This window comes from Odocoileus virginianus, chromosome 27, assembly GCF_023699985.2.
Source record: "Odocoileus virginianus isolate 20LAN1187 ecotype Illinois chromosome 27, Ovbor_1.2, whole genome shotgun sequence".
Lineage (NCBI taxonomy): Eukaryota > Metazoa > Chordata > Mammalia > Artiodactyla > Cervidae > Odocoileus > Odocoileus virginianus.
In genome coordinates this window covers 11,908,459-12,196,816 of record NC_069700.1, presented here as the reverse complement: position 1 = coordinate 12,196,816, position 288,358 = coordinate 11,908,459, and the positions used below count along the sequence as shown (strand labels likewise).

General features: G+C 41.9%; 1 protein-coding gene and 1 long non-coding RNA gene across 9 annotated transcripts; both read right to left on the bottom strand.

Moving 5' to 3' along the window:
• Positions 1-73,117: 73,117 nt before the first annotated feature.
• LOC110126271 (uncharacterized) lies at positions 73,118-220,602 on the bottom strand. 8 transcript variants are annotated; one of them, XR_002310370.2, is made up of 5 exons: positions 220,473-220,602; positions 179,741-179,815; positions 161,036-161,199; positions 95,941-96,310; positions 73,118-73,327 (listed from the first exon to the last, which is right to left on the bottom strand). It is a non-coding gene; the product is annotated as an uncharacterized lncRNA (long non-coding RNA). The 8 variants fall into 8 exon arrangements; XR_002310374.2 differs by lacking the exons at positions 95,941-96,310; positions 161,036-161,199 and adding an exon at positions 179,039-179,105; XR_011483848.1 differs by lacking the exon at positions 161,036-161,199 and having other exon boundaries at positions 95,941-96,340.
• Positions 220,603-237,532: 16,930 nt separating this feature from the next.
• ID4 (inhibitor of DNA binding 4) lies at positions 237,533-240,587 on the bottom strand. Its single transcript, XM_020875833.2, has 3 exons — positions 240,053-240,587; positions 239,620-239,678; positions 237,533-239,045 (listed from the first exon to the last, which is right to left on the bottom strand). Exons 1-2 carry the CDS (start codon positions 240,500-240,502, stop codon positions 239,634-239,636), a joined length of 495 nt encoding a protein of 164 aa, XP_020731492.2. The 5' UTR covers positions 240,503-240,587; the 3' UTR covers positions 237,533-239,045; positions 239,620-239,633.
• Between the last annotated feature and the right edge of the window lie 47,771 nt (positions 240,588-288,358).

The window sequence follows — 288,358 nt, the reverse complement described above, 5'->3', positions numbered from 1 at the left end:
GGTATGCCCAGGAAACAGTACTCCTGGGTTGGTAGTTACTGGTTTATTACGACTATTACATCCGAGGTAACTCCCAGGGAGTTTCGTGACCTGCCCGAGGCATCGGGAAGCTCTTCTGTAGCAGATTTGAGGGTAGAAACAAATTCTCTTGTTCCATCAGAGCTTGTAAGTCCCACAAGTATGCTCTTCCTCGCTCCTAACAGACGGCCAGCTCTGCACACTGCATGGACAAACGGGGCTTAGAGGAGCTATCTTAGTTTTCTACGACCATTCCTCTGATGAGCACGTGCCCCTGTAAGGCCTAACATAGTACAGGTGAGCACTGGTCCTGCTTCTGCAGACCTGGACATCTGCATCTTCTGGGTACCAGATGGCCCTCCGCATGCCGTGGCCTAGGGTCAGCTTCTGAGCCACCTCACAGTCTTTCCAGAACTGCTGACCCAACCAATAGAGGCAGATGGGAAGCACTTTTCTAGACAGTACAGCACTTTTTTTTTTTTCCTATGCCTTTCTAGATCCACATAGCCCAACGGATCAAATGGCCTCTTTTATTCCCAAAGCAAATTCATCCGGAGTAAGCACTTCTGACATTCAAATATACACAGTCTAAGCAGTTGCCAGCTATAATCATCCATTCATTGCAGGCCTCCTTTCTGTCCATTGTCTTGTGTTTCACAGGCAAAACGACCTTTCAGCATTTCCAGCTGCAGTCCCTGGGGGCAACTGTCTGTGGGTGCGCTGGCCCAGAAAAACCTCAGAAGCTGGGGCGACTTCCCTGCCAGCTCACCAGCCTCCTTCTCCCTCCCATCCTTCTCCAGGCTGCTCCCAGAGAAACTTTGTGGATGGACCATCAGGCCCGTTCTCTGCAGAAAACTGTCTGTCGTCTCCTACTGTGGACACAGAAAATCCACCTCTTCCCCAGTGACCTGATCCGTATCTTGTACTGTCACTGCCTGAGGACCTGCCCTTTTTGAGTGGGCACTTCCCAAAGCAAAAAATGACAGGCCTTTCCAGCCGAAAAAACAGATGCTGGTGGCTGCTTTCCTGGTTATCACCCTCCATGGGCCTCTGGATTCTTCTCAGAGACACTCAATGATACTTCGTGTCCCGAGTGACCTGGTTTCCTTTGTCTGTTCCCCAGCCTGACTGCCCGCTGCCAGGAACTCCGTGTTGTGTTTATGTCTTCCTACCTAGCAAGGCGCTAACTCACAGGGTCTGGAGTCAATGGTTGATTGAACTAATGAGGGAAGGAACAGACTCCACTCCCTGTGACAGGATCGATTCCCTGGGGTGAGAGGGCCGCCTGGGGAGGTGGGCTGGGTTGGGGGCTCTGGCCCCTGCATTTAGAGACCAGCCCTAGAAACGGCCCTTGGAGAGGGGTTGGATCCGGGATTAGGAAGATCCCCTGGAGAAGGGAATGGCAACCCACTCCAGTATTCCTCCCTGGAGAATTCCATGGACAGAAGAGCCTGGCAGGCTACAGTCCATGGAGTGGCAAAGAGTCAGACATGACTAATAACTACTTTTCACTTTCCTATAAACAGCACTAGTCACAACCAAAGGCAACAAGTTCCCTTGTCTTGGAGCGCCCAGGCTCCCCCTTGAATAGGGTGCTGGACCAAGCTTTTCTGGCCTCTGGGGTGCCTGTGGGGGGTAAGGTCACCATGGCTGGAACCAAGCCCCTGGGGGCTGTCCACTCACTGGGCTCCATGTTGCTGGGATCTTCATCTTTTACAATTAGAGTGGTTAGTGCTTTTGTTTTCTGCGTAACCAAGTCTTCATGTATCCATCCCTTGCTGATGGGCTTCGCCTTCAGCTGCTTGGGCCGCCATCGGAGTCCCACCGTCTCAGCGGCTTAAACAACAGAGTGTGTGTGTCTCACAGTCTGGAGGCCACAAGTTTGAGATCGGGGTGTCGGCAGAGCGGACCTTCTGCGGTCTCCCACCCTTCGTGGCAGACAGCCGTCTTCTCCCTCCATTGTCACAGGGATTTCTCTGTGTGTGTGTCTGTTGCGTTGCTGTTGTTCAGTTGCTCAGTTGTGCCTGACTCTCTGCAACCCTGGGGACTGCAGCACGCCAGGCCTCCCTGTCCATCACCAACTGCCGGAGTTTGCTCAAACTCACGCCCATTGAGTTGGTGATGCCATCCAACCATCTCACCCTCTGTCACCCCCTTCTCCTGCCCCCAGTCTTTCCCAGCATCAGGGTCTTTTCCAATGAGTTGGCTCATTGAAATCAGGTGGCCAAAGTATTAGAGCTTCAACTTCAGCATCGGTCTGTGTTCTAATCTCCTGTTAAGGACAACAATCATATTGGATTAGAGCCCAGCCACAATAACTTCAACTTAACTATTAATGCCTCTTTAAGGACCCCATTTCCAAATACAGTAAATTACATTCTGAGGTACTGGGGTGAGAACTTTACTTAAGAATTTGGGGAGGCCATGATTCAGCCCATCACAGACCTTCAGGCTCTTCTCAGTGTTTCCATGGTAATAAACCAAGCTGGGGCGACCATCCTTTTGTAGTTCTCTTTGTACACGGGGGTGATAAGGTAGATGAAGGGAAATGGAATTGCAAGAACAAACGGACTCATAGCTTGCTTGTATGTTATTGGTCTCCAAATAGTCACAGGAATTTCCCCCTAACCCTGCAGTCCATCCCAAAGGAGATCAGTCCTGAGTGTTCATTGGAAGGACTGATGTTGAAGCTGAAACTCCAATACTTTGGCCACCTGATGCGAAGAGCTGACTCATTGGAAAAGACCCTGATGCTGGGAAAGATTGAGGGCAGGAGGAGAAGGGGACGACAGACAATGAGATGGTTGGATGGCATCACCAACTCAATGGACATGGGTTTGGGTGGACTCCGGGAGTTGGTGATGGACAGGGAGGCCTGATGTGCTGCAGTCCATGGAGTCACAAAAGGTCGGACATGACTGAGCGACTGAACTGAACTGAACTGCAGGGCCTGGCAGTTCTCTGTCCATGTTCTCATCAGACTTGGTGTCACCAGATTTTTGTATTCTGGCAATCTGATCATTGTGAAAAAATATTCTCCCTCCTAGGTCTGTCCTCAGCACTCCTGTCCCAGTCCCTGGAGGTGGCCACTATTATCTTCTGTATGCAGCCCTTCATAGTAATTCAATGCCCCCACATTTGACTTTTCAGAAATATCTGGACATATCTCACATATCTCCATATTATTAAAGAAACTTCTTAAAAGTTGTTTTTAATGGCTGCGTACTCTTCTGTGGGTGAATGTGTCATAGTTTTGAAAAACAGCCCAATTGTTGGCCTTTGGTTGTTGCTTTGTTAAAAATATTCCTCCCAGAATTTTTAAAATTCATAAAGAAAATAAAACAGCCATAAATCCCAGTACCTGTTATTATATTCCTATTTTCTTCTGTAGCTATAAAATGCTTTTCTTATTATTCTTCTTATAGGCACTGATTTGTACAAAAGCCTAAGACTTCTTATGGAGCTTGGAATTCTGGGTATTATTTAACTTTACAATGTGAACATGTCCACAGGCCGCTAAATCCTCCATGCCTCCCTTCTCTGCTCCAGTGAACACTTTGAGGAATGAAAACCAGTGAGGCCATAATGGGGCTGGGCTTGACCTTGGCTCATAAGCTAGTTAATTTTCTAAAAGGTAAATTAACTACTAACTGAACTCTTAATTATCATTAGTCTGAAATTACTTTGACTTATCCCACAACCCATCAGTCCACGGAGGCTGAGGCCAACTTCCCCAAGACTTTTGACCCTCTGCCTGCCAAGCGACCCCACTGACCTCCTCAGTAAGTAGGATGTGTTTGTGGAGGAAATATGGGCCTTTAAAGCAAAACAGCTTTCTCGTTCTAGAAAGTGGAACCCTCTTCTGAACACTACTAAGCAGAAAGGGCTTTTTTTTTTGTTTTTTTCTTTTTTAATGGAATTGAGTTCATGCCTTCTCAGGGCGGCCAGACATGAACTGCCATTAGTGAAGACTTGTTGCTTTTAGTCGCTAAGTCGTGTCCGACTCTTTGCGACCCCAGGGACTGCAGCCTGCCAGGCTCCTCTGTCCACGGGATTTTCCAGGCAAGAATACTGGAGTGGGTTGCCATTCCTGTCTCCAGGGGATCTTCCCAACCCAGGGATCTAACCTGTGTCTCCTGCCTTAACAGGCAGATTCTTTACTACTGAGCCACCAGGGAAGCCCCCATTAGTGAAGATTATTCATCTCAATTTCAGTTTTAAGAGAGAGAGAGATTAGGAGAAAGAGTCTCAGTAGTGAGCACTAATAAAGTACACAAACTTTGAAACATGCTGGGACCATCTGCAGGCACTTTGTGCATCAGTAAATATCATATGAATAATAAAGTATTTAAAATAAACTGAAAGTTTGTCGATGCTCAGTATAGCTGAAGTGGAAATTGTGAGCCTGGTTAACATATTTGTGGTCTTTTTAAAACTTGTAAAAACTTGAAATTATGATTTGCAAACTGGATTCTAATTCTATGGGGGAAACAAACCCCAGTGAACACAGGACGACTCTGATCTGAATTATGAGTGTACTGTATGAATAGATGACAACATAAACTCACTAGTCATTGGAACTTCAGTCCCAGGAAGGGAAAGTATGGGGAATATTTCAAGAAGGAAGCACAATTTAAAACCCTAAGCTGCCATCTTTTGGATGTTGCTAAATCACTGTGTCTGTGAGTCCAAAGGACTGAGGCTGGTAGAATTACAAAAAAGTGCTAATGGGAGCCTTGCAGCTGAGCAGATGAAGGGCTTGGTGCAAGGTCCCCAGCCCTGCAGCATCCTGGGAACCTCCTGAGGGTGGAACTTCTCTGTTAAAGATTCCCAGCACTAGCCCATTCAGTCTCAGGCCTCAATTAACATCTACATTTTTGCAGACTCTTTCATAGTAGATTTAAGAGAAAACAGGAAGCAGTCAAAAGATATTAGAAATGACAGAGCTTCTTTCAATTATAAGAGATAAATCATCTGTGTCCAAAAGATCAAAATTTCTTGAATGTGGATGGTTTTTCTGAAGTAGGATGGAGCAGTGACATCTTGTGGACAGTTATGGTAGTTGCAAGCAACTCAGCTTTAAAAATTTAAGGATTGGTTCATGTGTTCTTCAGTTCTTTAAGGTTCATTCATACATTCTTTCACTCACTGTGTAAATACATAGCAATTTCCGCTTTAACCTCTGATGTTCCTTTTAAACAGTAAATGACAATCTCAGAGTAAAGGTCAGATTTTTAATGACTCTTCCAGTAGGGTCAAATACTACCCTGACTTCTGCTTATCTTAAACAAAAACAAGAGGATGTATGGACTCAAAGAAGCTTAGATGTTGTGGGCAAATGGCTTTAACATGTTTCTGATTTTTATTTGCTGTGTGAACGTGGAAGGAGTGGGCCAACTCAGGACTTTTCCTCTTATGTAGAGCACCAGTCAGATAGTGGAGATTAAACATGAGTTCAGTCATAATGTGAATTATTAAGCTGGCTGATTTCTGAAATGATGGTATAGTGGAAATAAGTCATTGGGACATAGGGCTATCTAAGCTCTTTGGCTGTCAGTTTTCTCATCTGTACAAGATGAGTGTTAAACGAACTGATTAGGAAGATTGCTTCTGACGGTCTACAATTTGATATTTTCCTTTACACCCTAATGAGTCCCTGTTTTGAGGATATGAGCTCTCCAGCTTGTGGTTGTGCTGGTTTGACCTAACTTATTTTTGACCTATAACTTGGGAGTATTTTGTTTCCTGGATAATAAGTTCTAGGTGGCCAGTTTCGAAAGGAAAATATTAAGAGAAGCATTTTATGTATTCTTTCATCATTGATATTCCAGTATTATAATGAGGGCAGTTAGGCAAGTTTCTTAACTTAGAAACAGGTAAATATTTTGACAATATTTACCTGCCACTGACTTAGCTGCCCCTTCTGGCCCAGGATTACTAGGACGAGCAATGCAGCAGATGGATCTTTCTTTCTAGGTCTCCCTTCCCACCTCATTCGTTTCTCAACAATCCAAGGCCCTTGGATAAAATTCCCAAATCAAGTTTATGCCTCACTGTCAGAGGAAACAACATATCTTCTGGGAAAATTTGTTCTTTCCTTCCCCAACCTGTTTCCCACTTTTTCTTTCTTGCAATTAGTTTTCTAAACATTATCAGAATACTTTTCAGTCCCTCATGAGAAGAAACAACAATTCCATTTTACTTCACGTATTATTTGTTATTGACAGTTCATAAAAACCCATTCCCATACATTCTCTCCTTTGCTTCTCAAACCAAGAATGCGAGGTTACTGGAACGAGTTGTTACGATCCATTTTTAAGTTAGGAACCTGAGATCTGAAAAAACTGAGTGACCTTCCTGTGGGCAAACATGCAGGGAGTGATGGGGTTGACACTGGAACCCTGGGCCGTCCTCCTGGGCTTAGGTCTGGAGTCCCCAAACTGTGTCGGTTCATTTCACAAATTGTCTCAGAAACTCTTCTTGTGCTATTATTAGCTTGCATTAACTGTTGCTAGAATCTGTCTTTGAAACCTTGTAAATTTCCAAATGAGGATGCTCCCTTTGGAAAGGCAGAAAGGCCACAGATGGCCTTGGGATGTGTCTTCCCAGAAGCAGACCTTCCTTGTGCCAGGGATGTCACGTTGAGCAAGAACAGTTTGGGAAGTGATACCAGGAAGGATTTGGAACGGGGAAGTGAGACAGGGTGGGGATGGAATCTATTATCGGGGGCACTAATTAGTGGATGAGCCCTGTGGACAACTGGAGCTCAGTCTGCTGGGGACCCTGGAGACAGTGGAAAACGTACCCCAGAGTTCTCCTACCCAAGAACAGGAGCTTGAAGTATTGATGGACTAACTCATTTGTCATTGGGCACTCCCCAGCAGCATGGCAGGTCCTGCAAACTGGCCAGGCAAGCTCCGCAGGGAGAGCGGGCCTCCAGTAGAGATGCAGGGGGATTGCAGCAAGCAGCAGTTGCGCTCCCAGGAAACGTGAGTGCTGAGAGCACATGGGTGGGCCTCGGCCACGCCCCTGTCAGTTACACAGGCTCTTCCTGTATCTGGTGTTAGGACTGTGAGTCGCATGTCTAGCACCATGCAGTGTGGTGAGGGAAACACAAGATGCATGTAAAGATCTAGAATCTTTACCTATCACAACAGACTAATTAAAAACACACACTTGAAACAACTAACACTGGAAGATACTTATTAGCAAGTGTCAACATGAGTAAGATGGAGATTGAATACTGCAAGAATTCAGAGAAAGGAGAGATGGGAAAATCCTGCTGAAAAATAACTTCAAGGGCTTGGATTTGGGTAGGAGAGTGAGACTGAAGGTGTGATCAAAGGAAAAACACAGGCAGGCATGCACCTATTTCTCCTCTGTCCTCTAGATAACAGGAAGTGGAAAGCCTTTCACCCCATGTTTACTAAATGACCATGTGGATATAGCTTAAAAGAAAAGAAATCATTTAGAGACTTATGATGCGATGTAAATAAAAGTAGATCCAATATTTTTAAAATAAGTGATAAAATAGAGGCTTATGCATACAGTTACAAAGGCACAACAGATGAGGGGAATGCAGTGGAAACCATGTCCCAAGTCTGTAGCTTTAAATGAAAAGAACAAGATCTGAAAATAAATGACCTAAGAATTCATCTCAACAAGTCAGAATACAGAAAGCTTAAAGAGCAGCACCACCAGCCACTTAAAAAAAAAAAAGTACGAAGAAGGAAATAGAGAAAAAAAATTGATGAAACAGAAAACAATAAAAAAAAGATCAGGGCTTCCCTGGTTTCTCAGTGGTAAAGAATTCACCCGCCAATGCAGGAGACATGAGTTCGATCCCTGGCCCATGAAGATCCCATGTGCCACGGGGCAGCTAAGCCCATGGGCCACCACTACTGCGACTGGGCTCTGGAGCCTGAGAGCCGCAACTCCGGAGCCTAGGTGCTGCAACTACCGAAGCCTGAATGTTCTAGAGTCCGCGCTCTGCGGCAAGAGAGACCAGCGCAGTGAGAAGCCTGCGCACCTCAGCTAGAGAGCAGCGCCCACTCCCCCAGCTAGAGAGCAGCGCCCACTCCCCCAGCTAGAGAAAAGCCCACACAGCAAGAAAGACCCAGCACAACCGAAAACAAATACACAAATAAAAAATGTTCAAATGTCCCCGTTATTTAAAAAAGGTCAATAAAGCCAAAAGTGGGTTCTGGGAAAGGACTGATACCAATTCATAAGCTCTACCATAGACTGATTAAAAGAAAACAGGCAGAAAACGCAACTAATATCAGGAATCAAAAAGGAAACAATACTATAGATCCTGCTGTAAGCCTTTATGTGTGTTGTGAACAGCTTTAAACTTGTCTAGTGAAGTTGGGTAAGATTGACACATTCCTTACTGTTAGTGGTGACTTCCCTCAATACATTATTAGTGGTGACTGACTAAACTGGATCCAAGAAGAAACAGAAATATCAGAACAATGCTGTAACTATTTGTCCAACTCTTTGAGAACCCACGGACTATAACAGTCCATGGAATTTGCCAGGCCAGAATAATGGAGTGGGTAGCCTATCCCTTTCTCCAGGGGATCTTCCCAATCCAGGGATCAAACCCAGGTCTCCCACATTGCAGGCAAATTCTTTACCAGCTGAGCCACAGGAAAGCCTATATAATTAACAAGCTTCCCATAAAGAAAATTTATGCTCAGAATTCTCACTGCTGGATTTTACCAAACATTTAAAAAGGAGCTAGTGGTAAACTTTAAAAACTCTTATGATTAGGAAATGACAAAAAAGTAATTTCCAATGCCTAAATAATCTTGATTCCAAAACATAACAAACATTATAGGAAAAACTATAGTTGAATTCACTCAAAAATCCTTAATGAAATATTAATAGAGTGCATTGAACAATATATAAAAAGATAATAAATCTTGCTCATATTGTTATATTTGAGAAAGTTGATTTGGTCCAGTATTCAATAACTAATCAGTGTGATTAACATGCTTACAGAATAAAGGAGGAAAAAATTACTGATCATTTTAACAGATGCATAAAAAGGAACTGGAAACTTTCCATATCTACTCATGACTTTAAAAAGCCTTACAATGCCACACAAGTAAAAGGATCATTAGAGACTGCTATGAAAAGTGTACGCCAACAGATTGGACAATCTAGAAGAAATGGATACATTCCTAGAAGCATACAGCGTACCAAGACTCAATCAGGAAGAAACAGAAAATCTGAACAAACTGATTACTGATTAAATCTCCTTACTAGTAATCAAAACCTTTCAACAAATGAAATTCTAGGTTCTGATGGCTTCACTGGTGAAATCTACCAAATACTTAAAGAAGAATTAATACCAATCCTTCTCAAACTCTTCCAGAATATGGAAAAGGAGGGGACACTCCCAAATATATTTTATAAGACCAGCATTATCCTGATACCAAAACCAGAAGGGAGTCTGACAAGGAAAATTACAGGCTAATATCCCTGATGAACATGGGTGCAAAAATCCTCAAAAAGTATTAGCAAACCTAATTCAATAATACATTAAAAGAATTAGACATCATGATCAAATGGAATTTATCCCAGAGCTTCAAGGCAGGTTCAGCCTTGAACCTGTGTTCAGCCTGTGTTAGTCAATGTTAACACAATGAAGATAAAAGTCATGATCATCTCAGCAGGTGCAGAAAAAGCATTTGATAAAATTTAACAAACATTTATGATAAAAACTCCCAACAAACAGAGTTATAGAGGGAATGCACCTCCACATGATAAAGGTCACATATGACAAGTCCACAGCTAATATCGTACTTAATGGTACAAAGCTGAAAGCTTTCTTCTAACATCAGGAATAAGACAAAGAAAGATGCCCACTCTGCCCACTTTTATTAAAGTTCATATTAGAAGTTCTAGCCAGAGCAATTAGGCAAGGAAAATAAATAAAATCATCCAAATTACAAAGGCAGAAGTGAAACTGTCACTATTTGCATAAAACATGATATTATACATAGAAAAGCCTAAAGACAGCACCAAAAAAGCTCTTAGAACTAAGAAACAAATTCAATAAAGTTGAAGGATACAAAATCAATGTACAAAAATGGTATGTTTCTATACACTAATAATGAACTATCAGATGAGGAAATTAAGAAAACACTCCCATTTACAACTGCATCAAAAAGGAGGAAATATAAGAATACATTTAACCAAGGAGGTAAAAGACCCATACACTGAAAATTCTGAGATATTAATGAAAGAAACTGAAGAAGACACAAATAAATGGAAAGATATTCCATACTCAAAGATTGAAAAGTTTAACACTGTTAAAATGTCTATACTACCCAAAGCAATATACAGATTCAGTGCAAATTCCAATGGCATTTTTATGGAATCACAGAAGACCCCGAAGAGCCAAAGCAATCTTGAGAAAAAAGAACAGAGCTGGAGGCATCACACTTCATCGTACTCATCAAAACAGTATGCTATTGTCATATAAACAAACACACAGATCAAATAAAGCAGAATAGAGAGACCCTCAAGTAAACCTATGCACATATGGTCAAGAAATTTATAACAAAGAGCCCAAGAATATGCAATGGGGGAAGAATTGTCTCTCCAATAAATGTTGTTAGGAAAAGTAGACAGTCACACGTAAAAGAATGAAATGGAATGAATGATGATGAATGAAAAGAATCTCTCATACTTCACACAGAAATTAACTCAAAATGCATTAAAGATATGAATATAAGGTCTGAAACCATAAACTTCTAGAAGGAATTTTGAGGGTAGGCTCCTTGACATTGGCCTTGGTAAGGGTCTTTTAGAGTTGACACCAAAAATAAAGACAACAAAAGCAAAAATAAACAAGTAGGACAATGTTAAACTAAAAGCTTCTGCATAGCAAAGGAAATCATCAATCAAACCAAAAGGCAACCCATGGAATGGGAGAAAATATTTGCAAATCATATATCTGATAAAGGGTTAATATCCAAATATATAAAGAACAAGTTAACAGCATCAAAGTAAGCAATGTGAGTTACAAAATGGCCAGAGAATTAGACATTTTTTTCAAAGAAGACATACAAATTGCCAATAGGTATGTAAGAATATACTCAACATTACTAATCACCAGGGAAATGCAAATCAAGAAAGATAGCAATGAGATATCACTTCTACCTGTTTGAATGTCACTTGGAAAAAAAAACACACAGGAGATTGCAAGTGTTGGCAAAAATGTCAAGAGAAGGGAAACCTTGTGCACTCTTGGTAGAAATGCAAGTTGGCTCAGCCACTGGAAAACAGTATGGAGGTTTCTAAAAATCTTAAAAGTAGAGCTACCATCAGTTCAGCCTCTCAGTCATGTCCGACTCTTTGCGACCCCATGAACTACAGCATGCCAGGCCTCCCTGTCCATCACCAACTCCTGGAGTTTACCCAAACTCATGTCCATTGAGTTGGTGATGCCATCCAACCATCTCATCCTCTGTCATCCCCCTCTCCTCCTGCCTTCACTCTTTCTCAGCATCAGGGTCTTTTCAAATAGTCAGCTCTTCGCATCAGGTGGCCAAAGTATTGGAGTTTCAGCTTCAACATTGGTCCTTCCAATGAATACTCAGGACTGATTTCCTTTACGATGGACTGGTTGGATCTCCTTGTAGTCCAAGGGACTCTCAAGGGTCTTCTTTGACACCACAGTTCAAAAGCATCAATTCTTTGGCACTTAGCTTTATGGTCCAACTCTCACATCCATATATGACTATCCAGACCTTTGTTGGCTAAGTAATATCTCTGCTTTTTAATATGCTGTCTAGGTTGATCATAACTTTCCTTCCAAGGAGTAAGTGGTGTTTTAATTTTATGCCTGCAGTGATCTTTTAATTTCATCTGCAGTGATTTTGGAGCCGAAAAAAATAAAGTCAGCCACTGTTTCCCCATCTATTTGCCATGAAGTGATGGGACCAGATGCCATGATCTTAGTTTTCTGAATGTTGAGCTTTAAGCCAACTTTTTCACTCTCTTTCACTTTCATCAAGAGGCTCTTTAGTTCTTCTTCACTTTCTGCCATAAGGATGGTGTCATCTGCATATTGATATTTCTCAATATCAATAGGTTATTGATATTTCTCCCAGCAATCTTGATTCCAGCTTGTGCTTCTTCCAGCCCAGCGTTTCTCATGATGTACTCTGCATATAAGTTAAATAAGCAGGGTGACAATATACAGCCTTGATGTACTCCCTTTCCTATTTGGAACCAGTCTGTGGTTCCATGTCTAGAGCTGCCATATAATACAGCAGTTCCACTTCTGGGTATATAAAGGAAACGAAATCACTATTCCAAAGAGATATCAGCACTTCCTTATTCACTGAAGCATTATTTCTAATAGTCAACACATGGAAACAACCTAAATGTTATTGACAGACGAATGGACAGAGAAAATGTATGTGTATATATACATATGTATGTATATACGCTCATATCATGGAGTATTATTCTGTCAAAAAATAAAAGTAAATCTTTCTATTTGTGACCAGATGAATGGACCTTGAGGGCATTATGTTAAGTAGTGAAATAAGTCAGGCAGAGAAAAACAAATATCATATGAGCTTGCTTATATGCAGAAAAAAAAAAAAACCACTATAAACTTATAGAAACAAAGAACAGATTGGTGGTTGCCAGAGGTGGGAGATGAGGGGTGAGGAAATGGGTGAAGGGTAGTCAAAAGGCACAGACTCCTGAAGTGAGAAATTCTGGGTATGCAGAATACAACATAGTGACTAGTTATTAATATTGCTTTGTATATTTGAAAGTTGTTAAGAGAGTGAATCTTAAAAGTTCTCATCACAAGAAAAACAGCTATAAATATGTAAGGTGATGGATATTTACTAGACTTGTGATAATCATTTGACAATGAACACATCAGATAATTATGTTATACATCTTAAATAAGGTGTTGTGTGTAAATTATTAAAACTAGAATAAAAGAATTATGCCAGTCCAGTTTTCAACCCCTTCAAAAAAAAGCAGTCTTGAGAAATTAGAAAGGAACTAATAAACTTATTTAAAAAACCTATAGTATTTGTCATACTTAGTAATGAAAGGTTAAAAGCTTTCCTCTTGAAATTGGACAAAATGTACAGGAGTTCCTACTCTATTTAATAAAGCAATAAAAAGAAATAAAATATGGAAGGGTTGAAAGAAGAAGTAAATCTTTCATTAAATGCAGATGCTATACTTTTATAAACAGGAAATCTTTAGAAAATACATACAGATAAATTTTAGGATTGATAAAGAAGGTTAGCAAAGTCATGTCATACATGGTCTATATACAAAAGTATTTCTATGATAACAGAAGAGCAAAAGCAAATGAAAGACACAAAAAAGGAAATAGCTAGACACAAGTAAATACATATTATAGGAATCCCATTTTGTAAATAGTTCAAAAAGCAAAAATGCCCCAAGTATATTATTAGAAGTCATGGTAATTACTTTTAGGAAGGATGCAGGGACACTCCAGGCCCTTACAGAGAGCTGGCAACACTATTTCTTGGTCTACATGGTACTCACACAGATGTTCACTTCGTGATATAATTGAGTTGTACCTTTATTATTTTCACTTCACATATGTTAAAATTAAAAAACCCAGATGAGTCAGTTTAATAAGCAATGGTATCTATAAATATATGTATCATAATTTTGGTTTCAGAACCAGTAAATGGTTTGAATGTAACTGGAAGAAAACAAACCAGAATTAATTTATAATCAGAGGATTCCACCATCATATCGTGTCAAAAAAAAAAAAAAAAAAACAACCCCAACACAACAACAGCAACAACCAGGAGACAGTAACGCAAGAATGTATAACCCTAATGTGAACACAGACGTACACAGTGCCGGGGGTGGCATCACAAAGATGGTGACGTACGTCTTTCTGGACTTTGCTTCCCATCACAAGAACAACAACTATTCACAGACAAGACACCCCTGAGAGAATTCTAGAATGTGGGAGTGAGTTTGAAATACCCCTGCAACATAGCGACCAGAACAGACTTCGTGAGGAAGGTAAGAGGAATGGCGAACAGCTAAACATAGTGCCCTCCTCCAGGCCGTCGCAGCATGAGGATGAGAGGTCTGCCCTGAGCCTAAGGTTCCTCAACTGGAAAGAGAGACCCTGGGGTGACATGTAGCACCGAGGGTTGTTCTGTAGGAGCCCCCACTCAGGTTTTGCCCTATAGGGACTGCAAGGGACTCTGCTGGGCTTCCAACAACATCACTCAGATCCTGGCAGGCCGTGTTCCTACCTGCAGAGCCCAGGGGTGGCCCCAACCAGTGCGTTTGCTCGTCTGTAGAACCAAGTCAGGAGCAGAGTCTGACCAGGGAACTCGGTGGGTTCCAACCCTGTCCGATTTCAGTGTTCAGTGAGATTTGCTGGCCCTAAACGTGGTCTGCCCCTGCTCAGGCAGAATTGCTGAGTCACAGCTAAACCCACTGGAGAGTAAGCATGGCCTCAGGCCCCTTTTGACCAGAAAGACTATTTGGGAAAACTTGGCAGCTGCCAGAAGCCGGTCCTCCAATCCTGCCTAGGCAGGAGAGCTAAGTCCTAGCCTCGTCTGCTACAAAACTCGGCTCCCAGCCCCATGTGACATGAGGGCTGCAGAGAAGGCCTGACGATGCATAAACCAGCAATGCTTGAGCAGAGACGAGGGCAGGCAGAGCTGATCCCCCACAAAGCCAAGCCAGTACCAAGCACGGAGGCTTCATCTGCTACACCCAGATGGAGCTTCCCTGGTGGCTGATGGTGAAGAATCACCTGCGACACAGGAGACCGAGGTTCCATCCCTGGGTTGGGAAGATCCCATGGAGAAGGGAATGGCTACCCACTCCAGCCTTCCTGCCTGGAGAATACCTCAAGCTTATATTATTAATACTAATTTTGGGGCTTCCCTGGTGGCTCAGATGGTTAAAAAAAAAAAAAAAATCTGCCTGCAAGGCAGGAGACCTGGGTTCACTCTCTGGTTCAGGAAGATCCCCTGGAGAAGGGAATGGCAACCCACTCCAGCATTCTTGCCTGGAGAATCCCATAGACAGAGGGGTTGCACAAGAGTCAGACACAACTGAGCGATGAACACTTTCACGCTATACCCAGGTCAGGGAGTTAATTCGCAGCCCCACTTACTGTGGGGTATGGTGCCCAGTGCTATTTGATGGGAAGGGCTCCATGAAAATGCCCAGAAGCCACTACATAACCCAGCAACGCTTGAGCTGAGAGACACATAGACAGAGGGGATTGCCCCCAGAGCCAAGCCAGTGGCCCTGTTCAGCCAAGAAACCTGGGGGGAGGGTCAGCTTGGGTCAAGAGCACAAACAGCCCGAGTAGCTTTGGAGCTACTTTTCTTGTTGCGCTCAGACAGGGAGACTGATTCATAGCCCCATCTATTGCTGAATACGAACTTCAGCCCACCTGGCCAGGGAAGTCTGCCCGGGGCACGTGGGTGGCTGAAGCCCACCCAGCAGCTGTGTTCACAACGGAGGACAGGCAGAGCAGCTTGTGGCCTTTCCCTGTCTGCAGAGCGGAACCAGGGACCTCACCTGACCGGGATGCTCAGAGTGTGCTCCTGCAGGGCTCTGGGGCTCATCCTCCCACCCCACCAGGACAGGAAAGCTAATTCATTGTCCCACCTACTGCTGATTATAGCACCCAGTTCTGGCCCCCAGTGAGCCAAATGAGAGAATTCAGGCAGCTGCTAAGTCCATCCAACAGCCTTACTCTGGCCGGGAACCAAGCCAGAAGTTCTCTACAGTTCTTCATAGCAAGTGGCACCTTCCATCCCTCATCTCAGGGCTTGAACAGTTTCCTCACAAAAATAGGCCCTAACGGCAGGCCCCCTGTGCCCAAGGATGTTAGCCAGAAGACACGTCTGGAAACTCAAACTGAGCTGACTGGTGAAGAACTATCTCTATCAAAGCAAACCTTCTGAGCCTGAAGGAAGAGATCACTTAAGTGTGCAGATACGATGTAAGGAATAAAACAGCATGAAACATCAGATAAATATAACACCACCAAGGTAACTAACAAACTTCTAATAACTGACTCTAAAGATGTGCAGATCTATGAACTGCCAGAAAAAGAATTCAGAGTAATCCTTTTAAAGAAGTTTAGTGAACTATAAGAACACACACAGAAGAAATTAGGAAAACAATGCATGAACAAAACAAGAAGTTCAACAACAACAAAACAGAATCTATAAGAACAAAGAAATCCTAGAGTTAAAAGTACAATCATGGAACTGAATTCAATAGGGAGCTTCAAAGCAGACTTGGCCTTGTATTAATAGAAGAAAGAATCTGAAATTACTCAGAGGAGCAAAAACTAAACAGAAAGAAAAAGTGGAGAAAGCTTACAGTACTTACGGGACAGGATTAAAAGAAATGTCATTTTCATTATGGAAGTTCCAGAAGGAGAACAGAGAGGGACAGAAAGTCTATTTAAAGCAGTAATGGCTAGAAACTTCACAGATATGAGAAGAGAAACAGACATCTAGATCCAAGAGGCCCAAAGGACCCCACCTTGGTTGCACCAGAATAAGGCTATATCGAGACACATTGTAAATAAATTGTCAAAAGTCAAAGAATTTTGAAAGAAGCAAGAGGAAAGAGCGAAGTTACATACAAGGGAACCACCGTACAACCATTAGAGGATTTGTCAACGTAAACATTCAGGACAGAATGGGGTCATACATCAAAATATTGAAAGAAAGAACATTAAAGGCAAAGTGGAACAGTGTCTTGAGACAAATGAAAATGGAAACAAATGAAAATGGAAACTCAATACACCAAAACTTATGGGATGCAAACACATTTTTAAGAGGGAAGTTTATAGAAATAAATGCCTATATTGATGCATGTGTATGGAATCTAAAAAGAGGGCTAGGTACTGAGGAACCTATTTGCAGGGCAGCAATGGAGACGCAGACATAGAGGACAGGCTTCTGGACACAGTGTGGGAAGGAGGGGTTGGACAAATAGAGAGGGGAGCATGGAAACACACACACTACCATAAGTAAAAGAGAGAGCCCGTGGGAATTTGCTGTGGGAGCTCAACCCAGCGCTCCGTGACAACACAGAGGGTGGGAGGGAGGTTCGAGAGGGAGGGGGCATACGTATACCTGTGGCTTACTCACGCTGGTGTACCGCCGAAACCAGCACAGTACTATAAAGCAACTGTCCTCCAATTAAAAAATTTAAAAAAAAAGAAACAAAGATCCCAAACAAGCAACTTAATTATATGCCTTAAAGAATGAGAGAAAGAACAAATTCAGCCTGAATTTAGTAAGAGGAAATAATATTAGAACAGAAATAAATGATATAGAGAACAGAAAAACAAAAACTAACCAAAACCAAGAGTTGGCTTTTTGAGACCTAACAAAAATGTTGACACTTTTAGCTAGATTAATCAAGGGGAAAAGGAGTGAGGATCCAATTAAACAAGGTTGTAAATGAAAAAGGAGACATTACCCAGATACCACAGAAATACAAAGGATCATATGAGGCTACAATAAAACTATACACCAAGAACATTGTGTATGTATACACACACACACAATGCGATATGACCCAGTCATAAAAAGAACAAAATTTTTTCATCTGCAGCAACATGGGATGGACTTGGAGAACATTATACTAAGTGAAATAAATCAGAAGAGAAAGATAAATACTGTATGATATCACTTATATGTGGAATCTAAAAAATGCAACAAATACTATAATAAGAAGGAAGCAGACACAGATATAGAGAACAAACTCAGGGTTACCCGTGGAGGAGGAGGGGCTCTACAGGGGTGGGAGAGTGGGCGGTGCAAACTGCCGGGTGTGAGACAGGCTCAAGGATATTATTGTACAATACAGGAAACACAGCCGATAGCTTGTAATAAGTATAAATGGAAAGTCACCTTTAAACACTGTATGAAAAAATTTAATTAAAAATAATTCACAGAAAAATTAATAAAATGTGTTATCACCAAAAGATAGCAATAATTATCCAAAACCCAAGTTCAGAGTTGTGGAATTTTGTGATCTAACTGATAAAGAATTCAAAATGATGGTTTGGAAGAAACTCAATGAACTACAAGAAAACTCAGAAAGATAATTCAATGAAATCAGGAAAAACATACACGAACAAAATGAGATATTTACCGAAGAGATGGGAATCATAAAAATAGAGATTCTAAAGTTGAGGAATTCAGTGAGCTAAATGAAAAATGCAATAGAGGAAAACTGCAGTGGAGTAGAGAAAATGGAAGACAGAATAAGTGAACTAACTAAAGAAAAGGAATTTAAAAATAACCTAGTCAGAATAGAACAAAGGAAAAAAAATGAGAACTTGAAAAAAGCATACATGATCCAAAGGATTTCATTAAAACCCCATGAATATTAGAATAATAGGGTTTCCATAAGGAGAGGAGCAGGAGAGAGGGGCAGAAACCTTATTTAAAACTCAGAAATAACAGCTTAGAACTTCCCAAACATGGGGAAAGACTTGGACATCCAAGTTCACTAAGCTAGTGGCTCACCTTACTATCTCCATGCAGTAAGAGTTTCTCCAAGACACATTATGGTGAAACTGTCAAAAATCAAAGAAAGTGAGAATTTTAAAAGTCGGGGGAAAAAAATGATTATAACCTCCAAAGGAGCCCCATTAGGCTAACCACAGATTTTTTTTTTTTTTTAAAGCAGAAACCTTACAGGACAGGAAAGGGTCAAATGACAATGTTCAAAGTGTTGAAGGAAAAAAATTGCCAGTCAAGAATACTCTGCCTGGCTAAATTACCTTCCAGATATGAAGGGGAAATAGAAACTCTCTCAAAGAAAAGCTGAGGGAGTCTGTCATCACTAGCCCTGCCTTGCAAAAAATATTTCATTTCAAGCTGAAATGAAAAGAAGCGAATTAGTGACATGAAAAAGATGAAAGTAGACAATACACTTGTAAAGGTAAATACACAGACTTAGAAAACTCTAATTCTATAACAAGATGGTGTGTTAACCACTTATCCGTAATACAAAGATTCTAGGAGGAGAGTGTCAAAAATAATTATAACTACTAAATTTGTTAATGAATATACAGTATAAACAGCAGTAATGAATGACATCAAAAAGACAAAAGATGAGGAGTAAAAACGTGAAATGTTGGTAGGCAATAAAAATCAGGTTTCTATCAGCTTAAAATAGACTGCATCATTTATGAGATATTCTAAGTAAGCCTCATGGCAACCACAAAGCAAAAACCTAGAGTAGATTCACAAAAGAGTTTTAAAAACTCTTTTAAAGGGAATGAGGGTGTCATCAGCAAGATGGAAAGCTAGGAGGTCCCAATACCGGTCTCACTGTCTAACATATACACACATAAAACAGGAACAGTATATAAGCAACTACAAACGGAAGTAGAGAGAGAAATCTCTGGACTACAAAGAACCAGCATTCTCCCTGTGGATTCAAAACCCAAGGACGGCAGCATAGAAGAGTACAGAGCATACTTGGCTTGTGTCATCCCATACCCTAGTCAAGAGCAGCTCAGCACCAGGAGGGACCCCTTGGGGGAAGCTCACCACAGGGGGAGGAGAGCAGGAGAACCCCAGCAAGCGCCCCCCCACCACGTGGACGTTCGCAGCCTTTGGTGCAGGGGTCTCCCACCATCCTCGCTGCCACTGACCCCAGCTGACGGAGGAGCCGCAGAGTGCCTCCTTCTGCACCAACTCCAGAAGCCGGAGCTGCCGCTGAGATGAGACCCGCCCTGGGGGACCCTGGTTTCTGCTGTGTCCCTGGTCTCAGGTGTCACATGCGGCACCTCCCCGCAGATGTCACCAGAGCTGGCCCTGCCCACCCCGTGAGGTCTGTGATTGGCACTTTGGTTAACCAGTTAACTATTTTGTTAGTTACTGTTTCACAGTGCCCTGTGATCCTATATGACCAAATATTTTGAAATCTTTTGATATATTTGACAAACTTCTCACCCCCCTGCAAATCCAATTCTACACGAAGTCTTTTTCACCTCAAACTAACTTTGGGAATTTTCAGAGGGTCCTTGGAACATTTCAAAAGATTTGTTCTCTCTCCTTCTAAAACGATGTTCCACTAAAGTAGGGCTTATCTGATATGTTAAATCACGTAGAAAGCATTATCAAATAAGTAATGCAAAACTTTTCTTAGATTATACTTATGAAGATTATGTTTTTATTATAAGTACTCCAGAAATTGTATGGAATTCCTAGAAATCTGATATGTCCTGATATGTTATCATTTGTAATTATAGTTATTATCTTGAAGTGTTATGTGGCACAGAAATAATTAAATTCTTTATTAATTGCAGCCCTCATTAGATTTTTAACTATGGCCATTTTAAAGTCTTGTCATTTACAAGACTTAATACTGACTTAATATTTTACTCTAATGATTTTACAAAAGTATTCCTTCAAAAGTGCTTTATCTATAGGTATTCATGGAGGATTCTGACAAGTACTCTATAATACAGGTTTCTGATAACTTTTCAGACATTATCACTGAACTAAATAACAATTTACAGAATCGTAATGGAGAAACTGATGGTTTTGTAAAACTTCTAGCAAAAGATCAAGATTAACAAGCATTAATTACATAGGACTAAATGAACTGAGAAAGATGATTATAACTTATTATGGCTTTCTAACTTAAAAGTACTGCTGTTTTTTAAGCGTGTTTATATTTTCCATGATTTACAGCATTTGATGAAATGTAACTTTGTAAACAAAGATGAACCTCCAGCATTCAGAAACTCTCAGTTAACATTTTCATGGCAATACAATTGTCTGCATGAGTTCAATAAGAATCTGTTCTCTATGTAAGCTGCTTGCTCCTTCAAAGAAAAGCTATGACAAACCTAGACAGCATATTAAAAAGCAGAGATATCATTTTGCTGACAAACCATCAAAGCTATGGTTTTTCCAGTGGTCATGTACAGATGTGAGAGTTGGATGATAAAGAAGGCTGGGCACACAAGAATTGATGCTTTTGAACTGTGGTGCTGCAGAAGAGTCTTGAGAGTCCCTTGGACTGCAAGGAGATCAAACCAGTCAATCCTAAGGAAATCAACCCTGAATATTCATTGGAAGGACTGATGCTGAGGCCCCAGTACTTTGGCCACCTGATGCGAAGAGCTGACTCACTGGGAAAGACCCTGATACTGGGAAAAATTGAAGGCAGGAGGAGAAGGGGTTGACAGAGGATAAGATGGATGGATGGCATCACCATCCAGCACTCAATGGACATGAGTCTGAGCAAATTCCAGGAGATAGTGAAGGACAGGGAAGCCTGGCATGCTGCAGTCCATGGGGTCACAAACAGTTGAGCAAGACTGAGCGACTCCTTGTAAGAGGAAACAATGGAAAATGTTGGTCATGTTATCAAGGTTTTGACTGAAATGTCATACTTAAGATTTTTCATTGACTTAAATGTGACTAGACAGCTTTCAGGAACTAAAATTGAGTTTATGGAGCTAATAAAGCCCTTGGGAAAAAAGCCTGGTATGTTGCTTAAAGGATTTCTAAGAGCCTTGCCATGTAAGGAAGGTTACTTTTTGTTAGGTACAAGAACCTCAGGATATGTGGAGGGCCTTGAGGAGAGAGACTCGCTCATAAAAATAGATATTGCAGGGGAAGCCTTTTTACCCTCAAGAGGCTTTAACAAGTTCAGTCTGCAATTCCTTATGAGAAGTTCCAGGAAAGCAAATTAAAATATGGTCAGCTGATATATTTGATGTGCTTATGTAAATAATCAAGCCAAGTTTAATAAAATTTGAATAAAACTCGATTGAATTTGCAAGCAAATTAATCTTACTGTGGTTTATCTTTGATAGAAATGGGGGAGACTGTAGAGAAAAATTATATTTCAGTAATATACCTTTATGGATATTGAATTCTAGTTCCCTGGTGCTTCAGATGGTAAAGAATCTGCCTGCAATGTGGGAGACCCACGTTCAATCCCTGGGTAGGGAAGATCTCCTGGAGAAGGGAATGGCTACCCACTCCAGTATTCTTGCCTGGAGAATTCCACGAAGAGAGGAGTCTGGCAGGCTACAGTCTGAGGGGTCTCAAAGATTCAAACACAACTAAGCAACTAACATTTTCACTATTAATTATCTCTGAGGTTTTGTTTTCTACCTGTAAACTGGACTAGAACCTGAATTCTTCTAGTTTCCTTAAATTTGGCGACAGCTCTCCAAACTAATATTTCCAATTTTCCTTCTACCCTTTTGATTTGAAATCATTAAGAACTAAAACTGCCCCTTTACTAAAGCTATGCAAACTAATTGGACAACGTGATAGAAACTTCAGAGAAATCACCACAACTCACATACAGACACTCTTCATACCTGTTGCTGTGTGGGCTATTCAGATCAACTGAGAGGTATTCAATTGCAAACTGGGAAAACCCATCAAGTCCTCACTGTTGTCCTCACTCTGGGGAATGCTTTGAGTCCAATATCTGATCATTTTCTCTACTGTCCAACCCCTCGATCTCAGAAACTGGTTTATAGTTTGCTATAAACATTAACCATTGCTTTTCTGTTGTTTCCACACAAGTGCCCAGGTGGCACTAGCAGTAAAGAACCCACCTGCCAAGGCAGGAGACAGAAGGGACACAGGTTCCATCCCTGGGGCAGGAAGATCCCCTGGAGGAGGGCATGGCAACCCATTCCAGTGTTCTTGCCTGGAGAATCCCATGGACAGAGGAGCCTGGCAGCTACAGTTCCATAGGGTCACAAAGAATTGGACACGACTGAAGCTACTGAGCATGCAGCATGCACACCTTTATTAAATACCTGATTTGTTTTTAAAGATTTTTTTTGATACAGACCATTTTTAAAGTCTTGATTTGTTACCATATTGTTTCTGTTTTATGTTTTGGTTTTTTGACTGTGAGGCATGTGGATCTTAGCTCCCCAACCAGGGATCAAATCCACATCCCCTGCATTCCAAAATGAAGTCTTAACCACTGGGCCACCAGGGAAAAGTCCCGATACCCGATTTCTTGCACAACACAGGCCTAACTTTGGGAGCCCAGCTGCATCATTACCTCCTAGAATGAGACACTCCTGTTTAACTGAACTGACCTATTTTTAAGATGAAGAAATTAATTAAATGAAATAACTGAGCAATATACCACCTCAGTTTCAATCATGTGAAGCTCCCAGAGGAGGGAATTGATGGGGTTCAAGGATGAGCTGCCCCAAATATGCCAAAATAGCATATTGCTTTGAATAAAAGTTACTTGAGAAACAACCAATACAAAAAAGAACACTGACTCTCCTTGCGCCCCTGAAAACAGGAAACAAACTCCCATGGGGAAATTTCCTCCCCATGCCAGGGGGATGGAGGGCATCCTAGTCCCCAGAAATAGAGAAATTGAGAAGGTTGAAGAAACAAACTTTGCTACTTCTGCATTAGCTTGCTATTCCAAGCAATAACCCCTTTGTTTTGTCAAAACTTTGCAAATAATTGGTTCTTTGTCTAAAATGGTGTATAAACATCCTGTTTCAGTCACTTTTTTGGTTCCATATCTATGGAACCTCCATAAGTATGAAATTAAATTTTTCCATTAATATGTCTTATGTTAATTTTCATTAAAACAGCCAAAACAACTGGAAGAGTAGAGAAAAATGTTCTCTCCCCTACAAAATAAACACGGAACATTCTTTGGAATAGATCACATGTTAAGCTACAAAATAAGTCTCAATACATTTAAGAATGCTGAAATCATATTAAGCATCTTTTCTAATCACAATGGCATGATGATAGAAGTCAATAAAGGACATATATGACAAACCCACAGCTAACATCATACTCAATAACAAAAGGTGAAAACTTTTCCTCTAAGATCAGAAACAAAACAAGGGTGCCCACTTTTGTTGCTTTTATTAAACAGAGTATTTCGATTCCCAGTTGGATCAGCTACACAGGAAAAAGAAATAAGAGGCAACAAAATTGGAAAGAAGTAAAACTGTCACTATTTGCAGGTGACACGATGCCACACGTCACATGTATAGGAAACCCTAACAACTCCACAAAAACACTATTAGAATAAATGAATTCAGTAGAGTTGCAAGATACAAAATACATACACAGAAACTGACCCATTTCTATATATTAATAACAAGCTACCAGAAGAAAAATTAGGAAAACAACTGCACTTATAATTGCATTAAAAAGAAAAAAATACATAAGAATAAATTTACTAAGGAAGTGATAGACATGTACCCTGAAAACAATAAGATGTTAATCAAAGAAGATAAAGATAACATAAATGTTGGAAAGATACACCATGCTCAGGCATTGGAAGAATTAATATTGTTAAAATCCATACTATTCAAAGCAATATATAAAGCCAATGCAGTTCCTATCAAAATACAAATAGCATTTTTTCACAGAACTAGAATAATCTTAAAATTTGCATGGAACCACAAAAGACTCCAAATAGTCAAAACAATTCTGAGAAAGAACAAAACTGGAAATGTCATGCTTCCTGACTTTAAACTACGCTATGTTGTTGTAACACAACCCATGTGAAAATTCCAATGGGATTTTTCGCAGAAACAGAACAAACAACCCCCAAATTTGTGTGGAGTCACAAAAGACTCCAGGCAACCAAAGAAACCTTGAGAAAGAAGAACAAGTCACACCTTCTGATTTCACACTATGTGTTTTACTCAGTCATGTCTGACTCTTGTGACCCCATGGACAGTTGTCCACCAGACTCCTCTGTCCATGGAATTCTCCAGGCAAGAACACTGGAGTGGGTTGCCATTACCTTCTTGAGGGGATCTTCCTGACCCAGGGATCAAACCCAGGTCTCCTACATTGCAGACAGATTCTTTACCATCTGAGTTACTTGGGAGGCCCGATTTCACACTATATTCTGAAGCTATACTTGTTAAGACAGTAGGGTACTGGCATGAAAGCATGCCCATAGAACAATGGAACAGAACAGAGAACCGAGAAATAAACCCACACATATATGATCAATTAGTTTACAGCAAATGAACCAAGAATATACAATGGGGAATACACAAATTTAAAAAATGGGAATATACAAAGAATATACAAAAGACTTTCCTGGTGGCTCAGATGGTGAAGTATCTGTCTACAATGTGGGAGATCCGGGCTCGATCCCTGGGTTGGGAAGATCCCCTGGAGAAGGAAATGGCAACCCACTCCAGTACTATTGCCTGGAAAATCCCATGGATGGAAGAGCCTGGTAGGCTACAGTCCATGGGGTTGCAACGAGTCGGACACGACTGAGCGACTTCACTTTTCATACAAAAGATAGTCTCTTTAGTAAACTGTACTGGGAAAACTGGATAGCTATATACAAAAGAATGAATCTGGACCACCATCTTACACCATACACAAAAATCAACTCAAAATGTATGAAGACTTGAATGTTAGACCTGAAACCATAAAGCTCCCAGAAGAAAACACTGGGGTAAACTTGACATTGTATTGTCTTGTATGGTATTTTGGATTTGACCTGAAAAGAGAAGGTAGCATAAGCAAAATAAACAAGTGGGACTACATCAAACTAAAAATCTTCTGTAAAGCAAAGGAAACTATCCAAAAAGGAAAAAAACTCAACCCATGGAATGGGATAATGTTTACAAATCATATCTGATAAAGTGTTAATATCAAAATATTTGAAAAAACTTACATAGCTTAGGGGAAAAGTCCAATTAAAAAATGGGCATTGGATCTGAACAGATATTTCCCCAAAGACATAGAAGTGACCAACGGTTGTAAGAAAAGGTGCTCAAAATCAGTAACCAACAGGGAAATGCAAGTCAAAATCATACTGAGATATCACTTCATACCTGTTAGAATGGCTCTTATTAAAAAAGACAAGAAATAAGTGTTGACTTAAGATGTGGAAAAAAGGGAACCCTTGTGCATGCTTGTTGGGAATGTAAATTGGTAAAGCCAATATGAAAAACAATATGAAGTTTCCTCAAAAAAATTGAAAAATCAAACTATTAATAGCATGTGATCTAGCAATTCCACTTCTGGGTATTTATCTGAAGGAGACAAAATACTATCTTGCATTCTTATGTTCAAGCTGCCTTGTTCACAATAACTACAACATGGAAATAATCTGTGTCCATCAACAGAGGCATGGATAAAGAAAATGTGGTGTATATGTACAATGAATGTTATTCAGCCACAAAAAGAAGATAATCCTGCCATTTGTATCAACATGGTGGACTGTGAGGGTATTATGCTAAGTGAAATAAACCAGAGAAAGACAAATACCATATGATCTCACCTATATATGAATCTGAAAAAGAAAAAAAATCAGAATTCAAAAAAAAAACCACACAAAAAAACCATGAGCTCAAATATATAGAGCAGATTGGCCGTTGCCTAGAGGTGGGTTATGTGGGCTTGGGGAAGTGAGTGAAGCGGATCTTAGGTACAAACTTCCAGTTATAAAAGAAATAAGCTAAGGAGATATCATATACAGCATGGTGACTACAGTTAAACATTCCATATGGTATATCTGAAAGTTACTAAGAGTGTAGACTTCCAAAGTTCTCATCGTAAGAATAAAAATTTCTAACTACACGTGAATGATGTTAACTTACTGTAGTCATTTTGTAACATATTGAATCACTATGTTGTACATCTGAAATATGTTACATGTCAATTATATATGTTAATTAAAAGATAAAGTAAAAGAAGACATACAAAGGAAAGAGCAAATGAATTTCCAGCTTCTGACATAAAAAAATAGATTACAGAGCAGGAGAGTAAACAGGTTGTTGTTCCCAGCTTTCTAGGTAATTTGATTTCTTCCCTCCCATGAATCAAGGGGCTTGGCCATCCCAATACTGGAAACTTGTAAGCAAAAGAAGGATGTTGCAGGGAAAGTAGAAGGAAGACAATTTTTTCCAGCCCTGGATGATGGTGAGAAGGAAACTTAAGGGAGATAAAAGGAGGCAATTAAGACTCTGACCACTTTGTCCTGATGTCCGTGGATCAGGGCCCTGGGATGGAGAGATGTGTTTCACAAGCGAGGGTAAAAGGCAGAAAGAGGTCCTTGTCCTGACTCCTGGTTCAGGGCTCTGGGAAGGGATCCCCTCTCAGTTAGCCCTGACCCAGCCTGGATACATCTGCAGCATCACAAAAGTGGGTACAGTCAGACCAAGGGAGGCCTGAAGTTTATTTCCTGATCTCCGAGCTTCCACATGGGATGGACAGTGGATGGAGCTCCAGTGGGCCTGCTTTGGGAGTTTCCCCCAGAAGGGGTCCAGTGACTCAGGTGCAGAGGCTCGGGTGGGCCATGAGGACTGCAGATTGGATGGAGACCTTGGTGCAGACCTGGGTCTGAGGCCCATGAAATGTAGGTGAATCCAATTTGGGCAGGAAGGAGCTCTGGTTCTGGGAAAGCTGAGAAAGATCAGCAGCCCCTGAAGCTGGCTTAGGATCTGGCAGGAAAAGGGGATAGGGCCCCATTCTCAAAATACCTGACTCTTCCCTGTATCATCACACACAGCCCTCAGACCACACACCTGAGTACCACCTGGGGAAGAGAAGTGGGCAAAGGAAGTTTACTACTAAGGATTCTCCAGAGAAGCAGAACCAATAAGAGATATTTCTATATCCATCCATCGATCCGTCCACCCACCCACCCACCCATGGAATTTGCTCCCATGATTATGGATGCTGAGAAGTCCCAAGGTCTACAGCTGGCAAAGTGAAGACCCAAGAGAGACCATGGTATAATTCTAGTCTGAAAGCAGATGCAGATTGATGCTCTTCTCAAAGAGCAGAGAGAGAGAGAGAATTTTCTGTTATTCAACCTTTATGTTCTTGTCGGGGCTTCATCACAATGGATGAAGCCCACCCACTGGGGAGGGTAACCTACTTAGCTCAGTCTACCGTATAGGATGTTAACCTCATCTAGAAACACCTTCACAGACACACCCACAATAACATTTGGCCAAATATCTGGGCCCCTGTGGCCCCATCAAGTTGACACATGAAATTATCACAGGGAGCCTTCTAGAAACAGAAGTTTTTCTAAAAGAGTATGAGCTGAAAGGACTGTTTACATGATCAGACTGGACTAAATTTAACTAAGATTAGAGACTTAATGATTTTTTTCTTTTTATCCCACTAGCTACTAAATGGGAGATTATGAGAAGGAATAGATGAGCTCCAAGGGAAAATAAAAATCACATTTTCTCTGCATATTCAGCCACAGATAATGATATACTATATCAGATCACACTGTTTTACTATTATGTAATCTGTTTCTCCCATACAAACGTACACCCTGGACAGCTTTCTGGATCTCCTTAAAAGTTGTATTTAATATTTGCTTAGTATTTTATTGTCTAAAAAAGATCAAATTGAAAACTCAGACTCCTGTTGATGGATATTTAGGTTGTTTCTGTTACTCTTATAATAAATGCTGTAATAAACAAGGAGAGTTTAAATGTACAGTTCACCCCCCCAACCAGAGAAAATAATTGATATTTGTTCTTTTTACATGGAGTATGGAAAGAGAAAAAGGAGAATAGTTGTTGGACAAGGAGCTTGTAGATGGCTGGGGGATGCCCAGGGATGGGCCCGGTTGCTTGCTTGTTCCTTCCCGACTGTGACCACACGGGAGAGATAACAGACCACAGGGTGGTGATGGCTCCTGCTACGCTCACTCTTTCCACCCTATGCTTGCCATCGCAGACTCACAGGGCTCTCCTGGGACTATGAGAGGGGAAGAGGGTTAAAGCTGGGTAGGAAGGAGCCTTCCTGCCGAGATAATGAACCAGCGGAGGCAGGAGAAGCCAGACCACCTGAAGGATGGCCAGCAGCTCTATCTGCGTGGTCCAGAGTGTAGGCTGCTGTGGGCCAGTTCTGTTTATCAGGAGCCGCTTGCTCCCGATTGCAGGCTACTGCATGGCTTCAATTAGACTTTCTGACTGATGGCCAGTTTAATGAGCCTATTTACAGAGGGTCATTCAACATGGCAATTACACCTATAAATCTATTTGCAGCAGGACTCGAATAACCTTCTGCACACAGCCCTGTATAAAACTGCTGTCTGATTAATTAACATTAATTTCCCCGCCGTATGGAAGCAGCTGCAGTTGGCATGAATGCTTCCAGCTCCTCTCTGCAGGCCCTGGGCGAATGGCAGGGGTTTTCTGGGTTGGGGGGAGCACGTCACAGGGCTGGGAGGGTGGGCGAGGACCCAAGAAGTAGTTGCTATTCCAAAGAAGCGCTTCATGTTTCTTCCGTCCCTCTGTTCTTTCTGTGGTCCTGTTTGATTGATGTTTCGGGGCAGTGTCATATATAGGGGCCAAAATTCAATTAATTGGATATGAAATATTTATAACCCTGCTGTATGTGTCTATCAGAGAAGAGCCCTTTAATAGATCTTCTCATTAGTATGAGCTGGTGACTCATTTCTCTGCTTTCACAGTCATTCGGAATTAAAATCCAATTAATCTAATATCCCTGTGAATGTTATTAAATTATTGGAAAAACTGCACTGAGGAGATAGGGTGAGGGGAGCAAGCCAGCCTCATGGGTACTCATTTCCTCTCTGCAAAGCACACGATGTTCGAGGGGGCGGTTACCAGCTCCCCCCTCCTCCTGTGGGCCCCTCTAGCTTCGGGTTATGTCTACACTTGGCAAATAAAGCGCAGGACTGTGAATCGGGGGCTCTCAGCTGCCAGTGCCGACACTGCCAAAGCTCACAGCACAACCATCGCCACCAAACCCAGAAAACTGGACGTTGAAACCGCCAAAGCATTTGTCAGACTGTAATGAAGTGAACAGGTAAGATGGGCACTGTCTTAAAGCAGCTTTCAATGAACTTCTTAAGGCAGAAATAGTATTAAGAGCGAAGGCTGAATGGGAAGCTCCCAGGCTCCAATGCATTTCTAAAATGTTGTGGTTTATGAATTCTCAATCTGGGTGCCCTATTAAAAAAAAAGGGTCAGCAAATGAGGCCATCTGGATCATTTTTCTAGATTTTACATATGTGCATTAGTATACAGTATTTCTTTCTGACTTGATTCTCTGTATGACACTTCTTAGGTCCACCCATGCCTCAACAAATGACCCAATTTCATTTCTTTTTATTTTAGATGATCTTATTTGCAAAGCAGAAATAGAGGCAGAGACACAGAGGAGAAATATATGCATACCAAGGGGGAAAGTTGGGGGGGGTGGGAGGGAGGAACTGGGAGATTGGGATTAACACACATATGCCATTGATACTATGTATAAGATGGATAACTAATGAGAACATGCTATATATCATAGGAAACTCTAATGTCCTGTGGTGACCTCAAGGGAAGGAAGTTCAAAAGAAAGGGGATACAGGTATATGCATGGCTGATTCATTTTGCTACAAAGCAGAAACACAGCATTGTAAAGCAACTATATTCCAATAAAAGTTAATTTAAAAAAGTCAGCAATAATGGTCTAGGATTTCATAGGAATGATGAGAAGAACAAAAAGACAAAGGCTCTTGCCTGCATTTGGAAAGACAGGGATTATTGCGGTAATTAATTTTCATATCACAGGGCATTTCATTTGTCCAGCGGTCTATGGAGACACTTGAAGTGTTTGCATTTGTGGGACAGGGGAGAGGAAAAAGATGCTACAAGAATGGTGAACAATGATGTGAAATTTTGCCAACTGACTGAAATGATAAAATCCTGATGCAGTATCTGGAAATCTCCAGCTCCAGAGTTCAGTTATAAGTAAATGACATAATGAAATAATAGTGACATAATGATTCTAGATACTGGTGACAAAGGCTCTCAAATTCCTGTCTCCTTCTCAAATCTAACACTGAGATTCAACAAATACTGATTGAGTTCCTACTGCATGTCAGGTATTACAGTGCTAGGTATTACTTGTTTAGTTGTCAAGTTGTGTCCGACTCTTTGCGACACTTCAGACTGTAGCCCACCAGCCTCCTCTGTCCATGGGATTTCCAAGGCAAGAAAACTGGAGTGGGTTGCCACTTCCTTCTCCATGGGATTCTCCTGACCCTGGGATTGAACCCACATCTCTGGCATTGGCAGGCAGATTCTTTACCACTGAGCCACCAGGGAAGCCCACATTTTTATCACCTGAAATGTTCCCCAAAGGATGCAGTGGTGAAAAAGACTTGGCCCCTGACTCTGAGAGGCTTCTAGATATGAAGACAGATCATTAAAAATATGATGGGTTGAAAGACTTTGCTACAGGCGCATAGTAGGGAGACCTGGAAGTCAGGGAGAGCTTCCTGGAAGAGTTGAGTGATGGAGATGTATTCCTGCATTGGCTTAGGCTATTCTGAGTTATGACATCTTCCCCCTCTTTCTTCCTCACCTTGCATCCTTTTCAAGTCCCGTCTTTTTTAGGATGCCTTCCTTACTAGTGCAGTCCTGTACTGGACCTGTCCATCACTCACCTGTCACTCATTCAGCCACTACGTCAGAGATTGCATCTATTGATAATGGGTTTCTGTGTGTACTCACTGACCTACACTATAAATTGTTTGAGGGACAGGACTGTTTCTTACACTGTACATTGCCTATCAAGAGTAAGCACTCTGCTAAGAACATAGTTGACAGTCAAAATTCACTGAACAAAAGGTTACCCAGCATTTGGTTTCTGTAGTAAGGACTTTCCTAAATTTAATGCACATAGAACTCTGCTCAGTGTTATGCGGCAGCCTGGTTGGGAGGGGAGTTTGGGGGAGAATGGGTACATTTATATGTATGGCTGAGTCCCTCTGCTGTCCACCTGAAACTATCATAACATTGTTAATTGGCTATACCCCAATACAAACAAAAGTATAGAAGTATAAGCATCCCAACCCCTTCTTAGAATAAATGTGAATTAAGTCTCAATATCTTTAAATGAAAACACACACACACACAAGCTTATCAAAGCAAGACATAAATCAAACCATTGCTAAGTAGCAAGCAGCTTCCCACAAAGTTTATCCCGATGACCAAGAAGAAGCGACACCTTTCTAGTGGGTTCTGCGAGGTGGGAAAGGTCAGCTTGTTGCTAAACCTACTTTATAGAAAGGAGTTTGATAAACTGTTTATACCAAAGTTTAATAACCCACAATGGACCTTATAACAAGGAGGCGGTGAGACCTAGATGCCCTGAGAATCTGGTTAGATGGGTCATCCGCAAAAGTTACGGCACAAGTAAGCCGCCTTAGGAAGCGTATACAACCAGTGTCAGAAGGCAGCATCCCTGAAGTCAGGAAGCACCTCCTCCCAGAAACAGCCAGCATTTGTGAGGCAGAGACTTAGCTCATTCCAGCCACGTCCTTCAGACTCCAACATTATTCACTACCAGCTGAGTTAAATCTATTTCAAGCATACTAACGGTAGGCTTGTTTTTTTTTTTTTAAAGGAATTCTAGTAGTTCCTATGTCACATCAGATTAACAAAGTCTGCAGGTTTCATGGTTTATCTCAAACATCCTTGCCAATAATAGAGAGCTGTATAGTAATACAAACAAAACAAAGGAGTAGGCATGAGACAGACGTGGTGATGCACAGCAGCATGCTGAATGTTCAACATCATTTCGGATTTGAAAGTCAAAAAGTCTGGTTAAAAAACCAAAACAAACCTCTTCCTGCTATAGTCATCATCACCACCAGATGATGACAAAGCCATTTGACAGATGTCAGTTTCCACCACGAACTTGTTTCCAGAACGAAGCAAGATGCCTCCTTTGCTTTAAGCCATTTATCAGAATAATTCCAAGATATATCAGCCTCTTTTTGAGAAAAATGAATGTCATATACTAACTCTCTATATATGGAGTCTATAAAAGATGGTACTGATGGACGTCTTTGCAGGGCAGCAATGGGGATGCAGACACAGAGAACAGACTTGTGGATACTGATGCGGGGGAAGGAGAGGGTGGGATGGATGGAGAGAGTGGCAGGGAAACATATACACGGCCATATGTAAAACGGATGACCAGAGGGAATTTGCTGTCTGACTCAGGGAACTCAAATCGCAGTTCTGTAACAATCTAGAGGGCTGGGCGGGGTGGGAGGCGGGAGGGAGGGGCATATGTATACCTATGGTTGATTCATGTTGACGTATGGCAGAGACCAACACAATATTGTAAAGCAATGATCCTTCGCTTAAAAATAAAGTTATCAGCATCTTTTAGGCCTCTCTAAGAAGTGAAAACATTTGGAAGTCTATCCACACATGCAAAAAAAGTTCTGTTGATCTCTTGTCAATTTTGAGTGACATGATCAAGGTTGAATATGTGAGTGATGGTGTCTGTGTCAAAGAAAAATGATAAGCAATAATATATATAATGAAGAAAATTTTTTTCACTCAAGTGGTCATTAACTCCATAGCCAACAGGAACCATCATTGCCAAGGACCTCCTTTCTCTTAGAGATTGCTCTGTTATGTTCACAGGAGTAGTTGCTTAAGCAGTTACTGAAGTTTTATGTGGTTTAACTATGTTTTACTGTATGTGTGCTATTTTATGGATGGTATTGGAACAAAAGGACCTCTTCCATGTAGGGAAAGATCTAAAAGGGAGGCCTTCACGTAAAACGGAAGACAGCAACTTGGTGGCACACACTTGAGACTACAGGGATCAAGTGCTTCCCCAGTACCCTGGAAAAGTCAGCATGACACCATCTGAGGGTAATAACAGCTTTACCACATGTAAAAACAAATGCCATCCTTATATCTAACCAGCGGGGCTCTATTTAGTGGGAAAGAATCAGGCAGGTGAAATGTCTAAGTCTAAACAGACTGAATTGGGTGCCTGGGCTTTAGGGCAAATGCTTATTGAAGTCAAACACTGATTCAGTTAATTTGATAAATGTGGCTTTGTTCTAATCACAGTTAACTAGAAAGAAATTTAATAAAATCTTCTCCAGGCATGTATTTCCATGACTTCTTCAATGCTTGTCTAACTAATGCCTTCACCTTTCCTTCCTTGTGGACATCATCATTGAGAACCACACTCAAACCCCCAAAGATTTTGGGGGTCCCCTGGTGAGTGGGCTTTTTCAGGAAAGAGGCCAGAATGGGGCCTCACTTTCCATGTCTCTGCTCGGGCAGGATGTGGGACGGCAGCGTCTCCTCTCCCCTCTCCCTCAATGTGGCGGCCTCCTGCCCCCTGAGAACAGTTGGTTCTGCTCTGGACTGGAAATTTGATGGCAATTTGTTACCTTAATGCCCTGAGACCAGTCCCTCTTCACTCAGAGGCATTGCTAGGGGGAGTTTCTCAAACATCTGTGACTAATTCACATTAAGAACCTCCTGTTTCCATGCCCATTCAAGAAAAATAAAAAAACTGGAATGATCTTAAATACCACTTTCTATAACTCTTTAATATATGACAAAAATGTTAAGGAGAAAAGATGTTAATATTGTAAGAAAACAACTATTTAATATAATTTTAATCAGTTCACTGATAACTGTCATGCCCAACATGGTGGAAAAGGCAATCAGGCTAAGCTTGTTTAGGCAAGCAAAAGGCAAGCAGCTTCTGAGTAACATCCCAGATGCTGGCATGCTGGACCACCTTCAGACCCACCCTTGAGGTGTGTTCCCAGGATGATTTCCATGAGAAAATGTTTTTCTCTTTGCTGGGACTTCTGGTTGGTCTTGCTGAGGCCAGCCGGTGAGGGCTGCCTTCCTCCCAGCTTCGGAATCCTTTAGCTGGTACGTTTTTCCTTGCATCAACTCAGCCCCTTCTCACCTTCTATGGATAACCTGGAGCCTTTCTGGATATCTGTCTTGGCCCCCTACTCCCCAAAACTGCCTTGGAAATTATCTGGCTGGCCTTTTTTTTTTTTTAAACCCTACTCTCTGGTTAACATCTCCGCCCCCTGGTGAGAAGATGACTTCCTTTCTGTTCCCCACCCCATGCCCCACCTTACACCTGCTGATGAGGTGCTGCGCAGAAAGTGGGCAGGACTTCTCTATGGCTTAACCACACTCCAGAGTTAGCCTGTGATTTCAAAACGCCTCTGGTGCTCTGCTTTATATGCTGCTTATGAGCAGCATATAATTGACATTATCATGGAGCCTTAGACAAGATTTACTTTTGTGGCTCATTTTTAATAATAATTAATAAAAAAGAAATTTAGAGAACAAGTATATAATATCACTTCTATGTGGAATCTAAAAAGAATGATAAAAATGAACTTATTTGCAAAGCAGAAAGAGACTCACAGACACAGGACAAAATTTACAGTTACCAAAGGGTAAAAGAGGTAGGGGAGACATCAACTTGGAGTCTGGAATTCGCAGATACAAACTACTGCCTATTAAAACAGATGAGCAGCAGCTCCTACTGTATAGCACAGGGAACTCTATTCAACATCTTGTAATAAAACATAATGAAAAAGAATCTGAAAAAGTAAATGTAGATCTAAATTGCCTTGTTGTACACCCGAAACTAACACTGTAAATCAATAAAAATAAAAAAAAGAAACACCATTATTAATATAACATACAAATGTGTAGTGTATAAAAAGCAGGATATTAAACTTGTTTACTTTGTAACTTGCTCTTGCACATACTCGTGCACATATATCTTTTCCCATGTTATCAGATAAATTAGCCATCTGTTGGCGTGTCATAAATCAGCCCAAAACTTAGCGGCTTCAAACGACAAGCACTTGATATTGCACAGTTTCTGAGGGTCAGAAAAACACCTTCATTGGGGGTTCATGAGGTTGCAAGTCAAGACGTTAACCAGGGCTACAATTGCTTGAAGACTGACCAGGGCTGAAGCATTATCTCCCAAGCTCGCTCACAAGACTGTCGTGACATGGGGATCTCCACGGGATTGCTTTAATGCGTGGCAGCTGGCTTACCCTAGGGTAGTGATCTGAGAAACAAAGCTGTAACGTCTTTTATAACCTAACCTCAGAAATGACATACCATTGCTTTGTCACCATTGATTACACAGACCCATTCTGGCAGTGCATGAAGCGATTACCCCAAAGTATGAATGCCGGGAGGAGGGAACCTCCCACCCTGAAGTCTAGCTACCGTTACATGTGCGTATTTCATCTGTAACAACTCTGGCTCGAAGGTCTCCCCGCACCCTCAGCCTTCCTTAGTCCACATAGCACACAGGGCTGCATGAGCTCCTGCCATCACAGCCTCTCTTCTTCCCCCTTCACTGTCCAACCTTCAGTAATAAGTTTGCAGAATGGCTTGTACTTTCACCCTTAGGCTTTTGTGCATCCTGCATCCACACCTCTCTCTTTCCCTGTCTAGTTTTCATCTGGGTATCAGCTCCTCTTAAAAGCCTCTAAAGCACACTAAAGAGGATTAAGCACCCTCTTGAGTGTTCTCCCAGCACCCTTTTCTTCCTCTACTGAATACTTTCACAATCTATCTATCTAATAATTATGTGTTGATATTCCCGTCTCTGCTTTCAGACTGGCAGCTTCATCAACAGGGGGTCTGAGGTCTTATTATGGACTTCAGATGATGCCAGTTCATACTACGTGGTCCTCAACTTGCGCTGAATGAATAAATGAACACACTGCAAATGAGCCTCAGGGAACTGTGGTCCATGAGAGCTTGGCTAAGACTCTTCTCCACCATCCTCACCGCCACTGTAACTGTTGTTGATTCCCCCAAGCTGGCTTCAGCAATCTGTTCAGAGCCCTACTGTGCGAGCTTTTCCAGATCCAGGCGCCAGCCAGCACAGCCATCGAGCTTTGTTTTCATTATGCAGGCTTCCTGGGAAGTTTCAAATTAATTTTCATCCTCCTCTCACTTTTAAGGCCTCTAAAAAGGGCTGCGTTCCTGCCTTCCTTGGTGAAGCATGGCCCTTCCTGTTCCCTAGGACAGCGCTCAGCCTGGTGGGGTCTGCATTGGCCCCACGTCCCTGGACCTCCCCTACACCAGGCTGGGGGCTTCCAGGCCACTCTTCACTTGGGCCCTGGGAAAGCCAACCCTGTTCACGGCAGCTGGGCCAGTGCCCACTTGGATCTGATGGAAACTGAGCATTTCGTTTTTAAATTCACCCCACAACATGCATTATTTTATTGTTTGTTTTTACCCCCCATTAAAAGTAGACAAGATGAAAACAATGATTTCACTGAGCTTTAAACTTGAAAAACCACCACCGTGTTTGCTCTGAAGTGGACTACGGTACTGAGTAATATGTTCACTGCTGTTAATGTCTTTTTTTCTGCTTGATGCAGATTTCCATTTCTTGCTGAAAATCACTCCAGTTATCCACAGACCCACTCAGGAAAATGAACATGGAGAAATGATAGCTACTCACCAACTATTGGTCTGGGCTTGGTGTAGTCTTCATAGCCTTGGTCTCACTGGAACCTCTTACCGTCCTCTGCGGGAAATCCTAACACCCCCATTTTGCAGTGGTTGAGGGGTTGACATAGCGTGCCCAAGGTCACGGAGCTCCCATGTGATGGCATTGAGATCTGGCGGGTTTTTTTTTTTCCGATTCTAGAGCTCACTCTCTCATCACCACCCTCCCCCCAACCCCAGTCCCCTGCACCCCTTCCTCAGCTTTCCAGCTCTCAATCTGCATGAATTGCCTAAAGACTCATTTTTTTTTTCACCGAGGCAGACAAGTTTAGCAATTTGAGAAGTTCTGGCAAGTGAACGTGGTAGAATATGGTACCCATTTGCTGCTGGACTTTCAAAGGGAGATGTGAGAAATGCAGGCTGCCCAAGCCTTGGAAACCGGACCCTGGGAAGGGCGTTTCTGGGGTACGGAGACAGCAGCCAGAGACCAGGAACCCCGAGGTAGAAAACCCTCCCCGCTCCCCTGCAGGAGTCATTCTCCCCCTCCACCCATTCGGACACTCTCTCTCTAATATTTTCCCCAACAATGTTTCCAGCATCCAGAGACTAGTGGGTGGTAGGGAGGGCTGGATCTCACACTGGCTGATGCTGCTCACATTGTAAACTGCGGGGTGCCTCAGTTTCCCCAATCAGCAGGCTTTCTGAAGAATTAAGGAGCGAGCTGGTGGTTCCTCCAGGTACCCATTGCCAGGTTCCCACCGTCAGCTGCTCACATAAGAGTCCTAGATTAATCTCAGACTAGGGCCTCCTGTGTGGCAGCTGAGCCATCACGCTGGCTGTGAAACGCCTTATTTTATTTTCTGCCTAACATCAGGCCGCAAATGAAAATACCTTTTCAACCCCAGTATTATTACCCCTATGGATGGCACCTTTAATGCACGCTATTCATTGTTATAATGGCCGCACCTGTGTAGGACGCGCACATTGGAACCGCAGCAGCTGTGGCCCGTAATTGCTAAACATTATTTTCTGTTTCTCCCTGAAAGCTTTTGTGCATGCATGCATGTGTCTGTGTGCGTGTCTGTGTTCGGGCGTGTGTGTGTTTTATCTGTAACGACTCTGGTCCAAAGATTCCACCCTCCTCCTCTTTGAAAACATAAAGCGAAGTGTAAATACATTTATTTCTAAATTCATGTTTTCAGAGAAAGTCAGATGAAAACCCCTCCACCACCTCCCCGCCACACACACACACACACACACTTAGTAATGAGACTTCAGAGAGAGTCTCCGGCGCGTGTGGTCTATGGCGAGGTCCCCACGCTCCCCGCCGCGGGGAGCACGGTCTTTATTGCGCCTTGGCACACGGGCCCTGCCATGATGAATGCATTTGTTCCCTGATACTCAGCCCCCAGGTGTCTGCAGGACAGTGAATCAATTTAGCGCCTGCAGGCCCAGATTATCACCCGCACCAAAGACATTTCTGCACCAGGAACTTCCCAATTCAAAACAGGCTTTCTAAGAACACCATCCCACCCCCGTTCGTTCCCTTTGTGCTTTTCTGAGCAGTCACTCGAGGTCCCCACGAGAGCTGCTGCCACTGAAAGGCTGCAAGTCGCCCTTTGAGACAGTGCTTTTAAAGTCAGCAGTGCAGCTAGTCATTTGCGATTTACACGAGGCAGGCGGCGGCCGCCTCTCTGTGCCCGTCTTAGCACCCCCAGGGGGCCTGTCACGACACACAGCCTGACCATTGGCCTCGCAGGTGACATTTACCGTAGTTATCGCAGGCAAGGTCTGGTGGGCGGCAAACAGAAGCGCCTGCCCAGGGGGTCACACAAATTCACCTTCTCTCCTCCCCTTGCACTTACCTCCTTCACAAAGAGGACCCTGCTGCTGCCTCCAGCCAAAGGGTGAGCTCAGAAGAGACTTGCTTGCACAGGACTGCCGCGCTGGGGTGAGGGGACCTGGCTCCTGGCCACCGTCCCGGAGCTTTAGGGAAGAGGATCAGGAGACGCCCCGCCAGCCTCCTGCGGACGTGCTCAGGCAGTGAGACCCGGCCTCCCCACAGGTGTTGCCCTGGGATAAATAGGAGGCATCGTTGATGCAGGTGTGCCGGGTTGTCAATCACCATCAATCATGGGCTCACAGAAATGAGCAGAGTTTCTCAGAGAAATGGCATCTCATTTCCCTAACCCCTCTGGCAGTTCTGCACGAAGGCAGATATTGGCCTGACCATAGAAGCCTGCAGTTACAGGGCTTAGACAAGAACGTGGGTCCTTTCTGCTATGGTCACTCAGCTGAGAAATAAGCTTTCTGGGCTTGCTGGCTTCCTCACCTTCGAGACTTCAACAGCAGAAAGATGACTTTCTGCTTTTTGGGATGGTGGCGTCCCTGGGCAGGGTGCTGGTTCCTTCGATTTTGACCTTTCTTTAGAGGGGCAAACACATAGGTGGTCAAATAGAAAAACATGTGCATTCAATTGCCTTGTGTATTGACAACACATTTGCTAGTGAGCAGTGACTGCCAGGAGGGGCACACTATAAAGGTAAAGCATGAACATCTTATAACTCGGGTCAGGATATCAGCTTTGGCATTTCATTTTTTTTTTTTATGCTCCAAGTAAATGACTTTAAAATACTAAAATCTATTGAAAAAATCAAATTCAAAGTTATTTAGCTAGGCAAACCTGAACCCATTTCTTTACATCTTTTTAAATTGGAGTATAGTTGCTTTATAATGCTGTATTAATTTCAGGGGTACAACAAAGTGATTCAGTTATCCATGCATATATATGTTGATTCTTTTTCAGATTATTTTCCCTTATAGGTTACTACAAAATACTGAGCAGAGCTCTCTGTGCTACATAGTAGGTCTTTGTTGGCTATCTGTTATATATACAGTAGTGTGTCTATGTTAATCCCAAACTCCTAATTTGAACCCATTTTTGAAAGAGAATAAGTATTAATTTTAAAACTAAATGATAAAATAAACAATAAAAGATAAATGAAAACTTGATTGGAAATCTATCCACCTCTCCTCAAGTTCTATAGGAGGAGGTATGGAGGCTGTGAATTGAGATTGAAAAAAATCTGGTAAACTTTGTCAGCGTGATTATTCCTTTTTTGAAGAATCTGCTTGATGGGTAAAATGGGCTTCCTGATCTCTTAAGCATATGATTCGTGCTTGTATAGTGACTTTTAAAAAGTGAATTAGTGTAGTGCAGGCATAGTAACAGAAAAGACACCAGAGCAAAACCCTTCCTGACTAGCCCAGGTAGATGAATTTATGAGCAGGTCAGATAGCAAGGCTGTGGTGACGGTCTATTGTACTTTTTGTCCAGAAGGGGGCAATATTTCCCTAAGAATTTGTAAGAAAACTGGAGCTTCCGAAGATGACAATTTATCTCTGGACATTGTGTTTTGTTCTCCTTTCAAAAGCACAGCACAGAACGCGTGGTCCCTCTCACCCATCCTTCCTGATTATTCTCACCAGATTAAAGGGAGGAATATTGTTTCTTTCTCCCATCCTCTCTCCCCCACTGGAGAACAAATTTGCATTGTCAAGATTTTCAGGCTGAAATGAGTTAATGCTGAAAAGAAATTACATAGCTGACCATTTTAGACCGTTAGTCCTTCTACTCCACCTCATGTCCCAGAGAGGGGATGTCTTTCTGGAGACAGCGTTCTGTAGGAAGAACCACCTTCACCTACAGCAGGTAAATCAGACGTCCACTCACAACCACGGGCATCCCTTACTTTCTGAAAACCCCAGTGAACCCCACAGGAGTTCTTTGCAATGATCGATCTTCTCTTTGCTCCATTTGGCTGCTTGCTTGTCTCTTGATACTTGATCATGCAGAGATTCAGGAGCAAGAAGAAAGATAGTGGACACACTTGTTTGGGTCAAGGTAGCAAAATCAGCCAACAGAGTCGGTTGTCTAGACACAAACATTCATCCTGCACGTGGTCCAGTGTCTCACTGGCGAGTCGGGGACTCTTATTCAGGAACTGAAAATATCACCACATTCTTCTTCACCCCACCCTACTCCATACTCCCCCATTTCCCGCAAAGTATTTTACTTTGCGGGGGGAGCATGGCTGTTGTAAATGCACACACATCCATACAGGCAAATGGCTCTGGTCTAAAGTAACTTTGAAAATTGTTACTATTTTCTGTTTCTGACCAGCAGTTATCTTTGTGGCATACACTTTGTTTCCCTATTAGAAAAGAAAGTGGGAGTTAAATATTACTTAGGTGTGGGAATTGCTCCAAATTATAATAAAAGATTAACATTTAAAAAATGTATTTGCAGGGATTCTTTGAGTAGTGTAAACTTGTGACCTTGCCTTTCACTTTGGGAAGAGGGATAGTATGTCCTTTCCCAGGAAATACCTGACTAGTCAGTCTTACTGCTTCTCTCTCTCTCTCTCTCTCTCTCTCTACACATACACACAGTATCTGGTAGGACATATACTACAGGCTCATGCAATCCATAATTTCCCTTGCTCAGAGACTAGGCAGAGGCTTTTAGAGTATTCAGGGGGCTTTTCCCGCTCCCCACGCACACACAGACACCTTCACTGTTTCTTCCTGCGGCCATCTGCAAGGCTGCCTCCTTCCTGACCTCAGGAGAAGAGTCTTCGTCCTGAACAGGCTCCGTCTTCCCTCCCTCGCCCGCAGGTCTGAGCGTCCCCTTCTCTTTGCGGCCCTCTCTTACCCCGTCTCCAGTGATTCTATTCCTGCCTCTTCCTGGGTAGCCAAGGATCGCTCCTCTGACCTGCCCCAGGGCGGGTACGTGTCTGGATGATCTAGGCACGGCAGGAAGAAGGAGGAGACAAAACGTCCTGCCGCATGTGCTTGTCAACTTGAAATTTTGTAAATGTAAAAGATATCTAGATTACACATGAAAATGTAACACAGTATAAAACGAATACCACAATACAAAATAACAGTTAAAGAATGAACTGTTATGCTCTTGAAATCAGTGATGTTGACTTTCCCCAAGCTCAGAACTTCCATTTATATGTGTAGCTGAGTTTGACTTTTCTTGAAGCCAGTGGAACCGAATTGCAAATTGTGGAGCTCCCACTACACAATGGAAAGGTGGCCTCTCTGCGGTCCTTATTGTGTCTCGAGCCCCTGTCTGCTGGGTGGTGCAGGCAGGGAGAGCAGGGGATTCTCCTTTCAGTAAGAGTCTCTGTGCTGTTTGATGTTTAGGTTGACCTCTGCCTCTTCGGGTCTCTCAGATTTCCCATCCCTGACTCTGCTCCTCCCCCAGATAGCGTGTGACCTCCTGGAAGAGAGGTTCTCTGTAGCCCAGCTGTCTTCCAAGACAGAGTGGCTGGCCTTTCCTGCGCCTGGTTTGATGACCAGTGAGTCGTGGCTGGTTGCAGCCAGCTCGGGGCAGGGGCGCTGGTGTGCTAGTATCTGCCACAGGTTTGGGCCATTTGGCCCTTTCTTAAGGCCCCCAAGAGCCTGTGCGGGTCCCCTCTGCGTCTTCACACACGCACCAAGTTCCTCCGGGACCCCCATGTACACCACCAGGCAGGGGGATGCTGGAAGACCTGTCCTGCCCTTTCCACTGATGACAGTGTCCTGGCCCCTGGGGTGAGGGGGACAGCACTCCCTGCTACACCCTGGGAACTGACCACTAGCTCAGAGTCAGCTGGATTTCCCACACCTTTCTCATTTCAAGAGATTTCCCCCATCCTAAGGATAACGAGTGGGATCTTAATGTTGAAACTTGCTTTCTTAGGGTCTCTCAACAACTCCCATGAGTCCCTCTGAGAAAATCCAACCTCCAGACTTTTCTTACAAGCTCAGAATCTTCCATCTACACGTTTCCCGCTATGGCATACCCTCTTTTCTACTTTAGGGCAACAAATGTAATGGCCGGATGATCATAGCAGAGGGGGAATTTATCTATGTTATGAGAAAAAAAATACAAGATCTAAGCCCTTGGGCTCGGCTCCTAGTATACTAAAACAATTTAGAAAATTTGCTTTCTCTCTCCCCCGTCTCTACCAAGTCCATTTTTCACTCTATTGTGTTTCTCAATTTTGAATGCCGAAGGCTAAATACACTTTCTCTTTGAATTTCTGCTTGAATAAACTTGATGTTTTCTATCCTACCCCTACCCTTCAGTAGAAACTTCCAAACGAAAGTATGTATACAGAAATGCAGAAGAGAAAAGTGCATTAATATTTATAGTCCCCTTCATACTAATCTCACTCATGCCTATAAAGGAGACCATTTCCTCCTCACCCGCTCCCGAAGCTCCATGCAGAGGAAATGCTGCTTTCTAGTAGTCCTGTCCGTGCAAATAGCTCAGCTGATTTGTCTTGGTGGATGGTGATGAAGGGTAACATGGCAAAATGTGAGCTTGCTTTTATTGATTTTTAAAGTTGCTGCCTGACTTACTCTAGTTCCCTCGCAAAGAGTATCCTGTAAATTGTTTCCATCTGGTAAATTATGAAAAAGTTTATGTGTGAGTGTGTGTGTGTGTGTGTGTGTGTGTGTGGTGGGGGGTGTTGGGTGTGGCAAAGTACTTCAAGGAGTCCCTTTGTACATCCATTCCATCTTTGATTTCCTACTGAACATGAGGAACATGTTTGGACTGGAACCAACCTCAGTTTGGCACTGCAGATCTTACCAGTTTTGGATGACATCGAGGTAGATATATTTTTGGTCATTCTAGGGACAAGAGAGTCTCTTAAAGGAAAAGCTACTACTTCTCTTTACCTCTAGGGAAATGCCCAGGGGTGAAACTGGGTGTATCACAGGTCCACGGAAACGTCTTGGAGCTCCCAGCCTCCCAACCTCCTCCTGGTATTTTGTGAAGCTGAATCAGAGAGAGGACTTTCCCCACTTAGCAGTCCTAAAAGTCCCCGAATAATGAAGAAATACCAGAAGTTTCATGCAAAATGCCCAGGTTGTGTGTAAAATGTAGAAAAAAGTGACTACAAGATGTATTGGCCTAGGATCATGCCTGCACTCTCACCATCAATGCAGCCAGTTGTTTGTTTGGACTGAGAGGTCCCAGTTTAGTTCATTACTGTTGGTTGGTGGGAGATGATAAACTTCAATTTCCACGGCATGTGCGAGGCTCAGCCTTAGTCAATATTTACACATAATGATAGTTCTCATCAAGGCATAAGGACTTAGATAGTTATGAAATGATTATACATCACAACCCATCTATAAACAGGATTTTAATTATCATCGGCAGCAGCGACAACCAGCATTTATTGAGGAGCTACCCTGTGCCATCACTGAATTAATGAATTTGTTCATCGGAGCCTCCTGTTCCCATAAATATTTGCTTAAGTTCAATCTCGATAAATCACAGAGCCACCAGATCCAGATACCTGGTCATTTAAGATTATCTGGCTTTTGTTTTACAGTATGAAGAGGTTTTTTTACTTGTGTTTGAAAGTGCAACTGGAGTTTTCTTGGCAACATCAGACTCCAAGGGCCCAGTCTGAGAGGACTGTGTTCCCAGGGGCCAATGCAGTAGACGTGGGCTTTTCTAGAACCTCCAGCAGTGGGGTCCCTGGATGGGGGGCCCCAGTTCCCTGGCAGAGTCTCTGAGCTGTGGGTGTGATCACCTGGCTTGTCCTCCTTTCCCACTGCCCTGCTGTCTGTGTGTCTCCTGCAGGTCTCTAGGTAGTCCAGGAGAAACCTGATTTCTTCTGTCCTGCCTGGGTTTCAGGGCCCCTTCAAGCTGGCTCTGGGCAGTGACTGAGCTCTGGGCAATTCTGAGCCCAAGTTCAGCCCAGGCCACCCCTCTTGGCCTGGATGTGTTCATTCCTTTGGCCACTGATGCAGTGACCCCTTTCCAAATATCCAGTTGGGTTTCAGGTTCTAAGGTAGGATGGTCTTGTGTTTGCAGACACCTGCCACATTTTTGGTATTGGGACTCCCTCATTTCATCTTCCCACTTCCATTGAGTCCACTCCTACTCCTAACACGTGTGAACCTCTGCCCAGAAACACTGGTGGGATGGGAGGGACGTACCCATGGTGCTGCTCTGAAACACCCATGGGTATTTCTCAGTTCTCACCCTCAGCCAGTGTCCCTGGAGCTGGGGCATATAAGTGTGGCTCCAATTACTTTTCTACCAGGAACATTCAGTCCTACCCAGTTCCCAGGCCAAGCAGCCAAGGGTAACTCGTGTCTGCTGCCTGACTACGAGGCTGACAGGATAGGATAATTTCCCGAGGTCTCGGTTTTGCTCTTTCCAGGTCACTTCTGCCCTTCCTATTTTGAACAGAAACCTGGTTTGTCATTCTCTTTCCTCTGCAGTAGCGGCCCTTCCTCTTTTTTTGTAGAAGCCTAATCTCAGGTGAAACTAGGTGTCCCCAGAGAAGATGGGGTGCTCCGGCAGGGCCTCTAGGAGCACTGCAGGGAAGGCAGGAGATGGTCCACCTGGACTGCGTGGAGGCTGGAGGCTGGTGAGTTTCAGTGGTAATGGGGAGCACGGACCCCAGTGGCAGCTGCTTACGCAAGTACTGTCAGAAGGCTGTCTGCCAATGCACACAGCAGGACTCGGGGTGGAGTGTTCCAGGTCATCAAAGATTTTCTCAGCCTCATGAGTGGACCAGAAGCAAGCGAGTGGCCATATCCCAAGGGGCTGGGACCGTGGAGCCCCCAGTGGTATTCTGTGTCCCCCAACGTCTCACAGCCAGTGGGGCCTTTGCTCCTACTTAAGATCCACGGGGGTTTCCCAGGTGGCACCCTGGTAAAGACTCCACCTGCCAGTACAGGGGACGAAAAAGATGTGGGTTCGATCCCTGGGTTGGGAAGATCCTCTGGAGTAGGAAACGGCAACGCATTCCAGTCTTCTTGTCTGCAGAATCCCATGGACAGAGGAGCCTGCTGGGCTACAGTCCCTGGGGTCACAAAGAGTCGGACGCGACTGACTGACTAAGCACACAGGCAATACCCACAGACTTCAGGCCGCCAGCTGCGTGGCCTGAAGTTTGGGCACTCCCATAGTGACTGGATCTGACTTCTCTATTCCTCAGAGCCTGGAACTTAGAATCTGACTTGAGTTGATTTAAAGAGAAAGGAGGAAATGCAGGAATCCTTGCACGCTCAGTCCTGGTGATTGGTTATTGGCTACATTCTATCCAATCTCCCCCGCCAGCCCCGCCCCGACTCCTGCCCCAGGAAGGCTTGTCAGAAATGAAACCACTGCTTGTTCACCTTGACAGGTGAATTTCATGCTGAATTTCACACCTTGATCTCCTGCTTTGAGCGTCTTCAGTGGACAGCCTTGTGGGACCCTCACAACTTAAGAATTACCAAATATTCAGGATCTGGTTTCCATATTTTTACTACTGCAGAATTTCTCATTGTGATGCTAAGACTAGGTTAGACTAAGAAGCAGGTTGAACTTGTTATGTGTGATAGGTTTGCAGCTTGTGAACAGAAAAGTAGGACAGATGGTGAGAAGCAGAACAAGTGGGTGAACAATGGTTTGGATTGTGAAACCAAGTTAGACTTTCCATCTGACGGCCTGGTTTGGGAGTAAACCTTTATTCATTATTCATTAGTATTCACTAATTTTATGCTGCATTCTAAAGGCTGCCCACGTCACCCTGGACAGAATATACAGAAATGCCACAGTGAGAACTCTGTTACCTTAAAATGTCAACGTTGATCTGAGAACATCAGCATAGTGGCGGCAGGTCTCTATTTTCTACCTGGAGGTCTTCTGTACATAATAGGTGATTATTGTCACTGGAAGTACAGGAAGCCTGGAGACCCTTCCTTTAGGAGTTTCTAATAGATAGGCATGAGTGATGAAATCCTAGTAGCACAGTGGGAATTTATTAATCCCCATCCATTTCTTTCTTTACTAAGAAAATTTAGGTGATAAGATATGATGGAGAATAGCATACACGTTCTGTAATACATGCATTTAGGCACTATGCCTTCCTCTGTATCATTTATCCTGTTAGGAGGGTATAGACTTTCACTGACCACCACCCATCCCAGTAATAATTACCACACATATAACAATAAAAATATACAAATAATCTTCCTTTCTGATGATCAACTAAGCACATTTGCATGCTTGATCTCCCACCCCTTTTACTAATTAGCCTTTGCAGAAATGAAAGACATAAATTTGCTGCTTCTGCACTGTGCTTTGACCACGTGAATTAATGAGCCACAGTCTGGTAAATGAAACAAACAGACAACACTAACAAAACACTATTCTCAATGCAGAGGAAACAAGTGATCCCATTTGAGAGCAGGGAAACATCAAAGTGATGAATTAAGTGGTCTGCCTGTACCAGGCTTTCAAACATGCTATTTCATTGAAGGTTCACCACAATTTTACACGAGGGCTTTCCAGGTGGTGCGAGTGGCAAAGAACCCACCTGCCAATGCAGGAGGCATAAGAGATATGGGTTCCATCCCTGGGTCAGGAAGATCCTCTGGAGCAGGGCATAGCAACCTACTCCAGTACTCTTGTCTGGAGAATCCCATGGACAGAGGAGCCTGGTGGGCTACAGTCCACAGGATTGCGGATTCAGAAACGGCTGAAGTGACTGAGCATGCATGCACACAACTTCACAAGACGGGCATTAGTGTAACCATTTTACAGACAGAGAAACTGAGTCTTAAGGGGGTTAACATATTGCTTAGGGACTCATACAGGCAACTCCATGGATCCAGAATTCAAATGTGTGTCAATTTGAACAGAAAGTCTCACCCTCATGTAAACTCAGAAATTACAACAGAGAGCAGAGTTGCGCAGAAAGAGAAGGGTTGAGAAGAAACCTGGAACTACAGGGTTGACCAGAATTGGGAAGGAAATGGAAACTACAGAGTAACTGGCCAATTATCTGATCACGTTTTGAGACAGAGATCTGACAGCTCATCCCAAGCCTGGTCTAAATTGTTGGGTTTAGATTAAATTGTTTAAGAAATGCACAAGAGGGTTAAAGTATAATCACTTTCATTGCTTTATTTAAGTCATAAAAAAGATTAACATGTACTGAGCTGAACTGAAATTACAGGGGCAAAGCTAACAAGAAGTAATTTTGCTTTTGACAGATTCCCTTCCTTATCCCTCTACTTGCTCCAGACGGAGGATAATGTAAACTTTATATCACAGGAATAAATGCCTATTGATTGATTAAACATTGATGATGGCACTCTGTCTCCATCTGTATAGGAAAGTGGCTGTTTTCAAAATTAACCCTTTTATGGGTCTGACACATGCTATCAAGATGCATCCTGAATTTTGGAAGCCAGACTGCCCACAGCTGTGCAATTATGTAAACTAGGCTAGTTTCCAGACATCATTTGCATGCAATGGTAAAAAGCTACTTTTGTAGTTTAGTTTAGATACAACACACATTGGAATACTGTTATTGACTTCCTCTCTTCCCCTGTGCAGGACGCTTCCTCATTATTTGGGACGTTCCATTTATTTCACAATAAACAGATTTTCCCTGAGTACAAGTTCACCATCAAGGAGTTCCCCATATAGTTGCAAAGAACATCCTTCCCTTAAGACTTCTATTTCTTACCCATGTAGTCTTTTGGCTTGAGGAGAAATACATGGATCCTCTTCCTTGCAGTCAGAATAGAAACTAACTGAAGAATTTGTATCTATTTTCTTTTTAAGTTCCAATAGCAGTTTTTCTTTTATGTACAATCCCTCATTTGGCCTGTAATTGTGAAGGGTGAGAATTGTGCCTGGTTTCCACCTGCAATTCCTCCCACCCATGGCTCTGACCCAGGATTTAGTTTATGGGTAGGTCTGGTTCTAAGGGCTTCCCTGGCAGCTCAGCTGGTAAAGAATCAGCCTGCAATGCAGGAGTTCCCTGTTTGATTTCTGGGTCAGAAAGATCCGCTGGAGAAGGGATAGGCTACCCACTCCCGTATGCTTGGGCTTACCTGGCAGTTCAGCTGGTAAAGAATCTGCCTGCAATGTGAAACCTGGGTTGGATCCCTGGGTTGGGAAGATCCTCTGGAGAAGGGAACAGCTACTCACTCCAGTTTTCTGGCCTGGAGAATTCCATGGACTATATAGTCCATGGGGTCCCAAAGAGTTGCGTATGACTGAATGGCTTTCACTAGTTCTACAGGATGTGATCAGGTTACTGATGTAATCCAAAGTATTCTTTTCTTTTCTTTATTTAGCACCATCTTATGAGCAGCTATCATGAGCAAGGCATTGCTACGTACTATGGAGGACAAACAACATATGAGACAAAATCACTGCCTTTAGAATTTAGTAGGGAAAATAAAATGTGCATGTTTGTGTATGTTCAGTTGCATCCAACTCTCTGCGACCCCCATGGAATGTAGCCCGCCAGGCTCCTCTGTCCATGGGATTTTTTTCCAGCAAGAATACTGGAGTGGGTTGCCATTTCCTCCTCCATGGTATCACAGACCTAAATGTAAAGTAGTCAATTATAATTGCTATGAGAAAGATAAATTAAATTGGGGGATGGATGTTCAACCAAGATTTTTAATATAAGGCCATAAATTATGGATACATTATGCATACATTTAATCTAAGTCCTTGGACATTTTCCTTTCCACCCCCTTCAAAACCAGGCTTTCCTTTTATTGGCATGTGGTCCATTGGATGACAGGTCATAAGTTATGCTGTCCTCAAAGACAAAGTATCAAGCCTGATCCCCCCTTATTTTTACAATGAAATGATTTAACCTAATACACAGCTAGGTACTGACTGACTACAGAGTCCTAAAAGGTCAGCATACAGGATGTCGCCAGCCATGACAAACAGGCACCTCTAGGTTAGCAGGAAGTATGCTTTCACAGGTAGGATGAATTACTGGTGTTATTTCCAATTCTGCCCCTTGTTCACTGGGTAGTCACTTAACTGCTCTATATTTTAGTTTTCCTAGCAATAAAATGCAGATAATAAGATGTTAGCAGCCATTATAGGAAATTAACAGTAGAAAGGTCTTTGAAATCCTAACATGTATAATTTTTAAAAAAGCACCATTTGGTCAATGCCCAGATATAATATATAGCGAGAGAACGTCAAGTTCATTCAAAGCAACAATATGACCATTTCACAAACGTATAAAGATATTTTTAAAAGTAGATGATTGGTGTTTAGTCATTGCTCTGTTATCTAATTTACACTGTCTTTTTCCTTTTTCAAGCATTTCATTTTCTTTGAAAGTTCATATTATTTGAAGACTATAAAAAATGGCCTCTGGACATCCCACCTTCAGCTGCCCCCATCTCTGTTGACCACTGATGCCATCTGAACTCAGACTCGCCTTTAAGGCAGGAGGAGAAGACCCACCTGAAACGAAGCCCAGTAGTCTTTGTGATGAACAGATTGTTTTCAAGGTGACCTGCTTGCAACACTGCAGAGGACTCCTGAGCCAAAATCAGGTTTAATAGCTCTCTGGCTTTGAAGTAGGGGGTGTGGTGCACTTTTCTTTCCCCCTCTAGTTCATGCTTTTGTCACAAAGCAAACCTTATGGGCTGATTGAGGTCGGCAGGTAGGAAGAAAAAAAATCTATCAAGTGAATGCCTATAAACTGTAGCATCTTAGGGACAGTAATCAATACTTGATTGCCTGGAGCATGGTTCTTCCTCAAGCTAGGAACAAACCCTCCTGGCAAACTGCTCAGATACTGTTTCCCAAGAGTTAAAAGAACCAAACAGTCAAGGTGGCATTGATTCCTTTAAGTGGATTTCCACCCAACCTGTCTGAACAGCATGAAAAGGCAAAAAGATAGGACACTGACAGATGAACTCCCTAGGTCGGTAGGTGCCCAATATGCTACTGGAGATCAGTGGAGAAATAACTCCAGAAAGAATGAAGGGATGGAGCCAAAGCAAAAACAATACCCAGTTGTGGATGGGACTGGTGATGGAAGCAGGGTTTGATGCTGTAAAGAGCAATATTGCATCGGAACCTGGAATGTTAAGTCCATGAATCAAGGCAAATTGGAAGTGGTCAAACAGGAGATGGCAAGAGTGAACATTGACATTCTAGGAATCAGTGAACTAAGATGGACTGGGAGGGGTGAATTTAACTCAGATGACCATTATATCCACTACTGTGGGCAGGAATCCCTTAGAAGAAATGGAGTAGCCATCATGGTCAACAAGAGAGTCTGAAATGCAGTACTTGGATGCAATCTCAAAAGACTTGGGTTTGGGTGGACTCTGGGAGTTGGTGATGGACAGAGAGGCCTGGTGTGCTGCGGTTCATGGGGTCGCAGAGTTGGACACAACTGAGCGACTGAACTGAACTGAACTGTCTGAGCAAATAACTTTGGCTTTTTCATGTTTCACCAAGAAAATGGAGGCTGTCAGGCTCTTCTACCCATAGACCTGGGCAAGAGGGGCCCTGCTCTGCACCTGTGCTTTAAAGAGTACCACGCTGGCCTCCGCTGCCTGGGCTCCTCATTTTAGGGCCAAGGGTCTGTGAAGCTAACATGACACATCCATCCAGAGCATACACTTTACTTTCCTGTTTCATCTCTCATTTCTTCATGGAGGCTGACCCTAAAAATAACCTATCAAAGCTGGTTTTCTGTTCTGATCTCTGGACTTGTCACTTACTGTTTGACCTTGGCAGATTACTCAACCTCTCTGAGTTTCAGTTATCCATTTCTTAAAAATGAGAGCATTGATACTCAAAATACCTTAAAGACTTAAATATAACATATGACAACAATAAACCTCCTAGAAGAGAACATAGGCAAAACTTTCTCCAACATAAATTGTACCAGTGTTTCTCAAGTCAGTCTCACAAGGCAATCGAAATAAAAGCAAAAATAAACAGATGGAACCTAATGAAACTTATATGCTTTTGCACAGCAAAGGAAATCATAAACAAAACAAAAAGACAACTTGCGGGCTGGTAGAAAATATTTGCAAATGACACTGTCAACAAGTGCTTAATTTCTGAAATATACTATCAGCTCATACAACTCAATAACAAAAAAACAAACAATGCAATTAAAAAATAAGCAGAAGACATAAAATAGACATTTCTCCAAAGAAGAAATACAGATGACCAATCAGCACATGAAAAGATGTTCAACACCACTAATTATTAGAGAAATGCAAATCAAAACGATAATGAGGTACCCCTTCACACTGTTCAAAAAAGACATCATTTAAGTCTACAAATAACAAATACTGGAGACGGCATGGAGAAAAGGAACCCCTACACTGTTGGTGACAAGGTATATTGGCATAGCCACTACACAAAACAGTATGGAGATTCCTCAAAAATCTAAAAACAGAGTTACCATATGATCCAGCAATCCCACTTTTGTGCATATATCCTGAGAAAAATCTAATTAGAAAAGATACATATACCCCAACATTCACAGTAGTGCTGTTTACAACAGTTAAGACATGGAAACAATTTAAATGTCCATTGACAGGTGAATGGATAAACAGGATGAGGTATACACACACACACACACAATGGAATACTACTACTTAGCCATAAAAATGAATGAAACAAGGCCACTTGCAGCAACCTGGATGCAACTAGGGATTATTATACTAAGTGAAGTTAAGTCAGAAAGAGAAAGACAAATATCACAATATCACTAATATATGGAATCTAAAATATGACCCAGATGAACTTATTTATGAAACAGAAACAGACATAGCAAACAAATTTATGGTTACCAAACGGGAAAAGGGGGTGGGGAAGGAATAAATTAGGAGTTTGGGATTAGCAGACAGAAACTACTATAAATAAAATAAACAACAAGGTACTACTATATAGCACAGGGAACTATATTCAATATCTTATAATAAACCATAATGAAAAAGAATATATATACATTATATATATATATATATGAATCATTTTGTTGTACACCAGAAACCAACACAACATTGTAAATCAACTAAACTTCAGTTGAAACAATGAAGGGTATTTTATAATACCTACCTCTCAGGCTGTGGATGATATTAACCAAACAATGCACGTGAAGTACTTAGCCCATGCCTAGAAAACAGTGGCACTTAATAAAGAGTGTGGTGGTGGGTCTCAGGCTGATAATCACCTCTGGAATCATTTTTAGCTTCTGGGCTCTAGGGAAATACTGACGCACTGACATACATTTTGAGGAAAGAGATGTGAGTGACTCTTAAAACACTAATTACCTTACAATGAGGACAGCTAAGCATCATTTACATTGATGGTCTTCAGGCCCTCAAGTGGATTTGGGTCTGGATGAAAATGGCTCTACTTATTAAGAAGCCCTGGTCTGGTATGGGGTTATAATTCTACCATTACAGGCCTGGTCATCTCCTTCTATTTGCGCGATTCTTGTCCTACACTGAACAGGAGAGCCCAGGCAAGATAATGTCCTCATTTGTATCAGTTAGGGGCTCAACCTGCTCTGAGATGTTCTTCATTAGGCCTGTAAGCTGTATTTATTTTCATTAGCCTTGTACTTGCAGACCTGTGTGCCGCTGTCTTTTTCTGGACATTTCTCCCTGCAGTGCTCGTTCTCCGTGTGAGAAATGCATCTTACTTCTTCCTGTGCCATGCATTCTGTTTTTAGAAACCACATGGCTCTTCTCATCGCTTACACACATATTCCCTGGATCCATGTCCATCCTTAAAGAGGCTGGGCCAAGACTTCTCTAAGATCTCTGTGACCCTTGAGAGTCCCTCCTTCCAGCATCTGTCTTCCCACCTGTTTTAGTGCCCTGACCTAGCCAGCATCTTCCTTGAATTGTGCACACAGATCACGGAAGGTTTGAATTTTGGGGGATGGGGGGGGAGTGGGGGGGTGGTGGGAGGAGAGGATAGAAGGGGGGGGTATACACATAGGTAATCAAGGATTTACCAGTAAGTATTCTGAGACAGGAACTGGGGTACCAGAACTGCGGGTGCTCAGGGCCTCAGTGTAACTGAGCCCAGGGCTCCAAACCCAGAGACTGGGTGGTGTGTCTCCAGGGTCAGCAAAGGTAACGTGTTTTTTTTCTTTTTCTGATTGAAGTGTTGTTGATTTATCAGGGTTTGAATCTTTCAAGGGCTTTGTGCTATGGAGAGGAGCACCCACTCAAGCACAGTGAATAAAGAGAAAACATCGAAATGGAAAACACACTGGCTTTCCCTTCTCAAAGCCATCAGACAACCAATCAACCAGAAGGAAGATCTTCTAATTTCAAGGTCTGCGGGGAAGCTCCAAGGAGAGGGACCTCAGCACCAAAGGCATGAATGCCAAGGGCATGACTGCGGAGGAGATGTGACGTCACTTGGTGGAAAGAAGTTTAAGACCCATACAGTGCTGAGTGCAGACTGGAGAAGTGAGACCCTTTCCCAGGCCCTGGCTGGGAGCAGTGATGCTGGTATGTCCCATCTCTGTAGAAGGTCTCTGTGTTCCTGCCGGTCGCCAAAGGCGCCACTCAGATCAGCAGCATCACAGAAAACCACTGATGAGGAAACAGAACCCTCTTCCAAGGTGCCACTGCCGAAAGTAGAAACATTACTTGGTATTTACTACAGCCCTCGCTGCCACGTGGTCCTCTCACAGTAACAAATGTAATTCTGCTAGTAACTGTTTTGGTAAATGAGTCATATTGTAGCAATCTTCATGAATCAAAGCTAATTATATTTTTACTCAGCTAGCACTGGTTAAGAAAACTCCCTCATTCTTCAATTAGCTGCCTTTTCACTCTGCTATTTATCTAGAGGGTCTTCCGCATAATTTTAACCTAGTTCCTTGCTCCCTTTTCCCTATCAGTTGATTTCTTTTTGATTTCCATGCCTCCCCATGTTTTCTTGTATATTCTTTGTCATTGTGCTTCTTTTTACATTTGTAGGAAACCACAGCGGTGAATTTAACTAGGCTTGCCTGGAGGAGACAGAGATAATAGTCTTTTATAGCCAGGGGAGTTATTTATAAACCACAACGTTAGTTTTTCATTCTGTAAATAGAGGATTATTATTCACATTTCATCTGTCTTTAGCTTAAAAAAGTCTTCCTCAAAATGACCGTGGAGCTGAATTGAATTACCACTAATGATAGCTACTGTTTTTGCACATGAGTACCCCAAACCGTCAATAGCTTTGTAGATTTAGCTCCTGACAGGTCACAATGACTCCGTGAATGAATTGCTATTGTCTCCATTTTATAGATGATCAAACTGAGGCCTGGAGGTTAAATAATTTGCCCAAGGCCACAGAGCTGCCGCAGAGCTAGTTTTGACTCTAGCAGCTATGCCATCCTGCCTACCTCCTTCCCCTTCCTTACGTACCCAGGGTGGTGCATGGAGACTTCAGAGCCATCTTGCCGCTCTTGCCCTGTGTCAAAGTGAGCCCAGAATCATCACCCTTCTGGTCGAGATCATGGGAGTCCGCTGTGACTGGTTCCAGGTCATAAAGTTGCCAGAGGATGAGATGGTTGGATGGCATTACTGACTCAATGGAAATGAGTTTGAGCAAACTCCCGGAGACAGTGGAGGACAGAGGAGCCTGGTGCACTGCAGTCCATGGGGTCACAAGGAGTCGGACATGACTGAGGACTGAGCGACAACATCAAGTTGAGCTGAGCGGAACCAGCTCTCTGGGCTCCACTTCCTCACCCACATTTCCTTTTCCTGAAGACGCCCGGGCCTTTGCAAAATTGGAATACAGATGAACACGTCTTTGAGTCTCTTGAACTTACATTTTGTGCCCTGCAGTCCTCTCTGAGGTCTTCACCTCTCTAAAAAACCACTCATGGCAGGCCTTGACCCTCAGAGACTATAATTGTTTTGGCCTGGACTGCGGCCTGGGCATCAGGTGGTTCCAACATGTAGCCCAAACACGCTTCTTAAGCCTTGGCATGCACAGGAATCACCCAGATTCTGACGCCATTGGATGGCAGGGTGGGGGTGGGGGTGGGGGCTGGCTGAGAGTCTGCATTTCTAACAAGCTCACAGAGACTGAAAGGCCTGAGAGATTTGAATTCAAGTTGTCAGAGGTGTGATCCAGTCATTAGCATTAAAAAAAAAAACCTTCAAATGACTATAATGAGCAGCCCAAGTCAGGCCCCTCCTGTGTGGGGCCAGCACTCTCTCCCTGTCAGAACTTGTTCGCAGATGTGCTATGTTTCCAGGTCAAAGCTTGGAACAACCTGAGTTAGGAGGATTTTTCTGGGTATCTCATGGGCTTTAGACAGCTCGCGGCTCCCACTAACACTGCTGTCTCGGATCTCACTTCTGCCATACCTTGACCACAGCATGGACCAAAAGGCTCCGCTGTATCCCTGCAGGGTGACGTTGGCCAAACCTGTCTACCACTCTGAGCCTCAGTTTCTTCACTGATAATAACAGAGAATTGAGCCAAATGTGCATGAAAATTTGTGATTCCCCAAGAAGCTTGAAAGTGAGTGTTAGTGGCTCAGTCCTGTCTGATTCCTTGCAACCTCATGGGCTGTAGCCAGCTAGGTTCCTCTGTCCGTGGGATTCCAGGCCAGAATAGTGGAGTGGGTAGCCATTCCCTCCTCCAGGGGATCTTCCCGACCCAGGGATCGAACACATGTCTCCTGCATTGCAGGCAGATTCTTCCATTGCAGGCTTCCCTGGTGGTTCAGACGGTCAAGAATCTGCCTACAGTGCATCTGCCTGCAGTTCAGGAGACCCCAGTTCCACCCCTGATCCCCTGGAGAAGGGAATGGCTACCCACTCCAGTATTCTTGCCTGGACAATTTCAAGGACAGAGGAGCCTGGCAAGGCTACAGACCACAGAGTCGCAAAGTCGTACACGACTGAGCGCTGACAAGATAGTTGTACTAGGACAGGGCTGTCCTTCATCTCAGGAGGAAGATCTGTGATCGGTGGGCCGTGGGAACAGGGTGTGGGGGCTCCCTGCCAGAGTGGGAAGGCAGGTGGGAAGAACAGGAGATGGCTGCGGGCTGATGGAGATCCTTGACCCAGCACACGGTCACTCCCAGACCTGTCATTTGGGCCTCAGGGAATATCTGCCTTGAAATGCGACTGAAAAAGACCTGGGGGCCCCTCAGCCCTTTTCCAAGGTGATACTCACACAGGGGAGGCGAGGTGCGTCTGCGGCGGGTTTCTCCATCTGAGAGCTAGCCCCGACGGCACATCGGCACATCGATTCCTCTTCGTGAACCGAGCGCACCCACGGAGGGATGGGACTGCAGGCTTTTCCAGGGAATTCGCTCAGTATCTCTCCTGTCAGTGATATCTGGGAGAAACAGGAAACTGTTTTCCCATTTCATTCACATAATAGATAAGATGAGAAATTAGCTGCAGGATGAGCAACCTGGGGCTGTTCATTTTATCACAATAAAGAAAACTGCTGCTACGGGTGCCGCCTGTGAGCGTGTGTCTGGGAGCGCAGGAACGCATCACATTTCTCGTTTGGGGGTCTCCCTCCTCCAGCTGCACCCCCTCAGATGCTTCCTTTTGTGTTTCCCCCTCTGACCCTACTGAAGGTTTTTCTGGTCCAGAGACATCGGAATCTGCGGAGGTTTGTGGGCACTGAAAGCTTTGCCTCTGGGCCACCAAGAAGGACCACCCCTGTTCCCAGCCCCCTTCCCACACCTCCACCTTGTGAGTGCACCCCAGTGTAACCTGCACCCCAGGCGTGGTCCGCGCGCCAGCATCGTGGGCATCACCCCGGCGCTTGTTGGTAAAGCACCTTTGAGCGGGCCCCACCCCATACTTAACTGAGTCAGAGCCAGTATTTCAACAGGATCCCCGGGTAAGTCACTCCTACACAGGCACGTTCAAGTTGGAAGATCGCAGATCTGAAAGTACGCAAATGCAAATCCAGGAGCTGAGGACCTGGAGATTCAGCATCCTGCCTGATTGTTCGGGTCTTCCAAGCAGCAGTCCCCTTCCTGGGTCCCTCTTGAGGATGCGCCCTGGGTGGCTGCTCTGCGCTCGCACCAACCAGGGACTACAGAGGGGAAGCGGCTGCGTGTGTGTACGTGTGCGAGGGCCCTGGTCTAGGCACCAGGTACCCATAAATGCCCCGGAGTGCTAGGTGGGAGGGCTCCGATCCTCTCATACCCTCAGAAGCAGGGATAGCGCTGGGCCTTCAGGGTTTTCTTTTCCTTCTTTGCCTTCCTTACAGTTTCACCTAAAGCGATGAGAAACCACGAGGGTGGGGGGTGGGGTGGGGATGTGAAGATATTGAGGGGAATTGCGTTAAGGAGACATTCGGGGTGGAAGTGAGGGTTCCTTGCTAACTGGGTGTAGTGGAGGTAGACGCTGGGTTCATTTGCTAGGGCAGTCCTAACAAAGCACCACCAATGGGTGGCTTAAACAACGGAAATGTATTCTCGCACAGTCCTGGAGACCAGAAGTCTGAGATCAAGCTGTTCGCAGGGTTGGGTCTTTGAGGCAGAGGGAGGAGCTGCCCCCTGCCTCTCTCCTGGCCACTGCAGTTTGTCCATTACCATGGAGTTTCCCGGCATCCGGATGCAGCACACCCATCTATGCCTTCATCTCCAGGTGGCATTCTCCCCTTGGACCTGTGTCTGGGTCTACCGTTCCCTTTTTATAAGGATAGCAGGCAGATTGGATTAGGGTGCACCCTCACGACCTCATTTTACCTTGATAACCTCTGCAAAGCTGCTCTTTCCAAATAAGGGCACATTCTGAGGGCAAGGACTCCAGCATCTTTTCTGAGAGGAGAGGCGCAGATCAGACCCTGACGGACATGAATGTGAGGATTCATGTAAATGGCACCTCTAGTCTCCTGCTCATTCCTACCCCCTTTGTGGAAGCTTTCGGGATGAAGAAGGTGGACCTGGTCCTGAGGATGGCATTGGCAGTGCAGCTGGAAGAAAGAAAGTGTAGCCAAGTCTGGCTCGTTGTTGTTGTTTAATGTTTAGAAAACTAAAGAAAGGGAAATCAATTATGGGGCCTACCTGAATTTTATTTCCTCACCAAAAACCAAATTACTCAGCAAACTTATCGCTTGCTATTGCAGGCTTTGGTATTAAAGAAAACAATCAGGCGGGCAGGATTAATCTCTGACAGCTGCCTTATCTTTAACTTGCACCTTTGTTATTTTCTGATGAGCTTCTCCTTTTTCGCTGCCACGTTGTACCATACCTCACTGCTTCCTTTCATTTTATCATCAGGCGAGAGCGGAGGACCTTTCAGTTTATTAAAAAACCTTTATTTGTGAAGAACAAAGAGGGGGGGAAAAGGCAAACAATGAGGTCAGACAATCTCCTTCCAGCCAGGAGTCACTCACCTGTTATTTAGAGTGTTATCAGTTAGAGGAGACTTGCCTCGTGGAAAATGAGGCTGTGACAGGCTATTCGGTCACACACACACACACACACACACACACACACACACACACACACACGCACACACACGCACCCAAATCTGACTGACGTACATCAACCTCCACAAAAGGTCCTTGACTGGCAGAGCAGCAATACTTTCTTTTGTTTCTAAGCTTTTTTAAAAAAAAATATAAAAAGCCTAACAAGCCTGTCCCTGGTTCTCCCCGCTTTCTCTTTCAATGCAGTTGAGGCTTCCTGGAAAGGATAAAGCCCTCGGCATTTTAGTGACCATTTAACGATGTCCTGACTGTGAGCTGGAGCAACCTGGGTGTCAGAGGAGTTGGAGTGTCTCTTTTGCATCTTATTTGCTGTTTATTAATTTGGGGCTCAGTTGTGGGCACACGCCATGGATTTCCATTTGGAAGGGCAGTGGCACACGTGCCATTATTTGTTAGGTGGCAGAACCTGTGCTTTGTCACAGCTTCCTGAACTGGAAAGAATGTTGCACACCCCCTAATCTCTCCAGGCCTCAGTTTCCTCCTGTCTCAAATGCAGGGGGCCTCACCCAGATGATGTTGAAGACTCTTGCAGTTTCTAATACTCTGCATCCGTGACCCATTTGGCAGCAGAACTTTCTAGGTAAGGGCATGTTGAAGTCTAACCACTGCAGTTGCCACTCACTGGCAGAGTGGCCTTGAGCCAGTCACCTAAGCCTCTCTGAGAGCTGGAAATGATGGTCTCTGTGGGCTCACATGATGCTGTGAGGCTATGAAGTGAGTACTGATCTGTTGTCCTGCATGACAAGGACTGAACCAAAGACACTCAGGGTTCTGGTTACACTTACTACTTATGTCCTCCATCCAGTAGGCAAGGTGCATTCAGGTTTTACTGCTGCGAAATCTGACCATGGTTTCTCAGGGTCAGAAGCTCAGGCATGGGTGAGCTGGGTCCTCTGCTCTGGGTGAAAAGCAAGGTGTCAGCCAGGACTGTGATCTCATCGGAGGCCTAGGTCGTCCTCCAGGCTTGTCCGGGTCGTGGGCAGCATTCACTCCTTTGGGATGTAACACTGAGGCTCCCATCTTGTTGGCTGTCGGTGCCCAGAGACCGCCTGTAATGCCTGGCTGTGTGGCCCCCCCGAGGCAGTTCACAACACGGTGCTCACCTCTCTCCAGGCCATGGCAAGAAGATCTCTCCGATGCTTCCTCTTCTTCTAAAGGCTCCTCTGATTAGGTCAGGCCCACCCCGGACATCCCCCTTTTGTCTTAGGGTGATAGCCCGTCCTGTTCCCTGGTCCCAACCCCTGCTCAAGGGGAGAGGTTTATGTATGCACGTCAGGAGATGGGCATCTTAGAATCCCACCTACCACCCAAGCCTCCAGATTCTCCGCTGGCTTTTCTCTAGGATCCTTCGCCCCCCACAGCTAGCTTTAACCTCTTTCTCCGGTGTATCTGGTGGTAGGGGCAGGTCCATTCTGACCAGGGGGAGAACTCTTTTCTGTGTGGTCTGTTCACTCCACTGCAGAAATGAGAAATGTATGTCATGGTTTGCTTAATAGCTTTTTGGAATAACCGCAAGGGTGTTATCTCCCTCCAGCAAGAGCAGGGGCTTCCCAGGTGGCACAGTGGTAAAGAACCCACCGACCCATGCAGGTAGACGCAAGAGATGTGAGTTCGATCCCTGGGTGGGGAAGATACCCTGCAGCAGGAAATGGCAAACTGCTGCAATATTCTTGCCCGGGTAATCCCATGGAGAGAGGAGCCAGGCAGGCTACAGTCCACGGGGTTGCAAAGCGTCAGACGTGACTGAGCTGCTGAGCAGGGGGACAGAAGGTGAGCTCGTGAGAATGGCCGTCACCTGGGTGGAAGAAGACCCATCACCACGCACAGCCAGGGAGTCAGGGGACCGCAGGGCAATGTTGGAAATCCGCTTCTCTGCACTTAACAGGTCTTCGTCAGTGACCTTGAACCCTACTACCTCCTCATTTTATTTTTCCTGCCTCTGATTTCCTGTGTAACTGATCCCAATTTAGAAGCTCAAACGGGACCTTCTGGTTTTTTGACCTTGTTTCCTGTTGTTTTGCCTCTACTTTAATCCGGATCCTAATCTCTGAGGTTTTGACCTCTCCAGTAACCTTACCCGGATTCTTGATTTCTCCCGTTAGTATTTGATTCTATCTTGGAGTTTGAGCTGGACCCCGCCTGTCCTATAATTAGCTCCAACAGCTCAGTGAGAGGACCCAATCCCGTGTCCTAGTAAAGGCTCTCGTGGGCCTGTGTGTCCCTCTGCTGGGCTATACCGGGCTCTGATATATGATCTTGCTCCTTCTGTCTCCTCTTCCCTACACACCCCACTCCCTCTCCCTCCATCCCATTCCCTCTCCCTCCAAGTTTCTGAAGAATCTTTAGGAAGTGAGTTTGAAAAGATATGGAAAGTTGCCAGCGCCTCAGCCTAACATGCTTGTGAACTTGCTCGCAGCCTTTGGGCTGAGATCAAGAGCTATGTCCTTTCTCTGGGGACTGCTGTCCTGGCCTTACTGAGAGCACGGGGCTTGGAATCTAACGACAGAGGTCTTTTCCAGCCCCAAGAGAGGAAGCTACTCTCTTTCCATCTTTAGCAAGTCACACACACACAGAGGCAATCAAAACCTTGTAGTGAGATAGATACCACTTTGCATCCATTAAGGTGATAATTATTAAAAACAAAAAGCAAAAAAAAAGAAAATTCAAAACAGAATGGAATATGCCAAGTGTTGGTGAGGATATGGAGAAAGTAGAACCTTTGAATCTTGGTGGGAATGTGAAGTGGTGCAGCCGCTGTGGAAAGTAGTGTGGAGTTTCCTCGGGAAGTTAAGCTTGGAATCACCATTTGGCCAGCAGTTTCCACTTCTGGGTATACACCCAAATGAATTGAAAGCACAGACTCAAGCAGATACTTGGACTTCAACAGTCATTGCGTTATTCACAATAGCCCAAAGGTGGAAGCAACTCCAGAGTCCATCCACAGATGTATGGATAAACAAAATATGGTCTGTACATATGATGGGATATTATTCAAGCTTTAAAAAGGAAGGAAATTCTGACATGTGCTACAACATGGTTGAACCCTGAGGACATTATATTAAATAAGTATGGCTTCGTGTATGCACGAAGGACAAATATTCTAGGAAGTCCCGAGAGTAGTTAAGACTGATGGAGACAGAGGCAGAATGGCGGTAGCCAGGGATGAGGAGAGGTGAGATGGAGAGTTACTGTTTAATGGATACAGGGTTTCTATCTGGGGAAAATGAAAAAGTTCTGGAGATGGGTGATGGTGATGGTTGTACACGGTTCTCTTGTCAATGTATTTAAGTGCCTCTGAATTGTACATTTTAAAATGGATAAAATGGTACATTTTATTTTTATGTACATTTTACCACAATAAAAATAAACACTAGTTAACCATATTTGTGTTCTCTGAAAGTGTACAAGATGCAGATTGTATAGTATTATAGAGATATATAATTCTTCTGGAGAAATGCTGTACTTTAGTTCACAACACCCTGCCGAGAGAATAAAAATCAAAAGGAGAGCATCAATGTGTGTGTGTTCTTTCCAGCAAGGTGACATCATATGCAGTTCTATTTATTTCATATTTAATAATCAAACATAGCAGCAACATGCTAAGTAAAGCATGGTGTTCTTATGATCAATTTTTTGAACATGGGAAAAGTTTATTTTGAATGTCAAGAATTACCTACTCTGCTCTTCTCTTACAGATGTTTAAGAGGATATAAAAATGACCCTGAAAGAAAAGATAAAGTAAATTGGCCATACTAGCTCAGAGAAGAAAAGGCCAAGTGCAGACCAAAGAGCTCTGGCAGGGTGGGATCGGGGGAGGGCGGAGCCCACCAAAGGGTGGGCTTTGGTCAAACACTAATCAGCTCTATGACTTTTAACAACTCCTTTAACTCCTGGGGGTCTCAGTTTCCTCTTATATAAAATAAGTGGGTTGTACTAGAGTCACTTGGGTTTTCCTGATGGCACAGTGGTAAAGAATCTGCCAGCCTGTAGGAGATGCAGGGGACACAGGTTCAATCCCTGGGTTGGGAAGATTCCCTGGAGAAGGAAATGGTTACCCACCCCAGTAGTCTTGCCTGGATAACCCCATGGACAGAGGAGCCTGGCAGGTTAAAAAGTTCATGGGGTCGCAGAGTCAGATATGACTGAGCGAGTGAGCGCTAATCACACTCTAGAGTCACTTACTCATTCCACGTGCATTAAAGTTAACTGAGCATCTGCTTTGGGCAAGAAAATCTGCTTGGGTCTCAGAGCCACTGGGGAGCACATGGAGGACCCAGGGCTCGGCATGCTGGGCTCTCAGTCCAAGGCTCAACCTCTCTGGTCTCTGAGCCTCGTCCAGTCTCCGGTTTATTCATTTTTGAATCTTATGTTTGCAGGCATTGCTTACTTCCCTCCTCATGGCGCTCCCCACATTTCACTTGCACACTCCAGGTACACTTGCTTCAGCAGCTCCACTAGACCCCGAGGCCCTTGGTGGCACAGAGCCATCTCGTGAGCCATCTTGTCCAGTTTCTAGTGCCTGATCGTACATGACACAAGATACACGCTCAATCCATGTTTTCATGGCTGGCTTTTCTAATTATGAAAGCCAGCCAATGAGCAGGCGAGAAAGAGTGGCTACAGGAAAAGTCAGGCTGATGAGGAGGTGATTGCCACAGTCCTGGAGGAACGATGGGGTTTCAACAAAGGGAGTGGCCGTGGGAGATGAGGAAGCTGGTGGAACGACATTCAGCAGGTGGAATTGGTCGGACCTGGAGCCCTAAGTCCTTTGAACTGCAGGATGAGGATACCTCTGGCCAAACCACTGACCACACCCAACAGTGCCAGGCCGCAGGGAGCGTGCAGGCTGGCAGGCGGGGCTGGCTGTGCAGGAACCCAGAGGCAGGTGGCATGTGGAAGCAGAGGCAGCTGGTGGGCGTTGGGAAGGGGCAGGGCGGGAGCGGGTGGGGTGAAGCACAGGAAGCCAGGGGCAGCTGCCTGGACTGGCTGTTGGCGGGAGGGCCCCCTGGGTGGGCCCGGCAGGCGTGAGGCAAGGACCAGGCTTGAGAGAACAGGGTAGGTCTTCAGGGCAGAGCCCCAGACGTGGGGGTGTCAGACAATGAGCCGGGTACAGGGTGGGGACTTGATTATGGAGAAAAAGCAGAGGCAAGAATGAAACAGGGTTTGATGTTTATCCAGTCATTCCCTCCCTCCATAAATGTGAGCTGCGTACCTGGTATGTGCCAGACACCCTGCCAGGCAGGGGGCAGGTGGGGAGGGCTGATAAGACAAGAAAGACCCCCAACTTCATGGACCCCCGACATGCTAGCAAAAGGAGGCACATGGCAGACAAATTAATGACTGAGAAAATATCAGCCAAATCAAAACATCACATAGTATACCTAAAATACATACAATTCTATTTGTTAACTGTATCCCAATAAAGCTGAAAAACAGAAAAATATCGGATGGTGGTGAGCACTGTTAAAAGTTAACACTGAATGACGAACATGGGTAAGCAAGGCCTAGCACAAGTACCCTTGGTGTTGCCCCTGGGTGGATGGGACCTGGCCGTCTGTATGGAGATTTGAGGTCCAGGCAGAGGAAACGGGCCAAGGCCCAGAGGCCAGTGAGAAATAGGAAGGAAACTGGTGGGGGAGGTGGGCTACAGTGTCTGTGCTGGACTGGAGGATGACCCAGGGGACGGGAGCCAGGTCTCAGCTGTGGGACGTGGCCAGGGATTTGAATTTTATTCTAAGAAAATTGGAATGTCATTGAAGTACGGGGCATCTTTTGGTACCAAGAGTGACTCTAGAGGAATAGATATTTATTTCTCACAGTTCTGGAGGCTGGAAACCTGAGATCAGAGTGCCAACCTTTGGGTTCTGGTAAGGACCCTCTGCCCAGCCTATGGACGGCTTCCTTTTGTCCTGTCCTCACATCTCTTTTCCTCTTATGAGGACACTGATCCCATCTAAATATAATTACCTCCTGAGAGCCCTACCTCTGAAGAGCATCATGTCAGGGGTTAGGGCTTTGAGTTTAGGGGGTGACACCGACATTCGGTCCATAGTGGGGTGACTTGACACTTGGAGCTGCCCAGCTGTGTGCTGTGTGTGAACGGACTGTGTGTGTGTGTGTGTGTGTGTGTGTGTGTGTGTGTGTGAGTGAGGTAGGGTGACAGGAGCTGCTAAGGGTCTGAGATATGGAGTCACTTAAATTTTTGCAATAAATTCCTTTTGCAAAGGACAGGAAAGTCTTCCATAGTATGAGTTTCAGCAAATGAGAGCTGGAAACAAGTCTGATCAGTTGTGGATACAGGCTGCAGATGGATCATGACAGTGAGTGGCTGCGAGACCTGTGTGTGTGTGTGTGTGCACATGTGTGCACACCCACATGCACGCATGTGCACTTCCCCAGGGGTGCAGTCTGAAAGGAAGGAGGAGGCAACGGAGGGGAAAAAGTGCCAACTGACCTCCAGACCCCGGCATTTGAATCACAGCTATCACAGGAGAGGAACAGGGCAATGTCAAATCTCAGCAGGGTTTCCACAGGGCCTGAATAGAACATAACGCACAGACAGAAGAGTGTGTCCATCATATGAGCACAGCTCCACGTGCTTTCACAAGGTAAACACACCTGGGTAGCCAGTATCAGATCAATACCAGAACCTTCCAACACCCTTCACACTCCCTTTTAGTCACCACTCCTCCCATCCCCAAAGGTTACCACTGCCCTCATTTCCGACAGCCTGGATTGGTTTTGCCTGTTTGTGTACTTAAAACAAATGCTATTGCTGGATGCTATTTTAAATTTGTTTTCAAAGCTGTTTTGAAGCTTTTCCCAAAAGGACGCACTAACTTGGAAAGAGGGAAACCGGGGGTAAGTGAGACAGGCTGTTGACGTCCACAAGTTATCTACACAAAGGGCTCTGGTTTCAAAGTGTCTTTAACTGGAGACAGTAGTCCACCATGGATCTCTAACTCCTAAGGCATGTTTTGGCTTTAGAAACTCTGTTCTGTGTCCTGCTCTATTGAAAATCTGCCTACTCAGCTGTCAAGAGAAGCAGAATACAATAGGGGGTCTCTAAACACTGACCAGTTGAACTGGTCCCCTTGAGCATATTATGGTGCAGAGTTTAACACTTGGTCTTTGCAAAGCCAAATATAAGAAGATAATAAAAGGAATGGGAACCAATCAATTTTTATTTCATAGGTAACTTATTTAGTCTTTATAGCAATATTTTGAAGTTGACATTATTACAATTTTACTGTTGAAGAAATTGAGGCTCAGAGAGATTAAATAGTTTGCTCAAGATCACATAGCTGGAAAATGCCCGAGTCATTTTCCTGCTTTTTAATCTATTTGTCTTTAGTTAAACCAGGATATCTCAGTGTGACTTTCTCCCTTTCCCTTTATCAATTATGATTTTTAAAATACAGAGAATAATTATATTTAATATATTCACTCGTTCATTCAACAAATGAGGTGTCTCATGTAACTGAGGTTCTCCTATGCTCTGGGCAGCATTCCTGGTATTAGAGAAACTAGTGAACAAATACAGACATGATTTCCATCTTTGTTGGTCTTAAAGGTTAGTGGCAGAGATGTAAAAATAGAACAGCTGTGAAACAAATGTAGATATTTTGAAAAGCGCAAAGATGAGAGATACAGGTCCTAGGAGAAACTATTCTTTCCCTACTCTTTCCATCCACAAACCCTACAGAAGTACACACGCGCACACACACACACACACACACACGTACACTTTCACATCAGGGATATCAGATAAATCTTCCTGGAGACGAGCTTCTGAGTTGAGTTCTGAGGGGATTTAACAGGGTGAAATGGGAGAAGGAGGGGCATTCCAGGAAAAGTGAAGAGCATATGCAAAGGCCCTGAGGTAGGAGGGACAATTTATGCATGAGGGGATGAGAAAACTGGTGTGGCTAGAGTGAAGAGGGCACAGCAGAGTAAATAAACAGGGAAATGCAGGGTAATGACCCACAGAGACCAGACCAGCGAGGGCTCTGTGAGTCCAGAAAAGAGCCTGGAGCACATCTCACTGTGAGCTTTTACAGAGTGACAGGAAAAAGGAATGCAAACTTTCAGTGTCCTTTATCATCTCATATTTTAGAGAATGCTTTGCTATTGAGTATGAAGTCCCTTGGAATTAACATCATTTATTGCCTTTTGGGAAATATGTTCATCCCACAGTGTTCTATAGAACCAAATTAAAAATAAATATCTAAACCAAATCAGGCTGCCTAGAGACACTGATAATAAGAGCCAAATTGAAACCAAGTTGAGATGCTGAGTTCGTGTCAGGTTAACATCACTGTGAATCGACTGGTAATTTATCATATTTAATTTTAAAAAAATGCTTGCTGTGTCCATTAGTCATGAAGGCTTGTGTTACTTGCGCTGCACAGTGAGGGAGGCAGCATCACCATTCCCAGCACACTGTCGTTAAAGGCTTGGTTCCGTGAGGTGGATGCTTTTGTGATTATGTAAATTGACTACATTTTGTCCTATTTAGTCTTACTCAGCAGAGAACAAAAGTATAACTGCTCTCCTGGAGGTGGTCCTTACAAACTGTTGATACTCTGAAGGAGGCCTCATGATCAGAATGCTTCCCAAGTGGCTCAGTGGTAAAGGACCCGCTCGCCAATGCAGAGACATTAAGCGATGTGGCTTCAATTCCTGGGTCAGGAAGATCCCCTGGAGGAGGAAATGGCAACCTGCTCCAGTATTCTTGCCTGGACAGGTCCGTGGACAGAGGATCCTGGGAGGCCACAGTCCCCTGGGTGTCAGAGAGTCAGACACAACTGACGCACACACACGCTCATGATCAGAAAGTATATGAAGCCCTTGCCTGTGGAAGGAATTGGTATATCTGTACTTGACAAATACCTGGTGAGTAATCAGATTACTCATCCTCACAAGAGGTCAGGGATACTGTCTCAGGGACCAGCAAACTGATCTGGGTTATAGCCATTGTAGGCAGCAGTAGATGAAATAGCATCATTTGTAGGGATCTGGTGAGAGAGATGCTTATGCAACTCATTGCTAAGATTTACCTATGGAAGCTTTGCAATGTAAGTGCCTTCATCCATGACTAAGTCCCCGTCTTAATGCACATGTGAAAAATCCACATCCATACGTGTGCAGAGTTGGCAGTGAGGCTGAAATTGGGTAACCTCACAAGCATTCCCAGAGATAGGTGGAAGTCAAATTCTAGATTCATTTTCTGCCAAAACACCTCCAGGACCCTAGGTGGGCAGCTTAAGATCTGGGTTGTCTTCCTCCTCCTTTGGGTGGGGTGGTGAGTAGCCTGTGGTACTAGTGGGTCCCCAACCTCAACTAGAGAAGTGTTTTTTATTACCAGCCCTCCAACCACACGTATTTTTGCATTAAGCCATTGCCTTTTGAAAGAAAGACTGATTTTTTTTTTCACCTTCTTGGCTGGCAAAGCAGAAACAAGGTATTTCATTCTTATTTCCAAGAGACAAATGAAGATCCTGGGGTCATGAGGATCCTGCTGTCTGCTCAGGCAGTCCCCAGAGCATGGTTACCCAAGGGGTAATTTAGTAGAGGTTGGGAAGGGGCAAGGAAGGTAGCTAATAATTGAGTGTCCTCTGCATACCTAGCTTTTTCTGTGCTTGGCCTCATGCAATTCTCACATCTCAACAAGGCTGGTGCTATCTTTGCATTTTATAGTTGAAAAGACTGAAGCACAGAGAAACTATGTAATTTGCTCAAGGTCTTATAGCAAAGAGGAAGAGCAGGGATCTGAAGCTGGGTCTGCTCAGCCCTGGTCTGTGCTGTTTTGTGAACACCTTGCTGCCTCCACTCACTCTCAAGCAAAGAGAAATCTGGAAATTTCTGTCCCCAAAGCCCCGGTCTGAATGTTTCAGCTTATGCCCAAGAACGTGGTAGGACATCCTTATCTCAAATGTCCTTCCCCCACCAAGCCTGCTTGTCCCATCGGCCAGATTGTGGTGGTAAAACCCTGGCTGGGTCACTAGCAACAAAATTAATTTCAATTCCCATTAATTTTAATGTGTGTGTACATATGTCACCCAGTCTTTCTTCCCCTTGGGTGATTTTCAAAACTCTGTTGCAAAAACAAACAAAAACAAGGAATGACAAGCCCAAACAGGTTGAGAATCACCAGGGTATGGATGAAATTAGGTTTTCTTATTGGCAATCTCAATGCCTCCTGCTTCAGCATAGATTTATTTCACTTTTTTATTTTCTATCTTTTCTGTGGTTGGTGGAAATGAAGACTTATCTCCTTGGGTAACTGAAGACTATTATTATGTCATTTCCTCACCATTCTTCCCCAGATACAATAATCCACTTAATCTTTCCTCTGAGGTCCAGTTTTCACCTCTCTAATCAATGTCAGGAAAGCTCTGTTGATTCATGTAAATCTTCTGGCAGACAGTAGTCTTTAGGTATTTGGCTGCCATGTGTGGGCTGGCCCTTTCCCATTTGTAATTTTTCTCTAGGTCCTTTTCCTTCAGTTCAGTTCAGTCGCTCAGTTGTGTCTGACTCTTTGCAACCCCATGGACTGCAGTATGTCAGGCTTCCCTGTCCACCACCGACTCCCATGTCACACTCCCATGCTCACACTCATGTCTATTGAGTCAGTGATGTCATCCAACCATCTCAACCTCTGTCTTCCCCTCATCCTCTTGCCTTCAATCTTTCCCAGCATCAGGGTCTTTACCGAGAAATCAGTTCTTTGCATCAGGTGGCCAAAGTATTGTAGTTTCAGCTTTAGCATCCGTCCTTCCAATGAATAGTCAGGACTGATTTCCTTTAGGATTAACTGGTTGGATCTGCATGCTATCCAAGGGACTCTCAAGAGTCTTTTCCAACACCACAGTTCAAAAGCATCCTTTTCCTTACTGCCTCCTGATTTCTTCCCAAATAATCTTGTAAGTGTGAAAGCAATCAGAAATATCTCCAGCAGGGATTTTGCTCAATCTGAACTTGATCATAATACTAACAAGGCCTCAGAGGCTCAGGAAGGTAAATAGGGTGAAGCCACACTGGTTTCAGAGCAGCAAGGATGCTGGTGGGGCCATCAGCATCTCTCCTTCTAAGAATATTCAGAGCATACAACAGCTCCTATAATGGTGCCCATTACTCGAGTTGAAGGACTTCCCAGGTGGTGCTGGTGGTAAAGAATCCACCTGCCAATGTAGAAGCTGCAAGAGACTTGGGTTCAATCTCTGGGTCAGGAAGGTCTCCTGGAGGAGGAAATGGAAACCTGTTCCAGTATTCCTCACTGGGAAATCCCATGAACAGAGGAGCCTGGTGGGCTACAGTCCACAGGGCCACAGAGAGTCACACGCAACTGGGTGACGAAGCACACCTGAGGTGAATGTCTGCTATTAACTCCCACCAGGGCAAGAACCGCATGTCAGTGAGGACAACCCATGTGAGGATTCGGATCTCACTTGGGGGTTGGCATTTTGAAGGAAGATTGTCACATGTGTCATTAGTTACGGTTTCAGCTGCTCTTTTTTTTGGCCGTTGTGAATGGGCTGTCTCTAGTTGCGGTGAGCAGGGGCTACGTTTTTGTAGGCTTGTGCGGGCTTCTCATTGCAGCGGCTTCTCTTATTGCAGAGCGCGGGCTCCAGGCACATGGGTTTCAGTAGCTGTAGCACACGGGCTCCGTAGTTGTGGCTCACGGGCTCAGTTGCCTCGAGGCAGGTGAGATCTTCCTGAACCAGGGATCAAAGCCATTTCCCCTGCATTAGCAGGCAGATTCTTACCCTTGGTAGTGCTGGGGAAGTCCGTCTCACTACTTACTGACCGGCTGTGTGACTAATTACATTTAACTGTTTGAACTTGTTTATCTATAAAATGGAGATAAAAACCATCTACTTAAAGTCTTATGAGTATGAAATGAGATAAATGATTACTGACCTCCTAGTGAAGTGACTGGTTCTTTAAGCATCCCACCAGGGGTTGGATCTGCAAGGTTAGCCCCCAGCTTCATGAAGCATGCAGTGCAGAGAAGGTACCAGTGAGAACATACCTGGTCTAAGGAAGCTGTTTCACACATGCTTCTAAAATTGGATGTCACTGTTTTAAAGTCAAACCAACCATAAGCCCTGTAAAATGAAAATTTATCAAAGTATCTACTTTGTTAAAAAGTTGTAAATCTGAACATTGTGTGTGTGTGTGTGTGTGTGTGTGTGTGTATTCAGTGTCATTATCATTTTTGGACTGACTGAAGGGTTATAGAATACTCTTATCTCATTTTTACCATTTTAATGTGTGTGATTTCATTCTGGAGATTTGTGTGAAATACTTAGTTTTAGTATAGTTAAACCATGAAATACACACACACACACACACACCAACTGCACACTTCTTACTAATAGGAAAAAGAAAACTCACTGCAATAAAAAGATGTACCTCCTACAGCCAGCGACAGCTTATCCACTGCCTGCCTGGTTCCATTTCAGGGTCTGAGCGCCTCACCAAGCAGTGTGTATCAGCAAAGCAAATGCCCGGTGCGTTTCCAGTTCTAACTGGAAGGAGAGGGTCAAGGCGGCCTGAAGGATGCTCTGGCTTGAAAGAGGCTGGGCATTGCTCATCCTGCTGCCGGCTGGGCCTTTTGGGGTAAAAATAGTTGTTTCTGGTGCTGGAGCCAGGAACCAGACAGCTGGAAAACAGGTATTTCATTTCATGTCTGACTTATTCCATACCTCCTGGAAGGCTTGTTTGGTTCTGCTATGTTTTTTCCCAGTCCTGTTTCACCTATGACTCTCAGAAGGTGGCTTAGGGAATATTTTATTCTCATTAATGCTATGTACTGGGCAGTTTACATCCTATAAATTCAGCATCAAAGCCTGCTATCAAACAGCTTATGCTTTCTGTTTTCCACATCTTTTTGTTGCTGTCATTGTCAAAATTCCTCCATATTGATGATTTTAGCCTCAACTCATTTTACATATTTCCATTTTCTTACTCTGCTTCGAATTCCAGATCTCCCTTCAGAAATTGAATCTTTATTTGGGGAAATATTTTAGTTTTGGATACTGAAGACAGTTTTAGGCCAAAATTGTCTCATGAGTGGTAAAGATCTGTGTACATTCTCATGAATTTCTTATAAAGATACAAGATGTCTCAACTAATAATCTACGAAAGTACATACCATGTGTATATTTTACATCCTCTATGGCATCTAGATTTATAAGAACATTATGGCAAAGAAAAAATGGTAGTTTTTTTCATTTTAAAATTTTAATAAAGTAAATAAGTAAATGAATAATGAATAAGTATGCCATTTGTCTCTGTTTAAAAATTAATGAATTGTTTTAGTGACTATTTCTAAATGTATATATCTGAAAAATGAACTTTATAAATATTGCACTGATATACTATGAGCTGGATTTCCAGAAATATAAAGGACATGTTAGTTAGCAAAAATTTTTCACAAACTTTGCAGAAAACAGAAAAACAAGCAAGGAATGTGATTTATTCATCCTACTTCTACTTGGTATTTATAGGAATTCTCCTATCTGATAAGCTCAAAGCCCAGCAGGTGGGTCCCTGGTTATCCTCACGGAGTCCTGACTGGCTGTTAGGCCACTGGCATGACAAGCAGGCAGTTGAATCCAGGTCAGCAGGCTGGGGCTCTGGGCCTTGCAGATCATTACTGCTCATGCCTGCACCGAAAAGGAGCAAAAGGAGGTCAGTTCAGTGTCCTTTTCTCTAGGCACTTCTTTAACCCCAGCCCCCGAACCAGCGGTTCCTTCCTGGGGCCCCTGTTAAGACAGGGGCAGCACCAGCAACATCTCACCCTATCAATGTCCCGCCTGTTCCCTCACTTGACTCATGGGCTTCCTGACGGCAGGGGTTCTCTCTTAGTCGTCTCTCTGCCCCAGCACTAGCTCAGCACCTGGCACACGAATCATAGATGTTGAATAAATGCAATTAGTTGCCTAAAGTGGTAGTTAGGTTTCTCCAGAGAAACAGTCAACAGGGGAGAGTTTGGAGGATGGGGTTTGGAATTGGTTCATGGGATTGTGAGGCATAGCAAGTGCAAAATCTGATGGAAGAGACTGGCAGGCTGGAGGCTCAGGAAAGACTTGCATTTCATGTCCAAAGGCAGTTGGCTGGCAGAACTCTCTTTAGCTTGGGGGAGGCTAGTCTCTGTTCTGTTCAGGTTACCAACCCTCATTATGGAGAGCAACCTGATTTACTCAAAGGTTTAAATGTAAATCTCATTCAAAAATACCCTTGTAGGGACTTTTCTGGTGGCTCACTGGCTAAGAATCTACACTCCTAGTGCAGGGGGCCCACGTTCAATCACTGGTCGGGGAACTAGATCCCACATGCTGTGACAAAGATCCCAAGAGCCACAACTAAGACTTGGGACAGGAAAAAAAAAAAAACTCTTATAGAAACATCCAGAACAATGACTAAATGTCTGAGCACTGTGGTCCAGACAAATTGACACATAAAATGAAATCATCGCATAAAATGAAATCATCGCACTTGATTTAACTATAGTTTAATAGGCACTGACATTACTTTCTAGGCAACCTTGAAAATATTGCTTTCATTGAGGAAATATTTATCTAGCTGCAATATATTTTACCTAGGTGAATATTCTGGCAAAAATAAGACTGGCAAATTTTGATATCAGGGAAATAATAGATTTCTGTTTCAACTCTAATTCTAAAATCAGACTGTATGCAAGAAGTAGGCAATTATTTTATTTAGGGTGTTCATAATGACAAGAGGAAAAAGCGTGGTTACTTAGTTTGATATTTCTATTTCATTTTTTGAACACATTTATATAGTTTGATAATTAAATATTATAAAGAATTTAGCAGAACTTCCCTGGTGGTACAGTGGATAAGAATCTGCCTGCCAGTACAGAGGATATGAGTTTGATCCCTGGTCCGGGAAAATTCCACATGCTGGGGAGCAGCTAAGCCTGGGTACCTAGAGTCTTCGCTCCACACCAAGAGAAGCCACCACAATAAGAAGCCCGCACACGGCTACTGGAGAGTAGCTCCCACCCTCCACAACAGGGAAAAGCCAGCCCAGCAACAAAGACCCAGCACAGCCAAAAAAATAAATAAATTTTTTTGTGGAAACTCTTGCATCCATTTCTCTCCCACACGTGCTTAGTTTTCCATCCTGCCCACTGTAGTTGGATTTCCAGATTAATTTTTAAGGTGTATTTGTAGTGTCTTTGTGCAATTATAAATAAAAACAAACCACGATTTTATTTTTCACCCATTAAAATTTTAACTTGTTAAAATTAACTTGTTAAAGAAGAAAACCACTTACTCATTAAGATCAGACTATGAAAATTGTAGTCAGTAAGTGCACTCAATTAAAACTTTAGGTTAAATCTCAGTTTTCCCCAGATCTGAAAGAGACACGTGCACCCCAATGTTCATCGCAGCACTGTTTATAATAGCCAGGACATGGAAGCAACCTAGATGCCCATCAGCAGACGAATTGATGAGGAAGCTGTGGTACATATACACCATGGAATATTACTCAGCTATTAAAAAGAATTCATTTGAATCAGTTCTAATGAGATGGATGAAACTGGAGCCCATTATACAGAGCGAAGTAAGCCAGAAAGATAAAGACCATTACAGTATACTAACACATATATATGGACTTTAGAAAGATGGTAACAATAACCCTATATGCAAAACAGAAAAAGAGACTCAGATGTATAGAACAGACTTGTGGACTCTGGGAGAAGGTGAGGGTGGGATGTTTCAAGAGAATAGCATCGAAACATGTATATTATCTAGGGTGAAACAGATCACCAGCCCAGGTTGGGTGCATGAGACAAGTGCTCGGGCCTGGTGCACTGGGAAGACCCAGAGGGACCGGGTGGAGAGGGAGGTGGGAGGGGGGACCGGGATGGGGAATACATGTAAATCCATGGCTAATTCATTTCAATGTATTACAAAAACCACTGCAATGATGTAAAGTAATTAGCCTCCAACTAATAAAAATAAATGGAAAAAAAAAATTTCAGTTTTCCTAAAAAGTTCAAGGTTGAGGAAAGAAAAAGGAAGAAAATGGAGTAGAGAAAGAGTGTCTCAGGAAAAGTAAAGAGAGACAGGAAAAGAGAAAGCCTGAGTTACAGAGAAGACATGAGAGGCTGCATCTATATCCATCACTGAGCAAAACACACCAGCGGAGCCACATCCTGAGACAAATGAAGCTTTATGGGTCCTTGTGGACTTTCAGGGACCTTTGTGAACTTTCTGTTCATCTTTGTGGACTAATGGCCTCATATTCTGTTTTTCTAAGGCATTACCACGAAATAACTTTAAACAATCCCATCAAATTTTTCCATCATTAGGTATGCTGCTGCTGCTGCTAAGTCACTTCAGTCGTGTCCGACTCTGTGCGACCCCACAGACGGCAGCCCACCAGGCTCCCCCATCCCTGGGACTCTCCAGGCAAGAACACTGGAGTGGGGTGCCATTTCCTTCTCCAGTGCATGAAAGTGAAAAGTGAAAGTGAAGTCGTGTCGGACTCTTAGCAACACCATGGACTGCAGCCTACCAGGCTCCTCCGTCCATGGGGTTTTCCAGCAAGAGTACTGGAGTGGGGTGCCATTGCCTTCTCCAATCATTAGGTATAAATGCTGCTTTTCTTTTTTGGGACTACGCATGCAGGCTCTTGGGCTTCCCCGGTGGCTCAGTGGGTAAAGAACACGCCTGCAATGCAGGAGATGGCAGGTGATGTGGGTTTGATCCCTGGGTTGGGGAGGACCCTAGAGGAGAGCACGACAACATGCTTCAATATTCTTGCCTGGAGAATCCCAGGGACAGTGGGACCTGGCGGGCTACAGTCCACGGGGTCACAAAGAGTCAGACACAACTGAGCTTGCATGCACATGCAGGCTCTTATGTGGGAGAAAGACGATGCCTATTTTTCACCCCTAGTGGCTCAGCAGTAAATACTCCTGCGGTGTGGGAGACAGGTTCAATCCCTGGGGCAGAAATATCCCCTGGAGAAAGAAATGGCAACCCACCCCAGTATTCTTGCCTGGGAAACCCCAAGGACAGAGAAACCTGGTGGGCTCCAGTCCATGGGGTCGCAAAGAGCTGGACATGACTCAGCGACTAAACAACAACAACAGGAGTACAAGAAGGTAAATAGTAACTCACTAAACTGTGAAAATAATGAGATAATAAATTCTCTGTCACTAGAAGAATTCAAGCCCACCTGAAGAAGAGACCACCTCTTCAAAGATCTATAGAGAGGATTTCAGGATCAGAAGGGAAAATGTAGAGTGGATTCCATCAAGAAAGCAGTCATTCATTCATTTCAGGTTCTGGTATGAAATGTAACACTTGAAATTCACACCTGAAATGCAAACAACAATGTCATTTTCTACAGGCCTGTGAGTGAGAATAGTAACTTTATTGGTTTGGTTATTGCTTATTATTATCATTCAAGTCAGTTTTTTATTACTTTTAAGGTTCACTAGTATGTATATTTAGCTTTAATACAAATTAAAAAATAATAAGTCTAGAGTTTGCCTGGTGGTTTGGTGGTATAGAATCTGCCTGCTGGTGCATGAGACACAGGTTCAATCCCTGATCTAGGAAGATACCACAGCTAAGCATGTGCCCCATATCTACTGAACCTGTGCGTTAGAGTCTGGGAACTGCAACTACTGAAGCCCCTGAGCCCTCGAGCCTGAGCTCTGCAGCGAGAGAAGCCCGTGCACTACAACCAGAGAGTAGCTTCTGCTCTCCCCAACTAGAGAAAAGCCCATGCAGCAAGGAAGACCCAGCATGGCCAAAAGTAAATAAATAAGTAAAATTATACATTTAGAAAAAAATGGGGCCAGAAAAGCACATTCCATTGAATGTTTGTGCCAATTGCCTAGAGAAGGCCTGGCAGTCACTGGGCCTGTCCTTGAGGTGTAAGGGTCATGCTCATGGACTTGCAGGGCATGTCCCTTCTGATCAGTTCATTTCAGTCGCTCAGTCGTATCCGACTCTGCGACTGCATGAATCGCAGCACGCCAGGCCTCCCTGTCCATCACTAGCTCCTGGAGTTTACCCAAACTCATGTCCATCGAGTCAGTGATGCCATCCAGCCATCTCCTCCTCTGTTGTCCCCTTCTCCTTCTGCCCCCAATCCCTCCCAGCATCAGGGTCTTTTCCAATGAGTCAACTCTTTGCAGAGGTGGCCAAAGTATTGGAGTTTCAGCTTCAACATCAGTCTTTCCAGTGAACACCCAGGACTGATCTCCTTTAGGATGGACTGGTTGGATCTCCTTGCAGTCCAAGGGACGCTCAAGAGTCTTCTCCAACACCATAGTTCAAAAGCATCAATTCTTCGGTGCTCAGCTTTCTTCACAGTCCAACTCTCACATCCATACATGACCACTGGAAAAACCATAGCCTTGCCTAGACGGACCTTTGTTGGCAAGGCATCAGATAAAAAGCCATGGGACCATTATGCATGGAGTGGGATTTTTTTTTTTCCCCAAGTCTAAGGGAATCCGTATTGAATGCAGACGATGTAAGTCCAAGGTTTCAGTTTTGACTGCTTTCATTCCAAAATTCTTAGAATTGTTGGAATTTGTTCAGAACAACCAAACTTTTGGATGTGAAAATATGGGTATAAATTCCAGTTTGTTCAAGTTCTCAGTGTAAAACCATTTAATGTGCTTCCACTGGGAATTTTCAAATATTTTTTTATGAATTTTTGTGTAAGACTCCAGATAAGTAGAAAGAAAAAAGGACATTTAGTGATAAAGAGATGTGAAAACTATTCTACTTGCGCTTATGAGATTTTTAAAAAAATGAGTGCATCCTGATTGCACGCATTTATAGAATTAACTCTGCAATACTTGTTATGTGAGAAGGGTAGCTTCTTGAAAGGCTCAGTAATTTTTACAAAATTATCTTAACTAGCTAAGTATGAAAGAAATCCAGATGATGGATTAATGTCTCATTCAGGTAAGACTTTATCCTCCAGTTTTGCTACTTGTGAAATAAAATGTTTTCTGGGAAATCATGCCAGTGAAAAGATAGTACTTTTGCCTAAGCGGCCACCAGGGAAATAAATAAATATTACTTAGTCATACAGCACCATCATGATCAAAAACATTTCTTAGGTGCACGGAGAGGTAGCTTTTGACCAGGTAGGGCAGAGGCACCAGGCTCTGGAAACAAAACTTGAGCTCTGTGAGGGGAGAGGAAGAAAACAGCAGAGGGGTTTCATGGCACGTGAGCGGGGCAACTCGGAGACAGGAGGCAGTGAGCAGTCCTGGAGTCGGCCAGGGTCTCCTGCTTGGGTGGCAGATGAGGGTGCAATGCTGCTCCCTTGGGCGAGGAAGCTGGTTGGCAAGAGAGGCTCATGTCTGCCTTTGCCAAGTTCCTTTTAGATGGTAACCAGAGCATTCTCCAGCTTTGCGAGTTGGGAGAGTGTAGAGGCCTGGCTCAGAGCAGTTTCTGGAATCAGGCTGACTTAGGTTTGAATTTTTTTTTTCCCTGCCACTTATTACTTGTGTGCCCCGACACTGGATCTGTGCCTTGGGTTTCTTAGCTGAAAGATGGAGCTAACACTAGTGCCTACATGATACGGATGTTGTGAGAATAAATGAGACAATACATGTAAAGCACTGGCTGATCCAAGGCACGTGGTAGGTTGTCAGCAAATAGCAAAAATCAACTCATGACACATGCAAGACACATACAGGGAAGAACTGTACAAACAACACTGCCAGGAGCAGCCCCTGGGGATAAGTGGAAAAGCAGGGTGTCCAGAAAAGGATCAGACGGAAATGAAGAAAACGGTGGATTCCAAGTCAAAAATGTGGAAGAGGCAGGATGACAGAGAAATGAAGATTCTGGAACCCTAGTGTCTGAGTTCAACTCTCTGTGCTGTGTGTGGCTGGGACAAGTCACTTTGCCTCTCTGTACTGCAGTTCTATCTACTTCACTGGGCTGTGGTGAAAACTGAAGATTACCCATCTCCCGGGTTTTTGTGTATTTAGAATAGCACCTGGAACTAAGTGCTTTGAAAGAAAAGATGAGCATACATTGGATTACCTTTACTTATAAGACAAGAGAAAGGCAAGTGATACATTACATGCTGTAAAAAACATAACATAGGGTTAACATCCAAAATATGTAAGTGCTCATACTCACTTGTAAAAAAAATTTAATATCTCAATAGAAAATGGACAAAGGGCACGCATGAGTGGAGAATTCATAGGGAAGTCCAAATGGCCAATAAATTTGTGAAAAGATGAGCCATCTTCTTAGCAATCAGGAAAATGCTAATTGATGTGCCAGTGTAATTACAATTTTTTTTCACTCAACTATTTGCCAAAAGTTAAGAAATAGCACTGAAACTCAGTGCTGGTAAGAAAATGGGGAAAGGTGCATTCCATTTATTGCTGGTGGGAGTGGGAAACACCATAGCCTTTTTGGAAAACAATCTAACAACATTTATTTCAGTTACAATTACATGCATTTAAAAATACATTATTTTAAATATAGCCTACTATAATCAGTTCAGTCACTCAGTTGTGTCCAACTCTTTGTGAACCCATGAAACATAGCACGCCAGGCCTCCCTGTCCATCACCAACTCCCGTAGTCCACCCAAACCCATGTCCATTGAGTTCGTGATGCCATCCAACCATCTCATCCTCTGTTGTCCCCTTCTCTTCCTGCCCTCAAGCTTTCCCAGCATCAGGGTCTTTTCAAATGGGTCAGCTCTTCGCATTAGGTGGCCAAAGTATTGGAGTTTCAGCTTCAATATCAGTCCTTCCAATGAACACCCAGGACTGATCTCCTTTAGGATGGACTGGTTGGATCTCCTTGCAGTCCAAGGGACTCTCAAGAGTCTTCTCCAACACCACAGTTCAAAAGCATCAATTCTTCAGCGTTCAGCTTTCTTTATAGTCCAACTCTCACATCCATACATGACCACTGGAAAAACCATAGACTTGACTAGAAGGACCTTTGTTGACAAAGTAATGTCTCTGCTTTTTAATATGCTGTCTAGGTTGGTCATAACTTTCCTTCCAAGGAGTAAGTGTCTTTTATGTCATGGCTGCAATCACCATCTGCAGTGATTTCGGAGCCCCCCAGATAAAGTCAGCCACTGTTTCCCCATCTATTTGCCATGCAGTGATGGGACTGGATGCCATGATCTTAGTTTTCTGAATGTTGAGCTTTAAGCCAACTTTTTCACTCTCTTCTTTCACTTTCATCAAGAGGCTCATTAGTTCTTCTTCACTTTCTGCCATAAGGGTGGTGTCATCTGTATACCTGAGGTTATTGATATTTCTCCCAGCAATCTTGATTCCAGCTTGTGCTTCCTCCAGCCCAGCGTTTCTCATGATGTACTCTGCATATAAGTTAAATAAGCAGGGTGACAATATACAGCCTTGACGTACTCCTTTTCCTATTTGGAACCAGTCTGTTGTTCCATGTCCATTTCTAACTGTTGCTTCCTGACCTGCATACAGGTTTCTCAAGAGGCAGGTCAGGGAGTCTGGTATTCCCATCTCTTTCAGAATTTTCCAGTTTAGTGTGATCTATACAGTCAAAGGCTTTGGCTTAGTCAATAAAGCAGAAATAGATGTTTTTCTGGAACTCTCTTGCTTTTTTGATGATCCAGCCGATGTTGGCAATTTGATCTTTGGTTCCTCTGCCTTTTCTAAATCCAGTCTGAACATCTGGAAGTTCACAGTTTACATATTGCTGAAGCCTGGCTTGGAGAATTTTGAGCATTACTTTACTAGCGTGTGAGATGAGTGCAGTTGTGCAGTAGTTTGAGCATTCTTTGGGATTGCCTTTCTTTGGAATTGGAATGAAAACTGACCTTTTCCAGTCTTGTGGCCACTGCTGAGTTTTCCAAATTTGCTGACCTATTAAGTGCAGCACTTTCACAGCATCGTCTTTTGGGATTTGAAATAGCTCAACTGGAATTCAATCACCTCCACTAGCTTTCTTCATAGTGATGCTTCCTAAGGCCCATTTGACTTCATATTCCAGGATGTCTGGCTCTAGGTGAGTGATCACACCATCGTGATTATCTGGGTTGTGAAGATCTTTTTTGTACATTTCTTCTGTGTATTCCTGCCACTTCTTCTTAATATCTTCTGCTTGTGTTAGGTCCATACCATTTCTGTCCTTTATTGAGCCCATCTTTGCAAGAAATGTTCCTTTGGTATCTCTAATTTTCTTGAAGAGATCTCTTTTACTTTCAAACACATGTAATTGGCCTAGGAATTCCATTCTTAGGAAGCTATTCTGTAGAAATAAAATTCAGCTTCTAAGGACACAGAAACAAAGATTTTTCAGCAACACTGTTCATAGTGGTATTTTTTTTTGTAGTGCATGAATTGCGTGCTCATTCGCTTTGGTCATGTCTGGCTCTTTGTGACCCCATGGACTGTAGCCTGCCAGGCTCCTCTGTCCATGCAATTCTCCAGGCAAGAATACAGAAGTGGGTTGCTATGCCCTCCTCCAGGGGATTTTCTGGATCCAGGGATTGAACCCATGTGTCCTCTGTCTCCTATGTAGGCAGATTTTACTGCTGAATGACTGGAAGCCCTTTTGTAGTGCAAGCAACCTCAGTGATCGTTAGTAGAGAAATGATTCAATGAGTTGACGAACACATAACCATAGAATACAATGTGTCTATTGAAGAGAATGAGAACTATATCCATCCACCAGGGAGAATGTTTATCATGCACTGCTAAGTGAGAAATCAAATAGCAAGGAAACTAACCTAGTATGAATTCATTTCTGTAAAAAAAAATACAAAAAGGGAAATTCTTATGTATGTATGTGTTCATACAACTATGAATAAAGATATGTTTTTAATGTTGAAACCTGGGAGGCAGTGATGCTAGAGAGGAGTAGGTGAGAGGGAATATAAATCAATAAAAAGAGGGAATTCACCAAAATTCCAACAACCAAATAAATACCAAGTAGACTCTAGGCAGTTCTCAACTATACATACTGGAGTGATTAGGTGGTAAAAACAGTTTCCCCTGCAGGCTGAAGGCAAAGACCCCCTTCAGAAAGATGCCTGCTGGTGGTACCTGGTGATTAGATACTTTCATTTACCCAAGATTTGTGGACATTGCTACTTGGAAATCCTACCATGACTCAAAGTTCCCATTCTTTTTATCCTGTTTCTCTCAGGAGTCAGCAGAGTGCTGTGCCCAGGTGGATCTCTGTAAATGGGACACTATTGTGGCAGAGGACAAGGACGCAAAGCAAGAGATGAATGCGGATTGGGGGGAGGGCGGTCTCCCTGTGTCCTGGTTCTCCCTGTTTGGGGCTCAGCTCACAAAACAGAGTCTGCTGGGCTTTCTGCCTGGAGGCAGCAGAAGGAAAGGCCATTCCTGGACATGCTCTCAATAGGTGTATTGAGTCTTTGCACAAAAAGTGAGTTTGGAGCTGGCAAGTGCTCTGTCCAGTGGCCTGAACAGAATGAGATGGGGTGATCAGGCAGCGTTTTTTTCAGGCTGTGCTTTGGCCACAGGATGCAACAGCCTTGGATTTGTTTCCAGGGTAGGGAATCCTCGAGTCCTGGTATGCTGGTATGCCTTTCATGTGCTTTGTTGGATTCAGCCCCAGGACGGAGGTGGAGGGCTGACAAAAATGTCTATCAGGTGAGGCAAAAACCATCCTTGTGAGGACAGCAGCACTGTATGGAGAATCTCTGCCTATGGCAACAAAGCTGGAGCCAAACCCTGCGACTTCTATAGTCTTGGTCCCTACAGAGACCCCCCTCTTCTCATCGCCCCCCTCCTGCACACCCTCCTTTGTGCAGTGGTCTGAGTTCATTTGCTTGGATTCTTTTCATTGCAGATTTCAATTCAGCCATCAAACAGAATTCTGCTTGAAGAGGAGGGAAGGAAGAGTGCTTCCATTTCTTGTGGTCTAACTGCAGAAATAAGACCCATGTACAGAAGCACTGCCCTTCCCGCGGACCATGTGTAATTCTTGGGACCCAATAACAAGCTAGGAACCTGGGGGGCGGGGGCAGGGTGAGAGAATTTCTGAACAATCTCAAAGATGCAAGTTTGTTTTTGATCATGTTTGTGGAACAGCCAGAGAAGGACTGCTCCACATCGTAGGTGCTGTAGGGATGTCTGGACCATCTGGACCTCCAAGTGCTGAGGGAAAGGAGAACAGCGGAGAGCGTGGGGACGTATGCTGGTCACTAGGTAACCTGAGTGGGGTAAGAGCATTCTGTCTGGGGGGATCTCCACCCTGGACAGGTGTGACCTTAGGCAACTCGTTTCTACTCGTTGGACTTCAGTTGCCTTATCTGCAAAATAAGGGGGTCAGGTTTTATGGTTTCCAAGGTTCTTCTCAATTCTCAATCCTCTGAGTTATTGTGAGATAATAGGAAATGGTTAAATCAAGGAAAGAACAAGGGTAGAAAACGAGCGAAATACATAAAAACAAGGAGGAGCTACAGAAGCTAGTTATTGCCTTTCTTGCCCCATTCCTACTCCTTCCTCCAGAAACAACCTCCAAAGAAAAGGCAGATTTGTGCCTATTTGGACAAACTGTAGCAGAAGACGGTGAAGCAAAAGAGACTTAAACTGAAAATAATCTTGCCATTAAATGCAAGATTCATGACATCCAGGAGCTCCTGAGCCTGTGGCATCTTCAAGGAGACCCAGCATGCTTGGAAAATTGCCTGATAAATATGCTGCGTCCCTCTGCACAGGTTCAGACGCATCTCTAGTCATGTCAGTTTTTTGATGCTTCCTGGGGCCCTTCTCTTATGCATTAGCATTTTCAGAAGGTTACAGGACTCAGATCCGTTAGTCAGATACCCCCTGCCCTCACCAAGTTGTGAGGGGCCGGACAGAGAGAGGACACAGGGCAATGAACTCAAAGGAGACTCACACCCCTGCCCCACATTCTTCTGGGAGCTGGAAAAAGTCTGTGTCTTTCGTGGTGAGAGAATGGGTTACGACCCCTTCAGACACTGTCTCCAGAGAAACAAAGTTCACGGGCTGCAGAGGAGGGGGCGCTCAGTCTGAGGGACCCGGGCAGCTGATTCCACCTCTGTCCTTGAAGAGACTTTCTTCTTGCTTCTCTAGACACTTGCAGGCTCCCTGGTGAGTTGACCCCAGGGACTCACATCTCATTGCACGACCAGCCCTCTGGCTGTCACATTCACTTCAACTTAAGCCCCTCCTTTCATGAGAATGACCTAGAGATGACCCTCTGAAGGAGACAGCGTGTCTCTGGTGTTTGGTGAAACAGATAACTATGGTCTGTTCTCAAGAGTAGCGAGGAGGGATGAGGGGGAATCACAGACACATGGGTGCCTCTGTCTAGCTATTCAGGAGTTAAACTAAAACACTGATTTGAGAAAAGAGTAGCTCAGAGCAGAGCAAGGCTCCCATGCTGTCTGAGGGAAAGTGATCAGGAAACAAAAGGTTTTATGTGCTCAGTCGCCTCTGTGACCCCAAGGACTGTAGCCTGCCAGGCTCCTCTGTCCATGGGATTCTCCAGGCAAGAATGCTGGATGGGGTTGCCATTTCCTTCTCCAGGGCATCTTCCCGACCCAGGGATCAAACCCGCACCTCTGCGTCTCCTGCATTGCAGGCAGATTCTTTATTGCTGAGTCACAGGGGAAGCCCAAAAGGTTTAAGTCAGGAGCAAATTTGACTTGATAGGAACTGGTAACTTCTTTGGACCAGACAATAAGTGGATTTGGAAATAAAGACAGATTAAAAAAAAAATCTGCTTAAAATAAGCCTGGGAAGAGAATAGCCTGGATGTGAGTCCTTAATAGAGGTATCCAGAAGAAATTAAGTAATTATCATTTTCTGATCTGGATAAAGCTAGGGAAGGTATTGATTCTCTCTCTAGGCAAATGCAGGTTCATCAGCATGAACTCATTTACACTGTGTGCAAGCAAGTTGTTTCCTTTCACACGTATAATGATTCAGAACAGGTTTTAGGATGAGAAACCTGGTGCTCTCCAGCAGGATGGGTTTGGGAGGAGAAGTGTGAAAGAGGAGGTCATTATAAGACTCGTGCTATTTAATACTAAGATCACGAGAGCCTGGACCTGCCATGGTAGCACTGGGACTGGAGAAGAATTTGTTACAAATCAAAAAGTATAAAATTACTGGCCTTGCAGAAAAACTCCTCAGTGAGAAAGAAAAAGCAGGCAAAATGTGGGGGAAAACTTGCCATAAATATGATGTAAAAAAATGAATATTCTAAAAAAAGTGACAAATAGATTCAAGGAATTAGATCTGATAGACAGAGTGCCTGAAGAACTATGGATGGAGGTTCATGGTATTGTACAGGAGGCAGTGATCAAGACTATCCCCAAGATAAAGAAATGCAAAAAGGCAAAATGGCTCAGAAGGCCTTACAAATAGCTGAGAAAAGAAGAGAAGTGAAAAGCAAAGGAGAAAAGGAAAGATACTCCCATTTGAATGCAGAGTTCCAAAGAATAGCCTGGAGAGATAAGAAAACCTTCCTCAGTGATCAGTGCAAAGAAATAGAGGAAAACAATAGAATGGGAAAGACTAGAGATCTCTTCAAGAAAATTAGTGATACTAAGGGAATATTTCATGCAAAGATGAGCACAATGAAGGGCAGAAATGGTATGGACCTAAAAGAAACAGAAGATATTAAGAATCGGTGGCAGGAATACATAGAAGAACAATACAAAGAAGATTTTAATGACCCAGATAAACACGATGGTGTGATCACTCACCTAGAGCCAGACATCCTGGAAAGTGAAGTCAAGTGGGCCTTAGGAAGCATCACTACAAACAAAGCTAATGGAGGTGATGGAATTCCAGTTGAGCTATTTCAAATCCCAGAAGATGATGCTGTGAAAGTGCTGCACTCAATATGTCAGCAAACTTGGAAAACTCAGCAGTGGCCACAGGACTGGAGAAGCTCAGTTTTCATTCCAATCTCAATGAAAGGCAATTCCAAAGAATGTTCAAACTACCACACAATTGCCCTCATCTCACACACTAGTAAAGTAATGCTCAAAATTTTCCAACCCAGGCTTCAACAGTATGTGAACCGTGAAATTCCAGATGTTCAAGCTGGATTTAGAAAAGGCAGAGGAACCAGAGATCAAATTGCCAACATCTGCTGGATCATCGAAAAAGCTCTCTTGCTTCCAGATAAACATCTACTTCTGCTTTAATGACTAAGCCAAAGCCTTTGACTGTGTGGATCACAACAAACTGTAGGAAATTCTGAAAGAGATGGGAATACCAGACCACCTGACCTGCCTCCGGAGAAATCTGTATGCAGGTCAAGAAGTAACAGTTAGAACCAGACATGGAACAACAGATTGGTTCCAAACAGGGAAAGGAGTACGTCAAGCCTATATACTGTCACCCTGCTTATTTAACTTATATGCAGAGTATATTATGAAAAATGCTGGGCTGGATGAAGCACAAGCTAGAATCAAGATTGCTGGGAGAAATATCAATAACCTCAGATATGCAGATGACACCACCCTTATGGCAGAAAGTGAAGAACTAATGAGCCTCTTGATGAAAGTGAAAGAGCAGAGTGAAAAAGTTGGCTTAAAGCTCAACATTCAGAAAACTAAGATCATGGCATCTGGTCCCATCACTTCATGGCAAATAGATGGGGAAACAATGGAAACAGTGACAGACTTTATTTTTGGAGCTCAAAAATCACTGCAAATGGTGACTGCAGCCATGAAATTAAAAGACACTTGCTCCTTGGAAGAAAAGCTATGACCAACCTAGACAGCATATTAAAAAGCAGAGACATTACTTTGCCAACGAAGGTCCGTCTAGTCAAAGATATGGTTTCTTCAGGAGTCAAGTATGGATGTGAGAGCTGGACTACAAAGAAAGCTAAGTGCTGAAGAATTGATGCTTTTGAACTGTGGTGTTGGAGAAGACTCTTGAGAGTCCCTTGGACTGCAAGGAAATTCAACCAGTCAATCCTAAAGGAAATCAGTCCTGAATATTCATTGTAATGAATATTCATTCATTCAAACTCCAATACTCTCATCACCTGATGTGAAGAACTGACTGATTTGAAAAGACTGTGATGCTGGGAAAGATTGAAGGCAGGAGGAGAAGGGGACGATAGAGGATGAGATGGTTGGATGGCATCACCGACTCGATGGACATGAGTTTGAGCAAGCTTTGGGAATTGGTGATAGACAAGGAGGCCTGGTGTGCTGCAGTCCATGGGGTCGAAAAGAGTCAGACACAACTGAGCGACTGAACTGAACTGATATAGGCAAAAAAAGACACTGAGACCCAACCCCCACAAGGGCTGAGGAAGTGGATGGAAATTTTTCATAGACAGAACATAGGGCGATTAATAAACCTCAAAAAATGTTTAGCCTCACTTGTGGTTAACAAACTAAACATTTAAACAGTGATTTTTTTTTTTTAGTAATCACATTATTCATTTAAAAACACAATATTGATAACACTAATAGTGTGTGCCTTAACTGGCATAATCTTTCTGGATAGGAATTTGCTGACATGTATCAAAAGATTTAAAACTATTTCAGCCCTTTGATTCACATTCTACTTTTCAGTTACTCTCCCAAAGAAATAATAACCAAATTGTTAACAGATTTACTTGTTTGTCAAAATGGTTTTTAGACTAGCATAAGCAAGGAAGAGGGCGAAATGACCAATCATTCAGTTCTGGGGACATGTTGAATAAATTACAACATATTCCACCATATGATGATCCATTAAGGAATCATTAAAATTATATTTTCTTACTAGTGAAAACAATTTCTTTTGGCCACAAAGCTTGTGGGATGTTAGTTCCCCAACCAGCAATCGAACCCAGGCCCTTGGCAGTGAAAACTCAGAATCCTAGTCACTGGACTGCCACAGAATTCCCTGAAAGTATTTTTACATAATGTTAATACATATTTTTATGTAACATTTTATATAGTTATTTCATGATATGATCTCAGTTGTTTATATATATACATATATCATTCCATGAATATACATAGAAAGATATGATCAAAACAAAATTGAATTTTACATTTTCATCATCTATTAGAGAAAGCACTGATGCCATTTCCAACAATGATAAATGGGATAGAATGGTAAGTCTCTCTGTTATGGATTGCAGCATGCCACTGAAGTTTTTAACTCTAACATCTCTTATCTCAAAGCTAAACTGCCAGCTAGGAGGCCACGGTTCTAAACAGTTACTACAAGTAGGTAATTTTGGGCAAATTGTTTCATGTTTCTGGGCATCTCTTTCCTTATCTTTAAGTTGGAATCTATGATAAAATATACCTATTTTTGGAGCTGTACTGCCTTAAAATTAACAATGACAGCTTATAAAATGCCAAAAAGCATTGTTTTAAATTTTTGACAACTGGGTGAAGAGAAAATATCTCATGTGGTTTCAATCTGCATTTCCTTCCTTACTAGAAGGTTGATGCAACTTCACATGTTTATTGCTAAATTGTAACTCTTCTGTGATTTCAAGGAGTCCTTCATTTATTATGAATAGGAAATTTTGTTATACATGTTGGAAATATGCTATCAGTTTCTTTACTGTCCTTTGCTTCATTATACAGAAGTATTCATTATATAGAAGTTTAAATTTTTATGCATTAAACCTAATTGCCCTTTTTCTTTAAACCTACTATGGAAAGAAACTCTGACCTTCCAATTAAAAAAATATTCTCCTACATTTTTCTAATACTTTGTGTAGTCACATTTTTATAGATTTAGAAATAAAGATCTAGAATCTTGCTACTTAAACTGTTCCATAAATCAGCAGCATCAACATTACCTTAGAGCTTTTCATACAGAATGCAGAATCTCAGGACCCATTCCAGAGCCCCTCAGGTCTGCAAGTGTAAGGCTGTTAGCATAACTACTGCCATCCTGGGCCAGCACAGTCCCTTCTGTCATTCCACTCACCTGACCCAGGACTATACTGTGTAGCAAATCACTTCTCTGTCCTGAAGGGCTTTGTAGTTAATAGACATTATTTAGTGATTGTTAGGGCCAGGTGGCCTCAATGCTCTGTTAGTCCCCAAACAACGATGAAGACCTTTGCTGAGATATTTGCAGCATCCACGAGACTACTCATTCATAAATCTTGACTTAGGAACGCACATACTGTTTCCAAGCACATACCTTATACCCTAGGTTAACTGTAAAATTGTCCCTGTGGACACCTGTTGGTGCGGGTGCAGCTGTGGATGCTTCTGAATCCTTGCCCTCCCCACCCTACCCTGCGAGTCCGTTGCTCTACAATAAATGGATCCATTGATAACACGGAACAGCCTCTCTCATTTTTTGGTCTCAAGGTAAGTTCTCAGTTTTGTAAGCACTTTTGCATCCTCCAACAGCAATTTACAACACCTTCCTATGAACATTAATGTTTAAGAGGCGCTGGTCTAGAAAATAACTTTGTTTGTGAGATAAAGATGTATTATGTTTTGCTTTTTCTGTATCACCGTTAAGTTCTGCATTTCTTTGGATTTGATTGCCATTTTGTTCAACACTGCCAGAGCCAGTGTAGGGGAGGAGAAAATGAGTCTGAAAAAGTTGAAATCTTTGAGTACCCAGGAAATCAAATAGCAAACTCTAAAACATGGGTCTACCATGTGCATTCATTCTGAAAGAGCAATCAGAAGAGAGAGGAAAGATAACTTGTTTGGGACGCCTATAATTTGGGGGTGGCAAAACTTTTGAGTGCAGCTGACCATTGAGCAACTTGGAGATTAGATGCACTGATGACCACTGCATACATTTGAAAATCTGGGTAGAACTTTATAGTCAGCCCTCTGGATCTGTGGTTCCTCCTTATCCAAGGTTCCATGTGTATGGATTAAACCAATCACAGATCGTATAGTCCTATGGTATATATTTAGTAAGAAAATAAATCCACGTATATGTAGACCTGCTGTGGTTCAAACTGGTGTTGTTCAAGGGTCAGCTGTACACTAGTAGAACCAAAGTGTTTCAGACAGAAGTGACAACTGATACATTTTCCAAGTCATGTATTATGTTGCCTTTTGGAGACAATTAAGAGTTGTACACGGGGCTTCCATGGCGGCTCAGCTGTAAAGAATCTGCTTGCAATGCATGAGATCTGGGTTCCATCCCCGGGTCAGGAAGATCCTCTGAAGGAGGAAATGACAACCCAGTCCAGTATTCTTGCCTGGGAAATCCCATGGACAGAGGAGCCTCATGGGCTGCAGTCCATGAGGTTGCAAGAGTTGCACACGACTTAGTGACTAAACCAACACTACCAGAGTTGTGTATGTGTAGAGTTTTGAGGGTACCCTCTTGTTTTCATACTGTCTTTTTGATACTGACAAAGACTGAAGATCATGATAATTCGCTAGGTAAACTCTAAAGTGTAGAAATCAGTTATACTGACTCTAAACTTACAAATACGTTAAAAGCAACACGACAAAGAATGTACCGCCAACTATTCCACAATGGCTCCAAACTGCCAGGTTTCACACTGTCAGATGCTATGTAAACAATCCCTAGAAATATAGAACCAAATATTGAATGGAATGCAAAATATTTCTGTATGATTAATACCAAGCAATTTAGAAATATTTTTTATTTCTACATAATGCAAATATTTTGCTTTCCTGGAGATCAGAGTAAAAGAGAGCACGGACTGCTCTTGTTGGTCTTGGTCCACAATAGGGTTCATTTGTTGAAACCACACATTTATGTGCAAAATTACCTTGTATATATAGAGTAAATTTAGTTTGGATCAAATTATTCAAAATACAAAGTGAAAATTATCTCAGAATTTTTGTTCATGCTTTGGAGGGTTTTTTTTGGGCCACCTTGGGATGTAGGGATGGGACTCGTCTGACCTCAGTTAACAGTGACCGAAGGAGAGGGGGCGCTGTATTAGTTTGTTAGGGCTGCTCTGCGAAACAGACTGGATGGTTTAAATAGAATTTATTTCACAGTGCTGGAGGCGAGAAGTCCAAGGTGGAGGTGTGGGTTTCCTCCTGCAGCCGCTCTGACCTGTTGATGGCTTTCTCCCTGTGTCCTCATACAGTCCTCCGCGTGTTTCTGTGTCCTGATCTCTTCTTCTTATAAGAACAATAGTCATTGGATTAGGGTTTCCCTAGTGGCTCAGCGGGGAGAGAATCTGCCTGCAATGCAGGAGACGTAGGAGACGTGGATTCAATCCATGGGTCGGGAAGATCCCCTGGAGGAGGGCATGGTAACCCACTTCAGTATTCTTGTCTGGAAAATCCCATGGACAGGGAAGGCTGGCAGGTTATAGTCCATGGGGACGCCAAGAGTCAGACAAGACTGAAGCAACTTAGCATGAGCATGAGTCATTGGATTAGGGTCCACTCTAATAACCTCATTTTACTTTAATTACCAGTTTAAAGCACCTATCTTCAAACACAGTTCCATTCTGGAGTACTGGGGGCTAGGATTTCAATATATAAAGTTTGGGAGGACAGAATTCAGCCCATAACAGACGATGCTCTGGGAAGGGCTGTGACCAGAGAGGCAGATCATCGAGTTAATCCCAGCCTTGCCGCTAGCTCTGTTCCTTACTTTTAGCCTTAGATCTCCTGACTCTGTTCCTGCATAATGTCTTTCATTTCATGCTAAGACTCAAAGACTAATATCAGCCTTATTAGTGAGCTATTTTATATTATGTTTATGCATTCCTGACATCTCTCATTTCTGAAAAATTCTGTGGCCATCCTTTACTATGCAGATAAAATAGTTTGAGTCTCTGTCTCACAGGTTGCAGATGGATTCTCTGATGTGCCTGCCTTTTCTGAGGGGCTTCACTCTCTAGGGCTCCCAAGGCCGCAACTGGTCACTGGTCTTGGCTCTGACACCGCTCTCTTCTTGGATCAGCTTGCTAATGCAGGACTCAGCATCAGTCTCTTCTCTCCGAAGTGTCCCAGCAAGGACGGTGGAGCAGACTCTGACCCAAGGTTTTAGGGAAAAGGAAAGGGATGGGGTGGGTGGTAACATTAGAGGGCGCTGCAAGTAAAAACCTTTAAAGAGCATGGTAGACCTGCCTGACTGAAGGTTCCATGGTCTTTTCTTAATTCAGGGCACTTCTTACTGGGCCAGCATCTCCCATTTTGACTTCAGCTTATGGATGCCACTTAAACCCCTTTCTTTCCCTCAAGATCTTCCTTCTATTTCACCTCTTTCCTCCTTCCTGGTTTCCACATCTACTTCAGCCCAGTTTCTCTCAAGTCATCAATGAACAGCTCCTAATTCTGTTATTTTCTTAACAAGTAATGCAGCTCTTTTCCAGTTTCATCTTTTCTTTTAGTTGGCCCCTGGGGGTGGGGCTCACTTTCCTCAACCAAAGACCCATCAAGAGATATTTCTGACACAGTCATCTCCTCTGCTATGAATTACGCCTCTAGCATGTGAGAGCTGTTCAGTCTCTTTAAGGTCAGATCCTCATCTTTTTTTCCCCATATCTCCTTTTACAAATTCTCTACTATGGCTTTAGGAATCACTCTTCCTTCTGTAGTGTAGAAAAAAATGGATACTATAACCACTTCAAATACATTTTGGTGCTTTTGTGTCACATGAGTATTAACGGTAAGAGAAAAGAAGACATAACTTGTTGTCCTGGTTATGTAGTACCAATGATTATTTCAAATAGAAAAGCATTATGGGGTCATCTATTTGATTCCCTTCTCATCAAGAATTAAGTGGATCAAGGAAGAAATAGTCCATTTCATAGTTACTACTGGTGCAAGTTGCCAACTCTTTTTTTCTCAGTCTGCTTATAAAAAAAAAAAAAAAACAGTCCTAAAACCCCTGAAAACTCTCAGCAACCATGTTCATGTTTCAGCATCTTCACCTTGACTAATCCTTCTGCAACCAGTGCTTTTTATCTCAATGGATTGAAGGGGCACAGAGCATAGATTCAGGAAGCAGAAGGTTTGCATTTTGGCACTTAGTCTATGAGTTGTAGATTCTGAGATTGTGGGGAAGTGCTGAAGATTTCTGAATCCATTTCCCCTGTCTGTAGCATAGGAAAGACTCCCACTCATAACTCACAAGATTGAATGGGATTTTATTATTTGGAAGTGCGTCTTGGCTAGAAAGACTGGAAGCCAAGTATCCGAGCTGGGTATCATGGCTGTGACCAGACATGTTTGGTCAAGTCTGGAAGGTTAATTGGCACGCTGGCCAGGTTTGGGCTTGCCTGACAGCTCAGGGGAGCCACAGTGACTGGTTTTTATTAAATCTGACAACTGGCCCCCGAGAGCATCACCTGGCACCGTGTCTGATGGGGGGCTAGAACACAGGTGCTCGTGCGGCATCCAGGAAACCTGGTTAGAAGGGAGGGACTGATCCCTGTGAGCAAAGACGAAAAGAAGCGTCTGCGCTGGCTGTCTGTGCAGCGTCAGAGAACCTGGCTCATATCATCAGAGAGAGGGAACTGGTGTGAGAGTGGGCCAAGGGAAACAGGTTCCTCCCTGGAGATGCCCTAGGCTACTGAGATCGCCAGCATGTCCCTCTCGAGATGCAGTGAGCCGGGTGGCACTTGAAGGTGGTGTATCAGTAGAATAGTGCTCGATGCTGTGTCAGGCTGCACTCAGTGGGGCCTGAGGTCATAAAATGCTGGGGGCTCTTTAAGAAAAGAATACACAGTTACAAATGTAAAACTCGGCACAAAAGGGACTATTTTTTTAGGCTAATTAGGTCAATCCCAATAACTTACACTTTTAAAAAGCTTATTTCCAAAATAGAAATAGAGTTACAGATGTTGAAAAGAAACTTATGGTTACCGAAGGGGGGAGGGGGGATAAACTGGGAGACTGGGACTGACATGTTAATATACATGCCAGTATATATAAAACAGGGCTTCCCAGGTGGCTCGGTGGTAAAGAACTTGCCTGCCAATGCAGGAGATGCAAGAGATGTGGGTTCGATCCCTGGGTTGGGAAGATTCCCTGGAGAAGGAAATGGCAACCCATTCCAGGATTCTTGCCTGAGAAATCCCAAGGATAGAGGAGCCTGGTGGGCTACAGCCCGTGAGGTTGCAAAGAGTCAGACACGACAGTGACTACAACAACAAATATATGAAACAGATAACTAATGAGGACCTATTGTAGAGCACAGGGAACTCTACGCAATTCTCTGCAGTGACCTAGATGGGAACAGAATCTAAAACTGGTGGATTCGTGTGTACGTGTAACTGACTCACTGGTGGTGTTGTACACCACAAACTAACACAACGTTGTAAATCAACTGTAGTCCAAAGAATAATAACTTTTAAAAAGCTGATAAATAGTGCCAAGTCCAGAAATGTAACAGTATACTTTTACTAGTTGCCTGACACATCTCTTTAAGACTTTTTTCCCTTAGTCTCTTGGGTGGCATACTTTTTGATCACTTCTTCATCTCACGATGATTTTGTAATATCACTTTCTACAGAGAGAATGAAAACATAATTTGGTCTTTTTTTCTAGACTGGTTAATCAGAATTAATTCTCAATTATTGATTGTTAGGGTGAATAAAAGAATGAAGACAATGCAAATGATGCACTCTTTGTAATATTCCTACCAGCTTGTGCTCAACAAACAAGAATTCTGAAAGATTTTATTTTGAGTGATTTCAATAATAAAAGGAGGGGAATGTATGGCACATTTATAATTGCATACACTCACCAAAGACAATCTCTGTTTTGACTAGGTGTTGTTGAGAACCAAATTGTCTGCTTACACATTTACATGCCTAATGATTAGAAGGAATTCCCACAGAGAAGCTTCTGACAGGGCACATTTCAAACCTTGTGCTCTATTACCTGTGGCTCTGATGCCGGGAGTCACAGAACCTGCACCTGCTGCGCTAGAGCCACTGGTCCTGCTCTTTCATGGTTGGACACCAGGCAGGTTGGCAGAGAGGGCACTAGGAGAATTCCTGGAAAACCATTTCTATACTGGTTCAGCCAGCAATAACTTCGATATACCTGGAAGTGACTTTGAACCAGATAAATGATCCCACGAAATCCAAAATAAACTTCCTTTAGCCATATTCCAAAAATGCCCCCTGGACACTCCCATGCCATTGGAGACAAAGTGATGCATAATGGAGGGGAAATTAAAGAGGAAAAAGAATGTGGGCTTTACCACTCGTAACTAAAACATTTTACTTCTGCAAATTTTAGGGCAAAAACAAAAATGACCACATGAAATCATTGCCAGGGACTTTTCTTGGTTCTTTGAAGGGGACCATGAATGTGAGGGGTCCCCAGACTTAAACTTCCATTACCTTTTCAGGAAATATACCCCAGGTTGAAATAGAAAAAATTCCGAGTTTCATGGCTTCATGAAATAAAGTCTTATTTTGTTGACACAAAGACCAGTTGGTAGGCGGTGGTGGTGAATCTGACCCGAGTGGTGTGTGAGGGAAGAGGTAGGGAAGACCTTGTTCCATGCAGTTGTTCAAGGATCCAGGCCAACAGAGGCTCTGGCATCTTCCGCAAGTTCTGTGTACATCAATAACTAGCTGCCAGACATGGCGGGGAGAGAGCGACAGAGAGCAGGAGATCATGAGCGAGGTTTCACTGGCCAGGCCAGGACGTGGTGCTTCACTTCTTCTCATAGTCTACTGGCTGGAACTCAATTCCAGGGCCATGCACCTGCAAAGGAGACTGGGAAATGTAGTATACCTGTGCTGGGGGAAGCAGAAACACATTGTGGTAATTTACAGTAGTCTCTGACGTGAGAAGAGACGGGACTTGCCCTCAGGTGGGGTCGGAGCGACACATATACGGCAAGACGACGCTGCTGAAGCCACAGGAGGCGCTGAGAAGCCAGCAGGAGCTTCTGTGTGAGTTCAGTCACCTTAGTCGTGTCCGACTCTGTGTGACCCCATGGACCGCAGCCCACCAGGCTCCCCTGTCCAGGGGATTCTCCAGGCAAGAATACTGCAGCGCGCTGCCATTTCCTTTTCCAAGGATCTTCCCAACCCAGGGATCCAACCTGCATCTCCTGCACTAGCAGGCAGGTTCTTTACCACTGGTACCACCTGGGAAGCCCCCAGGAGCTTCTGGGAATTCCCAATATCCTCTTTTTTTTTTTTTTTTTGGTCCCTTAGGTATCATGGTAGCAGGATGGAAGTAATGGACTTTTCCCACAAATGTATTTACATAATTGTAAAGTCTTGCTTCTTCTATTACATGTGCTGTCCAGTTTTTGATGTAAGGTATATAAGCTCTGTTTTCTTCCTTCACTCTCCCCCCACCCCATCCAGTATCCTCTTGAACCAGGAACATGTCTGGGGCTGTGGCACTGCAGGACAAGGGATGCACTGCTGCACTGGGGGTGTTCACAGAAACGATCATTCTGTTACTAGTAGTTTTACTCTTTGTACCTCCCATTCCACGATGATTTAAGGAAACCTGCCTGGAAATCAGTCTAAGGGATGATGATAATAATGTAGTCAACACTGAGTAAAAAGAGATTTTTAGGGAGACGTTTGCAAAGTCACATCACTCAGTTCTACCTACCGCCATTTACTGAAGGGATCCTCAATCCCTGATTTATTAGACTGTTCCCTCTTAGGAGAAAACATGTTTCATTTACTTTGGGGTCCCAGTGATGAGCTGGGTGCTATACTGGATTGTCAGAATTTTCCTTTTACTCTCCTAAATACAAGCATTAAACATTTTTTGATCTGTAGCACTGTTAAGAGCCTTGTCAGAATAAGACACTAATGCCCAGGTTCAACGAATATGTTAATTTTGATCCACAATTCGTGGATATTCCATAATTAATTGAACTTGGGGTCTTGCTTTGAGATTCTTTCTGTCTGACCTTTTCTACAACAATTAAAGAAAACATAAGGCTTATGTGTAGAAATTATTTTTAGATTTCTTAGAATGTGGAAAGTCTCTAAATCAGTTGGAAAAGGTAAGTTCTTCATTTCTTCTAGCAGATGGAAAAATTACTTTTCCCTTAAAGCTTTTCTCTCCACGTAGGTTAAAAATCCATTAGTGAATTAGGCTTAGCTGGGCCCATTCACTGATATTTGATCCTTGGAACCTCTCATGGAAAATCAATGTGTGGCTTTTCAGCTAATTAACATAATGTTAATAGAATGCATAATACCAGCAGAGCTGGAATCCTCGCACTTAAGTCTTCGGCTCAGGCTGAGTGAGCAGAAATGCCTGATCGATATTTCTGAGAGGAGAGCATATTTGTACCACTCAAGAGAAGACAGACACAGGAGATTCAGGTTAAAGCGGTACCTGTCTGCATGGCCCTGCGTACTTGCTTGAACAGGCTTGCCAAAGTAGGAAGTGAGAGCCAGAAGAAAGCTAAAATGAGAAGGCTTGAAATTCTATCCACATACGGGCAATTGTGTCAGCAATGAAATCTGAACAACGGATTCAAATTCAGCCTTCTGAGACATCAAGTTTGAGGAAGGATGTGATGAGAATGTGGGGGCTAGTGCATGAATTTCTTACATGGTTTCTCTGGTTAGAGACTGTAACCACAAAAAATAGCCTCACAGTACAAATAGCAAACACAGCCCTGATCCCAAGGTATTCAGATATTTCCCTACTTTTCTTGCCCCCACTTAAAAAATATTCAATTGTGGTGAAATACACATTATATAAAATTTACCATTTTAATCATGGGAGGGGGGCGGTGTCAACTTATTTTTACTAATTGGAAGAAACAATTCAAAGAGAGGAAAACACTGAATGGAGAAAAATCCTGCTCTGCATACTTTTAAACTGGTATCGTTGTTGCAATGATAAAAAATTAAGCTGTGATATAGTGGTCTTCATAAAAGCATACTGACTCGCTAGGCTTTGGAAGGAGTTCTAGGCCTCCATGCTGGCTCAGATGGTAAAGAATCTGCCAACAATGTGGGAGACCTGGGTTCCATCTCTAGGTCGGGAAGATCCCCTGGAGAAGGAAATGGAAACCCACTCTAATATTCTTGCCTGGAGAATCCCATGGACAGAAGAGCCGTGTGGGCTCCAATCCACTGGGGTCGCAAAGAGTGAGACACGACTGAGCAAGTAACACTAGCTGGCCCAGCAGGCAGCTTACAGGAGACGCTAGACTGAGTGCCCTGGGCTGCCCTTTTCATTTTCAAGTGTATTAAGTACATTCATGGTTGTGCAGCCATTACCATCATTCATCTCCAGAACTCACTTTATCTCGCAACACTGAAACTCTGAGCCTGTTAAACAATAACTCTCCTTTCCCTCTTCCTCCAGCCCCTGGAAACCATCTCTCCACTTTCTGTCTCCATGAAGTTGACTACTCTGAAGTATCACATACCAGAAAAATCATACAGTATTTTTGTGATTGGCTTACTTCACTTAGCATAATGTCCTCAAGGTTTATTCTTACTGTAGCACATGACAGTATTTCCTCCATTTTTAATGCGAAATAGTGTTTCCATGGTATGTATATATACCCCATTTTGTTTATCCATTCTTCTGTCAGTGGACTTGGGTTTCTTCTGCTTTTGTGAATAATGCTGCTATGAACATGGGTGTACAAATATTTCCTTGACTCCCTAGTTTCATTCTTTTGGGTGTATGCTCAGAAGTAGAATTGCTGGATCATATGATAATTCCAGTGTTCTTGCCTGGAGAATCCCAGGGACAGGGTCGCACAGAGTTGGACACGACTGAAGTGACTTAGCAGCAGTAGCGGCATGATAATTTTATTCTTGAGTTCTGAAAAACTGCCATACTGTTTTCCATAGTGGGTGCATCATTTTACATCCCCATCAATAGTGCATCATGGTTCCAATTTGTCCTCATCCATACCAACCCTTTTTCCTTATTTTTTCCCTCCTTTCTTAAAAAAAAAATTTTATAGTAGCCATCCTAATAGCTAGGAGGGTGGTATCGCATTGTGGTCTCAAGGTCACAGGCTCCATCCAGAGACCATGTGCTGGCCATTTTCTTTCCCCACCAGCCCTTCTCCTAAACCCTGTCTGTCTCCGCACCCCGACAGCCTTCCCCTTTCCCCTCTCTCTTTTCCAAATCTCCCAAACCATCTGCTGTGACTAGTGTTCTCATTCACCTTTTCCCGCTTATCTCCTCTTCAGCAGGAAAGTGCTTCCCAGGCTGACAGCCTAATCTCCCCGCTGATCCTGTGTTTCTGAATTCATCATCCCACCCCTCGGCCTGCCGCCCCTGCTCGGCTGCCCGGGCTGGGCAGGAAGCGGGCAGAGGAGGCCGAACCAGACCAAAAAAGTACAAAATGTGGGGGAGTGATCCAGGTACAGGGAATGGTGCTGTTGAACCCCAGAGGGCTCCGTGGTTCTGAAGGGGGTTATTTTTCCTTCTTTTGGTCATTGTAGATTGTTTACTAAAACAAGAAACAATAGGCAGTGAAACACACCCTGATTCTCCCCCCACTCTTCGGTGGCAGTGTGGTGGGGCATGGTGGAGGTAGCGACGGATGGAGGCAGAAGGGAAGACGGCTCTGTCCACCCCCTACCGTCTCCCTCCCCAGCTATGTTCAAAGCCCTCACTCAATCCTCACAGGGGCAACAGCCGGCGGGTTGGTTTGCCCCTGCAGCAGGAGGATGGACATCCAGAGTGGGAATCACAAGGACCACTGAGAACGTGATGCTCTTCTCCGGAACCGGCAGAGAGTAGCGCAGCCAGGCCCCATCTGGGGTGCGGTGGAGGGGAGGGGGGCTGCTGGTTTCCGACAAGCCAGGTTAGATCCAGGAGGGGCTGCCCTGAGGGCTGGATGGGTAGCTGCTCCTCACCTGGGAGAACTTGGTGGAAGGACAACCCAAGGAGGGAACCAATCCAGGGTCAACTTTCTTTTCCATCCCTGAATCAAACATGACACACCAGGGAAAATCATTTCTGGACTGGCCATAATGTTTCTCCCTGTCAATTCTCTCCTCCCACCTGGAAATTCCTCTCTCTGTTCCTGAATACTGTGCTTTCAAAGGACGGAAAGAGCACTTCAGTTTACTGTTGTTTTTCCTTGTACTGAAATAAAACCCCAAAGCCCATAGCAGAGGTAAGATTGGAATTGTGCTTCCCTTAGCGCTGTGTTCCCTCATCTTGATATCTGATGTATTGTGTGAGATGTGCCATGTAATTGCCAATGTATACATCAGTTATATATATTGTATATGTTATTTCATATATATACATATTGTTTTATTATACATACTCTTCTTATCTATCTATCTCTCTTCTCTCTGCTTCCAGGAAGGAAGCTACTCATGGCTATTGAAGCTCTGAGATCTGCCCTTTTTGGCTCTGCAATTCATACCTTAAGCAAGGTCACTAGCTTCTGTATTGCTATCCAGAAGGTAGCTGTAAATCATTTTTTCCTTTTTGTCTTAATTGGGAGAAGCTGAGACTCATCACGTACGGAAGAGGGCAGGAAACTGAATTGCAATAAAGCTACTTTAAAACATAGACCTATAAACTGAGGCCATTACCATATATGGTGCTACTACAGATTTTCCTTGAATGCTCATTTTTTCTTTTCTGTTCTACTTCAGCTCATCCATTCCCCCTCTCCCACTTCTCCTGCTCACCCCTCCCTGCCCCCATACCATGGAGGACGCAGACTCTGCTTTATATACATTATTAACATCTCACGATTATAAGATCATTTAATATTTCCAGAACATTCTCCTTTTATTTTCTCTTTGACATGTATGCACAAATTCTTCCTATATTCCTCCTTCTTTTCCAACTCTGACAGATGGGCTAGACTTTTTTTTTTTCTTTTTTGGCTCATTTGCGTATGCTCAAATGAATAGTGTAAAGTAAGTATGCTTTCAGCACAGTACTGAAGCGCTGAGGAGTGCACTTTGGGGAAATGATGCTCAGGTAATGTGTCCACTCTCCGCGAAGGGGGAATTATGATAAAGTGCTGGAATTCTGTCTGTTACTGAACTGGCATGTCTTGGGAGGAAGTCCTTGTCATTTCCGCAGCTGTTTTTTTCTTGCTCCTCTCTCCTCCACCCTAACATATCATATAATAAAATATATTTCTGGAACAAGTCTTAAAAAAACAACAACTGTGCTTGGGGAGAGGAAACTGAAGCTGATAAAATAATGAAATTAGGCCGGACCTTTTGTTATCTTTTTTAAAAGTTATTTTCTCCTGCAGCTAATACATATCACGTGTTCCAGTTCAATTGTTTGAGTTACAAATGTTTCACTTCATAAGGGCACCACCCTCTATTACGGTAAGTCGTTCATCCACTGACAGTGCAAAGGCTGAATTTACAGCATTAGGGTTTTAGGATTTTTTTAATTTTGGCTAAGTTTTCTTCTTATGATCAAGTAAACCTCACCTGATGGACAAGAGTTTGTGTAAGCTCTGGGAGTTGGTGATGGACAGGGAAGCCCGGCATACTGCGGTCCATGGGGTCGCAAAGAGTCGGACACGACTGAGCGACTGAACTGAAACCTGACTCACGAATCACGGGATGCTGCAGCTGTCAGGAAGGAGCTTAAAAAAATCTCATGTGTAAATGCCATGATCAGCAAACCGCAGTCTCATTACTCTGAGTGGGAAGGTCCCAATTCTTGTTTAGCTTCCTGCCTGGGAGGCAGTAATAGTAACGCAATCTTTGGTCAAAGGGAAAAGTTGTAAGGGCCACAGAACAACTCAAAACTCAATAGCAAGAAGTTGGGTAGTTTCTTATGAAATTAGACCTATATCTACCCTATGACTCAAAAGTATTTACTCAAGATAAACAAAATAAGTATGTTCATAAAAACATTTTAACAAGAATGTCCATAATAGTTTTTCTCATAAAGCTGGAAATGTCCACATGTGCATCAAGAAGAGAATGGATAAATAAATTATGATATATTTGTGTAATGGAATACTACTCAACAATAAAAAGGAGTGAGCTATAGATATACTAAAGAACATTGACAACTCTTAACAGAAATTATGTTGCGTGAAAGAAGCCAAGCATTCATGCTACGTTCTAAAACAGGCAAAACTAATCATTAATGATCCAAATCAGAGGAGAGTTGTCTCTGGGTAGCAGAGAGCAGGGATCAGCTAAGAAGCAGCATGAGGGAACTTTCTGGGGTGATGGAACTGTTCCATATCTTGATGGAGTGGAGGTGATGTGGGATTTGTATTTGTCAAAAGTCATCAAAACCTGCACATAAAACTTCAGATTTTCACATTTCATGGAATACAAATTTTCTCTCAAAATTTAAAGTGGACTACAAATATATATATGTGTGTATATATGTGTACATATATGTATGTGTATGTATATATATATATTTTTTTCTCCATGAATGCAACTAATTTTTTATAAGTAAATATTGGGTTTTATGAGCTTCCCAAGTGGTTCACTGGTAAAGAATCCACCTGCAGTGCAGGAGACATGGAGACTAGGGTTTGACCCCTGGGTCAGGGAGATCCCCTGGAGAAGGAAAAGGTAACCCCCTCCAGTCAGTATTCTTGCCTGGAAAATCTCATGGACAGAGGAGCCTGGTGGGCTACAATCCATGGGGTCGCAAAGAGTCAGATACGGCTGATTGACTAAACAACAGAACCAATGTGACTACAGCGTCCCACAACGGGAGGATCTTTTATGCATTCCTGGAGCTCTGGTTGTGATTCCCAAACCCGGCTGCGCATTAGTCTTCCCTGTGGAGCTTGCGTTCTTCAGGATGCCTGGGACTGACTTATCACCAAAGATTCTGACTCTGCGGGTGTGGTTTAGAAATCTGCATTTTGGGGCTTCCAAGGATTACCCTTCAGGGAGAGACTTCTAAGGTTTAGATAGTGGTAGACGTTTTTAAGTATCTGACATATACTTAAGTATACGTTAAGTATAAGATGTTTTTAAGACGTTTTAAGTATTTTTAAGACACCAGTGAATAAAAAGGTAAGTGTTTTGATTCAAACCTATGTGTATGTTTAAAACAGAAATGAGTGTGAAGTGAGGACAGAGGGAAAGAACTAACATGTATTGAGGGTCCAGGATGTGCCAGGGAGATTGTTAGGCATTTGATATAGATAATTGCATTTAAGTTCTCTAAGAAGCATACTTATTTACTATCTATTTTTATTGCAATCACCAGAGTCCAGGCACCAGCAAAAGCAACTTTCTTGCAAATCTCCTAATAGGATGGGCTATTTCAGGTCCCCAGGCCTTTGCAATGCCTGGGATGCATTTTCTCTTAGTCTGTTAGCTGTATTTCTGCTCATCTTCTAAGAACCAGCTTAAGTATCCCACATTATATGAGTCCTTCTTGCTCCTTCCCTTGCCCTGTTGGAGGAATTTCATTCCTCCTCAAGTAGAAATTTATCTGCTGTCCTAGGAGTCATACCAAAATGTAACTAGGAGTTTTTTCACATGAGTTAGAGACACTCATTGGTAACTGATTTAATGCTAAATCTACTTAAATGGAGAACACACTATAAATAAAACTTTTGGCAGGCAAATGTAGGTTTGCATTCGACTGATTTCTTCTTTTAGTATTACATCTGTCACATGGCATTGTAATCTTTAATGTACATTTCTCTCCCACCCCCTAGACAAAGATCTCTTTGAAGACAGGACCGTATCTTATTCATCTTTGTAGTCCCAGGTCCTGGCACAAAACCTGGCACTTAATGCCCATAAATTACTGTCGAGTAGAGTGGATGAATGAAGGAGATTATCTTGCTTCTCCTCAAATCCAGTTTGTACCCAGTGAGTCTTCAGTACTAACTCACTGACCTCAAAACAAAATGTAAACCCTCAAGATGAATTTTAAGGGTTCCCGTAATTACCATCTGCCTTACCTAACTCTAGATCTAACTTAACTTGGGGGCTATTGATTACTAAATTAAATCTCCTGGTCAAGATATATCAACTCATTCCTTGAATATCATGTGCTCATTTTTTTCTCCATGCCCTTCATTAAATTGCCATCTATTCCATGGTATAATAGAGAGTATATGATGACTGAAGAGCTGAGAATGATTCTTACTTCCCACCATATTAGTTGTGTAACTGTGGTCAAATGACTTAACATCTCTGAGCCTTGTTTTTTCTCATTTATGAAATAGGATAATATCTGAAATAATCTATATAGATTTTCCTGAAAGCTGTGCAAAATTATTAATATTATATTACTATATTGTTATTATATTACAGCTATAAAAAGAACTAAGCAATTATTATTCATTATTGTTATCCTGTATATCCTTCAGTATGAAGCTTAAGGCCCAAGTTCCTTTTTAAGTTTGGAGAACCTATATTTTTTTATGAACTGTCTGAACCACTATGTTACTTCATCATATACTATCATAATTATTATTTAACTGTTTCATGTATATGTGGTCTTTCTCTTCAACCTGATTGGAAACCTCAAGGGCACAAGCAGGGAGCTTGGATTACCCTTAATTTTATGTCTGCAAATCACTTAGTGGAGCATAAAATATCTTAAATTTTATTAATATTAAATTGTCTTAAATAAGGAAAATGGAAAATATATTTAGAATCAGAGTTTTAGAGTAATAAGTTCTTAAACATTGTTTGATATAACATTCTATTTCTATTGAAACTGTAACTTACATGTGTTAGTAAGTTAATAATTAGTAGTTAATAATTCTAGCTAATGAGTCTTGAGAAAATCCTGGCATTGTGCCAAGTAATTTAAATTTATGATATAATTTAATGACATTGGAGTTATCATTATCCCCATTTTATAGATGAAAAAAACAATGCTTAGAAGTTGGGATTCAGATGGGCATCTTTTCTCCCAATATTCCACCCTTAACCTTGCCTTTGGCATTGCCTTTTCATGATTCTCACACCAGTGCCCTTCCTGCTACTGGGGTCACCCTTATATTCTCTGTAGGGCAGTGGTTCTTCGGTATGACCGCGACTAGCAGCATCACTATCACCTGGGAAATTCTAACCCCACCTAGCCTCATTGAATCAGACACTCTGAGGGTGATGTTTAACTATATGTGCTTTGACAAACTCTCTACGTAATCTGGATGCACACTCATGTTTGAAAACCAGGACTTTAGAGTGAATATTGAACTTGTCTTTTGCTTCTTGTATTGCTCATGCCATTGCTTAATAGAGTTTTACATTATATGTTTATATAACAAGGGAGAGAAAGCCTACACCTCTCAAACAATATTCAATGATTCCTACATTCTATATATGAAATTCCACTCCAGGAAAAAGAACTAACAAACCTGAAATTTGCTGCCATGCAGCCTATAATTTTAAGAGCCTTAATTGATTTTGTTTCTTTTCCTTGTTTTAACATTTATTTTTGTATTTTACCTAATTATAAGTAACAATTAGATTTTTCCCTGCAGTTGTCTGGAATTTTTAACAAAAGTTGCATCTTTCTCATCTCCTTCCAGAAAGCTTCTATTCTGGTTTGAATCCTTAATAGGACTTTAAAACTTTTAAAGACAGAGCAAAAATGTTTTGTAATAAAACTTTGGCTAGATTTCATAATGAATGTGATATATACAATATAGAACAATTAGGGAAGAAATCCAGACTTGGTTTTTTATGTAACATATATACTGCTAAATATAACAAGTTACTTTAGCCAATATTAATATACTTAGTTTACAGGAAAATATCCAGAACAAAGGTTAAATGACATATGTGGTTTCTTTAGAGAAGCTTGATTTCTTCAGAGCCCTTAATATTTCTTGCAGTGATTTTTCTAGAATGTAGTGCTGTGCAAATGACTGTCCCAAGACTTGTATGTGTTGTTTGTCATTCAAGTACTTTTAATATTAAAGCAATTACCAGTTATTTACTTAAAATGAGTAGGTAACTTAAGGAAAAGTCTATCCTGTTTTTGACACTAATCTTAGAAGGGCAAGTTTAATGTCCCTACCACTGACAATTTTATGATAGTTTAAAGATTGCATCAAAGGACCTCAGATCCACTGGGACATGTTAAACATTCAAAATTTTTATTTTGGAATTCTAGAGAATAGAAGTTTAATGACTCCATTTTCCACATAAGTAAAACGGGAAAAGAACCTAGTGGCTAGTGGAATGTCATTGTTAAGATTTCAAATTACTCCAACTTTCACGTGTTATAAGATTTTCTTGGTTTGATGTAAGGATGGCTACTTTTTAAAATAAATCTAAATTAACAATCTCTATTAGCTGAGCAGTATTTCTATAGAAATCATGGAACAAAGAAGTCCTTAATAGATCATTTCACAAAAAAAAACTTGTTCTGTACTTTTAATAAAGTTAATGCAAATATTGTTCTTCTTATTTAAAGGCAACAATTATTGATGTAATGAAGAATTAATTTGGAATAATATATATTTTTTGTCTTCTGAGGGGAAAAGCCATGATTGCTTCCAGAAAGTGTGCCTTCAACTGCTTTGTGTAAAGCAATCCATTGTGAAGGAATACTAAGAATGAAGCATGACAAATAAATGGGGCTTCAGGTAAATTTCACAAAGTTGAGCATTGTAGGAATGTTAGCTGACATCTAGTCTAACCTTCCATATAACTGCACATCTCTTTGGTAAAATCTCTGATGGAATGTTATACAGCTACTACTTAAATAACGTCCCCCTTATCTGTAGAAAGGCAACCCATTCTATTCTTGCATAATTCAATTCCATATTCTTTTCAGTTCCACTCATTAGTATGAGTTCTGCCTGCCTTCTGGAGACACACAGAAGAGTGTGCGTCTCCAGAGTCTAGCCCTTTATGCATCGTCACCAACACCAACAGCTGTTGGTGACTATTGTTTTTAGTTTGCAAGTGTCCCTCTCTGAATGAAGTTTCCAGAGCAAGCATAATGAATTCAATTCAGCTGATGCCTTAATGCAAGTGGGCAGGACTGACCATGATCTGCTCTGAAGTTATCAAACATGTATCACTCTTTTCTCTGATGTCATTTTTTAAATCATCTGGTTTACTGATGAGTAATTTACGTGCAGTATAATTGTAATATACAGTCCTATGACTTTTGATGAATGTGTACCATTGTGTAACCACCACCACAATCAAGATATAGTAGTTTCATCACCTTCCTTCCTTTGTAGCTAACTCCACCCTTCACCCCCAGCCCCTGGCAACAACTAATCCACTGTGTGTTTCTATGGTCTTGCCTTTATTTCTTCTATACCATCTTGATTACTTAAGGAGAATATTGCTTTAGTTATGAAGGTCCTCATTAGGACTGCACAAGGTACATGACAAGGGACAGAATAAAGGATTTTTTAAAAAGGAAAAAAGGATGGGGAAAAAAAATAAGTAAAGTGAAAGAGAATTTTAAAAATAAGAAAACGGTCTGGAGAGGGGCAAAGACAGACCAAAAGAAAGGCCTATAGTTGTGATAGAAGGTACCTTGGGTGTTGGCGTCAATATCTCTTTGAAAACATTGTATGCCACAGTGGTGAGCCAACCCATTGTACTGATTGGAAATTAGAGAGAACATGAAGCTGGTTCACAGAGGGAAAAGCTAATTTTTGAAAAGTCACAGTATCAAGAATAGTGAAAAGGAGAATGCCTCCTCTATGACAATAACAACCACTGTCCATGGTGCTGAATGTTTATCTTATGTTAGCTCGTATTTCTAGATCTTACCTTTGGATTCTAGTGACTTCTAAGTGATCTGACCTCTCCTAAGAATTCATAGAGGTGAAGGTCAAAGTTTTTGTAAAGAGAATCAAATCTGGGTTTCAGAAACTGAGTTTTGGAGAGACATTTTCAGAAAATGAGACATTCGTTGTTTTAAAATAATTTTCAAACAGTTGGAGCTGCCTTGCAATTTTTCCCCTTGGCCAGTTGGGAAGATATACTTCTTCTTCTCCTTCTGACTCATTAATTTTTGGGATTAATGAATTGCATCTCAGAATGGGTTAGCTGAAACTTTCCTCCTAGGTTAACTCCTCTTTGGAAGGCGCTCATGGTTAAATGTCTAGAGATTTGAATTCTGATCTCAGCTCTGCATCAATTACCTGGCTAACTGTTCTGCTTCCTTTCAGGACTTAGGCATAGGGCTGTCAGATTTAGGAAGTAAAAATGCAGGATGTTCAGTTAAATTTCAATTTCAGGTAAGTAACACAGGTGTTTTAAATCATTTAAGTAAGCCCCATTCTGAGATAGATTGCTAAAACTTCCTGAAATATGCAAATGTTAAAGTAGTTTGCTTTGTTTAAAAGGTGTTCTTTACATGTGGGTGACCCCTACTGATTTGGGAGAACAAATAGTATATGCATGCACAGTCGTGCCTGACTCTTTTTGACCCCTTGGACTGTAGCCCCCCAGGCTCCTCTGTCCATGGGATTCTCCAGGCAAGAATACTGGAGTGGGTTGCATTTTCTCCTCCAGGGAATCTTCCCAACTCAGGGATCAAGCCTGTGTCTTTTGCATTGGTGGATGGGTTCGTTACCACTGAGCCACTTGGAAAGCCTCAAATTGTATATAACCTCTGCCAAAGAGGTTACTTTTGAATTCTAAGTATTGAAGGTAGCATTCATCAAATTGTACTAGCCCTTGCAGTTCAGTAGGGGTGGGGGTGGGGGAAGGGGTCTACAAAAGAAAGTGTAAATGGTAAGGAAACTTCTAGAGTTATTACTATTTAAGATGATGGTTCTGTCCCTAGTTTAGGTGAATTCTAGTATTTTCTATAATTTTTTAAAATGTCTTTTCTTTTACTTCTTTTTTTCTGTTTGCTCATCAGCTCATTTTGGTCTGGCATTTGTGTTTTAAATCTTTGCTGTTTATTTTAATTTAGGATGCCATCCCACGAAAAACAGTTTTTAAAAAATTCAGTGCTCTGGACACAGTATTGCTGATTTTTATTTATTTATCCATCTTTATCCTGCCTGAGGGAAAACAAGGATTTAAAATGCATTGTTGTCTGCATCTGTGAGTAGATAAATTTAGTATTTATTTGCTAGAGTGCCAGAGTGTACTTTCTCACTCTTAATTTTGCCACCAGCAATTATTTGGCCACAATCTTAAGCAGATTGTCTATACTCTGAATGGCTCTGCAGAGTCTTGCTGGCTACTTAGTCATGGTAAGATGGGCAAGAGTAGAACAAACTATGGAAATGGACATTGGATAATGAAGATTAATTCTTACCAAAGAGTAAATCTGGTTTCAAGTTTTAGCTTTTCAGAAAATGACTATATTAAAAATTTCCTAAGTTCATCTGTCCATCAAAAATCTAGTTAGTACAGATCAGAATAACAGATTAACGGGAAACATGATTTCTGAGTGGCAGGAAATTTTGTTCTAGATGGAGCTGATGTCTCATCCGTAAGTGACTGACAGGTTCATAATGGCACAGTACATTTACTCTCCCACTCCTCTTGCGTGTAGATTAAAAAAAATCATTTACAATAAAGGTAGTCACATTTCCAATAACGCACTGTTAACTCATCATGTAATGGGAAGTTCTTTCAAAGAGTACTTGAGCAATGTATTACATATTCATTTTCTCTTGGTGATGCTTCTGACTCCCCAAATCATTAGATATTAACTAAAAGAGGGAAGTTACAAAAATGAGATTATGCTTTTCTGAGCATGGGCAACTCAATACTTTGGTGAGTAGAACCTACTAATAAAAATCAGTCTTTTAAATGTCACCTGGTACTTATAGGCCCCACAGCTGGGCATCGCCAGATCTGTGAAGGTCGTGTCAGGAGACTGTCCCTGAGGAGGAAGTTCAAAGGCAGGATGATGAAGGTCCACACACCTCCTGGAGTTGGCAGTGCCGGAAGTCAGAGCAACATAGCGTGACTAACACAGGACAGAGTTCAGAACTGAGAGACAGGAAGGGTTTTCTTTTTTGCCTCTAATTATGGAGATAACTTCAGTTACCTAGTTTGTCTTCCTTTTATAAAACAGAGAAATTTTGAGCTAAGAGAGACTTTAGCAACTCCCAACTCCAGACAACCTCATTGTATTCACAAAGAATCTAATATCCAGACGTGTTAATTGAGCTACTCGGTGGCCAGATAGCTAGGATCAGAATTCCATTCTCAGAGTCTCAATCTAATACTCTTGAAAATGTAGTTGAAAGGAATGAGCTTGGAGTCTAGGTTTGAGTCTCAGGAGTAACTACTTAGGCTAAATGACCTTTTTGGGTAACAAAGTCCTTGAACTCAGTTTCCCATCTGTAAAATGGGCTTAAAAACACCTGCTCTATTTATCTCTCAAGGATATTATGTGTTTCTAAGCAAAAGTACAAAAAAGGGTACTGTATTATTATTATTGCTGTGTAACAACTCACCCAAAACTGCACATCTGAAACAACATCCATTATCCCATAGGTTCCTTGGGTCCAGAATCTGGGCCCAGCTTAGCTGGATGCCTCTGGGCTCAGCATCTCTCACGAGCTTGTCGTCAGTCCATCGATCCGAGCTCTGGTCTCATTTGAAGGCTTGACTTGGGAGCTGTGGGGTGAGGTCTTTTTCCGAGTTCGCTCATGTGACTGTTTTTAGGATTCAGCTCCTTGCCAGCTGTTCACCAGGGGCCTCTCTCGGTTCCTTGTGAACCTCTCTTCAGAACTGCTCACAATGTGGCAGCTGGCTTTATCAGAGCGAGGGAGCGAGAGGGCAAGTGAGCAGGAGCAGGCTGGAAGCAGGTCTTTCTGTGACCTGATCTTGGAAGTAACATCCCATCACTTTTGCTGTTCTCTCTTCATTAGAAGCAAGCCACCAGGTCCAGCCCACACTCAGGGGGCACAGATCACACAGGCATGATGAGGGCCACTGGGGGCCCCAGAGGCTCCTATCGCACATGGTAGTCTCATTTTTATGAGTTGTTACAAGGAAAGGATAAGAGATTCATGGTATACCTACTTTAATAAATCAAAAGCTTTTGCAAAAAGAAAGTGGCATCAGTATTTTAATTTGTAATTATTGATTGACTGCTTCCAAAGAAGATTTGAAGTGGCATCCATAGTCACCTACGTTGCATGCGCGAGCCCTCCCGTTTAGAGGACACTCCATCTCAGCCCTGTTCACCTGAGAACTGCTAAATAATCTTCTGCAAATGCGCCTAAATATGACTTCCTGGATATGTTACTGTGGTTCAGATACTATGTGTGTGAGTCGCTCAGTAGAGGCTGATTCTTTGTGACCCCATGGACTATGACCTGCCAGGCTCCTCTGTCCATGGGATTCTCCAGGCAAGAATACTGGAACGGGTTGCCATTTCCTTCTCTAGGAGATCTTCCTGACCCAGGGATCAAACCCAGGTCTCCTGCATTGGCATGTGGGTTCTTTACCATCTGAGCCACCAGGGAAGCAACTATACTTTCTAATATGAATTGGTTGTAGGACAATGTCCAACCTGGAATACAGTTGCTTTTTCTAGTTGTCCCATAGTTAGTTGATGTGTTCACTAATTACTAAATGTGTCTTTCCATAGGAATAGGAGGGAATAACTGTGGGCAGGAGGACATAAATAATAAAGGTCAACACTAGTTAGTCCTTTTTTGAAGATATATCTTCAGTGATTTGTAAAGAATTATAGAAAACTTTCCAGTTGCCTTTCTAGGAATGGAGAAGCATTTTAAAACGTTTTATCAAAAAAAAAAAGTTTTTATCAAATGGGGGCAGAGGATTACTTGGACCCCAAATATTGGAAGGCTTTAAAATTGCAGATTTCTGGCCCTTGCCTTAGACTTACTGAATGAGAATCTCTGGGTCAATCCCAGAAATGTGTGTCTTTGATAAAGTGATTCTTATGTAAAGTTTGATAGACCTGGGTCTACAGGAACCCTGGAAAACTTATAAGGCACAGCATCCATACAGGTGTTCTTATTTGCTTTATTTGGCTATGGTTTGTGATTATAACTCTTCTAAGATAGCAGTGATTATAAAATGCACCATTATATTATGCACTATTAAGAAAAGAAACTCTTCAGATTAAAATTTTAAGGATTCATAAACATCCATTCCTTCTGAGAGATGTTAAAATATGAGAAAACTTCAGAACTGAAGCAACATGACAAAATGCTCTTCTTCTGTGACCTAACCAGGTCTATAAGATAGCAACTCTATAACCCACTCCAGTCTTGCCTGGAAAATCCTATGGACACTGGCACCAGTAGGCTACAGTCCATGGGGTCGCAAAGAGTTGAACACGAATAAGCGACTAAACTTTGTGCTATATTCCATTTCCTAGAAATCTGTTTTTTAAATTCATGTACTCATCTATCCAACCATTCATTCACTATTTCACATATAGTTACCAAAGGCCTACTGTGTGTCAGGCCCTGTGCATGGTGGTTGGGATATAGCGGTAATGAGATGCCTCGTGGGCTTGCACCCTAGGACGTAAGACAGAAACTGAACATGCACACAAATAAATATATACCTGCTAATTAGGATAAGTGCAATGAAGGAGAAAGAGGAATTGTCACCGAGATGGATAGACAGAGAAGGTCAAAGTAATTGGTGAATGTCTGAGTATACACCCCTCTTTGGGGCTGATGGGGGTTAATGAGCAATTGTTTCTGAAGAAGCAGGAAGGGATGGCAGATGTGGGGTGTTTGCATTCGCTGGGCTCACAACCGAGACTTCTTCAGGAATACACAGGGGCTGTGCATCGTGTGTGTTCCTCCCCGCAGCCCTACACAGACACAAGTATGCACAACAGTTTACTCTCCTTAGCATCCAGTTGACTGACATCTGCAAAGGCCAGCTACTGATGGTTTAAATGTAGCTGAGAGTGGCTGGCGTAATGGTCAGAAAGAAACAGTGAGGGGAAGGGAAGAGCCATCACTTCTTTGCAAGCACAGCCTTTCAGAACTGGCCACGGTGCTGTGCCTGCTCTCCCTTCTCTCAACATGCTCCAGGCCTGAATTCCCTGTTTACTTTTCGGCTTACTGCCGCGGTTTGTCTTATTCTGAACTGAACTTAATACCCTGAATCATCAATGTCATTCTGAGATGGATTCTTTACAATCCTTAATGTGACAAACTGGATTGATCCCCTGCCCACTACCTGCCAGCTCACTGCAATTTCTCCTTAAATCTCTTCCTCTCCCTCCCTTTCACGTCCTACAATGCGCGTGCTGAAGGAGAGGCATTGTCCTGCAAGCGCCCCACAATTACACAGTGTGGTTAGGCAAGATGGTATTGGTGCTGAGTCCACCCTCGCCCTCATTTTTCCTTTTCATGCTAATTTGACATGATGGAATTCTACAGTCTTGTCAGTGACCTGCTTGTACTTCAATCTTTATTTTGTGAGAATTTTTTAATCAATCTAGGTGTCATCTGGCAGCCTAAAACAAATGATATTGTAAAAATGTTTATTGCTGAGCAGCAATTTGAATACCACCTCCCTTCCCACCTCCCCAAATCCCTCACATAGAAGGAAAACAGATCAGTTGTCTCCGGGAGATTTAAAATGAAAGGTACTTTTCATCTTAAAAATGGAATTCAGGATGCTGTTTAACTAAGTGCACAGTGCATTCAGTATTCACAGGGTAAAACATAAAAGAAATAACATGGATTTTTTAAAAGATATTATTTTTCTGCTGCGTGCTGCTTCTATCAAACCACCTGAGAGGTGATTTGAGAAGGGCATTTTAGAATAAAGACATTGTTCTGACAGCAAATACAAATGAAATAAAATTGGCCTAAGGCTTTGATGCCGGAACCCACATGGAGAGCTGGGACACAGCAACACGCTGGCTGAATGCACTGGAGAAAAAGAAGCAGCATAATTTGTGGTAGTGTGTGAAGCAAAGATGAAAGAGGAAAATTAAAAAATAAAATACATGCATGCAGATTAAAACAGACTTTTTTGGTTGCATTCATTCCTTGATTGTAAGAACTTATCCATAAATTCCATAAATATAACAAGGATACAGAAGTTCAGCTATAATCTCTTTGTTCCCAGTGTCAAGGGAAGATATGTGAGTCAAGAGGAATAATCTGTGTTCCTCTAATTTTTGAGAAAGTCAAGAGAAGAGAAGAGAGGGTAGAATATTCTCTGGGTGGGGAGTATGAATGAGATTCTGGCTTCTGGCTCAAGTATGTGACATACCTAGAAACAAACCTGAAGCATCTTGGCTTACAGAGATTTTAAGTGATTTTAGTCACCTGTGAGCTTTGCCCTTAGAGTGAGGAAGGTACTTAAAATGGCATTTAGCAGTTAGTTAGGTATAAACTGAGGCTTCACCTGTAATGTAGGAGATATGACTTTGATCCCTGGGTCAGGAAAATCCCCTGGAGGAGGGCAACCCATTCCAGTATTCTTGCTGGGAAAATCTCATGGACAGAGGAGCCTGGTGGGCTCCTGGTAGAGTCCATGGGGTCTCAGAGTTGGACACAACTGAAGCGAATGAGCACACACTCTCACAGGTATAAATTAAGTAACAAAGGAACCAAAGGAACAAGAACACAAGAGCAAAGCTGTCTCAGACTTCCCAAGTGAACCTACATCCATGAGTTGTTTCTGATGCAGATGTGCAAGAAGATTAAGAAAGAGGAACTCAGTCACTTAACAAAGACTTGAAGGCAGTCTCCTACCCAATCTTCTTTTTAGACCAATCACAGAGTATCACAGAAAAGGTCTGTGGGAAAGATTCTGTGTACCCTTATTGTTTTACTAGTGAAGGATGTATTTTCCATCCAGAGGTGGTATTGCCAGAGGAGGCATGTAGAAAGAAAACAAGGGTGCCTATAGACTGCTAGCTGTTTTGCTTTCATTTGAAAAGCTAAAACAACACTGCCTGATTTTAGAAAAGACACTTCTAGAAGTCTTTTCCTGCTCATTAAATCTCGAAACAAAACAAACCAAGGCAATACAAAAGCTCAAATTAAAAGCACATTTTAATTTCATTCCTTAAATAATTAAATTTGTAATTATTTTTCTTCTTAATAAATGACTTAGCCCGGAAGGGAGGTCACTTCAGGTGTGTCTAGCATTGGTAAAAATGTGGAAATAATACAGCATTCAAAGACTAGCTCTAGTACTTAAAACGCTGGGCAAGATACTTAAATTTTTTGAGTGTCAGGGGTTCTTCATACATAAAAAAGGGATGAATATCTACTTTCAGGGTTATCATAAAGATTAAATGATCTATGTCCAATTGCTTAGCATAGTGCTTGACACATACGGGTTACAATCATTTCCCTTCTAAGGATTAATATTTAGATAATTTCATTTATCACAGAATATCTAAAGTAGGAAAAGCAAAAAATTCAAGCTATCTAAGTCTTTTAAACCCATATTTTCCCTCAATTCTGAAAGTAACACATATTCTTATAAAGAATTAAAATACAAAATATTAAAAAAAGATTATTGTCATAATCTCAGCACTCAATATTTGTCTGTTAACAATTCACTGCATTTATGATAGTCTTTTAAAGGTATCTTTACATCAGATATTATATATACATATGATTAAAGTGGGAGAGCATCTTTCCTAAAATCAGCCAAATGAGAGTAAAATATTTACAATACTATATTCTATTTTTCTTTCTCTGAATATAATGCCATTAGCATTCCTTATATTAGGAAAAAACTTTTGACATATGTAATTTATATTGGTTGTATATTCCATTTACGTACATGTATGTCACAAACATGATATTTTCAATGTTTCGTTATAGAAATTCACATTGAGATAAATATATTTATATTTTAAAAAACTTAAATAATTTCCAGGTATTTTCCACAAAGAAATTTCAGGATAAATAAATATGATCATTTTTAGGACTTTTGGAACATTGACAAACTAATTTCCTATAAACTGGATCAATTTATATACCATCAGGAACGTGAGAATCTCAATTTCCCCTTAACTTTATTGAATAGTAGTATTCAAAAATTTTCGCAAAAGTGAAGAAAGGTATTTTGCCCTATTAATTAGCATTTCTTTATTATTGGGTTTGAATGCTCTGCTCTTCCGAATTGTCTGTTTACACCCTGTGCCATTTGACTATTGGGACCCCCAGATTTCCCCATCCATTTAAGAGTACTTTCTCTATAGAGAAGCTGAACATTTGGTCACACTTGCTGATGACACTTCTCTACCTTCTCTCTTCCCTCGTTTTATATGTATGGAATTTGCTTTAAGTTTTTAAAGTTGCATTTATTCTTTTCTCATGAATGTCTCTTTTCTCTTAAGGTTAACCCTCTAAGAGAAGGTCTTGGGGTTATTATTTAATTTTCTTTTAAAAATTGTGCTGATCCAAGGGTTTCTATACTGTACCAAAAAGTCCATTCTTTCTTCACTTTTTTTTTTTTTTTTTGGTGATGCCAGTTAAAGGAACTAAAGGGCAGAGAATGGGAGAAAAGATCACAAAGAGGGACTTCAAACATGGTAGAACAGATTTGTAAGTTTTTTTTTTTCCTAAATCCAAATGCAAATGAAATTCCATTGTGTGGTTTCAAGGGTTGGAGAGAATAGGATGAGCTGCTGACAACAAAATGGAAGGTTAACCAGCAGGCTCGACAGATGAGGAGCTATTCGAGACAACAAGAGACAGTAGAGAAAGTGGCAGAATCTACCCAGACTTAGCTACTCGAAAACACATTTCCTGTTTGCATTTGTCTGAGTCTGGCTATGACAGATCGAACTGAATCTGGCCCCAGGAATCTGCGAACAGCTAAAGAGAGATGAGTGATTTCCCCACGGAAAAGCATCTCCAAGAATGTGATTCTTCCTCAGCTTACAGGAACACAGAACGAAGTCTTTCGCAGATTATGGTCCCCATTAAGATATCTCAACAGATTTTGTAACAAATTCCGTAAACCGCAACAAACATAGTTGGCTACATGTACACATTTCAATGAGCAAGACATTTTTCTGTTTGAAAGTTTCTCTATTTTCAAGTTTTCTTTTCAAACATTAGTTCTAGTGAGAGAGAAATAAAACCAGAAACCCTATACTTTTCAGTTACCAGATGATCATCAAATGCAGTCATGGATTTGGCATGCAAAGGAGCCAAGGAAATCGCAGACATCATACCTGGCTGCCAGGTGCTCAGAGCATAAGATACCAAGTGGACGTCAGTGCCCTGAGCTGTTTCAAACACTGAGAGAGGAAAGTGGCACCTGGTGATGAAGTGAGAAGGAAAAATAATGAAAACCCAAAGCACATTTTTCTAAATGAGCTGACGTACACTGTATTTTATGATTCAAATACGCAGGTGGGATGATAATTTGTCAGCTTGTCCTAAGTTGATTGTCTTCATGATTTTGAGTTTTGACCTCATCCTTTGAAAGTGGTGGTTATGAGGGGTTGTGGATTTCCTGCACCCTTTTGAAATCTGATTTTAGGATGGAAAGAGTGCATTTAATGAAGCTCTGCCAACCTTTGGTAACGAAGGTTTCTTTCAATTGCCTCTGAAAAGAAACTCTACAACTATTACTAGTCTCTAAAGATTAAGATCCACAAAACATAAAGTCTAAACAGAACAGTTTCACATTCTGAACTTTTTCCTTCATGCTTTCAATTCTTTGTGTCAAATGTGAAATATCAGCAGTGTACAAAGAGACTAGGGGGTGAAAAATGCCTTTGCTTTCAGGAAAGCTTGCTGTTTTTCCTTTTTATTCCTGTTCATTTGGGAGCAGATATTAGCCCTTCTTGTTCTGCAGCTTTTATTTGAGGGGGAAAATACAAACAGAAGCCAAGAGTATATTTTAAAAATTGAAGAGCATCAAGACATCACAGCCTGAGTTGGCCATAAAGATTTACAATTACATTTCCATCACAAAGACCCTGGCCCATCATCTTTGGCCATGACCATTTATGTTTTGATTTCTATTTCTTTGGCGGGACAACACCCCAATTAGACAGATGAGCGTTCAGTTCGGATTTTGGAGCCCATCCTTGCTGGCCTAGGTTACTCTAGGGCTCCAAAGGCTATTCTCCCCCAATTGTGCCTTGATGGTTATAGTCCTGCTATCCACCAATTCTTAGCATACAAGAAAACAGTGATGTTAATATTCTAGCGGTCATTTGACCTTGATTATGCCTGAATTCTTTTACTGCCTGAGCCACCAGGGAAACCTGTTTCCCTGAATTCTCTAGGTTCTTGCTTCTGAGGCTTTTTCGCTCCACGCTGTGTAAATTGAGTGGTGGTGACCTGGGGACGAAGAGGAAAAGGTAGAGAATTCATTTTTCTCTCCCGAAGACTGGTAAGTGGGTCAGTCTGTCTATTGCAACCTCCTGGTAGCAAACTGTGTTCTCTTAAAAAAATATCACACCAAAGTCATCGCTGGAGAATTATTATTATAAAAGCTGAGTTGTTACAGCAGATTCTAACTTCCATGGAAAAAGAGCCATTTTCATTCAGAACTCATATATTACTAACACAATGTACAGCTCACCCTTTCACAATTATATATAATGTGATAGGTAAGTTCACCGTTTATCTTCAGGAAAGGAGATATAAAAGGAGAAACCACCGACTTCTGCTCGTAAAGAGTGATACCCACTGTCACATGGCTTTTTTCCCCTGCATTTCACATCATTCCAAGAAGGGGAAAAAAAGTAAGTCTGTGGACACATTTTCCTTTCATTAGGATAAGAGCCGCATTTCATTACTTTAAAAATCCCCGTTCATTTAAGCAACACTAAATGCTTCCTGGTCTGGATATATAAAATTATTGGATGGCCGCTGCTGGCCATCCATCTGAGACCCTGGTGTGCCACAGTCGATTTTTGAGAACTGCTCTGCCACTTAATGTGACAAACATCCAGCCTTGCAGTTTAAGAGATCTTTGAGAAAGGCCATCCCCACATGAAATGAATTTAACAGCAGCAATTTGTCATTTTGCCCTTCCTTTGCTGGGGAAAAAAAAAATGCTGGTGATTTCTTTTGACTTAAACTGGGCATTCAAAAAGCTGTTTTTATTAATGAATCATATTAAGCCACTAGAGAAAGGCTCCCTGACTCTGTTTAAATAACAGGCTATGATTCCTCTCCCCTCAAGCTCCCCCCCACCCCCATTTGGCTCCGCTGCTATTAATTGAGGAGTTTCTTTGTTTCTTTCCTAATGAAGCTAACAGAACACATCTGTCAGGTGCTCGTATTCTTTGCCTGTCTATAGTATGTAATAGACCAGCTGGAGGCTATAATGCTACACAATACCCCTGGCCGTTACAGCAACTATTTATTCCTGGGCTTTTCCTCCGAAAGGGATTTGAAAAAAAAAAAAAGTCTGAAATTTGGGCCTAATTGCTATTTACCCAGCGATAGACACCTGTTCTAGCTGAGACATTGGCTCATGAATCCTACACCTGAGGCCTTCGGGAGAGTAGAGGGGAAATTTCAAGCAGCTGCCAGTCCATTTAGATATAGAGAGCTTTAACTTACAGGGTTTGTGTGTTTATACGTATAGGCATATATTTTAAAATACTGTATGTTTAGTATGCACACCCATAACCAGAGGGTATATATTAAAAGCCATGTACTATTATTTCACGGTCAATTGCTTATCTGAAGGCTATACACATACTGGCATACAGCTACGACTGTGACTGCTTTAAAAATAGTGCACTGAAGCTGAATTCAATATCAATAACAGACACGTGTCCTTCAGAAGTCCATTCCAGGCCTTGGGGAAAAATAGCTTCTTAGGATGAATCAGAGGAAAAAGTTTAACCAAATATAACTCTTCTCAGACAGATTCAACTTTGTTTTAGCCATTCCCTTTGCCAAATAGCCATGACTTCTTTCTTTTGACATATTGCAATTGTTTTCGTTTTCTGTCTTGATTAGAGGAACAAAATGTTCTGTTTAATTTTTGAAATCAATAGGTATTTATCCTACTTTTCATGGTTGGCTTTCATAATGCCTGCAAAAGCTAAGAGTCCAGGACCATAATGACAACACTTATTTCCTTGGAAAAAATAAAATATAAAACCAAAAAGTTTAAAGGAGACTCTATGTAACGTGTAATAATGTCACCTAATGTTTAGTTAGTAGTTTATCTTATTCAAGATTATTTTTTAAAGTATTAGAGCACAAAAAGAACTGCCTTGCACTTGTAAAGGAATGAAAATGAGAGGAATAGTATCTGTATATATACATATATGTGTGTGTTTACCCTGACTTCACACACTCTAATCCCACTGCCCTATTTTGGCTTGAGATGTTTATGTGAAGAGAGGAGATAAGACAGACGTAGCACAAGCTCACTGGCAACAGAACAGAAATAAAACGTTACTGCTCTGCTATTTTATCTGGCCTCTAATCAGAGGACATTCCTGCCGCAGAGGGCTGGCGGGGTGGGGGAGGTGGGGAAGGAGGAGAAAGGAGAAGCAGAGATTTTTTTTTTTTCTCCTTTTCTTGTCTTTGGTATTTGGTATGACTTCTGAGCTTTTTGCTGTGGACTCTCATTGGTATTTCTAAAATAGCCTCCCCCTTATGTACTGTTTTGAGAAATTTGACCTTTCTGAACAAATCAAATAATGCTGCCAAATGACACCTAATTTGTTACCAAACTAGAAAATTATTTATTATTTCTCCCAAAGGGTATGTGAGCTATATTAGATGAGAATTCACGAAATGAAATTAAAAGGGTGAAAGTAGATTTAAATAAAATATAGAAAGACAAGTCATAAATGAAATAAAAATTATCTGAGAGATATTGTGCACACGCGTGCGCGCACACACACACACACACACACAATCATGCTGGCTAAGAAACTCCCCTTGGTCTCATCTGCAGCCAGAGATGACCAAGAAGTCAGAGCCTTCGGAGGTGGCTGGCAACGACGGGAGAGATGGACAGTACTCACATACAAATGAGTGCTTCGCCTCAGGGCTCACGCGGTTGGATAGAGAGCTGATGCTGAGACAGAAATTCATTTCCCAAGAGAAAGGCGAGACGTGCACGCGGAACTCAGGGTTACACCAGAACAGGTGATAATGAAATTAGAGTTAATGAAGGCTGGAAGAAACCAAGGCCAGATGGGTTGGTGAGACTGTCATCGGAGACGCAGGCTAAAACCAGACATGGTATCTCAGGATGAGAGAAAACAATTGTTGAAGGCACACATCAGAAAAGTTCTGGGAAATATAAGAATCCTCCTCTCAACTCTGAGGCAGGCCATCCCTGTATCTCCATGTGACAGTATTTTGAAAGCGGATGATGCTAGGAGGCAGATAGTATGACTAAGGGGAAGACAGATAATGTTTCTGAGCCTCAGTTGCCTCTCAGGTAAGTGGGGATAATAATACTTACCTTCTTCTCACTGGGAAGATTGAACGAGATAGTGTTTGTAGAATGGCTAACACAGGTGCACGTGCTTGGTGTCAATTATATGATAACATAATTGTAATTCTTTATAAGTGATTAGGTCATTCTCACAAAAAATGCCAGCAAGGGCTTCCCTGGTGGCTCAGTAGTAAAGAATCTGCCGGCAATGCAGGAGACATGAGACACAGGTTCAATCCCTAGGTCGGGAAGATCCCCTGGAGAAAGAAATGACAACACACTCCAGTGTTTCTGCCTAGGAAAACCCACAGACAGAGAAGCCTGCTGGGCTACAGTCCATGGGGGTCACAAAAGCGTTGGACACAATTTCGTGACTAAACAACGAGAGCATTCCCAGCTAGCCTGTCCGTGTGGCCGTCCACTTTCGGGAATCTTACTAGTGAACAGGCCACGTCAGAAAAGAGATATGAATCCTAAACGTATCCTGATGTTCTCATTAGGTTTCCATATCTCAGTATATTATGAAAGAGAAGGATTTTGCCAGAAGGAATTGAGAAACTAAGTGATGCAGAGAAAATACACGGGAATTTGTTAAAATAGAGTGTTCATGTCATGTCCGGGATCACTGTTGGTCCTATATATTTTGAGCTTGACGGCAATATAGGTTAAAATTTTTAGGAAGCCTTTCTTTCCCAGCACTCTGTTCATAACTCCACCTTATTAATTGTTGTGTCAGGCATTTTGTGAGTTATTTAATGAACACATCCTTCTTTCTCTGGGCTGGCACTGATTTGCCTTAAAGTACATTCTCCTGGGGGTTTCCCAGGTGGCGCTAGTGGTAAAGAACCCACCTGCCAATGTAGGAGATGTAAGAGATGTGGGTTCAGTCCCTGGGTTGGGAAACTCCCCTGGAGAGGGCATGGCAGCCCGCTCCAGTATTCTTGCCTAGAGAATCCCATGGACAGAGGAGCCTGGTGGCCATCATCCACACGGCTGCAGAGAGTTGACGTGACGGAAGCAACTTGGCACACACATGCATCTTCTCCAGGAACTCTACAGGCAGGGGGCAGAGCGGCATGCCGCACTACCGCTTGCGGCGGCACACAATCTTACGGATACTCTTATCTTCAGCTCTCCCCACGTGGAATCCTACTAGACGCACCATACTCCCTCGGAAGCTAGGGTTCTGGCACATGGTCTGGGCTCTGCCCACCAGACTTCCACATGTAAGCGCACATGAAGACATCACTGGCATCATTGAAGATGAACCTCTTGGCAAGCGTGGTGGCAAAGGTGTTCTGTTTCTTGGTGTCGGTGCTGGCAGAGTTTCTGGTACCCAGCTCTGAACGCCACAGTGCCAAGTGGTATTTACCAGGTGTTTCCATAGCGAAGAACCTGCATGGCTGCACAGCTCTCTGGTCAGATCTCTGACCCTTTGGAAGATCCTGGGAGTTACCTAACACCCTTTAAAAAAAGCCTTTTCTTTTCCCATTCCAGAATGGATTTTGTGTGTTTGTTTGCTATTAAGAATCTTAACCATTGCACAGGTGTTACATGCTTTCTAATGCAATTAAGAGTCATGGAACACAATTTTTAAGTAGTATTGCAGAGGCAGTACTTATCTCTCAAGCATCCATTTGTCCTTTTCTTGGCAAACAGCTTTCTCTTGCCATGCATACTGAGCGAGATAATTCAAGGAGTTGCTTGCTGCCTTATTTCAGCCACAAGAAGGGAGTCAGATCCAGGGTGAATATGATACAATGGAAAATGCAGCAAAGAGCTAGAAAGAAGTCATATCCTTGACAACATCCTTGGGCTACCAGATCAACTCAACTTTGAAGTCCACCTAGCTATGGACTTACTTGATATGGAAAGTGTCTTAACTTACCAAACACACTTTCTCTTTCTTTCTTTCTTTTTTTTTTTTTTTTAAAGCAGCAATGTAAAAGACAAGGGAAGCCAGGAACGCTTCAGTCCATGGGGTTGCAAAGAGTCAGACACAACTTGGCCACTGAACATAACAATGATGCTACCGACATGACTCACCAGTATTTTATAAACTATGAGGAAAGTAAAAAGGCTTCCAGTTAAACTGACACCATGTTTTTGTTATTTAGAATTTTTGTTTTGCACTTCTTGCAATAGCTCTTTTATACATATTTAGACTTTCGTGTTTGTCATTTATGACTTCAGTGCTTAAGATACTTGTAAGGGAAAATGTCAGGGAAATAAATTTGTCAAGTATTCTAACACTCCTTCACATTCTCTGGCCCTCCAGATCTGTCTGCCTTTTCCTGGCTCTGTGCCGGGTGTGGCTGACCCCTGTGGGCTGGATCTTCCAAGCTTAGTGCCAACTGGAGGCTGGCTGGTTCAGCCAATGAAAGGCACCATCTGGAGCCTAGAGGACAGGAGGAAAGGGAGGCTGGGGCATTCGCTCCAGCTGTGGCAGTGTCTATGTTAGCAGCTGTGACCCTCCAGGACTACATCTTCTCCAGTTCTCACTCAGTTTCCCACTAAGGTTTCCTTCCCTTATTTCCTCTAGGGCTTCCTTTGTGGCTCAACTGGTAAAGAATCCACCTGCAATGCAGGAGACCCGGGTTTGATCCCTGGGCTGGGCACATATCCTGGAGAAGGGAATGGCTACCCACTCCAGTATTCTGGCCTGGAGAATTTCATGGACTGTACAGTCCATGGAGTCACAAAGAGTTGGACATGACTGAACGACTTTCACTTTTCCTTATTTCCTCTGTCTTAGGAGTAGTAATGGCTTCTTGGTGGGACCACACTTTTTTAAGTAGTCCTTTCATCAAAGTCTCTTTTTTATTTGACTCACCGATAGGGAAATCTGATTCCTGACAGTTCTCTGAATGGCACAGAATCCGGTCTATTCCAAATCTTTTTCTTTCGTGCCTTCTCCCATTACTTTCATTCCCTGCACCATTAAGAATGTTGATGATGCAGCATTTATTGGAGGAGGGGTCATTCTTTACTACAGTAATATCATCAAGATTTAACTTGAGGAGGCAGTCACATTCCTCTTAAGGACCTAACTGCTGCCTGTGTGCCTGTGTGCTCAGTCGTGACTGACTCCTTGGGACCCCATGGACTGTAGCCCGCCAGGCTCCTCTGTCCATGGGATTCTCCAGGCAAGAATACTGGAGTGGGTTGCCATGCCTTCTTCCAGGGAATCTTCCCGACCCAGGGATCAAACCCACATCTCTTAAAAGTCTCCTGCATTGGCAGGCGGGTTCTTTATCACTAGTGCCAAAGCCAGGCAAAAACTTCTAACCATTAGAAAGAAGACATTTACATACTCTACCTAAAGGCTGTTGTTTCAGTTGCCAAGTTGTGTCTGACTCTTTCGCAAACCCACAGACTGTAGCCTGTCAGGCTCTTCTGTCCATGGGATTTTTCAGGCAAGAGGACTGGAGTGGGTTGCCACGCTCTTCTCCAGGGAATCTTCCTGACAGCGATGGAACCCGTGCCTCCTGCAGTGCAGGCAGATTCTTTACTGCTGAACCACCAGGGAAGCACATGTTGTTGCCTGTGTGCGTGCATGGTAAATCGCTCAGTTGTGTCCGACTCTGTGCGACCCTATCAACTGTAGGCCCCTGGGCTCCTCTGTCCAGGGGATTCTCCAGGCAAGAATGTTGGAGTGGGTTGCCATGCCCTCCTCCAGGGGGTCTTCCCAACCCAGGGATTGAACCTGCGTCTCCTGCATTAGCAGGCAGGTTCTTTACCACGAGCCCCACTGGGTGCCCATATTGTTGCCTTTGCAACAGTAGTAAACAATAGAAATAGTAAATTTCTCTTATGCTCTTGTGCACACATGTGCCTTCTCTCCCATATCTGTAGCTCTCCTACTCAGATGCAGGCCTGGCAAATGTTCTCAAAATAGCCCTGCCTCCAGCCTGTCTGTCCTCCTGCTCATCTGCACACCACCGCCACCACCACTGCTCTGGCCAGTGCTACTCAGAATGCTGTCCAGACGTCATTCCTGGTCCGCAGACGATTAGCAGTCTGGATGAGAGAAGCACAGATACTGAAGCAAGTGTTTATAACCCGACGAAGCGTGAACAGGTAGACCCTGTCCCCACTTTCAGGAAACCTTATAGCCGAGAAGCAGACATAGATTGTAATGGGGAAGAAGGAGGTGCTTTGGAGCATGCAACAGGGTCTCTGTCTCCGCTTTGGAAGCGCAGGGCAAGCTTGTGGAGGAGGGCCATGTCAAGCGGGTCCAAAGAGATGGTTCCTGTGGGTTGTGGGTGGAGGGCAATGTGAGTTCTCCTGGTGGAGAGCTGCAGTGGGTTTCAGGTCAGAGTGTGAGGTCAGGAGGAGCTAGGCTGGAGCGGCAAGACAGTGCCCATCATGTCCTGTCGTGGACAGCTTTATGTGAGTAGTTAGCAATGGGAACACTCTGAAGGGTGCTATGGAAGGCAGTGACAAGTACAGCCCACTCATTCCCAAACCCTGCGGATCAGATGTGAAGTTCAGAGAGTGGGGAATCTGGATTTATGGACTGGGATACTGGGACTGATGTATGTGCACTGCAGTGTGTAAAACAGACAGCTAGTGGGAAGCGGCTCCGCAGCACAGGGAGCTCAACCCAGAGCTCTGTGATGACTGAGATGGGGCGATGAGGAAAGAGGCTCAAGAGGAAGGGCATAGATGTATACATATAGCTGATTCACTGCGTTGTGACAGCAGGAAGTAACACAACATTGTAAAGCAACTGCACCCCCAGTAAAAATCAAAACAAAAGAGGAACTTTGGCAAGACTTGAAAAGTAAGTTTAGTCACTATTAGAAATCCATATCAAAGAGGGTTTCAAGCAACAAACTCTAAATTATGGCTATATTAACAGAAAATAGAGTATGATAATATAACACAAAGTTTAGGGAGCCAGTTAAAAGAGGTAAAAACTTCAGCCACATTTACTGAGTCTATGAGTCGCTGCATTAATCATGCAGTCATAATGTGGATGGGCATAATGAGACATGTTTTGGTTTTCTTGTTTAAACTTGCAAACACAACAAGGTGGGATTTCTGGTGTGTTGATTTGTTTAGTTTTGATCAGTCCGATTTTTTTTTTAATGTTTAATTAATTTATCTATTTGACTGCAGCAGGTTTTAGCTGTGACACAGGATCTTCAGTCGTCATTAAGGCATGTGGGATATTTAGTTGTGGCATGTGGGATCTAGTTCACCAGCTAGGGATCGAACCCAGGCTCCTTCCATTGAGGAGTGTGGAGTCTTAGCCACTGGACCACCAGGGAAGTTCCCCAGATTGATTTTTTTAGCTCATTAAAATAGTTTCTTGACCTTAAGTGCTTTAAAATTTTTAAGCCTTTTCTCTATTCTGGATCTGTTAATTTGTAGGTGGGCAAACTACAAAAGAAAAGAGTTGGACTTCTAGATTTTGCCCTTTTTCTACCAAGTCTCATATGTTAGATGCTGTGCGAGCTCTCTTTTTGAGCCCTGCATTAGTTTTCTCAGGCTACTATAACAAATTATCAAAGCCTAAAGGCTTGAAACAATCCACATGTATGATGTTCTGGAGGTCAGAGGTCCAAAGTGGGTTGGTAGGGGCTCCTTTGCTTCTGAAGATTCTAGGGGAGAAGCCAGTACCCTGCCTTTTCCAGCTGCTAGATACTGCCTGCATTCCTTGGCTCGCATCTGCATAGCTCAGTACTCCAACCTTGGCCTCTGTCTTCACATCTTTTTCTGCCTTTGACCCGCTTGTTTTATAAAGATCTTCGTTATTACATTGGGCCTGCCCAGACAATCCACAATTATCTTCCATCTCAAAGTCCTTAATCACACTGCCAGGCCCCTTTTGCCCTGTAAGATGAACATATTTACAGGATCTTGGGAATAGGGCATGTGCATCTTTTGTGGGGGTTTCTCTGGTGGCTCAGTGGTAAAGAATCTGCCTGCCAATGCAGGAGACACAGGTTCAATCCCTGGTCTGGGAAGAGCTCCTGAAGAAGGAAATGGCAACCCACTCTAGTATTCTTCCCTGGGAAATCCTATGGGCAGAGGAGCCTGCTGGGTTACAGTCTATGGGGTGCTAAAGGGTCGGACACGACTGAGTGACTAAACAACAGTCTTTGGTGGGGCAGAACATTATTAGGCTGAATAAACTAGAAATTTATTATTTTTGTTATTGAAAGCTTGGAAATAAAGCAAAAAGTTAGGAGACATGTTCTTTAAATGTTAAACTGAGGCTTTAAAAAACAGGTTCACCCCAACATTGCTTAATTATCTAAGGTGTATATCTATGTTTGACTGCTGCTATTGTTAAGGAAAGGTTCAGACACTGCGCAGCACACGGTAGCTTGTAAAGCTATTCAGGGAGAGATGCAAGTAACTATTGCCCCGTAGAAAAGATCATTCCAAAGGTTTTGCTTTTATAACCCCATGGGGGACTTTCCTGGTGGTCCAGGGGCTAAGACTCTGCACTCCCAGTGCAGAGGGCTCAGGTCTGATCCCTGGTCAGGGAACTAGATCCCACATGCCGCAACTAAGAGTTCAAATGCTGCAATTAAAGACCCCACATGCAGCAACGAAAACAACTAAAACCTGGCCAAGTAAGTAAATATTTATAACTCTATAGAACATTAGCCAGTTTTTTCCCCTCTATTTCAGCAAACTTATTTAAGCTTTTTTCCTAGTAATATATATATTCTCCTTATTTCCATTTTGATCAGTTTTACCACTTTAATGGTTAAATTCAATCAGCTGGATACATTTTTAACACAGATCTATGTTGCATTTGTATGACAGCCATGGTTTTAACTTTCTGACAATTATACTTTGACAGTGAATTTGTCTGCTAAACTACATTAGGTGGCCCAGTAGGAAACTGTATGTTAGAAGATATTCACTAGTCCCTCCAACTCTAAAAGTCTATAATGATCTCTCCCTCTGATCTGTACTCCCAGAGCAACAGTACTTTCTCAGGGAAATATAGTATAGACTGAATTGTCTTTCTACATGTTGAAGTTTCAGTTTTATTCTGCAGAAAACACAATTAATTTTCTATATGTCACCATTTTTCTGACTGATCTATGGAGTTGTTGGCAATTGTGATGAATAGCTGATCTGGCACGCTATAACATTTACATAATAATAACTTACTTAATGGTGCTTGACAATCAGCACAACTGAAAGGTGGGTAAGAAAGAGAATCTAACAGGCTGGGAACTAGGGAGTTGGCACGTCTGGCTTGAATTCGAGGAGCAAAGGGATGCTGATGTGACTGTTAATAAGTAATAAAACCAGCTTGCAGTGTGAGAGGTGCAAGGTAGTCTACCATCATAAATTGCTGGGGAAAAAAGATTAAATACTCTTGGTTTAGAAATAAAGAGGGGAATTCACTACTGGTGACCTTCTTTTGAAAAGTAATTGGAGGTGAAATGTAAATTGTCATACAGAAACGATTTAAAAGATGTATGTTATCTGTTCCCACAATTTAAGGTGTGGCATTTTTAAAATAGTAAGAACTTAGATATGTAAATAACTGCAGAAAGACATAAAAGGGTATTGTATTAGAATTCTGTCAACAAACGTGCACCCCATCAGTCACTCAGACAAAAGTAGCACATTCCTAAAGCAACAGAAGATAGCAATACGATATTAAGAAGGCACAGACTCTATGGTGGTTCCACATTACTGCTCTCTGATATTATTTACCAGAGAATATTCTTAAGAAAGGGCTTCCCAAATGGCTCACTGGGTAAAGAACCTGTCTGCAATACGGGAGATGCTGAAGATACAGGTTCGATTCCTGGGTCGGGAAGATCCCCTGAAGGAGGGCATAGCAACCCACTCCAGTATTCTTGCCTGGAGAATCCCAGGAACAGAGGAGCCTGGCAGGCTCCAGTCCGTAGGTCACAAAGAATCAGACGCGACTGAGCGCAGCACAGCACAGCACGTTCTTAAGAGGAAAAAAAAAACAAAAAACTGACACTCAGTAAACACTAGAGGGCTGGCTATAAGGATTGCACCCTCTCTGTATAATGTTTTTCTTTCTGTTTAATTTGGTAAGAAACATGAAGAAAGGCAGGTAATGCCTCAGTGATGAGGCAGGGTAAATGATGAGAGAAGATACTAGAGAAACTGGATTAAATAACACTGGCTGGTATCCCCTTGCCTGCAAATTATACTTTGATTTTTCTCACCTCTGTTTTCATTCAACTTCTCAGTCACTTTCAAATTTATACTTGTACCTTTGATTTACATGGCATATGTTTATTTTCATATATTTCAATCCAATCCATATTGTTTATTTCTTACTAAAAGAAAAATACTTTTCTAGTAATGCCTATACAGGCAGCTGCCCCTGGGTGTCACTCTGCCCTGAAGACAGAGTCATATGCGCTGGGTGGGGGTGAGGAGGTATGAGAGGGTCCTAACCAGACAGACCACCTCATACAGCTTTCTTTGGTAGGAAGAACAACTATTACCTCCCTGTTACCTTAAGGCAAGAGTCTAAGAAAGGGAATGTTCTAGAAGTGGGCAGAATGTTCAAGGGGCTATAGTAGTGGATTTTTTTAATGCCAGAGAAAGCAAAGTCTAGTAAAAACGTTCAAGATACTCCCTTGAGATGATGGTATTAGAAAATGATTTCTGGTAGAGCGAGGTAGAATTTAAATTAGGCTGCTGCAGATACCTATAGATAGCATCAAACAACTTCCATTTGGCTGCCTAGGTAGCAAATGACGGCCCCTGGATGTGATCAAAGCCCCTCCATTCTCAGGGGTTCCCCCATGAATTGAACCCATCGTAGCTCATTTAGATGCCACACAGCATTTGGCAGGGCACAGGAGTTGCTTTTTCTCCCAGTGCTTAACCTCTTTTCCCCAGATACAAATGTCAATATTGGATTTAGTCTGGTTGAATGAATGTGTCAGAGGGGAGATTAGTGACTGGCAGCCACAAAAGGGTTTTTCAATTGGCAAAAGTAAATTTCTCACAAATGAATCAAAACAGTTTGAGGTGGAATAGAAGCAAGGGGAAAAAAAGCCTTGCCAAGTTGAGTCATGATGCCTCATTAAATGGATCTGAAAACTTTAGCATGGGCATTTTATCTAGAAGCTCCCGGACTCACACAGCAGGGAGCAAGGGATGAGGGAAAGAGGACACATATACTTTAATATCTTCAACAGGGCATTTCTGTGAGAAGTCGCAGTGTGTTTTTAGAGCATAAAACCATCCACCTGAACCATACTTCAGATGATTGCAGTGCCGAGCTTATTATAACAATTCTTAGACCACTGAATGTGATCAACTAAAATGATGCAAGTTTTAATTTTTACCTGTGATTCCATCCCTGTCTTTTGAAATTGGTTGTACTGCTTGCTTTATTGTTTGCCTTGGACGCTTTTTTTTTTTTTTTTAAACAGTCTTATATCTCTAATTTGACTGGTTGAGAATAAATGCTGGTGGTTCCCACTACAGAATCGCCTTTCTTACACAATTCCCACTTCTGGCGTAATTACTAAAGTCTTTGTGTCTGCACTCACATTAAAGCTCCTAATTGTTTTCAATATTATGGGCATGTTTACCTCAGGAAACCTGTGTTCTAGGGTGAAAGGAAGAAGAATAGATAGGCTTTGGGATGTAGTTATTGAGTAAGTAATAAAAAGCAGTTCTGAATTATCCTTTTTAGGTTTAGTGAAACACGTTAACAGTTATAAACTTAGACATCTCAAGAAGGGGACTTGAAGGTTATGGGAGAAGGGCAGCAAGTATCACCTTACCTTCTGGTCCACTCTGTAGGCTCACTGAGAGCTGATAACAGAATGTTTAGAATGTTTCCAAATCCTCAGGAAACAACATTTTCATTACTTCCCACTTGAGTTAAATCTTCGAAATTTGAAGCTTTTCCCCCAAATGACTGAAGAAAGCAGTCAATTTGCTAGTCTAGAGTCAGAGACTGAGCAACCCGCGCATGCACACACACACACACACACACACACACACACACACACACAGAGTCAGAGCATAGGCTGGCACACACGCACACACACACACACAGAGTCAGAGCATAGGCTGGCGCACACGCACACACACACACACAGAGTCAGAGCATAGGCTGGCGCACACGCACACACACACACACAGAGTCAGAGCATAGGCTGGCACACACGCACACACACACACACAGAGTCAGAGCATAGGCTGGCGCACACGCACACACGCACACACACACACACAGTCAGAGCATAGGCTGGCGCATACACACACACACACACAGTCAGAGCATAGGCTGGCGCGCACACACACACACACACACACACACAGAGTCAGAGCATAGGCTGGCGCACACACACACATACACACACACACACACACACAGAGTCAGAGCATAGGCTGGCATGCACACACACACACACACACACACAGTCAGAGCATAGGCTGGCATGCACACACACACACACACACAGTCAGAGCATAGGCTGGCGCGCACACACACACACACACACACACACACAGTCAGAGCATAGGCTGGCGCACACACACACACACACACACAGTCAGAGCATAGGCTGGCATGCACACACACACACACACACAGTCAGAGCATAGGCTGGCGCGCACACACACACACACACACAGAGTCAGAGCATAGGCTGGCGCGTGCACACACACACACACACACACAGAGTCAGAGCATAGGCTGGCGCGCACACACACACACACACACAGAGTCAGAGCATGGGCTGGCGCGTGCGCGCACACACACACACACACACACACACACACAGACAGAGCATACACCGGCGCGCGCACACACACACACACACACACACACAGTCAGAGCATAGGCTGGCGCGCGCACACACACACACACACACACACACACAGTCAGAGCATAGGCTGGCGCGCACACACACACACACACACAGTCAGAGCATAGGCTGGCGCGCACACACACACACACACACAGTCAGAGCATAGGCTGGCCCTTGCTGACTCCCTGACTTTTTCTATATCAAAAAATACACAACATCCAAAAAGTCTCTATTTTATAAGATGAATTAGAAGGTTTTATTTTTCTAATAATAAAGAATAATCAGGCTACATGAGTGAGAGTGAGATTTGTGCCAAAATGAGTGTGATTATGTGTACCAAAACAGATGTCTTACCCACACAAGGTTCATTCTCTTACCTGGAGCAGATTCAGAGGTTTGACAGTGGAAGACTGGTAAGGTGGCTGCATATGTAACTGAGAATTTTTCTACTTCTTTCTCAGTATTCTGCCACCCTTAGCCTGCTGCCTTGACAGGAGACAAGGTACTTGCAATCTAAAAGCTTGAAGAGGCTCTTCTGTAGGAGACATGTACACAGAAATTTAATTATAATAAATGAATAAAAGTATAGGGACATAGAAATAAGAGGGATTTTTTTTTCTTTCTAAGAGAATTTAGGAAAAATCATAATTAACAAGAAGCAGGAAATAATGTGTGCAGAGGGGAGGAGAAATAACATAATTATTTTTTTGCACTCCTCTTTCTCTCTTATTTTTCATGGCTGACCAATGAATATGACCTGACGATTCTTTCTACAAAGTTCCTTTTCAATTCTTCCTTTTCCTTCTCCCACATCTCCACTGCTACTGCCCTGCCCCACCCCTCCTGAGCCAGTGCAGATTTTGGAATGGTGTTCTCCAATTTTTCTTTCATATTGTTCTCATATTGTCATTTTCCTTTAAAAATAACCAGGAGCTGTCATTGATTATAGAAGAATTTTGAAATGCCTTAGCTTGGCATCCAAACCTCTTCACAATCCTTCCAGTGTTTTCTATAAAGACCCAGCTAAATTATTCCCTTCATAGTCCTTGGGATCCTGATTTCTGTATCTTTACACATATTCTTCTTTCTCCCTAAAATGCCTTATACATTCATGTTAAGAAACTATCCATTCCTCTATCTCAAATCGATTATAATGGCTACTATAAAAAAACAAAAAAAACAAATAAGCAAACACACACACAAAACCCCAGAAAGTAACAAGTATTGGTAAGGATGTGTAAGAATTGGAACCCTTGTGTGCTGTTGATGGGATTAAAATGGTGCAGCTGTTATGGAAAATAGTACAGCAGTTCATCAAAAATTAAAAATAAAATTATCACATGATCTAGAAATTCTATTTCTGAGTGTATACCCTAAAGAATTGAAAGCAGGTACTTCAACAGACATTTGTACATTCATACTCATAGCAGCTCTATTTATAATAGCCAAAAGGTGGAAGAAACCCATGTGTCCTTCCATAGATAAGTGGATAAACAAAACATGGGATATACACACACAGGAATATTATTCACCCTTAAGAAGAGGGGAAATTCTGACACATGTGACAACATTGATGAACCTTGAGGACATTATGCTAAATGAAATGAACCAGTCGCAAAAGGACAAATTCTGTATAATTCCACCTACATGAGGTACCCAGAGTACTCTACTTCATGGAGACAGAAAATAGAATTGTGGTTGCCAGGGACTGGGGGAAGGGAGACAGGGAAGTCACTGTTCAACAGTATGAGTTTCAGGTATGGAGTTTCAGTTTTGCAAGATGAAAACAGTTCTGGAGATGGATGGTGGTGATGGTAGCACAGCAGTGTGAATGTACTCAGTGCCACTGAGCTGCATGCTTAAAAACAGTAGATTTCCTGTTATGTGTATTTTAACACAGTTTATCCAGTCCATCCTAAAGAAAATCAGTCCTGAATATCCATTGGAAGGACTGATGTTGAAGCTGAAACTCTAATACTTTGGCCACCTGATGCTAAGAACTGACTCATTTGAAAAGACCCTGATGCTGGGAAAGATTGAAGGTGGGAGGAGAAGGGGATGACAGAGGATGAGATGACTGGACGACATCATCAACTCAATAGACTTGAGTCTGAATAAACTCTGGGAGTTGGTGATGGACAGGGAGGCCTGGTGTGCTGCAGTCCATGGGGTCGCAAAGAGTTGGACATGGCTGAGCAACTGAACTGAACTGAACACAATTTAAGAAAAACCTACTGATTCCTTTAGAGACAGCTCACATTCTGCTTGTGTTCTGAAGCTTTCCCCAATCCACTGCAAGTTGAAATATCTCTTTTCCCCCAGATCTATGTTGGGGGAGCACTTTTTCTTGCTTAAAAATGTGAACATCTGTTTTTCCTCATACTGTGAGTCACTCCTCTTTTGATAGGTGAGTTTGAGAGAAGGATCTGAGCTTATTTAAGCCACAAAGATGAGCTTTTCTTCCTTATCTTCCTGTTGTGAGAGGGTGCGCTCTGTGGGTAAACTTAGCAGGGTGGGCTTTGTCCCACTGGAGCAGTCCATAGCTGTCTATTTGTGTCATTGATTTGGGGTAAATCAAACTCTTGGAGATACGAGGAGTATGTCTAGCCACGGAGCTATATCACATTATTTATCGTTAAGAAAGTCGATTTTTTTCATCGTTTTATCTGTCTCCTGTATCTTACATTTCAAGTGTATCCAAACTCTGTAGAGAAAGGGGTGTTTCATATTGACTGCCTACAACCTTAACAATACATATATCACAGTAACTACGTTTGTCAGTGTCCTTCAGCTTATTGCTGTAGTAACTGCCCATTGGTCACAGGCACTGTGGCCTTGCCCCAGACTGTTGTGCCATGATGGATTACAAAAGGGCCAGAGATCCATGTTTTAAAACAAGTGGAAACTGGCAGCCACAAGCCAAAGGCAACCTGTAGCTATGAGTTTTGGGGGTAGTTTTTTTTTTTTTAATTAGTTACCAACATTTACAAATGGAAAGATTTCCAGGAACAACTTGACTGCTGGCTCTCTTGAAGAAGTAGATTAGCCTTGGGTCTCTGTGTGTACAAGTCTTCTGGAGTTAAATCAATTGCAGCCCCTTGAGATATGACAGTTTTTCCAATTTCCCACTGATCTAATCTCTCCTTAGTGCTTTATATTACCTACTTGGCCTACGGTAGGCACTTTTATGTACAATTTTGGTCTAACATTTTTTATATGCCCTATAAGCACATCCTGAGGCCAGCAAGTTCTTTGGGGGCCAGAGTGTCTGTACCAAGTTCCTTACAACTTTGAGACACCTCTTTTTATATTTATTCATAATAGTACTTTTGGGGCCTTGGGAATGGGTCCTCACAGCTAAAATAGCCTAGATTTGCTGGCAGGCATAGAGTACAAAAGTGACCCGCCTCTCCCCCTCAACCATCATGTTTACCTAACAGGGATTATTGTAGAGACTTGGGTCATCTGGAAGCTCTCCTTTATCGTAGACCACCTTTGAAAGCTCTGGGAGAACCTCCCAGAGCTCTGAACCTACCCCAGTACTAGGGTTATGAACCCAGGGTGGCAACCAGTGAGTACTGCCTTTTGGTACTCAAGCAAAGATGACTGGGCCTTCCTAACAGTTCTCTGCTGTTTTGCTGTGGCAGATTCCACCCTGGAAACTTCCAGCATGGGGCCTCAGCTATCTTTAAGTGCCAATGTCCCCCAGAAACCCCCTGCAATGAAATAATTAGGAATATCTCAGCTAAGTGTCTTGGATGGCCAGTTAAGCTTAGAGAATTCTCATTAACTTTGACCATATTGCCCTCTCTCTTTATGAATTGACTGAGGTCTCCACAACCTCAGGCTATTACCTAATTATTGCTAAACAACTCCATTATCTAATAATTTTCACTAGGACAAATGAAAAAGTTAGTGACTTACAAGTTAGTGACTTACAAGTTACTCTCTTTGCTTCTTTGCATTCTTTATGAGTTTCCAATGCATTTAGCAAGCAACCAACTCAGCTGTAGCTGAGATTAGTTCATTTATTGGGTCAGAGGTCAGAATTAATATAAGCTGTATCAATCTTCGTGTCAAAAATATTTGCGCAGTTCAGGACGCTCTACTTTGATTAGGTGTAGCTGGTTATGTTCCAGGAAGAGGGCAGGGCAATCCACTCCAGTATGCTTGCCTGGAGAATCGCATGGACAAAGGCCCTGTTAGGCTACAGCCCATGGGGTCTCAAAGAATCGGACAGGACTGGAGCGACTGAGCACGCACGCACGCACGCACGCAGCTGGCTGTGTGAAAGAGAGTACAGAAGCCGGAGTAACAACAGGAAACAACCTGAGTACAACAGGGGACAGGTAGTGTGTACCAGGGACTGCTGAAAGTGCGGGATCCTTTGACAACTCTAGCAGGTAGATGCTATGCTATTTCCTCCATTTCCCAGATGACGAAACTAAGGCACGGAAGAGTTAGGCAACATGCTTAGGTTCATGAAGCCAGGCAGTGGAAGAGATGGGATTTGAGCAGAGGCAGTCTGGCTTCAGTTCGTACTTTAAAACAAAATCTATCTTTACCATATAGAATTGGATGGGTCTCCATGGTGAAGCTGAACTCACTTCAGCCTCACTTTGTGGTAACTTAGTTTCATGAAAATGAACATATATATAATTTTAAATATAATGATACAGAATATAAATATATGCTCAATCAATATATACAATAAATGGCTTTGTATCTAGACTGTGCAAATAACTTTTACAACTCAATAATAAGAAGACCAAAATGGGAAAAAGACAATTGATAAAATGATGTATGAATGACCAGTTTTGTTGTTCAGTCAGTTCAGTTCAGCTCAGTTCAGTTCAGTCGCTAAGTCGTGTCCGAATCTTTGCAACCCCATGAATCGCAGCACGCCAGGCCTCCCTGTCTATCACCAACTCCCGGAGCTTACCCAAACTCATGTTCATTGAGTCAGTGATGCCATCCAACCATTTCATCCTCTGTCGTTCCCTTCTCCTCCTGCCCTCAATCTTTCCCAGCATCAGGGTCTTTTCAAATGAGTCAGCTCTTCGCGTCAGGTGGCCAACGTATTGGAGTTTCAGCTTCAACATCAGTCCTTCCAATGAACACCCAGGACTGATCTCCTTTAGGATGGACTGGTTGGATCTCCTTGCAGTCCAAGGGACTCTCAAGAGTCTTCTCCAACACCACAGTTCAAAAGCATCAATTCTATGGCACTCAGGTTTCTTTATAGTCCAACTCTCACATCCATACATGACTATTGGAAAAACCATAGCCTTGACCAGACGGACATTTGCTGGCAAAGTAATGTCTCTTCTTTTTAATATGCTGTCTGTCTTGGTCATAACTTTCCTTCCAAGGAGTAAGTGTCTTAATTTTATGGCTGCAATTACCATCTGCAGTGATTTTGGAGCCCCCAAAAATAAAGTCAGCCACTGTTTTCACTGTTTCCCCATCAATTTGCTATGAAGTGATAGGACTGGATGCCATGATTTTAGTTTTTTGAATTTGAGCTTTAAGCCAACTTTTTCACTCTCCTCTTTCACTTTCATCAAGAGGCTTTTTAGTTCCTCTTCACTTTCTGCCATAAGGGTGGTGTCATCTGCATATCTGAGGTTATTGATATTTCTCCCCGCAATCTTGATTCCAGCTTGTGCTTCCTCCAGCCCAGCGTTTCTCATGATGTACTCTGCATATAAGTTAAATAAGCAGGGTGACAATATACAGGCTTGACATACTTCTTTTCCTATTTGGAACCAGTCTGTTGTTCCATGTCCAGTTCTAACTGTTGCTTCCTGACCTGCATACAGGTTTCTCAAGAGGCAGGTCAGGTGGTCTGGTATTCCCATCTCTTTCAGAATTTTCCACAGTTTATTGTGATCCACACAGTCAAAGGCTTTGGCATAGTCAATAAAGCAGAAATAGATGTTTTTCTGGAACTCTCTTGCTTTTTCAATGATCCAGCAGCTGTTGGCAATTTGATCTCTGGTTCCTCTGATTTTTCTAAATCCAGCCTGAACATCTGGAAGTTCACGGTTCACGTATTACTGAAGCCTGGCTTGGACAATTTTAAGTATCACTTTACTAGTGTGTGAGATGAGTGCAATTGTGCAGTAGTTTAAGCATTCTTTGGCATTGCCTTTCTTTGGGATTGGGATGAAAACTGACCTTTTCCAGTCTTGTGGCCACTGCTGAGTTTTCCAAATTTGCTGACATATTGAGTGCAGCACTTTCACAGCATCATCTTCTGGGATTTGAAATAGCTCAACTGGAATTCAATCACCTCCACTAGCTTTGTTCATAGTAATGCTTCCTAAGTCCTACTTGACTTCACATTCGAGGATGTCTGACTCTAGGTGAGCGATCACACCATCGTGATTATCTGGGTTGTGAAGATCTTTTTTGTACAGTTCTTCTGTGTATTCTTACCACCTCTTCTTAATATCTTCTGCTTCTGTTAGGTCCATACCATTTCTGTCCTTTACTGAGCCCATATTTGCATGAGATGTTCCTTTGGTATCTCTAATTTTCTTGAAGAGATCTCTAGTCTTTCCCATTCTGTTGTTTTCCTCTATTTCTTTGCACTGATCACTGAGGAAGGCTTTCTTATCTCTCCTTGCTATTCTTTGGAACTCTGCATTCAAATGGGAATATCTTTCCTTTTCTCCTTTGCTTTTCACTTCTCTTCTTTTCATAGTTATTTGTAAGGCCTCCTCAGACAACCATTTTGCTTTTTTGCATTTCTTTTTCTTGGGGGTGGTCTTGATCCCTGTCTCCTATACAGTATCACGAACCTCCATCCATAGTTCATCAGGCACTCTATCAGATCTAGTCCCTTAAATCTATTTCTCACTTCCACTGTATAATCATAAGGGATTTGATCTAGGTCATACCTGAATGGCCCAGTGGTTTTCCCTACTTTCTTCAATTTAAGTCTGAATGTGGCAATAAGGAGTTCATGATCTGAGCCACAGTCAGCTGCCAGTATTGTTTTTGCTGACTGTATAGGGCTTCTCCATCTTGGCTGCAAAGAATATAACCAATCTGATTTCGGTGTTGGCCATCTGGTGATGTCCATGTGTAGAGTCTTCTCTTGTGTTGTTGGAAGAGGGTGTTTGCTATGACCAGTGCGTTCTCTTGGCAAAACTCTATTAGCCTTTGCCCTGTTTCATTCTGTACTCCAAGGTCAAATTTGCCTGTTACTCCAGGTGTTTCTTCACTTCCTACTTTGGCATTCCAGTCCCCTATAATGAAAAGGACATCTTTTTTGGGTGTTGGTTCTAAAAAGTCTAGTAGATCTTCAAAGAACTGTTCAACTTCAGCTTCTTCAGCGTTACTGGTTGGGGCACAGACTTGGATTACTGTGATATTGAATGGTTTGCGCCTTGGAAACGAACAGAGATCATTCTGTCGTTTTTGAGATCGCATCCAAGCACTGCATTCGGACTCTCTTGTTGACTATGATGGCTGCTCCATTTCTTCTGAGGGATTCTTGCCCACAGCAGTAGATATAATGGTCATCTGAGTTAAATTCACCCATCCCAGTCCATTTTAGTTTGCTGATCCCTAGACTGTCTATGTTCACTCTTGCCACCTCCTGTTAACCACTTCCAATTTGCCTTGATTCATGGACCTAACATTCCAGGTGTCTATGCAATACTGCTCTTTACAGCATCAGACCTTGCTTTTATCACCAGTCACATCCACAACTGGGTGTTTTTGCTTTGCCTGCGTCTCGCCATTGTTTCTGGAGTTATTTCTCCACTGTTCTTCAGTAGCATATTGGGCACCTACCGACCTGGGGAGTTTATCTTTCAGTGTCCTATCTTTTTGCCTTTCATACTGTTCATGGGGTTCTCAAGGCAAGAATACTGAAGTGGTTTGCCATTCCCTTCTCCAGTGGACCACATTTTGTCAGAACTCTCCACCATGACCCATCCGTCTTGGGTGGCACAGCATGGCTTAGTAAGGTGGCTTAAAAAAAAAGGAATGACTGAAATGACATGCTATACATTCAACTTAAAACCCAAAGTAAATTTAAGGAAATGATAAACAGAAGAAATTAATAAATAATAAACAAAGATATGATAGGGAATATCAATAAGGCCCCAAACTGGTTTCCTAAGAAACTAAACAAAATTAATTTCTGATAAGAAAAATAAAAAATGATACACACATCCAGTATTAAAAATGAAAAGGGTAGATGTAGAGATAATAAAAATAAGGATGTTGAATTAATAACTTTAGGCTAAAAAAATTAAAACACATTCAAAGTAGACAATATCTTAGAAAAATCTGAATACAAAACCTGACTTACAAAAAGATGGAAACTCTGGAAGGATTTGTAACCAATAAAGAAATTGAACTGGGAGTTAAATATATACTTTCCCTAAACTTTACACAAAAAAATTTAATAGGAAAGTTCTAAAACACATCTCATGCTCCAAGATTCAGATCCTATGAACACTTCCACAGAATAAGAAAAGAAGGAAAATCCAAAAACTCATTTGAAAACTAAACTCACTTAAATGACAACGTAATAATGGAATATTATAGGCTAGTCTTACTTAAGGACATAGATCCTGAAATTTCCAACAAAGTACTAAAAGAAAAATCCATCAATGTATTCAACTATTTGATTTATCTGAGAAATTAAAGAATGGCTTAATATTTTTTAAAAATGTAATTCACTATTCATTCCATTAAAACAGTCTAAGACTAAAATACTTCTTGGTAAATGCGTGGTAAAAGCAATTGGTAAAATTCAACACACATTTAAATGTACTCTAGATGACTAGAGATAGAAAGATATAGTATAGTCTTTCCTGATGGAGGACTTCTACCAAATATCACACTTAATGGTTATCAAAGCTTATTATTAGGTCGGATCATACAAAATTTCTGCTCCTTCTCTATCAGTCAAGATTAGTATTAGAATATGTAAAAGTGGCTAGAAATCAAAAATAAATATACAAACAACTTAATAGAAAAAAAGAGCAAAATAAGCATTGTTGTTTCGTCACTCAGTTGTGTCCGACTGATCTTTGAGATCCCATGGATTCTAGCACACCAGGCTTCCCTGTCCTTCACTATCTCCCAGAGCTTGCTCAAACTCATGTCTATTGAGTTGGTGATGCCATCTAACCATCTCAGCCTCTGTCATTTCCTTCTCCTCCTGCCTTCAATCTTTTCAGCATCAGGGTATTTTCCAATGAGTCGGCTCTTCGCACCAGGTCGCCAAAGTACTGGAGCTTCAGCTTCAGTATCAGTCCTTCCAATGAATATTCAGGGTTGATCTCCTTTAGGACAGACTGGTTGGATCTCCTTGCAGTCCAAGGGACTCCCAAGGGTCTTCTCCAACACCACAGTTCAAAAGCATCAGTTCATCAGCACTCAGTCTTCTTTATGGTCCAACTCTCCCATTCGCACAAGACTACTGCCAAAAACCATAGCTTCGGCTATATGTACCAGTGTTAGCAAAGGGATGGCTCTGCTTTTTACGTCACCATAATAAGACCTAGGTGGCTATGGTTGGAGCACTGACAGCTCAGTCCCACCTCCTATCATTCAAAAACTCCTGAAATATTAATCTGTTACTCCAGTAAGAATATTTTCCCTACCTTCTCAGCATGTGGAGGAGATTGCTTCCCAATTACAGTTCATGCCCTCTTCCCTCACCTTCCCACTAAATGTCCAGATGCTTTCACCTAATTTATGAGTTAATTTCATTTAATTTGGAGAAGGGAATGGCAACCCATTCCAATCTTCTTGCCTGGAGAATGCCATGGACAGAGAAGCCTGGATGACTACATGCATAGGGTCACAAAGAATTGGACACGAATGAGCAAACTAACAGTTAATTATTTTTATTGCACGTTCTCAATATTTACTAGCATCCACCTGATTGACAAGTCAATCTTCCATCTGCTCTATTCATTCTTTCTTTCAAAGCATTTCTCACAGATACTCCTTCAGCATCTGCTTGCAAACTTCTGCTGAAACTGGATCACGACCTTCCTGCCATGTAAAGGTATTAAAGGTTTCTACTAGAAGAACACAATTCTTTATTTTAGAAACCTGACCTAGAGCAAGCTTATGAGATACACAAATACACTGTGGCAACCTGGATCAGTATAACTTAGAATAGGTGGTTTAATCAGCAGAAATTTACTTTCTCACTGGGACCCTATGAAGTCCAAGATCGAAGGCCAGCAGGATTCAGTTTCTGATGAGGGCTCTCTTACTGACTTACAGATGGCCGCCTGCTCTTTGCATTCTCACTTTGCAGGGAGAGAGAATTGTTCAGTGTCTGTTCTTATAAAGGTACTAATTCCCTCATGAGGGGTCCACTTTGTGGCCTCATAAACAACTACCCCTCAAATGCCCCCATCTCCTAATACTGTCACAATGAAGGTTAGGATTTTAACATGAATTTTAGAAGGACACAACTGAGTCAAGAACACAACTTATAAAATGACTCAGAACTGCTTTTTGTATTTGAGATCAGAGATTTTTATTCTTAGTCCTTTAGGGAGCTCATCTCTGACGCCTTGATAATTACTTTTGCCAAGAAACGATCATGAAGTGAAGATTCTTTCTCCTGTCTTCCTCAACTCTGGCACTGTGTTTTGGGTGATGGTATGAAAAGTGAAAGTTGCTCAGTCATGTGCGACCCCATGGACTGTAGCCTGTCAGGCTCCTCTGTCCATGAAATTCTCCAGGCAAGAATATTGGAGTCAGTAGCTGTTCTCTTTTCCAGGGAATCTTCCCAACCCAGGGATTGAACCCAGGTCTCCTGCACTGCAGGTGGATTCTTTACCATCTGAACAACCAGAGGTTGATGGTATGTATACTGTGGGACAGTCTTCGATTCCACGAGACACAGAGAAAGCAGGAAAATTCTCATTACTGGATGCTGGCCCCGACTCTTCAGCATATGAGTAATGAGTTAGTACTATTTACCTAGAAGGTTTATAATGATTATTTCATGTTTTAAATTCAATCCTGATTTTTCTGCAAATGCAGCATTCAGAGGAAAAGAAAGAACTCAGCTGTCTGTACAAACATATGGAAATCAATGATAAATGGGCAGAGATTGCACAGTATATTTATTAACCAAGCTTGTATAAATCATAATTTTTCAACCATTTATTAAACTAATAGGATTGTTTTGGGAACATCAAAGAATTCTTTATTAGGTAAATAATCGTGTTTATCCACTCAGTTATGGGGAAAAGCAAATCATTCACACTGCATTTAGTCTGCCTCATCAGATTTCATTTCTCTTAAATGTCAGCCGTTGATAATTTTTACCAAACAACTAGGAAAAAAGCCAAAATTTCCATCACCTCTTTAGTGCAGGAAAAGGATTGCTATTTGTTTCTCAGATTCTCATTTCTTTCTTAATGATTCTTCCATATGGAACTCAAATTTAGGTAGTTGGCTTTGCTGGCCAACTCTCTCTTCCTTGTTTCTTGATTCATCCTATGCCAGTCTTTATATTATCTAACCACCCAGGCGCATCTCAGTGGCTGCTTTGTTAATTAAGCATGAGCCAGATCCCCTCAGCACCTGAGACAATTCCCTCTGTTTCCACTCTTCTTCTCCATCATATAACCAGATGATGTGGGCTGAGAGAACACTGACTTCTTCCAGTGTTAATAGGAAGAAAACATAATTAGAAAGCTAAGTCAGCTGCCTGACAGGGAAGAAACACTCCATTATTTGTTATTTTGATTTGTAATATCAACGTTGTCCTGAAAAATGATTTTTATAAATCAGAATTTTATAAATAAAAATGTACTTTAGCCATATCAACATATATTGGGGGAGTTAGACATTTCATTCATTTAGTAAATAGTTACTGATCCGTCGAAGAGCAGTCATTAGACATAGTGGGAAATGTGAAGAGTCACTGACCTACCTGATAAACACTAGCACCAGCTGTGTGTCAGACACTGTTTGAGCTACTGGGGACAAGAAACACAAGACTCCTGGTCTCAAGAAGCTGCTCCTCCACTGGGAAAAGGCAGATGATAAACAAGTAAATAAGCAAATAAAAATAATCATCCAGTAGTAACGAGTGTTATAAAGAAAATTCAACAGAATATTTTTTCAAAGTAACTAGTAGCAGTGAGGAGAGCACTCATTTACACCAAATAGTCTATAAAGGCATCTGAAAGGTGACGTTTGATCTAATATAGATGATGAACAAAGAAGGGCACAAGCCTTTCCTTGGAAAAATTTACAGTCAAGAAAGACTCTAAGATTGCATTCAATTTAGTATATAACCCCCAGCATGTGACTATGAATTTTATGTTAAAAAAAAAGACAGATAAACATGGCACTACCAAAGGAAACTAATAAAGTTCCAATAACTGACCCTAGAGAAATGGAGTTGTATTTCTATATACTAATAATGAGCTATCCAAAAGAGAAATAAAGAAAACAGTCTCATCACAATAGCATAAAGAATAAAATAACCAGGAATAAATTTTCCCAAGGAAATTAAAGGCCTGCATAGTTTAACTATAAGACACTGATTAAAGAAACTGATGAAGATGCAGATAAATGGAAAAATATCCATGTTCATGAATTGGAAGAATTTTATAGTTAAATTGTTCATGCTACCTGAAGCCATCTATAGATTCAAAGCAATATGTATCAAAATTCTAACTGAAAGTTTTATAGAAATAGAACAAACAATTCTAAAATTTGTATGTTTTAGAGGTCACAAAAGACCCAGTATAGCCAAAGAAATCTTGAGAAAGAACACAGTTTAAGAATCACACTTCTTGATTTCAAACTAATAATACTCAAAGCAGTATGGTACTTGCATAAAAACAGACACATAGGCCAATGCAGCAGAACTGAGAATCCAGAAATAAACTCACTCATATATGGTCAATTAGTATTTGACAAAGGAGCTGAGACTATTCAATGGGGGAAGAATAGTTTCTTCAATGGATTGTGTTGGGAAAATTGGATATTCACATACAAAAGAATGAATTTGGACTCCTATCTTAAGCCACTGTTCTATGTCCTATGCATGCTTGCATGCCAAATCTTTTCAGTTATGTCCAGCTCTTTGCAACCCTTGGACTGTAACCCTCCAGGCTCCTCTGTCCATGGGATTCTCCAGGCAAGAATACTGGAGTGGGTTGCCATGCCCTCCTCCAGGGGATCTTCTGGATCCAGGAACTGAATCCACATCTCTTATGCTTCCTGCATTGGCATTAGCACCACTTGAGAATCCCTGCTCTATGTCCTAGTACCACCAAATAAAGGAGAAAAACATGGAGGTAACAAAGCTGCTCTTTACCGCCTAAGCCTAGAGGTGACATATATTACCTCCTCTTACATTTTATTGCTAAGAATTAGTTACACAGTTATACCAAAATCTGAGAAGGATAGGAAATGGATTGTAGTAATATATCCAACAAGAAGCAGAGAATATACATTTTGGTAAGTCCTATTAGCCTGTTATAGTTTTTTTTTTTATTCTTAAATCAATTAACTTTTTTTTTTTTTGCATATATGAAGTCCCTTTAACTACACTACAGGCTCTGTGAGAGCAAGGATTGGCTTTTTCACATATGTATGGTAGCTCCAAGATGGCTCCCAATGTTCTCTGCATCCTGTACTCATACTTCTGAGTAACACTCTCCCATCATGAATAGGCTTGATCTATACAACCAATAGGATACTGAGGAAAGGATAGGGTGGAGTTTCTGAGGCGAGGCCATAAAAATCCTTATGGCTTCTGCCTTGTTCTCACCTGGATCACAGGCTCAGGGGAAAGTCAACAGCCATGTTGTAAGGATGCATAAGCGGATCTATCCTCAACCAGCCAGCGAGAAGTTGGCAAGTATGTGAATAAGCCATCTTGAAATGGATCTCCCTCCATCCTCAGTCAAGACTGTGAAGCCTACAAGTTAGAGCTGTCAAAACATTTTTACTACAAGATCCACATCCATCCATCCAATACTCTTCAGTGATTTCTTAAGACCTCACCCAAGAAGAGAAGGTGTTTTGGATTCTTCTCACACTCCAGCTCCCATTGGTTGGAGAGTAAGTCCATTGCTAAGTTGCGCCCAGGACTTTGTAACCCCCTGGTCTGCAGCCCGCCAGGCTCCTCTGTCCCTGGGACTTCCTAGGCAAGAATACTGGCGTGGGTTGCCATTTCTTTTTCCAGAGGATCTTCCCCACCCAGGGATTTAACCCAGGTCTCCTACATTGCAGGCAGATTCTTTACTGTCTGAACCACCAGAGAAGCTCAAGTGACTGCTAGTGTTGTTTCTAAGTCTCTACATTTGTTCCAAGAATAAAAGGTGCAAACCTTTATTCATCAGCCATACTTGCTAGGGAAATGGAAGTAGTATTAGGTGGTTCATGAACTACAAATGTATTTGCCGTTTATGGTCTAGGTATTCTGATTTGTGTTTTTCAAGCTTACATCCCCAGTTAGGAGCCCATAGACTGGTTAAGTACCACTTGGCCGGGACAAGGGCCCAGAGCTGAGGCAGGCTTGACAAATGGCATAAGGGGGAAGCTGAAGCCAAATCATTTTGGGCCTTAAGTCAGTCAGTTAATCTGGTTTTATTTATTGTCTAACATGTGTCTTATACTATGTAGGGATTCAAACTGGTTTCTGAGAATCATATGGTTCTCGACTCTTGCAAAAGATCCCACTTCTTAGCTCTAACCTCATATTCTTATGATTAGATTTTTCTAGCACCAGAGTCAAGGGCAAAAATAGTTGTTAAGTAGCTGCTGGAATTTGAAAGAAGCATGAGATACATTCTATCCTATCAGGGCTCATTTATATTCTTAGCAGAGTCTAGTGGCCTAGGTTTGCTAACTGCATAAATTTTCAGGTGCTTGCAAAATGCCAGGGTCATAAATCTTTTTAAAAAACAAAGCTTATTTATTTTCCTTGAAAATAAAGTGCTTTATGTTTCATGAAAAATAGAGAAACTCTCAAAGAAGAAAACAAAAACCAACTATCCACCATGCTTCCACTTGTCAGAGCCAAGCAACATTTCACTGTTGTGCAAGTTAGAAAACACCTAAAATTGGGATAACATCATAAACAAAATCTCGTTCTGATTTCTTCAGTTAGCACCATAACAAAAATATTCGCAGCATTACTAAGAACTCTTCACAAGGATCATTTTAAAATTATTGTCTATTTTATATTCCATTATCAAAATGAACAGATCTGTATTCCTAATGTTATTTTTATGGAGGGAAGAAAAGCACTAAATTGCTGTAAGTCTTCAAGTAAGCAAAGACATTACTCTTTCAAAGTGAGATTGTTGGTTGACTCATGGAGTCTTAAAGCTACAAACCTGTCTTTGAGTCAGTGGATTACGATGCTTTTCTTTTGTATAAGAGGAACTTGAGGCACCAAGTCTCTCTAGGATTACCCAGGCTCTCTAGAATTTCCCAACCAGCCAACAGCAATACCAGGTTTATAATGCCGTGCTCCTAGCAATTCTACAAATATCAAAAGGAGAAAGCACTTTTCCTTAGCAGATACTCATTTCACTGCCTAAACCTTTGAAGTAATTGTTACCAGCAGTGTGGCTTAATCAGAAAGCAAAGAAAGTGGCCTGCCTGTTCACACAAGTGTGGATTATAAGTAAGAAGGGCTTGAGTCCACATGTGTGGTGGGAAGAGACCTCTCTGGAAACATGGGATCCAGCTGTACTTTCATCTGACCATATGGTTTGAGCAAGTTCAGCATAAGTAAGTTCATCTCCCTGACCTCGGCTTTCTCACTTTTCAATGATTCAATTATACTAGTTGATATTTTCATGGTCTGACATTTCAGCTCCTTAGCCTGACCTTTTGTGTCAATTTCAAACTCAATGGACATTTTGGGTCTTGTGGGTGGGACTAGCAAGAAGTTGCAACAGAATCTGCTAATGGGATGAGAATCTTACCCAACTGCTCAGCTGCTGCTAAGTCACTTCAGTCGTGTCTGACTCTGTGTGGCCCCATTGACGGCAGCCCACCAGGCTCCCCCGTCCCTGGGATTCTCCAGGCAAGAACACTGGAGTGGGCTGCCAAGGGAGTGTAAATTGGTACAGCCACTGTGGAAAGCAGAATGGAGGTTCCTGATTAAACTAAACATAGATCTACCATATAATCTAGAAATTTACTCCTGGATATATATCCAAAGGAAACAAAAACTAATTCAAAAGATACATGGACCCCAATGACCACAGAAGCATTATTTACAATAGCCAAGATATGGAAGCAATTTTAATGTCCGTCAAGAGATGAATTGATGAATTGGTGCTTTTGAACTGTGGTGTTGGAGAAGACTCTTGAGAGTCCCTTGGACTGCAAGGAGATCAAACCAGTCAATCCTAAAGGAAATCAACCCTGAATATTCATTGGAAGGACTGATGCTGAAGCTACAATACTTTGGCCACCTGATTCACTGGAAAAGATCCTAATGCTGGGAAAGATCGAAGACAGGAGTAGAAGGGGACGACAGAGGATGAGATGGTTGGATGGCATCACCAACTCAACAGTCATGAGTTTGAGCAAGCTCTGGGAGTTGGTCATAGATAGGGAAGCCTGGTGTGCTGCAGTCCATGGGGTCGAAAAGAGTCAGACACGACTGAGCAACTGAACTGAACTGAAGAGACGAATGGATAAAGAAGATGTGTACAAACATATACAATGGAATACTATTTATCCATTAAAAAAAGAATGAAACTTAGTCATTTGCAGCAACATGGATGGAACGAGAGAGTATTATGTTTAGTGAAATAAGACAGAGAAAGACAAATACTCTAATACTCATATGTGGAATCTAAAAAATAAGCAAGTGTATATAACCAAACAGAAACAGACTTACAGATATAGAAAATAAACTAGTGGTTACCAGTGGAGAGAGGAAAGGGGGAAGGGGAAAATAGGGGTAGGTGATTAAGACATACAAACTACTAAGTATAAAATAGATAAGTGACAATGATATACTGTACAGCACAGGGAAATATACTCATTATTTTGTAATAACTTTAAATGGAGTATTATAATCTATAAAATTGAATCATTATGTTGTATACCTGAAACTAATAAAATATTATAAACCAACTATACTTCATGTGTGAGTGCTAAGTCACTTCAGTCATGTTAAAGGACTGTAGCCTGCCAGGCTCCTCTGTCATGGGACTCTCCAGGCAAGAACACTGGAGTGGGCTGCCATGCCCTCCTCCAGGGGATCTCCCGACCCAGGGGAGATCTGTGTCTCTTCTGCGCCTTGCACTGGCAGGCGTGTTCTTTAACACTAGCATCACCTGGGAAGACTCAGCTGTACTTCAGTTAAGAACAAAAGGAGGGAGAGAAATGCCTCTGAGAAAGGAAATGCTCTTGGTCCAGCGTGCTTAACGTTGGAGGGTAAGGAAGTGCAGTGGTCCTTGAGCAGGATTACCCCCAAACTTGCTCCATTTTCCAGTTGTTCAAACCAAAACCTTCAGAATCAGCTTTGATCTGTTCATCACTCCTTCTCTCATGCTCTGCCTTCGAACTGTCAGAAAATCCTGTTGACTCTTCAAATCTAACCAGAGTCTGACCACTTGACCACTTTGTCCCTATTGCTGCCATCCTGGTTAAAACCATCATTGTAATAACGGCATCATTTCCTGCTGTTCCCCTCCCTAGCTTACTTGCTCTAGCACATTGACCTGATTTAGAGCTTTCACACTGGGCTTTTTCCCCTTCACAGAATATTTTTCCAGCAGTCATACACTTGCCTACTTCATTCACTTCCTTCAAATCTTTGTTCAAAACTCACTTTTTCCAATGACATCTATCTGGACTACTCTATTTCAAGCTGTATAGAGAATCCCTACCAAGTTCTCTCTGTTCCTCTTAGCCTGCTCTATTTTTTCTTTATTGCATAAAACCTACCTCCTTCTAACATAATAAACTTTCATTATTGATTACATTTATTTTTATTATCTGTTTTCTCTCACCCATGTAAGATCAAGTAGGGTAGAAATTTTTGTGTATTTTATTCATTGATGCTTCCTAAGTGCCTAGGGCAGTGTCTAGCCTGTAGTAGGTGATAAAGAAATAGTTCCTTCATTTAGAGGTCCTTAAACACCTTGAAATTGATTGCAGGATATATGTAAGAAATTTTCCAGGAAGCAGTGTAACATAGCTTTTATTAGATAATCAGAGGGAATTGTGATCAAAAAAAGTTCTGAAACCACTGTGTTATGCTTACCTACAATGTAGTTGATTTGAGGATTTCTTTGAAATAATTTAATTAGAAAAAAACCCATGTGAAATTGTAACAAGTGTCTTACTGTATGGTTTCTTGACTCACGTACTGGTGTGTCTAAAAATCCTTGTGAGGACCAATTGTAGAAGAAGAAAAGAGCAGATACGAGAAACGTCAGCAGTGTCTTTCTTAGCACACACAAAAAACAACAACAAAAAACCTAGGGCTTGAATGATAATGAAACTGGTAATGAATGTTGCAAGTTAATAATAATGCTAATACTCATAATTATTGTATGTGGGATTTTTCATTAGAAAGTCTCTTGGTGCTTTATAAACATTAGTTAGTGACATTTCACAGCACCCTAGTGAGATAGGTAGTATTATTACACCTATATTATACCTTTGGGGGCTTCCCTGGTAGCTCAGATGGTAAAAAAAATCTGCCTGCAATGCAGGAGACTCAGGTTCAATCCCTGGGTTGCGAAGATCCCCTGGAGGAAGGAATGGCTACCCACTCCACTCCAATACTTTGGCCATGTGATGCGAGAGCCTACTCATTGGAAAAGACTCTGATGCTTGGAAAGACTGAGGACAAGGGGAGATGGGGTAGCAGAGAATGAGATGGTTGGATGGCATCACCAACTCAATGGACATGAGTTTGGGTAAGCTCCAGGAGTTAGTGATAGACAGGTAAGCCTGGTGCAGTGCGGTCCATAGGGTCTCAAGGAGTCAGACAGGACTTAGCAATTAACCAAAAAAACAACAAAAACCCAGTCAAATATTCTTGTCTGTAAAACCCCATGGACAAAGGAGCCTACGAGCTATAGTCCACGGGATCACAAAGAGTCAGACAGGACTGAGCGACTAACGCTTCACTTCACTTCATTATACCTGTAGATAAAAGAGTTTCTAAAAGGAGTATAGCAAGATAAGGATAGAAACTAAAGTAATATTTGGAACCCAGGCCCCTCCCTGCAACTCCAGTTCATCTCATGCCTGTAGGGGTATGAGTCTCTTCTTATAGGACTGATCTACGGTTTCTCGTGAAGGTGGAATGTTCAAGGTTACACAGAGAAACAGTATTCTACGGTGGTCTCAAAGGAGTTGCTGGAGCTAAATGATGGACCTACTGCTTTGTTTTTATTTTAAAAGAACTTTTCGCAGCAGATAATATTCCCTGTGCCATTCTCTCCCCATCTCTGTGTTTTCTTTTCTGGGTTTGACATGCTTTCCCCTATTTTGCCCCTGTTCTGTGTATTACCTCTCCAGCCTTTCACCCAGCACCGTGCTCTAGTCCCAGCTCTCGATGCCTCAGATGAACTGTGGGACCCCAGGCACGTCCCTGAGCCCCCTGAGGCTGTTTCTTCATCTGTTAGTGGGCACACTGGCTTCAGCATCTCTGCATTTCCTTTAACAATCAAAGAACTGGTTTAATCTAGGGAAACACTTGGAGAGGATTTCTTCAGGGCGGTGTTCCACTAGAGCAATGACAAGGCCAAAAGTTACGGGAGAGCTGCTTCACCAACGTGGAAGAGAAGACTCAAAATGTTCTATTACAAAAAATGGTCTAGGACTCCCCTGGTGGTCCAGTGGATAAGAATCCATCTCGCAATGCCGGCGACACCAGTTCAATGCCTGGTCTGGGAAGATCCCACGTGCCGTGGGGCAACTAAGCCTACAAGCTGCAACGATGGAGCCCGTGTGCAGCAAATACTGAAGCCTTCATGCCTTCAGCCTGTGCTCCACAACAAGGAAAGCCAATGCAATGAGAAGCCCACTCACCACAACTAGAGAAAGCCTGAGCGCAGCAACGAAGACCCAGCACAACCAAAAATAAACAAGTAAATTAAAAATTTTTAAATGGTCTAGAACAGATAATATGTCAGTTTTCATTCACTTCTGAGACCCGCTTGTTGATGGTCACAAGCTTTTCTTGTGGGCAGGTTTAGAAAACAAAGTTGGTTCCTAGTTCTTTTTGGGTCTTTGAGAAAAGAGTATTTTTTTCCTAGGGAATGGCTCTTCCTCTTACACTTCACTCACTTCTGTTTCTGCTTCTTTAGCAACCTCATTGCCTCTCACGGGGAGTGTCAATTCACATCTTAATCACTCTGAGTGTAATCTCATTAAAGATAATCCCATTTGCCAGTGTCAGTGTCTTTCCTTGGTACTGAAGAAGGGATTCCTACCATTTGTTTTGGAAACCCAATCCAGCTCAAGTTAAAAATAGAGTGATCATGGCTTCCTCTGACTTTTGATATTGGCACTGAAATACATTAGGTGGATTCTTTAAACCTGTCACATTAAATTTCTATCAGTCTTGGCTTTAGACAGAAAGGGCATAATAAAAAAAAAATGGCTTTGTTGGCAGTTCACATGAGGAAAGCATTTTGTTCACTTATGAAAAATCTAAGGGATAATAGGTTAGGCTAGTGGTGCTAGTGGTAAAGGCACTAGTAGGTGGCGCTAGTGGCAAAGAAACCACCTGCCAATGCAGGAGATTCTTGTAAGAGATGTGGGTTCGATCCCTGGGCTGGGAAGAGCCTCTGGAGGAGGAAATGGCAACCCACTCCAGTATTCTTGCCTGGAGAATTCCATGGAGAGAGGAGCCTGACAGGCTAAAGTCCATGGGGTCACAAACGGACACAACTGAGTGACTAACACTTTCACTTTCTTAATAAATTAATCTATTAATTATGTCTTCTTTGGACTATTCTGCTTTTCTTTATGGGGATAAAAGTACTTATAATAAGCAAACAAAAAAACATATAGAACACATACATGCATAGAACACACACACGCATCTGCACAAAAGACCTCCCCTACCCCTTTTTTACTTTGAACACTTGCATTACAGTGATTTTCATCAGGCAGTGCTGAAATGGTAAAATTCCAGATCATTCAAGCAACCACATTTGGACGGTTGAAACCTTCTTTCAAGGAGACCCGGGACTGAGTGTATGTGAAGTCGGATGATGGGAACAAGGATCCATTTTTTGCAGGAAGTGCCAATCCATATAGCTCCTTGTTTGTCATTACATACATTGCATTAAACATGTGGAACCAACTTTTATGGAAACCCCATCTCTCTCTGCAGCGCCCCTTCCCAGTAAGCAGCAAATTTAAACCTTCATATTCTTAAAGTTGGGGGGAGGGGCAGTGGTGAACAGCAGTCATTCTCATTTGATGGTTTGAAAAAAGAAAAGATGTTGGTACCACTCACTGACTGGCTAATGAATAATCAGATTTCACAGCGAGAGGGCTGGGGTGGTAATTTGGTTGCACGCCATGCTGCAAACCCATGGAATAGTGCTTCATTAATGTGAAGACCTGTATAATCAAACAATTAGCAGTCTCTCTGCAATGAAAGCAGCTTTTCATCAGCATATATACTTTATCAGAAGATGAGTCCCAAATCAGTGAGTCTGACAGCAACTAGTCTTAACACTAACTCCACAACAGCATCGTGGAAGGTAATGTGTGCATTTTTCACCCTTAACCTTTACTTAAGGACCCAACAGCAACTTGGGCTTCAAACATCACTGAATGGTGGCAAACGTGTAGGAAATGTGAGGTTAGGAGAATACCTTTTACTTTTATTTATATAACCTCCTATTTTATAGCTTCAGTGTTTTTCCTCATGTTATACTTTTTAGGGTTAATAAGCTTGGGAGGGTCCTTTGAATTATCATCGGGAAAGAGAAAGCTTTTTTTAAAAAAAGGAATCCTGCTTCTTTTATGTTGCTTATTTACATCAATGATTTGTGTCATCTTCATTTTAATATGGCTGATGAGCCCCTTTGGAGACTTTCTCTTGGTAACCATGGAGAAAGGATGCTGTTTTGTGGTGAAATCTCTCTCTTTTGCTATGTTGACTAATTCACATCAAATGAATGCCCACCAGGAGGGTTCACAGAACCAGGAGGCAGAGACCTCGGGTTCCTGATGCCCTATGGTTTGGAGTCTTTTTCTACCCCCTAAACAAGCCCTGAATATATTGGGTCGCTTTCAACATACTGCTGAGCGGCAAGGAGATGAGAAGTGCTAACTCAATAATTTTTTTTAAAGGTAAAATATAAATTATCAATAAACTTCAGAAATTTGTGATGGTTTCATGATAAGTTTGGCTATTCTGAATCAGGAACAGGAATTTTTTTCTGCAAAAGGTCAAATAGTAAATATTCAGACTTCACAGTTTAAGGGAAAAAAATCAGAATTATTGTGTAAGAAAGAAACCCTCAGAATTATTAACTAAATGGTATCTACTTAGGCTTTGTAGGCTAAGAAAAACAAATCAAATAAAAACCAGGATTATCTGAATTATTATAGTTTTCAAATAGAACAACTGTGTGTGTGTTAATCGCTCAGTCATGTCTGACTCTTTGTGACCCCATGGACTATAGCTCTCCAGGCTCCTCTGGCTATGGAATTTTCTAGGCAAGAATACTGGAGGGTTGCCATTTCCTATTCCAGGGGATCTTCCCAACCCAGTTACAGAACCTGGGTCTCTTGGGTCTCCTGCAATGGCAGGCGGGTTCTTTATCACTGCACCACCTGGAAAGCTCCATATAACAACTATCTGAAAGCTATTCTTAGTTTATGAAACTTACAAAAATGACTGTAGGCCAAATATGGCCAGCAATCCAAATGTTTGGTTTAAATCACAGGCTTTAAAAAATATCTGTTTCTGTCACTAGCAAATCAATAGCTTCTGCATATCTTAATTTCCTGTCATACATTATTTTTTATTGAGGATAATGAAAAGTTTGCAAATATTGTGTATTTGTGTGATACAAATGTTTAGCAATAGTCAGCAAAAATAGGTGGAAAGATTAGAGTCCATTGAGAGGTAAACTTGAATAAACCTGGAATACTTTCTAAGCACCGTTTCATTGACTGAGATTGGCAGTGGATCAAGACACACAGGTTCCTTGAGTCTTTTGTTTCTAGGGATGAATTCCAGTTCAAACTATGGAGGGTGGCACTGCTCAGGTCAAGGTTTGGGGACTGATCTCTGGACAGGTGTGACAGTTTCACACAAAGGAGAAGCACTGTTGTATGGCCACAATATGCATCTTTACTCAAGTCAACTCTCTAAAACCTGGATGGACTATCTATGAAAACATGGTTGAACTAACAATTAGCACCAACCCTGGAAAGAGCATGCTCTTTCTGACTGAAATCTTAATCAGATTATAGACTTGATTATTAAGACAATTATTTGTGAACATAATTACTAGCAAGATGTAGCAAGAGTTCTCCAAGTGGGAGTCATCTACTAGATCGAAGGTAGATTATCTAGTAGAATGTTACATTTCAAAGAGTGCTGGCTAAAGGTTTTTTGGTTTGTTTGTAAGTTACTTTACATTTTATTTTTTTAATTAATTTATTTTAATTGGAGGCTAATTACTTTACAATATTGTGGTGGTTTTTTGGCATACATTGACATGAATCAGCCATGGGTGTACGTGTGCTCCCCATCCTGACCCCCCCTCCCACCTTCTTCCCCATCCCATCCCTCAGGGTCATCCCAGTGCACCAGCCCTGAGCACCCCGTCTCATGCATCGAACCTGGACTGGCAATCTGTTTCACATATGATAATATACATGTTTCAATGCTATTCTCTCAAATCATCCCACCCTCGCCTTCTCCCACAGAGTCCAAAATACTGTTCTATACATTTGTGTCTCTTTATACGGCCTTAGCTAAAGATTTCTAGAGACATGCCCATTGGATGCTGTTTTCACCCTGTTCTCATCCACATTTTTAAATTAAAATCTTGCATGAGGACAAAGAAGATATTCTTATCAAGTCTGCAGATGATGAAAAGCCTGGAGCTCACAAATTCAATGGATAGTAGAGAGAATCAACAAAGCCACTACAATTTACTAACTCTACAATTTACTGTGAGTTAAAACCAACACAATACAATTTAGCTGCAGTAAATGTACAGTTTGTTATTTGAATTAGAATAACAACAATTGTAACAACAACAAATATAACTAATTATGCAAGTCCTGGGTGGGAAAGTCCTTAGGAAAAGCAAAAATGAAAACTTGATTTCAGTTTTCAGTAGTTTCAGTGGGCTCACGGTAATTAACATTATCTGTGACCACATTCAAAATTCAGTTACCTAAATAAGTTTGCTTATAGTATTAAATTTTACTCTATTCCATTCGGAGCATATTAAGACCATGAGTGCAAAAAAAAAGTAAATAAAAGTATATTTGATAAAGAATTACTGCAAAGTTGAGTATTTATGAAAAGTTAAAACTCATGTTATACTCTGTTGAATGAAGGACTGTTGAAGAAATTGTCTCTTCTATTAGATTCCCCTTGGACATCAAGGAGATCAAACCAGTCAATCTTAAAGGAAATCAACCCTGAATATTAATAGGAAGGACTGATGCTGAAGCTGAAGCTCCCAATACTTTGCCCACCTGATGCAAAGAGCTGACTCACTAGAAAAGACCATGATGCTGGTAAAAATTGAGGGTAAGAGGAGAAGAAGGCGACAGAGGATGAGATGGTTGGATAGCATCACTGACTCAATGGACATGAGTTTGAGCAAGCTCTTGGAGATAGTGAAGGAACCTGGCATGCTGCAGTCTGTGGGGCTGCAAAGAGTCAGACACAACTGAGTGACTGAACAACATCAGATTCCTGGATTCTACCATGTGCCCACTGAATTTGAATTCCCAAGAGTGGTGCCAGGGAATCTGTAGTTCTAAAAATCTTTCCAGATAATTCTGATGAGAAATCCGATTAGGGCAGCCAAATCATCAGGAAAAAAAAAAAACAAACCTATCAAACTAAGTGAAATAATTACTTAACAACTTAGATTTGACTCAATACATTTCAGTAACTTTTCCACTTTTCTTTCATTTGTTTTTGAAACCTTAACACTAGACTATAGCTTGTCTATTTGGGGACCAAGAAGTTTAGAATTCTTTCTCTTTGTGGCTAATTAACTCTGCTTGTTGATAGGCTCAGACTACACCCCTAATTCTAGCTATTTTGAATAGATAAGCATATAAGAATTACTGGAAAAACAACCTGGAATCAAGATTGCCGGGAGAAATACCAATAACCTCAGATATGTAGATGACACCACCCTTATAGAAGAAAGCAAATAAGAACTAAAGAGCCTCTTGATGAAAGTGAAAGAGGAGAGTGAAAAGGTTGGCTTAAAGCTCAACATTCAGAAAACTAAGATAATGGCATCTAGTCCTATCACTTCATGGCAAATAGATGGGGAAACAATGGAAACAGTGAGGGACTTTATTTTGGGGGGCTCCAAAATCACTGCAAATGGTGACTGCAGCCATGAAATTAAAAGACGCTTGCTCCTTGGGGAAAAGTTATGACCCACCTAGATAGCATATTAAAGAAAGACATTAATTTGCCAACAAAGGTCCATCTAGTCGAAGCTATGGTTTTTCCAGTAGTCATGTATGGATGTGAGAGTTGGACTATAAAGAAACCTGAGTGCTGAAGAACTGATGCTTTTGAACTGTGGTGTTGGAGAAGACTCTTGAGAGTCCCTTGGATTGCAAGGAGATCCAACCAGTCCATCCTAAAGGAAATCAGCCCTGAATGTTCACTGGAAGGACTGATGCTGAAGCTGAAACTCCAATACTTTGGCCATCTGATGCGAAGAGCTGACTCATTTGAAAAGACCCTGATGCTGGGAAAGATTGAAGGCAGGAGGAGAAGAGGATGACAGAGGATAAAATTGTTGGATTGCATCACCAACTCAATGGACACGAGTTTGAGTAAACTCCAGGAGTTGGTGATGGACAGGGAGGCCCGGCGTGCTGCAGTCCATGGGGTCGCAAAGAGTCAGACAAGACTGAGTGAGTGAACTGAACTGGATAAATCAATATAAACCTGTCGCTTTCTCCTGGGAGAACAATTCAAAGATGTTTTTTCCATAGATAGTTAATCAGAGTTAATATAGAAAGAGGAATATATACAGAATCACAGTGCTGTAGGACTTCGCCATTCTGTGTTGCTATGTATATGCACAACCATAGTCCATATATAATATCTAAACTTATTAAGTTACTTCTCCAATGGACTTCCCCTTCATAAACAGTCACCTAAACTCAAAGTCTAAGACTTCTTTATTTTTGCTTGCTGCTCACATATAAATATTTACAATGTCTGATAATTCTACCTCCAAAATATACTTTTTAATCCATCTTTTACCCTTATGTTGTTATTGTTTTGATAAAAATCTAATGAACTATTACACTAGCCTTCAACTTCCTAATTCTTTCTCTTCCTTTCTCAAGGATACATAATTCATTGTCTTAAAGCATGACTCTGATCCTGCTGCTGTACCAAAAACGTACAGGATAATGTCTGAGCACCTAAGCCTGCTATGAATTATGCCCACAGGTCAGGTTCCAAATTTGCATTCATTATTTCATTAAAAATAATTTATTGAGTGCCTATTGTTTGTCAGGTATTGGGGTCACAAAGTTGAAAAAGCAATTTTACATCTCATCACACTAATTCCATGTTTTTGCTCTAATTCCTTTGCTCTCTTAACTCACTCTTTGACTATCAAATACCTTCCAACCATAATCTCTCCAGTCCCTAATGAACTCTTTCCCAGTCTCAAAGTTGAGAAATGACCTACTTTTTGAAACTTCACAGTGCATTATTTATGGCAATTATTACTTTTTAGTAGTTTGGATATTTAAACATATCTTTTTTGCTGAGTACAATCATCATTAAGTGTAGAGACTAGACCTTGTTTATCTCTGCTGCCCAATAGCTAAGACAAGCTCAGTACATATTTGTTGAAAAAGCAAAGGCAACAAAGGAAAAATAGGCAAGTGGGACTACATCAAAGGGAAAAGCTTTTGGATAGCACAAGAGATGACCAACAAAATGAAAAGTCAACCTATGGAATGGGAGAAAAAGCTTGTATCTGAGAAGGTGTTAATATTCAAAATAAGGATGTCATATAATTCAATAGCTAAATAATAAGCAACCCAATTAAAAAATGGGTAAAGGGTCTGAACAGATATTTTTTCAAAGAAGACATACAAAAGGGCAAGAGGCACATGAAAAAGTTGCTCAGTATCACTAATCATCAGGGAAATGCAAATCAAAATCTCATTCCTTGTAGAATGGCTATTATAAAGACAGATGATAACACGTGCTAGAGAAGATGTGGAGAAAAAGAAACCCTTGCACAGTGCTAGTGAGAATGTAAATTGATTCAGCCACTTGGAAAACAGTAGGAAGATTCCTGAAAAAATTAAAAATAGGACTACCAGCCATCTTACTTCTGAAAGAAAATGAAATTAATATCTTGAAGTGGTATCTGCACTATCGTGTTCACTGAAGCATTATTTACACTAGCCAAGGCATGGAAACAGCTTAAGTGTCCATTGACAAATGAATCCATAAAGAAAATGTGATGTATCTGTATACAATGGAGTATTATAATACACAATTAAGTATTATCCAGCCATTACAAAGGAAAGAAACCTTGCCATTTGCAGTAGCATGTAAAACTTGAGTGTATTATGCTAAGTGAAATGAGTCAGACAATGACAAATACTGTATGATCTCACTTATATGCAAAATCTAAAACAACTGAACTCATAAAAACAGAAAAACAGAGAATAGATTGGTGGTTGCCAGGGGCAGGAGGTGGGTGGTTGGAAATGACAGAAATGGGTAAATGTGGTCAAAAGCTATCAACTTCCAGCTATAAGATGGATAAGTAAGTTATGGAGATATCATGTATAGTGTGGTGACATCATTAACAATATTGTATTGTATATGCAAACCTTGCTAAGAGAGGCGATCTTGAGTATTCTCACCACACGCACACACAAAATGATAACTAAGTGAGGTGATGGATGGGTTAATTAGCCTATTGTGTAATCATTTCAAAATATATCCATGTATCCAATCATCACATTGTATACCTTAAACCTACACAATGTTATAGGTCAATTGAATCTCAATGAATAAAAGAAATAAAATAAAAAATAACTTACTTGATACCAAAATGCAAAAACAAAAAGAGGCCCCTGTTGAAATAATGGATGCTTCAGCTGGGTTTAAGACAAGAGTTTTTGATTTATGATTTGAGGTAACCACGAGAAGAAATAAAACACGTAAACCCTTAATTGTTTAAATAGATATGTACCAGAGTTCTCTTTATGAAAATCAGCCTTCTTACCAAGAACACATCATAGTCGAGGTGTCACTCTTGTCCTGTTCTGCCCTTCCTGAGAACCGCTAGCTCCTTAAATTGGTCAATTGCTGGAAGGACTTGATGCTGACCCCTTAGTAGGCTTCTGCTTCTGCACCCTAGAGTCAGCAGAGGGTGAGTGTGGGAGAGTCTGAGCTCTCTTTAGCAAATGGGGTCCTTTATTTTTCACCCAGCATATGGCTATTTGAATGTATCAGAGTTTACTACCATTCAAGAATATAGAAAGGGTTACAGTGGAATAAGGGAAACAGTGTAAAACACACTGAACATTCCTGTTCTAAAAGGTCCTTTAGAGGCCTTTCTCCTAAGGCTCTAGTCTCCTGACAAGTTACTAGTCTCCTGTTTCCATTTTTCCTAACCCAATTCCTGACCATCCCTCATCAAAAACAGTGAGCTGACTTTTTATTTCTTTCTTTCAATGTTAGCTTTTTCCTCCCCTGTAAAAAAGTAGTGAAAAAAAGACAATTTCCTCTCTCAGAGTTATCAGTGCCAGTCAGTCATAGCCACTTTCCTTCCGAATTACAAGGAAATTGAACATTTCCTTGGACTTCAGAACTCTGGAAAATCCTAAAGCATTACAGGGCTTGGAACTGGTCTTTCTGATCCCATGGTTTTCAAACCAGGCATATAACCCAGTGGGCTACCGTGGTGGCTCAGTTGGTGAAAAATCAGTATGCAATACAGGAGATCAGGTTCAGTCCCTGGGTTGGGAAGATCCCCTGGAGAAGGAAATGGAAGCCCACTCCAGTATTCTTGACTGGAGAATTCCATAGACAGAGGAGCCTGGGTGGGCTACAGTACACAGGGTCACAAAGAGTCAGACAAGACTTAGCGACTAAACCACCACCATCACCATATAACCCAGAAGTGGGATGAGCAGTCATTCACTTCTTCATCTCAGTTCTTCAAATTGGAATAGAATGAAGTAGAAAATACCAGCATATTCCTGTCTATAGGAAGGGTAAGTATTGTGTTACAGTTCACTTATTTCTGTTGCATGTGTCCTGAGCTGCAACATGAAAAGTGTCTTAGACTTTTAAAGACACTTCTTTGACCGCCTGAACCTCAGCTTCCTCATCTTTTGGCTAATGAGGAGAAGAGAAGCTGAACAGGACTGTGGGAACACTCTTGCATCTCTCTGAATCTTTCTAGGTCAGTTTCTTACTGGGTTTTTTTTTTTTTTTACCTCTTACTGGTTTCTTACTGGGCTCACATTAAGACCCTGATTTTGGACACAGATATGTCATCGCTGATCACTTCTAGCTTATAGTTTGAAGGTGAAAACCATGTAGCTTTAAAAGCCGTTAAATAACTTTTCAGGTTCTTGCAGAACTTTAAGAAAGCACTGACCATTGCGTTATTTGGGGGTGGTGGTGGGGGCTGAGCTCTGGCATAGACACACACAAGCAGGACACCTGAAAATTTGCAGATCTTCCTAAATAGAGGCTTGTTTAAGAACTGTCCTTATTAGTGGCAGCAAAACAGGTCTAGTTACTGGTTACTGACACATTGATGAAATGTAGAGGCCGACATGTCTCCCTTCTTTTTCTCCATTGGAACTTCTCATCTGCTCTCCACTCCCAGCCCCAACTCTAGCCTAGGGACAGAGAAGCTGATGCCAGAGATTCTAGGTCACTTACTGGGTTAAATCCAGGCATGGTGAAGCCAGGGACAGACACTTTTCTGATTGGTATCTTTCTCCCTCCCAGTTTCTTGCTCAAATACAGCCCTGCTCTCAGAGCCTCGTCACTGATGTGCACGTGCTGTGACTTCAGTTGTATCCGACTCTTTGCGACCCTATGGACTGTAGCCCGCCAGGCTCCGCTATCCATGGGATTCTCCAGGCAAGAATACTGGAGTGGCATTATCAGAGAAATGCACATCAAAACCACAATGAGGTACCATTACACACCAGTCAGGATGGCTGCTATCCAAAAGTCTACAAGCAATAAATGCTGGAGAGGGTGTGGAGAAAAGGGAACCCTCTTACACTGTTGGTGGGAATGCAAATTAGTACAGCCACTATGGAGAACAGTGTGGAGATTTCTTAAAAAACTGGAAATACAACTGCCATGTGACCCAGCAATCCCACTTCTGGGCATACACACCGAGGAAACCAGATCTGAAAGAGATACGTGCACCCCAATGTTCATCGCAGCACTGTTTATAATAGCCAGGACATGGAAGCAACCTAGATGCCCATCAGCAGATGAATGGATAAGGAAGCTGTGGTACATATACACCATGGAATATTACTCAGCTGTTAAAAAGAATTCATTTGAATCAGTTCTAATGAGATGGATGAAACTGGAGCCCATTATACAGAGTGAAGTAAGCCAGAAAGATAAAGAACATTACAGCATACTAACACATATATATGGAATATAGAAAGATGGTAACGATAACCCTATATGCAAAACAGAAAAAGAGACACAGATGTACAGAACAGACTTTTGGACTCTGTGGCAGAAGGCGAGGGTGGGATGTTTTGAGAGAACAGCATCGAAACATGTATATTATCTAGGGTGAAACAGATCACCAGCCCAAGTTGGATGCATGAGACAAGTGCTCAGGCCTGGTGCACTGGGAAGACCCAGAGGGATCGGGTAGAGAGGGAGGTGGGAGGGGGGATCGGGATGGGGAACACATGTAACTCCATGGCTGATTCATGTCAATGTATGACAAAACCCACTACAATATTGTAAAGTAATTAGCCTCCAAATAAAAAAAAAAAAAAAAAAAAAAAACCAGAATACTAGAGTGGGTTGCCATGCCCTCCTCCAGGGGTTCTTTCCAACCCAGGGATTGAACCCGCATATCTTACATCTCCTGCACTGGCAGGTGGGTTCTTTACCACTACTGCCCTCTAGGAAGCCTTGTCATTGATGGTGATGGACTTTATTCTCCAGGCTGTGGGCCTGAGAAATACCCTCCCCTGCAGGGGCAGTGTTTCCAAGTTTCTGAGAGAGAAGCTGCCAGAATTTCTTGGTTGTTTCACCCCGAGCAGGCCCCTCTCCTCCTGTCATTTCCGCAACCCCCTGGCGAGAAACAGTATACTACTCTTCCCCTAGCGTTCCCAGCCACTGGGAAAAACGGAAGAACAGAACAGTGAGGGCAGCCGTCCACGTCTCCTGCCACGCAGGCCTCTTACCCTGCCCTGCTCACCGTGCCCCAGCCCTGCCCCAAGCCACAGGAAAGAGAAAATGCAGCCCAAGCTTAAAGAGGCCGTTTCTGTGTCACAGGGATGTGCCACTGGGCTGAAAATTAAGAGATTCTAACACCAGGACCCACTCCTTTCAGCGTACTGTATTTCAGCAGAAAGGCTATTTTAGGGCTCACAAGTAGTGACTGGCTGGCCCTTTAAAGGCCAATTTCGAATAGGAAGTAGAATAAAGATGGGGTGGCAAGACTCACTGATTTTGAACTGCCACCGCAGAAGAGTCGGTCCTGCAAAACAGCAGAGGCTCGGTCATCTTGCTGGGCTTCCCTGGTGGCCCAGGTGGTAAAGAATCTGTCTGCAATTTGGGAAACCTGCGTTTGATCCCCGGGTCGGGAAATCCCCTGGAGGAGGGCATGACAACCCACTCCAGTATTCTTGCCTGGAGAATCCCACGGACAGGAGCCTGGCGGGCTACCGTCTAAGGGGTCTCACAGAGTCAGACACGACAGAGACTAAGCACACATACTGTCGTCTTACTAAACAGTGCCACTGTCGGGAAGGAGCCCTGGGCAGCCGCAGTGTGTGAGGATGCCCTGGCAATTCCAACAGACACACCAACACGTAGAGGCTGACCCAGAGTCAACACAGAGCGGCAGAGAACGGAAGTGGGCCACAAGAGAAGGAGAAGGTGATGCAAACTCCACTCTTGAGATGCAGCAAGAAGATCAGTCTTGACTTATTTCTAGAATTAACTGTCAGGGCAATAATAATTAAACTTATTTTTTTATATCCTTTTAAAATATAATTCCAGAAATAACTGAGAGAAAAATGTAAATATTGGGAAATCTAAGCATTTAATAGCTATCTGCCAAGCTTAAAGTATACCAAACCCCTCTAAATTGTGTGATTTGATGTTGACAAGCTCATGAATATAATGCTATAATGTGTGAATATAAGAAAACAATGGGTTTTGATCATGAAGCTTATCACCAGAGGGAAATGCATTATAATTCATTTATAGTTAATAAATATTGAAAACTAGAATAAACTTAAAGCTAGTCTTTTATCATAAAACCCAGCATTTTTCTTCCCCCTTCTCTAACCCTAGTAGAAATATATTCTTTTTCTTTCTTTTTTTGTATTTTATAACCCAAAGAAATACTCTTTTTTTTTTTTAAGAAAACTTAGGGTTACAAATCATTGCCATGAGCTAACCCACATCTGAATCTAGAAAATGCACTTGGCATTATCCTTTTTTGTTCACATATATTTGAAGTAAATTACATCAAATTGTATTTGAAATACCAAACTGGCATTAATGGAAGATTTTTTTGCTCCAGGCACCATTTTAAAATAGATGAGCATAAAAATGCAGTCTGCATCATTAAGTTTATATGAAACTAGTGAGAATAAAAATCACCATGTAAGTTCTAATAAGATGTGTTTTTCATTTCAGTTTAATAACCCAAGACTATATTCATCTTCCTGTATAATAAATACACCGAGAGGAATGTATTCTTTTGTGGGCTTAACATGTTGAGGTTCTGTTTTTTTTCCCCAAGAAGATAGAGTTTTCTGGGAAGCTGGGTGAAGAAAATTCTTTAATATGGCAGTGTGGAGTATTATTATCATAAATAATTAATGTGCACAGCAGAAGAAAGCCGAGCTTCATTAATAATTCTTATTTTTAGTTGGCATAAGCTAGAGGTGCTGTGTCTTCTTTCATCCTATCTATGTCAATTTCCTTGATTTTAATTTCATAGATGTTAAAAATTTTAAAGATATGGTGCCTTATGCAGTGGGTTTTTTGTTTTTGACTAAATAACATCCTACTGCTAATTCTTACCTGCCCAGATATTTTTAGAAACAGGCAAAAGGAAGGAGAAAAAAAATTGCTGTGATGAGGCAAGGTACAGTGGGCATCAATGTCAGTGCCTTTCATCTTCCATTTCCCTCTGGGGCCAGTTAAGATGCTCCTTTGATTAGAACCTCAGGAAATATTAAGAAGCCCTGCCATGAATTTCAGTTCATCAAACCTGCCTGTTTATTTTTCAGATTCAAGGCTCATCTACCTTCTATAGGCCGAAAACAAAGGTTCTCCCTAATACAACCTTGCATTTGTGATCAACTAAATCACTTGTCAAAACCTCCAAATCTTTGATAACAGGCATTTGTAATTTATTAATTCTGCATCTGAGCAGGAAAGCAGCTAAGCATTTCTGATGAGCACAATGGGAGGAAATAAACAGCCCACAACAGAGGGCAGCGAGTTTGCCCTTTACGAGGAAAAACAAGGAGCATGCACAACAATCCAACTTAGGTGGATGGATAGCTAACCCGAACAGCTGTGAGATAACTTCTGATTGTCATTTCACAGGGGGTAGAGCCAGGAAGAAGGAGTAATTGATAAACCTTGGGAGAAAAAGAATTCTGACATAAGAACCCAAATCCTGGGTTCATGCATCTATGTTGGCCTCCTTGCTCAACACCTGGGCTGAGATTCTTATTTGCACCTGAGCTCTTTACCTAGCTGACCTTCATCTCACAGGTATCAAATAGTTTTCCATACAGTTCAGCTAAGGTGAGAGTGGAAATCCAAGAAGCACCTATAATGGGATATAAGATCCTGCTGCACCGTCTCTTGTATCTGGGTGATTCAAGTGCTCAGTTTAATACCATTTGCCTGGGTATGTATTTTCAGTCCTAGAATTCACTACCATTGCCACATGCTTTCTGCAGATCCCAAAGTCACACCTGGCACCTGGCCTCATCCTTAGAGCCGCACCATAGATGCAAGAAGGACCCAGGGTTAAGCAAAGGCCTCTATTTGCTTCTGAGATGGGTTTTACGTGGATCAGTACTAAGCAGTTTACTTGCAAGTGTGGGTCCATCTTTAATCTGGGCTCAAGGTGCACGGAGCCTTGACCGCCCCACAGCAGGAACCAAGTCTGGGCTGATAGTACACAGCCTGACGTTCTAAGACCAGTCTCTGCTGTTAAGTGGCAGACAAGCTATTTTACACCTAACTGTCTTTGACCTCACAGACTCTGAGCCTTGCCAGTGGTCTTCTCATCTTTGCAGACCTTCCTGCAAACAGAGGTCCTAGGCTGGACATGCTCTGCCTTCTTTCCACCCCACACTGTCCACCTTGTCCATTTCGTGGTCACGCTCTTCCTACTTCTCTGGTGGGCCTGCTGCTTGAAAGTTGATTTCTGGTCAAGCCAGGTTCCTGAGCTAGGCTACACTTTTGCTAAGGGTAGGAGAAAGCTCCTGAGCTTTTCAGCACTTGGAACATAGTTGGCCTTCAATAGTAACATGTTTTTATGAATAAATAAGAGATTGAATGAAGAGTTCACTGTGGAAGGTGAACAACCCCTTCAGGCTACAGGGTCTCCTGCTACTATCCCTGTCTCACCAACCTGGTGTTACTACCGCCTAAATCCTCGAGTTACTTTTGTTACTGTTGTTCAGTCGCTCAGTATCCAACTTTTTGCAACCGAACCAATATACTGCAGCATGCCAGGCTTCCCTCTCCTTCACTACCTCCCGGAGTCTGCTCAAACTCATGTCCATTGAATTGGTGATGCCATCCAACCACCTCATCCTCTGTCATCCCCTCTCCTCCTGTCTTCAATCTTTCCCAGACTCAGGGTCTTAATAGAGTCAAACTGGGTTCTCTGCTACCTTGGCTTGGTCTGATGACCTCAGTCCTCTCCACTGGACATGTCCACCCCCTTAGGCAATGCCTGTGGTTGGAGCACCTGTTTTATGAGCTTTGCTGTGCAGGTGCCCCTGGCAAGCCATGCAGAATGCATTGTCAAGGTCACACTCTGAGATCAGTGTGTTTCTTTAGAGCACCCCATCTCTCTTGTTCAGCGACACAGTGAGGTTACCTTGTTCTCCCTGGGTGATATCTTAGAATTTCCATGGCAAAGATTCCAGTGAGACAAACACACCTGTGTTTTAATTGTGTGTTTGCTTCAAGAATAGCAAGAGAGAGAAGTTTCTGTTTAACACTCCCAGGGTCAATAATTGGCAAAGGAAAAAAATGATATAAGGTGAAAGTGGCTGGCGGTGTATCCACACTGAAAAACAAACAAGAAATGCAGCCAGGTCCTGCCCTTCTCTGCCTTTCTCTGACCCAACCATAATCTTTGCATTGCAGGGTATTTAATTACTCATAGTAAACTTGCAGTGGGAAGTCAAGGGGTTGATCTGGCAAAGAATGTATCACATATCAAAACTGTGACCTCAGACACATTGAAGGCATGAAGAAATGATATATTCCTGAATACCAAAGTCAAAACAGGGTGACAAAATGCTAGGGAACGCTACTGCAAATGGAGAAGTCTTCCTTCACTTAGTAAAACTTTTTTCTGGCTTGATTGGAGACTGGCACAGGCTACTCAATGAAATATTTATTTAATAAAGAGTTTTTGTCTAGTGATTAAGAAGATGGACTGATGATCTTAAGGGCCAAGGCTCAAATCTTGACCATGCCTTTTGCTAGCTGTGTGATCCTGGGCAATTTATTAAACCTCTCTGTGCCTCCATTGTCTGATCTGTAAAATGGGGATGAGGCATGTGATGAGGATTTAAAAAAAAATAACACATAAAAATCTTAAATGAGTACATGACATGAATCAATAAGTAGAGTGATAACTGACTTAATAACTATTAGATATTATTATTTTTTTAAACATGATTTTCAGGGAATTACAAAGATAACATAATTTCCATTTAACATGATTTAATCTTTCTTGGAAAATGCACACAGGGCATTCCAACACTTTGGTGGCAACATGGGAATTCTGTTAGAGAATCAACACTGGTTTACACTGGACATCACTGCACGGTGGGAATCAGGACTCTAAGTCCCTCCAGCATTCAGCACGACATGAATCTGTACCTGAATGTCAATTTACTAACTTAAAATGAGTCATAATTTACCACCAAACTGAATGACTGATTTGCTTGGCTTAATCAGTGTATTCCCTTTCTTTATCAAGAAGCCAAATTAAGATTCTATGGCTGTCCCTGGTGGCTCAGTGGTAAAGAATCTGCCTGCCAATGCGGGAGACATGGGTTTGATCCTTGGTCTGGGAGGATACACAGGCAGCAGGACAACTAAATCCATGTACCACAACTACTGAGCCTGCTTCCTTAAGCCCCTGCACCCGAGAGCCCACACTCCACAACAGGAGAAGCCAGCACAGTGAGAAGTCCGAGCATCCCAACTAGGGAGTAGCCCCTGACCTCTGCAGCTAGAGGAAAGCTGGCATAGCAACGAAGACCCAGCACAGCTAAAAATATACATAGATACATTTTAATAAAAAAAAAAAAAAGAAGATTCTATAGCTGGTTTATGAAACACAGGGAGTTGAGTGATCTCTAGGTCATTTCCATGGAGTGGTGGCAAATTGCTGAGTTACCTACGTGTGCTTGGCCCACATCATAGTACTTTTAGCATTCCAATGAGCTTTATCTTTGCACTGAAAAGAAGCAGTTGAAAATTTCTTACACTCCCAACTCTACATTCCTAGATTCTGTTTAGGGCCATGCCTCTCAGGTCTGCTTGCCATGGCAATTCCTTATCATGAGTATCTCAAATAGGCTATCATTTCAAGTGTACACTGACTAAATTTTCACTTCCTAATGGCATCAAAAGGGGCCTCTGAATTCCAGTATTAGAAATACCCCAGAATCACACCCTGAAGTCCTACAATAAAGAGGATTTTCTTCTCTTCAATGAGTGTCACTTTCTCATGTTTCCTGCCCCCGAGGACCACTTTGGTTTCCATCTGACTTTTTGACTTATGGCCCACTGTTCTCTATCATCCGTGTAAGTAACAACTATCATTTTGCTAGTAAACTCAGAAGTGCCATTTACTAGATAATTTTGGTCAATAAAATGTCAGATGTACTATATTTATTATGTCTTTTAAACTAGTAGTCAATAAAATAAAATCCTCTAAGCCAGACCAGAAAATGGCTTACTAAAGGAAGAGATCTGTGGAAGTAACAAGGGGCAATGTTTCATTCTTGAGGTAACTTGGGCCTGTTTATTATTCCATTTACATAGATTTCAGCAAACAAAAATAAAAAAACATAAGAACTGTGCCCCTCCCTGCTTTTTTAAAAAGTGTCTTGCTCCAGAAGATTTTTTTCCAAAAATATTATGTCAAACTTGGGATTTTTAACAGTATTTGTTCCATAAAGTGTTTCACTTTTGATTAAAACATATCACACTTGAGAAATGATTGAAAGTCACAAAAACATTAACTATAATGAACTCATTTAAACAGAGACAGACGTGCGTCCCCACTGGTTGTCAAAAGTTCTCAAAAGACAGTTTTCAAAGACAAGGTCCTACAGACTTTATCCATCTGTCTTCACCAAAGAACAGCTTACATGTTATGGAAGGAAGTGGTTCTATAAACACAATTTGGAATTATTGAGCTCTTGATTACTTATAGATCTCAGTGGGAAATCAGAATAGCCATGGGCTCAGAAGGGAATGCCAAGAGCATTTTTTTTTTAATTTGGATTAATAGGTGGCTGGAATGAACATAAAATCACATTTATTGAGGAGGGAATGTGTTTCACTCTTCTCTTTGGATCCCGTAATGGGATTGTTCTCGTCTTCTCAAGTCCTCCTTGGTCTTCCCTCATCATAGTGAAAGAAACAGAGAAGTAGATTGTATTCCTTATATCAGCCCTTTTGTTCCTAGTCCCTAAATTCCTGGTCTCCACTTCTGAAGATGCCTATTTTAAACTAAACACTTAGCAGGGCTCTAAGACATAAATATCTAGGTTCTTGCTTAATTGTCGCTGATGAATTAGAAAAAGCATTATGACTCCTAAGGGCATTTATAAGATGTTTGATGACACTATGCATGTTATCTTCCTACTATTTCCTTAAACCCAGACCATACAATTCCAGTGAAAAAAAGGGAGGGAGCTTAGATATTAAATTTATCCTTACTTCATTTTGCGTAGAAGTGAAGGCCCAGATAAATGAGATGAGATTTTGTATTTTATGTTCACTTTTTCTTTAGGGAAAAAACTGTCTTGATTTAATGATGTGGAAATCTGACTTTTCAAAAAAAATATAAAGAGATTGGCTTTAAAACCTACTGAAAAGCAACCCTAGTGAGTTATCTTTCAGAATCTCCTTTGTGGTTATAGATAGGTCTCCAGTATCTAGCAGCACTCATAAATATTTGATAAGTGATTAAGTAAATGAAAGAATGTGTCCTATATCAGTATTACAAATAAGTTCATGGGTAATGTTGATACATAGGTCATGAAAATGTGTGAACTAGTGTTAAATTTTGGAAGAAAAAGGCAAAGTTGTCTGTCTAACAATTATAACTGTGTATAACGTATTTTTGAATGCTACTGAAACCACAAAAAGAATGTGAAGTGATGTATGATTTAAGGTTTTCTGAAATGTTATTTTCTAAAGAAAATTTATTTTTATTTATAATATTGAGGTTCCCAGGTGGTGCTAGTGGTAAAGAACCTGCCTGCCAGTGCAAGTATTTGGCTATGTCAGATCTTAGTTGCAGCATGCAGGATCATCAATCTTGGTTGGTTCATGTAGCATATGAACTCTTAGTTGGGGCACGTGGGATCCAGTTCCCTGACCAGGAATAGAACCTGGGCCCCCTGCACTGGGAGCTCAGAGTCTTAGCCACTGGGCCACCAGAGAAGTCCCCTAAAATGTTATTTAAATCTATGTTAAAATGATTTTGGTTTCAGGATTAAGTTATTCCTTGGCTTAACTGCATGATTGCTTTTTGTGGGTTTTTTTTTTTTTTTTTTTCATTTTGCTTTAGAGGTGTGTGATGAGCATCTGGTCCCATCATTTCATGGCAAATATATGGAGAAACAGTGGAAACAGTGGCAGACTTTATTTTTCTTTGGCTCCAAAATCACTGCAGATGGAGACTGCAGCCATGAAATTAAAAGATGCTTACTCCTTGGAAGGAAAGTTATAACCAACCTAGACAGAATATTAAAAAGCAGAGACATTACTTTGCCAACAAAGGTCTGTCTAGTCAAGGTTATGGTTTTTCCAGTGGTCATGTATGGATGTGAGAGTTGGACCATAAAGAAAGCTGAGTGCCGAAGAATTGATGCTTTTGAAATGTGGTTTTGGAGAAAACTCTTGAGAGTCCCTTGGATTGCAAGGAGATCCAACCAGTCCATCCTAAAGGAAATCATCCCTGAATGTTCACTGGAAGGACTGATGCTGAAGTTGAAACTCCAGTACTTTGGCCATCTGATGCGAAGATCTGACTCATCTGAAAAAACCCTAATGCTGGGAAAGATTGAGGGCAGGAGGTAAAGGGGACGACAGAGGATGAGACGGTTGGATGGCATCACCGACTCAATGGACATGAATTTGAGTAATCTCCAGGAGTTGGTGATGGACAAGGAGGCCTGGCGTGCTGCAGTCCATGGGGTCTCAAAGAGTCGGACACAACTGAGCGACTGAGCTGCTGAGTTGATGAGGAAAAATAAACTAACTGGGACAAACTTTACTCCATGTTGCTTTAGAGGAGTGTAGGAGGAATTCCTATGTGGAACACCGGTTCCTATGTTCATCTCATATCCATCTTCACTGTCAAAGAAATACATGATCTCTCTTCCTAGCTATTTCTCTGCCCTGTGAGACTCCTACACAAGGCATGTCACACACCATTTCCCCTGGGTCATGTCAGAGCTGGAAGGAAGTAGCGTGTGAATAAGAGTGCCATCTGCAGTAAACACAGCTAACACCTCTATCAGCCCAGATCACTTCCTGGGTGCTGCCCGCGGGGGAGCCGTGTCCGTGCTTTCTCCTTATCCCAGGCTCTGTTTATATCACCTGTTCAAAGACACTGCCAGAGCCAGCTCTCCTCCCCATTCAGATGCTAATCCAGCACAAAAAAGAAAATGAGCCTTACTTAAAATGAACCACAGCTAAGGAGGCTTGTTAAACAAAGCAAAAAGCACTTTGAAAAAATAGTAATTGGTAGAGAGGAAAGAAATGTTCAGTTTCTATTTTTTTTTTCCTGCTTGGCAGAGGACTGTCTATGTAATAAGGACGAAATGGATTTTAGAGGGTAAGGACCCAACAATGCTTGAGAGGCTGGCTGGGGGAACAGCCTCTAAGGCAGAGCCATTCAACTGCCTTCAGTCACTTCCTATTTTTAATATTAAAGGAATATGGAGAGAAACAGGACAGAACATAGCGTTCTGGGAAACCAGTAATCAAATGGCCTAAAGCTAATGTTTACTTTTTGGAATGTTTTACGAAGGCAATACTTGGAGATGTAGAAAAGAGAGAGAGCACCTAATAATAGCCTTTCAGTGGCGGAAATAGAAAGGCAGCACAGACATGATAATTGAATTTGGTTTGGATGGTCAAAATCTGTGTGATCCTACAGCTGTATTTTCTAAACCATCCGCTTGACTTTTAATACATGTTCTACATTTTGTTTCCTTTGCCCATTGCTGCATTTGAAAATTGCTAATTACCTTAAAGGCTGTTCAGTTTTCCTGTGCTACTCTTTTTTCTCTTTCCCTCTTACAAACAGAGATGCTTTGCCTTCGTGAATCCTCAGTCCTCAGTTCTCTTACCTAGCCCTCAAAGCAGGTCAACAGGGGATTTGGGTCAAAGCAGATCCTGAAATTATTTTTGTGGGGAAAAAATATGAGAGAAAAATCAAAAAGTCCAGCTCTATCCCCCCAAAACACGGCTTGATGCCTACTTGCGCATCGCCCTGGTGCACACAACAGGCAAACAAAGGGATGGGAGAGTTTTTGCTGCACTTACTTCAAGACAAGGTATCGTTTGAGCCATGAAAAGTCATAACTTCCAAAGTAGTAATATAGTTCTGCTTATATATTTCGAGTCCTTATTCTGTTTTGTATAAACATTTATGTCCCTAAACCCTTTTTGAAATCTTCCAAAAGGAGAATCTCCCTGGGTTCCAGTATATGTTTATTTGACCTTGGGTTGTCATTAAGAGCAGTGCCATGTCCGTGCTATAAATTAATATCACTCTCTAATGTTTGTATTACAAGTTCTGGACATCCGGGAGCACTTAGGATGACTCTGGAATTTGAGCAGTAGTCCCATATATGTGGACTTGCATTGACTTGCAATATTAAGAAAATAAAAGATTATAGTTGGGCTCAGAAAAATGATTAGACTGTGTGTGTCTCCTTTACTCTTTGTTTCTTGTTAACCCAGATTAATAACCTTTGACATTTGAATGAAATGTTCATAAAGTATTTCCAAATATCTTCCCCCATTTGAATGAATCCCAGTGAATCAGAGCACTGTCTTCACAGACTCCCGAAGCTCAGGTGGAGGTACTGAGCTGCTCAGGGTAAAATTACTAATAAGAGGTAGAGCTGGGGCACAGTGCCATGTGTTCACCAACACTTATTGAGCACCCATTATGTGCCAGGTATGATATTCAGTGCTGAAAATACAACCCAATTCTGGCCCTCAGGGAGTCTGTCATCCAGTGGAGATGACAGATATACACTAAAACTAAACAATTATTTAATTGCAGTTGTGAAATATACTATGAAGGAAAAGTATAGTGAACAATAAGGGTATAGAACAGGAGACCTGTAGTACTTAGTTAATTGCAAAAACAGAATCTACTCTACCTGGCTTAAGAAGAAAAGAATTTTTCCAGGATAGTTAGAAATTTACAGAAACTTCAGAAGGGACAAGTAAACAACCTAGGATAGAACCATCAGGAATTAGAGCAGCCAGAAGAACCACCCAAACTCCTCTAGATGGCTCTAGTAGAAATCTCACTGCTGCCTCCTTTTGTTGCTCATCACAAGGTTCCTATGATGTTACAGAAACTCAAACCCCGACAGAACTTTAACTACAAAAGGACCCAGTGTCTCTGCAGTTGTGCTTGCCAGAAGAGCTAAGAAGCCCAGTGCCCTTCATCTGCCCTTCCCTAGCCCCCTGCCAGCACTGCTTTTCATGGCTCATTTCTTCTGCCAAGTCTATTGCTAATGCATCTACTTGGCAGAACACAGATCGTGTCCAGATCTTATTGCAAGAGCTTAGAAAGTATACTTTTATTTGTTTAGCTTTCTAATACTTGTAACATTTCTAACATTACCATGATTCCAAAACCAGGAAAAGAAACTACAAAAAGATAAAATTACAGGTCAATATATCTGATAAATATAGATGCAAAAATTCTCAACAAAATATCTGCAACCGAATTCAACAATATATAAAAAGGATCATAAAGCGTGACCAAATGGGACTTACTCCAGGGAAGCAAGGATGGTTTAATATTCATGAATCAATTAATGTGATATACCACATTAACAAAAGGAAGGATAAAAATTACATTATTATCTCAATAGATACATAAAAAGCATTTGACAAAATTCAACACCTGTTGATGATAAAAAACTCTCATCAAAGTTGGTATAGAGAGAACATATATCAACATAATAAAAGCCATTTATGACAAACACCCAGCTAACATCTTACTCCTTACCTTGTTTCTAATTTTAGAGGAAAGACTTTCAACTTTTCACCATTGAGTATCACAGCTGGGAAATTAAACTGCCAGATGTGGAAATCAGTCCCTAGATTTCCCTCAGCATGCAGCTCTCTAAGATAGTTGGTCGAACTAAATTTTAGAATAACACATTTTCTCTGAAGAGTCTAGCAACGAATTTAAAGATTATTGATACCATAAGATTACAAAACCTATGAGGAAGAGTGGAAAGACCAATGACATAAGACTCTGAGGATCTGGGTCACTCTCATGGTTAGAATCAACTGACAGTTTCCCACTAATTTTAGGGAGCAATTCAAATTACTTAATCTGTTCCCAAAGTCCGTTTTGACCCCTGTCTACCTCCGTTGATACACTGGCTACACTGGGCTTTTTTCAGTAACTTTAATGCGTGAAGTTCTACCCTGCAGTGGGACCTTCCGACAGACTATCTCCAGCACATGAAAAGTTTTTTCCTCCAGTCATTTCTCCCTTCACCTACCTACCTCAAATTCCCCCACATCCTTCCCATGTGAGCTGAACTCAAGTCTTGGCAAAGCCAACCAAACCTCCAGACTAGATTAGGGTTTTAAAGCAGTATGGTGGGTTGACTGCCTAACAACTCCCCAAACCCCACTAGAATTAGGGGTCTTTCCTATCTATACATTTATAATCTTACTCACCTTTTAAAGAATCATGGTATATGTTAATACTGGGAGAAAATCTACAACAAAACGAGAAAAACAAACAGCAGCAGCAAACATGAACTCTGAAGTGAAGTCGCTCAGTCGTGTCCGACCCTCTGCGACCCCATGGACTGTAGCCCTCCAGGCTCCTCCATCCGTGGGACTCTCCAGGCAAGAATACTGGAGTGGGTTGCCATTTCCTTCTCCAGGAGCTCTTCCCAACCCAGGGATGGAACCCAGGTCTCCCACATCGCAGGCAGACGCTTTACCATCTGAGCCACCAGGGAAGCTCCAACATGAACTTTAGTAGTTCTCAAACCTGATGAAATTGCAATTATGTAATTCATAGAACATGTAATGATTAACATCTAATGGACACATTTTTAATAAATGCTGATCTGCAGTAGGGGAACATTTTACCACAAAATCACAAAATCTCAGTGAGAGGAGCCTCAGAAGGTCATCTTGCCTTTTTAACAGAATCACAACCTAGCCATTGTTAGCAAAGGAAAACACATCCTATTTCCAAGCATGATCCTTTTCTATTTTTACAGTTCATTTTTTAGGGAGGAGACATTCTATAAGGCTTCCCACACTAGTGGCAAAGAACCTGCCTTCCAATGTAGGAGACTTAAGAACCACGGGTTTGATCCCTGGGTTGGGAAGACTCCCTGGAGGAGGGAATGTCAATCCACTCCAGTATTCTTGCTTGGAGAATCGCGTGGACAGAGGAGCCTGGCGGGCTACAATCCATGGGGTCTCAAAGAGTTGGACATGACTGAAGCGACTTAGCAAGCATGTATGCATACATTCCATATTTAACAACATTCTTCATCACAATATTCTCTGTCAGAGTAAATGCAAATGCTTCTTCCTCTGATGTATACCCTTCTTTTCTCTTTCTCCCTGTCTCCCTACCCTCAACCCATGGAGTTTAGAAACAACTCACTGGGCACTGTTGTAACAGCCTCTTTTTGGGAGCTGTAGACCTCTCTGGGAATGGCTTTCAGGGGTTCCCTCTCCTCTGGCAACTACTCCTAAAAGATAGGAGTTGACACCCAGCTACCATGTCTATATTCTGTCCCTGTTTCGGCTCCTGGCCTCACAATCAGTCAGGGCTGCTGGTAGACCCAACAGATTTTTTTCTCTCCCTGGGGCCAGAGAGACATGCCTTAGAACAGAAGACTTGAGTCATCTAGATATCAAAGCCAGGGAGAGAAGGCTTATGGGCTTTGTCCTTCCCCAAATTGTTTTACATGGTTTGGTGACTTCAGCTTTCTTTCGCATTCAATAGATTATCCTAGCCCTTCAAGTAAGTTCCCTTTCAGTTTTTGTTTAGTCAGTTTTTGTTACTTGCATCCCAGGGAACTTGAACTAGTATAAGATACCCAATATCTTATCTGCCTGCTGGCATTGTACCATGGCAAAGTGGAGCAAATATTAATCAAATTCCCCAGATTTCTGGAGAAAAGTACTACAGATTTGAGGATCCATTCCAATTTGCCAGGAGATTAAGCACAAAATTGGATTCATGCTCGGTCCTTCCCACTAGCTCACTTTAAGTTACTTATTCCTTCACCCACTTTCCTCTGGCTTCTAAGGGGCTTGTGGAGGTTTTAGTTTAACTCCACCTGGGAAGAGATTTTATTTTCACTTAGCTCTCTTCTATAAGTAGAATGGACTTATCTAGTTATTTTTTTTCTTATAATACTTCTTTTCTAACTTTTTAGCCATTTCCAACTTCTCTGAAATTCTCCTCCAGGCACTTCACATCACACTAAACACTTTAGGAAGTGACTTAGTCATGTAGAGATGTGATGGAGTTCTCTAGTATGGAGTCCAAGAAAGATCTTAATTTTATCTCAACATCTGGATAGGCGCATTTAACTAAACTATGCATTTTGGAATGGTTCCAAAGCACCTGAGGGTAGTTGCAGTACCTTCGAGGTTTGCAGTAATGCAAAGATTTATATGCAGCATTTACCCCATGCTGGTTCGGAGTGTTATTCTTTTTCATCATTTGATTTATATACCTGCTCGAAGTTTTTTCAGTTGTAGGTGAGATCTCTGTGTCAGCCTCTGAACAGAAGCCGCCTGGAAGACACATCTCGTCTTCCACAGCCCTGCAGTATCCAGCACAAAGCCAAGCATAGAACTAGGTGCTAAGAAACTATCTCCAAAACAGTCATTGTACTTGCAAAGCCCAAAACTTAGCAGCCAAGTACCACTACCCAAGGGTCCTGATGCATTCTATTATCAGATATCTTGGTATTTCACAGTTCTCAAAAGAAAAACACACACATTCACACACTTAACTAAACGTCTTTGGATATGACCAAAGCTTTATAAGGAGATACTTCAAGAAATCTAAATAATGTTGATGCAAGTTTTTCTAACTCCCATTGTAAAGCTCAGATGTGCCTTTCTGTCCTGGAATGCATCTTCTTCCTTCAGCCACTCCCAAAGCCAGGTGAAGTGGATTCATGTTTTTGGCAATGTTAGCAGATTCTGGCCGTGCATTCCCCCTTGTGCCTCTCCATCAGGTTCTCACCTTTGATCCACCACCAGAAGAAATAGTGAAAGTCTCGTAATCCAGTTAAGGAGTTCATATTTTGAAGCTGTGCGAAATGACCAATAGCATTTATTTTACATTTAAAATTTAAGTACTTACGTGGGAAGAAACTGTACGAACAGATCAAGACAAATGGTCAGGGAAATTTGGGGAAATATTCACCCTTTAATATGAATGGAGCTCAATCACAGGATGGCTTGGATGACAGGCTTGAGCAGGTGTCAGCCATACCACTCACATGCTGTCCACGTGCCAACCTGGATGCTGAGGTGGGACACTTGCAGCCTTAGCTTGCAACCCTCTGTGCAAGGCTGGGAGTGCCCTGTGCCCTAAATGGAGCTTGTTCTCCTGTTGGTCTTCCTGGCTTAACCCTGAGCCCGTGAGAGACAGGGCTGTGAATTATTTGTATGGCTAGTGTCTAGCCTAGGTAGGCATTTAATAGTCATGAGCTGAATGTTGGCCTTTTCAGGTATACTTGGCTAACTCCATCATTTAGCTTTACGTATTATTCGGAATTGGATTACTGCTGTGCCATTCAGTAAAAAGAAAACATCCTCACATGCCATGTGTGCCCCCAGAATAACTGCTCTTTTTATCCTTAGGGGCCACTGGGGACTAAGCTGCAGAAGGAGAGAGAGGATTGGACGATGAGTAACAAGCATCCCAGCTGGTGGCTCATACCTGAAAGCTGCTTGTTCATGCTCCATTAGGCTCTGGCCTTGAACTGGTGACATCTCTTTGACATTAAGGGTGGCACTGGAAAAAATGGAAAAAGGATATTCACCAAGGTTTCCAATGGAAGTGATGTAGTGAAAACAGACCTGAACTCCCAATTTAACCATTTTTAGGACAGCTGTTATATATTAGGTGCTTGCTGTGTATCAGACAAAGGGTTAATCACATTATAAGCACTGTCTCATTTAATCCTTACAAACCTCTGCAATTAGTATTATCTTTCTTTTACAGATAAACTGAGGCTAAGGAAGAGGAAGAAACTTTTCCAAGATGACTCAGTATTACATATCTGTCTCAGAGCTAGGACACAGATGTAAGAATGAACTCCAACACACATAGTTTAGCTTCTGATCCATATACCTTTTATGACAAAGGAAGATCACTTAAAAGCTATGTGATGTTGGCCAGGCATTTTAACTCCTCTGAGACTTGGTTTACTGGAAAGAAATTTAGAAATGGCAATGTCTGTCTCACAGGATTATTATGAGGTTTAAGTGAGATAATAATACATGAAGGCAGAAGCATGATCTTGGCACATAGAAGGCATTAAATAAAATATATATTTTTGGATAGCAAGGAGATCAAACCAGTCAATCTTAAAGGAAATCAACCCTGAATAATCATTAGAAAGACTGATGCTGAAGCTGAAGCTGCAATACTTTGGCCACTTGATGGAAAGAGCCGACTCATTCTAAAAGACCCTGCTGTTGGGAAAGATTGAGGGCAGGAAGAGAAGAGGGTGACAGAGAATGAGATGGCTGGATGGTATCACCGACTCAACGGACATGAGTTTGAGTAAACTCTGGGAGATAATGAAGGACAGGGAAACCTGGCTGGCTGCAGTCCATGGGGTTGCAAAGAGTGGGACATGACTTGGCAACTAAACAGTGACAACAAATATTTTTTCTCTTCTTTAGGGCTGAATACACTTAGAAACTCAGAAAACTGATTGAGTAATAAATACACTGGCACAGAGACAGAGATGGTATGATGACCTTGGTCCTTGTGGAGCTGGCATGGCCATGGAGATGGCCCTTTCTAACACTTGGGACAAGGGGCTGGGGTGTGCACACAGACAAGTCAGAGGGTCTATGGCCTTCTCAGGAGTGATTTGATGATGTACCATGACTATACAGCCATCACTCCACACATGCCTCTCCCACTGACAAATCTGCCACTAGAGTAGAATGGATATGTGAAAGTGAAAGCATTGGTCCCTCAATTGTGTCTAACTCTTTGCAGCCCCATGGACTGTAGTCCAAGGCCACCAGGGTTCTCTGTCCATGGAATTCTCCAGGCAGGAATACTGCAGTGGGTAGCCATTCCCTTCTCTAGGGCATCTTCCCAACACGGTAATCGAACCCAGGTCTCCTGCACTGTGGGCAGATTCTTTACCGTCTGAGCTACTTGTATGTGTAACTAAATTCATGCTTGTGCACATGTCAGTGTGTGTGCGTGAAACAGTTTTCCATCATTATCACCAAGATTCCCTCATTGAGAATATTTGATAGATTCAACGCCAGTGACTCATTACTACCTTTTGCTAAACATTAATTCTGTAAAGTTTTCAAAAATTGGTTTAAGTTCACACAGAGGAAAATCCTGATTTCATTGTTACCTTCAGCTAGGGACTATGAATAACCAGACAGGACAAGTGAACCCACTGTTTGCTCAGTGCTGTACTGTTATCACCTACAACGCATTTGTGAAACATTTCCAGTTCTTCCCTGGTTCAGTTCAGTTCAGTTGCTCAGTCATGTCTGATTCTTTGAAACCCCATAGACTGCAGCATGCCAGGCCTCCCTGTCCATCATGTAGTCCTGGAGCTTGCTCAAACTCATGTTCATCGAGTCTGTGATGCCATCCAACCATCTCATCCTCTGTCATCCCCTTCTCCTCCTGTGTTCAATCTTGCCCAGCATCAGGGTCTTTTCCAAAGAGTCAGTTCTTCTCATCAGGTGGCCAAAGCATTGGAGTTTCAGCTTCAACATCAGTCCTTCCAATGAATATTCAGGACTGATTTCCTTTGGATGGACTGGATGGATCTCCTTGAAGTCCAGGGGACTCTCAGGAGTCTTCTCCAACACCATAGTTCAAAAGTATCAATTCTTTGGTGCTCAGCTTTCTTTATAGTCCAAATCTCACATCCATACATGACTACTGGAAAAACCATAGCTTTGACTAGATGGACCTTTGTTGGCAAAGTAATGTCTCTGTTATTTAATATTCTGTCTAGGTTGGTCATTGCTTTTCTTCCAAGGAGCAAGTGTCTTTTAATTTCATGGCTGCAGTCACCATCTGCAGTTGTTTTGGAACCCAAGAAAATAAAGTCTATCACTGTTTTCACTGTTTCCCCATCTATTTGCCATGAAGTGATGGGACCAGATGCCATGATCTTTGTTTTCTAAATGATGAGTTTTAAGCCAACTTTTTCACTCTCCTCTTTCACTTTCATCAAGAGGCTCTTCAGTTCCTCTTCAATTTCTGCCATAAGGGTAATGTTATCTGCATATCTGAGGTTATTGCTATTTCTCCCAGCAATCTTGACTGGCAATCTTCCCTGGTAGAATAAGGGATTCTTATTTCTTCTGCTCCCAAGGCTCTCTGTATCTGCCTCTCTTCTAGCATCAATACTTGGTTATGTTACTGATGATACTGTGATGCTCTTATGTTGATTTCTTCTACCTACCATCATCTCTTAGAGGGCAAGGAGTCTCTTTGTTCCATTCTCTAGGGCAATACCTACAAGTACTTACAGAAATTGTTGGTTGAAAGACTAAATGGAAAAAAGATAGTTGAAAGGAGTCAATGAAATACAGTTGAAAATGTAAAGGATAAGGAATATGATCTAAGAAAACATATGGAATGAGACAAGCCAAGTGGATACATCTATTGATGTTCTTTGCTCACAGAATCTGATGACAAGAACATGCATCCTAAAGAGTTCCTCTTTACTTTGTACATAAAATGCCAAATTATAGGCCAGTCACAAAAGCAGTCATGGTTTTATAATTCAGACTCACCCTAATAAGAGGAAACAGAGTAGAGGGAAATTAAACTTTGAGCCTCTCTCTAGTTATCAGGGAAGAAAAAGGCTGAAATGCTGGTAAATACAGAGGGTCTGGGAAGAGTTGCAAGTAAGTTACATAAAGGGATCAACTTCTATTCAGAATTTCCTGAGCAATGATTAGACAAACAACTGTAATGTTTAAAGCTGTGTGAGGTATACAGGATCTAGTACTATATCCATTTATCTCCTTCCTTTCCCCAGATTCTACAACTCAATAGTAATGTTAGTTTCTGGAGAGGCCAATACCTGCAGTGAATGTGAGCTGACTCAAGTCTCTGGAGTCTTGGAAACTAATGTGGTTCATTCACACTGACTCAGAAACCCTGGCTTAAAGGTGACTCCTTAGACCCCTGGTAGGACCCTATAGAACCAAAGGGAACACAAATGGTAGACCAGATGTCCAGACGTCAATGCACACAGGCTGAGTGTGGGATTGAATGAACTTTCCTGTGGACTCTTATAAAAAAGACCAACTCTAAAAGGCAGCTCAAAGCTGAACAGATCCTAGTTTGTCCACATATCTTTGAGATGTGACTCCTCCTCAGCTTTCCGGCAGCTCGCCCAGCGCTCCGAGGGAAACTCAGTGAGCCAGAGTTCACCTGGGTTTGTCAGCCCCCAGGGGAATCTGTTTGCTCTGTGTGCTTCCTTTGTCATTCTGCGGGAACTGGGTCAGCTTTTCAAGAGTGAAAATGTCAGAGGGATAAAGAGGCTCCCTTGAAAAGATCTTTTCCAACGCAGAAAGGAAGCATCTCAGCATACCCCTTAAATAACAACATACAGCCTGACAGCCTTGCTTCCGACCCAAAGAAAGAAAAGAGACCGAGAAAACGCTGGGTAACATTTACACACACACCCCTTCACTCGGGAGACAGCTGGGCTGGGGCTGTGTCATCCCAAACACTGAATTAAAGGAACGGAAACATCAACTCTGTGGAATCTTTTGGATGGCAAACTAGGCTAGCAAGCAGACAAAGGAAGGCTTTCAGCAAAAGCCCCGATTTTTTTTAAATTGTAGCATACTTGGACCGTAAGGCTGCTGCCCCGAGAAGCATGGATCTGTGACTCCTGGGGAGAAGCCCCATCCAGGCCGCTGTCTCCCGCAGACCCCAGCACAAACAGAAGGTCCCTGTGGAGGGCGGCGACCTGTGACTGCACTGGTCCATTCAGTGGTTCTAGAAAGATGCCCCCACTGGTGAAATTGATTTTACCATATTCACTGGGCTGTTAGGAAGATAAATATTGCAACAGTCTGGCTGAAAGAATCCTAGGAAGCATTGATCATGAGGTTACTTGCGATGTGGGAGCAGGCTTTAAAAAGACTTAAGCCCAATTCACCAGCATATATATGCTGAATTCCTTCCAAATTACAAAATCATTCACAATGCCCCCAAGTTGAGCAGCACTCTCAGCGAAATACATCATCACCCCAACAATCCAAACTCCCATAACTAGCAGAATTGATTATTAGTAAGAGTCTATGGCCAAAAGACACTTACTTCTTAAGAGGAAAGTTATGACCAACCTAGATAGCATATTAAAAAGCAGAGACATTACTTTGCCAACAAAGGTCCATCTGGTCAAGGTTATGGTTTTTCCAGTGGTCATGTATGGATGGGAGAGTTGGACTGTGAAGAAACTGAGCACCAAAAAATTGATGCTTTTGAACTGTGGTGTTGGAGAAGACTCTTGAGAGTCCCTTGGACTGCAAGGAGATTCAACCAGTACATCCTAAAGGAGATCAGTCCTGTGTGTTCACTGGAAGGACTGATGCTGAAGCTGAAACTCCAATACTTTGGCCACCTCATGCAAAGAGTTGACTCATTAGAAAAGACCCTGATGCTGGGAGGGATTGGGGGCAGGAGGAGAAGGGGACAACAGAGGATGAGATGGCTGGATGGCATCACTGACTTGATGGACATGAGTTTGGGTAAACTCCGGGAGTTGGTGATGGACAGGGAGGCCTGGCATGCTGCAATTCACGGGGTCTCAAAGAGTCGGACACGACTGAGCGACAGAACTGAACTGAACTGACGGCCAAATCACCCTGAACACACCCGATCTCATCTGATTATTGGTAAGAAACAAAGGGAGGGCATGCTGGTGGTGTTGCTCTTAGGGTCTCAGCCAGTGTTTGTTTTTTTTCTCTTATGCACCATGATATGATATGTAATACAGTATCAGCAAGTTGATGAAAAGCCCGTGTGTCAGGATTTCTCCAAAGCTTTGGCAGCAGGGGCTGTTTTCAAAAATATCCATGTCTACCCTCTGTGTCCAGTGTAAACACAGTGGAGATAAACACCAAGATTTCATAGAGCAAGTAAGAGAAAACAAAGGTGTCTTAATTCCAACTGAATTATCTGGAATAACAAGGAATTATAAGAGGTCATACCAAGTCCTGGCCATGCCTGCGAGGCAGATCTGGGAAGTCTGTGACAGACCTGTGCATCCTGGGCTCTGGTATCCTCATTTCAATACCACCTTTCAAGACAGCCTATCATTGCCCATCCTTAACCCAAGTCTTATTAATGATGCATGATGTGCTACTGCCTCAAAAGCTGACCATGTGAGCATCTACTATTTCTCAAACCTAGATTCATGTAAGAATTAGCTGAGGAGCTTTTTAAAAGCAAAGATCCTGGGCTGCAGATTCCTGATGGGATAGGATTCGTACTTCTCAGGTCTGGATGTTTGGGAACATTTCCTGAGCAAGTACGCATTAGCATCATATCAGATCCCTGGACAACATGACAGATGGGACAAGAAAGAGGGCAGAGGTGGTGGTAGAGGCGGTGATGGCAATTCTTCAAAAAGAATTCCATGTGATTCGGATATGCAATTCTTCTCCTGCAATCCCCCCTCCACTTGAGAACCGCTGGCATTTTGTTTGGGTTAAAAATGTCTTAGAAAAAAAAAAAACGCCTTAGACTAATCCTAACTCTGCCACTCTTGAGCCCCGCTGGCCTTGAGTACATTACCTTAGTGGCCTGGATGTCCCTGTTCATAAAATAAGAGCAGTTGTCACCTCAGTGGCTGCCAACTGTCACTGAGCCTCATACACAAGTGCCTGGGCCCCACCTACCCAGCCTGACATGTCATCTCACGTGGGGCCCTGGCTTTGGAAATTTAGAGCTCCCCAGGTGATGCTGCTGTGGGCACAGCTCTGAAGGTGACTGCTTACCTGGAGCCCTCCATGTGACATGTCTGCAAGGCTATTTTAAAGACCACGTGAAGAAGCAGTTACACAGTCAATGCTTGAGTCAACATTTGAGAAGCAGTGTCTACAGGGGTCAAAGGAGTCACTTTACTGGACGAGGGGCTGCACGGGGCTTTCTGATCCACTTTTACCATGATCTATGAGTAGTGTGGCTTTCCCCAGGCATTTCTCATAGGATAATTAAGTCATATTCTAATTCTAAATCTGTTCAGAGAGCAGGTATAACCACTAAACTTTGTTAAGTGTGCACATGAGTGTGTGTGTGATTTTCTTGCTATAAAATAAACTGTTTCCCAGGGACTAGAGTTCTGTTAGCGTCGTAGTGTTCTGAGCAGCCGTGGTTTCCTGTTAGGACACTAGCAGAGAAATTTCTGGGTTCTTAGTATGAGCTCTAAGGTCTTTAACCACCTCACTTATCCTCACAATTCTATACGGTATATACCAATAATATTTCTACTTTACAGATGAGAAAACTGAGAAACTGCATGTTTAAACAACTTCACTGAAGTTGTTTAACATTTGTAAATTCTGGAGGTAGGATTTGCCCCCAGGCATTTTGGGTCCTGAACATTTATTACTAGAAAGAACAGAAATGAAGATCACTTCCCATATAATTGGTAGTTCAATGTTTGTCACGAAGAACTGGTAACAAATCCACAATCTGTCTGTATATTGGTTACTCTTAGCTCTTCTCAGTAGTTGAAAACCATGAGGCTTTTAACAGCCAGCGCTGGCTGTCCTCGATTTTGTGAAGAGTGGAACGAGATGTACCAGATGTGGTGGGGAACCTTTTGTGCCTGAGCACTTGCAGATTTATCATCGCGTTCCTCTTTCTGTATGAAACCTGAACCAGACTGTGAGACAGCTGATCCGCTCTCTGCAGCCTCCTTCACAAATCACACCTGTTTGGGGGCTGCTGGGTCCTGCCTTGGACTCCATCCAACCCAACACGGCTGCTTGGCGACCCAGCCTTACTGAAATCTGAGTCTTCTTGTTGCATTTTCTGTACTTTCGCTGCTGGAGAACCAAGACAAGCAGGTTCACACACCTCTGTTCACTGATGGAAGTTGTGCTGTTACATTATTTTTCAATCAGAAAACTTTATAGAGTTCAAGGAGCAGTGACGACACATACACAGTCCTTGTTTTAGGAGGTCCTGCTCCACCCTTGGCACTGTGGACCCAAACACAGCCAGCAGCAGCACTAGTGCACACTAATGCCTTTTCCTCCTCTTCTTCTTCCTCTTCTTTTTGTTAATGACACCGTTCCCTGAAAGTCCCGTTGAGTTAAAAGCTCCATACTATTATGGGCTTTCCTGGTAACTCAGTCGGTAAAGAATCTGCCTGCAGTGCAGGAGACCAGGTTCGATCCTTGGGTGGGGAAGATCCCCTGGAGAAGGAAAGGGCAACCCACTCCAGTATCCTTGCCTGGAAAATCTCATGGACAGAGGAGCCTGGTGGGCTGCAGTCCATGGGGTCGCAAAGAGATGGGCATGACGGAGTGACTAACACTTATGCATATTATAATTTAAAAACTGCCTTTTCTTATTTTTTATTGTACCAGTCATAAAATGTGATGGTGGGTTTTCACTCATACTAAAAGTAATTTTACAGTGTGTTCAGTTGAGCCAGGGTAAGCTGGTTAGTGGACGATGTGGAGCTGGTCATTCTGTGAAAAGGGGAAGCTAAAAGAACTTTGCACCATAAATGTTAATGAGAAAAAGGCAAGAGTTAGGTACACACGTAAGTGTAAATCTTGATGAACCGTATATTAATTTCTCTCTTGAGTTTAAGCACCATTCAGTCTAGAGAACAGCTGGGAATAAACTCACTTCCTATTACCCCCAAATTTGCCACTTTTCCTCCTGAATATGTATCTGCCTCCTAATCAATATCCTCAAATGTAGACTGAGAGTTTACTAGGTTGGATAATGCTTTGTAGAGACTCTACTGGAGAAGAAAAAAAATGTATGAACATATAATCAAGACAGATATTCCTCATAGTATTAAAGTTTTTTGCATATTCTTTATATATGTACATTACATATTTCATATATAGTTATGGTGTACCATTCCCTTCTACAGGGGATCTCCAGGGGACTGTAGCCCACCATGTTGCTCTGCCCATGAACTCTCCAGGCAAGAATACTGGAGTGGGTTGCCATGCCCTCCTCTGGGGGATCTTCCCAACCCAGGGATTGAACTGGGGTCTCCTGCATTGCAGGCAGATTCTTTACCAACTGAGCCACCAGGGAAGCCTACAGAAGCAACAGAGGACAAGATTACACTTTTCCAATTTATCTTTTATCTTAGGGCTTTTGCATTGGAAATTTCTACTCATTGGAATGCTATTTTCTCTATGGAAGCTCAGAGCATAGAGTCCTCCTTTTGCAACTTAGATCACAGATACATGTTATCTCCTCAAAGTGGTCTTCCCTACCACTCATTTAAAGTACCCATGAGCACTTCTTATCACATTCACTATCCACAATTCACTATTGCACATCTTGAATGATCATTTTCTTGTTTAACAGTTGATTGTTATCTCTACCTTCTGAATGTAAACTCCATAAGAATCAAGACCTTATATGTCTTATTTACTCCTGTAACCCAGTTCCTTAAAGAATGAGTGCCTGGTGCACACTAACAACTCATTAAATATTTGCTGAAAAGGAAAGTAGGAAGAAAGGAAAGAAGAGAAAGGAAGGAAAGAGCTGAGAGTTAAGCTTAGATATTAGTGCTGACTTGTACAATCAGGGCAAACGATGTGACTTGACTTATATCTTAAAAGATGTCAAAGGTGTGGTTTCATGGCTGGTAGGAGGAGAAGCAGATTTTCTAATCAGAACCTCTGAACACTGAACAGTCAGTTGTGCTAGAGACAGCATATTCACTGGGTGTTACCCCAAGTTCAGAAGAGATGTTACAGGCTGTGATCTGGGGAAATGGCAGGTTAGAGGGACTTTGGAGAAAGAAAACTCCAAGACTTGTGTGAAATTGTAGGGACCAGTCTGAGATGAGGAGGAGGGTGGATTAGGAAGCAATCTGAAACAAACTGAAGGAGGGACACAGTGGGTGACTGCTGAATCCCAAGAGGATTGGAGGTGTCTCTCAATTATTTGTCTAAAACCATATTACAAAGCTGACTGACAGATGGATAGAAACTCATAGAGCCCTCAACTACGGATTTGGTGGAAAATGAGCTCTCACCTCCCCAAATGAGATTAGACTGCATTTTTATTAAAATACTGGGATGGCTATTTCTGTCTTTCTTCTGTGGAGGGTAGCAAGTGCCAGGGAAGGTGTGCCATGGATGAGGCTGAAAGGTAAAAAGGTGGAAGGAAGATGGAGAAATGGAAATCAGGGCTATGCTTTGCTAAAAAGATATTCTCAGGAAAATAAAATCTCTATGATATAATCATTCTCTTCTCTTTAGCTCCCTGGCTTTTAGCGTATGTTTCTAGAGAAAAGAAGCTCTTGATCATTTGAAAACTGACTAGAAGAATGGGAAAGGCCTTGAGAGCTTAGACCCATAGCTCTTGTCGCAAACTGCTCAAATGTACTGATCTGCAGTGTACACAGAACCCGAGGTTGCTTTCAAAACCTTGTAGGCTCCTTTAGGAACCAGGGGTGACAGTAGGGACCTAACATTACAATTAAAACATGTGTGCTTACAGAAGGGTGGGTTTTTAAGAAGTGGTCCTCCATCCTGTTGATTCTCATCTTTCAACAAGACTTAGCTATTAACTTCTTATCCCTGCAATAGATCCTCACCTCTTAATCCCGTTGGTCCTCAATACTCTCCTGGCACCTGGTCTTTTCTGTGGGATTCTGAATTGACCTCTACATTGATTCCTCTGTCCCAACTACTTTCCTAGTTTACCTGGAACATTAGTTTCCCCCAGGCCAGCATTCAGCTACCAGCAGCTCAGAGCTCTCCCACAGAATCACCCCACGTGGACCCTGACTTGGTTCTTCATCCCAACTTGGCAGTCAAGATAGTCATCCAACTTAGAAAGTCAAGCTCCAATTCACAAAGCAATTGACAAAGACGTCAATCCCTTCACACATCTCTTCCTAAACCCAGTTATTCAAGCTTTCACCATCTATAGAGTCTACTCTTGTTTCCATTGTTGCACTCCCCCAGATACACAGAGGCCTCTCTTGTTAACAACAGCAAATATCAGCATTGTGTCTTGAACCAGTATAGTCCTCTCTTTATTCCTACCATGCAAACCCAGGAAAAGAGGAAAAAAACCTTTCAAAAAATCCATTATCATTGTAGCAATTTCTTTTCCTTTTTGCTCTAACTTTGCTTCAAAGTTGAAGCTGTTGCTACCTCACCTGGATTAGAATGAATTTATTTACACTAGAATGCTATAGCCTCCAAATTAGGCAGAGGTAAATGTCATTTGTGACACAAAACATTAATTTCATCTTCTTCTGAAGCTATCTGGCCTGCTAACCACTGCACAGGGTGCCACTGGCATTGGCTCTGGGTGTGGGGAGGGGAAACCATGCTGCCTCCCACACTGGGGCCTTGGCAGGTTGCATGGTGGTGTGCACAAGGAAACTGAGCCGCGTCTGCATGGCTCACTGCTTATCAGGAGCGCACACTGGCTGCCATGCTGTAGGGCAGCAAAGGAAAACAAAACAACAATAAAGGGAGGCCTTTGTCATGGATTAAAAGGGTTTAGAAACATCTGAGCCATGCAGTTTTCGAACACCGACACTGCCAATGACTTCATGACAGGACGTTAGAAAATGTGCTAACTGGGTTAGATAGAGTTGGTGAGGCCGCCAACACCCGTGCTTTGTTAATGCCTTCTTATCTGTGTGAGTGTGTGTATGCACAATTCACGAATAAAGTGACCTTTTGCAGAGTGAGAGGAATAAGGTTAATGACAGTTACATATTGCTGCTTGTGATTGCAGCTAAGGTTGTCCCTAAAGACTGTCATGACTGGACAAATTCTTTTTTCACGTTGGTTAGTTTCATGTACATTCTCAACTTGTTTCCTTAGAAAATTCATCACTGACACAAATAGAAGGGTCCAGTCTTTATTCAGAAGTAGAGTAGTTGGTTACCTTATTAAGCGTGCTTGAAGGCTCAGATCTCCTCCCATGCCTGCAATTCTATACCTAGTGATTCACTCCTTTGTGTTAACTGATGTCCCACCTTCAAACTTCCCTCTTTAAAAATATAATTATGTAGTTGTCTTCTTCAATTTTGTTACTCAATTTGCCTCTACATGTCTTTGGCTGGGTTTATTTTGAAATGGTCAGAGATGTCAATGTATGTCTCTCAATAATTGCTAAAATAAAAAGAATATTAAAAATTTGAACAATACTTTGAACAGATTTGATCTAGTTGATATTTATAGAAAATTTTCAACAAAAATGGAATAAACATTCTTTTCAATCACACATGGAACAGTTACCATAATGGACTATATTTTGAGCCATAAGATAAGTCTCAGTAAATATAAAAGAATTCAAGTCATACTATGTGATTTTTTTTAAATTGCAATGCAATTAAATCAGAAATCAATAAACAGAGAGCTCTCTAGAAACTCTCCAAATATTTGGAAATCAAGTAACATACCTCTGAATAATCTAATGGGTCAAAGGAAAAATCACAAGGAAAAGTACTTATCATTTTGAACCGTATAAAGCAAATATACAACATATCAAAATTTGTGAGCTGTCCCTAAAGGAGTAATTAAGGAGAGATTTATAACACTGAATGCCTGTATTAGACAATGAAGAAAGACCTTCAAATGAATGATCTCAGTTTCTATCTTTAAAAAACAGAAAGAGAAGAGCACAGGAAACCCAATGTAGAAAAAAGGAAATAATAAAGATCAAAACAGAAACAAAGAAATAGAAAAATACAGAACAAAAATTAATTAACTCACAAACTAGATATTTGAATGAAGTTTTAAAATTGAGAAAGTTCTAACCAGATATGTTGGGGGGGAAAAAGAGTAATGACACAAATCATCAATAACAGGAATTGAGAGAGTTGACATCTATACAGAATCTACAAGTATTAAAAGGATAATAAGGAAACAAACTACTTTATGCCAATACATTTAACAACTTAGGTAAAATGAACAGTTTTCTTTTAAGACACAAACTACCAAGGTTCATTCAAGAAAAAAACAGGTAACTCGATTAGCCCTATATGTATTAAGTACATAGAATTTGTAGCTAAAAACCAACTTTCAAAGAAATTACCATTACTGTGACTTCACTGGTGAATTTACCAAACATTTAAGGAAGAAATATCGCCAATTTCACAAAAGTATTATAGAAAGTTGAGGAGAAAGAACTACTTTTCAGCTTATTCTGTGAAGCCAGCATTACCTGGTATCAAAATCAAATAGACATACAAAGGGGAAATTGATCACTGTAAATTGGTGCAGCCACTATAGAAACAGTATAGAGTTTTCTCAAAAAATTAAAAACAGAACTACCATATGATCGAGCAATCCCACTTCTGGATATATTTTCAAATAAAACAAAAACATTAATTTGAAAAGATATATGTACCCCTGTGTTCACTGTAGCATCATTTACAATTGCCAAGATATGGAAGCAACCTAAGTGCCCATCAAAAAATGAATGGATAAGGAAGGTGTACAATGGAATATTACTCAGCCATAGAGGAGAATGAAATATTGCCATTTATAACAATACTGATGGACCAAGAGGGTATTATGCTGAGTGAAATAACATAAAGACAAATACTGTATGATTTCACCTACATGTGGAATCTAAAATACAGAACAAATGGAAAAAAACATAACAAAGCAGAACAATCATAGATATAGGGAACGAAGAGGTGGTTGCTGGGATGGAGGTAGTGGGGGGAATAGGTAGGGGAGATTCAGAGGTACAGCTGTCCAGTTACAACATAAATGAGTCATGGGGATGATATGTACAGTGTGGGGAATATTGTCTATCATAATGTAATATCTCTGCATGGTCACAAAGGTGGTCAAAAGATACAAACTTCCAGTTGTGAGATAAGTAAGTACTAGGGACATAATATATAACATGATTAATACAATTAACATTACTATATGTTACTTTTGAAAGTTAAGAGAGCGATTCCTAAGAGTTGTCATCACAAGGAAAAATATTTGTTTCTTTTTTTCATTTATTATTTTGTATCAGTATAATTCAATGCTGTATTAGTTTTTGCTGTACAACAATGTGAATCAGCTCTATGTACAGACATATCCCTTCCTGCTTGGACCCCCTCCCAGGCCGCCCCATCCCACCCATCCAGGTCATCACAGAGCTCTGAGCGGAGCTCCCTGTACTATACAGCAGCTTCTCACAGCTATCTATTTTACACTTGGTAGTGTATACATGTCACAGCAACTCGCTCATTCCATCCCATCCTCCTCCCTGTCCACCCCATGTCCATCTGTCCATTCTCTACATCTGTATCTCTATTCCTGCCCTACAAATAGGTTCACCTGTACTGTTTTTCTAGATTCCACATACGTGAGTTAATATGTGATATCTGTCTTTCTCTTTCTGACTTACTTCACTCTATATGAAGACAAACTTTAAGTTCATCCACACCACTACAGATGACCCAATTTTGTTTCTTCTCATGACCCCGTCATATTCCATCGTATATAGGTCCCACATCTTCTTTATCCATTCATCTGTTTTTTGTTTCTATATGAGATGATAGATGTTTATTAAGCTTACTGTAGAAGTCATCTCATGGTATATGTAAGTCACATCAATATGCTATGTGCCTTAAACTTGCTGTATGGAAATTATATCTTAATAGAATCAGAAGAATGTAAATAAATAAAAGTTCTTTAGAAGTATTAGATAATAATTGAAATGAAGAACCAAAATGATACAACATGAAGATAGTCAGCTATCCTGTAGCTAGCAGAAAAATAAAACAAATAAACAACTAGTATGCCCCAAAGTTCTGAAATTATTTCTGTTCATGAGGACCATTTGTATGTTATATATAAGACAGATGTCTGGAATGACAGGCATGAAATGTCGGTCAGCTGTTTCTGGTTGTTTGAAGTCGTTTGTTAATTTCTTTACTATACTTCTTATACTTCAGTGTTGCTTGACTTTTAAAAAAAGAAGCACTCATAATCTTTCAAAACTATGATAGTTTTTTAATTTAAAAATTTCTCAAAGAAACTAGAGTTAGTGAAAATTTTTAAATAAAATTTTTATAAATATTTTAAAAATTTTAAATAATTATAAATGATGATTTATTTACTTTATACATTGTATATTTGAATTCAGGTTAGTAAAAATAGTTTCTCTCTTTTTATTTCTAGGAAATTCATCATGAGCTATTATGGAGCTTTATTTTCATTTTCTATGATTTAAACTTACACCAATTTTACCTAAAGCCTAATAATTTTCTTTCTGCCACTATACATTGTATCTGTTCATTGTCAGTCCAGTTTTGTTTTTTTTTTTAAGATTTTTTTGATGTGAACCATTTTAAAAAGTCTTACCGAATTTGTTATAATATTGTTCCTGTCTTTCTGGTTTTGGGTGTTTGGCCATGAAGCATGTAGAATCTTAGCTCCCCAACCAAGGATCAAACCTGCACCCCCTGCATTGGAAGATGGAATCACAACCACAGGACCAAAAGCTTAGTCTCAGCTGATTTTAAATACATTCCTGTGTCTACAAAGACATTTAGTCATCAATCATTTCAGTGAGGAAGAGCAACATTGGTAAGACAATCAAATATGACAGTAATACAGTCCAGTTGCAAACGGACCTCTTAGAAAGACAGCTGACAACGGGTTGCTGGAATTTGTGCATAATCCAGACTGAGAGCACACCACTACACTGACAACTGTGACATTAAACACCAGAAGTTAGACGAGCAGGTCAAAGATCAATGCTTCTATTCCTCCCTGGGACAGGACCAAAGCCCAAAATATTTATCTATGTAGTGAAGACCAGCTAAATACATGGCAGAAGACTCACAGCAATCGATGTGTGACTATCATGTGGCAACTACATGCTTCTCCCCTTAGTAGGGCTCTTCTTCTTGGCACTTTGTAAACATTTGGGATCTTAGTTAAACATCTTAGGCCCACAGAAACTAAACAAGAGAGGCTAGGAACACCTGGCTTAGAAGCTTCCAAATGTAGATTGGTATATGTATTTAGTATGATGGTTTCAAATATAATGGAAAAATGAGTAGAAGAGCAAATCACTCAGTCACTTGGATTTGCTTCAAGAGTTTATATTAAATTAGACAAAGGCAGAATGAAAAGCCTGGTGGGGGGAGTTGTCACCATCACATGTTCAGGATTAGTAACCTATCAGTGGAGTGCTAAAACCTCTAGTTCACTCATTCCCGAGTATCTCTAGCTATCCATATGTATAGGCATGTCTATCTCTACATCTATATCTATATACCTCTATCAGTTCAGTTCAGTCGCTCAGTCATGTCCAACTCTTTGAGACCCCGTGAATTGCAGCACGCCAGGCCTCCCTGTCCATCAACAACTCCCAGAGTCTACTCAAACCCATGTCCATCCAGTCGGTGATGCCATCCAACCATCTCATCCTCTGTCGTCCCCTTCTCCTCCTGCCCCCAATCCCTCCCAGCATCAAGGTCTTTTCCAGTGAGTCAACTCTTCACACTAGATGGCCAAAGTACTGGAGTTTCAGCTTGAGCATCAGTCCTTCCAATGAACACCCAGGACTGATCTCCTTTAGGATGGACTGGATGGATCTCCTTGCAGTACAAGGGATTCTCAAGAGTATTCTCCAACACCATAGTTCAAAAGCATCAATTTTTTGGTGCTCAGCTTTCTTCACAGTCTAACTCTCCCATCCATACATGACCACTGGAAAAACCATAGCCTTGACCAGATGGATCTTTGTTGGCAAAGTAATGTCTCTGCTTTTTAATATGCTATCTAGGTTGGTCACAACTTTCCTTCCAAGGAGTAAGCGTCGTTTAATTTCATGACTGCAATCACCATCTGCAGTGATTTTGGAGCCCCCAAAAATAAAGTCTGACACTGTTTCCACTGTCTCCCCATCTACTTTCCATTTTATATACCTCTATATCTATACATAAATACTAATGTCAATTTAGTAGAATAAGAATATTTGTCTCAAGTGGCTGTTTAGTAACATGTGAACAAAACAAATGATTAACTGAATATTTCACTATTCAGCCAGCAGCTGAAGATACAGGAGAGAGGTAGAAAAACAGAAAGATATACATACAGACAGTCAGAATTATCTACTTATCAAGCAGTCCAAGATGTCTTGATAAATCAAGCAGCCCCATTCAGCTTTGGATAAAAAATAATTGCAGAAAGGAATGTGTTGGGTTGAACCAATCCTATGAGGATTGCCCAGTGTGGACATGGAAAGTAAAGTGAGACTACAGAACCCACAAACATGAGGGTCCCAGAGGAAAGTATCATGGACGCAGAATGGCTGTGAAAGAGTTCTGATTCTCTTGCAATCTGGCTTCTTCTGGTCATGCTTAGGTCCTTGTCCACATAATAGTGAAAGCATCATGATCACACCTTAATGAAGAATCCTAAAAATCTGCATGAAAATTTGAGATCAAATTGACAGCCTGCTTCTCAATCTTGAAAGACAATATAACTAAAAGTGCAATAAACTACCAGTTAATGTCTAGAACCAAGATATCGATATAAGTATTGAGTATGGGATTTGAAAAAAAATAAAAGAATTCTCTGTGAAAGATGACTTGTCCTATGATCACACCAGGGATCTGAGAAAGAAGCCGGTATGGGCACAAAGAGAGAATGCTAAGTCACCCATGGTCCCTCACTCGTGACTTAGCACCCATGTCAGTAGGGAGATGGCATTTTTCAATATTGACAATTTAGCCAATGTTTTACTCTTGATCTTAGCCAAAAGGCCAAGAAGTGGTTCACCAGTGTTCTAATATGAGCTTTAATCATATTCAGGGGACTGTATTCATCACTGAAGCTAGTTTTGGATTACAGAGAACTATAAAAACATTGTTTTCTTTTCTTACATAGCCAGACTTACAGGTAAGCAGAATACAAAGCATAATGTTAGGTTGGGAACAGTCTTCTCATTTCTGAATGATGCCTGAGAGTCTACCATTAGAGCCCATCTCTTTCTCTCTCTCTCCTGTTTTTTTTTCAATAAGGTTTGGTCTCTACTGAAATTAGGATATCTCTTTAAATATTATATTTCTAAGAAGTGAACCTGATGATATGTTCCAGCACTTAAAACTCTTCATTTGCTCCCCAATCTTCACAACGTCTAAAATCTTATACAAGGGATGTGAGGCTCTTTCTGATCAGAGACCGTGACTTGAGTGTTTATCTTTTCTTACCAGGCCTTTCCTTTGGTCTAATACCTTCTTCTCCAGTCATTTTGCACTACAAGAATTTCCTAAATGGACCACACTGTACCTGCCCTCGTGTTTTCTCACTTGCTGGTCCCTCTGCCTGGAGTTCCCTCTTTCCCCTTTGCTGAAAATCCCCCGCCTCAGTAGCTGTCTTGTGCTCTCTCAGTGATCCTTCCCCTGACTACTTTAGGGAGATTTCAGAACTCCTTTCTCTACTTCTGTCCTTTGTGTATTGCCTTCATGATTTTTTTGTATTGTATACCACATATGCTATTACATTTATTATTTTTCCCAAGAAAAAATATTAATTAAAATAAATTTCATTAAAAAAATCATGCTGTTACATTTACCAATTAAAAAAATAAAACAAAATATAAGGTATACTAAATGAATCTTTAAAAATATGTAACAAATAAGCTACTCCTGGAAAGTATAAACTTGTTTCTATTAGTCAGCAATAAGGGATATTAGACTCCATATGTCTCTAAGGAGAAGATGAGATGAGTAAGGTAATTCTAGACTTTAGTTTTATGTTAAGCACATCCCAGCTCCCTTGTGTGTACCAAAAAAAAAAAAAAAAAAGAAAATATTTAATTGATGTAAATGGTACAGGTTGTTAGTTGCAAACAACAGAATTCACTGTGGCTACTCTAAGTAGGCAAGGAATTTATGAAAGGGTTTTGAGTAACTCACAGATGGCTCATTAGGGCCAGAAAGCCCAGACTTTAGGGATATACAGTTGTGAATAAATACCCAACCACACTGAGGCATCTTTTGTAAAAAAATGACCACTGTTGCTGAGCCATCATGACTCTTAGTGCTGGGCACTGATGTTTCAGAAGCCACAACATTCCTCACCCCTCAGTGGGACAAAAGATTAATACTTCTACACATCTACTTCTTCATGATGCTTACTCCTGAACCCAGGTCTCTCATAGATGTTCTAACTGGCCGAAGTCAGGTCAATCATTTTGCCCTTGTCATAAGGCACTCTGGGAATGTGCATTCTACAGCATTTCCACCTATGTAGAAAATTAACAAAAATGTGAAAAGACCTCAGAAATGTTAGCAGCCAAAAATGACAAATGTTTGCAGCACTAATCAAATGTTTCCAGTTGAGTTTTGCTTCAAGGAGCTATTGAAACACTATTGTTTGTATTGAATACAAGGTGATCTCAGCGTCTAATCTCTTGGAAGATATCAGATTATCAGGTAAGATCTATGAAGTAATAGGGAAACTGTTGCTTATCTAATATTTTCTGCCATTAGATTGAGTTGGGAAAATGCTCATGAAGGTCTTTCATCTAATCCATCAAGACTTTATTAACAAAGTTAAACACATTTTCAACAAATATGCCAGATAAGCATATAACCAGGAGATTTAGACCATGGAAATTGTCCAATTCACCTCCTAGAGTGTATATCCCTCAGCTCTATATTAGAATTACTGTGTTTTCTTTGACCTACACTTGGAATACTGAAGTGAGCTTGTTTTGTAAGGACGGACAAAAGATGCTAACTTGAAAAGCCATTTTTAGTCATGCATGCCATCCCCAGATTGAAGGTTTCATCCAAAAACACTTGAAGTTTTTACTGTGACTCAGTAAAGTGAATGAGAAATGTTCTTGGCACTGAGCATCGATATGAGATCATATGTTTTTTACAGACACTGCTCATCTCCTTGCCTAACTGAAAAAAAAATTTCAACAGGTCAGTAGGTTGCCCTAAATTGATGGACAATTTTAACAGTGTTAAAATTGCTAAGCATTCTTAAATCTTCATGAAAGTCTCAGGCGACAAGGGCTTCTCTGTTCATTCCTCAGGGGCACATCTATAATGCCTGAAACAAATCCTCATTTTGAACCAACCGAACATGAGTCATGTTTCTCATCTATGTTATTTTTTCTTATGCTTTTATTTTGTCCATACAGCTTTTCACTAAGCTTTCAATATTCCCCAGCTTCAATTTCTCCTAAAGTTATCACCTTTTATAACCATAATATAGTTGTTAAAATATGGATTCTCTGGTGGCTCAGACAGTAAAGAATCTGCTGCAATGCAGGAGACCCAGTGATTAAACCTGGAAAGATCCCCTGGAGAAGGGACTGGCTACCCACTCCAGCATTCTTGCCTGGGAAATCCTATGGACAGAGGATCCTGGCAGGCTACAGACCATGGGGTTGCAAAGAGTCAAACATGACTGAGTGACTAACACTTTCTTTCAAAAAAACTAAACTAGCTTTATGCCAGATTGTAGGAGGAAATCACTACTTGCCTTCTAGGTTACTGATTGAAAGAAATGCTTACAAAGTCTACCTCCAAACTAGCCTAAACAGGCAAAACTAATACATGGTGTTAGAGGTCAAGATAGTGGTTAGCCTTTAGGGGGCCATTGACTTGAACTGGATACCAGGGGTCTTCTGTGCTGAAGTGGTTTGTTTCTGGATCTGGGTGCTAGCTACATAAGTGTGTTTATTTTATGAAAATTCATCAAGCTGTGCATTAATGATTTGTGTTCTTTATTGTATACAATGTTTATTAAAAAGTTTACTTTTTTTGTGGTATATCCAAACAATGGAATATTATTCAGCACTAACTGGGCTTCCCAGGTGGTTCAGTGATAAAAAAAGAACCTGCCTGCCAATGCAGGAGATGCAAGAGACACAGGTCTGAGCCCTGGGTCGGGAAGATTCCCTGGAGAAAGGTATGGCAACCCACTCCAGTATTCTTGCCTGGGAAATCCCATGGACAGAGGAGCCTGGCATGCTATAATTCATGAGACTGCAAAGAGTTGGATATGACTGAGCACACAAAAAGAAGTAAGCTATCAAACCAGGAAAAGACATGGAGAAAACAAAAATACATATTATAAAGTGAAAGAGGCCAAATGGAAAAGACTAAGTATTGTATGATTCTACCTATATGGCATTCTAGAAAAGGCCAAAAAAAAAAAAAAAAAAATTGTGGAAAAGACATAAAAAGGACACTTGTTACCAGAAGTTAGGAGGCAGGCAGGGATGACCAGGTGGACACAGAGGATTTTTAAACAGTGAAACTATTCTGTATGTGAATATGTGTCATTGTGCATTTGTAAAAACCTATATACTCTAAATCATCAAGAGTGAACCCTCAGGCCAACTAGGGACTTTGAGTGATAATGAGGTAGCAATGTAGGTTCATCTACTAATATAAGTACCATTCTGGTGGGAGATGTTGATGTGGGGAAGCTCCGTGTGTGATGAGGCAGGGAAGTTTCTGTATTTCCTACTCAAGTTCACTATGAACCTAAAAATATAGGTTCCAAATATAAAATCTAGTGACTTCCTTGGTAGTGGAGTGGTTAAGACTCTGCCTTCCAATGCAGAGGCGAAGGTTCGATCCTTGGTCAGGAAACCAAGATCCCGCATAACACATGGCACAACCAAAAGAAAACTACAGCTATAAAGTCTATTTTTAAAAAATCATACATATATAAACCAAATTGCCTTTTGAACAAGAGCCCTTCTTTATCTTTAATCTCTCAGACATTTAGGCCATGCAGTACAAAGTTGTGTGAAGAGTGATGAGGAGAGGAAACTAGCAAGGGAAACTTAAAGCCAATTCCTTCCTCTTTATGGAGGGCTGGCCTACTACAAGTGAATAAATATCTTTTAAAATAAAAATCATTTTACCACTGACTTATTTATTAATACTAATTTTTCAGAGCAGCAAACAGAAGACGGGGAAATCAACACTTCTATGTGTAAACTGGTTACAGAATCCCTAGACTTCCGCTTGTTTTATAATTATTTAATGTAATTTTAAAATATCTGGAAGAGAAATTAGATAGGAAAGTCACCAGCTATGTGCATAAGCAGATCAATAATAGTAATACAGCATGATGTGTTATTACAAGACAGGTGTTGTGAGAGTTCCTGGGGACCCCGAACTAAGCCAGGAGAGAGGTCTTGAGAGGCCTCTTGGGGGTGATGGCACCTGCCATGGACCTTTGCACAAGAGTAATTGTAGACTGTTCTTTCAAAACACCAGAACAGAGTCTCTGGTGACCCTGTATGCACGCAGTGAATCAGAAAGCAGACCAGACAGTACCTCTCTGTCCCCTGTGTGCAATTCTCATTGGTTCAACAAAGATAAAGAAAAGTTGGAGATGTTTTGGAGAAGAGTAATTCAAATAACAAAAGGGATTAACTTCCATGTGGGGACACTGTGTATTTCAATGTATGAATCAATCTCATGAATACATCTCTTGATATCTGGCCAACTACTTTCTTCCATCCCCAACCCAGTCACCAACTGCTGCTGCTCTTTCAATTACTGATGGATAAAAATCAGCAAGCTGCAATTTTGTTTATGCAGAGCTCTGGAAGAAGACATCCTTGAAAGATGCTTTAGTATCAAGACTGCTATTGATCTATGTAGTGAAGAGAGGCTAAAACCTGGATGTTCAGGTTTTAGAATTTATATCTAAATAAATATACCCTGGGCTTCCCTGGTGGCTCAGCAGTAAAGTATCTGCCTGCAGTGCAGGAGACCTGGGTTTAATCTCTGGGTCAGGAATATCCCCTGGAGGGCATGGCAACCCACTCTAGTATTCTTGCCTGGAGAATTCCATGGACAAAGGAGCCTGGCACGCCACAGTCCCTGGGCTCACAAGGAGTTGGAAAGGACTGAAGCAACTGAGTACGCACAAATACACCTTATGTCTTAGGATTTTGTAATAGAGTGAAAGGAAATTCAGACTGCTCTTCATCTGCAGCATTTCAAACAAATGAGGAGAGGATTTGGTTAAACTTTATAAAAATCATGAAAAACAGAACTGGCCAGTCTTTCCATGCTGCATACCTCCAGGGGAGCCATGCATCATTTGTACAGTGCTCAGTGCCCCCTGGGGTATGCAGTGTGGTGTCCCTGGAGGTGACACACATTCATGTGGCAAATTTCAGAATCTGAGAACTATGGGGCAACCACTGAAGCTGGAAAAATGTAAATGTAAGAGAAATATTCTAAATAATAAGAAAATCCTAAATCTTAATTTCTCAAAAAATTGTGCATGCTGAAAATATAAATAGCACAGAATAAATAATACAGTATTGGATTACAATCCAAAAAAATAAAATGAATATCTATGCGTCTATAATGATAACAACAAATGATAGAGTAGATAAATAAATAGGGAAAAAAGAGACAAATCTTCCTCACAGAAGAATTTCAAATACTATGTAATACTTTCCCTCCAGAAAAGGGAGCTTAATTCTCCTTCCTCTTAAGTGTGGCATGGATTTGGTGATTTATGGCCAAAGAATTGCACATGGGGAGTGAAAAAGAGAAACTTTACGGTGAGGAAACATGGCAGACACAACATTTACGTGATCAAGGTCAGCATCAGCAATGATAAGCCATGTCGACATCATGTACCTCTAATGTCATGTGAAGAAATGAGCACATTAGCCTTTAGTTTTTCTATCCAAAAGCTCACATCCCTAGTCTAACCATGAGAGAAATATCCAACAAACTCAAACTGAGGGTCATTCTACAAAATACCTGACCAGTACTCTTCAAAACTGCCCAAATCATGGAAATCAAGGCAAGTCTCAGAAATTCACAGACCAGAGGAGTCTAAGATGACGTGACAACTTAACGCAATAGGGTCCTGGGACAGAAGAAAGGCACTAAGAGAAACACTGGTGAAATCCAAGTGAAGTCTAGAATTTAGATAACAGTCTTGTGTGTGTGCTGTGTGCTTAGTCACTCACTTGTGTCTGACTCTTGCGACCGCATAGACTGTAGTCTGCCAGGCTCCTCTGTCCATGGGATTCTCCAGGCAAAAATACTGGAGTGGGTTGCCCTTTCCTTCTCCAGGGGGGATCTTCCTGACCCACGAATCGAACCTGGGTCTCCTGCATTGAAGGTTGATCTGATCTATGAGGGAAGCCTCAACAGTCTTGTGGCAATGTTAATTTATTAGTTTTAACAAATATACTTCAGGTAAGACATGAAAATTAATATATAATTCCTGAATGAGTTATACAGGAAAACTCTGTGCTATCTTTATAACTTTTCCATAAATCTAAAATTATCCCACAATAAAAAGTGTATTTAAATATATAGAAATAGATTCTAGCAGTATTTGTTAGATTAATAAATGATAGATTCATGATGTGAAATTATAGGAAGCTAGAGATACATGATACAAATCTTTTATCCTTGGGGTGTTTGTCAGAGTGAAATCAACTCCTTACATCACTTACCAACTATAAAATCTTCAAAATTCATATTCTCTTTTCCTAACTTCAATTCCTACATCTTTAAAAACTGGGATACCATAATCTACTTTACGGGATTTTTAAGTGAATCAAATGAGATAAGGTATATAAAATGCACAGTGCTTGGCACATAGTAGGCACTGCATAAATAATGCTTTCCTTATTTTTTTGTAATGCCTATCTTAAACTGCCACTATTCAGCAGGGTCTTCCCTGATGGCTCAAATGGTAAAGAATCCACTTGCAATGCAGGAGACCTGGGGTCAATCCCTGGGTCAGGAAGGTCCCCTAGAGAAGGGAATGGCCACCCACTCCAGTATTCTTGCCTGGAGAATTCCGTGAACAGAGAAGCCTGGGGGGCTATAGTCCATGGGATTGCAAAGAGTAAGACACCACTGAGGGACTAACACATACACATCAGGCAGAGTACTGTTTTTTATATCATGAAACTAACCCCAAATGATTTTTATAGGAGAATATTTTAACTCTAGGAAGAAAGATCAAAACAAATAAATTCAGTCCTTGAAGGAACAGTTTTAGTAAGACAGACTGAAAGTGAAAGTGAAGTTGCTCAGTCCTGTCAGATTTTTTGTGACCCCATGGACTGCAGACTACCAGGCTCTTCCATCTGTGGAATTTTCCAGGCAAGAGTACTGGAGTGGGTTGCCATTTCCTTCTCCAGGGGATCTTCCCAACCCAGGGATCGAACCTGGGTCTCCCACATTGCTAGACAGACACTTCACCATCTGAGCCACCTGGGAAGCCCAAGACAGACTGAATATACACAAAAATTTCATTTTAAAAATATGCTGAAAAGAAAACCTCTTGAACAAGTGGAAATGATACAAAACCAACTGAGTAATTAAATGTCAAGTACATGAGGTGAAAGATAGAATAAGCCAAAGAAGATTTCCTGGAGGAGGTGAGACTGGGAAAGAGAAAAGAGGAATGTGCTTCAGGTTTGAGGAGGATTACATTGGAGGAGGAGAAGCGGGTGACAAAGAATGAGATGGCTGGATAGCATCAGCAACTCAATGGACATGAGTTTGAACAAACTCCAGGAGATAGTGAAGGACAGGGAAGCCTGGCATGCTGCAGTCCATGGGGTCGGAAAAAGTTGGACACACCTCAGCAACTCAACAACAACACTTTGGAGGATGGACAGTTATTCCTAAAGCAAGAGAACGTAGAGGCTTGGGCCCATAATACATGGACAATATTGTGAAAAGTTCAGTGTGATCTCAGTTTTCTCCTTCTTTCCTTTAAGAAGGACTCTTCTTAATCCCTCCTGGTTTGGCTTTTCTTTCTTCCCTTAGCTTGAAGATCCCTCATGTCACCTCCCAGCTGTTGAAGACCATGCCCTGTGGGATGTTACCTAGCCTCGTTCATGGACTTCCCAGACCCCTGGCCATTTATCACAAATTATCAGCCAGGTATCTCTTGACTTCTAGACTTAAAAGCTAACTTTCATTGTGAATGCCTGCAAATGGGTTACTATGCTTTCTTTCCCAGAGAGCATTTATTAAGTTTCTTTACCTCAAAGAGTCACTGTGATATAGCCCAAAAAAGAAACAATTTTATGCAGGGACTAACTAGGTAGGTATGTGCCTTGGCTAAAGCCTGGATCAGAGAGTAGAAAAGCAATATAGTTAATGATAAGAGAGGCCAGAGTGAAGAGTGGAGTGGTAGGAAGGTATTGGAAACATTAAAGTTAGACAATGTAGTTCATCCAGAAGAGGCTTTCCCAACCTCAGCACCATGGACAGACTCTTCTGCAGGGGCACAGGATGCGACATTAAAAGGGGGTAGAAGCGTGCCACAGTGACCTTCCGTAGGCTTTTCTCTTGTAAGGTGTCACCTCTTGTTTTCTTTTATTCCCACCCATATGTGGGCTTCGCAGGTGGCACAGTGGTAAAGAATCCACTTGCCAAAACAGGAGAGTCAAGAAATATGGGCTTGATACTTGGGTTGGGAAGATATACCCTGGAATAGGAAATGGTAACTCACTCCAGTGTTCTTGCCTCGAAAATTCCATGAACTGAGGAGACTGGCAGGCTACAGTCCGTGGGGTAACAAAGAATCAGACAGGATTGAGCAACTGAGCACACAACATATGCGAGAAACCTGGCTTTGAGGTGGAGTACGAAAAAGGAGCATGACATTTTAAGATGTGGGGGAGAGTTTTTCAATTAAAATTCTCATTCCTAGCAGATAACAACTATGATGACACACTTCCCCTCACTCCATCTCCGAAAGACCTCTGTCCACATTTTATTCCTTGTTTCTTCCCATTCCCCGTCCTTTTTCTTTACATATTGTCACAGTATTTATTCAAGAGATAATAATTATGTATTTATTATGTGCAGAGCCTGTCAGACCAAGAACTGCCAGTACCAAAGCCCCTTGCTGCCCTCAGGCCACCAAGTGGTACAAGCAAACTTGGGCAGGTAGAAACAACGGGAGAGGGAGGGGTGAGTCCAGGAGAGGCAGGTGGGATGCGCAGAGGAGCCTGGCAACTGGAGACGGGCAGAAGTCCCAGCTTCAGTCCTCCAGCCTGAACTGGGGTCAGGAATCTAGTCTTCTATGAAAAGTGGACCTGACAGGAAACTCTCCTGAAAGAACGGGGTCCTAGGTGACTTATCCATACAGACACTGAGGAGAATAATGCAGAGCCCAGTGATGGGAGCCGGTCCCCAACTGGCCACGACCCCAGCTCCTCAATAAAGGTAGGGACACTCTGATCAAAGGCAAACACCTCTGCTGCTTCCGCTACTGCTCACTAGGTATGAAGTTCAGACTGACTGATACTAAGCCTCTGCTCCCAGCATTCCAGTGGTCCAGGAGCAGGGCTGGTCCCAAGCCTTCCGGGGAGGCCAGCATCCAAGTATATCCTTATCCTAAATGTAGAAGAGGGACGCAGTATTGAACAAAATAGGAAAGAGAAAGGAGAATGCTGATGCCTTGTGATGCTTAGAACTCTGCTTTCTCAATCACCTGTATCCTTAATAAGAGAGCTTGGGTTATCATGTGTGTGTGTGTGTGTATGTGTGTGTGTGTGCGCGTGCGCATGCGCATGCATGCATGCACACGTGTCTGAAAGAAGAACAAGTGATTTCTTCTCTGTACCACATAAAGTCTCATAATACATCCATTCTCTGAAATAAGTGTGCTTGACCTGATTTCCATGGCTGGGTTTGGGGAAATCTGTGACTTTGAAACTGTAAGCTCTAGTAAATTCTTTCTTCTTAAAAGAGAGGTCCTCAGCTTTCTTCAGCTTTCCAACGAATCTGTGACCCATGTAGCTCAAAAACAGCTGTGCTGTAAGAGGATCTTGGGAGGCTGATATGTGACAGAGAAAGACCTCTCTATTCAATTCACCCCTTCTTTTCCTCATTTCCTCCCTTTTTGAAAGCCCCTTTACAGTGAGTATTCTTTCAAAAATCCATTTTAGAACACAGAGGAGTATAAATCAGTAATATGGGGTCTGATTCCATCCAAACAATTTTGAACACTAGCATACCATACCAATGACTTTCATTTACATTATCTTAATTCTCACAACTACCCTAAGAACTAGAAGTTCTCCCTCTGCTTTTGCTGACAAAGAAACTGAGGCTGAGAGTTAAAGTGACTTGCCTAAAGACACACAGCAAGTAAACACTGCACTGAGACACAAAATCTTTCCTCTGATCCCGGGAACAAGAAGTCATCTTTCCAACTATCCTGTAATCCTGCCAGGCTGTAGCACAAAGACAAAGATCACTGTGATCAGAGATTTACCAGGGTCTGTTATATACCACTGATAATTCTTCAAAACCACATAAGTCTCTGCATCATCCCATGCAGATACATTTAACTAATACAGAAACTGAGGTCAAGAAGAGAGAGTGTCAGCAAAGTCAAAACTGCAGGGAGCTGGATTTATTGATCATTGTTTCTCCTGAGGCCTTTAAACAAATAACAACAATGGAGAAGACTCACCGAAAGTTAAAATTCAGTGTACAAAAATCTGTGTTGATCATCTCAGAGTTGGACTGTCTTGAATCTCTTGGGGCTTGTAGGGTTCCAAACAGGCAGGTCTACTCAGCCAAGAATTAGGGCGGTTAATCAGATTACTCAAGGTAAAAAAAACCACTATTGCCTCTATTACCTGGAGACTTCAGGCATCTTGTTTTCCTTAAGAGGTTTCTTTGGTCTGACTTATCTGGATAATCCCCTGCCTCCCAGCTTTGTTTTGCTTGATGCCACTCTGATCATAAAGGAGTTGGTATTTTTGCAGCAAAATTATTTAAAATTTTATGGAAAGAGTGCTAGGAAAAATCATTTTCAGCAGGGAAGGGTTTCTGTTAAATAGGCTTCTCAAACACACACACACACACAATTAGGGATTCTTTTGCTGTGTGGAAAGAATACCTTTATTTTATCTATAGCCTTCTAAAGCTCCCTTCACCTCACGTAGAAATGCTGCATAATATAAACATATATCATGTTTATGATCAGTTCATTTTGCCCTTGTTCAGTGATCTGCTTCCTTCCCTCTCTCTCTCTTTCTCCCTCCCTTCATTTCTTCTTGCCGTTCAGGGCTTCTAAAAGCCCCAACAAACATCTGAAGAGCTGCGGTACCCACAGCAAATCCTCATTCTGTTACGAGCTCGCAAGACACACAATGCCAGCCCCGCTCAGTCATCTCCTTGTCAAGCCTGCCTCTCCACCTTCCCATCCTCATTCCAGGAGCCTATTAAATTAACGAGATAGAAGTCCGCGCTACCGCAGTCGCCCTGTTGTTGGTGTAGAGCGCCGGTGCTGTTACGGCGTGCCTGTTTTCTCTCCTGGGACGTTTAATTTCCGCTTCTCAAATGAGCTGCGAAGCTGTGAGGCCTGGCAGTGTTCGTCCCCGGCACTCCGTGATGCAGATAATGAGGATACTGATAGGTGCCTAGGAGACTGTGATGGCTCCGAGCGCAACCATGGTCTGATAATGCGTTACGCCAGCAGTGTCACAGCGGAGCCACTATCATCCCGCAAGGAATGGTTCATCTTTATGTGTAATACAGCAGCTGTCACCTAAATGGCTAATGGGGAAGCAAAGTAGAGCCGGAGCGCTAGTCATCTTTGTCACTTAATAATTTTAAAGGTATCAGACTTCAGTGGCTCCCGCAAGTTCCAGTAAAAGCCTGCTTGCTGGTTTTTATGCTATTTGTGGTGGCTTTAAACATGGATGGAGAAATCCGTGGTGCTCTTCTGTACAAATCTAATTTAGCATCGTTTTGAATAGCCGAGTAATTAAAATGTATTATAGGTATAAGATGCTGCGATGGTGGAGTGCCTGCATTTAAGAGGAAGATTTATTGGGCTTGCAGCCTCCACTGTGAACCTCCTACAACCATATTAGCTAACATCTGTTGGAAAATGTCGACACCAGGGCAGAAGACATGCACACGGAATGTATGCTTTCCCGAGTTGGAACAGCAAACCAGAAACACGGCTTGCACTTGCAATTTAAATTAATTAGTCATGGGACCTGTGTCTGCATGGGCACACGCAGGCATGCATGAGGGTCTGTGGGTGTGTGAAAGGTCACGCGTGTATACAGCCAGGTACATACAAACAGGCATCCTTTCTAATTAACATCCAACCCCTGCAGAGTCGGAAGTGAAGTCTGATTGGATTTAAGGAGCAGGGTAATAAGAGTGGGACAGTTAACACAAACGATGTTGGTGTTGACACTGCCCCATTAGTATTTCCTGGCAGATTATTTTGTTTGCTTTGCCTAAGTGCACAAGATTATAGGGGATGATTTAGTAGGCTAGGGCACTGGATTCTGAAGGCAAGCCAAGCTAATTTCAATCACACCTACAACCAGACTGTTAATCTTTGGGGAGTTACTGCACCTGTGTTGGCAGAGGTTAAGAGGCAAGAGATTCTAGAAGGCACAGATAGAGCAGTTGTCCAGGGGAAGAGAGAGTAGTAGAACGGACTCATAATTCTCTTAGGGGATAAATTGACAGACATTTTGAAGTCTGAAAAATATGCTCCTAGATAAGTGTGAGATATACCTTCCAAACAAACACAAAACGTGTTCCAAGGAAATATCGGTCAGGAGACGGTCAAGAGTGCTTGCTAACTGATGGGAGGGAGTCACATGCATGTGAAATGTGTTTAGGCAGCACTACATGTTGCTTTCCTCTCTTTGCATCACTGAGTGGTTTGGACGTATTGTCACATGTGTGTCCTGCTAGGAGAAAAATAACCGGGTAGGCTAGGGGAACTGAGGTTCCGAAAGATATTAAACATTTTCACTTCATCTCTGCCTTCCTAACCATTTTGCTATTCTGTTTGTAAACCTCTGGTCAAAGCTACTGAGAAACTTCAATACTATAATCAACCTTCCTCTAAAGACTAAGCTTCTCCCGCTGAAATCACTCACTGGAGGACCACAGGCGATCATGCACTGGGGCGGGGTCGGGGTGGAGGTGGACGGGGGTCCACAGGTATAAATGTTTAGCTCAGGTCCCTAAAGTCTCCACCTTATTTACAGCACATCTCAGGGGATATAGTCATAGCTGGCTGTTTTGAATAAATATGTAGATTTTAAACAAGGTTTTTAAAAGCACTCAGGTTTGTGAAGCCTGAGCCAAATACAGGTATTGACACAAGTGTTGGAAACGTTTACTAACACCTGCAGTCAGTCTCCTCAGTCCTGTGTCTCTTGGCAAGTAAGAAAAGAAACATAGATATAACAGAGTCATCAAAAAAAAAATATTAGACTGGTAATGCAAAAATGGAAAAAGTTTTCTTTTGCCTAATGGAATAATAACACCATGTTCAACATATATTAAAATTGGTAAAAATTTCTTCAGTATTCATGAGAAAATTGTTAATCACCATGAGCTCTTTGGGAAAAGAGCTTATGGATGTGATTAATAAGTTCTACGCAAAGCCCATTCAAATTTAGCCTTCCTTAAAGCCTACTTTGGAGAAGGAAATGGCAACCCACTCTAGTATTCTTAGCTGGAAAATCCCATGGACAGAGGAGCCTGGCAGGCTACAGTCCGTAGGGCTGGAAAGAGTCAGACACGACTGAAGCAACTTAACACACACATATACACACACAGTCCACTTAATATAAAATGTTATATTTTAGGTCAGATCTTCATTTCATTGCCATTTCAATGGGAAGCACTGTATCTGTGCTTTGAAAATCACAGAAAAGATGATTTTTCTCAAGGTAGGAGTTTGAAAGTCAGTATTATCAGCATTTTTAAAAAAGAAAGTGAACATGTGAAATGTCTTACTTTTCTCATTTATTCAAACCAAAGGTTGGGCTCCACACAGAGTGCAGAGGTAATGATTGTGCATCTGTTGCTGTAATACAGCGAACTGGGAAGAACTAACTACGTGCAATTCAATAAAGTATATTTAGCATATTTTCATTGCACCAAATATCAGCTGATCCACTTCTTATTAGTATAAATGGCATAGATTAGTGTCAGGCATTTTCAACAGTGAAGAAATTACAGGAGTCTGCAAGGCTCATTAGGCTCTGGCTGCATGTTAACGAGGGGCCAGGCCTTATTAATAAGAGGAGGAAAAGATAAAGCTAAGCTGAGAGAAAAAAAGGAACAAAATTCTCCTTTAAAAATTCACCAGCATTTAAAAAGTAACTGGACTGCACTGGGTGATTCTTCTCCTTCCTGATTTTCTAAACATTTGTGAAGATCTGTACTGCCCTGTATTTATTTTTTTGCCACATGTAAAAAACATTATTCTGTCTCAGTCAATGTCAAATACATAACAGAAACCATGTTATTTTAAACAAGTGAGATGGCTGTCAACTTATGCTTTCGATTAGCCATTCTGGAGTCAGGTTCAGGTCATGTGTTTACACCTCCACTTTCTCCCACCACAATCATTTAAAGAAGATAGGGAAATAACCTGCCTCAGCCTTCAGCAATAAAAGCATCTCTGTCTCCTCCCAGCTTCCACATGTCACTGTGTTTGAATATCTCAGTGGCAATATTAGAAGAGCAATCTTCCTAGGAAAGGAAGGTAAAGAAGATGCTTTGGTGTCACATCCAGTGTGGATTGTCTCTCTTAACCCAAAGGTCAGTGTGATGAATTCTGATTGGAGAAAAACAACTCCTTAATTGGCATTATGCTTAAAGTTTGAGAAATTATCAATAAAGGCTGACACCAGAGTACAGGGCAAATAAGAGCTATAACAAAACAGTAAAACTAAGGGTCTTGGCTAGAGGCCATGTTAATTGCGAATTGTGTCCAAAGGCAAAGAACTGTAAGCAAAGGAAAACCCTCCAGGTTCAGTACATGCTACAAGATGCTTTTGAAAAAGGGAGAAAGAAAAAAGTTATGTACTTGTCAGCCTTTAAAATCATACACATTCACAAACATTCATGTACACACACGGAGCAATTTTATTGCACAGCTTTTTAAAAGCAATACCATATAAATGATCAATTTTTAATGCAAAAATTAAAACCACTCACACTCTGCAGTTCTGTGCAGCCTTTCATCCAAGCATATGTCAATGTTTCTTTTCGGCTACATTCTTATAAAAAGATATGGGATTCCTAGGTGGCACTAGTGGTAAAGGACCCACCTCCCAATGTGGGTTACATAAGAGCCATGGGTTCAATCCCTGAGTAGGGAAGATCCCCTGGAGAAGGGCACGGCAACCCACTCCAGTGGGAGTGGGAATACTCCCAACCCAGTATTCTTGCTTGAAGAATCCCATGGACAGAGGAGCCTGGCGGGCCATAGTCCATGGGGTCGCTGAGAGTTGGACATGACTGAAGTAACTTAGCATGTTATAAAAGATAAGCTTTACATTAAAGGAAAAATAACTGTGCTAAAGTAAGTCTATTATTGAACAGTCAGCGGTAATTAGAGTTTCAGGATGTTTTGAATCGTCCTTCATTATGTTTATAATATTATCCCCAAAGCTGAAAAATCACATTTCTTTCCTATCCATTTCCCTTCATTCTGGTTCACCTTATTGATTTCTCCCACTGTGTTCAAAATGAAAGTGAAATGACCATGACTCCTGAGGCATGTCTGAACCAGCATTATCAGTGCTCTCCTTTACAGTTCCAAAGCACTGCCATCTTTTGGCGGTGACGGCTGTAAAGTGAGCCGGCTAGATCTCAGCACCTCGCCTGTTCTGAAACTGTGACATGTCTGCATACTATGTGCCAACAGAAATGAGTGGATTCTGGAAGCGAGAGCGATAAGTATTCAAAACCCTCCAATTACCACTGCCTCAAGTTGCTGGGGTGATCGAGGCAGTGGTAACGGGTGTCTTAATCTACATTAATTTTTTTTAAAGCTTCTTTTCTCTACTTCACATAACCTGTTTTCACAGACCAACAATTGGTTGCAAATTATTGCAGATATGCAATAATACATTTAGAAGTATTTCCTCCTAGTAAAATTGTGTGTACATACAAAATTATACCCTCACATATTTGAATATATGCTTATATCAACACTGTAGTTTTTAGGTACTGGATAAGGCATTTTCTGAGATAGTTAAGGCAAGTTTCTGAAAGGCAAATTTTTAAAAAATTAAGAATTATGTGAATGTGTCCATTTTAACCATATCAGTTTCATCAAGGCAATTTCTGTGAAATAATTCCCCAAAAGTTCCTCACAGAGTCAACTGACGGAAGCAATTGTCTCTATTTTCTTTTTAATCTTTAGTATGGAGACATAGAAATATTTTCTGATCGTCATCTTTCAAAGCAGGTTTTCACCAATAGGACTGGAATCCGGTTCAAGGAAACACTGAGAAGCTCAAACCTCCCCAAGCCCTGTCATGACAGATCGTGTGTGTTACTTGATTTTCTAAAGTGACAAGACATACATTAAAAATATATATATTTCTCTTATTGTTACATTTCAGGCACGTCTACTGTTAGCTGCTTGGCTTCATTATGTATCATAGTCTGAATCTACAAATCAAGTATAATTAGACTTAGCGAACTGATTGGATTTCTAATTAAGCTACATTGGAAACAATGCACAATCAGTAAATACTCTGACTAGGTACATTTTAAAGAGCAACTCTTGGGCTTTTTGCTGATGACTAGACACCAGTGTCATTAAATTTGTTGGTGGCAAGCAAATTTTAAAGCTAAAATAGAGGCAATTAGTAAAGATCTTGAAATATTTAATCACGTTTGTCCAATTAGTGTGCAATTAGGCAGTGGTGTGGCGTGGGACAGGCATTCTGCTTCCGTGCTTGGTGCAGAAGGATCCCTTTGAAATTTTGCTGTTTAGTTTATTGATATATAAAAAGGAAGTTATGGTTGTAATTTCCAATTTAAAAAAAATACTGTGCAGATGGTCTGACTATATATTTAACAATGTTAAACAAATCCAAACAAGGGAAGCATGGTACCTGAAATTACACAGCTGTGATCTGTGAATAAGCTCTGGATCATGGTAGATTACAGCTGTGCTTATCTCGATCCTTGAAACCATCAGGCATTTCTGGAGAAATTGGGAACCTGATAAGCTCGCCCAACAGGTCTTAGAATGATAGGTAGCTTCTTACTTGACCAGAGGCACCCTTCCTGGTGGTTAGCTTAGCTTCTAGCTTAGCACCTCTGAGTTAAATCTGATGAAGAGGGAGAGATGGGAAGAGATCCTGCTAAGAAGTTGACTTGGGAGGTATCAGTAAGCTGGACAGCGATGATATAATACCTGGTGTTCCCACTGCAAACCAACAACTCCTGTCTACTCAGCAATACCCTTAGGAAGGTGCCATGTTAGTGGGAGGTTTGGTATGCCCATCGCAAAAGGAAAGAAAAATGTCCCTTGTTTTAACACTTAATTTGCATTGCTGTGTGATGTGCTTAGTCACTCAGTTGTATCCAACTCTTTGCAACCCCATGGACTGTAGCCTGCCAGACTCCTCTGTCCATGGGGGTTCTCCAGGCAAGAATACTGGAGTGGGTTGCCATGCCCTCCTCCAGGGGATCTTCCCAACTCAGAGTTTGAACCCAGGTCTCCCACATTTCAGGCGGATTCTTTACTGACTGAGCCACCAGGGAAACATAATTTGCATTGCCCTACCATAAAACTTTTTAGTTTTGCAGGAAAGCAAAGGGCGTTTTCCTGACATCCTTATTTGGATAATCTCTGAAAAGGCAATAACTATTTCTCTTTTAAGAGAAGGTTATGAAAAGGTAACAAGGCCATTTGCGTCTCAGGCGGGTGATCAACGAGGGTTAACTGACCTCAAAGACACCTGGAAAGTATTCCATGAAGCTGTCAGATAAGACAATGAGATGATGGTAAGAGGAAGCGAGGAACATAAACGGTGGGAAGGGGTCATCAGGGGTAGGAAGAGGAGGGGATTGGAGGGAGTGGAAGGATGTACTAAGGGCTCCCCAACCTCCGGGATCTAATGTCTGATGATCTGATGCAATAATAATAGAAATAAAGTGCACAGTAAGTGTAATGCACTTGAATCATCCCAAAACCATCTCCCTCACCCCGCTGTTTGTGGAAAAACTGTCTTCCACGAATCTGGTCCTGGTGCCAAAAAGGTTGTCAACTGCTGATATACTCATTATATACCCATGTATCCTGTGGAATTTGCTTGAGACAAAGGAATGTCTTCCATTTTCTTCTGGGATATTGACTTCATGCTCGGTCAGATGTAAGTGAGGAAATGAAAAAATGTTTATAGATAAATAAGCTTGTCTGTCTAAATCCCTCTAACAAAGTAGGGTAAAATATGTTGAATCTCAGGAATCTAAGGAAGGATTTCTGGATGTAGATCCAGTTCTCCTAGGTGCACCAACATTTCATGTTACCATATGTAATGATACTCTGTTTGGATAACTTGGAAGCCAGTGAGAGGAAAACCCCCTAGATACCTACAAATGTAAAGGGAAGAGTTCAAAGAAAAGCAAAATAAAAACTGTCCTTGAAAAAATATAACGAGTGAATTTATGTGGAGGCTGGGATTAGAGTACATAGAATACATGACCTTATAATAGGTTTACGGGGAATTTAGTTTAGGAAGCCTTTATCATATTTATTTACATATCTACCTTCTTTCTCTAATTCTGAAGGCATTTTTTCTTTTTAACTTTCTGAAAGCAGGTTACAATTATCATAAGTCAAAGCCAGACATTTGGAAAGCTTTGAGTATAATTAAATTTTATACTGAGATTTAATTACATTCTTAATTAAATTCTATATTTAGAATTTTCATAAATGTGTAATTCTAAATATAGTGAATTCTAAATTAAAAAATTTAGAACATCAGTGAATATATTAGCGATGGATTACATGTCTATTGCATTGGCCATTAAGTTTGTTTGGGTTTTTCCATAGAATGCTATGAAAAACCCAAAAGAACCTTTTAACCAGCCCAGTATCTTGGTCTTGCATGAGCAGGAGAGGGATTCTAGATGCAAGGCATCTGTTGCTGTGCACGGTCGCAGTCAAGTCTTGCGGGATAATGTACACTCTGCCACCTAAACTGGTAAGGCAAGGAAGATTATGCTGATTTGTACAAAGATGTGGCAGAATAGTACTTGAGTGAGTTTGACAAGGCAAGTGACTTTGGGCTTTGCATGGCCCTTCTTTGCTTTGTGGTCTTTCTGCAGTATCCCTTGTGCCCTCCCCTCAGGGTCTCCACGTTTCTCACTGTGCTTTTTCTATGCCCCACTCTTACAACCTGCCCTTTGAAAGCTTTCTGGATAGGACTGACCACATTTAGCAAATAAAAATACAGGATGCCCTGGTAAATTTGAATTTCATATAAGCCATGAATAATTTTTTAGCATGAGTATACCCATATATTACATGGAATATACTTATACTAAAAATTATCTGTTTATCTGAAACTCAAATTTAGCCAGGGGTCTTGTATTCAAGAGCTGTCACAGCTCAGTCAGTAAAGAATCTGCCTGCAGTGCAGGAGACCTGGGTTCAATCTCTGGGTCTGGAAGATCCCCTGGAGAAGGAAATGGCAACTCACTCCAGTATTCTTGCCTGGAAAATCCCATGTACAGAAGAGCCTGGTGGGCCACAGTCCATGGGGTCACAAGAGTCAGACACAACTTAGTGACTAAACTACCTTGTATTCAATCTGGGCCACATTCATACCAAGATATAAGCATTTAAGAAAAGCATCATCTTTCACCCAATGACAAGTCTTTTTTTGGGGTCAATCAGAAACTTAAGTGATAAGTGAATAGCCTAATGTTGAAATTTTAAGCATCCATTAAGGTACTGATTTTCAATTTTGGTTGCCTATTGTAGTCACCTGGGGAGTTTTTAAAAACTCAGGCTAAAACCCTAAATAATTAAATCAAAATCTCCAAGGATGAAACCCAGGCATCAGTATTGTTTAAGGTTCCCTAGTGATTCCAAGGTACAGCCAAGTTTATAAACTATTGAACTAAGGAAGGTATTCTAAACTAACATTGCACAGGAGAACCACTAGTATAATTACAAGGAAAAAAAGGTGCTTATGGACTCCTAACGCCAGAGGTTCTGACTTACCTGGTCTTGGGGGTGGGGGTCTGGCCTCCATAGTTTTTAAATCTCCCTGTGAGGTAGTCACTGAGTCAGAAAATATGCAAAAAGGATGGATAGATGAAGGAGTTGCCACAGAATAAATGACTATCAGGACATCTAGATGATCAAAGCTAGGAAGAGGCTGGACATGATAAAAACACACACACACATAAGTTAAGAGTGGAATGGAAATGAAAGTATTAAGAAGGATTCATTGAACGAACGTGAAGGTTAGGTTGGTGGGAGATGTTTTGTTGTGTTTTATTTTTGCCACAAACCAAAACAAACCCTAAGGATTTGATGTGTGTGAGTGACAAGCAGCAACCAGGAGTGACTGGTGACAAAACTGGCTGAAATCATACTAGCATATGCTGTTGAGCAAACTGACTCCAGACAGTTGATAGACATCGGCTCCGTATCACTCATGACCCAATGTGCCCTTACAGCAGAACGTATTTGTCCATCTGTCATAGACTGTGTGGTTCAGAAAATGGAAATTCCTCCCAGGCACTGGCCCTGCCAAGAGAGTGAAAAGTGAAAGTGTTAGTTGCTCAGTTGTGTCCGACTGTTTGTGACCCCATGGACTGTAGCCTGCCAGGCTCTTCTGTCCATAGAATTCTCCAGGCCAAGAATACTGGAGTGGGTTGTCATTCCCGTCTCCAAGGGGATCTTCCTGACCCAGGGGTCAAATTCAGGTCTCCCTTATTGCAAGCAGATTCCTTGTCATCTAAGCCACTGCGGAAGCCCTGACAAGAGAGTAGCTAAGCTAAAAACAGTTTTGGTTGAGGTCAGATGCGCGGGAAAACTTAAGAGCACACACCAAAGTCCCCTAAGAAGAAGAGCGTGAGCAGATCCAACAGACAATAGGAGGGGCTTACCCTGAATTCAGGGGCTTTCCCGGTGGCACAGTGGCGAAGGACCCACCTGCCAATGCAGAAGACGCAAGAGAGGCAGGTTCGACCCCAGGGTCGGGAAGATCTGCTGGAGTAGGAAATGGAAACCCACTCCAGTGTTCTTGCCTGGGAAATCCCATGGACAAAGGAGCCTACTGGGCTACAGGCGACAGGGTCGCAAAGAGTCGAACGTGACTGAGCACACCAATGTGAGTACAGGTGTGTATGCTGAGGATTCCACGTGGAGGGCCAGCAGGAGGTGAAGAGCAGGCCAAACAAGAAAAAATTGGAAATGTATGCTAAAATTCCAGATGAAGTTACTGGGTAGCTTTCTGCTGAATCGGAGCCTCCTTCCAGTCCCGGTGAGCCTCCTCTGAGAGCACAGTCCTACTGCCAGATCCAGATGTGGGTCTAGAGGGGCACCAGGCCAGTTGGCAACACCAGCCTTGGATGGAGTCTCTTTGAATAATATCAGTTGCCTTGTTCAGGTGGCCTGAGTGGTAAAGCACCCTCTTGCCAATGAAGGAGACGTAAGAGACATGGGTTCGATTCCTGGGTTGGGAAGATCCCCTAGAGAAGGGGAATGGCTACCCACTCCAGTATTCTTGCCTGGAGAATTCCATGGACAGAGGAGCCTGGCAGGCTACAGTCCATGGGGTCACAAAGAATCAGACCCAACAGAAGTGACTTAGCACACACCCAGCACACATGCAGAAGCAGCAGCCCTCAGGCCCATGCTCTGTACCATGTGGCCCCCACTGTCTCACAGTTAACTGGGACAGGTGTGGGTGTCCTACTGCAGAGCAGAGAGCTCTCAGGTTGGACAGCGCCTATACCTTTCTTCAGAAAAAAATTCAAACCTAATCAGATTTTCCCTCTTGGAAATACAAAGACATTGTAACAAATGTGTTCAAATGGTGGGAAGGGGGACTACTTGGCATAGAGTTGGGGCAGGAGAGGCCATGGTGGGTCGTGTTTAAGAGGACTGGAAACCTTCACGAAGCACAGGCAGCCAATAAGAGAAAAGAGACAGCAAGAGATCTGGCAGAGAGATGTGGAGAAACGACAAGAGACGTGGACAGAAGGAGATGATACTGCCTTTGAAAGGAAGAGGAGCTGATCGCTGGAGCCTCGTGGATTTCTAAAGAGTTTTGCAGTTCATGGTCCAGTTCCAACCTGTGGGCATCCTCATGACAGCACTGTCCCTTTTCCTTGAATTCTGAAGGGGTCTCTGTTGCCCTACCCACAAGTATCCAACTAATACAGGAGGGCACAACATAGTCGCTAGTCTCCGGTGGGAAAAAGAGCTACTAGCCAACAGGCACATGGGAACCGCCCCTTGTCAACACTCTTAAGGAGTCATCAAAGGACAGGACAGGTGTCCTCTACTGCGGACCCTTCCCCTCCTCCCCCCGCCCCGCCCCCTCCCCCGCACCCCCCAAATCCTCCTGGCTTGGGCATGTTCCACCAGCTTTCTCCAAGCTTCCAACTAGAAGTGGCTATAATTTGTAATCTCACAACAATATTTTAAGCCATTGCTCATTTCAGCCCCAGTCCCGAGAACACCTATCTTGATGGTCTTAGTAGCTGCAGAACTGTCACTCAGGTTGACAAGAAAAAAGCAGCTGTCCCCTTGGACTCACCCTGTCTGTGCCTCATATTTCTTATTTGTAAAATGGGGACTGTAACCGTAATTATGAGAAATTAAATGAACTAACACATGCAAAGCATTTAGGAGAGCATCCAGGAAATATTAAACTCTATGTCCATCACCAACTCGATGGGCATGGGTTTGGGTGGACTCCGGGAGTTGGTGATAGGGAGGCCTGGCGAGCTGCGGTCATGGGGTCGCAAAGAGTGGACACGACTGAGCCACTGAACTGAACTGAACACAAACAATGGTGTTCTCCATTCCCTTATGGTCTTGGGGGACTTCCATTTTTGCCATAAACTCTCCTTGTTGTTTAGTGACCCAGTCGTGTCTGACTCACTGGGACCCCATGGACCCTAGCCCATCAGGCTTCTCTGTCGGTAGGATTCTCCAGGTAAGAATACTGGAGTGGGTTGCCATGCCTTCCTCCAGGGGATCTTCCAGACACAGGGATCAAACCCTCGTCTCCTGCATCTCCTGCATCGGTTTCTTTATCACTGCGCCGCCTCGCGCCGCCTTAACCTGGATGTCCATCAGAGGAGAAGCGGTCTCTTTACAGTTGGCCTGATTGTCACAGGCAAAGCCCTTGAACAATCCCCTCAGGGAATAAAAACAGAATCTGGATAATAAAGGCTAACCTGTTTTTCTCTTTCCCTTTGTCCTTCTAGTTTCACTTGCTGATAGGCAGCCGAGAGCGGAGGCCCGGCCGCGGGCGCCTCAGGCCAGCCTTCCTGGTGTAAAATGGCTGCTCCGGACGTGCCCGGCAGCGGGCCGTGTGCAGACTCGCTGCCCGGAAACCAACGTCCCGGGTGAGGCCAGCGGGCCGTGGGCAGAGACTGCGGCTGCGCAGCTCGGCCCGGGACCGGCGGGGCGCTCTAGATCAGGGGTCCCTGACCTTTTTGGCATCAGGGGCCAGTTTGGTGAGAGACAACTTTTCCACGAACTCGGGGTGGGGGGTGGCGTGTCAGGCTGATTCAAGCATATTGCATTTATTGTGCACTTTATTTCTAATGTTATTACATCAGGTCACTCCTGCTCTAGATCTTGCGCTCATACCGCTCCATTCTTTGATTGAGGAAGGACACTTTGCTTCTAAACCAACTCGGTCTCCTATTGGCTCCAGCAGCACCAGGCAGAAGAAGCCTTGTTGGAGACCGACTACAGAGGGTGGGCAGCATAAGGTCTTTGACCGACCCTTGCTTTAAGCCTACTTCCTCCTTCTCTTGCTGAACTTGCTTTGTGTGGTGTCTCAGGTCTGGAAAGCAGTTTAATATGCTAATAGAGACGATATCCCACCTTTGTTAAGCAATCCATTTGGAATCCCAGTGAAGGGAAGTTCAGTCTACTCTGAGCAGGATTACTTTTGGCGTGGTTATTTGAAATGATCATAGACTTTCAACACCCATTTCACCCATTGGAAGACTAGAAAGCATGGGCATTGTGTCAGCATCCCAGCTCAGATGGAGGCAAAGTTGGTCGATGTCTCCTCTGGTTATTATCCGGGCTGCAAAAAAGAGCAAAAAATGTAAGCATAGCAAAATGACCATGACTGAATAACATCAACAGAATCACAATGACCATTTATTGTTGACACCCACCAAAAATAAGGCATTATGCTGATGGATGTATACAAATCCTCTCCCTTAGACCTTCAACAGGTCCATGAAGTCAGTGTTTTCAACTTTATTTTTACTGATGGGAAAACTAAGCCCTCAAGAGGTTGAATGATCTTTCCAACAAAATTCCTTAGGAGTTACTTGGTGGCTTAGCAGCACAGAATCTGACTGCGATGCAAGAGCCACAGGAGACGTGGGTTCGATTCCTGAGTCAGAGAGATACTCTAAAGAAGGGCACGGCAACCCACTCCAGAATTCTTGCCTGGAGAAGTCCATGGACAGAAGAGCCTGGCAGGCTACAGTCCATGGGGTTACAACTTAAGTGACTTAGCACGCTTGCACCTAGCAAGGGACAAAGCTGGGGTCTGAGTCTCCATCTGTGCTGTTCTTGGCCTCCTTACTGCGCAGGACATGATCACCTAAGTGATTATCACTTGGTGTTGGTGCAGAATTTCTGCCCTGCATGTGTTCAAGTCCCATTCTGGGTACCTTAGAATCCACAATAAAGAGAGAAACAGACTTTAGAAATAAACAGAAGTGTGTTGAGCGCCTCTGCACTTTTTTTAATGTTCTTGTTTCTAAGGACAGTGATAAACAATTGAGCAGATTTTCCTTTTTGGACAGACTGATTTTAAGCTAAAACATTATGTATATTTTGGGGAAATCCAAAAAGTTCAGAGCAAAGATTTAAAAACAAAGCAGGTCGTTGATCAGAATTACACTTAGACAGGTTTCATGTGAATTTTCTTTGGCTTTGAGAATTCTCTGTGAATTTCCAGAGACCCCTTCAAGTAGATGATGGCCCTCTGGAGGGTCGTGAAAACAGGGAATCTTCGTCCCTCCTCCCTGAACCTCTCCCCCCGCAGTGGGTCTCTTGTTTCTGCTACATATTTTTGAAAGGGGGAGGGTGATCACAAGCAGCTTTAGATTTTATTCACGCAAGAGTGTAGTTAGGAAGTAGGCAGCTTCCTTCTAAGAGTGATGGCTTGATGTTGCTCTGTGGTTAGTCTTCATGCTTCCTTACTGAGCACTTCCCAGGAGACTGAATATAGTACCCACGAGCATTGTCGATTTTGCTGGTCCAAAACTTTTTGGTGGGGAGATTCTTGTGCATCGAACTCAATCTCTCCTATAGCCTACAGTTGCCTGCCAATCTGTGCAGCTGGTGCAGGACTCGGTTACTTTGAAAGGAGGAAAGATGGCTTTTTTACTTCACTCTCCCCTCAGCCTCCACCTCCTCCTGGTAATGCTTCTCCCCCTCCCCCCTTCCCATATTGTACAAAACCATGTGGATTTGCTGAACAGGTCTGTAAAATTAATTATACCGTGAGTGCTTGGTAACCAATGAATTGTAAATTGTACATTATTAAAACAGCATCAGAGCTCTGACTGATCTATTATTCTTTGGGGGATGAACAAAGATAAGAGCTCTATGTGCTTTAGAGGTCTTTCTTGCCACCATCCAGCAGGCACAGAGAGGAAATATCAAGTAGTCTTTTTTTGGTTTGGTTTGGTTTTTCTGCAAGCTGAATTAAATAGAGTATCTTTTCTCCCTCCTGTTATTAAATTGTTATATGTGCCCTCACAATTCTGTCTGTAGCATCTAATAAGGTAGTGGGCACTCAATAAATACTATTCCCCAGCGATTGTGGTAATATGTATCCATATATGCTTGTACACAAACGCAATGCCTTGTCAACCTACTGTAAATAGGAGATATATGATATGACATGGCATCGTAATGAAATAAATTGTGTTGATGTAGTGCCTCTCTGCAACAGCTCGAGAAGGATTCAGAGTAAACAGCAGGAGACATAAAAAACATCAGCTTGAGTATGTGCCAGGGGCCTCGTGGCTTCAGTTGAAAAGGAAGAATCTGGAAGAAACAGTTTTTCTTGTCTCTTTCTTCTAGACACAACAGGATGACCCCTGGCAGTTGTTTGTGAACCTCTCTTTTTACTGAACTATCTCCCTGGTGCAGAATTTCTCAGTATCTTTCTTCGTGCTACGATGATTCCTTCCAGGCACATCACACAGTTCTCCATGGAAACTTTCTCTTTCCACAACTGACCAAGCCTGCCGGCCCTGGGAATAGAACAGTCAGGCACGTAGCATTACCCTCACAGGCAGGCGTTTCGGCTAAGAGAAACAATGCAGGTACAAGGGAAAGCTCACATCATTCCGCCACCCACCCCTCACCCCCTGCCAAATAAATAAATGTTTCTCAACCCACCATTTCAGGCACAATAGGATACCTCAGAACTAGGCTGAAGAGGAACAGACAGGCAATTTGTAGGGCCCAGTGCCAAGAGAAAATGCGGGCCCCGTGCTCAAAACTTCTGAAGAATTTCAAGACAGTGATGGCAAAGCATTCAACCAAGTGTGGGCTCTTCTAAGGGCAGGTCTGTAAACAACCCCGCAGGCTCCACACCCAGGAAGCCAGCCCCGGTGCAGAGAGACATTTGCACGATGGCTCACGAGGGCTTCAGAATGTTCGCTGCGCTTTAAGTTTCTCGGGGCCTGATTGGGCCATCAGACAAATTCAGGATTTCCTTCAGCTGGGGGACGACAGTACCATCCGTTCTTTTCTCCACCTGGAGCTGCTTTTCCATCTCCGTGGTCTGAGGGCAGCCATTCTCAATCGGAGACTGCCATGGGGGTCAGGTGGAGCTCAAAGAAGCGTAAGAGAGACACACACAGAGAGATTGCCATAAAAGAGTAGACAGATCCAACTTTCTGATAGACCGGAATCCTTAGCCGTAGTTTCTCATGGTTTTTCTGAGCGCTGCGTTGTTGCCATCTTCTCATTCTTCAAAGACCTCCTGTGATTTTTAGGGAAAGATGACAATGGTTTCCTCTGTTTCACTTTCAGTGAGCATCTTCTTACCTATTGCTTCCTATTTTAGTTTGGTACAAGGAAACAGGAGAGATGACCAGCAGACATGGGGACAGAGCGGTGAGATGCTAACAGGGAGGATTGGGGGAAGAAACCATTATACAGATGGTCTGTGGGAATGATGATGCAACCACAGCCAAGAGGAGCTGGTAGACAGGTAGGAGGGGGATGGGGTGAAGGTGGAATTCATGAGTTGTACCCAGCCCAGCAGGTCTAACTTCCTGCAAGACCTTCTGATTTGTCTGTGACTCTGTCCCTTCTGAGGCTTCCCTGTAGCTCAGACGGTAAAGAATCCTCCTGCAATGCAAGAGACCCAGGTTTGATCCCCGGGTCGGCAAGGGAGAAGGGAATGGCAACCCACTCCAGTATTCTTGCCTGGAGAATCCCGTGGACAGAGGAGCCTGGTGCGCTACAGTCCATCGGGTCACAAAGAGTTGGACACAACTGAGCGACTAACACTGCTCAGGACACACTACTACTGTCTCCTCTGTGAGGACCTCAACCTGATTATTGTCCTAGAAGGGCAGATGTGTTCAGCCGGACGGGCATTGGGAATGTATTCAGGCACACACCTTCCTTTCAATATCCTTAGAGCCAGAAACCTATGTAAGCACTTTAGGGGAATAAATAGATCAGCCCTGAGGGGCACTGGTCCAGGTGACAAATTGGGTTAAGATAAGAAAAGAAAACAAAACGGAACAATAGCCTGTCTTATAATTCATCTGCTGCTTTGTTGTCGTAGAAAATGGTTTTTGCTGTCGCCCCAGAAGAAAACCGGCAGAGTGGTTGAAGTACCATTATAACACCACTGGAATAGCCCTTGCTGGTCATCAGAAAACTAAGCTAGAAGCTTGAACCTGCCCATCCACCCACCCCCACCCAGATGGGCAGAAGAGGCTCCTGCAGGCAATGGGCTGTTTGTGAGTGCAGTATGCCCTAACACTCAAAAGAGGGCAGCAGATAGCTGACACTGCCTGTCGGACCAGGGAAGCCTGTAACCTGAGGAATGTCAATAGGAAAATCTGCAGGTTTATCAAAACTCACATCCTGCAAGGGTTAGCTGAGCCAGAAGTGTGTGCTTCTAGAACTGCGTGTTTCATATCTGTCAAAGCAGATATTTGATTCATGGGATCTAATGAGCTTTGGTGATGTGGAGGGCAAGTGGGGGCCTCTTGCCCACCCTGGCAGCCTCATGCCTCGTGATTTAGGGATTGAAAACCTGCGATGCCGATGTCAGCAAAGTCAAGGCCGAGACGCAGGAGCAATGGCCGCGCAGGGTGGGGTGGAGAGACTGCCTGCGTGCTTTGGCGGCCTTGTGAGAGAGCTGGCTGATATTCTGAAATAAGCAGGACCCTCCCCATAAAGAGGGTGCGGTCTCTCCCTACCTGGTAAATTGCACAGGGACTGAGAATCACACGATGTGGGAGCAAAGGATTCTCTTACTCTCTTTGAGATTTTCCAGCACTTGCAGAAGAAAGCTTGTGATAGGAAGGACATGCCCCAGCTCCCGGGAGATTGGGGTTTCAGGGAGGCTGGGGGCAGGTAGAGTGGAGGAGGAAAAACACTGCTGGAGGGGAAGAAGCGTGAAGCAGTTGGGCAGAAAGCAAAGCAGAGTCCTCAACCCAGTCTTGCAGAGTTTAGGATTTCATCCCAGGGATCATCTCTCTGATCCTGTTTCCTAAAAAGACTGATAATCAGGTGTTGGTTGATTCCTAATACAGCCCCCCAGAAAAGTTCTTCTGTGTTATTTGGCAGGGAAAAACCATGAACAGAAAGGAATCGTATTTTTAAAATCAACCCTGAAATGGTATTGCAAAGCTCATAATGACCTTTTTAAAATATCTGACCTGGTTTTAAGTAATTATTTTCACTTCAGTTCCTTTTGTATTAAAAGCATTTTAAAGTCATGTTGAGTTACCTGGAAAACCTCGGATACTTAAAGAATCTAGAAGATGTTGCCTTTTGAAAGTTGAACTCCATTGCATATTTTTGATTTTTAAAAAGAACTGAAGTTTTTTTTTTTTTTTAACTTCTTCAACAAGTTCGATTCCATTGAAGAATTTCTCTTGTGCACTTGGTTGCTCTTTCTGACCCTGTGAACTGTAGCCCGCAAGGCTCCTCTGTCCGTGGGGATTCTCAAGGCCAGAATACTGGAGTGGGTCGCCATGCCCTCCTTCAGGGGGTCTTCCCAACCCAGGGATTGAACCCAAGTCTCCCACATTGCAGGCAGATTCTTTACCATCTGAGCCACCACAGAAGCCCAAGAATACTGGAGTGGGTAGCCTATCCCTTCTCCAGGGGAACTTCCCAAGCTAGGAATCTGCATGTTATCTTTTTATTTTATTTGTGTTTCTGTAACCTAGAATTAACAGCTGCTATATTGTCGAGGTCCACAACTGATGCTACACAAAGGGTTCCTGAGAAACATGCCCTGAAATTTTGGACTGATTTAATATTAAACAATTACCATGGAGCTGAGGAAATCAGTCCCTTTATAGATGTTGGCAAATAGAGGATTCTCTTCATATGTATTGTATTAAAAACCAGACTTGGCAAGAGCTAACTGGTCTACAGTGATAGTGTATTTCTCCGTATTCTCCAAAACATTGAGGCAGGAGATTAAGGAGATTATTTTTTACTAGTGTTTCACATGTCATGAAATTAAAGCTGCAAATTGATAAACAAATTAACAGGGCCTCTGTCACTCCATAGAATCATTAAGGATGTCTGGAGCTTTCTTTAAGTGGGCTCCCCAGATGGCGCTAGTGGTGAAGAACCTGCCTGTCATTGCAAGAGACTCAGGTTCTATCCCTGCGTTGGGAAGATCCCCTGGAGGAGGGCATAGCAATCAATCCACTCCAATATTCTTGCCTGGAGAGTCCCATTGACAGAGGAGCCTCGTGGGCTATGGCCCATAGGGTAATAAAGAGTTGCCCACAACTGAAGCACTTAGCATGCATCCATGGAATCCACTTGTAGAATAATAGAATCCAGAGAAATCCTGAGGTCTTTCATCTCAAAATAATTCTAGGCAAAATGATACATTTTTCTTTTCCAAAGCAGTCGTCTCCAGAATTTAAAAAAAAAATTGTTCTCCTGAACATAGCTCTCTCAGGAATGACCCCAGTCAATCCTCAAATTATAGGTGAAGAAAAAAAGCAAGAAAGAAGAAGAAGAAAAGCAAGAAAGAAAAAGAAAAGAAAAATGGCTGTATTTACAAAATTTTTATGAGAGGAAAATAATCCATAAGAAAAAAGAAATATACATGCAAGTAATAAGAACCCGATAAGATAAATAACCATAAATCCATTGAACTTAATAAAGTTAAGGAGACTGCAGGTTGGAAGCCCTGAATTTTGCTGGCAGCTCCAGCAAAAGTCCTCCATTAAGTCATCTTACAAAAGGCTCATTTTTACATTTTAGAGTCTCAGTTTTCTTCTCGGTAAAGTAAGGACATTTGAATTTACTTCAAAATTCTTATTTTATGATTCAGTGAAGTATGGCAATTGACCTTGATTTCTTTACCTTATTGAATTAATCTTGGCTTTAGTTTATGAGAAAGTATAGTTACCAGAAATTATGTTAAACATCCATTGTAAAAGGTACACTTTTCTAAGCCATGAAGAGATACACAATTTTTAATGCTGGTTTTAACCTTCGTTTCTCTGTTAAATACCACCTGGACTCTTGTGTACCACTCCAGTGGTATGTGTTTGGTTTTCAAAATTGTGTTGCTCCCAGGAGAATATTTTGGGGGGCCAGATTATTGAGCCCTGAATCTGGGCGTTTATGTGGGGAGTTGCTCGCTCTGGCCCATCCTTAGCATCTGCCTCCGTCCTGTAGCCCTTAGCTATCTACTAATATCAGAAAATAGATCACAAAGCAAACAAGCCTTCCGCCTGACCATGTTAACAGCAAGATCAACAGCTGTTAGGCCACCGTTTTAATTTCCTGTAAGCCTTCATCTGTTTTTCTCTGCTTTCTCACCACGGCAGTTCTTTCTTGCTCTTCAGACTCCTACCTTTCCTCAAATCCTTGTTTGTCCATCAACATTTAGGTCATTTATATCTTTTGTATGTAGGTACCTCCGGGTTGTTCTGGAAAAAAAGAAATGGCACAGAAAATAGTTTCTGCATTTAGAATGTTTAAAATCTTGATCTCCCAGAAAGGTTGATGCCTTCTTGAAATCCTTGCCCTGCATCCTGAGGACCCAGATGCACACACATCCCTTGCTCCTCCATGCTTGTTAATCCCATTTTCATGTGGGAGGAGGCCAAGCACCTTCTTAGGTCTTAGAATATGAATAGAGGTGGGAATGATTAGAAAAAAGGAACTAGCTTGTATTGAATAGTTTGTGTGGCTGGCACTAAGTTAGGGGCTTTGCACACATGATCCTCATAAAGAGTCATAAAGACTCTTACTGATAACGATTGTAATCCCATTATTAAAAAAAATAGTTTTAATAGGGCTCAGAGAGGTTAAGTTCCTTGCCCAGCGCCACACAGTAAGTGGCAGAGTTCACAACCTAATTCCACAGATTTCCTAATGCTTCCTTTTTTTAAGTTCTTATTCACAGCTTTAGAAGAATGGAAGCCATTGTTTCCACTGCTTTTTATGATTCATAAAAAATCATATAATTTTAGCAAGAAGAAATCTATTATGTGAAATGAAGGTACAATTATATCACATCCCAATTTTACATGCATATGGTATTTTAACATTTGCTAGCCATGAATTAGGACAGTTCCAAGTCTAACACAACTGATTGGAGCAAGACCAGTTAGACAGTATTTTTTTTACATCATGTTAAAGTTAGTCTCTTAGAATGATATATAATGTATCAGGAGAAATGAAATATTTTTTCCTAAATCTGTTTATCCAGAAGAATCTCTTTACCATTAAAGAAATACTGCTCACTGTTGCCTGTGAAGACGCACCTTCTCCAACCATTTTTTAAGTCAATACATACATGTGGTGAGAGAACCTAAATTTTGGAATGATGTATAAGAGGGTAGAAACTGATCTTTTTCTTTTGTATCTTTCCTTAGAAAATGTAAGATTCAGTGGGATGGGTAAAACAAAGTATATTGATATTGTATTAATCTCTGCTTTTTACTTCACCTGGAAAGTGAGAGTGTTAGTTGCTAAGTCATGTCTGACTCTTTTTGACCCCATGGACTGTAGCCCACCCTGCTCCTCTGTGCTTGGAATTCTCTAGGCAAGAATAGTGGAGTGGGTTGCCATTCCCTTCCCCAGAGGATCTGCCCCACCCAGGGATCAAACCCCGGTCTCCTGCATTGCAGGCAGATTCTTTACCATCTAAGCCACCATGGAAGGAAAAATTGGAAAGTGCTATAAAAAGGAGAAACCCATCACGTGTGGCATATCAACAACAGCCTAAACCTGCATGGCATTTTATAGCTTACTTTCTAAAGTCCATATATATGTGTTAGTATACTGTAATGGTCTTTATCTTTCTGGCTTACTTCGCTCTGTATAATGGGCTCCAGTTTCATCCATCTCATTAGAAGTGATTCAAATGAATTCTTTTTAATGGCTGAGTAATATTCCATGGTGTATATGTACCACAGCTTCCTCATCCATTCGTCTGCTGATGGGTATAGCTTACACTTCTGTTTCTTGAAATGGGGTTCCTGGGGGACTTGCCTTAGATTCTTGGGGGAACATTGACATGCAGATTCCTGGTTCCAACACTATACCTGATGAGTCAGTCTCGGTGGAGGGGAGGGAGGGATGGGTGGAACTCAGGGATCTAAAATTGAAAACTCTTTCCAGATGATTTTTTGGGTTTTTTTTTTTGGCTATGTCAGGTCTTAGTGGTGGCATGTGGAATCTTCATAGTGGCTCTTGGGCTTCTCTCAGTTGTAGTGTTAGGCTTAGTGTAGGCTTAGTTGCCCTGCCAGCATGTCCAGGGATGGAACCCACATCCTCTGCATTGGAAAGTGGATTCTTCACCACTGGACCACCAGATAAAGTCCCTCGGATGGTTTTTTATACATACCAAAATTATCACCATTGTCTTATAAAATATTTTCATGTATGTTACTTTCTTTGAATCTTTCAAGAACCCTCTATGTAATTATCATTATATACCCATTTAACAGATGAGGCGATTGGAACATGCAAAAAAGTTACTTGTCTGAGGGGACACAGTTAATTAGTTGCAGAGCTCTGAGTAGCATCCCCTTATTTTGCCTTGACCACATAGTCCGTAACCCCTCCCACACCATGCTGCCTCTGTTGAATGGATGCAGGGGATAAAATGTTGGAGGATAACATAGGATTCAGGTTTCCCTGGTAGCTCAGTGGTAAAGTGTAGGAGAGCCAGGTTTCATCCCTGGGTTGGAAAGATCCCCCAGAGAAGGAAATGGCAACTCACTCCAGTATTCCTGCCTGGAAAATTTCATGAACAGAGGAGCCTGGCAGGCTACAGTGCATGGGGTCACAAAGAGTTGGATATGACTTAAGTGATTGAACAACAGCCACCTAGGGTTCAATTTTCATGCTTTCTGTGTTGGATCTGAAAATTCATCACCAAACCGAATGTCACGTAGATTTCTTCCTATGTCTCCTCCCAGCTTTCTAGTTTTCCATGTTACATTTAGGTCTGTGACCCTTTATGAGTTATTCTTTGTGAAAGGTGTAAGCTCTGAAACTAAGTTCATTTTTTTTGGCACGTGGACATATCCAATTGTCCCAGCATCACTCACGGAAAAGACTATCCCTGCTTCACAGAATTGCCTTTGCTCTTTTGTCGAAGAGCTTTGATTCTTATTATAAAAGTACTTTACCTCTATTCTTTTTAAAGGGCAGCCAGAATACAACAATTGAAAGATCTCTGGAGAAGGGAATGGCTACCCACTCTAGTATTCTTGCGTGGAGAATTCCCTGAACAGAGGAGCCTGGCAGGCTACCGTCCATAGGTTCTCAAGAGTTGGATACAACTTAGCGACTAAACCAACCATAAAAAAGTAAAAGGCAGCCAGATCAGTCCTGCATTTAATGACTATTTGCTTAGGATTTGGACTCCATCTTTTTAGGAAACAACATGGGGCAATTTGTAGATGAGAATATGAACTGAAAGAGACCCCCTAAGGGTATATTGGAACAGAATCCATCCATACTGAGGTTGGTGGTCCTGGATTACAGATGAAAAAACCAAGTTCTAGATGTGACTCCACCATTCACCTCTGGGTCTTCTGTCTCCTTCACTGGAAAACGGGAGGAGTGTTATAAGGCATATGGCAGGTTACTAATGATCCGATTCTGCTTCTAGGGTCCTGGATCATAGTAGAGGTAATGAAGCTTCCATCTGGAAAAGGAATTCTCATTTGGGCAGCAAGTGTGTTCTTTCAGAACTGACTCGTGAGGACTCACTGCATCTCTTGTGGCTGATGTACCCCACGTCCTAGAAAACAGAACAGCCCATGATGCACATAGAAACCCCATTGCACCATCTTCCTGCTTACACCCCAGACCTGTCACATCCCGCTTCTGTGTGTGGTCATCGCCCCATGTTTTCACATCTGGCACTGAGGTGTCTTTGTTTCTTTATCCCAACTTGGTTCAGAAATGTCTCTTGTTTCTTGGAGATCCAGAATCTGTTCAGCCTCTCCTCCCGCCTCCTCAGCCCTTCCTTCTGATTCTCTCTGCCCAAGGCTGACCACACACTCCCTCACTCTCGAGAGCACACAGCTTATCTATTTTCCACATTTAAGGCAGCCAAAGGCTTTCAAAGATAATGAAAATCTCTCAACTGCACTGTTGAGTTGTAAGGAATTTGCTAGATTTGCTGGCACGGAGAGTTACAGGAATGTTCTTCTAGGACTTTGTGGTCTGGAATCCCTAGAGGGTCAGGAAGCTACAGGAAACACAGACATGTGAAAATAATTATACTATAGCATGGGGTGTGTTGGCTCTTTGGGGGATGAAGGGGAGAGCCATCTTATAATTCTTGCAGAAGAGGTGACGATTGGCTATTACAGGATGGTGAGGTCAGCAACAGCCTAGACTGGAAGTGCAGGTGATGGGATCCAGGCAGCGGTAACACCAGGTGCAATGGAAGGGAAGCACAAAAAAGCACACCATTTTGGATGTAGAGAGTTCAGCCCTACCCACTGATGGGCAAGTGGACTTAGCTGGTTTGGCTGGCAGGCAGGTACCCCCCCTCCTCCCTCTCCCACCGTCCGTGTTGCTGTGTGTCCTTCTTGAGCCTGCTCTTTTGTTAACTCTCAGGAAATCAATCATACTCTGTCAAGACTAGAGAGATAAGCCTGCTTTACTGGCTAGTATCCACGAGGCGAGAACTTCAGTGCAGCTGAAGCATGCAAAAGTGTTAGTTGCTCAGTCACGTCTGATACTCTTAGAGACCCCATGGACTGTAGTCCACCAGGCTCCTCTGTCCATGGAATTCTCCAGGCAAGAATACTGGAGTGGGTAGCTATCTCCTTCTCCAGGGTATCTTCCCAACCCAGGGATCCAACCCGGGTCTCCTGCATTGCAGGCAGATTCTTTACCATCTGAGCCACCATGGAAACCCAAAGCTGAAGCATAGACTATGCTTAAAGGCAGCCAGAAGTAAAGGAGAGAAAGGACTGATGGAAATGCGAATTGAAAGATCCTTCCATCCAGGTCACAGGGGCAGGAAGAGGACCTTGCTTAGCCCTGGGATCTGTTTCTATCTTATGGTGCAGCTCCAAGGAGGAAGCCAAGTGCCCTGTGTGACTGTGGGGATTTGAAGGAAGCACGTGGATTGCTAAGCTCATCCTGCAATAGCAGCAACTTTTAGGAACAGAACTGGCTGGCTCCCTGATCTTGGACTTCCCAGCCTTCAGACCAGGGAGAAATAGACGTTTGTTGTTTAAGTACCATCCAGTCAATGGTACTTTCTTATATGGCAGCCCAAATTGACCAAGGCAATAGGAAATCCAGAAAGAGGGACAAGTTTGTAGAAACCTTCAATGGTGTTTCAACCCTACTGCACTTCAGTGGCAGAGAGGACCAGGAGGCAGTTAGATACTCTGGTCTCAAGTTCAGCTGTCAATCAGTGTAGATGAAGCAGCAAAGGAATAACTGAGAGCCTGGGAAGACAGATCTTCTGTTAATGGGCTTCCCTGGCAGCTCAGATGGTAAAGAATCTGCCTGCAATGCAGGAGGCCAGGGGTTGGATCCCTGGGTTGGAGGGATCCCCTGGAGAAGGACACGGCAACCCACTCCAGTATTCTTGCCTGGAGAATCCCATGGACAGAGGAGCCTGGCTATAGTCTGTAGTTTTGCATAGAATTGGACACAACTGAGTGACTATAACTTTAATTCAGTGCAATGAATACTACACAGGCCCTGGTAAAGCACCGTAGGACATGCAAGGAGGAGTCACATGTAGCCTAATGTTTTAAGGAGCCTGTGTGTGTGTGCGCGCTCCATTGTGTTTGACTCTTTGCCATCCCTTGGACTGTAGTTCCTCTGTCCATGGAATTTTTCTAGGCCAGAATACTGGAGCAACTTTGCATTTCCTACTTCAGGGGATCTTCCTGACCCAGGGATCCAACCAGTGTCTCTTGTGTCTTCTGTGTTGGCAGGCAGATTCTTTACCTCTGAGCCACCACAGAAGCCCTTTAAGGAGTCTACTTCGTTTATGGCCTCGAACACAGGTTTAACATGTGCAAACGCATTTCGAAGATTTATTGCTGAAGTAAGGTGTAAAATGATGTCTACAAATTTAGGTCTCTTTCTCTGGCTTTCTCTGAGGTTTTCCATATAAGTCAGTCCCCCCTTTTTTCTTTCTTTTTTTTCTTCAGATTTCTTAAGAGATTAAGCCAAATTCTAGGAGGTGATAAACATGAGAATTGATTTACTTGCTCTTTATTTTCTGTCATATTTTATGCTGAAACATAACATGACTAACTCACAGCAGTCCAAACAATGAAGGGTACATCTTTATGGAAATCGCCAGTCTTAGGAATTAAAGTGGAGAGAGAATGGAGGAAAGTTAAAACTATTTACTTGTTTTTTAGAGTTAAACTTCTTTTTCAAACCTATTTTTCTGTATGTTGGTTAACTATTTTTAGATAAACACACATACACACGCAGTTACAGTCTCTCAGTTGACTGCTAAAGCTTATGAAATGGGCAGTAGATATTTTAAAAAATGCTTAAAATATTTAAGAAAATACTTAAGAAACATTCTAAAATACATGAATTTGCACGAAGAACAACTGTAGGACTGCAGTACCTTCTTTTGGAAATTAAACATTGGAATAAAAGATGAAGTTTTAGAATTTGAATTTAATATGCATGCTGAAAGTGCTAATATGCACTTTTTTATCATCATGAATTGAGAAACAGTCATTTAAAGCAAATAATGGTATCTTGTTTCAACAGGAATTTGCATATTTTGCCAATATCTTGGTAATATTTTAGGAAATCTCTTTCTAAAGTATGAGATTTCCTATTGGAAAAACATTCAGATTCAGTGAATTCATATGGAAAATTTGTCTTCGGTCTCTTTAAATATTTTAAGTTTAATTTCTTTTCAATCACATTTAGCCAGTGGAATACAGGTAACATATTTTGTTCTTCTTCCCTGAGAAACTGATGTTTACTCTTTTAAGGACTCAAAGGGGCTTTTCAAAATTAACTTCAATTTTTATGGCCCCTGTTTCATATCCCTTGTGTGACTATTTATTGTGGAGACTTATGAATGACGGAGCCAATTTCAGCAGCTGACTACCGAATTTCTTTGCTTGAGTGAGTATAAAAAAACTTTGGCAATGTGTTCAGACCCGAGTTTAGCTCCTAAGCAAAACTTTTTATAACAGCCAGGATATAAATCATCATGAAGGAGGCACCTGAACACAGAAACACACTTTTAAAAAATTCATCGAAAATTTGAAAAGCGCTTTCAATTAAGTTTCTACAACTGCAGTTCATCTCTCTGGAACAAATAAGTTCCCTTTTGTAAGAGTTTTATCTTTTCAAGTATCTATTGTATCATTGCTCAAGGTAGAACTCTAAGTAAAATTACAATTTTAAAACCTTTTGGGCAATGGTTCTAATTAATATAATTAATATTTTAGCAAAATGTCATGGGTTGTAATTGAAAGAAACCATCTGGGTCTGAAGAGTACCTACTGAGGGCAACCCTATTAAGATTAATTCTGAGGTGAGTAAATTAATTTCCTGGACTTGCAAAGCAGCAAGGGGAAGCTCTTCCCTCTTCAGAAACCTGGAGGGGTTGGTCCTTGGCCCAGTAGAGACCCAAGGGCTATCTGGACTGATTAACATATATATAATTAAAGTGCATCAGCTAGAAAGACAGAGCCAGTTTTATTTGGTTCTGCACTACTGTGAAATAATTTCTGTCAACATTATTGTGTGTGTGTGTGTGTGTGTGTGTGTGTGTGTGTGTGTCAGAGAGAGGTCTAGTTTCCCTGAGTATCATTCTGTTGCCTTTTTCGAATTCTTGCTCCCTCTCCTAGCAGATACCAAAGAGTAGACAAGATTTCTCTAGCATTCAAACAATTTCCTTTCTGTTCAGATCACCATTTTCAAGCCACATTTTTCATCACCTGGTAGGAAACACTGTAAATAATTGAGGTGATCCATCAAGAGACCCATTCTTGATAATGAAAAATTGCATAACTCAGTAGAAGTCAATTAAAAACCACAAACTTCAGAACCCTTTGCTCAGTGAAGATTTATTATTATAGAAGGCATTTAATACAATAGACTATGGGGTGAGATTTTTTAAAAGTTATAAAAATTCAGTTAAAGTTTGACAATAGACAAGATTTACACAATGTCAAAGTGTATTAGTTCTTTGAAATGAAAGAGTTTTATTTTTTTCCTTCAACACGAAATGTCTTGAGATGTTCAGGATTTTAAAACCACAATGAGAAACAACATCTACCATGAGATTTTTTTTCCCTTTGTAGGTGTAAACGATTCTTACTCTTTGGTTGTGCCTATACGTTAAAGGCAGACAAACTAAATGAGAGAAGTCAGAATATTTTTCTGTTAAACCAAATATCTGAATCATTAGAACTACATAGATTAATGACAAATGTTTTTGTTATGTGGTTACTTGGTTAGGACACAGCCAACATTAAATAGAATGTACTATCTTATACGTCTGCATATAAATTTAGTGAACAGTGATTTTGCTTCTTTAGAGACATTCAGTGCTGTGTGAGTGGCTGAGGGGAAAATGTCAAGTCTCTCAAATGTAACATCCATAATACTTTTCCTTTTTAGTGGTTCGTCATGCCCCAAACATAAAATTAATTAAGGAGCAAGCCTTATCTTCAAAAATCAAAAATATTCATTTTGAGATGTGCAATCTCCCAGCATAAGTTTAAGCTCTGCTTAAAAACTTAGGTAGGATATGGTAGTTAGGGCTGACAAATGCCTAACTCCAACCAACAGAGCACATGTGACTTGCTTCCTACTGAAATTAAGCTGCCAAAAAGGAGGGATTGTCTCCTTTCTTAATAACAAAGAATGCAATCCTTAGAATTCTTCAGACTTGGAATTCCAGCAGTGTTCTTGCGTTTTCCTCGATGTGTGACAAGAATGAATATCAAAAATAAAAATAAACCTCATCTAAACAAGTAGTCCTTTGATTTTGTAAGTCTCAACATCAAATACATCAAATTCTAAAAATACCTAAGACCAGTGAAATGTCAGAGCTGAGGGGGTAACATGATAGAGATAGGGGACAGATTTTTAAAAACCTTTACATTTTTTGGAATCTATTAGCATTAACTTTATTCATTTCTGTTGAGATATTGCCATTTCAACTGACTACTAGAGGCCATATTTCATATTCATATAAATATTTGACTTTGACCTCACAAAAAGTCCCTTGGGTTTGTAATACTTTTATTCTTGTATAAGCTGAAACAAATCCTTTCCTTTTAAAAATCAAACAGACCACGTTACACACACAGTTGACTAACTATTTACAAAGCACCCAATTAAATCCTACTTAATTCTCTCTCACTCTAAAAATTCCATCTAACTGGTGTGTAGAGCACTGATCACATTAGATGCACAATGTTCACGAGCCCTGACAGTCCTATCTAACCCAGAAAATACTACCTTCCTTCAAGAGAAAAGAAAAGTCTTAAAAATAAGTGTTAAGGTTTTGAAGAAATGAGACCAGAAATCACGGTACAAGACAGATAAGTCTACTTTAATATTCACATGTAAAAGTTACACATCACAAGAGATTGGACAGTAGTTTAGCGGTTAACTAACATAGCTATAGTGAAAATCATTTTTATAAAAAAATAATCTAGATGCGGTCATCAGAATTTTTGGTCTACTTAAGTTAATGTTTGAAGATCGACTTTTATCCCTGCTTGAAGGATTTGCCATTATGCCTTTTACGTTTTTTTTTTTCTCCCACTGTTGCCTATTAATATTCTTTGGAGGAAGGAAAGCAGAAAGTGTTCATTGCCAAGAGTTTGTCCTTTGGTAGCAAGCAGAGAACATTTTTCATTTCTATGATTTAAATAATCTGTACAGACATGAAACTCAGTGACATTAAGCTTTAGTGTAAAATGAAGAATGATAAGCATTTTTCCACTTTGATAAAACAGTAGATTTCATAAACTCATCAGGATCCAAGCATTCCCCCATCCCGTAAGCAAAATCATTCCGAATCCATCTTGACCTCGGTTAAAAAAGGAAAAACAAACACTTACTCTTTATATATTATACTATCAAACCCTGTACTTAAAAACTGATAAAGCGTATACATGTAGACTTCAAATACAAAGATTTCGATCTAGGTTAAAGAAAACACATTTGAATGGACTCAGAACAAGTTTATTTTGTGATTAAACATCTCATGCAGTCATGCAGGATCACTAGCTGTAACTGTTACTTCCGAGTCTACAGGACACCAGGCAAAACAAAAACAAATTAAGAGCCAGACCAAACAGAAAAGACATTCAAGATTATCAAGAGCTCTTCAACTGAGCTGAAAAATAATTTTCCAAAAGAAATATTCCCACAGATTAAAAAAAAAACACACACATAATATTTACAAAAAATATTTAATTAAAAATATCTTATAATTACAGTAGTCTATTAAAGCATATACTTTCTCACACTTATAGAGCATCTCTATATATACATGGTATGAAATGTCACTCAGTTATCTATACAATATGTAACATTCTTGCAGGGAACACAAAGTTCCCTGCCCCCGTATAAACATCTATTTTAAACAATAGATGTCAAAAAAAAAAATATATCTACAATGTTCTGGTTTATTAGTAAAGCTTCGAAACAAAAATTGAGCTCCTTGGTAACAAGGTCGGTTTCTAACAGTCGGATTTACTCTTGACTCTTTTATCAGTCCTGTCACACTTAAGCTTAAAAGTTTAACTGCACCTCCAAAAAACACAGAAATGTACAATTCACAGCGGTTATAAATGGGACAAAAGAGAATACGTATGTAGAATGTTTATGAACGTGCAAAAAAAAAAAAATTAACAAAGATGAAAAGTTTTCTTTTTCTTCCCTCTCTCTTGGAATGACGACTGAAACGTTTCTAGGATTTGCTGATCTTTTTTGTTAAGTTTCCTTCCTCCGGGTGGTTTTTTTTCTACCTCCCGCTCTCTCCCCCTCCCTCTCTAGGGCTCCTGGCTCGGGCTCAGGCGGCCGCACACCTGTGGAAGAGGAATGAATAGAGGGGGTGTGTGAACCTTCCCGCTGCAGACTAACTGGCGCCACCGACCAAACTCAAGACACGCTTGATCAACAACCCAAAACAAACCACCGGGGCAGACTACACCCGCAGTCCGCCGCCCGGCCCGGCGCCGAGCAGGCCGTCGAGAGGCCCCGGGAAGCCCGCGCAGGGGACCCACTCCGGGGACCCTGCCTGCGCGTCCTCTTTCGTGGGTGTCAGACTGCACGGGGAGGGGCGGGGGGGGGGGAACATCGGACCCCACGCCCACGAGGGTACCCTCCCTTCGGCGGGGAGACCGGCCGATCACTGGGGGCGGCGGGGACACGAGCTGATCCGTCCCCCAGTTCTCGGAGCTACTAAGTACGGGTTCACTTACTAACTGGGTGGCAGAGTGAGAGAGGTAGGGGTGTCCGCCTCCTTGGGAATCTGCTCTCAGAAATGCTGGGGCGGGGGTGGGGGAATGGCAAAGAACACCACGGTGCCTGACACCGGAAGGCCCCGGGGACGGGGTGTCTCCGGTGACCGGCCACCCGAGAAGGGAAACGCGCGCTCACCTGGGACGCGCGGCTCAGCGGCAGAGAATGCTGTCGCCCTGCTTGTTCACCGCGCCGGCCTGGAACAGCAACCGACACCGAGGGAGAGGTTAGCGGGCGCCCCCACCGCGCTCCTCCGGGTCTTCCCCATCGGTTCCCGAACCCAGGCTGGCCCGCCGACGCACGCCGCCACCCCAGCCTGCAGCCCCGGGGGGAGACGCCCCTTCCCCGGGGGGCACCGGCTGGACTTGACAGCCCAGGAGGCGCCCAGCCCCTGGTCCCCGCCCCGCGCGTCCACCCAGCCGGCCCCCCCAAGCTCGCGCACCCAGCCCGCCGGCGGCGGCCCCCGAGAGGAGCGGCAGGACGGAACTGTCACTCTCCGCCGCCCCTGCCCCGGGGAAAAGGAGCGCCCGCGTGCCTCCACCCGGCCGTCGCCCGCCCCGGGGCCTCTCACCGGGTCGGTGTTGAGCGCGGTGAGCGGGGTCCGTGGTGGCGCGGCCGGGCAGGTCCCGGCCGGGAGGTGCGGCGGCGCGGGCGGCGGCGGCTGCCTCAGGAGAGCCGGGTGCGTCTCCAGCGCCAGCTGCAGATCCAGGATGTAGTCGATAACGTGCTGCAGGAGCTCCACTTTGCTGACTTTCTTGTTGGGCGGGATGGTGGGCACCAGCCTTCGCAGGCGGCTGTAGCAGTCGTTCATATCGCACTGCAGGCACAGCGCCGGCTCGTCGGCCGCCGCCTCGGCCGCCTTGCAGCGCGCGGCCGCCGCCGCCGCCGCCGCAGCCGCCGAGCCGCCCAGGCTGTGGCCGTGCTCGGCCAGGCAGCGCAGCGCCAGCTCGCCGCCGCCACCGCCGCCGCAGCCCGACGGCGCCTTGCGGCCCGAGGGGCGCACCGGGCTCACTGCCTTCATCGCGCGCGCCCTGCGCCCTGCGCGAGCGGACCCGCTTGGGCGAGCGAGCGAGGCAGGCAAGCTCCGGCCCCCTCCCCTCGTCCGGGGCCGGCTCCGCTCCCCTCTCCTTCGCTCCCCGCGCGCCCTCTCTGCGCTCGGGGCACCGGAAAGCTCCGGGCGATCGCGCGCCCAACAATTGACCGGAGGATCACTCTGGGTCTGGCTCAGCGGGCGACACTCGGCCGGGACCAAAAGGCAAGGAAAAAAAACAAAAATAAAAAACACCGGGAAGAAAGCAGCCCACCGGTCGCCCGAGTCACTCCCTTCCGACCGACTACAACCGGCCCGCCGCCGCGGCCGCGCTCCCCCTGGCCCGAGGTGTCCCCCGCTCCTATCTGAGACTCACAACCGCACCTCCTCTCCGCTCCGGCCCGGCCCGCCGCGCAGCGGTATTTATAAGCCGCGCGCCCCGGGGGCGGGGCCAGCGCGCCGGCCGGGTCGCCGCGCGAGCGACAGCGGAGTCCGGGCTGGGCTCCGGGGTGGGGGCTGGTGCGCGGAGGGAGGCGGCGAGGGCGGGGGCTCCGGGCGATGCCGGGGGGCGGGAGCCGGGCAACCCGAGCGGAGGGGTGGGCGGGGGGTCGGGAGTGCCCAGCCAATCAGGCGGACGGTGCCACCTCAGGGAATGAAGCTCGGGCCAATGGGAAGGGCACTCCATTCCGTCAACGCCGTGGGTGGGGGCTCTGAGAACCGAGAGCTGGGTGGGAGTCGGGCCAGGCTGGTGTGTGCCCTAGGGAGGCGAAAGAGAGGGAGAAGTTAATTGCGAAGAGCTGCGGGAATGTGCGGCTGGGATTCATTCTCCTCCCCGGCTTAGGCGGTGGAGGGAGCGCCCGGGCCCTGCTCGAGGCTCTCCTGCCACTGCTAACAGCCTGGCGCCCGAGGACCGTCCACCACCCATCCCTCCATCCCTGGATTCCAGCGCCTTAAGAAGGACGCTGTTCTAGAAGGCACGTTCGTTCTCCTGTTTCCCCACTCCCGTTTCTTTCTTCGGCTTTTCCCAACTGCCGAAACCGTAATGATGGAATGGAATGCGTAGCCTTTCCGTGCCGGTTTTTAAAACGTTAAAGCTTGGGAGTGGGGGGTGGGGAGGGGGAAATGGAAAAGAAGGCCGAATGCACATTTTTGGTGAAGGGACATATAAATAAAACTAAGACGTTGTAGGGTTTTTCTCTTACCCATCTAGATGCAAAAGTGGGCTCAAGAAATGCAATTGCCTTGAACATTAAATTAGAGCACGTAAATATTAAAAATGCATGGGCACGGAGTATTTAAAATTCCACCATGACATATAATATTAATCCGTTTTATGTAAAATTCATACCTGTAACATAATGTAGGCGATTAATGCGCTGCTTCACGTATGTCATCGTGCCCCGCTTCAAATAAGATACTGAGAATGTCCAGTCTCCTTTTGCAAGGAAGTATTGAAATTCACACTTCAGTCCCGGTAGTCCTGCTTGGGCCCCATCCTGCAGAAAAGTCTGCTAATTAAAGACTTTCCTGGGTTAGATTTCTGATGGGAAAGCTGTCCTTCAGTGGCTCAAAACAAAACTGCACAGTGAACTTTGATAGGGCCTTGTGTCTGCTCTGCAAGAAAAACTTGAGCCCTTCAGATAAGAAATGAGCGTGAAAACCCTGTCAATGGGAACATGAATTCTGTGTGCCTTTAGCCTGCAAACCTCCCACCTTTAGACAAGCTAGATGAATTAGCTCCAGCATTTTCTTAATTTATGTACCTTATATAAATAAGGGCCTTCGTTTTTATAGATAATTGAAAGAAAGGGATATGGACCTCATTTCTTCCTGTCTACCCTCTGTAAGGAAACCCTACCTTCCTTCTCAGATCTGAAATACCTGAATCAGGCGGGAATTTTGTTTAGCTACGTGGGTACTTTATGACTATGGCATTGCTATTTCTCCAGAGTACATTCCTTTTTCCTGATGAAGTGAGGAGTGACTGTTTAATGCTGGTTTCACAGGGAGAGGCAATAGCCCTCCTTGCCCCTAAATCCTTATATGTTAAGGCCTCTGATGTTTGTTTGGAAGTGAGTGACATTCTCATTTATTGATTCTTAATGTGCATGCCTCGATGGTCAGCGTGCATGGATGGTCAGTTATCCAGAAAAAGCAGAATTAGAAAACCCACAAGAAGATTCTCTTCTAAATACAGGCATAGTATTATAAATGCTTAAAAGTGTAAGCCGCTCCGTGGTGTCGGACTCTTTGCAACCTCAGGGACTATAGTGCACCAGACTCATGTCCATGGGATTTCCCAGGCAAGAGAATGGAGTGGGTTGCCATGCCCTTCTCCAGGGGATCTTCCCAACCCAGGGATTGAACCCCAAGTCTCTTGCATTGCAGGTAGACTCTTTACTGCCCGAGCCATCAGGAAATAACTGATTAAATTGATATAAACACACACAGAGCAAATATTGTCATTTTAGATAGAAAGCTGGGCAAGGGAACCCTTCTGGGTGCAAGTTATTCCCTTGGAGCCTATCACATCAGCAGATAATAATAATAAAAGGAGCTGTATACAGATATTTTGTTCCACTGATTTTTTTCCTCTCTTTCTGAGAGTTTAAAGACTGCTCCTGAATTAAGAACCTATGATTTTTCTCTGTTTGACAAAATGTGTGTGCTGATATGCCCAGGGTACCCTCACACTTCAGAACTTTTCATATCTTAGGTTGATTAGAATTAAAATTTAAGTTTCAAATAGGTAACACTAAGGGACAATCATACCCATCTTTTTGAACCTGGTGAAATCTCCTGAAAGCCATGCCCTGGGTGTGGCAAGTGCCAAATACCAAAGTTTCAGGTTTTGTTGGGGTTGGTCTGTGTGTGACTGTCTTAGAGAGGCTGAGTGACTGTGGGACTCTTAACGGGTAAGTTAAAGGAATGTACTCTGGCCACAGGCTCTAGAACACTCAGGAAAAAATGTGATCTCCAGCTCTTACCACAGAGGAGGCAGAAATAGTCATTGTTTTCTTCTTTGTGAAGGTGGAAAGGCAGCAAGACAGTAAAAAAAAAAAAAAAAAAAAAAATCACAGTTCTACCTAAAACATTATACCATGGAAATGAGGGAGATATGTATCCTGTGCCTTTTGACCCAGGAAACCAGAGTACTAGGAGCTACGCAGTGTCTGTTTTCGATTTTTAGACACAGACACTTACGTGATGTCGAAGCTAAAGTCTCGAAAGACTCCGGACACCGCTAGTTCAAAGCAGAGTTTACTCAGCAATTGCCAGCTTCTGTAGCAACCTCACAAGCTATATTATTTCTGCCGGAAGTTCAGTTTCCCATGACTCTTCCCTTTCACTTCAAACTGCTGCCCTCACACTTGTAAAAAGTAAGGAAGACAAGCCAAAAGCCCTTTGCCGTGAAAATGCTGGAGACTCCCCAAACATACCTCAATGGGAGGCAGGGGTGAAATATTCCGAGGAGAGTTGCTGGGGAGTCCTGGTGACCAGAGTCATGTGGATACCCCTTCCTCCAGACAAAGGGGTCTGCAGCCCTTCTGGGGTTGCTGTCTAGATGCTAATCAGACCCTCGCTGAACTGCAACACCCAGGCTCTCAGAACTCACAATCGCCCTGTGTTTACATGAAGCATGGGTATCCAAGCATATTGTACTATTCAGCCCCAATGCCTTTTTAGGACTTGATATTTCTTTCTCCGTGGCCTGCAGTGAAACAGTGGGTGGGCTCAGGCTCACAGATAAACATGAGCTTTCCCATGCCTTGGTCCCTCTCTGGATGTAAGTGGTCACTGAACGAGGCCCATGCGTTCTTTCTGGGTATAGGAAACCATGCTGTACTTTGCTGCAAGGGTGTCCCTTGCTGCAAAAGAGAAAATCGGGCAATGAGGCAGTTCAAATCAAGGCTGCTTTATCTGGCACTAAGCTTTATAAACTTACTTGTGCTACCCTTGGACTGCTGACACCAGTCCCGGAAACGTTGATAACCGCTGGGTTTACCGGGCCTTGGAAAAGGCTTATAGGAAGAGGACTTTGTATACTGAACATAGTTGGGCAGTCGTGGCCATCAACGATGCCCACTTCGGGAATTTTTCAAGGTAGTCTGTTGAAATAAGTTGTAGGTGATTTTTTTTAAAAGTCCCCCTCAGATAAATTAAGGACAGAAAATGAGAAGACAAAAATGTCATTAGTTTTTACTGTAGGAGGCATCAAGAATGTGGCCTCAAAATCAGTCGTGTCCGACTCTTTACGACCCCATGGACTGTAGCATACTGGGCTCCTCTGTCCATGGGATTTTCCAGGCAAGGGTAACCACTAAGTAAAATACACAGATGATGAATGAGCACATGAGAAGATGCTCAAAGTCACTGATCATTTGGGCTGTGCTTCAAGACTATAAGGAGATACTGCAACACACTTGTCAGAACTGCTAAAATTAAAAAGGTTGAACATGCTGAATATGGGTGAGGTTGTGGAACAACTGTAACTCTCTGTACTGCTAATGGGAATGTAGAAGGAGAAAAATCACTTTGGAAAACAATTTAGTAAGTTCTTAGAAAGTAAAATGTACACATACCATTTGACCCAGCCATTCCCTTGCTAGGCACCTATCCAAGATAGATAAAATCATATATCCAGGGGCCATGAAGGGGCATGAGAGTGATGAATATGTTTATTATCTTAACTGTGGTAATAGTCTCACAGATATATATTGAAACTTACTAAGTCATACAACATATCTGCATCTATTGAATGCCAGTTATCTCTCCATAGAGCTGTTTAAAAGTATTAATTTTAAAAATTAACTTTCAAATCTCAGAAGAGTTCCTTCTATGAATCCACCAGGGTTTGTTTTCTAACTTCCACATGTGGGCATTTTATGGTCTCTCTCTTTCTCTGTCTTCCCTTTAAACTCTGTATCAAATTGCTCTCAGGCAGGTATCATAGCATTAACTGAATGCTGGTGAGACACTGTCCAAAGCAGTCACGAGACATATATTGCTTTAATGTATCAGCTGTCATGGTAATGCATTAACATATTCAGTCACTTACTGGAAGTGGACTCTGCTAAAACCGCATCTACTCCTTGCTGGTTCATGACCTGTTCTGTTGTGACGTGGGTTTTTGAGGCTCTGAGGAGGAGACTCAGCCTGATTATTTGAAATGCTTTTCTCTTTTGCAAAAGCTAAAGTTATGTTCTGGTCTCTCATCTCTGTTTCACCTCAGTTGTGACCTCTTCGGTCTCAGTGATCCCAGATTAGCCGCTGCCTTGGGGCAAATGCACACTGGGTGGAGAAGATAAGATACTTCATAACTCTGTTTTCAGGATGGCCTAGCATTTTTTCCTCTTCACTGTTTCCTTCGCAAGAAAATACACAATCTAACAGGATTAGATGCATTCACTTCCAGAGCAGGGAGCACAAATCCCCAGCAGGCACCATGTTTTTGCCCTTAAAATCCTATGGCTCAATCAGTAGCCTCAGCTTCTCCACTGGCCAAGAGGAGGGACTTAGAGGGATGGAGTAAGGATTAGCTGCTTTGAAAGCCCCAGGAGGAAAGCAGTAAGTAAACAATAGGGGGCAGTACACTTGTGCATAATAGACAGCGATGTCCATCAGTGCCTGTGCCATTATTGAAATGGGCTTGTAATAGATACAATGATTAGGAAGAGGCCAGAGAGACCAAATTCTCACTTTAGCTCATCATTATCCTTTATAGAGAGAAATTTGAAGCAAAATTTATTTGTTTGTTTACTATTTTAAAAATTTGTCCCAGTAAATATTGATATATATCCCTCTGCCACATTCTTCCTTGGAACAGGAAGAGACTCTGCTAATAGTCTGTTCTGTTCATGGCATAAATTATGGCTAGACCTCACTGATGGAGGGATTTTATTATTTCCCTTTCTTTTATTTTATTATTTTAAAATAGTTATTTTTATTTATGTATTTGACTGTGCTGGGTCTTCGTTGCATCATGCAGGATCTTTAGTTGTGGTATGCCAACTCTTAGTTGTAACATGTGGGATCTGGTTTCCTGACCAGGGATCGAACCCAGGGCATCCTACATTATAAGTGCTGAGTCTTAGACACTGGACCACCAGGGAAGCCCCCTCCCTTTGTTTTAAAGTGAACACAAAATAATCCCAAATACTACAGAAAAAGCTCAATTAAATGTATTTTAACTACTTAGAGGGGAAACACCAAGTAAACAGTATTTGGCTTCACATCTTGGAACTGAATGTTGAGTAGGAATTCAAAACAGCAAATCTGCCTTTGCTGAGAAAAATAGCTTTCCCATCTTTTTATATCTAGGTCATGGTTCCTAAGAACAGATACAATGTTCAAGAAACAGTTGCCTTATTTTGCCCCTGAGAAGGAATTTTGGAGGCATTTTTGTAGAACTCACACAGTTGTCATTGGATGTTGGATGGTTCATAATGTCAGTGAGCTGTTTACCTGCGGTGGAAAATAAGTGTATGGAAAGGAGACAAACAGCATGAAAACTCACTTGTATGTAGAATAATTAAACTAGCACATTTTTCTACCAGCAAAACATATGCAGCAAAGAACTAAAGGAATTAAAGATCCAGAATTAAAAAAAAAGAGACTAAGTTAGCTTTGAACTTTATCAACATTGGTAATTATATATAAAAATAGTTCAGTTTGAAAAGACCATCCCTTGGGGAGGGAATACAGGTACAACAATTTTCTCTTAAATAGAATTAAATGATATTATAATCTTTCATAAAACATTTTTTCTTAAAAGACAACTCTTTGACTGGATAATCTAAAGATTTGTTAAAGTCTTAAATAATTCTCTGGTGATTCAGATGGTAAAGAATCTGCCTGCAATGCAGGAGACCTGGGTTTGATCCCTGGATTGGGAAGATCCCCTGGAGAAGGGAACGGTGACCCACTCCAGTATTCTTGCCTGGAGAATTCTGTGGACAGAGAAGCCTGGAGAGCTACAGTCCATGGGGTTACAAACAGTTGGACACGACTGAGCGACTAACACTTGTACTTGTGTGTGGTAGATAATACTTGGTCTGATGCAACCAGATCTACCATTTTAAAAACATCTTGTTCATTAGATTATCATCAAAGTATGATTCTCTTTGTTTACATTATGTTCTAAAAATGAATAAAACACATTATTGGGAAAAAGAAGACAATCACTGTGACAGTGTTCTAAAAAATGGTATATATATAATTGTCATTGAAGCTTCTACGCATAAGATTGGAGTTATATGAGATCAAAGAAACTTATTGAAAATATTTTAACATGGGTCATCCACCCATTGGTCTGTCTTAATCAGGAATCTACAGCCTGTACTGCATAAAATGATTTTTGCCCTTTGGCAGGTTGTTAAATGGGCAATGTTCAGCACCTTCCAATACTGTCCATCAATAGACTTCCCAGAGCTGCCAACTCCAATCTCTGGTGAACCAAGTTGAAAGAATGGTAGTGCTTTCTTTTAATCCATCTTCTAGAAGCTTCCTCATATACTAAAGGGATATATGCTTAAACCTCTTTATTATAGATTAAATCAAACCTAACTCTTCAGCCTTACTTTTAAGACTCTCTGTTAACTAATCTTTCTCCAAAACGGTTTCAATTCAGTTCAGTTTGAATCAATCCTGCACACACATAGCTTGTATAGCTATTATATGACAGCACTGTGTTCAAGAAAAATAAACCCCTCCTGGAGCTTGCTGTTTAGAAATTGGTTTAAACAAGTTAAAAAGTAATCAATGCAATACAAGTGCATTCTGTGCAATAGTACAGGCATGGATTGGGCACAGTGGAAGCAAAAACCAACACCTGAGTCCAAAAGGAAACATCGAAGAGGAAGAGTTATTCCAGCTGTGTCTTGAAGATGATGTCATCAGCTGGGTCTTGAAGATGATGTCATCAGTGGAAGAAGACTTCAGGTAGTGGGAAGAGAAAGTGCAGAGGCTTGGAGGACTGAAACTTTGAGGGTATTCCCTCCTTCTCTCTGCTTCAGTCCAAACCCTCAACTTCCATTTCCCTACAGTCACCTAGTACTTTTCTTCCTCATCTCATAATTGTCATCCCATCTAAACAATGTTTCACTCCTCTTTCTTCCAATCCAGAGACACCAACTCTTTCAAAAACCATCGTAGGACTTAGATCAATGTGATTTCTTCATCTGAGAAGCCATCTATCATTCATTCCCTCACTATAATTTTTTAGAGTAGCTTTATTCATTTTCTATTTTATAATAAATGTATATACAGATTGCAAAGAAATTCCAAATACAAAGATGAAAAATAAAGGTCATGCACAAACCACTGTCAATATCTTATTGTGTATATTTCCCATGAATACAAATATTATTTCTTGAACAGAGATTTTAGAGTACATTGCATACTTCTCAGAAATCTAATTTTTCACTTCATATAATATGGGTATAGTTCCAGATCAATAATTACTTGGCTTTCTCATAATTTTTATGGTTGCCTAGTATTCTATTATATGGACATGCCATGATTTATTATAGATATTTTATTTTTTCCATTGTTTTGGTATGTCCTCTTATCAATAAGAGGGGCTTTCCCAGGTGGTACAGTGGTAAAGAATCTGCTTGCCAATGTAGGAGATGCAAGAGATGTGGTTCGGGTTTGATCCCGGGTTGGGAAGATCTTCTGGAGGAGGAAATGGCAACCCACTCCAGTATTCTTGCTTGGAGAATTCCATGGACATAGAGTCTGACAGGCTATGGTCCATGAGGTCTCAAAGAGTCAGATATGACTGTGAGACTAACAATACACACATAAGTATTTTATTACTTGTAGTTTTTTCTGTGTTCTCTTATCACATCATCAATGTTATGTGACCGTTTGCATTTAATGTCGTGCTACTACGCAATTCTCCTTAAGCTCTGTCGGGATTGTGTGTTTTATTTATTTATTTTTTTACCACACCACACAACTTGTGGGATCTTAGTTCCCAAGTAGGGATTGAACCCAGGGCCCTGGTAGCAAGAGCCCTGCATCCTCACTCCTGGACTGCCAGGGAATTTCCAGGATTGTTTGGTTTGAATTTGCAACTGTCAAAAACATCTTATCCGCAAGGCCAGTTCTTCCTTATCTTTTGCTACTTATCATAGGTAGTACAGAGAATTATCCATATACTAAGAGTTCATCAGGCTGTTCAGGGGGGTTGACAGAATCTACTAGGATGACACCCTGGTGAAGAGCGGGTCAGAGGTGACTGGCAGATTTTGCACAGACTTAAGAGTGTGGCCAACTTATTGAAATGCGAATGGGGAAGAGTTGGGGCAGACTAGTGGTGGATCCACCAGATCAGCTGACATCCCAGAAAGGTTCTTGTCTACTTAGCAAAAAGCCTTAGGTAGGCTGATAAAACTTTAAAGTATGCATTTGCTGGCGATTTCTCAAGGGAGGGATGTAGTAGGAAAGAGAGTTCAGAGGGCTAGAAATACCTCTCATTTCTTCCTTTCAACTCTTTATTTTCTTGATCAAGCATCTCCTACAATCAGAATTGAAATGCAGTTGCAAACAAATCTGACATTGAAGTTTATGTCCCCGGTATACACCAATGAATCGCTATATTCAGCCACACTGACCCAAACGTTTTTATTCCCCCACGTCTACACTACCAGCCTTCAATAGTGACCACTGTAATGTACTCTACTGGCCAAAGGTAAAAATTTAAATCAGAAATAAGTAAATAGAAAAGGCCTTTTCTTTCTTTGTTTTTTCTGAAAAGGTTTATTGTGCAGAGAGGGGAAGAGTTCAGTCCTTCTTGGCTGCTGCTTTCCTCATGATGGCCAGGACGTTGCCCAGCTCCTCTCTCTTCCTCTTGGTGTGGATGTGTGTCCCCACCCTTTTCTTGATGAACTTGAGGGCCCGCTCGTCCCTGGAGACCGTGAGCAGCTCCATGGCCCACTGCTCATAAGGGGCGAAGCCACACACCTCCCGGATCGTGTCCTTCACGAACTTGCTATGTTTGGTGGCTGTGCCTCGACTTGCTCATGTTCTTAGTCGCCTTGTGGCCCTTGTGGAGGCCATGGGGTAGCGCACAGCCCTGAAAAGGCATTTTTAAAAGGAAGTTCTTTTTGGACACTTAGGTGCTGATTCACTTTATTAAACAACCAAACATAGGACTACATCACTTAAGTGGGTACAAGGTCTCATTTAACTCCAGGAGTTTAGGAAGGGTATTGTAATAATGTCACCAATAAAACTTACCTATTTTGGCAAAATTCATCTTGGAATACAAATGTCCTTAGTAGGAAAATGATTCTTCATTTTCTCAGTTGGAAGATGATCAGTGTTTTAACCTGCTGATCATGAGACAGTGAATTCAGGAAGTCTGAAGTCCATTATTTCATTTCTGAACCAACAGGGAATAACAATAGGAGAGAACTCTTCCTTCACCCTGCCATAGCATGTTTGTTGAGCCATCAGGCTCCTGGGGCATCTTTTTATATCTGTCCTGCTGAAATGAAAAAGAGTGGTTAGCATTTTATCGAAACGGTGGTTCTAAGGTCTTTATGTGCTTGTCCCTCAGTCGTGTTTGACCCTTTGTGACCCCATGTACTGTAGCCTGCTAGACACTTCTGTCCCTGGGGATTCTCCAGGCAGGAATACTGGAATGGATTGCCATGCCCTCCTCAAGATCTTTATGGCAGGTGTTATACGGGACTTTCTCCTTCCTTCAGACTTGGAGTAACCTGAAAAAAAACCATTATCTGCCTTGTGCCTTGACAAAATTTAGAACTGTTTCAACAAATAGGAAGACGTAGTAGTCAGAGTTCTATCTCTGTTTTAGTTACTGTATTTCTAGAGGGTACCAGGTTTTAGGAGTGACTAGACAGGTGCAGCCAGGGTGATAACCAGCTTCAAAGACCATTTCTCAATAGTCCCTCAACTTGCTAGTGGGATGGTCCATGGCAGAGGAGGGAAATTGGCCAAAGATCCCCATGTTAGTTCTTGTTCCCTTGTCACGAGTAAAAATCAGGTGTCTAGAACATTATGGCTTCTCCTCTTGGCCGGTTAATTTTTATAATTCTACCATGGTTGTAATACATGCCAAATAAAGGCTGTCTTGTAACCAGCAGAAGAATTTGGATTAGTAACTGGGAAGTCTCTGGGTACTAAAATAAGAAATATCTCTGAACCAATGTTTCAGAGATAACAGAAAATATAAGGGTTTGGGGTCAGGAATCCAGGTCTGACATCTAGGAAAGTAAATACAAGGAGGGAAAAAATGTGAGAGAAGGTACTTTGAACCAATTATTATTTTAATGACAGTTGATACAAATGATGAACAGTTGAACAGCATGATATAGATATTTACTGGATAAAGACATAGGATTTCCCCTGTATTCACATATTTAAAGCAGAATATGAGGATCTTGGTGGGAGGTTGGACTGGAAATTATCTAGATCCTTTCCAAATGTAATTTCTATGATTTGATGACCTCCTTACATCACTCTACACACTATTCCCACTTAATTTGCAATCTCCAATTAGCTTTGCAATTATAGTTTTAGTAAAATGCTTCACTGGTCTTCACATCTAAATGCCTAATGCTACTTTACTAAAGACAACAAAGAGATAAACAGACACCTTGGTGATAAAGGTATTTGGCCCATGTCAAGTACTAATGTTTCACCTTGCAAGAGATTCAGCACTTATTTTAAAGCATCCTTTTTGCTTTGTGCATATGTGTTGAACATTACCATCTAGCCCAAGATCTCATCTACAACTCAGAAGATATTTATAGTCATTTAGCAGTTGTGTTTTTGAAATACAAAGTATGGCTTTATGTTATCAATTTTGATTTCTGTAAGTCATCCAAGAAAACTAGTCTCATTACTCCATAGTCCTATCACAAAGATGAATTCTGGCTATCTTCCACGTTGTTATTGACTTTTTTTCCTAGGAAGTAGAGTTTATATAGTTCTATAAAGGATTTACAGCATATCAACAGTGCATCGTCAAACTCAATCTTCTAATGAAAGCAGGGAAATAGCCAGTTCCCTTCTAACTATGTTACTTGGAGCTTACAGTTTAGGGACACGCGGAGGTTTAGGAAGGTACCCAAACCCTGACAAGGCTGGAATCTGTTTTAGTATCATTCATCCATTGTCTAATAATTTGTACTTGGTCCTTCTATTTCCCCTAGAGATTTTAACCTTTACAATAGTAGTAGTATAGTTATAATATATATTTAAATTATGAGCTAGAGAATTATACTTTGCAAATATGGATTATTTTAAGGCTGTGGTAAGATAAATCTCTTTTACTGTCTTAAAAATCAATAGCAAAGTGATGGCATTGATGAAATGGTAGGGGTCAAAAGTAGACTAGCTCATGTTCCCAAATGGTGGTGTGCATAACCCAATCTCCTGTGTACTTGCCTAAAATACAGATATCTGGGAACCACCCCTAGTTTTTTGGCTTCCCATAATTCAAAAGCAGGGATTCAAGGACCACATTTTGAAAAACACTCTCATCAACAGTAAATGTAATAATAAATTTAAAAAAACAATGTACATATGAGATTTTATCAAACCTATAGGTAAAGGTAGACAATTCCAGACATAATTTTTTGGGAGTTATTTGTGTAGACATCCCAGGACTTGACACCCTATGAATGGGAATAAACTCGGGAGGGAATAAAGTGGAGATGCATGTTGGTGGTGATGACATGACAGCATGTAAAACCTACCGTTTATTGAACTGTGACTATATTCTGGGCACTATGAAATGGTTTCACGTATAGATGTGTGCATGCTAAGTCACTTCAGTTGTGTCCAACTCTTGACGACCTTATGGACAGGTAATCCCACAGGCTTCTCTGTCCATGGGATTCTCCAGGCAAGAATACTGGAGTGGGTTGCCATTTCCTCTTCCAGAGGATCTTCCCAACCCAGGGATCGAACTCAAGTCTCCTGTCGCCTGCATTGGCAGGCAAGTTCTTTATCACTAACACCACATATAGATAAGTCATTTAATTTTCATGATCCTCAGAGGTAGCACCTCAAAATGAAGGACTGAGTGAAATTATTTAGCAGTTACAGTCAACAGAATAAACGTAGATTGAGAAAATCAAAACAGCAAATCTTCAAGCAGAGGCAGATAGATTAATAATCTTTATCTATATATCAATAAGTAGGGGGTTTCCCAAGTGACTCTGGTAAAGAATTTGCCTGCCAATGCAGGAGATGCAAGAGACACAGTTCGATCCCTGGCTCGGGAAGATCCTTTGGAGTGGGATATGGCAACCCACTCCAGTATTCTTGCTTGGAAAATTCCATGGACAGAGGAGCCTGGTAGGCTATATAGGCCTTGGAGTGGCAAAGGGTCAGACATGATTGAGCACGCACAAGCACAATCTATAAGTGAATCTATATACTCACTTTCAGAAGCCTAATCACTAATCATTAATATGCATGCTCTATTTTTAAGCTTAGAATTAAGCCAGGGATGATTAAGGGAAGAAACTGTCAAAAAATAAATACAAAAAGAATCAGAGCAGGGTAAACTGGTTCTCCAAATATAGACTCTTAGGAGTGATAGGAGGAGTGGTGTTTCCCCAGCCAAGTTTCACTTTGGAGGAGAACTCCCAATATAGTGTAACCACCAGGGCAGCTTTGGCAGGGCTGTTTATCATAGCCAGCGAAGGGGAGGGTGGAGCCCTTTTTCTGACAATGAAAACTCTTCACAGAGTTCGGTGAGAACAACATGAGTTCACTCCCTAAAGATCTCAAAATTCAACAGAATTATAAGTCATGAAAAACATATTCTTCACTGTAGTTCTTTGACTGAAGTTACATATAATGTATATTTTCATGAAGCTGAACTATGTAACTTCTGTGATTCCTAAATTATCTGAAGATAAATCAAAGGGTACAGTTTCAGTTATGCAAGAGGAATAAATGCTAGAGATTTACAGATAGAATACAGCATAGTATTTATAGTTAACACTACATTGTATGCTCTAATAGCACACACAAGAATAACAGCAATAACAACAAGAAGAAGAAAGAAAGAAAGCAGGAGAAAGCCTTTGAAAGCAATGAATATGTTTATGGCATAGATTGTAGTATTGGGTTCACGGACATAGCCTCATCACCAAACTCATTAAGTTGTAGACATCAAATATTTATGGAAAAAAGATCAGCTGATTTGGGGGTAAATATGATTTATAATCTGCAAGATATTCTGAAAAACTCATGGATTCCAGCCTTAGAGACATGATCAGACTTGCAGCCTAATCTGACTGCTATCCTAACTGTACTACTGACTGCGTGAGATTCATGTAATCTTTTCCCCTTCAGCTTCCCCATCGACTACTGCAAGGAGAGGCTAGAACTGCTTAGCTACAGGGTTCTGCCCAACTCCAATAGTCTATACTTTAATAGTTCATCTGGATTCTTGTTTTCAAAAAGACTTTTGCAAGACCGCATGCTTTACCTTCTTCAAGAAAAATACCAGTGGCCTCAAGCTATTTTAAGTAAGTGTCCATAGGATATTGAGAGATATGACGGGGAGCCTATGGCTGCTGTGTGACACCCTTCTACAGAATACACGGACAGAGGGCGGCAGGAGGCTACTGCAATGATCCAAGCTTTGACCGGGCTGATTTAGCAAAAGTGGTGAGAAGTATTGCGTGTATTTTGGATTTACGGCCTGTGGGACGTTAGGAAAAAGAGGAGTCAAAACTTTCTATAGTTTTCGGTCTTAAACAACTGAAAGGACAGAGTTGGCATTTATTGTTTAGAGAGTCCTATGTGAGGGGCGGGGATAGGGGAATGACAGTTTGGTTCTGCCCGTATTAAATTGAAATGCCTACTACTAAGGATCCAAATTGGACCCAAATTGGATATCTGAATCTAGAGTTCAGGGGAGATGTTTGTGCTTGAGATGTAAATTTGGGAGTGATCATTCCCACGTGAATGGTATTGTCTCCACAAGACTGGATAATGCAGTCTAGGGAAAGAGGGTAGCTAAAAAAGGGAGTCCAAGGATCAAGTTCTATATCATGCCAACATTCAGAAGTTGGGAAGATGAGGAAGAAGCAGAAAAGAATGTGAGAAGAGAGACCAGTGAAAATGGAAAGAAATAGCTTCAAAGAGCAGGGAGTGCCTTGTATATTGTGTTGTGTGTTGGCTGCTCAGTCGTGTTCTGACTCTTTGGGATCCCATAGGCTGTGGAGCCCACCAGGCTCCTCCGTCCATGGAATTGTCCCGGCAAGAATACTGGAGTGGGCAGCCAGCCCCTTCTCCAGGGGATCTTCCAGACCCAGGGATCGAACCTGGTCTCCTGCATTGCAGGCAGATCATTTACCGTCTGAGAAGCACTAGGGAGTGCCGTAGGTCAAATGCTCTTATAGATGCAGCCAGTGAGAAACCTCATCTACCAGGGAAAAATCCAGTATCAGTGGGATCTACTTTATCTCATCTTCCAGCTACTGCTTTGTACCTTGGGACAGCAAGCATAGGAAAGAAGGAAGACTTTTTAATTAAATGTATTCAAATAGCTGACAGATATCAATATTCAATACAGAGAGGAAATTATCCATCCACCTAAAAAAATATTTCTACCTGCTTCTGAATTCAGTCTGCTAGGGTGCCACGTAGTAATTTCTTCAAAGTAGAAATTTTATCTTTCTGTGTTTTCAGTGACCTGATGACACAGTTGATGCCACCTATCCAAATAGCCTACTTTCCAACTGGAAGAATGCACTGTAAAAGGATTAAAAAAAAAAATCTCTAAGTAAGCATTTTTTTTCTCTTCTTTTTTGTACCCATCATGTGAATGTATTGCTGGACTTCCCTTATAAATAGGACACATGAAATGAATGCATGAGCTCTAACATAATGTCTTTTGATTCAGTTCAGTTCAATCACTCAGTCGTGTCCAACTCTTTGCGACCCCATGGACTGCAGCATGCCAGGCTTCCCTGTCCATCACCAACTCCTGGAGCTTGCTCAAACTGATGTTCATTGAGTCAGTGATGCCATCCAAACATCTCATCCTCTGTCGTCCCCTTCTCCTCCTGCCTTCAGTCTTTCCCAGCATCAGGGTCTTTTCCAATGAGTCAGTTCTTCGAATCAGGTGGCCAAAGTATTGGAGCTTCAGCTTCAGCATCAATCCTTCCAATCAGTCTTCTGATTAAGTGACACATTCTAGGCTTGGTTTCTCACAGTGCTTTGCCCATAGCTCTCTGAGCAGTGCCTCCAGCCGGCACCTTTGACACTAAGATCTGTCATTTACAGCACCTCTTATCTGCTCGAATCCTTTCAGCTCTGACTGCTCCAGACCAGGTGTTTGCCAGGTGGTCTGTGAGGTCACTTATATTTCTTCACTTCTTCAACTGTGGGCAGGAAGCAACTCTGACAGCTAACCAAAAACGCTGGGGATGAGTCTCATCTTACTCGTCCAGTTGCTTCGTAGGAATCAAAGAAAATTCTTCCTGCTTACGTCATTCCCACTGGCCCCCCGCTTTGTTGTTGTATAATTGCTAAGTCATGTCCGAGTCTTCGTGACCTGATGGACAGCAGCCCACCAGGCTCCTATGTCCATGGCATTTTCCAGACAAGAATACTGTACCAGTTGCCAGGGTATCTCCAGGGGATCTGCCCGATCCAGGTATCGAACCCATATCTTTTGCTTGGCATGCTGTTTTTACCACTGAGTCACCTTTGAAGTCCTTGTTTTATTTGATCCTTTTTGCCTGTGGATTTTAGAATAACATTTATGAGGATGCTATTTTCTCATATGCTCAGAGAGAATGTTCTGCTTAGTGGTTTGGGGCTCCTTCCCTGCCAGTGGTCTTGGCACTTAACCACATCATTACTAAACTTACATTCTCTACAGTGTAAGTCAATGGATGCTTAAAAATTCTGGTTTTCAATTATGCTGATCCTATTTGTATATGTGCACACCTTGAGAGTATCCCAGTAAAACAAGCTGCCTGCTATGTTAGGCTGTGCATTGTTTACCTGACATTACCTGAAGCATCTTCTTGTCATAACATAATTTAGCATTTTATTGTTTCCACAATCACCTTAAATGCCACCTAAAGACAGTACGTTCACTGGGTGTTTTCTTTCCCTCTTAATTATTGCAATGAAGTATTAATTTATACCAATAAAAACAAAATTATTTTCTGTATTTACTTTCTAAATGTTCTACAACAGGTGTGAATTATTGTACAAAGAATAAAAAGAAGAAATACATCACCAAAGAATTTCTAGTATAATTTTTTTTTTTTTTGCTGTTCTTTATTTAGTGTTATTACTAAGGAATGTGGCTTACTTCCCAGTGACTTTTCTAGCTTAATGAGGGATCCTGGGAATATCAGTTCTGGGTGGAGACAATAAGCATAAAAAACAAGATACATATGCCTTTCTCCTAGAATACAAATAAAAAGCCCAAGCGGTCTGGAAGGCAAAAAGCAGCACAAAAGGATACTTATAAAGGAGGCCATAAATACCCTGAATTTGGGGGGGCCTCAGCCGGGAGTTGGTGATGGACAGGGAGGCCTGGCGTGCTGCGATTCATGGGGTCGCAAAGAGTTGGACACAACTGAGCAACTGAACTGAACTGAACTGAAGCCATTCCAGGGGATAGTACTACATCACGGGTCAGTCTTTAAGTGAATTTGATTTCTCTGTAGGTAATATAGGATTCTCAGGTGGCTCAGTGGTACAGAATCCGCTTGCAGGGGACGCGGGTTCAATCTCTGGGTTGGGAATATCTCCTGGACAGGGAATAGCAGCTCATCCAGTATGGTGATATATATGTTGTGAATATAATCCTTACCATTCTAGTGTTAAAATATAACCTTTTCACTTGGAATAATTTCGGAGGTACAGAGAAGTTGCAGAACTAGAACAAAGAGTTCCTGTGTACTTTTTCTTCAGTTTTCCCAAATGTTAACATCTTTCATGATTATGATACATTTGTGATGATTAAGAACTTAACCTTATTATACAGCTATTAACTAAATTACAGACTTCATTTGAATTTAACCCAGTTTTTTCAACTACTATTTTTTTCAGGATCCAATCCAGGATACCACACTGCCTCTCCAACTTTTGAGGAAAATTAGTACTGAGAGTTAGAACTATAAAGACCTCAGACAAAATGGATAGCTACTGAGGTGTGGAATCAGGAAGGGTTAGTAGAAATAACGGATGGGAAAAACCTTAACTTCAAAGATGTACTATCATTGTTTTACTTCAAGCAATTTATATATCTGGTGCTAGTGTCAGATCTTCCGGTATTCTCCTTTATTGTCAAAACTTAATAAGGGCTCTTTTAAGTCATAATACTGAAAACCCTATTCACTGTGCTATACTCTTGGACTTAAGCGAAGGGCAGTATCTCAGAGATTTAGCAGCAGCATCTAGATGAAAATGTGTACGTAATGTTCGGAGATACAGTTACCTTCATACATTGTTACTATCTTTATGTATCTTATCTCCTTCCAGTTTATCCCTTATCCCTTGACCTGCAGCTATAGTAAACATCACCATGCTTCTTTAGTTTGTTCATTCATTCACCCCCAAACAAGTATTGAGAAACACTTTATGCTAAGTACTGTGCTGAGCTCTGCGGACCCATTAGTCTTTCAAATAAACCTAGACAGGATAGCCAGGCTTTACTGTAAGTGTATACCCACTGTAGGCGGGTATTCCTAGAGTGTTTGTTCATGCCTGCTCAGTCACTCAGTCGTGTCTGACCCTTTGTGACCCCATGGACTGTAGCCCACCAGGCTCCTCTGTCCATAGGATTTTCCAGGCAAGGATACTGGAGTGGGTTGCCACTGCCTCCTCCAGGGGATCTTCCCAACACAGGGATCAAACCCTCATCCCCTGCAGGCGGATTCTGTACCACTGAGCCACCTGGGAAACTCCTTCTCCTCTTCACCAACACCTAAATCATCCACATAAGAGTAGGTTGAAATTCTGCTTCCCCTGAGAAATGTTTTCCCTACTCCTCAGACATACCTACTCACTCCCTCTTATAGCTCTTTGCTCTTAACTCATTTATAGTGTTTATCACCAAGTGTTGTATGAATTGTTTTCTGTGTCTGTCTCGCTACTACAGCAGGCTTCTCTAGGTCAGGGCCTCTGTCTTACTCATCTTGTAGTCTTTAGCATTTAGGACAGTGCCTGGCACAGACTGTCTGCTCAAATATTTGATGAGTAAGAGACAGAATGAATATTTGCCAGTCATGGATAGAATGCATGAGACAGTCGATTTTTCCCTCCCAAGTGAACATTCACTAATCTCCAAATTAACTTTCGCAAAATTCCATGCAGATCATTTAATTAGTTCAATTGAGGAAATAAGGAAATAAGACTGAAAGAAGAAAGTGTAAGTCTTTAAGCAATTGATATAGATTAGAATTGCATGGTCATGATTAGATAATCAAAATTTGTGAGTTAGCAAGTAAAAAAGAGAAATGTTTATGGATGGAAACTCATTGCAGAATATTTTATAAAAATGATGTGTGATTTACCTCAACTGTCTTATGTGGACAGAAATTTCTTTAGTTTTGAGAGTTATCAATGCAGGTATATCAATTCCTTGTAACTCAATTGGTAAAGAAAATCTGCCCGCAATGCAGGAGACCTGGGTTCGATTCCTGGGTCAGGAAGATCCCCTGGAGAAGGAAATGGCAACCCACTCCAGTATTCTTGCCTGGAGAATCCCCATGGACAGAGGAGCCTGGCAGACTACAGTCCATGGGGTTTTAAGAGTCAGACATGACTTAGCAACTAAACTACCACCACCAATGCAGGTAAGCAAAGTCTCTGTTGCTGCTGGGTGGTAACTAATTTTCTGGGAAAAGAGCTTGAGTTAGCCTATTGAAATTCATGATGTCTAATTTATAAATAGTCCCTTAAACTTGGGGCAGGCATCACAAAATGCCTAATAATGGGGCCAGGTCAGTAGCAGAAAGGAACAAAGGCAACCAGTGCAATAAACTAGGATATGGAAAGACTTGTGAACTAGGATCATGCCTGACCCATCTCAAAGTGACAGCAGTTAATTCAAGGGACAGCTGACGTGCAGGAACATGGGGTCAGTTTGCTGTAATTTCTGTTTGTTTTTTTTACAAGCCAACTATCTAAACTTTTAAAAATAGAAACTGTATTTTTATACTAACAGTACGTTTTAAAATGATTGATATGGTATAAGTGAATTCTCTTCCACTGATGACAGCATAAGCTGTTTTGAATCAACCTTTCCAGTGAGAGCAGCTAGAGAAGCTAGACTAAATATTAAAAAAGAAGAGTGCAAAATCAGTGCAAAGCCAGCAAGACTGTGAAGAATTGTGAAGTCAAGATCGAGAAGATGATGGAAGTCCATAGAGATGAACCTGGTATTTGGGTCCACTTTCCTCCGTAAAGTGATTGCTGATTTTGAAAGCCAGGGCTAAGAGGATGAGAACTGAGGGCTTTGGATGGACTCATGGAGGTGGTGCTTGCCAAAGAGTAGAGATCTTGGTAAATATCTCAGGCAGTCAGTTTGGACTCAAAAGCGCTATACCCAAGAATAACAGTGAACTGGAAATAGACCAATTCTCACAGGAATTAAAAAAGCCCAACTTCAGATGAGCTCCATTTGCTGATTAGATTAAGGAGTTTAGGGGTTATTAGTGCCCCTAACCTAGCTGCCTGCCTAAAGCATATGAACTTTCTCTCTGGAGTCATATAGCATCATACAAAATCTCTTGATGATTATAATATACGATGTCTGGTGATCAATAATAACCAGCTAAACAAAGAGACAGGTTATGACCAAAATCCAAAGGAAAAATAGACAAGACAAACAGACCCACATGGGATCCAGACACTGGAGTTTTCAGACACAAATCACCATTCATATTTTAAGGAATTAAAAGATAAGATGAAAAGTGTCTACAGAGAACTAGAAACAATAGTAATGAACCAAAAGAAATTTTTTTTTTACAGAACTGAAAATTTATTGACTCTCTGAGCCATAAAAAACATAACCAGGACATTAGATTTTTGAGCACTGCCCTAAACACTGTGAATGCAGACGTAGCATAAATGGCACCAGTGCAGAAAATAAAGCAAATCCCATTCTTGAAGAATATTGCCAATTGAAGATTGTCCTGGTTTATAGGACAGTATACAGCATTTGGCAGAAGTAACGAAATGTTTCTTTATGGGCCACAAAGGATAGAAAAGATTACAGTCATCAAACAAAGGTGAGAGAATTGCTGAGGTTCTGTTAGCTTTCATCAGTGACTTGGACCTCCCAGAGCTCTTACATATAGGAATTAACCTAACAAAGCCTCGAACCTAAAAATCATACCTGAGAAGTTTTGATATGGAAATGCTGAGAGATGGCATACCGGGTTCCGTAGTCTACAGGATCAAGGAAATCTAGGTTTGATACCTGAATCTTCTTCTTACTGTGAGTGACCCTGGACCAGTTACTAAACTCTCTGAATATTCCATTTCTAAAATATGGATAAGAATTAATTTGTTGATATTGTGAAGAAAATTAGAAAATGCGTATGAATTTCTCAAGCACCATAGAACCATAGAGTATTGGCACAGAGATGTCCATACCCCCTTCTTTCTTCTCTAAGCCATCTAGAACCCCTTCCACCCTATTTCCTCCCACCATGTGCATTTCTGCACTCTCTCCTCTTCTTCATTCCTCTTATTTTATTTTGGGAGAGAAACAGAATCAGCTTCATATCATTAATTATCATCATCTAGAATTAATATATTTTCTTGAATATATGTTAATATCTATCTGAAAGTGAGTCTATTTTAAAACATCAGTGATTTAAATTTATTCTGAAAGTGCCAAAAAATGACCTTTTTACTTTTCTCACAATATGTCCAGAATAAAATATCAGTAGGAGTTGCCTGTTCAAACTAAAAATCTATTAGGTTTTTTTTTACTTTCTTGCCAAGGAGAAAGGGTTACAGCTTTATATTTGTGTGTTAGATAGCCTCCCTCGTGATAAGCAAGACAGCTTAGCGGGGTCCTGAATCATCAGCAAGACCCCCAACTGCTTCAGTCAAGGCACAGAAGGCTGGCAGAGGAAAAGCTTTTGAATAGATAATGATCTAAAACCTTAATTTGGGGGCCATCTTTTCTTTCTTCCACACTCTCTTCTTTTAAGTGTACATTTCTATTAAACCATACCATATTGATATTGACAAATATCATGAGATATGCAAATTTTTGAGAAAAGACTCTCTTACAAATTATATTGAAATATATATCATGGATAAAATGCTTTTTGATGTGTCACTTTCCAAGAGGTGTTCACCAAACTAAAAAAAACATTAGAGAACAATTTTATGTCAAAAACACATTATATAAGTACATTCCATTTTCAATGTTTGTACTTCAAATATTAGTGCTTAAGAGAATTGTAACAGGTTTGCTTCCTTTTATGTGAAAAAGAAATTGAAACTTTGTTTTTTGTTAAAGCTATTTAGATGTTTTGTATCTGATCTCTATGTATTTTATGCCTCAATTTTAACATCTCACTATGGTAAGGATGGTTTTCCTCCAAGTTAACATCAGAAAAATGACAATATTCTTAAAGAATGGAATTTATTTTCTGCACTAAGATACTATTACGAGTTAGTCATACAAAACTCTAAGAGTCAGGACAAACACTGTTGAATTGGATAGTCCTACAAAAATTTTTTTTTTATCAGCTTAAGTAAACAAAATACATTTTGCAGTTTTAATTATCACACACACAAAACATTCTCTTCACTACCTCTTGCTACTCTCTTACTGGAAAGAAATACTAATTTAATAATTGTGCATTGATAGCTTATTAAAGCTAGGGTTTGGGGATGTCAATCAGCATAACCTGACCAGTGTCCACAGTCAAGGCACTCATGGGTCCAGGTGCCCAGGGTGTGTCCAGTTTCTTAAAGGTTTTGAAGGAGACATTCTCACAGATTTGTTTGTATTTTTCTTTCTCTCCTCCCCTTCTCATCCCCTTCCTTCTTTTTTAAAAATAAACTTAAGTTTTTAGAACAGTTTTAGATTTGCAGAGTCATTAGAAAGATAGAATGGAGATTACATATACTCCACACTAGCTTCCCCTATTATTAACATCTAACCTTGATATCATATCTAAATGTAATTCACAAACCAATCCTGGTACATTGTGATTAACTCAAGTTTACACTTTACCACATTTCTTTAGTGGTGGTGGTTTAGTCGCTGCATTGTGTGCGACTCTTACGACCCCATGGACTGTAGCCTGCCAGGCTCCTCTGTCCATGGGATTCTCCAAGCAAGAATAAGGGAGTGGGTTGCTATTTCCCCCTCCAGGGGCTCTTCCCGACCCAGGAATCGAACCCAGGTCTCCTGCATTGCAGGCAGATTTTTACCGACTGAGCTACGAGGGAAGCCTTTTTTACACTTCTTTAGTTTTCATTTAAGTCTTTTTCTGTTCCAGGATCTGATCCAGAACACCCCTATATACTGAGTTGTCATATCTCCTTAACATTCCTCTTGATGGATTTCTTAGACACTCCTTGTTTTCAATGATTGTTAATAGTTTTTTGGGTGTTTTTCTTTATTGAAATATAATTGACTTACAATATTATTGGTTTCAGGTGTACAACATAGTGACTCGATACTATTACACATTCCAAAATGATCACCATGACAAATGTTCTTTGATTGTTTTTAGGAATAGTCTGTGTTTGCCTAAAAAATAAAAAGACTTGATCATAGGCTGAGGCTCACATCTTGCGATTATTTTTCTAGCTGAGGCAGAGTGCCCGCTCAACTGGACAGTCCTTTGGTGAGGGCTGTGCAGGGTTTATTCGGCACTGCTCCTGAGTACATCATCACTGCCCATCATCAGGGGCTCTTCTCTAAGCCCACCCACGGGGCACCTCTAGGCAGCAGCTGCTTTTCAAATCACTTTCCTGGCTCTGGGCAGTGATGTTTGGCCTCCCTGGACCTTTTTCGGTCTACCTCAGCCTTTCCAGATTTCCAAATATTTCTTTACGCCAAAAGTCCTCAATGCTTTTTTAAACTAGCAACCAAGTCCAAATTTTCATCAGCAGAAATCTTGTACCTCCTTACTCAAGGGCAGAGAGAACTCAGTCTTCAAAACCCACAATTGCCCGGTCTCTGTTTCCTGGAGAGGAAGGGAGTTGTTTGCATTCCATCTTTTAGAACTCCTAACAACTTCTAATGCAGAAGAGAAGACAAAACAGCTGAGTTTACATTTCAGAATAGAATGAACATGCATATATTCTGCTAGACATAATCACAGTAGCAGAGTTAGCATTGTTAACAGAGGTGTCTACTAGATGCTGGAGGAGCAAACAGGAGGGAGAAACGAAATCTGTCGCTAAGTAAAAGGAAGAAGGGTGAGCAGGGAATCAGCAGAGACTGTAAAGCTTCTCATCAGTAATATCTGAACTGAGTCTTCATAATATGTGATGGGTAGTGCCAGCATCTTAGAAGCCTAAGCAAAGACACAAGGTCATGAACAAAAGTGTGAACTGTGAATAATTCTGAACTGGTGCAAGTGGGAGTAGTAGGATATGAGATTGGAAAGGCAAGCGGAAATCAATCAGATTGGAGAGTGCTTTTCTGCCCTTCTAAGGTCTAAGATTGCTGTTGAATGCTGTGAGGTTAGGTTACCTTGCTGGCAGAGTAGTGTGGTTTAAGATAAAGATCAGAAAGGGTTAGAATAAGAAAGTCAGGAGTTAGGGCACTCAAGGAAGAGACTTATAATCCCAAATGGGATCATTTGGGAAAATGGTAAAAGAGCACATTTAAATCTTGACTTTTAGAGGTCTTAGCTTGCTGAGCCTGTGGATTGACTAAGAGTTGGCAGTGTAAGGCTTAAGACTAGGTTATATGAGAAACTGAAAACTTTGACTGTCTGGGACTGAGATGCTCTTTGGTCCAAGAGAAGTCCAGAGGCTATTTGCCCTCTAGTGGCAACCACCAAGTATTTTCTACTTTGCTAGAAAAGGACTAGAATACACAGTACAGAACAGACCATCTAGGCAGCTAGTGCTCACTGTACTTCAAGAAGCTACTTGAATTACTACATAGAGTCGAATAGCTAGCTTAATACACAAGCCTAATATGAATTAGTTGAAACAGAAAAAAAAATTTCATAATCAAAACCTATCATATATACCACTAGGTAATAACATTGTCTTTGAAATTACTCATTGCAAAGTTTTAACATTATGTTTAATAGACAGGAATGAAGGTTTTTAAGTGTAGAGATTCAATTCTGTTAAATGTACAACCTAGGAAGATATTTGGAGGTAGAGAGATAAGTGTCATTGCATATCCAAGAATCTATCTTAGGTTCTCTGGTTGTTCACTTATACTTTTTTTGTTGGCTGTGGCACGCAGTTTGTGGGATCTTAGTTCCCTGACCAGGGGTCCAGCCCAGGGCCCCAGCAGTGAGAGCTCCGAGTTCCAATCATTAGACTGCCAAGGAATTCCTGATTGTTCACTTAGAGTCTACACTTGCCATCAAGGGAACTCTGGCCACCAGTTTAACTTTATAGAGTTTCCAGTTAATGCCTTTCTTTTTCTTCCTTTTTTTCATATAAAGGCTTCGATCCTACAGCTGTGCTGTGGTCTGCTTAGTTGCTCAGTTATGTCCAACTCTTTGCGACCCCATGGATTGTAGCCCACGAAGCTCCTCTATCCATGGGGATTCTCCAGACAAGAATATTGGGGTAGGTTGCCATCCCTCCTCCAAGGGTTCTTCCCAACCCGGGGATCGAACCCAGGTCTTCCGCATTGTAGGCGGATCTTTACTGTCTGAGACACCAGGGAAGCCCTCTAGGAATGTTGGCTCTTTGAAAGTTTTTAATCTTTAAAGTGTTTAGCCTTTTGAGAAGTAATGTTTTCTCCTGCCTTTGCTAAAGGCATTTCACCAAAACATTTCATTATTTATTTATAAGGGAAAGTCTTCAGAATAATGTAACAGTACCACTGGCCTGGCACAGCCTCTGCACACACCAGCACATTCATAATTGATGGAAGGGTCTATGCCACTGCGGCAGTTAGGGCAAACTCAGGGTCAGGTCTCCGGGAGAGCAAACCCTGTCATTACTTTTCTTAAGAAATGAACAAGGAGCATACGTTTAAAACTATCTAAAAGGAGACATGCGTGTAGAGTAGGTAGGGGAAAGAGAAGGAGGTGTGGGAAAGAGGAGAGAAATCAAACTGAAGGCAACCAGTCTAGAGGAGTATCTTGAGCGATGCCTTGCTAAGAAAGCAATTTTTGTTTTCTTTCTGAGCTGTCTGCCTTATTAGGGTAGGTTAATGTTTGGTCACTATGTTAGCCACTTTTTGCAAGCATTTAGGCCTGCAGCAAAACTGCAAGTCTTTGAGAAACAAGAGGATTAAATTGCTTTAGGAAATTCTGGTCAGATGAACATCAAACAAGCAGGTAAGATTCTTCCTGGAATGCTTCTGCCCAGGTTTCCTTCCCTTGGAAGTGAAATGATCTCGTTAGAGAATTCTCCTCCATCGATGACTAATGATGAGATGTAAAGCTATTGACACAGAATGATACTCACCTGTGCAGCTAAGGGAGCGGCTAGGGGAAGTGAGTTACAAAACATATGCACAGTGTAATGCCATTTTTGTAAAATATATGTATGTACATTTATTTATCTACACGTGTTGATACCTATGGGCTTCCCAGGTGGCACCAGTGGTATAGAACCTGCCTGCCAGTGCTGGAGACTTAAGAGACATGGGTTCAATCCCTGGTTCGGGAAGATTCCCTGCAGGAGGGCATGACAACCCACTCTGGTATTCTTGCCTGGAGAATCCCCACAGACAGAGGAGCCTGGTGGGCTACTGTCCATAGGGTTGCATAGTCAGACAGGACTGAAGTTACTTAGCATGGCATATTTATACATAGATTTTTTTTCTTTTGAATTTTTTATTTTGTATTGGGGTATAGCACGTTAACAATGTTGTGATCGTTCTGGGTAAACAGCTAAGGGACTCAGCCATACATATACATGTATCCATTCTCCCCAACCCCCCCTGCCATCCAGCCTACCACATAACACTGAGCAGAATCCCATGTGCTACACAAAGGTCCTTGTTGGTTATCCATCTTAAATATAGCGGTGTGTACATGTCTGTCCCAAACTCCCTAACTATCCTTCCTCCCCACCCCGGCAACCATAATTATGTTTTCTAAGTCTGTGAGTCTCTTTCTGTTTTATAAGTTCATCTGTATCTGTTCTTTTTATTTTTTATACATGAATTTGGTGAATACAAAACTATCTGGATTTGCTCTGTTAGTAAGGATTATTTTAGGTTGGTGAGATTGTGGATAATCTGAGTCTCACCTCCTTTTTTACTTATCTGTGTTTTTTGAAAAAAAAATTTTTTTAAAAAGGATATAAATATTTTCTTGAAATAGAAAAGACAGTTACCCTGTAGGCAGATAACTATTTGAAAATACTCATATTTATGTGTGTATATATGACTGATCTGGGCTTAAAAAATTATTCAAACTCAGGAACTTGAAAAAAGAGATGAATACTAATCTGATTTTTGAATGGTGTAGATATTTTATGTATTAAAGCAAATAAACAAAAAGCAAATATTAATCTATTTTATCACATAATTTTTAAAGCCTCTGTAAGTTTTTAAGTGGTATAGTCCATGGAATTCTCTAGGCCAGAATACTGGAGTGGTTAGCCTTTTCCTTCTACCAGGGGTTCTTCCCAGCCCAGGGATCGAACCCAGGTCTCCTGCATTGAAGGCAGATTCTTTACCAACTGAGCTTTCAAGGAAGCCCTTTTAAATGGAAATACTGTTTGAATAAACATTAGGCACATGCCAAACTCAGGTGAAATATTTACAGTGTACAGGACCAATTAAAAATGCACAGCACAATACCTGAAACAGGATAAGGGGAGGCCATATAATTATTATTAGTTATATTAATAAATATGAACCATTTCTTAAAAATCAGTAAGAAAATTAAAAACTTCAAAATTGGACAAATGAACAAACAACTCCCTATTATGCAGTGGCAAATGGAATCAAATTTTGACTATCTCAGTGTTGTAGAAATGCACGTTAATATATATATACAAATATACAAATATATCTATATACAAATACAAATCATTCTTTACCTACCAAATGAACAAAGGTTTATAAAAAAAATTCACTTCTAGTGCTGGCAAGGTTTCAGAGAAATGGGTACTCACTATGCAAGGGGGAATATGAATCAACACAAATTTTTCAGATGGTAATTTGTCAGTAAATATCAAAACCTTAAAAATATTTATGACTTTCAACTCAGCAATCCCATTCCCAGGAAGTTAGCTTAAGGAAACTGTCAGGAATGTTAACATACACTCTTTAAAGACACTGTAATTTCAGATAGATGCAGGAGTTTATCCTGCAAATAAACTCAACGTGTGTAAAATGTCACAGATATGGGGTTATGTATGCAGCTTTGTAATAAAAGATTGTAAATAACCTAGGTCACCATCAACAGGAATAAGATAAAGAACTTTATGCTACTTCCAGACAATAGAATATTATAGAGGTATAATAAAATGGAAAAAAAAAGTCTGATATAGGAAAAAACTTAGCAATATTTTAAAATTAAAGATACAAAACAATGTAAAAATGTGAAAAATAAGAATCTATTTCTATTGGCTTGTGTATTGATAAAAATACTCTGGATGGGTACATAAGAACTCATTAATAACAACAGAGACTTCTGCGGGGGTGTGAATGGGACACTGGGCAGATATGGCATGAGAATGAAGGGGAAAATGCTCTTTCATTTGTTATTTTGTTTTTTAATAATGATTTGATTTTTTAAAACTTTCTTTTTAATCGGGGGAAAATTGCTTTATAATATTGTGTTGGCCTCTGCCATACATCAACATGAATCAGCCACAGGTATACATCTGTCCCCTCCCTCTCATCGCCCACCCCATCCCACCTCTCTAGGTTTTCACCAAGCACCAGGTCGAGCTCCCTGTGTCACCCAGCAAATCCCCACTTGCTGTCTATTTCACATGTGACAATGTGACCCATACTATTCTCTCAATAGTATCCCCAATACTATTCTCTCTCTCTTCCCACCCTCTCCTTCCCCTACTGTATCCACAAGTCTGTTCCCTACATCTGCGTCTCCACTGGTTTTTGAATACATGGGTACATTAGGTTTTTTCTTTTAATGGAATGAAAAATAAATACAGAATATAAATATAAATATAAATAAAAATACAGAATGCAGCTGTAAGAAAGTGTGGAAAAGTCAAGTACCTTTTAAAGATACAGACCGAATAAATACAATACCTGACATTAATTGTTCTTATCCTTTCCTCTTTAAAAAAAATTTTTTTTAATTTAATATATACCGGGTCTTGGTTTCAACATGCAAAAGAACTCTTAGTTGCAGCATGTGGGATCTAGTTCCCTGACCAGGGATTGAACCCAGGCCCCCTGCATTGGCATGTGCAGAGTCTTAGCCACTGAACCACCAGGAAAGTCCCTCCTTTCCTCTTTGAAGACAGAAAAATTGCTTTTTTTCTCTTGGCATCCTCATATCTGAAAAAGTACCCACACATAGTATGTACTCAGTTATTTTTAGGGAAATGAATGAATGAATGAATCCATGCAGGTTTAAAAATTGAATTAGTCACCCAAGAGAAAGCCATAAGGACTTCTCACTTTCAGGATTATTTTTTCAGCAAAAACTAAATTATTTTTGAGAGAAAACTGAAAATAAAAGTTCCAAGTAGTATTTTAAGTACTTACCTCTTTCATCAGCTGTAATCCTAAAGAGGCTGTTAATGTAGATTGTTAAAGCTAAGATAAAATCAAGTAAAATATCTGTAAGTTAACACACTGCCACACTATGGTACCATATAGTTTCATAGACTGGGTTTATCACTTCCGTCCAATAATGTGCCAAATCACTTTTTCTTTTCTTGCCAATGAGAAATATCAGGATATGTTCACAACTAAGCCATGACAGTTAATGAGGGATAGACGACATTGAGCTCAGAGAATGTGCTATAAACCATCAAAATCCGCCACAAAATACACCAAGTATTAAAAATGATGTAGTGCTCATATAATAGTTAGCACTAGGGGTAATGTTCAGGGGCAGAAATGAAGTCTATGAAATCAGCTAGTGACTATATATTAGGATTAGTGATTTTCAACACTGGCTGCACATTATAATCACCTGGGGAGGTTTAAAAATTCTGGTGCCAGAACTTCACTCCCAGAGAGTCTGATTAAATTCATGCAGGGTGGAGCCCAGGCATTCCTTTTTTTTTTTTTAAGTTCCTGGAGTGATGCTGATGTGAAATCAGGTTTGAGAAATATTGCATTGGAATCTGAGAAGGATGAAGGTAATTCTCTTACAGGAAAAAAGATGACTTAATCAGCTGGTTCCAGCCATTATAACATATAAAAATCCAAATTTTTCAGATTAAATCTTTCCCTTTATTTCCTCATCTCCCAGATCTTATGCAAAACTCCATGTTTGGACTTTTAGGTTATTTCCTATAGGTCTGTCTCTTCTGCTTTCATTCTTCCTTCATATTTCCACCTTGCACAACCATAACAAATGGTTTTCCCGGTATCAAGAACTCTGCTATATACCAGAGGAACCAGAGATCAAATTGCTAAAATCCTAAATACCAGAGGGACAGAGGAACCAGAGATCAAATTGCTAACATCCATTGAATCATCAAAAAAGCAAGAGGGTTCCAGAAAAACATCTACTTCTGCTTTATTGACTACACCAAAGCCTTTGACTGTGTGGGTCACAACAAATTGTGGAAAATTCTTCAAGAGATAGGAACACCAGACCAGCTTACCTGCCTCCTGAGAAATCTGTATGCATGTCAAGAAGCAACAGTTAGAACTAGGCATGGAACAATAGATTGGTTCCAAATTGGGAAAGGAGTACGTCAAGGCTGTATATTGTCACCCTGCCTATTTAACTTATATGCAGAGTACATCATGCGAAATGCCAGACTGGATGAAGCACAAGCTGGAATCAAGATTTTCGGGAGAAATATCAATAACCTCAGATACACAGATGACACCAACCCTTATGGCAGAAAACGAAGAAGAGCTCAAGAACCTCTTGATCAAAGTGAAAGAGGAGAGTGAGAAAGTTGGCTTAAAACTCAACATTTAGAAAACTAAGATCATGGCATCCAGTCCCATCACTTCATGGCAAATAGATGCGGAAACAATGGAAACAGTGAGGGACTTTATTTCCTTGGGCTCCAAAATCACTGCAGATGGTGACTGCAGCCATGAAATTAAGAGACGCTTGCTCCTTGGAAGAAAAGCTATGACCAACCTAGACAGCATATTAAAAAGCAAAGATATTACTTTGCCAACGAAGGTCGATCTAGTCAAAGCTATGGTTTTTCCAGAAGTCATGTATGGATGGGAGAGTTGGACTACAAAGAAAGCTGAGCGCCAAAGAATTGATGCTTTTGAACTGTGGTGTTGGAGAAGACTCTTGGAGAGTCCCTTGGACTGCAAGGAGATCCAACCAGTCCATCCTAAAGGAAATCAGTCCTGAATATTCATTGGAGGGACTGATGCTGAAGCTAAAACTCCAATACTGTGGCCACCTGATGGGAAGAACTGACTCATTGGAAAACACCCTGATGCTGGGAAAGATTGAAGGCAGGAAAAGAAGGGGATGACAGAGGATGAGATGGTTGGATGGCATCACCTACTCGATGGACATGAGTTTGAGCAAGCTCCGGGAGTTGGTGATGGACAGGGAAGCCTGGCATGTTGCAGTCTGTGGGGTTACAATGAGTTGGACATGACTGAGCGACTGAACTAAACTGAATTGGTATGTACAGAAGGTACACAGTCTATATTTTCAGCTTGGCTTCCACTGCGAGTTCTGTCATCACCTAATGGAATAATTTTTCTGCCCAGTTTCCTCATTTGCACCAAAATAGGGTTGATAACTTCTAAGAATCTTTTCAGCTCTACAATTGTAAATTCTCTATTTCATTACCCGTCCCACCAGTAAATATCCATTTGGCACAGTGATAAAGAATCGCCTGCCAATGCAGGAGACACAAGAGATGCATGTTTGATCCTTGGGTTGGGAAGATCCCTTGGAGGAGGAAATGGCAACCCATTTCTAACTCCAATATTCTTGCCTGGAAATCCCACGGACAGAGGAGCCTGGAGGGCCACAGTCCATGAGGTCCCAAAGAGTCAGACACACATACACATACTCATCTTTTGCACATACTCATCTTTTGTAGTTCTCCAAAATATTTCTAAATTAAGTCCAACAAAATCCTCTCTACTGCCCGACTTATTTCTTGCTCCTTTCCCTCCAATGTCATCATTATTATGCTGTTTCTTCTGAAGTGTTTTCATTTCCCCTCAGCCTATCACATCCTCAGTCACCTGGCTCAAGTTCACCTCCTCCAAAGGCTTTCAGGAAATGATACCACCTTACACCCATCATAGTCTTACTCTAAAATATGATGAGTACCTTGTAGTGTAGACCTTCTTTACTCAAAGTGTGGTCCATGAGCCAGAAACTCTTGGACACCTATTATACATGCAGAATCCCGTCCTGCTCCTGAGTCTGCATGTCAACCAGATGCCAGGTGACTTCAATGCACATCCAACCTTGAGATGCACTGTTCTACAATAGTTTAGTAGCTTCTTTAAAGCTTCAGTGATGGCTCAATGGTAAAGTATCCTCCTGCCAATGCAAGAGACTCCGGTTTGATTCCTGGGTGGGGAAGATTCTCTGGAGAAGGAAATGGCAACCCACTTCAGTATTCTTGCCTGGGAAATCCCATGGATAGAGGAGCCTGGCCCCAGTTCATGGGGTCACAAAAGAGTTGGAAACAGCTTAGCGACTCAACAACAAAGCATCTTCTTTGCCTTTCTAGTTTATTTCTTACTTGGATATCTAGAGGTTTTCAGGTCAGAGATCCTATCTTCTAGCTTAAAAAAAATTCAATCAAAACTTCTAGTACTGACATAGCAGCACCTTGAACTATTTGTTGAATGAATGAATGGTCATCCTATCGACCAAATATAATTATGGGAACAGTCAACTCAGAATTTAGTTTTAATGGCTGATAAATACTATGATGGGTTTACAGAACTTTAGCAATCTTGAGAAAACTTCTCACCAAATCTACTTCTTTTACAGATGAAGAAACTGGAGGCCCAGAGAGGGGAATGACGGCAGCTGGGAAGGTTGGTTTAACGCCTTCTATAATGCTCAGATCATACATTTTTACTTTTCCAGTTTCAGCATCCCCAATCTTGACACCGCCAAAATAACAAGTAAGCACTCCAAACAGATGCTCAGCAATTCAGGGGGATTCATTTAACTCAAGCGTTTACTCGAAGATTATGTGCTTTTGAGTTGTAGACTCTCCATCACAATTCAGAGTGCTTATCTTGTGTCTGAGAGAGTGCTAAAGGCCGAGGATACTGAAATAACCATGAAATAACTGAAATAACTTGGCTTTCTGAAGGTCACTGTTTAATGCAGAAAGTCAGGGCAGAGGAAAAACAAAACATGTAGACACTGAAAAACGCTAGCCCTTTACCTAGACCCTTACAGACACTGTATATGCAGCACAATGGATTAATGGAAGAAAATGCAGTCGGCTCTAAGTTTGATACATTTCTTTCTCCCCCTTACAATCTTAAACTCTTCTGAGCCCTCTGATTCTGTGTGTGCGTACGTGTGCGTGTGTGATTCCAGCATAATGCAGAACACTGAGGCCGCAGTGAAACAAGTCAATACTTTCAAAGCCCACTTTACCTACAAGGACAAGTTTTATTTTGTTTTCCCTTTTTTCATGAGTAAATGGCATAGTCACCATAGCTGGAAAACAGGTCCCCTCTCAGCGAACCGGGCCCAACTGCCGGGCCTCGCGGCAGAGCTCGCGCCGGTGGGGGAATCCGCAGAGAGCTAGGGGGCCGCGGCGCCCGGCCGCATCCCCGGCGCGAGGAGCCAGGAGCGCCCGCGCAGCCTTGCCAGGAACGCGCCGGCCGCCCTGGGACCGGCGGGGCGGGGCGGGGCCGGGCGCAGCGCCTCCCCCGCCCGGGCCGCGCGGCTCCCGGCGCATTCCAGCACCCTCCTCCCGCGCGCGGCGCTCGCTCCCCCGACAGCTGATTCATTGGCTCGGCCGCCCAGACTGCCTGGCGCCGGCCGCGTGACGTCACCCATTCACCGAGCCCGCCTCCCCCCCTCCGCTGGCGCCGGCCGGGCGGTCGCCTTGACAACGCCGACGCCAGCCGGCACAATGACTTCCAGCTGGAGCATCCCGGGCAGCCCGCGCGCTCTCGCGCTAGCGCTGAGCCTAGGAGCGCGGGGGTGGGTTTCTTTTCCTTCTCTCTTTCTCTTTTTCTCCAAGCTCCTGCGGGTTCCCCTTGCCGGGAAATGTTCTCCCTCTGGTTTTCTAGGGCTCTACTCCCAGTCGTTCCTGAAGCGTGCTTGCGGCCTCCCTTCCTCCGTCGCGGTCTCCCTCGGCTCTGTGTTTGGCTGGGCAGCATCCCATGCTAGACTCGGCAGACCTACTGGCGGTTGGCTTCAGCCCTTGGAAGCGCTCACACCTGCAGAGTCTAGGCTCCTGCCAAAAGGCGTAAAGCAAAAGGAGGAAAATTTATTGCCATAATAGCGAAAATGATAAACCTCGGCTGTCCTAGAGAAGAACGTCAGATTAGGTGTTGATTACCTCCCACAATAGCAAAACAACTTTAAGAAAGTTTTGCGCTATCCCCTCTTAAAACGCGGCGGTCCTTATTCTGCTTTTAAAGCAGACTTCAAGACTTTTAGGAACTTGAAGTTAGGGACTGGACGCTTCCAAGGCGATGGATCATCCCAGGAATAAACATTATCTGCGAAGTTGTAGTGGTGTAAATAAGAATGGAGAGTATTTGCAAGGAGAGGGAGGGAGGGAGAGAGAAAGAAGGAGCGATGGAAGAGGTTGCTGGTTTTCTGAGTAAGGCAAATAGTTTAGTATGCAACCATTTCCACTCTCACCCCAGCCCACCCCTATCCAAAACTCTTTAAGCCCTGAAGGTGGGGGAGTTGGGGAGGTGAAGGGAGTGAAGAAGACTTAGCTATTGACCAGGGTTGGGTGGGAGGTAATACTTTATGCTTTATTTCACTTGTATTTTTTTGACAAACCTCTTGCTTCAGAACATCTGCATTTTTGGAAGTAAGTCCATAACAGAACTAAGCGAAACCCTCCCACGGATAGCATAAATTTGCATTGCCGAAGCTGCTGGTCTGCGGGATTCTTGAGCCGGGAGGAGGCAAATTCCCTTTCCAGCTCTTGCAAAAATACCTCCAGTAAAAACAAGCACTTTGGCCCCTTTCTACTTTTCATTAGTCCAGATTTTAGCATATCCTTCTTTGCTTTATTTATTGTTTATATGTTTAGTTCTGTCTGCAAATGGATTTTAAACACTTATAAGGCAGAGAAGGACTCTCAAGTATATCTCCCGACTCAGTTGACTAGATGATGCACAGTGAGTATCTTTGGATGATGGTGCTAAGGAGTGATTACTAAGCATATTAGGCACAGTTATCTGTAAAGAGACTACGAGGTAGTAGATGATCATTAATATAACTAATATATTAGAATTCACGATCAAGATTGCAGTATTAACTTTTCACGTTTCCCAGGAAACTGCTGGTAGCAGTCATCAGTGTGTTAATTTTTTTCTTTAAACCCCCGAACTCATTTTGTTACCCATCAAAAATGAGGATTCAGTGAAACATTAATTTTCGAAAATTGCTGCATATTTAAGTGTGATTGTAATCACTCCTAAGCATTTTGAAATTTAAAAATTTAAAAATCCATACCAAGTGCTTTAGAATCCAAAGAACAGTCTATTGGGGTTGACATTTTTGTATAAAATGGTCTGTAACATAATGGATGGCTGATTATCCCAGCCATGTTATTTGGATTCACTTAAATGCCAGGTTGCAACTTGGGTGGGGGCACTATTTTAAGTAGTTAAAATAGATCTGCATATTTATTTTTTCCCCCTTCCTTTCTGTCTTCAACTAGACTTAAACCCAGGTATTTCACTCACCTGTAATTTCAGTAACAGCATTAGCTGCCAGTGGTTCCAACCCTAGCCACTCTTGAGTGTTACCCTGCTGCTGCTGCTAAGTTGCTTCAGTCGTGTCCGACTCTGTGCGACCCCATAGACGGCAGCCCACCAGGCTCCTCCGTCCATGGGATTTTCCAGGCAAGACTACTGGAGTGGGTTGCCATTGCCTTCTCTGGAGTGTTACCCTAGGAACTTTAAAAAAAAATATGCTTGGCTAGGTTCCTTCCCTAGAGATTTTTGTTTACTTGGTCTGGGGTATGGCCTGGGACATCTTTTCTTAAAGTTAATTTCCTCTTACCGATTCATACAAATATAGTACAGCCAGGTTCCATATATCCTTCACTTTGTTTCCATCTTGGTTTCCATTTATGTAACTATAAAACAGTTGTAAAATCAGGAAACCGACGTTGGTAGAAAGTGTTCCTGTGATTCTGTGTCATCTCATCATTTGCAGATTCTTGTTGCCACTAGCACAAGGGCATGGAACTATTCCAGCACAACTAAGATCTTCCTGGTGTCCTTTGTAGTAGCCCAGCCCCCACCATTCCTGAGGGCTGGCAACTATTTGCCTATTCTTTATCTCTATTATTTTGCTCTTTGGAAAAGATTATATAAATTGATTCTTACAAGCTTGTGACTTCTGGAGATTGGCTTTTTTCACTCAGCACAATGCTCTTTAGATCCATACAATGTGTTGCACGTAACAACACTTTGTTCCTTTCTGTTTCTGAGAGGTATTTCATCATATGGATGTACCACCGTTTAATTATTCACCTATTGTAGGACATTGTGGTTTCCTTTATTGGGGTCTGTTTCAAATAAAGCTGCTATGAACATTCACTTAAAGGTTCTTCTGTGGACATAAATTGTCATTTCTCTGGGATAAATGCCCAGGAGTGTGATTGCTGGCTCATATGGTAAGTATATGTTTAGTTTTTTAAGAAACTGCCAAACTGTTTTCCAGAAATGCTGTACTATTTTACTTTTCCAACACTCATGCACGAGAACGCCAGTTTCCCCTCTCCTTGCCAGCATTTTTTATTTTAACTGTTCCAATATGTGTCTAGTGATATCTCACTATGATATTATTAATTTGCAGTTTCCTAATGACTAGTAATGTTGAACATCTTTTAGTATCTTTATTTGCCAGCCACATATTCCTCTTCAGTGAAATTTCTCTTCCTATTTTTTTTTGCCCGTTTTTGTATTAGATTGTTTTGTTTCTTTTGAGTTTGGAGAGTTGTTCATAAATTCTAGATACAGATCCTTTATCAGACATGGGATTTGCAAGTAGTTTGTCTTAGTCTTTTTATACTCTTAAAAGATTCTGTTGGAGAACAACGTTTTTAATTTTGAGGAAGATCAATATTTTGATTTTTTAAAAGGCATCATGCTTTTGGTGTCGTGTCTAAGAGATTTCCACCACATCCTGGATCTTGAAGATTTTCTTTTGTTTTCCTTTATAAGTTTTATAATTTCACATTTTGCATTTAAGTGTATAATTCGTATAAGTTCATTATTATATAAGGTGTGAAGTTTATATCCAGGTGCCAAACAAAAACCAATCACTGTATTGTAAATCCACTCTTTTTCAATAAAAAAAAGACTCAGACAAGTTAGAATTTTAGTAAATGCCAAAAATGCATTTCTAGCACTATCCCATAGCTGTAGGGTACTGATGTTCACTGTTACCAGTTGCATGAATCATCTTGGCAATTGAATGTAAAAATTCACTATATATATTTCCCTTTTGGGCTTTCTTGGTGGCTCAGTGGCAAAGAATTGGCCTGTCAGTTCAGGAGATCTGGGTTCAATCCCTGGATTGAGAAGATACCCTGCAGAAGGAAATGTCAACCCACTCCAGTATTCTTGCCTGGGAAATTCCATGGACAGAGTTTGGCGGGCTACAGTCCATGGGGTCACAAAGAGTCAGACATGACTGAGTAACTAAACTGCAATGTTTCCCTTGTTGTGTTTTAAAGTTTTTGGTTCTGAAGAACATCTGTTCCTCTCTTTCTGCCTCATTCTGTCTCTCTTTCTCTGTTTTTCTCTTAAATCCAGGCAACAAGAAAGCATTCTATCTTTTCTGCAATTTAAAAGGTTTTTAGCAGGTCTAATTTATTTGAAAAGATCTGAATACCGACTCCTGGCAAAACAGAACTCTGCAGTCAACTAATTACAGAGGTATTTGTGTCAAACCTTATTCCTTTATGTCTTCCTTGTTGCTTACATTCACTCACTCCTTGTACTGCATGTCCTATAGAAAGACAGAGTATATCACAGCTAAAGTTAGTTTTTTGTTTGTTTTTAGCCATACCACATGGCATGTGGGATCTTAGTTCCCTGAGCAGGGATGGAACCCGTGCCCTCTGCATTGGAACACAGAGCTTTAACCACTGGACCACCAGAGAAGTCTTTTATAGCTGATGGTTAGTTTTATACTGTAATGAGGAATCCCTATCTGTTACATATGAACTGGGGCTGCCAATTCCGTAACTGATGACTTGCTAACGTTAAACCAGTGCTAAGAGTAAAGCAGAGTGATAGAAAGGATATCTAATTTATTGTACATGTTAATGAAAAAAAGATATATGTATATGTTCATATACATGTGTGTGTGTATTTTCTTTTTTCCCTTCACTTTGCCCCATGCTCCCATATCTACACACCTCTATGGAGTGTTCCATTCATTTGTTGTCAGCCCTAGGTCACATTCTTGTCCCTTAGACTCAGTGGGAGACTTCCAGCCCTTTGTGTTTGGACTAAGTAGAATGTTGCCCAATGACCATGTAAAAAAAAAGAAAGAACCTTACAATCATTTGAAACAAAGCCAATTATTACTTTTAAGAAGCTACCTGCTTTCAATTAAGTAGGAAATTATCTAAGGAACCACTTAATTTGCCTTGGTCTGTAGTCTCCCAACTGCTTTATGCTGAGTGGAGCATGAAATTAAATATGTAACAACTATTCTAATGGTTATGTTTCAGAATCCAGCATTTTAGAATCTTAGGTATTCTGAGTGGTGACAGATACAAAACGTACAAATCAAAGAATAGGACTGGGTTGAGTTTGAGAAAAAAAACACAGAATATTATTAATTTCCTCTCTGTATTCTATATATTTATATGTTTTAGATATATATGTATATATATTTTTAAACTGAGTTTTAAAAAAATCTTCTATTAATTTATACATGCAGGAAGGATAGCCATGCCTATATAGAAAAATCTCTTTGATTTACAACAAAATGCCACTTTTTTTTTTTTACATGGAGATTTTTACACTAGCTTGTTGGATCTAAATATAATGTAGATTATGCCAAGCTATATTAGAAGAAAAGGTAATAGTAAATTTTCACCATTTTGTGAAGAAATGCTAATACTAAATCCTTGTTCGAGGTATCTGTCTTTGTTGAGAGCCAAAACTACAGACTATTTGCAATGGAGAAACTGTTTATGTAGACATATAAGGGCACTAGTTTATGCAAGAAATTTTAGAAGCTTTGCTAAGATGACACTTCAATCAGTACTTAACAATGTTGTAAATGCTAGATGGTTCTCAGAGCCTCTTATTTATTTAAAACATTTTTTACAACTTTAAAACTATTTTTATACTAGATAAATCTTTTCAAACACTAATCATTACGAGTAAACATTTAAAAAAAATCTCTGTATAAATGTGGATAAAAGCATCCTTTTTCTTTTGTAGTTTGTATTCCAAACCAACCCTTCTCTCTCTCTCTCTCTCTCTCTCTCTTTAAACCAAGTCAGGAGTTCTGGCAGTTTTACCAGGGAATTTTGACAAATAGAAAAATTTGACTGGATATCTTCCCCTGCTCCCCCCATATCCTGTCTCGCCCCATACCCCCGCCATGTGTGATTCAGGAGAAGTTTGAGCTGAGATGGCTTGCCAGGTAAAAGTTACTCTGAAACTCATTTATGTGATGTTAAAGACGCCTAGTTTCTATCATTGAATCTCTCCATACTTGATGATAGTATTAAAAACATTTTTCTGTTTTAGTAAACTATTTTCTATAAAAATTCTCTGAGAAGCAACAATTAGGTCTCTAGTTGTTGACAGCCACGGAGGAGGACGTGGCTACCCACGCCAATATTCTTACCTGGAGAATCCTGTAGGCAGAGGTGCCTAGTGGGCTACAGTCCATAGGGTTGCAAAGAGTTGGACATGACAGAAGTGACTTAGCATGCACACTCACATATATCTTTTTAGAACAAAAAGTTTCCCCTCCATTTGTCCTTCAGTTTTTTGTCTTAATCGGAGTGCGTATTAACCTGAATCCCAGAGTCCTTGTGCCAGAATCTGTGCAACCTGGAGAGAATGGCTGAACCTCTCTGGTCCAGGTTCCTATAAACTGCAGCACTGTTTATGTGTGCAATGGACATAACAACTGTCTATCCAAATAGTGAGGATTTCTTGGGATAAGGTAAGACAGATATCCCTTAAAGTGACTGACACACACTAGGACCTTGTTATCAAGATTTAAGTGGCTCCAATTAATTGGTAGATCATCTCGGATTTTTTTTTTTTCTTCCTAGTTTATGTTCTGTTGTGGCAGGTCTTGTGACAAATGCTTCATGTCTTATATTTCACTGAATTCTCCCAACAACTTGACGAGCTCATTCCTAACATTATTATCTCATTTTATAGCTGAGGAAGTCAAAACACAGATACTGATGATATGATCGTGCATGCCCATTTCAGACAGACAGAAACAGGTAAGGGTGACATCCGGAATTCAAGAGACCTCTCTGCCTGAAACTCAGCCAGAAGTTTTCCCTGCTTGTAAGACCTTTTGTGCCTTATTGTCCCTGTTGTTTAGTTGCTAAACTGTGTCTTGACTCTTTTGTGAACTCATGGACTGTAGCCCACCAGGCTCCTCTGTCCATGGGATTTCCCAAGTGAGAATACTGGAGTGGGTTACCATTTCCTTCTTCAGAGGGTCTTTCCGACCTGGATATTGAACCCACATCTCCTGCATTGGCAGGTGGATTCTTTACCACTAAGCCACCAGGAAAGCTCTTCTACCTTATTTTAAGATCAGCCTGCAAAACAGTCCTCCACTTTGATCGTGCGTCTTTTGACATGAAATATTAGTGACCGAGTAAAGGATAGTGATGCTTCTAATGCTGTTAGAATTAAAATGGACAGACTTCAGCATGTGGAATTTTTTCTCAGCGAGGCCAAGTCTTTGCTACAATAAAAGATATTATAGAACAGTCCAACTGCATTTATTAGACAAGCACTGAAATGCAAATGTAAAGATAGAAATAATGCTTTTCTGTACCTGGGGGTGTGATTTATTTATGCACAAGGGGGTTTAATTTTCCAGTTAATGAGTGGGGTCTATGCACACAATGTCCATTAGTGCTAACGAATGATGTGTGTGTGGTGTAATAGATCGCTGTGCTAAACACATGGTGTTCATTGCCAGGAAGTAGATCTATATATTATAATTTGTACATGTGATATCACACCTATGAAATCAAGAAAATGAATTAATTACCCTCACAAATGTTTGGTGGAGTGACAATTTCAAGAGTTAACAAATTCTTTAAGAAACAGGAGAAAGTGCTTTACTAGGAAATAACTGGGTGATATTTTAAAAATCTCAACATTGGGGAAAAGATATTTAATTGAAAGGAGTGAATCTGAAGACAGGACCTAAAATAATATTTAGAACCCTGCAATTTACAAGTCAAAATTGGTCTTGATTTAGATTAGAGGTGTCATTTGATCTTAAGGATATAGGACTAACCTTTACCTATCTAGATAGTCACTCCTGAGAGCTTGATGTGGCTCCAGGAAATATGGTTTCTTATTATTTCTTTTCATGGAAAGTTGCATGGAAAGTAGAATTAGAAAATGAAGATGTATTTGGTTTCAGGGAGCAATAGCCAATGCTCAGCTGGTAAAATGTACCAGGTTTTCAAAATAAATGACCCCAATCTTAGAGTTTCATCCATTTACACAACATGCCTCCTAACTGTGGGCCACAGGGAACCACAAACTTTTCTCTCAAGACATTCCTAGTGCCTGTGGCTGCCATGCCACAAAGAAATGAGAAAAAAGAGAGAAAGAACAGCAACAGCAAGCTACATTCTTATGTGATTTCTGTATAAGTTTTCTTTCTCTCTTTACTTGTAATAGACACTCTCTTACTGATATACTATGAAGAGTGAGCAACAGGTGTGTATGCTGGTCGGACACCTGTATCAAAAAGTAAACTCAGCTTGAAGAGAAGGAGAGAAGAAAATACAACTACTTAAGCTTTGTATTTCTGGGAGACAATTACAAGTCTAGTCCCAACTTCTCAATTTTATTTGAATTTACTCCCTACCTGTGTTTGAATGCTAGACTTTTTATACTAAGCAAAGTCTAAGCATGCAGTGAGTGAGCAAAAAAGTTCATGAAAAGGACTTCTCTTGGAAAAACAGAACATTATTTTAGAAGATACTCAAATAATTATCAGTACACCATTTTTCTTATCTAATGTTCTATGGCTCCCCTGGTGGCTCAGATGGTAAAGCGTCTGCCTGCAATGCAGGAGACCTGGGTTCGATCCCGGGGTCGGGAAGATTCCCTGGAGAAGGAAATGGCACCCCACTCCAGTACTCTTGCCTGGAAAATCCATGGACAGAGGAGCCTGGTAGGCTACGGTCCACGGGGTCGCAAAGAGTCGGACACGACCGAGTGACTTCACTTTCCTTTCCTTTTCTATGGTTAGAGAAATGCAGGTTCAGCTCTCTGGTTTGCTACATTATGCTCTGTTATGACTCCGTTTCTTATTTGTCAAATGGGTATAGGAACATGTCTCTGCAATGAGCAGGAAAGTTACATAAGGTGGGTGAGTTGTCATAATGTTTAAAAGACAGTACTATTTTTTAAGCAAACTGTTATGTAACATCATGAATCAACATTGTTAAAATAATGGTACAAACCATAAGGAGAATTTCTTGTCCATAAGGCCCTATGAGGAAATGTTCTAGAACATTTAGCTAATTCTGTTGATATTATGTAGAAAGTAGATGGCTAATGAGAACATACTGTATGGCACAGGGAACTCTACTTAATGCACTGTGGTGATCTGAATGTGAAGGAAGTCCAAAAGAGAGTGGACATATGGTGGTGCTAGTGGTAGAGAACCCACCTGCCAATACAGGATAGGCCAGAGACAACCAGTTAGATCCCTGGGTCGGGAAGATCCCCTGGAGGAGGGCATGGCAACCCGCCCCAGTCTTCTTGCCTGGAGAATCCCATGGACAGAGGAGCCTGGTGGGCAACAGCCCATAAGGCTCACCAAGAGTTGGACGTGACCGAAGCCACTTACCAAGTACACATGCATAGGTATATGTTATGGCTGATTCATTTTGCTGTCCAGGAGAAATAACTATGCTCCAATAAAATTTAATTTAAAAAGAAAAAATAAATCTCTAATTATATTGGCTATTAGGAGCCTATCATAGTCAGTTTCCAAAGTATATCTTGAATGAGGAACTAATGAGTAAATGAGTGCCTATGTCACTTTTCACTTTGGGGTTAAATAATTAAAGGCCATAGAAAAGGAATGGCAAATATACAGCATGTATACCACTTGTCCAATCTCCTTTACTAATTTTATTGCTAAGAGTGAAGATAACCTCAGATTCTTTCTCAATAGAGGACCTCAAGACATCCCTATCAGTCAAATGGAATTCATTTGCAAGAAAGTGTATTTGCAATCCTGAAATATTTAGTGTTAGTTGCTCAGTAATATTTAGAGAGATTTATTATTAAAGGGGGCAGGGTTAATGATGGGCGTGACACTTATCTGGGGCCGTTTAATGCTTGATGATTGTGAGTAGATTCAAACATACCATGAGTTTGAGCAAATTCTGGGAGATAGTGAATGACACGGAAGGCTGATACGCTGCAGTCCGTGGGATTGCAGAGAGTTGGATACAATTGAGCAACTGAACAACAAAGACACAGGTTTCCCTGGTGGCTCAGGAGTAAGGAATCCACCTGCCCGTGAAGGAGATGCGGGTTCAATTCCTGGGTTGGGAAGATCCTCTGAAGAAGAAAATGGCAACCCACTGCAGTATTCTTGCCTGGGGTATCCCATGGACAGAGGAGCCTGACTAGCTACAGTCCATGGGGTTTCAAAAAGTCAGACATGGCTTCATGTCTAAACAGCAAGGGCAACAACAATACGAGGACACAGAAGAGTTGAAGGATACATATATCCTCCAAAGAGATGTCACTTTTGTGATAGCGTGTGCCAATGTGGAATCTAGTGTGTGATAAGTAGAGAAAGTATATTGATATGAAGACGATTACACATAGAAAGTCAAGTCGCTCAGTCGTGTCCGACTCTTTGCTACCCCATGGAGCATAGCCCACCAGGCTCCTCTGTCCATGGGATTTTCCAGGCAAGAATACTGGAGTGGGTTGCCATTTCCTTCTCCAGGGGATCTTCCCAACCCAGGGATCGAACCCAGGTCTCCCGCATTGCAGGCAGATGCTTTAACCTCTGAGCCACCAGGGAAGCCCCATTACACATAGAAATTGTCTACAATTTACAAAGCAATTTATTATTATTGCTACTGTTGACAACAGAAAGGGAGGAAATAAAAGAGGAAGAAAAAGAAATTTCTTACTTTTTTCTGGCAGTACCTGAGTTCAAAGCAAGGGTAGGCTTAAAATAAAGCTTTCTTGGGATTTCCTTAGAGGTCCAGCTGTTAAGACTTCATCTTCCAATGTAGCAGATTCAGACTTGATCCTTGGTTGGGAAGCTAAGATCCTACATGCCTCCTGGCCAAAATACCAAAATATAAAGCGGAAGCAATATTATAGCAAATTCAATAAGGACTAAGAATGGTCCACAACAAAGAAATCTTTTAAAACATAAATAAAATGAAATTCTCTTGATTCCAGATTATTCCGGTTTGTCTATAAAAAAAAATCTAGGTTTATATATAATTTGTGAAAGTGAAAGTCGCTCAGTCATGTCTGACTGTTGGCAACCCCATGGACTCTCCAGCCCATGGAATTCTCCAGGCCAGAATACTGGAGTGGGTAGCCTTTCCTTTCTCCAGGGGATATTCCCAACCCAGGGATCAAACCCAGGTCTCCCCCATTGCAGGCAGATTCTTTACCAGCAGAGCCACAAAGGAAGCCATTTCGAAACCCAAAGTAAAGAAATGGAATGCGTGTGGTGCATACAAAGATAGATGAGATGGGGGTCTGTCCTGAGGGGCCCAGTGTATCAGGAGGAAGTCGTGTGTGCTCCGTCCCTCAGTCGTGTCTGACTTTGTGGAAAGTAAACAAAACAATCACGGTTTAATGCGGATGTGCTGCAAGCTTCCAGCCCAGGTACCTGGGGAATGAGTCAACCACTGGACTATAGTGCTTGTCCCTCTTCCACACTGATAGAGACTGAAAGTGAAAGTGAAGTCGTGTCCGACTCTTTGCGACCCTGTGGACTGTGTCCATGGGATTTTCCAGGCAGGAGTAATGGAGTGGGTTGCCATTTCCTTCTCCAGGGGATCTTCCAGACCCAGGGATCGAACCCAGGTCTCCCGCATTGTAGGCAGATGCTTTACCACCTGACCACCAGGGAGGTCTATGTGTATTATGAATAAGAATTACCATTTGTGGAATTTATGCCTAAAATTGATTCACACCATGCATTGTCAGCAGTTCATTTAATCCTAAAAGTTTCGATGCTATAATGATGACTTAAACAAAACACTGAGATTGTAGGCTTTTTTTTTCCTTTAGAACAAAGTTTATTTATTACTATTTCTAAAAACAGCAGTTAAGGGACAGATTCAACAAACATCTGAGACCTCTCTCTCTTCCATGACCTCCTGTGAAATGCTCATCCATTTGCTGCCACTGTTCTCTGTTAAAAGATGCATTTATGGTTCTGGAGTTCCCTACAAGTACTGCTTCAGTTGCATCCGACAGATCTCAAGAGTGCTCACTACTAGTTAGGTCTGAGCCACCAGGGAGGCCTCTATTTATTTTTAGATTTCCATTTTGATTTCTCAGTTGGCTCAAAAATGATGTAGAGGTATGGGGCGGGACAGTTTTGGTTTGTTTTTTTTTTTGGTTGGGAGATAGGCAACACATTCAAAGTTTCAAAATCCAAAAGGATTTTGGGCTTGTTTTAAAAGCAAAGGGAAGTTTCATTCACTTCCTCTATGTGTAATTACTGAGTACTTGCTATGGCCCAGACACGGTTAGCTCCTTTGGTAGATTCTTTTGCAATCTAGTAGAGGAAATAAAATCTGTACCTGATACTATTACTACAGGGAAGAAAGTAACTTGTCCCATAAAGGACTCACAAATTGTTATAGATTTTTTTTCTTCCTCAATTTGTATGTTAAAAACCATTTAATGCCTAAGGGATAGTGTCAGGAGGTGGGGCCTTTGGGAGATGATGAGGTTGAGAGTGTGGAGCCCCCTGAATAACTCCCTCATTCCCCCACCCCCAACCATGTGAGGATACAGCAAGAAGTCAGCAACCTGCAACTCAGCAAGTCTTTGCTTGAACCCAGCCATGCAGCACCCTGATCTTAGACCTCCAGCTTCCAGAACTGTGAGAAATACATTTCTGTTGTTACAAATCACCAGCCTGTGGTATTTTTATCAGTGCCTATGACACTGATAAAAACTACTGAAATTAAAGGTAGAGAAGATGTCTTCTAGCCTCGTGAAACTAGAGTGTGGATTAGAGATAGTTCATAATAATAGCACATAAGTTAGGGCTTCAAGTAAAATATACAATCAGTCTATCTGTGTATACACATGTATATTCATAGAAGGGTAGTGTACACATGGGTGTGTAGTGTATGGCTTGAGATATTTTCACAAAAGGTATCCGACCCTATAATCAGTGCTCAGGTCAAGAACTAGACCATTATCATCTGGTCTATGATACATCTTGAGGCTTTTTTTTTTTTTTTCATGTGGTGATTCATTGATTTCAGTACCATTTGTTGAAAACATTTTCCTTTCCCCATTGAATTTTCTTGGCATATTTGCCCAAATTGATTGACTCTATAGATGTGAGGCTATTTCTGTATCTCTTCAGTTCTTAATGGTGCCCTTTGATGAACATAAATTTTTAAATCTGGCGTATACAAATTAAAAATAAACCTACTTTTACAGTTCTCATCATGTCCTACTTACGAAATGTTTGCCTACTCCAAGGTCATGAAGACATTCTCGTGTATTTTCTCTTAAAAGCTTATTGTTTTACCTTTCATGTTTAGATCTACAGTCCCTCTGGGACAGATTCTTGTGTGTGTATGATATGAGGTGAGAATAAAGATTTACTTTTTTCCATGGTTATCCAGTTGACCCAGAACCGTTTGTAGAAAATTCTGTCATTTCCCCAATGCATTACAATGAGTGGCCCCTTCGTCTTAAATCAAATGACCTCACGTGTCTATTTCACTTTCTGTATTCTATTCTGTTCTCTTGATATTTTTAATGGCAAAATTATACCTATTTTAATGAATATAGCTTTATAATAAGTCTTGATATCTAGAGTGCATATTATCCAGCTTTTTGTTGTTGCTCAGAACTGTTGCAGTGATTTTTGCCTTCTTGCCAAACTTTGTCAATTTATATATATATATATGTGC

Bases quoted from the DNA above. Each gene is read 5' to 3' on its own strand.
- ID4 (XM_020875833.2), bottom strand. From the start codon at position 240,502: ATGAAGGCAGTGAGCCCGGTGCGCCCCTCGGGCCGCAAGGCGCCGTCG. The intron at 239,679-240,052 runs GTGAGAGGCCCC...TTGCTGTTCCAG, and splicing joins CCGCGCTCAACACCGACCCG to GCCGGCGCGGTGAACAAGCA.